The sequence below is a fragment of the Zootoca vivipara genome, chromosome 15 (assembly GCF_965207765.1).
Source record: "Zootoca vivipara chromosome 15, rZooViv2.hap1.1, whole genome shotgun sequence".
Lineage (NCBI taxonomy): Eukaryota > Metazoa > Chordata > Lepidosauria > Squamata > Lacertidae > Zootoca > Zootoca vivipara.
The window spans coordinates 5,041,260-5,264,892 of record NC_142598.1 but is presented as its reverse complement, the minus strand read 5'-3'; the positions used below and the strand labels follow the sequence as shown (position 1 = coordinate 5,264,892).

Sequence of the window (223,633 nt, the reverse complement as noted above, 5' to 3'; positions counted from 1 at the left end):
TATTTGCAAAAGAAGTACGGTGGTGTGGTTCAGATGGGCCAGAGAATTTTGCTATGTCGGAAAATTTTCATCTTTACACCACGGAGGGCTGGGTCATTCATCCTTCTGTTACTCAGCCCCTGAGGCCAACACCATGAAAATGAAGGAGTTTAATGCTCCATGGAAGCCACGTGTTTTTATTCTGGCTTTCTAATTCCAGGTAGCAGGTTATCATTACCAAACTGTAAGGAGTGCACTCTGTACATGCTCATAAGAACATGGTTTAATTGGGTAGTGCAGCTAGCACTGAACATTGACCACACTCCAGTGCAGTGTTTCTCAACCGGGGGCCATATGGCCCCCTGAGGCCTCCAGGATATTTCAAGGGGGCCACAGGTGCAATTATATGATCATAAAAAATTATAAATAAAATATGTTCTATTTGCAAACAAAATAGCTACCTTTCTACCTGTAGGACAGGCGGGGGCCACATGAAGAAAACAAGGCTGGAAGGGGGCCATGGTCAGAAAAAGGTTGAGAAACACTGCTCTAGGGTCCCCAAATGACTGCACACAGAGTAGCAGTGGCATCAGCACCTGGGCTGGTTGCCACAGCATCTTAAAAAACAACAACTTAGGAGCTAGCTGGCTGACCAAACATGTACATAGTTACAAATGCTCTATTTTTTAGTCTTATTTGTCATTTAAAATACTGCCTTTTCCACAACAAAATGGTGCTTATTCCTGACTAAATGTGCTTAGCATGAGGACAGTACAGTAGAAGCAAACTTTCATTTTGTTTGGGTAGTCTTGATGAGGCTATGATTTAACTGAGTTTTAAAATGAGAAACTGCACATGATCCATGTTTTCTCTGTGTGTATGTTTTAATTAGGGTTGGCAGCTTTGTTCTGGACTGAATTGGATGGGGGGCAGCAATACTTGGGGAAGGAAACATTAAAAGTTGTCCCCCTTGCTGCTTCCCTGATCAAAATCACCCCACTTCCCCAAGCTGCTATAAATTTTCCTTGGGTAAAAAGTCAGGCTAATTTCTGTTTCGGGGTGGCTGGGTGGGAATTCCAGCTGGGGGAAATGCTTAGATCCCTTCTATATACTCCCCAACACCCCTACCCCCAGCTACTTTAAGATTATAAAACAGCAACAATCAATATCAGTAGATTCAATCAACTGTAGTTTGGCCCTGACACTCAGTTCTGAAATAAATAACATCTGGCAGCCCTAACAACAGGCACTAGGCTCTTTAACAAATCCAGACATTCCCCAGATATGGAGAAGGCTGCATGTTTGCCCTGATGAAGGATCCCTGATTGCTTAAGCTACATGAAATAGCTGCAATTATTTTAATCAACTCTCAGTCCTAAAAGATTGCCTGCAGCACACACACACACCCTGCTCCTCTCTGAGCCAGGCCATGGCCTTGTCTCATACTCCCAAGCCTTGTCTCCTCCTCCTTCCTCCAGCTGCAGGGATAATATTAGTGCTGACCTTTCCGTCAAGGCCACATGGCTTCTTTTAGAAAGACTCCCCGGATTGTTTTGCCTCTGGCTGAGCAGCTGCTTTGAATGACACCCCAGCAGCACGAAACTTGACCCCGAGGGAAATCCTCCTTGCTGTAGTGACCCGGCAGATCCCCCAATGTCACGGCTCCTAGAAGATAAGGGAGACCGATCAGCAATGGAGGAAAAACATGTCAAAATCCCAGGTAGGGCATGTCCCAGTCGGCAGTCAGGATGACAGACACGAGTTCTAAGAAGACGTTGGGTGGGTGTCTAAGCAGTTCAAGAACAGCTAGGGTGTCCTTTAACTGTCCATTTAGGGGCTCAAGCATGACAAACCTGCAATGATCCTTTATTTCTAGTGTGGGAAGATGGGGAGTTCTTAACCCTGGTGGGAGTTGTCCAATGCTCTGGGAAACTGCTTGGTTCCCTTCCCTTTCTCTTCTGTCCTTGCCGTTAACCCCCATCAAAGCCCACAGTGTTTATCCTTGAGTTGTATAAGGTATATTGTATTTCCTGGCCTAGCACACATGCAAGCTACAGCAGGCTGAAGAGAGTTGTCTGCACATCTTGCTGAAATGCTTATCATGCAGAGAATTTGCTAAGCTGCGTTATGCAATGTGTAACCTATGTTGAAATGGGCATGCTCAAAATGATCATCCCTGTGTGGAACACAGGAGTCCAATAAACTGGATGCTGTGTTGTCAATGTATTTATTTGAATCCCCAAGGAGCTTGTGCTCACTCTGGTGAAAGTCTGCTTTCGCTTTGCCCATTTTTATTATTGCCATGTGGCCATCTAGTGGAACATATTCTGTGAGAATCTGCAGCTTGTTGTTATCAATTTAGGGTACACTATCCCCTGGGATATTATTCTTGCACAAGCCCTGATTGTATCCACACCATACAGTTAAAGAACTCTTACATTACTTTAACAGTCGTGGGGAATTCTGGGAACCGTAGTCAGTTGAATGTGCTGGGAATTGTATGGTGTCAATGTGACCATCTGTGGATTGCGGTCTCTGTTCCTGATGGGTCTCCTTTGTAACTTTTTGCCCACGTTCCTTCCTTCCCTGCCAAGGGTGGGATTAAGTAAGATTTAATTCAGGCATCCCCAACCTCCGGCCCTCCAGATATTTTGGCCTATAACTCCCATGATCCCTAGCTAACAGGACCAGTGGTCAGGGATGATGGGAATTGTAGTCCAAAACATCTGGAGGACCAAAGGTTGGGGATGCCTGCTCTAAACCATTGTTTCCCAAACTTGGGTCTCCAGTTGTTTTGGACTACAATTCCCATCATGCCTAGCTAGCAAGACCAGTGGTCGAGGATGATGGGAATTGTAGTCCAAAATCTGCCCTTTGGGAAACACTGATTTAATCTATGCATTTAAAACTTTAATAATTTCAGGTGGTGTTCTTAATGATGTCAGAAGCAAAGCAGCAACAAAACATACTAATGCATTATTTAAGGTTAAACATTGGACTGTTTTATTGGGGATTTTACCTTCTTTTTTGGAGGAGTGTTCATGTTTTGCAAAATGTCAGCTGTGTTAATTATTTATAAGATCCTGCACTCTGATCTCATATCAGCTCTTCTAGAAGTCGGCTTGTTTATCTCTCATTGTCCCTAGGAAATGTTAGCAAAACAATATACACTTGATGAAGCAAATTAGAGCAAAAAAGCAAACAATGGTAGATAAGGTTATTCTTTGTAGCCTGCATCCAGGTGCCCTGTATCCACCCGCTCTTGGAAATCTACAGCTGCACTTTTTTAAAAATAAAAAAACCTTTCCCATACATTATAGCTTTTATTTAGTTGATGCCCAGGTGCTTAGCAAATTTAGAACTCTCAACAGAATAGAGAAGGTCGGCTTCTCCCCCTCCTATGAGTTTATGGCTGCTTCTAGTTGCTTCTCAAGAGGCACCATTTGAAAACCACTTCTTATAATTCTCTACAACTGGTGTCCAAACTTTTTTCAAAGAGGGCCAGATTTGATGAACTGAAGGGCCGTGGGGGCCGACCAAAGGGCCAATCTTTTTTTAGGATTGAAGTTGTTGAGCTTTTATTAGGGTTTGAGTAGTTATTGAGCTTTTTTAAGGATTTAAGTTGTTGAGGGTTTTTTAGGATGTTTTCCCCACAAAATAAACTGTCAAAGGGGCTGGATTAAACCGACCGGCAGGCCGGATTAGGCCCCCAAAACTTTGGACATGCCTGCTCTACAACAACCTTTCTCAACCTTGGGTAGATGTTGTTGGACTTACCACTCCCATCATCCCTGACTGTTGCCCCTGCTGGCTTTGGATGATGGGAGCGGCCGCCGAGACCACATAACACCGGTCCTGAAAGACCTACATTGGCTCCCAGTACGTTTCCGAGCACAATTCAAAGTGTTGGTGTTGACCTTTAAAGCCCTAAACGGCCTCGGTCCAGTATACCTGAAGGAGCGTCTCCATCCCCATCGTTCTGCCCGGACACTGAGGTCCAGCGCCGAGGGCCTTCTGGCGGTTCCCTCGCTACGAGAAGCCAAGTTACAGGGAACCAGGCAGAGGGCCTTCTCGGTAGTGGCACCCACCCTGTGGAATGCCCTCCCACTAGAGGTCAAAGAGAACAACAATTACCAGACCTTTAGAAGGCATCTCAAGGCAGCCCTGTTTAGGGAAGCTTTTAATGTTTGATGTTTAATGTCTGATGGATCTCTGTATTGTAATATTTTGTTGGAAGCCGCCCAGAGTGGCTGGGGGAACCCGGCCAGATGGGCGGGGTATAAATAAATTATTATTATTATTATTATTATTATTATTATTTATTGTCCAACAACATCTGGGAATCCAAGGTTGAGAAAGGCTGCTCTACAGTGCCACCTACTGTAAGCCTCCAGCTCTAGTACATACCCCTGCCCTTCAATAAACCAGCAAGATGTCTGCATCTCACCAGGAATTGAAAACTTTCCACCTTGCCCCAGAATCTGGCACTTTGGCATGGGGGTCCATGGCATACACCTTCCTGGGTCGAGCATACAAGCTGACTCTGACGCTGGTTCCAGTACTGATTCAAGGTCATCCATTCTCCCCACCCTCACTGAACTTAAGCCCTGCATTTCTGTCTCAAAAAGCCAGGAAAACAAGTTAGTTGGTGCTGTCTTGGTGTTAGCATGGTCAGGTTTGTCCTTTAAGAGGAATTGGATGTGGTGGGGTCTATGGAAATCTGCATGCTTGTGATCGCATCAACAGGCAGCACAGAATTGAATCTACCGCTTGTGCATAAGCCTGAAGTTCTCTGCTTTGATTTACTTATTTATTTAGAAAAACAAGCCTGTAATCCAAGGTTTGTCAAACTTGGGTCTGCGGCTGTTGTTGGACTACAACTCCCATTGTCCCTGACCACTGGTCCTTCTAGCTAGGAATGATGGAAGTTGTAGTCCAACAACAGCTGGAGACCCAAGTTTGACAAACACTGCTGTAAGTCTGTACAGCTGTAAAGGAAAATAGGTTGGCAAATTTTACTAAAAACATAGAAAACTGATAAAGATTTCATTTACTGGACAGGGAGGCTGGGATTTAATGTAATGTAGTTACTGACCACTATTCATAGTCCTCTGTCTGTTGTTTCTTCGTGTTTCATAATTTGTCATTTAAACAGAATTTTAATTCAAAATCTACAAAAGAAAACTGTCACTAAATTATGCAAACTGGCACTTTTAAAAAGGTTATTCTATTTGTGGGAATTCTGGGAGGAATTCAAGGTAGTAGCGCTATGGGAATTGTTCCTTCAGCACAAGTATTTCAACTTGCCAGGCAGAACCAGCCCCATTCCCCCCCTCTTGGGCTGTTCTGGGGGTTCTCCCAGCCGCCACACAACCAATTTTGGGGACATAGGAAGAGAAGAGGGGGAAACCCTGTTATGTTAGCAGAAGTCCTTGCATAAGCTTCTTTTAGCAGGACGCCCTAGTTGCATAGTGCCCTGGATCCATCCCTAAGGGCAAAATTCCATAGCGGTATTAGCTAACCACTCTGTAAAACTGGGATATGGGGTCTCTGACCTTGGGAGGTGCCAGCTCTTACATAGCATCAGTTCAGAAGAACAGAATGGATCAGGAAGGCAGGGGAACGGCATTGGGGGTTTTTTTTGGGGGGGAGGAGAGCGGAGAGCTTCCATTTCTTGATGTTACCAGCTCCCTAGACTAGCAAATGTTAAGAACAGCAAGGAACTTTCTCCCTAATAGTAAAGTGATTTTGGGCCGACGTTATCTGCAATTTATCTCTAGTGTACACAGCGGTGGGAGTTCAATGGCCAAACTGTCCTACACTGAACCTATTTTGCTTGCATACACAAACACACACATGACAATCAGTAATCTGGAGCCTCCGGCAAGAGCAGACAGTCCAGTTTTGGAGAACAAGTAGGCGATCAGCAGGATGTCTGGAGCGTTTGGGGAACTCACTCAGACTCCCCTGCAGAAAGTATGGATTCCCCGCACCAGCAACCGCCTGCAGCAACGCAGGGGATGTGAGTTGGGATCTGTTCTGTTCCGATGTGGGTTCTTTCTCCCTGAAGAAGGCCAGGATCTATTTTATTCAGCACCAGGCCGGAGGAATTAGCTTGATTGAGGAACAGCCTTTTAACTTGAGGGAAATGTAGACAGGGCAATATTTGTATGTAACGAACGGGCTGACATCAGCCTAACTTCTGGTGAAGAAGAGACCCTGGCTGTGCACACAGCACACCTGACTTCCCTTAAAGAATCATGGGAACTGTAGTTTGTTATAGGTGCTGGGAATTGTAGCTCTGTGCGGGGTGAACTACAGTTCCCAAGATTCTTTGGAGGAAAGCCATGTGCTTTTAATGTATGGTGTGTGTATGCAGGCGCTGTCTCTGTCCCAATGTGCACCCCCCCCCAGTTCATCCAGGATCAATGGCAGGTGGGTAAAAGAACTGCCTAGGGCATAAGGCTTCCCTTGTGGTCTTGTTTTGCTCAAAGGCCTCTGGTGATTCTAGGAATGCTAGAATTCATGGACTATAACTAGTGTAGTAAAGGTAAAGGGACCCCTGACCATTAGGTCCAGTCGTGACTGACTCTGGGGTTGCGCGCTCATCTCGCATTATTGGCCGAGGGAGCCGGCGTATAGCTTCCAGGTCATGTGGCCAGCATGACAAAGCCGCTTCTGGCAAACCAGAGCAGCACATGGAAACGCTATTTACCTTCCCGCTGTAGCGCTTCCTAATTATCTACTTGCATTTTGACGTGCTTTCGAACTGCTAGGTTGGCAGGAGCTGGGACCAAGCAACGGGAGCTCACCCCGTCACAGGGATTCGAACCGCCGACCTTCTGATCAGCAAGCCCTAGGCTCAGTGGTTTAACCACAGCGCCACCTGGGTCCCTTTTTCTACTAGTGTAGAAAAAGATGCAAAAGTCTGAGGTAGGGTACTGAAGCTTCGGCAGATCCCGAGGTTTTGCGGACGCTCTCTGGCTTCAGAGTCTTCCTCTCCCCCCCCCCCCCGGCAACATGGCACATCAGTCCCTCTTTCTGCCTCTCTCTACAGCCTCCGTGCCACAGTTCACCAATTCACCAACCATGGTGATCATGGTGGGTTTGCCTGCTCGAGGAAAAACCTACATCTCCAAAAAACTCACCCGCTACCTCAACTGGATCGGGACCCCCACTAAAGGTAATGGTGGGAAAGGGGGTTTGTTCAGGGTGGGTGGAAGCTTAGATTGGAGGGGGAAGCCTCCTGAACACACTCCTGGGGCAGGGGGACTCCTTGAAGAGCCCCAGCCCATTCTAGTCTTCATCTCCCCAGTGTTCAACGTTGGGCAGTATCGCCGTGAAGCCGTCCAGACCTACAAGAATTACGAGTTTTTCAGACCCGACAATGAAGAGGCCATGCAGATCCGGAGGTGAGGAATTCTCCCATCTAATTTTTGACAGGGTGGAGAAGCTGAAGCAAGGCACTATACGATGGTGAAAGGCACATCGAGGGGCACAAGAGTAAAACTGGCATGCTCATAAAGGCAGAAGTACAGTGGTACCTCTACTTACGAATTTAATGCGTTCCGAACACACATTTGTAAGTCGAAAAAATTTGTAGGTTGAATCCCATAGGAATGCATTGGGAGAAAAAATTCGTAAGTCGAAGCAACGCTATCTAAAAATTCATAAGTAGAAAAAATCCTATCTAAACCGCATCCAAGATGGCGGACGGAGCTCCATTTGTAAGTAGAAAAATTCATACGGTAAGTAGAGTTATTCGTAAGTAGAGGTACCCCTGTAGTTTTAGTAGCGAAAGGTAGAGAATCTGTATACCGCCACCCAGATGTTGTCCAGCTGCATCTCCCATCACCCCCAGCCAAGATGGCCGGTGGTCACGAGTGAGGGGAATTATAGTCCAATGACCTCCGCAGGGCCACAGGCTTCCCACCCCTCAGAGTGCTGTATATAGCAGATCACCACAGCTCAGACTCCACAGGATCCCAGAACTTACATTTGCCTTTGAACCTGGCCAGCAAGGCTTCTCACTGCTGCCAAGTGATAAGCTAGAAGCATTTCAGTGTCAAACGCCAGCAGCGGACTTTGGTGCTGTTTTTTTATACCCTCACCCTGTCTGCCACATTCCTACATAATCCTTTCAAACAGTGTCTTTCAATGCCGGAGAGAAACATGCCCAACTTTTCCCCCTTTGCCCGAAGCTATGCTGCAGATGTGAGTAACAAGAAGCAACAATAGAAAGAGCCAAGATTAAAATGAAATTAAAAAATGCCACAAGGCTAGGTTGAAGATAAGACTCAGTGCCGAATCCCCAGGTGGAATGCACAACAGAAGCAAGGAGGAGGCAAGGACCATCTGAGCCAGTTCAGAGCACCCGCTGGAGGGCTGAGTACAGGACAGCCTTCCCATACCAGGGATCATCCAGCCATCTTTCACTACAACTCCCATCAGCCCCAAACGTGCATTAAATTGTATAAATGTAAATAATGGCAGAGAGCTAGTGGAATGGAATGGCTAAGTTGCAACTTCTTACAAAGTTTTCGCTTTCACTGTGAACATGCTAGGTCTAGGTCAGAGGTGGGGAGCGTGTGGCCCTCCTGGTGTTTGGACTCCAACTCCCATCATCTTCAGCCAGCATGGCCCATTTGTCAGGCATGATGGGTGTTGTAGTCCAGTTACATATTTTTTGGCAATTGTTTTTATTGATTTTCATATTATATATTTATACATTCTTACAATATTAGTAACCTAAAACTCTCAGGATTACCACTTCCCTCTACCCCTCTTCAGGTTTTCTTGTTTCCACACTATAATATTTACACATTGATTTATATCATCATACTGTTCATATCTATACATGATTCTTTCTATAATCTCATATAGAATGCTCCATCAATTATACGTTGTAAGGTTTATCTCAGACCTGCCAGTGTTCTTATATGTTAACAGTGTTTTTCTCAAGGTAAGTTATAAATTTCTTCCAGTCTTTTTGGAACGTCTGGTCATCCTGCTCACGAATTCGTCCCGTCAGCCTGGCTAATTCTGCGTACTCTACCATCTTTGTTTGCCATTCCTCGGTAGTCAGCATAGAATCATAGAGTTGGAAGAGACCACAAGGGCCATCCAGTCCAACCCCCTGCCAAGCAGGAAACACCATCAAAGCATTCTTGACATATGCCTGTCAAACCTCTGCTTAAAGACCTCCAAAGAAGGAGACTCCACCACACTCCTTGGTAGCAAATTCCACTGTCGAAGAGCTCTTACTGTCAGGAAGTTCTTCCTAATGTTTAGGTGGAATCTTGCAGCAGATCTTGATGTTTCCATCCTTGAGCTATCAAACCTCTGGCCGCTGTTGTCGCATACAGAAATAGTTTTTCATCTTCTTTTGGTATTTGTAGTCCAGTTAAATTTGTAGGACCATCGGTTCCCCAGCTCTGCACATCAGCAGGCCACCCTTTGTTCCCCATAATACGTACTGGCTCACCTTGCAATGGTGTCGTGAGGACTGTGGAGTGCTTTGAATGCTCTGAAGTGCCATATAAAAATGAAAGGTGGGTTACTTTTACACAAGTCTGGAGGTGAGTTTTCACTTCTCCTCATATTCGCCCACAGACAGTGTGCATTAGCAGCCCTTCGGGATGTCCAGACCTATCTGAGTGTGGAAGAGGGACAAGTTGCGGTAAGGAGGCAAAAGCCTAAATCACTCTTAAGAGTTCACCCCCTGTTCTTTAGATTGCACGCTTGTTCCACTGCCTTGCTTTTCCCTTGCCTAGGTTTTTGATGCCACCAACACCACACGGGAACGGCGAACCCTCATCCTGCAGTTTGCCAAGGAGAATGGCTACAAAGTAAGCAGTTAATAATAATAATAATAATAATAATAATAATAATAATAATAATAATATATTATTTATACCCCGCCCATCTGGCCGGGTTTCCCCAGCCACTCTGGGCGGCTTCCAACAGAAACATTAAAATACACTAATTTGTTAAACATTAAAAGCCTCCCTAAACAGGGCTGCCTTCAGATGTCAGTCAAGTGAGCAGCCCATAGGCAGAGGATTTAGTCAGAGTCCCCTGTGCCAAAAGATGTGGGTGAAGGGAACTCGGGTTCTAAATTCTGCATTTTGGAGTACTGTACAGTATTCGTTTAAGGTGGCGGTGGCGGCACTTTGGAACCAAAGCTGTCAAGTTTTCCCTTTTCTCGTGAGGAAGCCTATTCAGCATAAGGGAATTTCCCTTAAAAAAAGGAAGAACCTGACAGCTATGTTTGGAACTCCCTGCCTATTGATATCAGGCAGGCACCACTGTTCCATTTTAGACATCTGCTGAAAGCTTTTCTGTTTCAGCAGGCCTATCTGGATACATAATTTGGTTACATCTGTTCCTAAATTCATTTTGGATGTTTTATTGGGCTTTAATTGTTTTAGAGGTTTTTAAAGTTGTAGGAATGTTTTTTTAATTGTATTTTTTATCAGAATGAATTTATACAAAATTTATACAGAATGGATTATGAAAACTAAGGGTTTGCTTGATGGGCATACCTCTGCTCATTCACTGTTAGTGGATGACGGGGGTCTTTTTCAGAGAGCCCCAGATCTCCTGCCACATTTTACACACACACACACACACAAACACACACACACACACACACACACACACACACACACACACACACACCAGCAGCAGCAGCAGCAGCTTGGCAAATTAGAAAGTGTGGTTCTGGTGAGACCCTAGCCACTCACTTATTTTCCCAGACACCTATTCATATAAATTAGTACATGTAAATTTATGTTATGCCAGTAACATAACATAAGTACCCTTAAGTACCAAGCAATGCCCTTGGTTAGAGAGCAGTATGGGGAAAAGGAAGAGATAACAGGTATCCCCCATAAAAAAAAATATGATGCTATTTGCACAATGAAGAACATGTCGCTACAACCACAATGAGACATCTGCAAGCATAAAAGTCAAAACCTGAGATCCTTATAGATACAACTCTGCATCCAAAACCAACGTTTGTGTTGAAATCTCAGCATGTGTTAATGAAAATGGGAGACATGGTCTCCCCCCCCCCCCCAATAATTGAAATGAATACGATAGAGATGTTGTTTCCTGGGTATATTTGTACTTTCTTACTTTGCACTGTCATCTCTGGTCAAATAGACTTTGAAGACTTTTTAAAAGCACTACAAAAACCTGTAAAATTTGCTCACCAGTAGCAACTCTGCCACTTTGTACTCCTTCATATTCTCTGGGGAGGCGGGAAGCGGCCATCTTGCTCCAGCCACCAAAAGAAAACTATTCTGATGGCAGCTGCTTGCCTGCCACATACCTTCTCCTGTCATGACATATCCCTCTGTCACTACAGGTCTTCTTCATTGAATCTGTCTGCGATGACCCTGATATCATCCAGGAGAATATCAAGGTAAGACCTCTCTTCTCATTTGCACCAGATCAGTGGCAATGCTTAGAGAAGTGTTAATGTCCCAAGGGCATCTGTGTTCCAGTGCAAGCATGGGTTGCGGAATGGTGACCAGATAGGTTCACATTAAAATGTGAGCTGAAATGAATTTCTCTGGCACTGAAAATGGGGCTAAGTGCTTGTGAGCCCTGCCTTCAGTGAAGCACAGCATCCCAAGCCTAGCATCCTTTTTCAGCTATCCTACTGGCAAGAGAGGATCGACACCATCATTCATAATAATAATAATAATAATAATAAATAATAATAATAATAATTTATTATTTATACCCCGCCCATCTGGCTGGGTTTCCCCAGCCACTCTGGGCAGCTTCCAACAGAAAAATAAAACACAGTAATCTATTAAACATTAAAAGCCTCCCTGAACAGGGCTGCCTTCAGATGTCTTCTAAAAGTCTGGTAGTTGTTTTCCTCTTTGACATCTGTTGGGAGGGCGTTCCACAGGGCAGGCACCACCACCGAGAAGGCCCTCTGCCTAGTTCCCTGCAACTTGGCTTCTCGCAACGAGGGAACCGCCAGAAGGCCCTCGGTGCTGGACTTCAGTGTCCGGGCAGAATGATGGAGGTGGAGACGCTCCTTCAGGTATACTGGACCGAGGCCATTTAGGGCTTTAAAGGTCAGCACCAACACTTTGAATTGTGCTCGGAAACGTACTGGGAGCCAATGTAGATCTTTCAAGACCGGTGTTATGTGGTCTCGGCGGCTGCTCCCAGTCACCAGTCTAGCTGCCGCATTCTGGATTAGTTGTAGTTTCCGAGTCACCTTCAAAGGTAGCCCCACGTAGAGCGCATTGCAGTAGTCCAAGCGGGAGATAACTAGAGCATGCACCAATATGGATCCAGCCTGACACACTCTTCTTAAGCTTACACCAATATGGATCCAGCCTGACACTCACTCACTCACTCACTCACTCTCTCTCTCTCTCTCTCTCTCTGTGTGTGTGTCCTTCTCCACCCTTGTCTTGCCTTGCTGTTTTGCTTCCTCACATCACCCACAGCAAGTGAAGCTGACCAGCCCTGACTATAAGGACTGCAACCGAGATGAAGTGGTGGAGGATTTTCTCAAGCGGATCGAGTGCTACCAGAAAACCTACCAGCCACTCGATGACGACTTGGACAGGTGAGAAGGCAGTTCTGCCACTGCTTGCAAGGCCTGCCTTGCAAAGGGGTGGGAAGGCTGTGTGCATTCCATATACCAAACTTGCTGGGAGTCTGAATTTGCAGCAAAGAGGATTTCAACCGTCTATAAACAGCAGCAGCAGCAGCAAGCCACTCATAGGGGTGTACAAAAGGTTGAAAATAACTATGGGCCTTCCATTATAAGTAAAAACATAATACAAGAACTGCCTTGCTGGGTTCAGATGGACTTCTCCTGTTTTCCCACAGCATCTGGTTCTCAAGAAGTATACTGCTTGGCACATGGAGGCTCTACTAAGCTGCCATGATTATAGCCATTTATCAAACTATTTACTCTGTTTTAAAACATGTTTATACTACCTTTCCTCATACCAGATGCAGGGCAGCGTGCAGCCATCGCCCCGCTCTCTTACTGGTTCTTACTTAACCAAAATGGTCAAAGGCCTGGAAACGATGCTTTATGAGGAACGGCTTAGGGAGCTGGGTATGTTTAGCCTGGAGAAGAGAAGGTTAAGGGGTGATATGATAGCCATGTTCAAATATATCAAAGGATGACATATGGAGGAGGGAGAAAGATTGTTTTCTGCTGCTCCAGAGAAGCGGACACAGAGCAATGGATTCAAACTACAAGAAAGAAGATTCCACCTAAACATTAGGAAGAACTTCCTGACAGTGAGAGCTGTTCGGCAGTGGAATTTGCTACCAAGGAGTGTGGTGGAGTCTCCTTCTTTGGAGGTCTTTAAGCAGAGGCTTGACAGGCATATGTCAAGAATGCTTTTATGGTGTTTCCTGCTTGGCAGGGGGTTGGACTGGATGACCCTTGTGGTCTCTTCCAACTCTATGATTCTATGATTCTTGACTATCTCATACACCAAAGTTTAGTATTCTGCTCCCCAAGATTCCTCAGGGAATTCATAAACAGGGCATGGCATCAGTTGCCTTTTGCTGTTCTCAGCACTTTGTATTCACAGATCTGCTGCTGTACACAGAGTCAATCTTTGGCTATCATGGCTAATAGTCATTTGCGTTGTGTAAGCTACTCAGTATTATCCTGTCGTATAAAATTCCGTAAGTTTATTACGGAATGAATGAGCAGCATAGAATTCCCCAAGGAGCAGGCTCTCACATGGACTGCAAGGGCTTCTAATCTCACCCTCTCCCACTCAACATCCACAGGTCCCTGTCCTACATCAAAATCTTCAACGTTGGCAGTCGGTACCTGGTGAACCAGGTTCAGGACCATGTACAGAGCCGCACAGTCTATTACCTGATGAATATCCACGTGACGCCCCGCTCCATCTACCTCAGTCGGCATGGGGAGAGCGAGCTCAACCTGCGGGGCCGCATTGGGGGCGATTCTGGACTGTCTGAGCGCGGCACACAGGTACAGCAGAACCCTACCTGCCAATCAAAAGGCAAAACACAGGTTTTTCTTACTGTGAATTCCTGTGTTTAAAGAAGGACGGAAGCACCGTCACTGCTATTTTGGAACAACCTTCCCTGTTGATTTCTCCTTGTTGACGGGTCCATTTTCAGCTTCCCCCAAACTAAACTGGGAAAGCTAGTAGAATCGTATCTGGGTAAAGCAGTAAGAAATGGCATACGTCCCATTACTGGTGGCATTAGGGCCGCCATATGTCTGGATTTTCCCAGACATTACTGGGATTTCAAAGGCTGAATTGACGCCTGGGGGAATTTCTGAAAGGCAGCACTCCGTCCTGGATCTTAGGCGTCAATTGAAAAATCGTGGGTTTTTTGGCATTTTTGTAAAAAAAAAAAAAAGTTCAACAACTTTGGTGGTTACAGGTAGGTAGCCGTGTTGGTCTGAGTCGAAACAAAATAAAAAAATTCCTTCAGTAGCACCTTAAAGACCAACTAAATTTTTATTTTGGTATGAGCTTTCGTGTGCATGCACACTTCGTCAGATACACTGAAACAGAATCCACCAGACCCTTATGTATATTCAGAGGGTGAGGGTGATGGGAATAGGTGATGGGCTGATAGGAGTGGTAAACCTGTTGATGACTGTTAACGACTGTTAATGACTGCAATTGGTCTTGCGGGGGGGGGGGGAGGAAGGGCTGAGGTACTAAGGAAAGCTTGATCATGTATAATGAGATAAGAATCCTATGTCTTTGTTCATTCCAGGTGGCTCCATGGTTTTAAGCTTGCTAATGAGTTGCAAATCAGCAACTTCTCTTTCCAGTCTGTTTCTGAAATTTTTCTGTAATAAAACAGCTGCTAATTTCTATGATACTTTCTGTGCCCACTGAAGACCTTTTTTCCCCCAACAAGCCTTTTGAGTGAAGGATGATGACGGTGACAATCCCAGTCTTCATCTGTATTTGACTTGAAATTATTTTAAAGTATGCTTTTATTATTGATGTTTAGATCATTTTTTATGGGAAGTGATTCATAAGTGAAATAAGTAAAATGCTAACAATCAACGGGCTTCATGGAAAAGCACAGTTGCATTCAACAAAGCAAGGACTTTCACAGAACTTGTTCTCCCTCTCCCCCCACCGCCGACGTAAGATGCTCTGGAGAGCTGGCAGAAGCAGCAAAACAGATGGCGGGATGCACAGGGGGTGGAGATGGAGCGAAGGTTCTGTTGCGCAACCGAAAGTCCTTGCACAAACAGGACAACTTCATGGGATACAACCCCTCACATAAAGGCTATCATTTCCCAGACCTATTTGCACCCTAGGTTTGTTTGGTGTTTCCACAGTTACAGCTCCAACCAAGTTATTCCTGATGAGCAGTCTCCCGTTTATATTTTTAACATGGAAGTGTTTACATGACTGCTTTTAAAAAAACTTGTCCTTGAGCTCCAAGACGATGTTGTTCACGCTTGAGTGATAAATTTGCTGACACAATTGCCACCACTTTCCCCTCTCTGCATGGATTCCTCATTGCCATTATAGCGGAAAGAAGTGCATTTGCTCTTGCAGTGTCTGGCCCTCAACTTTGCGCAAATTCACTAACCCTAACCCTAAAAAGCTCTGAGAATCTCTTGCCTCACAGCAAACCTCTGTCCCTCAGCACTTCTCCCCATCTTCTGTCTTGTTCTGTCTCTCTGCCTGCCAGTATGCCTGTGCCTTGGCTGGCTTCATCCGCTCCCAGTGCATCCGTGACCTCAAGGTATGGACGAGCCACATGAAGCGCACCATCCAGACGGCAGAGGCACTGCATGTTCCCTACGAGCAGTGGAAAGCCCTGAATGAGATTGATGCGGTGAGAACCAACAGGAAATGAGCACAATCCCTTCTTCCCACAGTGGGGGAACTAGGAACTAGGGTCTCGCACTTCTCTGGTCCTAATCCACCAGCTCTGCCTACTACAGTGGTGCCTGGCTAGACGAATTTAATTCGTTCCACGGGTCTTTTCTTATAACGGAAAATTTGTCTAGCGAATCCCATAGGAATGCATTGCATTTTTTAATTTTTTTTATTGCCCATAGGAACGCATTAATTGAATTTCAATGCATTCCTATGGGAAACCGCGATTCGCTAGACGAATTTTTCGTAAAATGAATTCATCTAGCGAGGCAACCTCCGCTCGAAAAATCCTTTCGTTAAGTGGAAATTTCGTTAAGCAGGGCATTCGTTACACGAGGCACCACTGTACTAGGAGGCATGGCTTCCTGTTCCAAAATCCCTTTTTAGGCACACTCTCTCCCCAGAAAGCTAGGGAGTCTAGACATCCCAGCTCCTTCCTTCATCATATATGCTACTTCCTGTTTTATGCCAAGAATGTAGGCTGAATTCAGATATCCCAACTTCATTCCCGCCCCCAGGGTGTCTGTGAGGAGATGACCTACGAAGAAATCCAGGACCACTTCCCAGAAGAGTTTGCCCTACGAGACCAGGACAAATATCGGTACCGCTATCCTAAGGGAGAGGTAAGGAATGCCCAATGGGGCATCTGGGGGCTGAGCATGCTTAGCACATCACACACATGGGAACTGACCTGTGGAACCTCAGGCTTCCAATGGGAAGAGCTGGTTGGGAAGAGGAAGCATGCAGCAAACCAGGGAATGAAACTCCTCAAGGGAGGGAGGGCCTTAGGACCCAAAGCCAGGACTAAGGGCATCTCTGGGTAACCTAATACTTACATCCACTCAGTCTTACGAGGATCTGGTGCAGCGCTTGGAGCCTGTCATAATGGAGTTGGAGAGACAAGAGAACGTCCTGGTTATCTGCCATCAAGCGGTCATGCGATGCTTGCTTGCCTACTTCTTGGACAAGAGTGCAGGTACCAGAGTCCCGTTCTGCATTTGCAGGCTCCCCACCCCATATAATACCATGTGTATGACAGCAGTTTTGAGCCCAAGTCCCTACGGTCTCCTGCAGAGTGGGGCATTCTCCCATAAATAGCATTTCCTCCCCACTGCCAGAAAATTGTGGAACTTCTCTCTTGTAGTCTGATATTTGGAGTATTCACTAGTGAGGCTGACTGTTGTTTTCCTCTCCCCACCAATACACCACCCTCCACAGACTGAGTAAGGGGCTGGATCCTTGCTCAGAGCTCCTCTTTGTCTCATTTGCTGTTCTCTCTCCATCCAGAGGAGCTGCCTTACCTCAAGTGCCCGCTGCACACCGTTCTCAAGCTCACACCCGTGGCCTATGGTGAGTGTCTGAATCTAGGAGAACAACTCAATACTGTACCTCCTTCCTCAAGCAGGAGGCCTGCTGGTGGATTTCAGAAGTCCTGGTTATTTGCTTTAGAAAGAGCTGGGAGATACCTTACCCCCAAAACACATTTGGGGCTGGGGAACTTTTTTTGGCTCCATGGGCCAGATCCCTATTAGGATCTATGTTGCAACCAAATTCCACCCACCTGTCAAAATCCCTTGTGCTTTAAAAGCCTTCCTCCCTACCCACTTTAAAACATGCCATTCCAAAACTGCTGAGAATTTACTTACCCCCACTTCCAGTATGTTCCCTCTTTCACTGTGGCAGTGGGAGATTAAAAGCAAACATACTGGCTGTTTTCAAGTAATCAAATGCGTGCCTAATAAATCCAGATGCATATGAGCTCCTTTGCTGCTGCTTAAACTCATCCCTCCATGTGACAATAAAGCCAGTTAACCACAGACACAGACATTGCATTGCTTGACTTTGCATGTGAAATGAGAACTACAAGAACATAAGAAGAGGCTGCTGATCAGGCCAATGGCCTTACAAAGAAGCCAGAATTTGCAAGCCAACTTTAAACCATGAACGTTCTATTGCTCCCCTTCACTATTTGTCTATTGTTACTTTAATCTAAATCTTCAGGAAAGGCTTCTTAGTTTTGCAGGCCCTATTAAAAATAATGAAGTTGGTTTAAAAAAACAACAACACCCAGGTGACTCTCTCCCAGCTATACTCTCCTAGGGTAGCAGCCTAGGCCAGATAAAAGGAGAGGTTTTTTTTTAAAAAAAAACCTAGCAAAAGCTCTGCCAACAACTGCCATGGTGGGAGTCCAAGACTCTGCAGTGCTGTTTGCCAGCTCAGAATGTTCTTTGAGCTGCCAAGGGAAGCTTTTAGTGCTACCTAAGTCAGTCTCCCAGTTTCCAACTAGGACAATTAACTATTCCCTTCAGACGAGAAGTTTGCCCCAGCCCAACCTTTAACTGCAAAATTCACATGAACTGAAGAAAGGCACAGGTGGCCTGGTAAATGTTTGGTAAATCCATCAATGTTCAATAATCATAGGGTTGTTATTTGGGACAGGTTGTGAGGTGGAATCGATTTTCCTCAACATCGAGGCTGTGAATACACACCGGGAACGCCCACAGGTAAGCGGGAACCCTGCCATGGAGAGATATCCCCAACCGGGATCTAGTTGGAGCCTCTGGAAAGGGTCTGTTGAAAGACCTTAGCTGTGATTGGAAGAGTTCCACATAGCAGTGGCTTGCTATAAAGCTTGTCTCCAGGTGATGCTGTTGAGAACCGAGGGCTTTGCTCACTTAGTCCTGCCTGCTGAAATCACTCCAAAAGACCACCTTGTTCATACTCATATTTGTCCCTCTATAATATTTTCCTCTTATCTTCCCACCCCACTCCCAGCATCTTTCCTACAAAGCTAGCCAGGCCCCCTTGTACCGGCACCACCACAACGTGCCAATGGCCAGCCCTGAGCCAACCAAACAACCCTGCTGGAGTGATCTGGGCCGGCCCCCTCCCCCTTGCCTGTTTGGCCCTCAGGTAAAGACTCCCCTACCCTCAGGGGCGGAGGAAGGGGGGACGCTGGGAGCGGGATGCCCTGTGTGACACGCCCCCGGGGGGGGTGACAAAACGCTGAGCGGCACTCACCGCGGGGCCTGCAGCGCGCCCGAGCCATGCGTTTCTCCTGGGAGTGACGCGGTGGCTTGGGTGCCCGCAGGCTCCGCGCTGCCCCAAATGGTCTGCCCGCCTCCTCCCCCTCAGCTGTAGGGCAGCTGAGGAGGAGGAGACAGGCAGACTCCTCGGAGGCCCTGCAGGTGGCTGGTCCTGCCCCTGGGCGCAGAACACGCATGCCACCCCAGGCGCCTGATCGGCTTGCTCCACCGCTGCCTACCCTCATCTGACTCACTAACCTAATACTAACACACACACACACACCGACCTTAATTGGCTTCACTTGCTGTAAATCCAAGTCCTTTTGCTAACCTGGTTAATTAGTTCTAGTTACAGGCAGGTAGCCGTGTAGGTCTGCTGCAGTCGAAGCAAAAGAAAAAAATTCCTTCCAGTAGCACCTTAGAGACCAACTAAGTTTGTGATTGGTGTGAGCTTTCATGTGCATGCACACGTAATTAGGTGTGGGTAGTTTTCCAAGCCAATTCTTTCTCCTTCCTACTGGGACAGGGTTTGCCACATTTCAAAAAATTCCTGACGCCTGCAAAGTTTTAGGAAGACCCAAAAATTGTTGAGCTTTTTTGGGGAACCTCCCCCCCCCAAATAGTGATGTTAAATTTCTGGAGCTATTTTCGCTGCTTTTTCCATTGCATTGCCATACCATCTGGGTTTCCCCTGACATTATGCTGATTCTGCAAAATCCCCACCCCACCCCGTGACGCCCTATTTATACCCCAAAACCAGGACGTGTCAGGAATTTTCCCAATATATGGCAAGCCCATACTGGGAGACGGGAGCAGATTATTATGGCAATACCTTAAAGACAAGGCTGCATTGTGCTGGTCAATTCACATTACACAAGAAAATCGTATTTGCAAGGTGGGGCGGTGCAATGGTCTTGTCAAATATCATGCAATTGGTCCACATTAGAAGAAATGATAAAACAGAGGTGGCAGAACAGAGGAGTGCAGTGCAGACATTATAGCTCCAATTCTAATGGAGCCATTTCACCACAATAGTTTAATTGGGTGTGGATGTTCAGTTCCCTAACTTTGTTTCCTAATTTGAGGCACCGTTCAGTCACCTTGCACTTCTTTTCCTTTCTCTTTCTGCAGAATGTTGATGTAGCAAGAAATCCTGAGGAAGCACTAGGCACAGTGCCAGATCATTACTAACCATGCTGCTTATTAAGAGAATCCTACCTTCCATTCTGCTGGCACTCATCCAGGCAACACAGTACCACCCAGAGAAATAATGGTGGGTACAGGGGTTCTGGACCATTTTGCCTGCACACTGCCTTGAGTGAGTGGTCCTCTTGAATAGCAATTTGTGGTCTAGGATTGCCTGCCATAGGATGTGAGAGGCCCTGGCAGAAACTGTTCACCAAGAAAGAAAAAGGCTGTAAGCAAACACTGGGGTGGGTGGGGATGGGACAAAAATTGGCCTGGATTTTAAGCCCTGTTGTTTTCATTTCGAGACAGAGTTTAGCACGTGCTTACATTTTCAATAGGATATAAAAACATTTGCTCCGAATGAATGTGCCCTATATTTTTATTTTGTTTTAATGAATAAACACTCTTTACAATGTGTGTTATCCGTATTACAGAGGCAGTTAAATAAAGAAACATTCTATATCAGAGTATAACTTTTACCTCTGATCCATATTCTCCTGACCAATATAAAACCATACAATTTTTTTAAAAAAAAAAACCATCACAAAGATGTTGAACTTAACCATCAATCAGACATGTTCTTTATGGATAAATCTTATCCAACTGAAGAATTAAGTGACCCAAGTGTATTACGGAATCTTTCCTCCATCTGGAGGAAACCTAGCAAGCTGCACAGAGTGCTTTATATGGAGCCAAGCCCTATAAAATGAACCTCAAAGCACTTCTCCCAGCTGTAGTCATAGAAGGCTGCAGACCCACTTCCACTTGGGGGTTCCGATGACTCCCTGTAATCCAACAGCTATTTTCTTACTGCAGCATTGGCGTCTGCTTCAGCCTCCTTATACTGGCTTGTCCAGGATTTGGGGTCCCTGTTCTTTATCTGATTGGGGGAGGGAATCAGATGGACACAGTTAGGAAAAAAACAGAATTATTAATTTTTGTAAATAATTTTTCATTAATTTTCAATTACATGTATCCAATATAAGCCACATTCTAACAACAGAACAGAATAGAAAGCTATACAAGAAATCAGAATCTTTGCTGCCTGCTCAGATGCTGCCAACATAATTTAGGGGTGGGGAGAGAAAAGAGGAATTCTGTGCACAAGAACTAGAAATCAGACTGTGCCTCTTTAAAAAGCAGTATAGGATCTGTTAAACTGCACAACAGCTAACATTCCAATGTCATGTTTTGCAAGCAAGTTGCTTTCCCCTATGACTGCAGAGAAGAGCCTGAATACATTTGGAAGATGTCTAGGAAAAGCTCAGAAGTAAAGAGTACTGAGGAAAGCTAACAATAGCAAGTGCCCTGCAGTTAGTGTTTGCCCCTATACCCTCATAATCCACATATTCACAACCTTTACTTTTTCCCCCTTCTGCCCATTTCTCTGCTCCATAAATATTTAATTTTTAAAAAAATCAGAAAAGGATGGTCTATGATAAAACATGCAGGATGTACAAACAGGGGAACATTTCTTTCATCTATTCCAATCCCAGAGTCCAGGCGTTCTTAATGCTGGGTACAGTTTTACTGCAAGTACATATTTGGCTGAGATCTTTTTTGGTACAGCCACATGCACAAACTCTGCAGGCAAGAGAGTCTCTCGATGGAAAAATTTGACTGGCCATGCCTTATAGCAAGTGGCTAGTACCTTAGCAACAAACTGTAACACCTCCTCCTTGGTGGTTTCTTTAACAGCCCGTGGTCCCCATCTGAACTCAAACTCAGGTGGATCAGTGTGTGGGAGGCGAGTATATTCCAGGTACCTAGAAAGTGAGAATTGCATGATGATGATAATTATTATTTATTTCTACCCCTCCCATCTGGCTGGGTTTCCCCAGCCACTCTGGGCAACTTCCAACAAAATATTAGAATACAGTGGTCTATTCACTGCTACAATCCTTTGTAGGAAAAAGCCATCACCCCACATCACAGGAGAACAGAAGAAAAGATAAAAGCTAAAGTATCTGTACTCCAGCTGAGCATTGTCTGACGTCTCCCAGGGCATGTAAACTGAGCAGGACATTATAAACAGTCAAGCTACAATTTCTGCCATGAATGTGTTCTGTGCACACTAGAGATTTCAATCCCACACATTTGCGTACATGGAACAAATGCAATGAACCACTGTTACAACCCTGTGCAGATTCAAGGAATTTAGCTGTACATCGCTACTTCAGAGCACAGATTGTGTTTTATTTCTGCCTAGGGAAGGGAATTAGTGGAACTTCAGATACTTTTGGTTCCTGGAGGAGGATGAAGAGAAAGGACCCCTTAGTAACCTATACAGTATTCTAATCACAATTCCCTTCTCTAAAGGACATATCTGGTCTTGGTCTTGGTCTCCCACCCCATTTTAGCCACTAGAAACAATACATGAGTTCTGGATTCTAGTCTCCTAACACTCTTAAACCAGTACAACACATTTCTCTTCTCTACTAAAAATGTAGAAAGATTTGTAATTCCTGACTCACTTTTGCTTGACAAATTCCTCTGCCACGAGCTTCTTCACATCACCAAATGCCTTGTAGCTTCCCCTGGAACGGTTAAGAGTGGGATTTTGTCAGGGTACACAGTATCAGGAGCAAGGAGTTATTTGCTTTCCCAGTTCCCAAATGTAATTCCACCCACTGAAGGGGTTGGGTCTATGGTTCAGATGGCTACCCCTGGACAATCATACCCAGAGCTGTCAATTCGCAGCCTCTTCAGCAGCTCCCAAACAGCAGCTGGATGGAGAGAAAGCAAGAGATGAGAGTTTGCAACTGAGGCTACCAAGGAAGTCGGATGAACTGAGTGGAGTGCAACTCACATTCTTTAGCTACGTTGCCCTTCATGAAGATCAGGCCGAGAATGGCAAGGAGGAGCCCCATCTTGCAGATGATTTCATTGCTGCAAAAAAGAGAGATTCAGTCTCCCAACACTGGATTTGGTGTTCTAATTGAAGCATGGGTTATAAAGTAAGAAACAAACAATCTCAACCAAATGCTTTTAACTTTAAGTTTTGATGCCTTGGCTAAAATGCACGTTGCAAGGAAGAAATAGTGCTGGCCTCGGATCAAAGAATCACACACCAACACTTCCTTTTTGTGTGTTCATAACCACTTCCATATTGCCTTAGTCAAATGCAGTGCTTGTAAATAGTTCAGTTTAACAAAGATCAAAGAAGTTTTTTTAAAAAATCTCTGAATTATATCTAAAAGCATAGTACCTTAATTGCCAGGTGAAATGAATGTAAATTAAGTTCATTTTGGGGTAGAACGTCACACAATTTCTAGGTCATCTTCAAGTTGATCCTCCTACATGTGTTTCTTACTCTTTAAACTAGGGGGGACCTCTAAGCCTAATCAGTTGGGAAAAATAATCATTTCACATTCCACTCCCCCTGTGTGTGTGTGTGTGTTTTCAAGTTTTCTTAGTCTTAAGCATATTTTACACTTCAGCACAGCAGCCTGTAACATTCTGAATGCTGAAAAAAAACTGTTTGTAAAGGGGCTAACATTAACTGGAATTAGTTCCTTGTTGGGCATGGTGAACCTGAACTAGCTCTTTTTTAAAAAGACGAGGAAATTTAACATTCTAGGTCAGGGATCATATGGTTGTTGGTAGAGTTGGTCTTGTGCTTCCTTTCGGTAGAACCATAATGTCTCTCTGAATAGAAAAAGAACAGGATGATAGCACCAAGGCCAAAGCAGGGGAAAGAGAAAGAGAGGTTTTCATTTCACTTCCGTTTCAGCTGGGACTGCCAAAAGAGAACCAGAACACACTCTCTTCCCTCTTCTGCTTACTCTTCAAAGCTCTTCTGTTTCAGTGGTGGCAATTTATTGATCACGATGTATGTGTGATTTTTGGGGTCAATTTCCACCAACTCCATTCCAAATACCTGACAAAGCAGAAAAAGATAAATACATTCAGACCAGAGTCTAAAAGGCCAATTTTCTCTTCCACTATTACAATCCCATTTAAAGAAGATAGAAATCACAGCTAGATATTGAGAAACTAATCAGATCTATTCCTGGCATAAATTATATTGCTCAGAATTTGAATCACTGAGTAAGGGTATCTGACTTGCAGTATCCTTCATTGTGGGTCTGGATTTTCCACAATATACTAAAGGCCTAAGAGTAGATAAGCACATTCAAGCAATCTCTACAATTTATGCAAAAATTGCCATTTCTTCCCTCCCTATATTCATGTCAAGCCACAGCACGTCAGTCAAGCTGACCTCAAGGACAAAAAACTCTGCTATGCTCCTAGCTTTTTAATGGTCTACCAAACGATTTCAGCTTCAGAGCCACTGCTTTGGCCTCACTAGACACTGCAGGAACCTTCTCTGCAGTCCTGCTTTGAGAGGCTGGCCTTATGAGAATCCACAAATAAAGCAAAATGGATGGAGTCGCACACTTCTGCCCAAACCAATAATGGATTCCTCTCTCACCAGCTGAAGGATCCCATTGGCGCGTCTGAGGATCTCAGGAAAGACATCTTTATAGTCTTTGACAACATGTTTCAGAATATCTATAAAGGAGACAGATAGGTTTGTATTTAAATACTTTGTATTTAAAAAAACCCACAAACACACACACAGCAAAATTCCACTGAAGAAAATCTGCACTAAATATATATATATATATTTAGCAATTAGAAAGATATATATTTGATTGAAGCAAAGCTTTCAGAACTTGGAAATATGTGCACAATAACTCATAAGGGGTTGGAAACCAAGGAGACCTAGGCAGGACGTCTGGTAGTTCTAGAAGGGCAGAAGTGCAAATACAAATTTGCTTAATCTCACCCTGAAAACAGAATTTGGGTATCTCTGGCACGAAAGCAAATTGGTTCTGTTCTTACCTGCCCTTTTAATTGGGAGCTTCTTTTGGTCTTTGAACAGAAAAAACTGCACGAGCTCATTTGCCTGTAGGGAGAATACAACATAGGCAGTTGGTGGGTCTATGTCTATGCTGCAATGCTGAGGGCACAGAATTCAGTTACCTGAGAATTTCAGCCTTCACTTAATTTTTTTTTCTAGAATTATGACTGCAAATCTGTTTGAAAAGTGTGTGGACAATCTCAGAAGCCAGAACCGTGGCTGAATAAGATTTTGAGTGGTTGCCAGGGAGGGTTTCAGTGTCTTACATCTGCGACAGGAAACAAAACTAGGAAGAACATGCTTTACACAGAGGGTCCTTTACTTTGAGTTCCACTTGATTCTGTGGCCGTCGCTCCAAGTTACGCCGCACCGGGCTGGGTGTCTGCGTTTGACTCAGTGTGCCTTCTTCATCTGAACCCATGTGCTGTGCCTGCGTAAGGAAAGAGGATTCGTTTTCTTAAAAAGGCTTTGGGACCCAGCTGTGGGATTCAGACAGGCCGGCCATCTCTGGAGATATCAGCTCTGATCTCGTGATAGCCACATGTAGAGATAAACATGCTTGACATTCTCTGAGCAATTTCTTACCAAGGCTACAATCCTATGCACATTCATCTGACTGTAAGCCCCACTGAACTCAATGGAACGTACTTCTAAGTAAACATGCATTGGAGTGTACTATTAATTGGATTACATTTCTCTGCTCAAAAGCTACGACGTTTCATATAGCTTAACATGTAAGGTTTCAGTAAGTTCTGTAAAACGCAAGTGCAACATGCAAATGCCACCCATCATATCTGAATTGCATAAATGTACTGGAGCCCCAGCCGCTAGCTGAAAAGGATGCAGGGCAAAGTGCCACAGCGGTTTGTGCTTCCGTGCATGCACGAGTGGCAAACCCGGAAGTAACCCATTCTAGCACTTTGTGACCTTTTGATTGAATTTTTATGCAGATTGGTGTTTTTACAAGCTACTGTTTGGTCTGAGGGAGGAGGAGGGCTGCATCTAGTTTTGTTTGGCAGTACTGTATAAGCTATACCAGGCACGTCCAACAGGTATATTGTGATCTACCAGTAGATCACTGGATGTCTGTGGTAGATCACTGCTAGATCACTGGCACCCCTAAAAAAAGCTCACCCAAAATTTTCTTCCTCCCTAAAAAAAGCTGAACTATGACCTGCAGCCCTAAACAAAAATGGGCCTCCCTCCCTCCTAAAAGAAGCTCAACAAGTTTGACCTAAACCCCAAAAAACAGGGCTTCCCTTCCTTAAAAAAACTCAACAGCTTTGACCTGAACCCCCCAAAAGGGGGTGATCACTCCCAGTTTTTAACTCTGTGAGTACCGTAGATCAGTCTCTCTTGGGAGTTGGCCACCCCTGAGCTATACATTACAACATACAAATAAATCAAGAAGTCAGTCCATGTGCAGTACCTGAGAAGGGCCGGCTCCCTTGCTGCTACGTTTGTTGTGGGACATCTCTCCGACAAGAGCTTGTGGGAAACAGGAAGAGAAAGCTATGGCAGGTGTACAGTATTGTTGTCTCCTTTACCTTTGTCATGAACGAAGCCAGCACATGTCCCCTACCGACTCCAGTAGAAACTTGGGGTCCAGGGCTATATTTGCCAGTTCCCCACTTTAGAAACGGCCACTCCCCCAAAACACACACTGCCAACTCCCCACAGCAAATCAGGGCTCGTTGAGCCTTTAGAAATCATGCAACAGGCAGAAACTCAACAGGCTAGCCTTCTTAGGATAAGCGGCGACTACGACATTTCTGGAAATAACAAAAAAAAGCAACCCGCCTACTTCTGGAAAGCCTGCTGCACCCCATATCTAAGATTGCCAGCATCCGCCGCCGCCCCACCCGCAAAAGAGTCAGCAACCCAACAGGCAGCAATCCAACAGGTACAACCCACGCCGGAGTAGAAGACGGGCGTGGGGCGGAGCCGCACTTGCTGCGTTTTGGCCCAGGAACCCGACCCGGGTCCTCTCGCTGAGGAAACCCCTAACACCACCGGAGCACCAACCAGCCCGCAACTCACCGCCTCCGCAGCTCGCACACAACTGCGCTGCACGGCACGATGCCCTCCCTCTCGGCACTTCTGAGCATGCGCGCGCCGAGCCGCTTGCCGACCCCCTGGCTTCCCAGTGCGCAGGCGCCTCCGTCTACTCCCGAGTTCGGTCGGCTGTTGCTTAGCAACGCTTCCCTCCGTGGCCTTGGCCTCCTTGTCGTCGCTTCGTTCCCGCCATTTTCGCCTCAGTTTGTTTCTGAGGCAGGCGTCGGAGTGCTGGCTGGCAGGGAGGAAAAGAGTCACGAAGGCGACGTTGGGGGGCGGGAGGCCGGTTCAGTCGATAATGTATGCCATAATAATAAATTCGTTTGGTACTGCAAGACTCACTTGTATTTGCTTGCAAAAGAGGGAATGGGCCGCTTCTTTGCAACTGAAGAGATTGGGTGGCCCTCTGTCATGGATGCTTTAGCTGAGATTCCTGCATTGCAGGGGGTCAGACCCGATGACCCTCAGGGATGCCTTCCAACTCTACAATTTGCACGTTAGCAGCTTGATTCTGTGCTTGTATACTTGGGAGTAAATAAACTTGAGTTTTCTTCTGTAAGGAGGACTGTTGGTGCCATGCTTTGTGTACCACATACTGCTTCTCCCCCAGCCCAGCCCTCATTTACCGGTAACTCAAATGCAGCAAGTGCATATTTCTCCCAGCTGCAGCTTGGGTGGGCTGTTTGCATTAAACAGTCTCTTTTTCCACACCACTGATACCTGAACAAAATTGTCCCAGGAGCTTCATTTGAGTAAAAAGGCGGGGAAGCAGGGCGAGGGGGACAGTCGGGCTGCAATCACAATATAGCAAGGAACTGAATATTTCCCTTAATAAACTTCAGAATCTGCATTATCAGATAACCTGGCAGACAGGAAAAACAATAACATTCAAATTTCTGTTGTAGATCCATAGCTGTCAAGTTTTCCCTTTTCTCGCGAGGAAGCCTATTCAGCATAAGGGAATTTCCCTTTAAAAAAGGGGAGAACTTGACAGCTATGTATAGACTGCCTTTTCTGTGATGTAGGTATGATGTATCTGGGGAGTAGTCAGGATTGCAGGAGTAAAGACTCCTCAGTCTTGTCTGGATATGCTGTTATTTATATAATAAACCATTCTTTATCATCTACATTCCACTTTCCAGCAAACAAAGTGCTCTAAAATTCCAATCTCTTTAAAATGTCAGACTGAGAGATAATGCCTTCCCCCAGGATACCAAGCAAACCTTGAATCTGGAATTTCCCCTTTTATTGCCCACCTCCAAAATTAACACACTGCCTGTCCTTTAGACTGCACAGTGAGAAAGACAATGTTGCTCTTGTCTATTACCGGTATGAAAACACTTCTTTTCCCTAACCTTGTTGTTTTAGGGAGATCTGTCAATAGAGATCTCACAGAAATGAAACCTATTTCATGAACAGGAAAACAACCATGTTGAGCAAATAGATGTTTTGCAAGACAAAATATTGCCTATGACACCACTAAAGAGTAGCAAAGCAGCACTAGGTTAATCTGCTGTGAAACTTCACTCACATGCTTCCCTGCAGGGTCAAGGTCCTGATAAGACTAGCTCTGGTACTTTCTTGGAGATGCCTGCTATGGAACAGCACTGTTTGGCTACTTCATGTGATATCACTAAGCCTGCACCTCAAAGCAAGTTTTCAAAATCTCTCTCACCAACAAAGGAGCACAAGCGAATAACAGAACCAGCACATTCAATGCTGACACTGAACATACCAAGAAAAAAAGAAAGAAACATCGACACCCCATTCTCCCTAATGTCTCAGCAATCAAGATTAATGTGTAAAAACGATACATGGAAAAATCTGAGACATTGTACTACCTTTGTAAACCAATAAAATCCTTAAAAAAAAAATAGGGATGGGGACTTCCAGTTAATACAATGCTGTATTCTATGTGGAATCACCGTTTAACTCTGCTTTCAGGTAACACTAAATCAGTAACGCTAAATTCAGTAACACTAAATCACCCTAGTGAGGAAGCAACGGTTCTGAGAAACACAGGGAGAAAGAGACATGTTTCTTTTGACATCTGGTCCTGCCCTTAGTCACTAACGTTATGCTACACCAGCTCTGCAAAACATAGCATCTCTTCTGTGCTGTTCCTGTTCAGTAGTTAGCACCTCTAGGAACTGGGATGGGATAGAAATAGGCTGACCCCATGGAATCAAGCCAGAGTTCCCAGTGGGCACAGTGAAGGTTTATTCTCCTCCGTCCAAGCAGCAAACACCAACACTTTGCCAGCATATTCTAATTAAAAAAACAACCACTTGGACGTACCTTTCCAGTAGTTTGCCCACACTGTTGCTTTTGGAACTGCAAATCTTAAAGATTATTCTGTTGATTATGATGGCAATAATATATTTCCCTTTAGCCTTGCAAGATCAAAGAGATCTGTCAGTCTTTTTTCCAGGTCTATTTTTAGCGAGTTATTCCATGTCATAATTTCTTATGCAGGGCGGTTGGATAAAAGTTACCCACAGGGCATCTAGACCACCTCCTGCTTTTGGACAATCTCCGTTCATTTAAATTGAGCTTGTGCATGGAGTCCATTGTTTACAATATGACTTTGTTGAGTTGTCTGAAGAAGGAAGTGCAGCAGAAATATATTAGTACAGTCGTACCTCGGGTTACGAACACCTCGGTTTGCGAACAGTAGAACCTTTTTCATCCATTATGCTAAGTAAACTTTAGTATAGATAATTACCTGGGGACTTTTGATATGACAAAGGCACTTCTCATGTTGCTTGTGAACCTCTTAAATTGTTTGCAGCTTGGCCCGGGGTGGCCCAATAATTGCAATTCCTAAGCCGAAAAATGCAAATGGCACCCCATCTCACCAATTAAAATGATGAACAACCTACCAGGGATTTCTCTTGCGCAAGCCTTGTTGAAATTGAGGAATGGCTGTAGCTCAGTAGCAGAGCATCTGTTTTGCATGCAGAAGGTCCCAGATTCATTCCTGACATCTCCAAGCAGGGCTATCCGAAAGCCCAGAGAGCCTTTGCCAGTCAGTTTAGACAATTCTCAGCTGGAACCGCCAGTGCTCTGACTTGGTCTAAGGCAGCTTTCTATAGTTGTTCCTCTCAACAAGTGCTCTACTGTGTTCTTGTGCAGCTGCCATTCATTTCAATGGGCCTCAAAGTGGAAAGCACCCTAGCAAATTATTATCCATCATCAGATCTGCCTGTCTGCTACTCTAAAAAGTGTCCACGCAATCTATCTAAAGCAAGGATGGAGAAGATGCAGCTTTCCAGATGTTGTTGGACTCCTAACACAAATAATCTTGGACCCTTGTCTCTGCTGGCTAGGGCTGATGGGAACAGGAGTCCAACAATATTTGAAGGGCAACAATATTTGAAGGGCAGCAACATTTGAAATGCAAATGTTCTGCATTTAAAGCAACCAACACAACTTGCCTCATGTTCAGCTGGTCATGGAGCAAGATGGCTCCTTCCAAACTTAGCAATAGAGCAGCAGAGATCATGTCCTCCTTTGCAGAGACATTTAAATATCCAGAGTTCTGCAAGAACAGCCACATGCCGCGAAAGATATGCTGACTGCGTAGGTGGCTTTTAAAATGGATTAAGGCAGTGATGGGCAACCTTTCGAGCTTGGTGTGTCAAAATTCGCCAAAAAACCGAGCATAACTCGGGTGGTGTGTCACTTTGAGAAAAAAAACCATAATTTCACGATATTTATAGTTTAAATAACAAAAATGTATAATTGTAATATATAACTGTATTTAATAAACCAAAAACTAATTATTTAACCAAACCAAACCCCAAACCCCTTATTTATCACAAAGTGCCCAGAGTTGTTGAGCTGTTTGGGGGGAGCTGCTAACCAAAGTTTTGGAGGTTTTTTGGGGGGGTGCAAAAGTTGCTTTGCTTTTAGGGGGAGAGCACAGAAATTAATGACGAATAATACCTTCACTGGAACTAACACGCAGCACCGACATAGTCTGCCAAAGTGCCAAAAAACCCAGCACAGAACGCGTTAAAAAACCAACCTCTGGCTTCCAGCAACAGCGGAGACAAGCTGTAGCGGAGACAAGCTGTAGGAGGAACAGGAGAACAAATGGGGGGTGGGGACAACAACAACAGCGCGAATGGGCCAATGGGGTGCGTGCCAGCAGTGAGGGCTCTGCGTGTCACGTCTGACACATGTCTCATAGGTTCGCCATCACTGGATTAAGGAAGTAAATGTAATGGAAGCCATGGCTAGGAATGATAGTGTGGTACATCTTTGAATAAAAACAATAGGTGACAGCCATCTTCTGATCCAGCAAATGTGCATATCAGATAGACAGAGAGAGGTATTTGTGGGCAAATTATGTGAAATGTGCAAGAGCTAACAAAAGAAGGATGTTAGGACATGAGTATAAAATAGGAGTTACCTGTATGAAATCAAAAGTGCTCGTGAAGAACCAAGAGAAGTGGGAAGTCCTGGGTTTCCCTCTATTTTTCCCTGCCCTCATTCCATAATCTAACCACTACAGGTCGACATGCTTGTTTATCCCACACACTAGGCAGTAGAAATTTAGGCATTTTGAGTTTTGTTTTTTTAAAATATATATATATTTGTGCTTTTACAATAAATCAGTACATCCATTTCACAATATTCTTCATTATCCTTCTACATTGTTCAACTTCCCCGCACTTCCCTCCATGGGTTCCCTTTTACTCTTAGTTGTGCTACATATCCTTCCACACCTTCTAACTGATTTAGCTGCTCTTCATAACTCTGCTCCTCCTTGGAGATTTATATAACTCTTACAATTCTTTAAATTATTCTTCATAATTCCGAAGTTTTCTAACTCCTTTCTTATAGTGTATTCATCCTGGTTTCTTATCTCAGCTTTTCTTACTAAATCCTTTTTCTTTATCCTTTTTAAATATCTCATTCCTTTGATGGTACTGAAACCAGTCATTGATCCAATCTTGTATGTCTTCTCTCTTTTTTAGTATTGGTTGGCCTTCTTTGAATTCTATAATATCTTTATAAGTACCCTGATTTCCTGCCTCATAATAAATTTTTAGATCAAGAAGGCTGAATCCCCCCCTCTCTTGCATCTGTTAAATTTTTGAATTTAATATGTAATATGTAGCCTTTTCCCTTGCCATATGAATTTCAGCATACAGGATTAGGTTTTAATTTTTTAAAGCAAGCATAGTTGCTAATCACTGGTATTGTTTGAAAGAGGAACATCATTTTAGGTAGGACATTCATTTTGATTGTTGATTTTCTTCCCAACAATGATAGGTTCATAAGTTCATTATTCCCCATCTCTCCATATCTTTTTAAATTTCATTCCAGTTTTTGGTATGGTTATCATGAAAAATATTTAAGTTTGTAGTTGAAATCCATATTCCCAAGTATTTTACCTTCTTCACTATTTAAATCTCCGATATGGCTTCTATTGTTTCTTTGGTTTGGGGATCTAAATTTTTCATTAACATCTTCATTTTTCCTTTGTTGATATAGAAACCTGCTAAGCTTCCAAAATTTGTTATAGTTTCCAGGGCTTTGGGTACACTCTCCTAGTGGATTTTCTAAGGTTAGGACCACTTCAACAGCAAAAGCTCTTAGTTTATAATTCCATTGTCCTACTCAAATTCCTCAAATTTCTGTATTTTCATGTATATTTCTTGCCAGGACTTCCAACGCTAAGATAAATGGTAAAGGCGATAAGGGGCATTCTTGTATTTTGGGTTTTTTGCTTCATTGCAAGGAGGAAGGTTTGCTTCTTTCAAAAATCAGAGGATTAGATGAGGACCAAAAGGAACGGTGTAAATTCACTAAGATCCACGCATTGAGGAAATATTTCCCTTCCTTCCACACATCCAATGAACTGGGGAGTTTTCTGTTCCTCTGTTTAGGAAGCTTTGGCCTATTTTTGGTTTCTTCTCTGCCAAGGAACACTTTAGCAGGTACAAGTAGCAACACTAGTCACTTTGCAGTAACCTTCTTCTGTCCCCTTGGCGATCTGGACCCATCGTCTATTTACGCAGCATATTTGTGGTCTGTTTATTTTTTTTCCAGAGCCCTCATCAAGTGCTGAAAACAGGACACGGGCTCTTCAGAATATTTTGTTTTCATTTCATCTTATGGAGTAGCGAGTGAAACTGGCCACCCTCCAGTCTTGGATGCATGGACAATCAAGGCTTGTATCAGGATGAATGCTACATTTATAGGTCCTTTTTTAGGAAAAAAGAAAAAAGAAAAAAGAAACCTAAGTTTTAAAAGCACGAATGAAGGAGATGCCAAGGAGGCGTTCTCATCCACAAAGCCTTCCGCAAAGACGAGGCAGAACTTTCATGCCATTCACCAGCACCATGGAGCGGCTCCTGGGATATTCTTTCTGCCTCTTCCTGATCCTGTCACCTTTATGTAGCACAGGGCACCCTATTCAAATCCACATACCTTCTCACGAGGTAAGTCCTGCTGGGAGCAAGACAAATGTAAGGGTGAAATGATGCTTGGCTGTTTTTTGTTTTGTTTTATGGAAAGAGGACTACTGAGCGGTCAGGTCAGCTGGAGGCAGCAGTGCCAAATAGTTCAAGAGCAGTGGAAAGGTTGAATAGAAATATTCCCGAGTTCTTCTCCTGCCTTTGAAAAATCAATGGGTTTCCAAAGGTGGAGAAGGGAGGGGAGGAAACACTAGTGAAGTGTTCTCTTTTCGGATCACGTTGCCTAGGATTGTGCAATGCAGAATAGGCAAGTGGGTGTTGGAAGTAGTAGGTGAAGTAGGATGCTAACATTAGGGTTATGCAGAACTCCTTACTGGGCAGAATAAAGAGTCTCTCTCTCTCTACAGACAGACTGCAAAGCTGGGTAACAGCTTATTTCCAAGTGTATTTCTTCAGCGTGTATCTGAAGAAGTGTGCATGCACAGGAAAGCTCATACCAAAATAAAAAAACTTAGTTGGTCTCTAAGGTGCTGCTGGAAGGATTTTTAAAATTTTGTTTCGACCACGTCAGACCAACACGGCTACCTACCTGTAACTAGCTTATTTCCATTCTGCTAGATCAGGCACGTCCAACAGGTAGATCGTGATCTACCAGTAGATCACTGGACGTCTGTGGTAGATCACTGGTAGATCACTGGCTCCCCCCAAAGAAGCTCAACAACTTTGGTTCCCCTAAAAATGCTCAACGTTTTAGCCTTCACCCCCAAAAACAGGGCTTTCCTCCCACCTCAGAAAAGCTCAACAACTTGACCTGAACCCCTAAAAATGGGGCTTTCCTCCTCCCTAGAAAGCTTCACAACTTTGACCTGAACCCCCCAAAGGGGGTAGATCACTGCCAGTTTTTAACTCTGTGAGTAGATCGCAGTCTCTTCAGAGTTGGCCACCCCTGTGCTAGATGAAGAGTTCTGAATGACTCAAAATATTGCATACTCTTCTTCCAACAGAGTCTGGTATTCCCTCATCTATTTTGTGTTCCTTATCTAATGGGACCAAAAACAGTACCATCTTGACATCAAGCAGAAATACAGAGATGCCATGATTTTCCATCTCTTCCTCCCACCCAGGAATATTCGTTTTTAGTTAATTAGTAATTGAGGAGCTGCCCATTAACTCTGACCAGCTGTAGAAGGGGGGAGCTACGTGCTGTCTGAAGTATTTCTCATGCACCCTAGTACTGGACCTTGATTGTTGTAGCTGAGAGGAATCAGAGTCCCTATTTGGTACGTAATTCCAGGCAGTCACCATCAGTGCGATATCTTGGTCCAAATCCAGGCCATGGCAGCTGCGACTTATTTCCATCCAAACTTTGATAGACCAAAAGCCACAGCAGGTGCAATCCATGAATGGCAAGATTTGAGAACAAGCATTAAAAAGTGGTTAGTGTCCTAGAACATTTTTTACCACATGAAGCAGTGCTTGCAATGAAACAAATTAGGAAAAGTTGTCTCCTCTAATATCACATCTTCTGCTGTTTTTTACTTCTTAAGATCATGGTTAAATTAACTGGACCTCCAATGTTAATTTTAATGCTTCTCACTTCAGCTCTTTCTAACTACAGAGAAACTGTTTGAAAAAATAAAACATTACTAAATATATATATGTATTTCAGATCCATGTAGACTTGGCAGTGCTGCCCTAGAATGATGTGATTTACCCTATATCATAAAATCAAGGAAGATATGGGAAAGGTTTTGTGTTCTCATCAGAGCAGGAAACAATATTTCTGGCACAAGATTCTTGTGAAGATCTTGTCTGTGGCTGAATCTTTTAAAAAATCAGATGACAGGATGTCCACACAGATAACCAACCTATAAAGTTCCCATCAAAACAAACACATCAGGTCAATATAATTTATGATTAATGAATAAGTTTCAATTTATTTTATGATACCCCCCATGTTTTAAAAAAATAACTTGATTTGTATCTAATGAAAAATCAAAATGCTAAGGAGTTTCATCCCTGCCTGATGTCCTTCCTCCCGCTCTCATTATCCGGCAAGTCATGCGGGGTTGGGGCCTCAGCGGTGGCAGCCCCTCCTCCTCTTTGCCCATTCTCCAGCAGCTGTCACAAGCTGCCCAAGGAAGGCGGCCAGCAGCAGTGGCGACGGAGAGGCCATGGAGAGGTTGCCGCCGCCTGAGACAAGCGTCATCCTCCTCCCTGAGTTTGGCGGTGGCAGCACTGGCAGGGGGGAAAGGGACATTCCAGGATCAAATCAGAAGCCAGGATGGCTTTTGTAATTCCCGGACTGTCCCTGGAAAATCGAGATACTTGGAGGGTTTGCTAGTCATCCTGGATGGGGCTTATGGGAGTGGTAGTCACAACACATTGACTATCGATAATTTATTTTAAGCATTTGTGCCCCACTCTTCAGCTGAAAACATTCCCAGAACTACATACAGGTCAATAAAGAGAAAAGCAGTCCTTACAGGCTTACAATCTCAGCTACTCTCAGCAGCAGCTCTTCAAGGCCCATGGCTGAGCTTTTACCCAACTGTGCTACATGGTTGTCTTTTAAGTGGAGATGGTAAGCCAAACTTGAGCCCAGGAGAACCACAGGCACTGCCTCCAAGCTTTTGTTTCCTTGATATTTGGGGAGGTGGGCTGAGCAAGTGAGCTGGAGACATCGTGGATGCTAAAGTGGGGTGTGAGTCCCATTAGGAGTCACAATAATTTAAATCAGAACAAACTATTTACTTGTGGAAATGCATGATTTATTCTTGGAACCCAAGGCCTATGCGTGCTGAATCTCCACTCGGAATAAATGGCTATTTGTTTTAAGTAGGCACAGATCATAACACTTTTTTCCTGAGCTTGCAATCTTCAAAGGGGAAAGTAGTTGCATGTTTGGAAAGAAATGGCTGGCTGAGCAATGCAAAACAAAGTTGGTAGAACTGGAAAGGTCACCTGTGGTGGGGATGGCGTGACCTGAAAGGAAGCAGGCAGTTCAGTGGATTCCCTGAGGTAAAGCTTGCCTGACTTTCAGATGCTTAAGGAGTATAAATTTTATGGACTCTTTGAAGGCACCTGGCAATATGAATTAGGAATATACAGAAGACAGAATGAAGAAATATGAAGGAAATTGTCAATTAGCCAATGAGTCAAAACACACACAAACTGGTCATTTTGGCACACCCCTAGAACCTAAAGTTTTGTAGATTCCAATGAGAGGCCACGGGGCTCCAAGATTTGTGCAAAAGAGGGAATTTCAGCAGGCCTCCATTATTGACTGCTGAGAACTGGCTAGAACTGGTGTAAGCACAGTGCTTGCTGAAAACTGTACCTGATAAAAGAAGGGTAGATGACTCTCTTTCACTATAACATGGCGGAAATAAATGTCTGTGTCTCCACATCCCCAGCCACAGTCCAGTTGACTGAAATCAGACAAATTTTCATTGTAAACAGATTTTATAACCAAGGCTTTCAAAGGAAACTACATATTCCTGTAAAACAGACTGACTCTGTGGTTTGGCAGGTTGTAATCTGGAGGAAATGGTGTTACTTTTTGCTGTTGTTAATGAGGTCTGGTCTTTCTTGAAGACTGAAGCTCACAGTCTGGGAATTCTCCTAAGCACATATGAAATGTAAGAGTCCTGCCCTGAATTTGACCAAACTCTTATCTGTTGCTGTTTAGTCGTGTCCGACTCTTCGTGACCCCATGGACCAGAGCACGCCAGGCACTCCTGTCTTCCACTGCCTCCCGCAGTTTGGTCAAACTCATGTTTGTAGCTTTGAGAACACTGTCCAACCATCTCGTCCTCTGTCGTCCCCTTCTCCTAGTGCCCTCCATCTTTTCCAACATCAGGGTCTTTTCCAGGGAGTCTTCTCTTCTCATGAGGTGGCCAAGGTATTGGAGCCTCAGCTTCAGGATCTGTCCTTCCAGTGAGCACTTGTTTCCCACAGTGGCCAATCGGATGTCCATGCAACGTCCGCAAGCAGAAAGAAAGGCACACCCTGGATCCATAACTACCTGGATCCATAACTACGCTTGCAGCTCAAGCTCTTTCTTTATTTTATTTTTTTGATTAAAAATAAACTTTATTGAGATTCAAATTAAAATGAACACACACATAAACTCATACACACACTTGAAATAATAATGAAAACATACAAAATCATATAAAATAAGAGATCTGAAATTAACAATATTAACAGTAAAAAATATAAATTGAAAATTAAATTCATACATTCAACTTAAATCCAACTCAAATTGCAATACTCGTAACTCTAAAAGAATTACGAGTAAAAGCAAGGGGAAAAAAGAAAAAAGAAGAAAAGATGAAGAATAAAATACGAACAAAAATTATTCAGTCATTCAAACCCAAAATTATTATAGTCATAATATTCCAAGTACACTCCTCCTATAATCTCCTTTAATTATTTCCCTTTATCTCCTCCCCTCCTATTTGACTTCCACTCATCTCTCTCTCAGGTTCATCGGATACTATATTACGGTGCTGCTACCCCATATTTAAACTAATATATACCCTTAAATGTCCTATATGTAGAAATTCATCATCTATCGACTTTCTCAACTTAAAATAAATCTGAGCTATTCAATACGAGATGCAGCTCAAGTTCTTTCAACCACATTCATCCAGTGACAGCTAGTACATTCTCTTCCACATTTCCATTTAGTAATCATTCCAGTATTTGGAAGACACTTGAAACAGTTTTGCTTTGGGAAACTGTTTGGGGATAGCAACCCATGCAGTTGCTTGGAATTTAGTTTGATCCAGCACATTCACTTTTCCATTTGAAATAACAAACTCTTTTTGTTTTCTTCCACAGAGGTCTACACGCCAAGTGAAGACCCCCAAAACAGAGGTAGGTGATCATGTTGGATTACCAGTTTATTTATTATTGATCGACCATCCTTTTTTTTTTTACCACAGTCATGTCAGTGCAAGGTTTGTTATGCAAAGGTAGCAGAAAGAGGTGTTAGAATAGATTGTGTTGCTTTGTCTGCAGCTGGGGGCGCCATTTTGAAATTTTAAACAAACCCCAAATTTAAAACAAACAAACAAACAGTTACCTGCAACAGGAGGTAACAACTGGGATGGGGGAGATTCTGCCCCAGTTTATGCCTTGCTGCTGTGCAATGGTACCTGTTGTGACGTGGGGTTCGTGATTTCAGCTCTCTTGACATAATATGCTGGAGACAGTTCTCTAGTAACACTTCTTTATTAAAGCAAACAAGACTGAGCTCTGAGGAGAGGAAAGCTACAATTATAGGGACAGGGGACTACATTTTGGAGGGAACAATATCAGGCAATCACAGTGCTGCCTTTTGGAGGAAACCAATAAGACAGAGGATCCAAATACAGCAGCTTAAATGAATCAATAGTAGCTGTACCTTCTGGAACCAAAAGGCAGTTACGTACTTTACCCTAATGCAAATACAGACAATAGTGATACAGATATAAAATCCTTTGACTCAATACACAACAGTACCTACAGGATTTTTTTCCCAGGGTGGGAGGCAGGCAAAGTAAAGCACATGAAGTGGATAGGAGGGTAGTTTCTCATCAATACATAGAGAGAAGAAAAGCTCCTGTTCATTGCGCCTTGTATCTCAAGTTCTACAAATGTTAGAAATTTAAGGTGGTTTTCAACTAAGGGCTTGTCCACACTTCCTCTTGTCCTGGCGCTTTCCCCTGGGAAAACCCACTGCTTACTGCTGAATTGGAACAAATGTCAATTGTTTTTTTTCTGTGGATTGACATTAGTTCTGATTGAAACAATGGGTTTTCCAGGACAAATGAAAAAAGCATTATTTGGCTGACGAACTGCACCACAAAATTCTTTGCTTGCTTGCTTGCTTGCTTGTTTATTCAGTTTTCAGATCAAAGTTTTACAATCACATTTCCAATATACTGTACAACAAAAAGCAAGATTCCAAATAATCTCCCTTTGTGTGTCCTATTGTTAATCATTTCCTCCTGCATCTTTTATGACAATCCAAATCTTTTACATCTCCATTATGTCCAAAATTCACCATTGAACTACAAGTGTTATTCCAATCCTACTAACAGTTTTAACTGTTTACAATGGTTTTTAAGATAAATTATAAATTTCCCCCATTCCTTATTAAAATTTGGGTCTTCCTGATTTCTGATTCTCCGGTCACTTTTGCCAATTCGGCATAATCCATCAACTTAATCTGCCATTCTTCTCTGGTAGGGACTTTATCTTCTTTCCATCTCTGGGCCAATAACATCCGCGCAGCCGTAGCCGCATACATAAATAGTCTTTTCTGCTCCCTTGGGATTTCGGCATAGCACCTAGAGTGTTGGACTATGACCTGAGGGACCAGGGTTTGAATCCCCACTCAGCCATGAAGCTCACTGGGAGACCTTGAGCCAGTCACCATCTCGTTGCCTAACCTACCTCACAGGGTTGTTGTGGGGATGGAATGGGGAGGGGGAGAACCACATACATCACCTTGAGCTCCTTGGAAGAAAAGGTGCTATATAAATGTAACAATAAAATAAAATAAATAGAGGCTAGCATCTTGAGTAGGGACCCAGGTGGCGCTGTGGGTTAATCCACAGAGTCTAGGGCTTGCTGATCAGAAGGTCGGCGGTTCGAATCCCTGCAGCGGGGTGAGCTCCCGTTGCTCGGTCCCAGCTCCTGCCCACCTAGCAGTTCGAAAGCACATCAAAGTGCAAGTAGATAAATAGGTACCACTCCGGCGGGAAGGTAAGCGGCGTTTCCGTGCGCTGCTCTGGTTCGCCAGAAGCAGCTTTGTCATGCTGGCCACATGACCCAGAAGCTGTATGCAGACAAACGCTGGCTCCCTCGGCCTATAGAGCGAGATGAGCGCCGCAACCCCAGAGTCGGACACGACTGGACCTGATGTTCAGGGGCCCCTTTACCTTTACCTTTAGCATCTTGAGTGGTTGTAGACTGACTGATTGACAGGTGGAATCCAGCAAGGTTTCTTTTTAGGGAAAACAAACACATATCTGTATAGACCTCAAATGACCATGCATTAAAAAAATTAATTTACCATATATATTTGGGTCATGTAGAGTATGTATATCCATAGGATTGGATCCAATGAAGTTGTCTCTCTCCTTTCCCTGTGCACCTCCCCAAATCTGTTCTGGGGTTTCTCCTTCTGAGAAGATTGAGGGCCACTAGGGGGGCATACACACAGGGAGAGAGAGTGGATATCTCATTGCATAGGCAGAAGTCCTGGTTTTTTTTTAGTTTTTTTTTAATTTATTATTTATACCCCGCCCATCTGGCCGGGTTCCCCCAGCCACTCTGGGCGGCTTCCAACAAAACAGAAATTCTAAAATACAGAGATCCATCAAACATTAAAATACAGAAATCCATCAAACATTAAAAGCTTCCCTAAACAGGGCTGCCTTGAGATGCCTTCTAAAGGTCTGGTAATTGTTGTTCTCTTTGACCTCTAGTGGGAGGGCATTCCACAGGGTGGGTGCCACTACCGAGAAGGCCCTCTGCCTGGTTCCCTGTAACTTGGCTTCTCGTAGTGAGGGAACCGCCAGAAGGCCCTCGGAGCTGGACCTCAGTGTCCGGGCAGAACGATGGGGGTGGAGACGCTCCTTCAGGTATACCGGACCGAGGCCGTTTAGGGCTTTAAAGGTCAACACCAACACTTTGAATTGTGCTCGGAAACGTACTGGGAGCCAATGTAGGTCTTTCAGGACCGGTGTTATGTGGTCTCGGCGGCCGCTCCCAGTCACCAGTCTAGCTGCCGCATTCTGGATTAGTTGTAGTTTCCGGGTCACCTTCAAAGGTAGCCCCACGTAGAGCGCATTGCAGTAGTCCAAGCGAGAGATAACTAGAGCATGCACCACTCTGGAGAGACAGTCAGTGGGCAGGTAGGGACTCAGCCTGCGTACCAGATGGAGCTGATAAACAGCTGTCTTGGACACAGAGTTGACCTGTGCCTCCATGGACAGCTGTGAGTCTAAGATGACTCCCAGGCTGCGCACCTGGTCTTTCAGGGGCACAGTTACCCCATTCAGGACCAGGGAGTCCTCCACACCCGCCCGCCTCCTGTCCCCCACAAACAGTACTTCTGTCTTGTCAGGATTCAATCTCAATCTGTTAGCCGCCATCCATCCTCCAACCGCCTCCAAGCACTCACACAGGACCTTCACCGCCTTCACTGGTTCTGATTTAAAAGAGAGGTAGAGCTGGGTATCATCAGCATACTGATGGACACCCAGCCCAAACCCCCTGATGATCTCTCCCAGCGGCTGCATATAGATGTTAAAAAGCATGGGGGAGAGGACAGAACCCTGAGGCACCCCACAAGTGAGAGCCCAGGGGTCTGAACACTCATCCCCCACCACCACTTTCTGAACACGGCCCAGGAGGAAGGAGCGGAACCACTGCATGACAGTGCCCCCAGCTCCCAAACCCTCTAGACGATCCAGAAGGATGTTATGGTCGATGGTGTCAAAAGCCGCTGAGAGATCCAGCAGAACAAGGAAACAGCTCTTACCTTTGTCCCTAGCCCGCCGGAGATCATCGACCAGTGCGACCAAGGCAGTTTCAGTCCCATGGTGAGGCCTGAATCCTGACTGGAAGGGATCCAAATGGTCCGCTTCTTCCAGGCGTGCCTGAAGTTGTTCAGCAACCACTCGCTCAATCACCTTGCCCAAGAATGGAAGATTTGAGACTGGGCGATAGTTGGCCATATTGGCCGGATCTAAAGATGGTTTTTTAAGAAGCGGTTTAATAACCGCCTCTTTCAGCGGGTCTGGGAAGGCTCCTTCATGGAGAGAAGCATTTACCAACCCGCGAAGCCCATCGCCCAGCCCTTCCTGGCTAGCTTTTATAAGCCAGGATGGGCAAGGATCAAGGAGACAGGTGGTTGGTTTCACTCGTCGAAGCAGCCTGTCCACATCCTCGGAGGTAACAGATTGAAATTGATCCCACAAAACTTGACTAGACAGGACTCTAGCACTCCCCCGCCCCGGCCCTGCTCCCACGGTGGAGTCTACCTCTTCCCGAATCTGAGCGACTTTATCTGCAAAAAACTTTGCAAAATCATTGCAGGAGATCATGTGGCCCGTACTGGGCCCGGATGGAGCAGGTGGTTCCGCTAAATTGCGAACCACCTGGAAGAGTCTCCTGCTGCTGTTTTCTGCAGATGCGATGGAGACGGTGAAGAAGGTCCTCTTCGCTGTCGCCATTGCCACTTGGTAGGCTCGAAGTTGAGCTCTAGCCCGTGTCCGGTCTGATTCAAAATGAGTTTTCCGCCACCGGCGCTCTAGCCGTCTCAACGACTGTTTCATCGCCCTCAGCGCCGGGGAAAACCACGGGGCTGTCCGGGCTCCATGCAATCTGAGAGGGCGCTTCGGAGCCAGACAGTCAATAGCGCTGGTTAACTCCGCATTCCAGCGGGCCACCAGGGAATCAGCTGAAAGGCCATCGACATGGGATAAAACATCCCCTACCACTCTCTGGAAGCCAATTGGATCCATTAAGTAGCGGGGGCGGACCATCCGAATCGGTCCCACCTCCCTGCAGAGGGGAAGGGTTGCGGAGAAGTCCAGTTGCACCAGAAAGTGATCTGACCATGGCACTTCTTTTGTTTCGCTTTTACTTAATGTCAGATCACCAACATCCATAGAGGTGAACACCAAGTCCAAGGCATGTCCGCGGCTATGAGTTGGGCCAGACTTATTCAGGGACAGCCCCATGGTGGCCATGCTTTCCACGAAGTCCCGAGCGGCTCCTTGTAAGGTCGTGTCGGCATGGATGTTAAAATCCCCTAAGACAACCAAGCTAGGTGTCTCCAGGAGCACATCCGACACGACCTGAAGCAGCTCGGGCAGGGAATCCTTGGTGCAGCGGGGAGGTCGGTACACCAAAAGGAATCCTGTACTGCCCCTATTGCCCAACTTCCAGAACATGCACTCAGAAAACTCCGTCTTACCAATAGGACGCCTGGTGCAAACTAATGACTTCCTAAAAATCACTGCAACCCCCCCCTCCCCGCCCAGATGGCCTGGGTTGCTGTGCATAAGAGAAACCTGGTGGACAAGCAGCGCCAAGAACGGGCCCATCGGCTTCATCCAACCAGGTCTCTGTCACACATGCCAGGTCAAATCCTCCATCCACAATCAGGTCGTGAATGGCAGTGGTCTTATTCATCATCGACCTGGCATTGCACAGCAGCACCTTCAGGTCATGTGGGTATCCCTTGCTGATTCCAATATCCGTCCGGTCAGGACCAGACCCGGAGGCAGGGATAGTCCCCAGACAACGACTAAGTCTGCCTCCTCGGTAATGACATGGTCTGGTCTTAGCGTAACTCCTCCTCCTACCCGTGACCACTGAGATCGGTTGTCCCAGTGCATCACCCCCTGTGGAATCTGCCCCAGCCATTTTGCTTGCTGGGACCCCCTCCCGGGCAGCCCTGACCCCTCCCCTTAAAAACAAAATAAAACCTCTGTAAAAACAGCAAAGAACAGAACAAAAGAAAAACACAAAAAACACAATAAAACAATAAAACCAAAAACAATAAAAATTACAAATACACTAAAATTTAACAGATTCCCACACCCGACTAAAAATCCCTCCCTAAAACCTATGTAAATCAAAAAATACAGTAAAACAATACAAAGACAGAAAATTACAAACTAAAATTGACCCCTCCCCTTAAAATCAAATTTAAAACCAATACAGAAAACAAACTAATGCAATAAAACAATATAAACAAAGACGGATACAAGCCATAATTTTATCTGCGTAACTGAGTGTCTCTTGGGGATTGAAAATACGGTAGCTAAGAAAGGGGGAACACAACACAACCTGTTTTGTCTGGAGTCAAGTACTTACCACAGTGGCGTCCAAACTTTTTTCAAAGAGGGCCAGATTTGATGAAGTGAAGGGCCGTGAGGGCTGACCAAAGGGCCAGCCAAAGTTGTTGACCTTTTTTTAGGATTGAAGTTGTTGAGGTTTTTTAAGGACATGGGTAGGCAAACTAAGGCCCGGGGGCCGAATCCAGCCCAATCGCCTTCTAAATCCGGCCCACAGACAGTCCGGGAATCAGCATGTTTTTACATGAGTAGAATGTGTCCTTTTCTTTAAATTGCATCTCTGGGTTATTTATAGGAATTCTTTCATTATTATTTTTCAAACTATAGTCCGCCCCCCCCCACAAGGTATGAGGGACAGTGGACCAGCCCCCCTGCTGAAAAAGTTTGCTGGCCCCTGTTTTAGGATTTTACCCCAGGAAATAAACTGCCACAGGGGCAGAGTAAACCAACCGGTGGGCTGGATTAGACCCCCCCCCCCCCGAAACGGACTTTGGACATGCCTGACTTACCATTAAAACTTTAGAAGAAGGAATGGCTTATAATTAAGGGCTACCCGCAAATGCTGATTTTTTATGAACTTGATCAATCAGTAATCAAATGATAGATATTACTGTCTGCATGAATAAATCTTGTTTTATTCTGGCTTGAAAGGCTGTAGTCGGAGCTGTTTCCCACCTCTCCACCCACAATCCAGCTCTATTCTGTGCAGCTGGGGCCCCACACAAAGCAGGTGTGGCAAGAGGGTTTGGTCCTACTTGGAGGGTTTTCATGGTTATTTTCTTCAAGTCCACCTACCTCACAAATGATCCAGGTAACGCTTCTCAGAGGGCTCCTTATGGCTGATATTCATTCTGACTCTCCTTTTGGTTTTCTCTTTAGCTCATCATTTCCAGTTTCTTGGTGCGCTCAACCATAGTGTCTCGCTATGCCTCCACCCAGGTGTGGACTTTCATGACCAACCCACACGCAGAGGCAAAAGAAGCTTTCTTTGATCTGGACCTGCCCAGTTCGGCCTTCATCTCCAACTTTACCATGTGAGTCTGAGCTAGCGGAAGGCACCATGACAGAGCCATAATTTTATGGGACTGAAAGGAATGTAGCTCAGTGGTGGAGCACAAACTTTGCATGCAAAAGGTCCCAGGCTCAATCCCTAGTGTTTCCATTTGAAACAGGGTGCTCCAACTTTCCATACCAAGTGGGCCGCAGCAGCACTTTGACACAGAACCCATGCACACTGCCCAAAATTTGAAGCCCCCCTCCCAGCTCTCACGCTGCCTTCCTAAAGCCAGCTAAGCAAAGAGCTGGGCTTTGGGAAGGATGTGCAATGCTCTGGTAGGGTCCTAGAGCCCTTCCAACCTTCTTTCCAAAGCTGGACAAGCACTAACTAGGCTTTGGGAAGGAGGAATGAGGACTCTAGGACCTGTTAGAACCCTTACACCTCCTTCCCAAAGCCCAGCACCTTCTTACCCAGCTTTGGGAAGGTGGCACAAGGGCTGGGGTGTGTGTCAGATGTTGCTGAGGCCCTCCAGAAAGGGCAGAAAGGGCATGTGACCCTTGGGCCTAGGGTTGCCAGACTCAATACTGGACAGGACTTCTGTGCCTTTAATTGCCCTGCTCTCTTTTGAGTCTGGAAACCTTAAAGAGAAACCAGCAGACCCTTTGCTTGGAAATTAAACAAAGGGTCTGCTGGTTTCTCTTTAAGGTTTCCAGACTCAAAAGAGAGCAGGGCAATTAAAGGCACAGAAGTCCTGTCCTCTATTGAGTCTGGCAACCCTACTTGGGCCTCATGTTGGACTGCCCTTATTTAAATGGTCCAAGGAAAGGAGCTCTGCTCGAGACCTTAGAGGTCCACAGTCAATTCTTCTTCCTTGGCGATCACTCATAGCCAAGTAAAATTGTCTTCCATGAATATGGTCTTAACGATGTGTCCATAGGTGACTGTGGAGGCCAATTCTGGATCCGCACATCCTTCCACAGTGGGGACATAGGTTACCGGGTGGGAGTTGACCACGATGAGGATTTGCCAAACGTACCTTCCTCATAGCTCATTTTTCCCTTTCTTCCTGAATTTGTGCTTCTGTCCATGATGCCTTTGGTAGAGGCTATTCTCCAATCGGAGCCCTTGCAGGCCAGTGTTTCCCAATTGTTGGTGTTTATACTACTTTTTTTTTTTTTTAGGTTTGTCTTGAGAGCATCTTTAAACCTCTTTTGTTGTCACTGGCATTATACTTCAGTTGGGAATAGAGTAGTTGCTTTGGAAGACAATAATCAGACATCTGAACAACATGACCAGTCCAATATACAGTACTTGAATCCTACCCACAAAGTAGCGTAAAGCTGGAAGTACCTCTTCTTAGGCCTCCAGACCAGCTCAGCACACCCTGCAATGGAGAATTCCCTGCAGACATGTGCTGAGGGTGAGGCATAGAGTAATGTGTGAATAATAACAGGTAGAAAAAGAGTTGGATGAGGAAAGTAAACACGAAGAAGAGAAGGAGAAAGAAGATAAGGAGTTTAGAAGGCCCATTCAGTATAAGTGTAATGGAATGTGGTTGGAGGGGGCAGCCCTTGACCATCAGGTATGCCAATCAAATATTTTTTTTAAAAAAACACACACACTGTTCCTGTGTTTTTCACAGCTGTTTGATCTGCAGGAGTTAGGTGAAGTTGTTCACAGCATGGAGGTAATCATGATCACCTGTCTCATGTCTACAGAGCAAACAGCTGTTAAAGGCAGAGGAAGCCAAACCACAGAAATCTGACAGTGGTTGGTCTGAGAAAGAACAGAGCTGTTTGCAGAGCTGCAAGAAGTGAGGAAGCCTGCACTGTGCCCTGGGGAAAGCGGACAAGTGATGTTCCAGAACTCCCGAGCTAGATTTTTCTCTGCCCAGCTCCCCATCAGACACACACCAGCCCCTCCCACTTCCTCATGTAACCTCCTCAAGCCCCTCACAATGGAGCACAGAGAAGAAAGCTCCCTTGAATGGGCAGGAGCATCCTTGGGGATAAGGCTGAGGATTGTCCCAGCAGCCAAAGAAAACGTGGCGGCAGAGGAGACTGCTTGATTCTGGCGGTGCCTCCTCTTGGGCCCGCCTGCTTGCAGGCCCTGGAACACAGGCAAGGCTTGTTCAAGCTGCTGTGGGAAGTTTGTTTTCCTTCCCTGCCATGGCAAATGAGGTTGTCTTTTACCGTAATTGCAGAGGATGGGTTTGCTGGGTGGTGGGAGGCTGTTTCAAAGAGATGCCTCTTACCCTGAGCACAGGGGCAGGAGCAGCATGCCTATTCCTAAGCTCTTCACATAAACCTCTCTTTAGCTCTTGTAATAAGCAAAAATCTGCCCTTATGGGGTTCTCCATCGGTCGGAGAATATCCAGGTTTCCCCTGGATTGTCATTTGTCCAGGTTTTTCCTTGGAAAGGAGCAGGGCAGGGGGGAAATCAACTGTGCCTAGAAAGTGTGGGTCAGGTGGGAAACTGCTGGGATCCAGAAGTGACATGAGATCATGCTTAGCGTGGAGAAAGCGGAGAATAAAGTTTTTCTCCCTCTCTCAGGGACATCCAACAAAACAGAACGTTCTCACAAGAGGCAGCAATAGCCACCAACCTGGATGGCATTAAAAGAGGATTAGACAAATTCATGGAGGAAGGAAATATCCATAGCTACTAACCATGATGGCTGTGCTCGTATCTCCATGGCTGGAGACAGTAATGCTTCTGAATACCATTTGCTGGAAACCACAGGAGGGGAGAGGGCCTAGTGCTCACGTTCTGCTTGTGGGCTTCCTTCCCACCAGCATCTGTGAGAACAGGATGCTGGACTAGATGGCCTACTTCAGGAGGCTCGCCTTATGTTCTTGGGCTCCCATCAGCTCCACCCCGCAGGTACTACCGGTATGGTCAGCAATGGGAGTGGAAGTGCAACAGCACCTGCTGAGCCACAGGTCTCTCATCCCTGATGTGTGTACTCAGTGGAGTCTTCATATAAGCTTCCAGACGTTCAATTGGTGTGGGGGGGTGGGGAAAGGTAAGTTCACTACTGCCAACTCCATCCTAGTGTTTGAGGCTACATGGGATCATTCCATAGGAGCTCCTTTATCTCTGATTATTCCAAGGTGTAAAAATGTTGCCTTGGCACTCGTTCTTCCAATATACTGGGGTTTCTTTGCACAATTTCCTATTGAATAGAGCCAATCACAGACCTTTGAAGCTTGCTGTCAATCTCATCTCTCCCACACTCAACCAACTATATATTTCAGGGTTGATCTCTGGCATTGAAAACAGATGCCAGAGTTGTGCTCTGGTGAGTCCTGGCACAAATGAGCGCCTCTCTATCTCCCCAGCTCAGGAAGATTTTTTTGGGGAAACTAGAGCTACCATGCTCGGAAGCTAGCAGTATTATTTTCCACATCCTGTTTTGTAAAGAGCGTGAAGTGCAGAACAATTCTGACATCTGTTGTTCTCAGTCCCCTTTACCTGTTCACAGATCTATATTTAAAACAGCAAGTCACTTTTTATAGTTTCCTTTTGATCTCATCTGTACTCATGGTATTAGCAGAGTCTACAAGGAGTCATGGGTGACTTTTTTTCCCTGTCCATACCAGGACCATTAATGAGAAAATCTATGTGGCTGAGGTGAAGGAGAAGCACCAGGCAAAGAAGATGTATGATGAAGCCCGCAGGCAGGGAAAGACAGCAGCTCATGTTGGCACCAAGTAAGAGACCCTCCTGCCATGCAACCTTTGCCCTCCTCCAGAGATAGCTAGGGGCCTTTCATGTGCACACAGCTCAAATCTCACATGTGAGAAGTGTAACCTCCACGACTCTGCTCTGAAACAACAGAGACCAATTGGTGGAACCTGCAACAAAATGTTGCAGTGTGAAGCGCTTCCGGGTAGCCAAGCCCTCTTCTCAGATAGCCCAGACCATCCCCTGCTCACCACCAGCATTCCATTCCCACTGAGCATGCTCCATTCAGCTGTTTGGGGAGGTGCCACCCAAGTGCTTTCCCCCCTGAAGAATGAATGTTTGTCCTTTTGCAGACCTGTGGATTCTGCCATCCCCTCACAAGTCTGGATAAAGCTGTTCTGACTGCATAAGGACTGGAACTTGGGGTGGGGGAGATATTTGATTCTGTTTGCATTTAAAGGAGAACCTTCCTGATTCAAACTTTCCGAAGCAACGCCACAATTCAAAATCCACACTTCTCTGAGTTTTGCCTTGCAATTCTCCAAGCAAATAAAGCATACAGAAATGCATATAAAGTGTACCTAAAGTGGATAAAAATGAGTACCGTATATTCCAGCGTATAAGATGACTGGGCGTATAAGACGACCCTCAACTTTTCCAGTTAAAATATAGAGTTTGGGATATACTCGCCGTATAAGAAATACGACCCGGCGTATAAGACAACCCCCGGCTTTTGAGAAGATTTTCCTGGGTTAAAAAGTAGTCTTATATGCAGGAATATACAGTATATTAATGAAGCATCAGCAGGCTTGGGGAAACCTCAAGGTTTGCCAAAGTACCAAAAAAAAAACTCGTGTGGGGGGGGGGAGATCTTAAGGACCACAGAGCAGCCCAAGGAGGACAGAGCATGCTCAGTGTCCACAAAATGGTGGCTGACTTTTGGGGGAATGGGAATGGAAAACCTGGTGGAAGGGAGAATGGGACGGTCAAGGGAGAGGGCTGAGCCGGCCGGCTGGCTGGTCCAGGCTCAGAATCTGTTTGGAAGCATGCAAAGGAGAGAGGTAGTCAATGACACCCACCACTCAGCCCCCTTCAGGAAGATTTTTTGAAAGCATGCCCAATTGCAGCCTGCTCTGTGCTTGTGCGGAATTGTTCACGCAACCAGTTGAGATTGATAATGAGCGGGCTTGCCACAAGTGCAGGGCTCCTGCCGAGTGGGTTCTCAAAGAGCAAACATCATATCCGATAACCTGCTATTGAGTGACATTTCCCAGGGACCGAGAAACGGAAAAATTCAGGGTGTCGGCCAGCGTGGAGGCAGGGGGCAAGGTGACCTTTGAGCTGACTTACGAAGAGCTGCTGCAGCGCCATTTGGGCAAGTACCAGCATGCCATCAGCATCCGGCCCCATCAGGTGGTAAGGAACCTCAGCGTGGAGGTGAACATCTCCGAGCGCACCGGCATCAGCTACGTCCATGTGCTGCCACTCCGCACGAGCCGACTGCTGACCAACACCCTTCAAGGTATGGAGTTCTCCTCCGGCTGCATGGTCAGGGGGGCTGCCAGATAAGCGTCACTTTTGGTCTTTTTTGTAAAAAGAAAAGGATAATACATTTATCCAGTGTGCTTAATTATTATCTCTTGCTTTGATGATCAGCCGGCTGTCCAGGTTTAAGCAGGTTCCAGAGCACTGCGGTACACTCTTGTGTTGTGACGCCACCTGCTTTCGCCACAGTTGTAACATAGGAGGAGGTGAATTGCAGATTTGGGTGTGTTGGTTGTGTAGCTTTTGCTCCCAAAATCTTAGGCTTTCAGCAAAGGCAGATAGATACACCTGGGAACTGCTGCTCAGTTTTCATGAAAAACAGGACCTGTAGATTCCAAGTCTTGGGGATGATTCGCACACGCATGTGCAACACTTCCGCTTCTCCCACCTCTTTCCCCTGGGAAAACTTGCTCTTTACTGCTGAACCAGAGCAAACATCAACTGGATTTTCTGCTGATTGATGTTTGCTCTGATACTGCGGTAAAGAGTGGGTTTTCCCGAGGAAAGTGGTCGGGCAAACAGAAAACCACTCAGACCCATGCCCAGAAAGCACAGGGCAAGCGGAAAACCTCTCGGACCCTTGCTTTCTAGGCTTGGGACAAGCGGAAGTGTGGAAGAGCCCTGAGCCCAGTTAAAAGGATCTGGAAGTTCTGTCCGTAGTGCTAGGTCTATAAAGGCTGATCCACACACTTGAGTTCATTCCGTGCTGTTGCTCTCATGCATGGGTGAGCCAGCTGCCCTCAACCTCGTCCACACCACAGATGCATTTGCCATTTCCTTTCAGGTGATGCTGATGTGCCACCATCTACTCGGGTGGAGAAAGGAACACACTGTGCTTGGATTGTTTTCACCCCAACCCCGCAAGAGCAGGCGGAGTTCTCCAGCTCAGGAATCATGGGTGATTTTGTGGTTCAGTATGACGTGACCATGCCGGATGTTGCAGGAGACGTGCAGGTTAGGGAAAGGACTACCCAACCAGAACTGAGACTAGATGGAACATTTGGGGCTTCAGGACTGCCTTAGAAAGGGTAACACAGACTGTGATACAGAGGGATCCAGGCAGGGACCAATGCGAGCATGAGAATGGCTTTGTTGGATCAAATTGAATGGCTGCTTAGTCCAGCTGTGTTGCGAAACTTGTCAGTCAGATGCCTCTAGAACAGGCATCCCCAAACTTCGGCCCTCCAGATGTTTTGGACTACAATTCTCATCTTCCCCGACCACTGGTCCTGTTAGCTAGGGATCATGGGAGTTGTAGGCCAAAACATCTGGAGGGCTGCAGTTTGGGGATGCCTGCTCTAGAAGGTCACAAGCAGGCAGGACTGTGAGTACTTGGTTCAAAATAAGTCCTGCTTCTATAAAAGCAGGACCATGCAATCTGGATAACTTATGCAAATGAATGTCTCTATAAAGTACTTTCCATTTACAGTATTCTCCGTGTTTCAGTTTCTGCATGCGGCACAGTTACACCGGGCAATCTTATTTAGCCCTGGTAATTCTTCTGATAATTCTGTAAGGCCCATACAAATCTTCCTGTTACGCATGAGAGATAAAAACTTGCTTGAAAGAAAGGAAGGACGGTGAGATTATTAGGAAGCCAAATTCTGCACCCAATACCACATCTTTCACATTTTTTCTGCAGTTGTGCTTGTAGGAGAGGAAGATAATTACCATCCCCAGCTACCTTTCCTTAGAAGCTGCTAATGCAACAGCAGGGATAGTCTGTTGTCTTCCCACTATTGTTGGACTCTAACTACCATCAGTCCCAGCCAGCATGCACAATGGCCAGGGATGGTGGGATTTTAAACCCAGCAACCTCTGGAGATCCACAGGAGATCCTCTGGAGATCCACAGGTTTGTTGTTGGCATCCATCTGTCTCAAGAGACAACGGAGCCAGTGTGGTGTAGTGGTTAAGAGCGGTAGACTCGTAATCTGGGGAACTGGGTTCGCGTCTCCGCTCCTCCACATGCAGCTGCTGGTTGACCTTGGACTAGTCACACTTCTCTGAAGTCTCTCAGCCCCACTCACCTCACAGAGTGTTTGTTGTGGGGGAGGAAGGGAAAGGAGAAAGTTAGCCGCTTTGAGACTCCTTAGGGTAGTGATAAAGCGGGATATCAAATCCAAACTCTTCTTCTTTTTCTTCTGGGGGTGAAGTCAAACCACTGGAGAATCACAGTGCCTGCTGTGGCTGCAGAGACCAGTAACTCTTAACTGCTTCCCCGTGTTGGTTTTGCTGCATTAGCAGCACCAAAGGGACTTCTCTGGGGCACAAGCGTAGGTAGTGTGTGTGGAGGTCCTGGGCTGCCCAGATGACAAGACCCCCTGCCAGCCTCACTGATGTGGTCCAAAGGAAAGCAGAGCAATACATTTGGCACGAGCTTGGCTGTAGGAGTTGCCGGAAGGAGGCATACAAGGCGCCATCCAATGGTCTTAGGGAATGCACTCTGCATTTGTGTAGGGTGGGGTGGGATTAAATCAGGCTTCCTCAACCTCGGCCCTCCAGATGTTTTTGGCCTACAACTCCCATGATCCCTAGCTAGCAGACCCAGTGGTAAGGGATGATGGGAATTGTAGTCTCAAAACTTCTGGAGGGCTGAGGTTGAGAAAGCCTGGACTAAATGATAGTGTGCACCCTTTCCAGAGTGACCGTTCTCTCTCTCCCTCTCTCTCCCTCTCTCCCTCCCTCTCTCTCCCTCTCTCTCAGATCTACAATGGCTACTTTGTCCACTTCTTTGCCCCGAGGGGCTTGCCCCCTGTACAGAAGGACGTGGTGTTTGTTATCGATGTCAGTGGCTCCATGTATGGCACCAAGATGAAACAGGTGAAGTTGCAAGCGGGAAGGGCCGCTTTCCCCCAAATTGGTGTCTTTGTGTTGGCACACGTGCAGGGCCGCCCAAAGCATATCTGGCGCCATGGTGCAAAGCTCCCTCTGGTGCCCCCCCCCCGTTTCCCTGTCAGCAGGGCTGGAGGAGGCGGGCCGCGGCTGGAGGGCGGCTCCTCCGGCAGGGAAGAGGCGGAGGCTGGACGTGGCACCTCCCGGCTCAGCTGGCTGCTTCGTGCCATGGTGGCCACGGCAGACAGAGGCTCCGGGCGCGGCGCTGCTTCGGTGCAGCATGGCGGAGGTGGGAGAGGCCTCCGCCTCTTCCGCCTCTTCCCTGGCACCCTCCAGAACTTGGCGCCCTGGCGCCCCGCACCACTAGCCTCTATGGGTAAGATGCCGCTACACATTTGCTATAGTCCAGGAGGAACCGGTGGGAAACATGGGTTGTTATTTCCCAAGATGCACATCTCCTAAGTCCAATTTCCTGGTGCTTATATGCTAGAATTGGGCTCAGTGCCATGCAAGGGTAGAATGTCAGTGTGAATAGGCTGTGTGAAGACAAACAGAAGTGAACATATTATTACTATTATTGCTACATTTTTATCCCACCCTTCCTCAAGGTGGCATACATGCATAGCTGCCAAGTACCCCGTTTTGCCCAGGAAACCCCCGTATTTTCTTACCGTTTCCCGCTGGTCTCCCAAATGGATTTATCTCCCGTAAATCCCCCGGAAAGCAGCTCCTGCCGGCGGCCATGTTTCTGGTGCCGCTCTGCCCAATTCTGAAATGGCTGCGGCGCCAGAAGTTGCTTCTACGCATGTTGAGCTGAGCTGATTTAATATTTTCCAACAACAGATGTTGAGCTCAAAGTGACTCACAATAATCACAACAATAGCATTAAAAACAACAAACAAGGCTATCACAATAATTTCAAACGCAATAGCTGATGAAGCAAACGACAAATTCATCAAAACCATTAGTACAATTCAATAATGTCAGAGCATTACCAGGTTTTTATGCTGTGTGCAAAGGAAGAAGCTCCTCCCAATTTTCAGCAAATCTCTCTCTTCCCATTTGGTCTGCTGCACCACAGCCTGCCCCATTCAGCAATGTAAACCTCAAGAGAAGCTTTTGTGGGGAAGAGGGGGAGAGAAAAGTCACTTTTCACCCTTTCTGTGACTGTTTTAAAATGTTTTTAGATGTTCTTAATTTTTTAAAATAAATAAATTAAAATTTAATTGTACAGTGGAACCTCGGTTTATGAACACCTCGGTTTACGAATTTTCAGTTTACGAACGCCGCGGACCCATCTGGAACGGATTAATTCACTTTCCATTACTTTCAATGGGAAAGTTCGCTTCAGTTTATGAACAGACTTCCGGAACCAATTACACCCATGCTTTGGGTTAAGTACGCTTCAGGTTGAGTACTCCGCGGACCCGTCTGGAACGGATTAATCCACTTTCCATTACTTTCAATGGGAAAGTTCGCTTCAGTTTATGAACAGACTTCTGGAACCAATTGTGTTCATAAACCGAGGTACCACTGTATTTGTTGCTTGCCACCCTGGGCTCCTTTTGGGAGGAAGGGTGAGGTAAAATGTTAATAAAGAAGTAAGTAAGTAAATTATGTGTGGCAGTCATTGCCTGCTTTGACTCATTAAGCATAGCTACTATAATACTAAAATTATTCTGAACTTGGAACTCTTTGCATATGGCACCTTCTTGGGGACAATATGCAAGGAGGCGAGTGCTGTGCACTTCACAAGCCATTAACGCTGAACTGCAGATAAGTTGCATGGACCTGTGTCTGGAAAGGTTCAAACAGCAGCCCCTTGCAGCTTGGGAAACATGGATCAGCATTTACTTAAGCAGATGTTTTATGTAGGGAAGTTTTGTTCCGCAGACCAAAAAGGCCATGCATGTCATCCTGAGCGACCTCCACCAAGATGACTACTTCAACATTGTGACTTTCTCAGACACTGTGAATGTGTGGATGCCCAGCCATTCCATCCAAGCTACTCCTCAGAATATCCGGAAGGCCAAGGACTATGTCAGCAAGATGGAAGCGGATGGATGTGAGTTCTGGGCTGGCCAGGATAATTGCTTGCTGGGGGGTGGGGGTTGCTGGTGTGCTGGTCCTGGAGTCAACCACACAAACAGCCATTTGGGGTATTGGGAAGAATGCTCCATATTCATCCCTGCCAAGTTGCTGTCAGAGAAATAAGGGACTGGACTGGAAATAGCAGACAGGAAGTAGCACTGCCGCCATTTTGGAACTGGGTGACTTTTGATGCTGCTTTGCCCAGTTCCAAAATGGCCGCCGTGCCAGAAGTCGCACTGCAGCCATTTTGGAACTGGGCAGAGCAGCATCAAAAGTAGCTTCTGAGCATGCTCCGCCCAGTTCCAAAATGGCCGCTGCGCCAGAATAAACCGGAGGGAAACAAAAAAAATCTGTTTTTTCAGCTAGGAACAGCTGGAAAAATGGGGATTTCCCGGGGGAAACGGGAGACTTGGCAGCTATGCATATTTGCTCTCTTGAGCTCTGCCCTCCCCATTCTTACACACAGTTAGCCGAAACTGTGGTAGATCAAAGCTGCCCAACACTCGCTTTCTAGAACCCAAATTCTCCCCTTTGGGTGTGACACAGGAGACCCGATTCATAGCCCTCTCTGGGTCTACCCCTTCCTTTAGACACCACTGTTCTTCCTAGAAAACCTAGGAGTCCTGTCTTCTGATTTCCCCGGGCCTTCTGCTCCCTAGGGACTGATATCAACGCAGCTCTGCTTGCTGCCGCCTCCGTCTTCAACCGGAGCTCTCCAGCGGCGGGGAAAGTTGTGAAGGAACAGAGAATCCCCCTGATCATCTTCCTGACAGATGGCGAGCCCACCTCAGGCGTGACGGCTGGCAGCCGCATTCTCTCCAACGCTCAGCAGGCTCTGAAAGGCACCACCTCGCTTTTCGGCCTGGCTTTCGGTGACGATGCGGACTACGGGCTGCTGAGGCGCCTGTCGCTAGAGAACCGCGGCGTCGCTCGGCGCATCTACGAGGAAGCCGATGCCACTTTGCAGCTGAAGGGTTTCTACGACGAGATCGCCAGCCCTTTGCTGTATGATGTGGAGCTGGCCTACCTGGACGGGATGGCACAAGACCTCACCCAGAACCTGTTCCCCAACTATTTCCTGGGCTCCGAGCTGGTTGTGGCTGGGCGGGTGAAGCCAGGGGCATCAGAGCTGCGGGTACGCACCACGGGGCATGGCCAGGAGGGCCCGCTGAGCCAGGAAAACGACATCTCTGCCAACACCACTGAAGCTGCTCCCTTTGGCTGCTTTGGGGATGCCAACAAGATCAGTCGCTTTGTGCAGAGGCTTTGGGCCTACTTCACCATTCAGGACCTGCTGCAGGCCCGGTTCCGAGCCAATGACACAGCCGCCCGCCGCCTGCTGACTGAAAAGGCCACCAACCTGTCACTCAAGTACAACTTTGTCACCCCCGTCACCTCCCTGATTGTGGTGCGGCCAGATGAGGACAGAGAGAAGGGCCGGCCACCCAAAGCTACTACCAGCCCTCCTGGGGTGACCGGAGCGCTCAAGGCCACCCCCACAACTTTGGGGGTTTCTGCTTCATCGGGGCTATCTAAAGTGGCGAAAGCCACACCTACCCTTGGAGCAACCAGCGTCCCCATGGTTGCAAAATCCCCAAAGGCCACAGCAAGGCCAGGATCTGCTCCCACTCCCCTGGTCCCAGTGGCAGCAGCTAGAGTTACTAAAGCAGCCAGAGTCACGTCCCCACCATTTGCTGCCATTACTGCTGTCACTCCCACCACTGCCTTCATTTCCCCAGTGCCTCCTGCTCCCGGTTACACCAAAACTGCCAAAGCTGCCACACCAGTTCCAGGAGTGACTGCCATGTCTCTGACTCCTGCTGTCATCCGTGGGTCTGCTAAACCACCCAGAGCCACAGCCTCCCCAAGGGGAACCAAGCCGCCCATCAAACCCTCAAAGCCCAGCTCCACCAGAGCTGGGAGGCTTAAGGTCACGCTTCAGCCACACTCTGTTTTGGAGACTAGAGGAACAGCTGTTTCCAAGGTCCTGGTAGGGACCGCCAGCACAGGGCACGGCAGGCCTCCCACGACAGTGCACCCGCCTGGCAGTGCCAAGGTCCTAGGGGGTCACTCCAGTTCCTGGGAGCAGCAGGAGACGACACCAAACCCTGTCAACGAGCACCACATGCCTACCAGCTGGCAGGCAAGTACTGCCAAGGTGGAGTCAGGGAACGTTCCCTGGAGTAAGACAACAACTCCCAAAGGTGGGGCAGCCACAGAGATGCACACTGACAAGCCCCCATGGAATAGTACCATCCCTTGGGCTACAGCTACATCCTTAGTGACTCTGGGAGCAGAGTTGGAGAGTAAAAGCAGGATTCCTGGTAGCACCACCCCTGCGCCAGACATCAGCCTCCTCCTGCTGCCTGGGGAGTCCGAGCTACGCTCAGCCACCGACCAGGACACAGAATATGTGGAGTCATTGAACCCGCCGGCTGTGTATAGTTTCGTGACACCCCGGGGACATGCAGGTAGGTGCAAGGAAATGTTTCAGCCTTCCTCTGACATCTGCAACCTCTTCTACACCTGGCCAACACTTGCCTCACTTCCAGGATCCTTAATCCAATTGTCACGCTACTGGTCTGCCAAGCACTGGGTGGGCTACGGGTCTTGCTTGAGAAGGAACTTGGCTTGGTTCAACACTCATAGGTCTTTAACAACTCTTTGGCTCTACCAGCATTTGGTGCTACCATCCCAAGAACCAACGGTGTGGTCTCTTTCTTCCCTGCTCTGTCTCTCCCACCTTAACCTGTGCTCTAACTTTACCATCTTTCTCCTCATTTAGGACCCATTGCTTCCTCTTCCCCTTTCCTTCCTTCTAGCCTGTGCATCTTGCACTGCTAACTCTTCCCAGCAGTCTGGCTTTCTCCCAGGTCATCTCCTGCTGCTGCTCTACATTATTCGGGATGTTGGTGGACTCTTAACTCCCATCAAGCCCAAGTCAACATGCTCAATGGCTGGGAATGATGGAAGTGGAAGTCCAGCAATGTCTAGAGGGAGTCATGTTTGTTGCCCGTGCTCTATGCCATCTTCTTCCCATTCTGCTCCCAAATTGTTCAGGCTCTCAACTTTTGTCTGTCTTCTCCTCAGGAACTCTGGATTATGAAGACTATTCAGGTAATTCTGCCATCATAGTCACTCACTCTGAACTTTGGTGGGCTGGTAAGGTCATCCTATTTCCTATTTTAAAAGGTTTCCTCAGATTTCAGTCCTCCTGCCTCTCTGATGGTTAAGAGATGTTTTTCAGCTGGGAATCAGGACTGACTTGAACACAGGGCCTTGCCTGTATAATAGGTTGCCGATTCTTTCTTTTTTTATTTTTACAGAAATCCCACATGGATATTAATATGCAGCAGCCTCCCCCCAACCTGGTGCCCTACAATTGTTTAGGACTGCAACTCTCTTTGCACCTACCCAGCATGGCCAGAGGTCAGGGATGAAGGGAGCTGCAATTCAAAACATCTGAAGGGCATCAGGTAAAGGAAAGCTTGCATATGGAAAAGTGGCACTCGGCCTCAGAATGTACATGATAACAGTACTTTCCAGAACCTCAGGCTTGGCATACAATTTGTGATTACTAGAAAAGCCTGAAATGGGGACATTTTAAAGCCTCTCCATAGAAATGGGAGGCAAGAAGTACAAACACACACACACACACACACACACACACACACACACACACACACACCTTGCTCATACCACTTTCAGGCTAACCAGAAAGCTGAAATTTAATATACATAAAGCCCCCAAGCCATACCTACTACCCAAAGCCTGAAAATGGGCCACTTCTTTGTATCCAGCACTCAAAACACAGCACAATAATTTTCTGTCTTGGGTTCTACAGGAACAGATAGCTCTATTAGCAATGACCAGCAATTCCAGCACCAAGCAAGCCAAGCTCAATATCTTACAGAAGTGTATGTGTAAATCCTGTTCAGGCATGGATTTGTGGGGAGGGGCCAGAAATCATTGCTCTTTGCCTACAGAATGCAAGCGCCATTTACTAGCATTTGTATAAAACTTGAAAGCTGCTCAAGATAAATTCAAACTGATATGGGACCCAGGTGGCGCTGTGGTTAAACCACTGAGCCTAGGGCTTGCTGATCAGAAGGTCGGTGGTTCGAATCCCTGTGACGGGGTGAGCTCCCATTGCTCGGTCCCAGCTCCTGCCAACCTAGCAGTTCAAAAGCACGTCAAAATGCAAGTAGATAAATAGGAACCGCTACAGCGGGAAGGTAAACGGCGTTTCCATGTGCTGCTCTGGTTTGCCAGAAGCGGCTTTGTCATGCTGGCCACATGACCTGGAAGCTATATGCCAGCTCCCTCGGCCAATAATGCGAGATGAGCGCGCAACCCCAGAGTCGGTCACGACTGGACCTAATGGTCAGGGGTCCCTTTACCTTACCTTTATGTATTTGGGAAGTTGTTGTGGCCTTCCAAGCAGGCCCATTGTAGTTGCCTGCTTCTGGCTGCAAAGCAACAGTACAAGCACCACCGACGTTTCAGTGACTCTCTTGGGTTCTGCAGGAACAGATAACTCTATTAGCAACGACAACTGAAGGGATTCAGAGAAAAGCTGGGCTGGGCTCAGCCGCTTGGGAAAGGGGGTGGAGGGCAGTGGTACCAGGGGAGGATTGCTTCCAAGGGTGTCCATTGCCCGACTCCTCTGAAAATAGACTTTCCTTTGCAGACTTCTTAGAAGAACCGGATGGTGATTCAGGTACATCCCTGCAGGATGGGTGCATAAGGGCAGCAGGGCTGATAACTGGTGGGTCCAGCGAGGTCTTATGTCGGACAGAAACGGAATCCGAAAAGCCACTCAAGTCTGGGTTTGCCCATGGCCTGTATCTGCCTTTGTTTTGTCTTGGCTCAACCACCACCTGCCAATATTTCATTCTGAATCCACCCTTCCTCACCTGCCATGTTTTGCCCTCTTTTGCCCTGCCTTGGCCCAAGGTGGTGGTGGTGGGGAGGTGAGCATTTTCAAAATAAACATCTTGATCCCGACTGGCCGATCCTTTTCAACGTCTGCACTGCAGCAGCCTATATATGGGCCAAGACAGCTGATCCAAAGTCCTTTGGGTTAGTTGCTAGGCAAAGAGGCAGAGCCTACCTTGGCCCCCAAATTAGATGTGTGATGATACTTGCTGCCCAGATATGTTGAGAGCGATGCTTAATGACCGGTAGATCTAAAGCTGCTCCTTCCATCTCTCCTTCCAGGCTCCTTCGTAGGTTCATCTGACCCTGGCTTCTTCACTTTTTCCTCCTGGGGTAAGGCCATCTTATTCCCAGCCATGCAGATTCCCATGCCTCCCTCCTTTTTAAATTTAGTATCTTACATCCTTGTCTGTTTTTCCTTGCAGTGGATGGAGACCCTCACTTTGTAGTAAGGTTGCCACATTCACTGGGGAACCTGTGCTTTACTCTGGATGGATGCTCAGGTGATGTCCTGCGCTTGGTGAGCGACCCTGCAACAGGTAAGGGCTGCAGTGCCTTCTGATCAACATGGGTTGGGCTTGTTCTGAACTAACCCAGAGGGTTCCAAGAACAAAATTATTGTTTTCAATAATTTTGACATTTCAAGCCAGGTACATGTGCCTGCAAGGGATGCGGGTGGCGCTGTGGTCTAAACCACAGAGCCTAGGGCTTGCCAATTGGAAGGTCGGCAGTTCAAATCCCCGCGACGGGGTGAGCTCCCATTGTTCGGTCCCAGCTGCTGTCCACCTAGCAGTTTAAAAACACGTCAAGTGCAAGTAGATAAATAGGTACCGCTCCGGCGGGAAGGTAAACGGCATTTCTGTGCGCTGCTCTGGTTTCGCCAGAAACTGCTTAGTCATGCTGGCCACATGACCAGGAAGCTGTCTGCGGACAAACGCCAGCTCCTTTGGCCTATAGAGCGAGATGAGCGCGCAACCAGAGTCGCCCGTGACTGGACCTAACAGTCAGGGGTACCTTTCCCTTTACCTTTTAACATGTGCCTGCAAGCATATGCAGTGTGTCTACCCACCCTTCTCCATCCAACCTGCACATCTTTTAAAGAATCCGACAGTGCCTCTGAGGATGTGCAGATAATTTGTCAAGAGAATCAACTTCTGTTAAAAATGGATCTAGGACTCAGTGCCTTTGTACACTACAAAGTGCTTTTCATCTCTGCTGGGAAGCAAGTACAAACAAAAAATGGCAGAGCGCGCACACACAAAATCTACATATTATAAAAAGGGAAATTAATTTAGATACACAATCTACCACTCTATTTTGTACTCTCAAATTCTAGCAACTGGGCAGGAAGAGAGAATTTTAGCTAGTTGACAAATCCTGAGAGTAAGGAGATATGTTCCTGTTTAGATGCATTGAAAGCAGTTATACCAACAGGTATGGCTTACCCCAAAGAATTCTGGGAACTGTAGCTGTTAACAGTGCTGAGACCTTTCACACTTAAAGTTCCCAGCCTCCTTAGCAAGCTACAGTTCCTATGATTTTTTGGGGGGGCAGTAGGACTGTTAAGAGCATTATAAGAGTGTTTTCGGTGTGGTATGGCCGTTTTGGTTTAGTGGGCTGGTTTAGACTTGCAGGCATGGGAACCCTGTGGCCCTTCAGTTGTTGGACTCCAACTCCTACTGGCACCAGCCAGTCTCACCAGTAGCCAGGAATGATGGGACTTGTACTGGAGGCCCACAGCTTCCCCACCTCTGGGGAACACCCGGGTTCTGTGCCTTCTCCCTCTAGGTGGGAAGTGGGGAAACGGAAAGACTGTTCTTTCATTACAGAGTGCTGCCTTCCTTTGCTCCCCAGGGTTGTCTGTCAACGGGCACTTAATGGGGGCCCCTTTCAGGCCAGGTCACGAGGAGCGTCCCCGCACCTACTTTGATGCCATAACCATGGTAGTGGAACACCCTCGAGTTGGCTATGTGGTCAACGTAACACGGAAGGGCATCACGCTCCACGGTGAAGGTGAGCTGGTGTTGCCCTTTGCCCAGCGGGCTGTAATCCACAAGCCCCAGCTGGCAATTTCTGTGTGGCCTGAAGCCAACGTCACCGTATGGATTGGTCACGAAGTGCAGTTCCTGGTTCTCCTGCATCGCTACAGTCACCCCATGGCTCTGCAGCGGGATCATCTCGGCTTCTATGTGGTGAACAGCAAGGGGCTGTCCGCTTCAGCAGGTGGCTTGCTAGGTGAGCAACTCCTCTTACAAATACAGCTTCTAGGCTGCTAACTAACACCATCCCTCTTGCACAAGCAGTTTCATGCAGGTTGCATCTGTGGCAGAAACCAGAGAGTGCTAGGGTCCCATTGCCCTAGTCCAGACTGCAATGCAATTATTTAGGAGTGCCCTGCCTATTTGTAAAAACAGTTGAGTGGAATAGGCACTTTTCATAGAGAAAAACAGCAGGGGAGGGACTAAATGCCCCCTTCCTCTGTGCTATGGTCCTACTCTGGGCCTCTCCCATACACATCCTGCCAAAGTTGCTGCAAGTTATAAAAAACAGAAGGAAGATCTCAATCATAGCGTTCAAAGATGCTTTTACAGTCACATATAACTTGATCCTGATGAACTAGAATGCAAGCTCTTTAAATATAGCACTGTACCTTTTTGCAATTTTCACTTCAATATACCCAAAGCAAACTCTCTAACCTTGCTGGGAATTTTATCCATCTTTTGAAATCTCCTCTCCCTCCTTTCCAAGATGATCCCCCGGGGATCACAGTAGCACCTGATGGGGAACCTGGTGCCCTCCAGCTGTTGCTGGATCCTGGATTCCAGCTTCCCTGACCATTGGTCATACCGGCTGAGGCTGATAGGAGCTGGAGTCTTGAGGGCACCAGGCTCCCCCACCCCAAATGTTTTGCCCACTCCACCTTCACTTAGACCAGCAGCCCCTGTCACTTCAGCGTCTATCCTGCAGAAAACCCGATTTTTTAGGACAGAAGGTATTCCTAAGCAGCAAGTAAAGCTGCAGATTTGTGGGGAACTTTCGTCCCTCCAGCTGTTGCTGAACTACATCTCCCATCATGGCCGGCCATACTTGCTGGGGCTGCTGGGAGGTATAGTTCAGCGACAGGAGCTGGAGGGCCAAAGGTTCCCCACACCTGTTGTAGAGAAAGAGACATGAGCATGGTAAGACTTGTTCGACTGGATGCTTCATCAGTCTGATTCCCCATCTGCCTTTTCCTGACCACGCACATCATGTTTTGCCAATTTCCTCTTCCACAGGCCAGTTTCAGAGGGACACCATCAGGCTCTCCCCAGCCCCCACCGAAGGGGAGCGAGCGGCATGGATGTGGAGGGGCTCTAACAAAGCCCTAGTCACCGAGGTCACCAAAATACTGAAGGATTCATCCTGGAGGGCACATGAGGCACCATGCTGGCTGCTGAAACGCAAGGATGTGGAGGGGCTGCTGGGGGCTCCCTACAGCTCCTACGTAACCTCCGACCTGCTGGAATTGTGAGCCAACCATCTTTCACTCAACTGGGGTAGCAAGCGACAAGTCTAGGACTTTCCCAATTCCCAACCTCCTGCCCCCCCCCATCCTTACGTGACAGGGATGGTGTGGAAAAGGAGGGAGAGCCTGTTGTCTCCCTTCCATGACCTTTGCAGTAGATTCTGGGGGATGGAGGCAGGATAATTTTAAAAAAATGTCTTGCACAGTGCAGACATGTTTAAATTTATGCCCTCATTACACTGTTTTATTAACTTCATATAGAAAAGGACAGTGGATTTATCACAAAGGTCTCCTCGTGTGTGTGCAGGGAATCCTGAATGGGTAACTCATTCCACAGGAAAGGCTGTGTAAATTTTCAACATCATCATCCTTGATGCTGGGAGGATATTCACTTTTTCTCTCCCCTTCCCCCACAAACTTTCCAACAGATATTTGGCCCTCCAAAACCCCAAACTGTTAAAAAACAGCAACACAGTCGATTCAGCAGCAGACTGAAGCCTGCCTTACTTGGCCTATGAAGCACAAGGGCTTCCTGTCCTTTTTGCAATAGTTGCCTATTCCAGCAAATGCACTGCATCTTTTCAACACTAGCACACTATTGGAATAGATCTGCAGGAGAGCCACTTACCAGTGGTGGGTTCAGAAACCTTGATGCCCATTGGTGCAAAGTGGAGACAAACCAGCTAGCAGATATGCAGAATTCTGCTGTGTGCTTAATGTGGTTATTTAAAAGTCCTGCAAAGAACCATCCCTTTTCTTTGGACCATTTTGGCCAGAGGTGTGGCACCATTAAGTCTTGAGAACTGATCTGTGAAAAGGAGAGTTCAGTTCCAGGATGAAGACGAGGAGTCAACTCTGAGAACAACCCATGCAAGATGCAAACCTATCTTCTAACCAACAGCAATCCATTCAGAGCCACAGAACAGCAGAGGAGAGCTGATGGAGAATGGGTATCAGGTTGTTCAATAGTTAACAGGAAAAGGGGTGCTGCTGACTGTTTTAAGGTGGCCCTTCTCACCCCTGTACCTTGGAAGCAACAAGTCAGGGAGCCCACTAGGCTGTGCCAATTTATTCTGCATTTTAATCCCTTAAATGACATGTCAATCCCTCCACTAACTATGATGAGCCCCACTTCTGTACCAACTTTCCCTTTGCACTAAAGGCCCAAACCTGAAGCAAACAAGGCAGCAGTGGGGCCAGTAGGGCAGCAGAACCAAGAAAATGGATGTGAGGGATTTAAATTGCATCAGCCTGGTCTCTGCACAGGAATGGCTAGAAGTCCTCTTCCATTCTCGCCCCCATAAAATTTCCGATTAGACCCCAACAATGTGATAGCACAGACAACAGCAAAGAGGCAACCCCCGCCCCCCTCTAATCACTCTAGGAGCCCAATGTCTCCCCGTGATGCTGTTACATTACATACATTCATTTTTATTTGTTGGCTTTATGTTCAGAAAGGCTGCCCCTGAATATTGCAGCCAAGAGCCTCTTTCCCAGAAGTCTGAGACCAGCTCTGGCAAGACAACATTCTCTTTTCACGTGTTAAATTGTATTTTACAATTCATACAATAAAACGTAAATGACTGTTGAGGAATAGCTGAATGGTACCCAGAGTCTGGACCACTGCTTGGCATGAAGTAAGACTGCACCTGCAGCAAGCCACTTGCAAAGGTCTATGTTACTCACTGCGTAACCCTCAAAAATACATCAAATGCAAAAGGATCAGCCTACTGCTTCTATGCAAAAGGGACAAGAGGCAAACCTGTATTGTGTGCATCTGACACAGATAATGTTATTCACCACCTGCCCTGTTATAATCTACTTAAGCAGAAAAAAGATTTTAGCTGCTGCTTTCATGAATTTCAAATATGGCTGAACTGAATATATGGCTGGTTTTATTTCAGTTGAAGTTAGTGATATTGGTGGGACAGAAAACACATCGATTGTGAGGGAATTCAGCTGCTAAAAATACTGTTTAATGGGATGGTTTTGCATGCTTCTACTTCCTTCCTGAATCAGTTATAAGGGTGAGCCCATCACATACTGAACAGGACAGCATCACTAGACTAGGCCTGATGTCATAATGTCACCGGCCACAATCTGATTGGGCTGCAACTCGGGGCACTTGAAAAATGTCTTTCTTCTTCTTCCAAGATGTGTAAAAAAAAGAACTGCCGAAAAGGGAGATATTTTGAAGACACTGTTGAAAATGTTCACAAAAGAAATGGGGAGCAATTTCACATTAGCCGCAATATTGAAACCACCCAGCTGAAAATAATGTGCACAGATGCCCTTCAAAACTGGCATGCCACCTATGCTTTGGAAGTGGCATCTCAACCTGAGTACTTTGTGAGATGCTGCCCTAAGTTTATACTAAAAGCCCAACTTCTTCAGAACAAAGACTTTGTTGGAGAGAGGGGATCTCCCAGCAACCCACATGGAAGGCTTTCGTTCCTGGGGGGAAAAATATCAGAAAAATGTGCCCCATATACGAGCCATGCTAAACCATCAAAGGTTTTATTCTAACCTTGAATATATATATAAAAAAGTTTCAGCTTCATTAATTTTTTTTTAAACACACATTTCTAGAGAGATGCCTAAAAAATAGAATTCAAACATTTACACAAAGCCTGCTGGAGTCTGGCATAAAAATATGGTACACAGCCATATAAACTGAGCCGTGCAGCTGGGTACAAATGTCTTTTTAAAGTCCTTTCTTAGGGGGCATGGTGCCCTCCCTGCCGCTGTAGGGGTCGAAAGTGGGGGGGAGTGGAAGGGAGACTGCTTCATGTGAAGAATGTAAAAACAGACCCAGAAAAGTGGGGTGTGGAAGGGGAAATTAACAATAGAAGAGATTTGCAGTAGGAAGAACTGGGAAGCCTTACTGGAGACCCTCATGTCATAAAAGAAAACCTAGCAGATCTATTACAGGGGAGATACTCTGAGCCCCCCACCACCAGAGGAACCCCATGGTTAGCAGCCCCATTGGATGTAGCTGGTGCTGGCCTGTATCACTTCTGACAAGTGGGGGGAGGGTTTGTGTGCTAGATTAAAAACAAAACAACAACAGTAAAACAACAGAACCCTTCACATAGATAACCGGGCAAGTCAGGGGAAGACACTAGCTTAGCCTTCCCCCAAAATGCTAATCTTGAATGTGCAGGGAGCTTATGATCTGGAAGGACATGAAAAGCAACAACACCTGACCCCCACTCACACAATGAAGGTGACTTTACCAATGGCATGTTTTGTGTGCATAAGCCATGATGGCGACTCTCTCACTGCAGCTGGCTGGGTTTTTAAAAAACCAATTCTATCCAGCCTGCCCTCTCCTGAAACCCAAGTTCTTGAGAAGCAGCGCAGGGAAAAAATACCTTTGCATTTCCCCAGGGAGCTGTCCCTGTCCTGCTTTCTTGGGAGTTTGCCAAGCTGGCAGGTGATGCTCTGGAGCACACAAGGTCTGTCTGAAAGGGGGTCAGATTTGGAGGGATCCTTCTAGAAGACTGAGAAAGGAGAAGGGCTATCTGCTTTAAGTGAGGGCAATAAGCAGTTGCTTCCCTCTTTTTTTGTAGTGGGGGGGGGAAGGAAGACTGTTAAAAAAAAGAAAATTAAAAGCACTCCTTGGTGTGCCAGGATCTGTGTACGGCAAAAAAAAAGCAAAAGGTAGCTGGGTAGAAATGGCCTAACCAATATCCTTGTGTGCGATATGGCAGTGGGAGGGGGAGAACTCTACAGAGGTATAAGCCCCAAAATAGACAGAAAAAGAAAAGGAAGTGCAGCAGCGGGTCGAGGTAGGGATGGAGAGTCAGTGGGCGTGATGAAGCCCCTCTGCGCCTCTGGCGTTGTCTTTCCTCTTCAGGGGAAGGAAGCATGGTTCAGCTCAACATCAGAACGGCTGCCAATCTAGCCCAATGCTTCCAGTGGCAGGAGGAGCTCAGTCTTGGCCCTGATCCACATGAGGGAGAGGTCGCACGGGGGGCTCTTCCACACCCCATTGTCCCGGCAGCTCTCCCGAGAACACAAAGGCAGTGTCTCTGTGCCTCACTCGTCCGCTGGTGCCCAAGGGGCGTGAGGTCTGGGAGCCAGTGCGAGGATGCCACTCAGAGCAGCAGCTTGCCATTTCGGTGAATCTTCAGGATGCGTCCCAGCCGCTGCTTGGCTGTCGCTAAGCCCTTCTTGGGGCGTTTCCCTGAGGGGGGGGGGGAAATGGTTGAGTCAGGGATGAGGACAGCCAGAGGTCCACTTATGCAAACAAAGATACACAACTTCTGCCTACTTGAAGTCCCAGGGTGGCACGGCTCAAGAACCAGCCCAAGACATCTTGATGCCGGAGAAGGAAAAATCTTTCCCGCTTGCTCATCGACACAGAATGAAATCCAGTGGGATGGTGTTCAGGCAAGGACTGCTCTGGACTAAATGATTCTCAGAGCAAAGCCTGGATTCCTAGAACACCCCCGGACCCTCCTCTAATCTGTGTCAACAGCACCAGCCTCCCAAAGTCCACACACTCCAGCTTACCTTGCGCTGCCTGAGGACCTGTGGAGCCAGCCGAGGGGCGCCGCTGGGACAAGAAGACGCCAGGTGCCATGGGTGTGGAGCTACGGTTCACCTGGGCCATGCCAAAGACATTGGGCCGGGCGGTGTACTCATGGTCCACCAGGCTGCCAGCAAACTGCTCCTGCTTGGGTTCTGGGGTGGGAGGAGTGGGTGCCAGAGCCGCCGCTCCAGGATCCGGATCCTGCTGTGGCAGAGGCAGGTCTGGTTCCACTTCGGCTTCCAATGGTTCTTGTTCTGGTTCTTGTTCTGGTTCCGGCTCCAGCTCCAGCTCCGGCTCCGGGCTGGGTGGCTTGGGAGAGGGCAGCTTCTTTTTTACGAGTTTCCGTCGCTGCGACTTCTGGTGTTCCTTCAGGCAGACAGAGAGAAACCAATGAAGGAATTCCTTATTTAGAGCTCTAGTTGTGATCATGGCCAGCCTTTTGCAGGGCGCAGGAGGTGCCACCGGATGATGCCATCCTGATGTTGCTGGACTACAATGCCCATCATCCCTGACCACTGGCTAAGCTGGCTGGGGCTGATGGGACATATGTTGGCTTCTCCCTGGGATGGGAGCTCCAGGGCAGAGAATTCATAGCCCATTCCTGCTTTGGGGCACTAAAGTTATCTGTTAGTAGTGACTGGGGATAATTCCAGAAATGGATTATTTTAAAGGGTTACACAAAAGTTATTTGTTTGGCCACAAACCCCACGAAGAATACTGATATCTCTGTGAAATCTAATCCAAACACGAAGTACTCGAATAGGTGTAGCTCATGCAGATTTATCAGTCGCAACGTTGCTTTAAGAACCACTGACAAAAAGGCATTAATGAATAAGTTAGCACACTGATCCCCTAACGATAAAGGTCAGGCCCTACCCTGCCTGGAACATCCTGAGGCCTCGGAATCAGTGAAGCAAAAGCCTCTCCGATGTCTTCAAAGACACCCCAGCATCTCTGTCCCTTCTTCCCACCTCCAAAGCAAGTCCTGCCACTTACCTGCTGAGCCAGTTTAGCTGCCGCAGCCGCCAAGCCTGTCTCGACAGATGCCACTCTGGTCCCCTCACGCACGGGACGGTCTTGCTTGGGCAGTGTTGGGGTGACTCGGGCTGCAAGGAGGAAAAGAAATATTTGTGCTCCTGATGGTATTCTGGACCTTGGGCTTAAAGGAAGAACAACACCCTCATCCTGTGCCAACTAAGAGAGATTTCAAAGGAGGAAAGAAAATTGCCCTCCCTACTCCAAGTGGGAGCATGGAGAGGGACCCACAGGAATGGAAAATGCTACACAGACACAAACAGCGATCAGCACAACTTGCGGTGCTGCTCCACAAGCAAGAACACCCCCTAGGCCTTCTAGGAGATGCTTTCAATCCGGGAGGAGCCGCACCCAGGAACGGCAGGTACATGCGCAAAGGAAAGAGAAGGAAACAGCACACACGGTGAATGGAGGGTGCCCTTCACGCAGGATGCATTTCAGAGCCATGAAGCACAGCCCTCTCAAAACTGCTTAACAGGCTGTTTCTTTTAAAAAACCAAAACCTTTCTTTATGAAAGAAAAAGAAGAAGAAGAGTTTGGATTTGATATCCCGCTTTATCACTACCCAAAGGAGTCTCAAAGCGGCTAACATTCTCCTTTCCCTTCCTCCCCCACAGCAAACACTCTGTGAGGTGAGTGAGGCTGAGAGACTTCAGAGAAGTGTGACTAGCCTAAGGTCACCCAGTAGTTGCATGTGGAGGAGCGGAGACGCAAACCAGTTCCCCAGATTACAAGTCTACCGCTCTTAACCACTACACCACAAAGCCCTTCTTCCCTTCCATACAGCAAAGGTGTTTTGTTTTTTTTGCCTTCACCAGAAAAGTCTCCCCAAACCAAATTGCTTCAGGTAAGTTAAGCAAGCCTGAGAGGCCAGTCTCTTTTGCACTCCATGATGCTGCAGAATTGCAGAACAGGCTGCATTACTCAGCGCAGATTTTTGTTGAAGTGCAGAGAACACAAAATATAGACCTCGAGGGTTCCCATCCTTTGCACAAAGGGAAGCTGGATTCTGCAACCTGCAAAGCATACATAGCAAGCAAACGGCACACCTGCAACAAACCTGCACAATTTATTGGGCTAGTGATGTTCACGGGGAAGGTCATGGGCCCAATGTGGGAGACAGAAGGCCCGTCCCCAAATGCTAAAAACTGATTCATCAACTGCTCTCATCTCCACGGGCATTTCAGCCACCCACTTTCAAATATATCTCTGGATCCACAAAGGTTAGAAGCTTGTTTAGCAACAACATTATGAAGCAAATAAACTAAGGAGATTGAATTTGGTGCTCTTTCTGCCTCTGTGTAGCATCACATTAATGCACCAGGTCCCAGTTACAGAAAATGGGTTGTTACCCTTGGGGCTCCAAGGCGCATCGTCTGTGCATTTCTTCTTCTTTGGTAGAGACTTCAAGGCTGGGTCATCTTCATCCGATTCCAAGGAAGGGTAAACTACGGAAAGAGGGAATCAGGCAGGACCGAGTTCTATACAGGCACTTCAGTTACAAAAAACTGGTAAGCAGCGTTTAGTCCACATTTTCACAATCAGACGAAACAACATTCAAAAAACAAAATGCTGTAATTGCTGAGTGGCATTAAACTGAGATTGCTACCACCTAAATCTTCTACAGGAGTTGTCTGAAATTCACAAAAACAGAGACCAGGAAGGCCCCCTCCAATCCAGCTCTCCAGCAGCACAAGGGTGGGGAAGAGCCAAACCAGAGAAAGGTGTCGCAGTGGGGAATTTCAGGTGACTCGCTGCTGCTAGGCCAGTCTACTCTGGCTCTCTCTCACTCTCTCTGCCCCCTGCCCCATAGAGAGGAGGGGCACAGGGCACGCAGCCACAGAGCTCGGGCAGCTCAACCCAGCCCCATGTCAGCTGTCAGCCTTGGGGTAGTGATGGCACAAACAGGGAGCCGGCAGCAGGCAGTGTTATCGCCCTTTGGCCCCTGCTCTGGGGGCAAGTGCTGCTTACCCAGACAAAGGCCAAATTACAGTGAACGGACCACCTGGGAACCTTTTGCACCTTTTGGAGACCAAGTGCAATATAAGGCTCCTTTAGAGTATAAGGATCCAGCCTGAGTATGGGTCTACAGATTTGCTGCTTCCTTCAAAGCAGGGCTGGTGAAACCCGGCGGCCCTCCAGATGTGGCTGGACTCCAACTCCCATCAGCCCCAGACAAGAGGGCCAGTGGGCAGGGTGATGGGAGCGGTAGTCCTGCAATCCCTGGAGGGACCCAGCCTTTTCTGGAAGGGCTTCTTCTTCCAAGAGGGGCCTCATTCTCTCTCCCCCCCTTTCCCTGCCGCTCTCCCCCTGCCCTGTTACTGCAGAGCAAAGCCCCTCTTCTCCCTTCCTGGCGGCAGAGACAGGCCATCCTTACTGTACTCGGCATCCTTGAAGCAGGCGCCCAGGCTCTCTTGCTCATCCATGCTGGCCTCTTCCTCGCTATCGGTGCTGTGATGGGCCGGGCGCTTGATGGGCCTCTTTCCTGAGCGCTGAGTGCCGGAGGCTCCCGCAGAGCCACGTTCGTGCCCAGCTGTCAACCAGGCTTGCAAGCTGGAGGCCCCTGGTGAGGACGAGGAGGACTGGAGGTTGGCCATGCACAGCATGCCCTGGATGGCTTCCTGAGTGCTGGGGGAGGCAGGGGCATCACTGCCGGGGTGGGATGGGAGGACACAAAAGAGGCACACAGCATCAGCAACAACCCACATCGTACTGCCGACCGAGCCCCCAATTTGGCAGCAAAGCTGAGCACCCAAGCATAATCAATGGTTTAGTTAGACAAAATAATTAAAGGTACATCCCAAGAAAAGCTGTAGAAATCCAGCAAACGGGCATCATTTCTCTTATTTTGAGAAATGTATTGGCCAAATTTATTCTGGGTTTTTCTAGCTTTGGGGAGGACGAACAGCTATGAACTTCTGCAGGGCCCCTGGACTGCTGGAAATCATATTCAGCTCCCCCCACCCCCGACTTGTGAGATGGCAGGAAGGAGGCATCACTCACACTCCCTCAAGCACCCCTTTGCCTCCATGAAGGGATAGGACTGAAACTTCATTTTTTTAAAAAAAGAAAACCGTATTGAATTATTTTAAATATGATTTAACTTTATTTTAAATTGCACATTTTTTTCAATCATGGCAGCACCTACACTTTGGAACTCCCTGCCTCTTGACACCAGGCAGGTGCCTTGTTTGTATCCTTTTCAGCACCTGCTAAAGCATTTCTATTCACATGTGTAAGTCTTGACATGTTTTAAGCTCTTTTACGGTTAATCTTATTTATTTCTGAATGCTCTTAATGGTTTTAAACTGGTTTTTTATGGATAATTTTAATATTTCTTCTAAATTACTTACGAGGTTTGACTATACTCAAGGGGTCTAAGCATTTTGTTAAATGAATAAATAAAATGTTGGCGTTTGCTGCCCTGAGCTCCATTGGAACAAGAGACGGGATACAAATGTATTAAATGAATGAAATTAAATAAAATAAAAAGTGGAAATTTTCTTCTGGACCATTGACCAATGCTACACTCTGAGCTTCTTTGGATCCGCAGAATACATACACAGTGGGAGGGAGGGCCATCATAGATGAAAGGGGACCCCAGCGCTAGAGGTGTCTGTTTGCATTTCTTAGTACAGAAAGTATTGATCTGATAGAGATCTTTCCTATTCTAATTAATTCAAGAGGGTTCTGGAAGCTTTTCTGTGTGAAAGAAACAAGCAGAAGGTTCACGATGTTTGGGTTATTCCTTCAGAGAAGCTGAGTGCAGCTAGCTCAAACTAGTTCTGTTATCTCTTTCTGTCAAGGTCATGCTGACTATAATAGTAAGGCCAGAAGGAGTTTGGCTCTCTCTTTCTGTCTCTTTCCCTTTCTGGTCTGGTGTTTTGTACATAGTATGCTTAGTGTTAAGGTTTAGCCTTATTATAAGTTATTGTAAGTTTAAGTTAAGTTCTGCTGCAACTGGATTCCTTATGAAAAGTGCCAACCTTGAATGTATTGGATATGGGGCGATGATGCTCATTTGCCTTCAGTAGCAGTAAAGCTCTGCTGGATGAAATACAATTGCCTCTGGTCTATTTTTCTGGGAATTCTGCAACGTGTTTAAGTTTTTACTCTGCTAACTATACGTTGGAGTTCTGCTCTGGATCAACACTGAGTAGAAATCCATGGCAAGAGAAAGTGGGACAAGGACATAAAAGAGGCTGCTGGATCCAGGCCAAGGAGCTATCTAGTCTGGGATCCTGTTCCCACAGTGGCCAACTAGATGCCTGTGGGAAACCAGTGAGCAGAACATGAGCATAAGAGAACCCTCCCCCGGCCCCCTGTGGTTTCCAGCAACTGGTATTCAGAAGCATTGCTGAAGAGATAAGAGCACAGTCATTCTGGCTAGTAGCCATCGATGGCCCTCTCCTCCTCCTCCTCCTTCTCTTCCATGAATTTGTTTAATCCTCTTTTAAAGCCATCCAAATTGGTGGCCACGACTGCCTCCTGGGGGAGCGAGTTCCAGAGTTTGACCTTGTGCTGCATGAAGAAGTCTGTTCTATGCTCTCCAGTAGAGGGAGAGCATGGCGATACTGGCATTGTGATCAGACACAGGGAAACCAAGATTCCACCTAAACATTAGGAAGAAATTCCTGACAGTAAGAGCTGTTTGGCAGTGGAATTTGCTACCAAGGAGTGTGGTGGAGTCTCCTTCTTTGGAGGTCTTTAAGCAGAGGCTTGACAGCCATATGTCAAGAATGCTTTGATGGTGTTTCCTGCTTGGCAGGGGGTTGGACTGGATGGCCCTTATGGTCTCTTCCAACTCTACGATTCTATGATTCTATACTGAGCAGGGAGTACCTAGGTGTGAAATTGATGGGTGGGCAGGTTACCTCTCCTATACTCCTGGCTCCGCACATGGCAGTTGCAACATGAAACTGGAGGTTTTAGAGTGGTGCCACTCTAGTTTTTCCTCCCCTGCCTCTTCCTCTCCTTGGTGACTGACTTCCTGCCTCCCACATTCTAGAGCAGGTCTTGCTCAGCCTGGCACACCCTCCAGGTACTTCCAACTAAAACTCCCATCAGCCTTTGCCAGCACAGCCATTTTGGGAAAGTGGAGGGGACAGGACACCCCGTGTACACAAGACAACACCTCAGTTTTGAAGAGGGTAAACTGTGGAGAAGAAATGCACTCTCAAATGTGGGGCTCCTTTTTCAGCCCATGGGTGACAGCTCCTTCTAGGCAACCAGCCAGGATCCTTGTGCCAGTATGTGGACCGTATGGCTGGGGAGGGGTGTGTGGCCAGGCAGAGAGCGGCCTGGAGGCTCCCCACCTAAAAGGAAGGGAGAAAGCACCTCTCTCTTTTGTTCTTATAAGAAGAGAGCCCTCTCGAGCACCATTTGTTGCAGAGAAGGGAAGAGAGGGCCCTGAGACGTTCCAAGGGCAGGTCTGTCCAGAGGCCCCTAGAGCAGCAGCAGTACCTGAGGTTCCGCCAGCGGCTGCTTCTCACCTGAGCTCGTCATAGTCTGCACCGCCCACCTGCCGGCTGGCCTTGAGCAGGTCCAGGATCCCGGCGGCGCTGCTGCTGCCCTCCAGCTGGTCATCGCCAGAGGCGTCCTCCTCTTCTGTGGTGTAGTCCTCCTGAGAATGGAACAAATTTCAGAGCCTTGCTTGGCAATTCACCTATTAAGTTTATATCCTGCTTCTCTGTGCACTGTGTCCAATGGAAGGCCACAGCAGCAAAGAAAGAGCCCTCTTTCCCACCCTCCTTAATAGGAACCTGACCCCAAGACCCATGGAAACAGGGAGGAGCAGCCAGGCTGCAAGAGTGGAGGAAATATTCACAGTAACTGGTCTGCATTACACAAAACCTAGTAAAGGGAGCAGTGGCTTGTTCCCCCGGAGGTTGAAGCCCAGTGTTGAGGGGCAGAGAAGGAGCCTCAGGAGAACTCATGGTTCTTCTGCTGCTCGTCGCTATTGGAGGAGGGAAATGATTCAGAAAGACTGAATGCCTGTCCCAGAGCATCAGTCGTCAGAAAAGGGAAGTAGCCATGTTTCAGACTAAGCGTCTCTCTCCACTTAGGAGGTACAAAAAGAAAGGTTATTTTTTATATATATAAAAACAACACTTTGCACACTTCCCCACTGATCTAGTCATTCTTTTTTACTTTAGGCAGCTTGGAACAATAATAAAGGCACATTTCAAAAAACAATAAAAGCACATTTTTTAATGTTTGATGTCTTCCTGTGTTTTAATTTGTTGTAAGCTGCCCAGAGTGGCTAAGCTAACCCACTCAGATGGATGGTATAAACAAACAAACAAACAATAAATAGTAGTAGTAGTAGTAGTAGTTGTTGTTGTTATAAAATGAAAACAAGATCAAATTTTTGAATCTTGCTGTGGCCTGCCCCGTTGAACTTCAAAAATACCCCTGAAATGGCAATCCTGATCTGAACTGCTAATGATTAAGTGGCATAAGAATGCCTTAAAATAAATAAACAAACTTACTGCTTACTTCCCTGAAGCAGCCATGGGGAGGCCACGACCCTCCAGATGTCAGACTCAAATTTCCAGGGAGATCGTAACCTAAATGAAGCCTCGTTTCTGCTATCAAGCTCCTGGCAGCGCAACATTCCTGAAGTCCCGAGCCTGACTTACCTCAATGTCGAACTCTACTTCCCCTGGCTCTCGCACTTTGTTTGGGTCGGAGCAGGGCTTGGCTCGTGGCAACTTCCGGGGAAATTCTTGAAGCAAAAGACAGCAAATGTTAAATTAACTGTTGGACACAAAGGGGTAGGGATTGGGGGCTGTGACAGAAGCATACCAGCCTCCCCAAGGAAAGGGGCTACTATTGGAGAGCCCCACCAGATTATTACAATGCAACACCTGTGATCTGGGAGGGGGCAAGGACCAAGCATGTACAGGATCGGGCTGCCGCCAGTTTTGTCATTTAGCCAGGCAGAGACTTTGGAAATGCCATGATATTGCTGCTACTTATGCCTGAAGCAGCAGTTGGGAGGGAAGGTGGGTGAGGTGCAGCCCCTTTGGAAGAGGAGTATGACAAAGAGGAGGGCAGAGCTTGTTCAACAAACCACGGAAGGTGAGTGACAGGAAAAGTTCCTTGAAAGCAGGAAGCGGAGAAGGCAAACTCTATAGAGTTGTGCACATATACTGCAATTCCACAGAAGCACAAAAAGAATCAAGAATGTGAAATGCTCCCAATTCTTTAAATTTCAATGTTAATTTTGTTCCTTAAAAGCAAGCTCCTAGACCTTATACTCATGCCTGCCAATAAATGCTTGTAACTGTGCACAAAAGTGCCTGTTAAATCTCAGAAGTTATCCCTGTATGCTTTTTGATGGACCTCTTGTCTTCCCTCCTCCTGCAATGCTCACCTGTGCTGCCGCTTTGCTAAGCTGATCATTGTTGCTTTTGCAGATTTTTAATTTTAACTCCAATAAAATTAAACGTGCATTTTCCCAACCCAATAGAGACGTGAGAGGCAGAGAGGCAGAAGCAAGGGGGGGGGGGAAATGCCACATACTGGCCAGCCTCTTGTGCAGCCCCAGGCTCCTCCTCTCCCTGCGCGGTGTCTCGTCAATCTGCAGGTCCTCCTCAGAGTCCATATCGGGGGCTTCAGCATCAGATGGGCTGTGGGGAACTTGTGCTAGCGCTCCTTTATGGCTCCGGCTGCGTTCAGAGGCCTTGATTTTCCTGCTAGGAGAAAACATTACAATTGGTCAGGCACATGCCTCTCATGGCCCTGATCCAACAGCTGCTGTACACAGCTCGGTACTGTTTTGGGTGCCCCATACCATTTTCTCTGTACATCACGAAAATCTGCCTTCCCAGTTAATAGTTGGCTCGGCCCTAATGGAGGAGCCATGTAGGAGGGGAAAGAACACTGGGTTGTATCCAATGTTAGTTGTGTCCATCATTATCAATGGTCTACCCTGAGTCAAATTTAGTTGGATACAACCCTATTCTTATTTCCCACCCCAGTGGCACCCCTCCTTGGGGGATGGAAAATGCTGATTTGGGAAAGAATCACATCGTGCCTGCCACTAAAAGCTGGAAGACCTAAGTTCAAATTCCCACAGAGCCATTGAGCTCTCTGGGCAACCGTGAGCCACTCACAGCCTCCACCTCACAGGGTAAAAATGGTGAAGGAGAAAAAGAAGGTCCACTACTCTGGGCAACTTGGAGGAAATAATTGTCTCTGCCCACTGGCTCACTTCCATGTTAGCCAAGGCGAAGGTAAAGATAGCTTTTACTCTCTCTCCTACAGTGGGAACAGCAACTAAAGCAAGGATGGCTAAATTGTGGCCCTCAAGATGTTGCTGGCCTCCATCTCCCAACAGCGTCAGCCAGAACAGCAGCAACGGGGATTGTGGAATCTGCAGTTCCACAACTTAGGGAGACCACCAGGTTCAACCCCCCCCCCTAATTCTAAAAGCTCGGGCAGAGCTGCTTCCTTGCAGTGTTTCCATCTCCTCATACCCTGTGTCTTGGCAGCGGGGGTTTGAGGTGTATTAAGTGGGAAAGTCCCACAGCTGCTGCCATAACTCCTTTTGATCCCTTTGCTTGTGCCTCAGCCTGGGAAGCAGTGGGTGTAGGCACCGTTCTTGAGATCCAGGGCTACGGGGGTGTGTGGATTTGGCCCCCTCAAGCTTCTAGTTGACTATCTCTGAGGAAACCCCTAGGCAGCGGGTGAAGGTGGCAGGCCAGTATTGCTGGAACACCACCAGCTCAGCTCTCCATTCTGCCTCGCTTTCCCATGCAGGCCAGCCCCTCTTGCACATCATAACGCAGGCACAGAAGAGCGAACCTGGTGCCCCGGCCGTTGGCGACCATCATGGGCAGCTCCTCCTCCGTCAGGTCGGGTTCCCCATCTGTGTCTTCCAGGCTGGAACTTGGCAGATCAAACTGGAAAGGAAAAGGTGGGTGGGCTACAGGAGGCCAGAAGGGGGTGACGCTAAACTCTAAATCAGAAAGCGAGTTCAAAGCTTCAGGAGACAGGTACCCCAAGTTTTTCTCCCCCTTTGCCCCAAGCCATCTGGACTCAAAACTCGCCTTCTGGAGAATCCCACTGTGGAGCCCCCTCAGAGTACGCACCAAAGTTTCCACAATGGCGGCTCACCTCCTCCTGGCCAGGACTCTCCGCTTTCAGGGCCTGCTGCTTGTATTTGTCCAGTAGCTCCTGCTCCAAGGCTTTGACAGAGGCAACGTACTTCCGGCTGGCCTTCTGGCTCAGTTCCTTGGGGCTCTGGTCTCCCCTTTTGGCGGCTGCACCAGGCTGGGTACCCCTCTGCAATCCAAACGGGCTCCCTGTCTTCCCAATGTTCTGCTGGAATATATCCTGGAAGAGCGTGAGCATCAGAACCCAAAGGAGACATCGCTCCCCCCCAGCCCTTAACGTAGACCTAATGCTATGCAATGCTGCTGGGCTGGGCCCTGCCTTCTGCTGCGCTTCACAAACCAAGAGGGAGGCATTTGCCAGCAGAGGCTCCAGCTCCTCCCTGCACCCCTCAGATGTTCCATACAAGGCTGCACTACACCAACTAAACAAGTCAGTCGGAAAAAACCTGTCTGGTATCCCCCCAGGACAGAAAGACCAAGCCTGCAAGTCCTCTGTGCATGTGTTTGGGCTGCCAGAATAGATGCTTTTCTCTACGGTGTGGTATAAACAGCCAGGCTACAGTCTCTGCCATGGCTGCTCTGAGCACACCGCGAACATGATCCAGCAAGCTGTGGAATTACTGCCCAAAGAGCCAACGGGATGAGCCCCTGTTCCCTCACATGGGTGAAGTGAAAGTTGAACTGGGTCCTTTCTGAGCTCTCGCTCTTGGCCACTAAGCTACACTCAGTCACATGCCCCAGACGCAGTGTGTGGGGTCTGCTTGCAAGGGAACACTCCGGCCTCTAAGGGGTATATCAACTCATGAGCAGAGATGCCAACCTATTGATTCAAAAGGCTAACTGGAACTAGCAGATCTGCTTGTAATAGGCACACTTGCAACCGCCCAGGGCTTCTGTTTCAAGCAGCGCAGCATGGAAGCACAATGACCTGCGAGCACACCTCCTATTTGGAAGGAACAACGGCTTATAAGCACCAAAGCTGCAGGGAATGAGATGCAACAGTCATCCAGACATTCATCACAAGGAATACTGCAGGGGACTTAGTTCGTCTTTAACAAGGCACCAACAAGCCCCAAAGTGCAGCCCTAGTCAATGAACCTACTAGGTGCTGGCTCTAAGCTATACTGAGCTGTTTATACTATACCCTGAAGGCAGCTGTAATAAGCTGTGGCAATAAAATGTGGCATGCCCTCATCTACTGGTCTGCCCAAATAATGTAAGAATAGCCTGCTGGATCAGGCCAAGAACCCATCTAGTCCAGCATCCTGTTCTCCCAGGAAACCAGCAAGCAGAACCTGAGCACAAGAGCCCTCTCTCCTCCCGTGATTTCCAGCCCCTGGCCTTTGGAAGCACGGCTGCCTCCAGCTGCGCAGGTAGAGCACAGCCATCCTGCCTCTTAGCCAGATAGCCCTGCATGAATTTGTCTAATTATCATTTAAAGCCATCCAAGTTGTTGGCCGTCCCTTTCCTATAGCAACTGCATCAGAGACGAAAAGGGCACTCTAGGCTGGGCAGAAATGGTGCTACTCTCAATGCTGCTCCCCATCTCGGAATACAGGCCCCTCGCTGCCTCCTTCTCATACTCACTTCCACGAGCCTGATCTCCTTGGCCAGGTCTTTGATGAGCTGTGCTGGGCGCACCGTGCCAGGGATTTCTTCCTCGTGCTCTGCCAGGGCCTGAGGAGGAGGAGATCAGGTTGCTGCAAGCTCTTGCCCTCTGTGCCAAAGGGAAGGGCCACAGACAAAGGGGTGTGGCTGGCCGCAGGCCCCTCCCCAGAAGGAGTGGGACTTCAGCTCCCAGCAGCCCCAACCAGCATGGCCCAGGGGTCAGGGATGAAGGGAGTTGGGAGTCCAACAACATCTGGAATGCCACAGGATCCCACCCGTAACTTTCCTCCCCCTTCAAATGCTTGGTATTTGGGCCTAGAGCTCGCAGAGGTGGTCAACCCGTGCCCAAGCTGCACCGCTTTAGACTGCAAGCGGAGGCTCAGGACTGAATGCTTCTCCATAAAAAATAAAAATGGTGTCCACAGAAAGGAAATGTGCCGGGGAGAAAGTTTATAGACTCGCTTTCTCCCTGATGTGCAGGCTGGTGAAGTCTATGAGGTGTTTTTGTCTAGTGGGTAGGCAAGCTTTGCTCTGAGTCGATCAGAACCCTGGGCAGCAACCCCACACAAAGAGCTGTAGCTCATGGAAGGCCCTTCTTGCAACCCTTTACCTCCTTCTTAGTCCAGGAGCGGAAGGCTGTGTTCAGGGCTTTGGCCCCATGAACCAAATAAGCAGCCGGGTGTCTGCGGTTCTCTCGAAGGCCTGTTGGGAGACAGAGCGCATTAGCAGCAGAAGCTCTCATGCCCAGCAGCTTTGTGGGGTACGGTGGGAGCACTGCATGGAGGGGCACCAGGGAGGGGAGGACTCAATACTCACCTCGGAAGATATCCAGGAGGTGTTTACCAACGTACCAGCAGATGGTTTCAAAGTTGGGAAACTTGAAGAGGTCAGCTGTGCTGAGACGCTTTTCAATCTCATAGGCTCTGGGCAGGAGGAAAGAAAAGACCAGTGAGGTCCAAGAAGGGTTATGTATGCTCTAGGCCAGGGGTCAGCAACCTTTTTCATCTGTGGGCCAGTCCACCATACCTCAGACCATGTGGTGGGCCAGGCTATATTATTTTGGGGGGAAAGAACGAATTCCTATGCCCCACAAATAACCCAGAGATGCATTTTAAATAAAAGCACACATTCTACTCATGTAAAAACACCAGGCAGGCCCCACAAATAACCCAGAGATGCATTTTAAATAAAAGCACACATTTTACTCATGTAAAAACACGCTGATTCCCAGACTGTCCATGGGCCGGATTGAGAAGGCGATTGGGCCACATCTGGCCCACGGGCCTTAGGTTGCCTACCCCTGCTCTAGGCTTTAAAACCATGGAATTCTGTGCCAGAGGAACTTAAATTTAGCGATCAAAAAACACCCCAAAACGAATTCTGTAAATTAAATCCATTTGCACGATTTCAAATCCTTTGTTCTGCTCTGCTGCCAACTGCGTGAAGGCGCAAGGAGTTTTGAAGGCCACTCAAGACCCAGCTCTGCAACCTTTAGAAGCCTCCCTCAGCAATTCTGCCGGCATTATCAGTGTAACCGTAAGGACTAGAAACTGGCACTTTTAAAAACTGAAATTCACCCAGTATCCCATTCTGCAGTCTCACAGAAATCATGGCATGCACACAGCTCTGGATCCAGCCGACACTGAGCAGTGGGGACAGAGCCCCATGCTGAGCAGCACGTTCTGTTCTGTGATGTATGTTTCTCTCCTGGCTCTGGTTCCATTTAGGAACATAAAGGAAGCTTTAACACCAAGTTAGAGCATTGGTCTATCTGTACAGACTGGCAGAGATTCTCCAGGGTTTCAGATCAGAGTCATTCCCACCCTTATGTGGAGACTGGATCAGGGACCTTCTGCATGCCAAAGAGTGTGCTCCACCGGTGATCGAGTCTCCTCCCCGCCACTTCCCAAGATGCCTCGCTGCAGACCAGCAAAGCACTCCCAGCCAAACTCACTTGAGCTGCATCTCAATGTTGAGACTATGTAGGAAGTTTCCCCCAAAGGCCAGGCAGTCAACGGGGGTCAACACGGCATGGATCCAACCTGAAAGTGGAAGGAGGAAGCAATCACATGGACTAAGGACTGGGCCTACTAGAAGGACTCATGGCTTATGAGAGGAAAGGGAAAGGGTGTCCCCAGCCGCTAGATGCAGCTGGATTTCACATTTTGAGCTGCAGCTGACGCTGTGGCAATGCAAGTCACTCACAATGGAAGGAGAGGTGTCCCTGAATGGGAGAAAAACAAAGGCCCCAGGAGTAGCCATGGACAAGGAAGTGGCAGACAGGACCGACTTAATACCTGTGGGTATGAAGAGTGTCTGGCCCTGACGGACGGGGCAGCGATAACATCGGTCCACCTGGTCCCCAAAAAACAACTCGTTCTGATTGGAAGAGCTGCTCCAGGCTTCAAAGAGGGTCAAGTTGGCAGCAGTGGGACGCACCAGATAGAATATCTTTTCTCCCTGCGAGGAACAGATAGTAGTGAAAAGGAGCTGATATGCCACTTCTAATGTTTAGGGGGGAAAGGGCTGACAAACAGGGCAAAAGCAGATGCCATGAAGTGCAGAGAGGGCTGGGGTAACAGAAGGAAGCATCCTGTTGCACAAGGGGGCATTTAATGTGGAGCATCAAGTCTGCAGAGTACAGCTCCTTGGCTCAACCTCAAGGCAGGCTGATTTGGAGTGTCACAGAATTACACAGAGGACAATCGCAATGCTTGTTGTGTTTTTCCTCTGTGCATGTATGGAACTGTGACACACCCACCCACCCAGCCAGGAATACTTTCCTGCCATTCAAATAATGTTTATTGGCCTGTAGATGTCAAAAAACCCTCCAATTTCTGACATCCTTTAAAGCACCTGAAATTTAGCTATTCCATTCTCAATCCTCTTTCTTTTCTGAACTCAACATACAGTACTCTGTTTCTTCAGCCTCCGTCTATGGGGGCTTCAACCACCTAACAAGAGGTGGTTCTTGTCAGAAAATAAAATGATGAAGAGTACCAGCTCCAGAAACGGAGCAGCAGCAGTCCAACAGCCAGCAGCTTCTGGAGTAAGGATGGAACAGGAGATGTGAAGATCAAACTAGAAGCTAGAAATAGCTCCCTGCTGCTCAGTTTTGCTGGGCCTGGCAGAAGCCTCTTGGTGCCCTTCAGCAGCTTCCAAAGAAGTCCATATTGCTAAGCAAACTGCTTAGCTTCATTCCTCATAGAACAGAAAGCATAAACACAAGGACAGCAGACTCATCTGACTGTATACCAGTTGCCACGTCAGACTCCAGGCCTGGTGTTCCTGGCAATTTTTTTATGCTCCTACTCAGCCAAATGGCTCTTGAACCCTTCAACCCAATATGCCACCTTAGCATGTGTAAGATGGATTTCTTTCAAAAATAAAATATTTGGGGAGAGGGTGGGAAACAGACAATGAAACATTCAACCATCACCCGGAATCTGAAGTGGAAGTACACCCAGGAGGGCTGCTGGTTCTGTGGCTCAGCTCTAAGATCAAGCTCCCTTCCTGCCCACCCCAATGCCTTCATATTCTTACCCGCAGCACATGGTACCAGACAGAGGTGCCACCAAAGTCAATGTGGAAGTCCGTGTAGCTGTCTCGCACGCCCATCAGGCAGTACTTCTGCACGTTGGGACGCTCAAACACCGACTCGCCTGGCCACAGGTTCTCTACCCAGGACAATTTGCGCACAATCTTTGGAGTCTCCACCAAATTAGAGAGCCTGCAAAATTGCGAGGGAAGAATAAATTGACTCGTCCATCTTCCAGAGATTTCTCCTGACAAGATTTTAGGTAGTAATCCAGTAGAGAGATGAGTGGATTTAGATCAGGAACACTGCATTTCAAATCCTTACTCATTTGAGGAGTCACTTGGGCAAGTAACTCGCTTTCTCTCCCTTATTTCTCCATCTGCAACATGGGTACCACATAGAATGGGTAAAATCTAAATACTGTAATAATAATTTATTATTTATTATTTATACCCTGCCCATCTGGCTGAGCCTCCCCAGCCACTCTGGGCGGCTCCCAATTCAGTATTAAAAACAATACAGCATTAAATATTAAAAACTTCCCTAAACAGGGCTGCCTTCAGATGTCTTTCAAAAATAGGATAGCTGCTTATTTCCTTGACATCTGATGAGAGGGCATTCCACAGGGCAGGCGTCACTACCGAAAAGGCCCTCTGTCTGGTTCCCAATAATCATAATAATAGATAAAGGGGACCCCTGACCATTAGGTCCAGTCGTGACTGACTCTGGGGTTGCAGCGCTCATCTCGCGTTATTGGCCGAGGGAGCCAGCGTACAGCTTCCAGGTCATGTGGCCAGCATGACAAAGCCGCTTCTGGCGAACCAGAGCAGCACACGGAAATGCCATTTACCTTCCAGCTGTAGTGGTACCCATTTATCTACTTGCACTTTGATGTGCTTTCTAACTGCTAGGTGGGTAGGAGCTGGGACCGAGCAACAGGAGCCTACCCCGTCGCAGGGATTCGAACTGCCGACCTTCTGATCAGCAAGCCCTAGGCTCTGTGGTTTAACCCACAGCACCACCTGCGTCCCTTAATATTAATAATAGTTACATTTAATATTTATATAGGGCTTTTGGAGTGTTCGAATTACCATACACTGTTTCAATACATCACTGTAAAATTTTTATAAGGCAGGTCAGTATAACTATCATCCCCAGGTGGTGTGGAAGAGGGATTCGGGCTGAGAAAAGAGTGTCTCACCTCAGCCCATTTAGTGGGTTCATGATCAAGGGCCAAACTTGGGGAAGAATATACTAGACCCCCACCCCTCACCTTAAATAAATAAAGGTGGGAAAGGAACCTGGGAACTGCAACTGTGAGTGGAAAAGCAGCAGGTGCTAAACCCTTTCCCCTTTGTAAACTCAAAATTGCACAGACTCCACCTGCTTTTCCATCTGCAAACAAAAAGAAATGTGGACCCTGCATGATATGATATGAGAGCAGCTCTTGGGAAGGGCAATATTGAGTGTGGAAACAATGGGAGGGGAAAGGGTTAAGCAGTCATTCCCTTGTTCCTCCACACAGCCTCCCATAACTAGTTTTCAACAACATATATATATATATATAGCAAGGAAACAGTTCATGCATCCCACACAATGCTATGTTCAACCCTGAAACAAGATTTTGAATCAGGGCCTTATTCATTCATGGCTGCTACACAATTTAAAATGCCTTCCTTCTCTTTTTGTCCCTCCAGCTCAAGGATGACTGCAGCCCTATCGCTGTTGTTTGAGTTCAGCTCCCATCAACCTGTCAGCTTGGCCAATGGTCAAGCCGATGAGAGTTGTAGCAAAACATCAATTCGAGGCCACAGGTTCCCTACACCTGATCTTTGCACTCCAACTAATGTGTATCATGAGCTTTCAGAAGAAATGCCCATATTCTTTTTCATATTCACAACCGCTTCCAATGACCTGCTAAAAGCCCAACAGGTACACAAGTAATGTATCTATCGGGGTGGGAGTGGGGGTGGGGGACACACACCCATTTGTGAGAAAGGGAAGAACCAGAAGAGACAGACTTCTGTTGCACCCCCACAACAGCAAAGACAGTTAGCAAGGAGAGGGATACTACTGCTTAGTAGGGAGGGAGATACTACAGCTTCATGGCAAAAGTGGGGATTCTCCAGCTCCAGGGTTTCTCTCTGCTGCGTAGGGCGAATACTGGGGGAAATGAAGGACACGCAGCTGCTTTCATATTCCCCTTATCCTTGCCTGGTCTCAGAGAATTCGAGGCTGATGACGTTCAGTACTTTCTCCCGGCGACTGCTGGAGTAATATCTGACAAAGTCACCCAAGCACATCTTGAGGTCGGCCTGGCGAGTCACGTCAATCACATCAATCTCCTTGTCAGCTCCTGTTGGAAAAAAGAACAGATATGCCGGGCCGCTCAGATGACGGGACAAGTTTCCGAGAGGGCTGCAGTCACAGGAGATGGCAGCGCAGTCCCTTGCAAGCTTCACGGTTAGGTGGAATCTCTTTGCAGGGCATCCCCACCAACGTGGCGCAATGAACTGTCAGAAGTTCAGCACTGCCAACATCTCCCTCTAGAGGCTCCTTTCCTCCAGCACCTTGGCCAGCAACTGCAATCAAAGGGCCAGAAACCCAGTGCTCTCCATTACCTGCTGCTTCCACACACACATATCTTTTGCCTTTGCGGCGGCAGTTGTGGAGCAGGAGGACAAGTAAATGAGCATAGCCACGTATCCTGTAAGAGGCTGGGAAACCAATAAAGGCTCTAGGGGGATAACCAACCCATGTGGCTAAAGATAAGACATTTTTCTCCCTATTTGTTCTCATCAATCACAACCATGGAAGAAAGGACGAATGAGATTAATCCCACAGACAAGTTCTCTCTCCATGCAACCATGCACAAAATGCAATTGCAAGTAACCACACTGCCTCGGCGATGAAAGGACAACATTACACCAAGCTGTGTGACTTGCTAGCTCCCTTTCCCGACCGCAGTGAATGAAGCACCCAACACAGAGGTCTCCTTTGGCCACTCTGCCGGCAACGCTCCCCTGCTACTCACCCACATAATGCTCCACATCCCGCACGGTGAAGGAAGGTGGAGGAAGGGTCATGCCCAGCCCATCCTTCTTCAGGACAAGGATGGGGACGCTGAAGCTGTTCTCCTCCAGAAACTCCACAGTCAGCTGGGTCCCGCTTGGCTTTAGGATAACGTCATCCGCACTGGGGAAGCAGGGGGGGGGGGTCAGGCCAAGAACAACAAGCCAATCCCAAGTTTCTACCTCTTAGGTGCATCTGTCACAGAACACGGAAAGTCCACCACACAGACTCAGCCAATTGCCCCATCCTTCTATGTTATATGACTTGGTTTGCTATTTGTTGTGGCGAGAGGAGGCTCCCTCCCCCTGCAGCTGCAGCCTAGAAGACTCTCTTTGGAGACGCTCTGTGCGGCAGGGGGGTGGGGCAAGACCAAGGGTGTGAGCAGCTGCAGGGATATTCCCCAAAGAATCAGAAGTCAGAAGACAATAAATAGCAGACCAGTTCATAAAACAAAGAAACAGCCTGCTATCAAGACTGCATCAGACCATTAACAAGCTGCTCGCTGGACCTGCCGTGCCACAACTTTCTAAAATAATAGTTCAACAGACTACTGGACTTTAACCCATTGGAATGCATCTCTGCTTCATGATTAATGGATCCAAAATACCATCAGAAAAAAGAACCCCAATCTTGAGGCAGCAGATTATTCATACATTATTCTTCCATCTCATTTTTACTAAATCACCTTGGGGGGAAATCATCTCAAGGCTCAACTGCCCATTGAGTCAGAAATCAGGATCACATGGAATGGTTGAAAAGCATCAAGCACAATATATTTGACTGTAGAGTAGGTGGTGGAGAAAATATTCCAGGCAGAACTCAAGAGACACAGAGGCTCACCAAGTTCAGCCGATCTATGGAGTGGCTCTGTAGTCCTGCACGTGAACAGCATGAGGGGGACAACTGACCACTTGCTGTATTTTAAGTCCACTACAACCATCAAGCCTCTTTAGCAGCTGAGTCACTAAGAGGACTCCGAACCTGGTCACCTTTACTCAGGATAACATAGGTGCTGACTTGCCCTTTAACCACAGTTACAGTGGAAAGGAGAACATTTGCTCTAAGCAGGGGCAGATCCCATGGTGATGAGATCCTCCTTTTAACTGTGGCTAAAGGAGTCCTGATGTTAAAAGAGCCCCGATGTTACAGCTGTGCCATTCATTCCATCCTGCACAAAGTTGCTGGGAAACAAAGCCCCAGACAGAGAGCTTCTGCCCGTGCAGGCAAGTTTGGAATAAAAAGGGCTTGTCCACAGTGCATTCTTGGCCTTCTGGAACAAAAGCTTCCCTCTACCTGAACACCAGCTACCCTGTAACATGGATTTTGGAGAGTCTTCCTTCTTTCCTCTTGGGTGACCTAAAAATCACCAAGCGTGTGCCTACCTAGGGAACGTCCTGCTGCGAAGTTCCTTGATGAACAGACTGCTTCCAGTCTTCACCGCCTTGCCAACCTCTTTGACCGCACAGGAGTCGGGCTGTTTTTGGGTCCCCCGGCGTCGTTTCACTGTCAGGGGGAGGGGAAAGCAAGATAGTAAAGGGGGGGGGAGAAAAAGACATAAGCAGAGGAAGGTGATAAAGGTATTGAAGAAGCTAAGAGAATACTGCTGATAAGGTTACAAACAAACAACACACACACACACACACACACACACACACACACACACCTGTAGTCAAGGGCCTACACATGAGAAGGTCTGTGCTAAACAAAGAAGGACCATAGTAGAGTGTTAGAAAGTATATCAGGTTTGGCACACACCAGCCTGCCGTAACTTGCAGCTAAAGGCGTCCTCCTGAGACCCTAAATCAGGGATACCCAAACTAAGGCCCGGGGGCCGGATGTGGCCCAATCGCCTTCTAAATCCGGCCTGCGGACGGTCCGGGAATCAGCATGAGTAGAATGTGTTCTTTTATTTAAAATGCATCTCTGGGTTATTTGTGGGGCCTGCCTGGTGTTTTTACAAGAGTAGAATGTGTCCTTTTGTTTAAAATGCATCTCTGGGTTATTTGTGGGGCACAGGAATTCATTCATATTTTTTTTCAAAAGATAGTCCGGCTCCCCACAAGGTCTGAGGGACAGTGGACCGGCCCCCTGCTGAAAAAGTTAGCTAAACCCTGCCCTAAATTGTGGGTCAGCTATTGGGTTAGACCAGGGACAGTCCATTTTCAACACTGTATCTTTCTTTAATAGTTGCATACATGAGAGGTATCTCATGTATCTCATGGTATCTGAAGAAGTGTGCATGCACACGAAAGCTCATACCAAAATAAAAACTTAGTTGGTCTTTAAGGTGCTACTGAAGGAATTTTTTTATTATACATGAGAGAACTTGCAAAACATAAGTTTCTAAAAACTGCACTGCTGCTGGAACTCCCTTATCCCCACCATGATTAAACATGGAGATATGCCAACATCAGCAGGGCTGCATATACACCACAATGTTCTAAAGCACAGGAGAAGCACTGAATGAGATATTGGACAAAATTCAGTTTCCTACAACTCTCAGCCTTCATTCAAAAACAAACAAAAAAACCCACCCAAATTTCCAGTCCTGGTGGTTGCAAAAGATCGGCTTGAAAGTGTGTGGGCAGAAGCCAGAAGAGTAGGTGAATAAACTTTCCAGAGGATTGGACTGAGGTCCTTACCCCTCTTCTAAACTAGCAAATGCATTAGTTAAAAAACTAAACTCTGTAAAATAATGGAAGAATGCAAAGAGTTTATGCAAATCTGCATAAACTGGAATGATGTAAAACAGTCAAAATGCAAACAGACTGTGCCAATTGAGATGAACAATACACATCTGCATAGGTTGTAAGGATTGCAGAACTGGCTTGGCTTGGTACAGAATTTTTATGTACTCAGTTCTGAAAAATTAAGTCCTGACTATTAGTCAAAAAGCACTGGGTTAAATACTGGATAACCGAAAACAGCAAAGCTGCAAGGGAGGCAGGAAATCTGGAACAGGAGTCCCTGAGGCACTATGCAAAGCCACAAAAGCTTTCCCCGATCTGTTCTTGCACCCTTTAGCAGACACATTGTGTTTTTATATTACAGAATTTCTTTCTCGAACCACAAGGACTAGCACTTTTTAAAAAAGAGAACCTCTCATTCATAGGGATTTGATCAATACACCAGATTTTGTGATTTGTGATGAGACAGCATCCATGCAGGAATTAGTATACAATTATATCCTATTAAGTCTTCATCCCACTGAAAAATCACAGCAGGACCATAACTTACTGACAGATGGTCCATGAAGAAGTTGGCAGTTAGGGCAGTGATACAAGTCAATGTCGGCTGCTGCATCTTCTTCTACTCCAACACAGCTTGAAGAGAGAAAGTCAGTCACATACTTCTCCAAAAGACACGACAACAACCACTAAAACAGGTATGGAAAGACTGTGGCCTCCAGCTGTCATTAGACTACAACTCCCATCATTCCTGACCATTGGCCATACTGGCTGAGGCTGATGGAGCTGGAGCCCAACCACAATTGGAAGGTCACAGGTTCTCCACTTGCTCTAAAAAAGCAATATCCCCTAAGTCTACAACCACCCAGCCCTAGATGAGCACCCTGTCCAAGCCCAGAGACCGCTTCTTCTAACTCTGAAACACAGGAACTGTACCCTAAGTCAGAGTGCCTAGTTTGTATATACAATGTCTTCAGTTCAAGGGCATGCAAGAGGAATGGGACAGTCATCTGCCAGAAACCTCAAAGATACGTAAGACACTTCACTCGGCTAGACAGGTCTTTTCCAGTTTAAGGCAACCCTTTCTATTCTAAACCAGCATGTCCTGTGGACCTGATGGAATTGCAGCCAAATGCTCCTTAAAAGATAAACACCTCACATTCCAACGTCCACACTCTTTGTTTAAGAAGTTGCACCTAGGGAAAAGCTCATTTTTTAATCAACTGCCTGTCAGTTCCATCCTAGACCTGGTAGCAAAGGCATCTTCACCTATTAATGTCCTACAAGGGAGTGAAAAATGGCTGCATGAGAAGTTCTGAATGCAGTTGCTACCAGTTGAAAAAAACCAATGCTTGCTAAATGAAGGAACAACCCGAAATGTAATCCAGACATGACTGTTGGTGATGGGTGTCTGACAGTTTGGCAAAAAACAGAGTACTCTACCATCAACTCCATGAGAAGAATTCCAGGAGCGACAGGAGGCAGGTGAAGACCACCTCAGGACATGCCCCAGATGGGCTCACAACCCATTGCCAGCCCTGGATGAACTACCAACAACCATCGTGTAGAAAAGACCCTAATGTGTTTTTGATATGTTACTATTTTTATTTTATTTTTAAAATATGTATACTTGAAGGCCACCTTAGTAGGATTTGTATCCTGAATGGTGGGATGTAAACAACTGCAATGAAAATAAAATAAAATAAATCTGGCACAATAGAAAGCAGTTCTATACTATCTTCCATGAAACATGACTGCACTACATGCAAGTGCAAAAAGAAGCTGTGTGGGGTTGAAACAGCACAATAGATACAGGATTACAGCTTCTTATATTTTTGCTGCATTTCTATAACTTCAGATCCTGCACTTCTATAACTTCAGATCCCTTAATAGCCAGTACGGTCTGATTTAAGCACATTGCTTACCTGTTTGGGGGAGTGGCAAACTTATTTTAACTGGCACTGTAAGGGCAGGGATGGGAGACAGGGAACTCCTATCATTCCTGGCCACCAGCCATACTTCCTGGGGCTAATGACACCTGAAGAGCTAGTTTCCCCATCCATGACTTAAGGCATGTGAACTGTTTGGCAGGTATAAACATGAAGTCCATTGGTCAATGCCTGTTTGTATGGATGAATGTGACGGTCCCCCAATCTATTTCTGGCAACTACCCAGAAGCTTCCATGCACAAAGACAGTGCAGCCCTAAACACCAGATGATGAGGGCAAGCAACAGAAGACCCATCATGCTTTACTTGTGTGCTTCAAGAGGTCTCAGACTGGCCACTTTTAGGAAACAAGCTTTAAATCTTGGCCTGATCCACCAAGGCGATTCTTAAGAGCAACTAGCCCTTTGAGAATTACTGGCATTCTACCCATACTCTTCATCAAGGCCCCCGATTAAAGGCAGCACCTCCAAGAGCAGACATATCCTGGATTTAAAGAAGCAAGGGCTTCAGAGCCGCTACCTCCAAATGTCAGTTCCCACCCAGTGCCGCCTTCTCACCTGCCGTGGAACCAGTCCTGGCAAACGTCACACTCGATCATGAAGCGGGTGACATCATAGGGCAGGCGGCAGAGACAATACACAGGGACAGAGGCCATGGTGGGACCAAGTTCAAGCAAAGGAAGACCCTCCAGGAACCGAACAACGTCAAAGCGTCCGCTATGGCAAGTTGAAGGACGCGGTCATGCTGAGGTGTGCAGGAGAGCCAGTCTTTCTTCAGCTGAGTGGGGGCTAAATTATTTCATCCCAGCCAGGCAGCCCAACTCCCCAAGCACCAACTTCCCTGCAAAATGTGCTTGTTGGATCCTTGGGATGCCCGTGGTGTCTTCTTCCTCCCCCAAAACAGCAGGGCTTGCCTGCAGGCAGTCTCTTGAACCCCAAAGTTTCAACCTGAAGTTTCATGGGCTGCTTCTGATCATCCGAAGCCCTCCAAGGCAGTCTCCCCAAGTTTGCCCCCACTCTAGGAAGGGAAACCCCCCTCGCCTTCCTGGCCTAAACTTCCCAGGTTCCTTTTTTGTTTCTTTTTTTGGGGGGGTATCACCCTTGCATCTGCTGCAGCCCCAAACTTGCCCGCTTCCTCAGTTTCTCCCCAAAGGAGATTCCCAGCTGACAAAGCCGCTGAGGGACATCGCGCTCTCCTGGGCGACCTTCGGGTCTCGCTCCTCTCGCGCCTCTCTCCGTCGGGCTCCCAAATACTCCCCACTTCCCAGCCAGGCTCCCCTTGACTCCCGGGAGGATACTGGTCCGGGGGGGGGCTTCCCTCGTCGCGGCCAGAGACGCCCTCGCCTCGCCCCAGGCCCGCAGCGGAGGCGAAGCACTGCGGACTCGCACGACTCGTCCCGGGCTTCTTTCTCCCTTCCGGGCAGGAGCGCCTAACTCCACGGCGGTGATCGAGGCCTTCTCGCGCCAAAGCGGCTGCGCTGCTTCTCGGCGACTCTAGAGGCCTCGGCGAGGCCCGGAATCCTGCTCTTGCTCCGGCTCCTCAATAAAGTTTATTCAAAACCACGGTGGGGGTGGGGGTGGGGGGTGAGACTCGAGGAGGCGCCGGCGGCCATCTTAGGAGAGGCGTAGGACGGGAAGCTTGGGAAGCCATCTTGAGAAGGGACGGAAGAGATGCCTGCGTCGTAGAGCTACGAAGGATTGGAGCTGCGCCTCTGCAGTTCCACATCTGAAAGGCGGGATAGACGCCATTCCCGTTCCTCGCGAGAGGAGCAAAGGCGACGGGAAGAGCAAAGCACCGCAAATCCTTGTTCGGCTCTTTAGCGCGGGCGCGTCGGGGCACTTCGGAACTCCCTGCCTCTTGAGATCCAGCGGGCGGTTTGGCTCTACTCTTCTCAGCGCCCGCTAAACAGCTCATTGCTTAAGCAAGCCTACCCAGCTGCTTAGGAAGTCGAGGCAATGCGAATCTGTTTCAGTATTTTTTTTAACTTTCGTACTTGCGTGTTGCTTGCCGAGTTTCGTTGCGGGAGTTGTTGATGTGGGTTTTGTTGCCTCTTTCTTTCAGATCATGTGATTTGTGTGGAAATTATTCAGTTCGTTGGTGGATTTTTTAAAAGGCTTTTATTTACTGTACTGTATACGACTACTTTTCCTATGTTGTAGTTACGTTTCATGTTTTAGCTGCCTTGAGCGCGGTTTGAACTGTGGAAAGGCAAAACGCAATTAATATGTATATGTGTTTTAAAGTAGGGTGGTGATTTTTTTTCGTTTTTATTGATGTATCTTTTTGTAAACTGCTTTGAGGGTTTTTTGCTTTTAACAATGAAGCAGTGTGTAAATCTTATAAATGATACATAAACGGGACTCTAGTGTAACTGCCGTTTGGTTGTGAAGAGAGAACTTGTGTTATCTGCAAATGTTAAGCTGCTATATCCCACCTTTCCTCCAAGGAGCTACATGGTTCCCCTCTCCCCTCGATTTTACCGTTCTATCTTTACCGCTTTGATGTTTCTTACAATCAGACAGTGTGCAAACATGAATGAATGAATGTCCACCAGGGACTCGTTGTGTTGCCAGGTGTTCTGTGAGCGAGTCCGGGGAAGAGTGCAGTGAGATGTGGCGGCTTATGCCTAGACAAAACAGTGGGTCTCCCTAGACTAGTGGTGGCCAAACTCGGCCCTCCATATGTTTTGGGACTACAATTCCCATCATCCCTGACCATTAGTTCTGTTAGCTAGGGATGATGGGAGTTGTAGTCCTAAAACATCTGGAGGGCCGAGTTTAGGCACCACTGCCCTAGACCTTTTGATGGACTACATCCCCACCATGTCTGGTCATTGGCCACCCCAGGAATGATGGGAGTTGTCAAGAGGGCCATGAGGGTCCCCTACCTGCTGCTATAGAATACCGTTTGCCTTGAATGTTGGAGTTTGAATGAAGATGGGGACATGGATAGGCCTGTTGGAGGCCTGTTGCAATATTGTAATATAGTCCACTGCAGGCCCAGCCCAAGACATTTTGGCACTTGAGGTGAACCACAAAATGGCATCCCACCGCCAGGAAATAAGGGACGAGTGAAGATTTTGTGGCTGATCCAGCCTCCAAGGAGAGTGGGCAATGTGTTCCTTGGAGGTCAGATCTGCTGCCCCGTGGATGCTGCCGCTAACTTTGGACACGTTTACATACACTATACATCATGGGTAGGCAAACTAAGGCCCGGGGGCCGGATCCGGCCCAATTGCCTTCTAAAACTGGGCCCACAGACGGTCCGGGAATTAGTGTGTTTTTAAATGAGTAGAATGTGTCCTTTTATTTAAAATGCATCTCTGGGTTATTTGTGGGGCATAGGAATTCGTCCTCCCCCCCTTCAAAATATAGTCCAGCCCCCCCCACAAGGTCTGAGGGATAGTGGGGCCCCTGCTGGAAAAGCTTGCTGACCCCTGCTATACGGTACATGTTTTAAAAGATCTGCAGTTCTGCACCACACACTTTCCTCTTCACTCAAGTAACCTGAAGTTATTTGTTCAATGGGTCTACTCCAAGTATGAATTAGATGGGCGTCGCTCCAAATGAGTGGCTGCAGGGACCATAGCTGCCAAGTTCTCCTTTTTTTTAAATGGGAAATTCCCTTATGCTGAATAGGCTTCCTCGCGAGAAAAGGGAAAACTTGGAAGCTATGGCAGGGACACCATGAAGAAACACCTGAAGTTCTGATGAGGCTGAATTATTCACTTCTGCAGCAGACACATAGCACTAAAAGTGACACGGCACCTTTCTTTCAGACCTTGTACCTTTACAAAGCTTAAAAACACAGGAGTACAAACACACCATTTATTTATTTTTTACTAAAAGAATAGAATTTATTAAGCACTGTAAGTCTCTCTCCATCATCAACAGATGAACAACGCGCCAGGATTCCACCAGCAAAAACATTCCCAAAAGACACCCAAGCTTTCTGATTGCAAACCTACTGCGAGTTTCCCCTGATTTAGAGCAACCTGTCCGAACTTACACTGATTAAAAAACCCAACAACCTATGGAGCTTGGTGTGGGGTGCAAGGATTGGGGAGATGGGGATTTGTTTATCAAGGTCGGGGTAGTAAAGATAACATTTATCCATCCACTAAGAACAGGTGTTAATATAGCATAAAAAGAAAATCCATTTAAAAAAAGAGAGAAGGGAATAATGAATTTATCCCACATAAATAAAGCATGAACTTGCAATTGACAGGGGAACACTAACAAGAAAAAAAAATCAGATTTACTCTGTTCATCAAAAATTGGTTTGTATGCTTTTTTTTCCCTTTAAAGCTAAAATCTCAGGCTAAACATTTTAAAAGGTGGTCACGGGGAGATATATATGGTAAAAATGCAACTTCCAAGGTTATTCAAAGAGGGTGTGTGAGGGGAAAGATTGGCTTAAAGTAACAACTGAGATTGAAGTTTTTACTTTTAAAATCTTACTAGGCATTTAGTTACTATCAACAAAGCATCTACCAAAATACAAGAGCAATGGTTATAAGTCAGAAAAAGTGTACATCCCGTCTGCGAGGGTAATATTATAGACAGATAAAGTGTACGTGGGAAGGGGGGTTGGTCTTTCAAAACTTGAGTCAGAAAAGAATTCTAATCTTAAAAAAAAACTAGAAAATGAGCAACGCTATCTGACTTTATGCAATGAGCGGTAAATAGCAATTAAAGACTGAAAGATCTCTAAACAGGTGTGTGTTAAGATTTCTTTTAAACAATAATTAATGGACTTACAAAAGAGATTGGTGTGGGGGTAATTGGAAGGATTAAAATTAAAAATAGAAGAACATGCATATTTAGCAAAATACATGTCAGGTAAGTTAGCTACTATAATGATTGAACTTCGGTAGTAAAATTATGCTAACAAGATTTTTTAAAAATTGTAGTTAGCTTATGATTCATCTTGCAGCTTGATCCTAATAACATTTACTTGGAAAGAAACACCATTATTTCAGTGGGCTTACACCCAAGTAAGTATACTGAGGATTTGCAGCCTAGGTTACAGTTGCGTGATAGGGGGAAATGTTGGTTCTTTGTGCCAACTGGCCACTGAGTGGCTCTGTGCCTTCCTCACAGGCTCTAGCGTACACACATTTAATCTGTGGACAGGGATACCCCTATTCCCCTCCACAAGAATTCAAGTCCCTGTCATAATGTTTGTCTGTGACTTCCCCCCAGGGACCTAAGGGCTCGCTTGTTTGTTTGTGTATGAATCCAAGGAAAGGTGGAATTCTAAACGACATCAGAAAAAGTTTAAAAGCTGCCCCTGAAAAGGCTTCAAAGTCTTTTCAAGTATTGTAAGTATATTTGGACAAAAAACCTCTTAACTGGTTGGCTAAGTTGACTAGTAGCCATCCTTGGGAATGGCTAGCCAGAGTCATATCCCGCATTACTTAGGATGGGATGAAATATTTGTAAGAGAAATGCAGGAAGTATGGGTCAGTAGGCTGGCTTTAAAAGGTCCACCCTCCACCCCCCACAAAACAATGAAGGCAGCATGCTAAAATCCATGCCTTTGATTGTATGGTTTAGATCCTTATGAAGACTTCAAGAAACATGCTTAGAGAATCTTGAATTGGAGCCTAGTACAGGAAGTTAAAAGTATTAGATTTGTTCCCACTTCAACTCATATTAAAAAGGAACCTTTCTTTATCTTAGAGGCAGTGCTATTTTTCTAGAAAAAGAGGTGCCGGAACTCACCATGAACTCCTCCCTTGTTCTCTTATAAATGGCAATGGTGCCCACCTAAGAGGGGCTGGAACTGAATTCTGGTGAGTTCTGGCTGAAAAAAAGCCCTGCTAAGAGGAAGAAAATTTGGACACAGGAACATATTTTGCCTTCCTTATGAGCATTTAAGGTCCACTGCACAGGGCAGGGGAAAGTCATATTACTTCAGTTAATTCTCAGCATCAAAGTTAGTAACATGGCAATTATTTCTAATAAACACGATCCCTACAGCTGTTGTTAATGGACCTTACTCCATTGGGGATCAATGGCTCTGAATGTGGGATGCAGATCCCGTGACTTCAAAGGAACTCTGCCAAGATTGTACCACCCAAGGATCCAGCCCTGGAGAGAGTCCAAGTGTTACACAGGCCAAATGAAAAGCAAGAACACTGCATTTGAGAGCTCTGCTCTCAAAGAATGAACCATGCAACTCAACATAATCTTTGGGTCCAACTGATGCCACAATTACCTCAGGCTCACCCTCACAAGGGAAACCTGATGCTTGTTCATGATTAGGACATTCATTTCACAAAGTTACAATCCATTCAAGCTCTACATTTTTGCGTCTTTGTCATACAATAGCTCCCACAGGCAGCACTGCAAGATGCTTGAAAAGTCCTTAATTTTACAGACAGCCTGCAATGCTAAGGTGACTAATTTCTGGAAACGTGGAGAAAAGAGGTCTCATTACAGATGCCTGAGGAATTTTATTTCTGTGAATTCTGATGCAAAGTGACCCGATCCAGACCCATTATGAATTAGAATTTAATTATCCTTAGATTTTGCATTTATCTGAATTAATGAGACACAGGCATTGTCTCAAAAAAATACCAAAATGCCTAGTTAAAATGTTTATAATAATATAATAATAATAATTTATTATTTGTACCCTGCCCATCCGGCTGGGTTTCCCCAGCCACTCTGGGCGGCTTCCAACAAAGATTAAAATACATTAAAATGTCGCACATTAAAAACTTCCCTAAGCAGGGCTGCCTTTAAAAATGTACCATATTTTTCCGTGTATAAGACTAGGTTTCCCCCCCTAAAAATAATGCCCAAAATTTGGGGACGTCTTATACATGAATCTTTCCCCATTATACAATAGATCTTTCCCATTTTCTTAAATCAGAGTCCCCCCAAAATAGGGGCGTCTTATACATGGGGGCGTATTATGGACGGAAAAATACGGTATATACAGAGTTAAAATATGTTTTTAGATACAATTTTCCATATGGATTCAAAACAAATCCAGAGTAATGCAGAAACTGAATGGAATGGATTTATGAATGAAGACACATGAAACAGACTGATCCATCCATCGCAAGGCCACGTGCTAACCTCCCCTTTTGTGCGTCTTAGGATCATGAGAAGTGTATTCAGAGTTATATCTACATTCAAGGACTGTAGCTTTCTGGTCTCACAAAAGGATCTGAATTTTGAAATCTGCACTTAAATTTTTTTGAAGTTTGCAAATCAGGGCTTCATTATTATTATTTTTAAATAATCAAACTTTCTGTTATAAAAAATAGCTATGGGGCCATCTACTGTAGTTATGGCTAGGCGCATTTGCAGAGACTGCTGGTTCCTGGCTCTATAGGCAAAAGCACCTCCAATATTAGCTTCAGATTCAAAAGCTGCAAGAAATGGGGAATCAGCACAGTTTTGCCGCAAGGTTAAATATACATAAAGCTGCTTTAAGAGTTTGAAAGAGCCCTCATTCAATAGTCAAGTATTATTTTCTCAAAGGACTTTGGCTCATCTCATTCCAACCAAAGCAGAGCCGCCCTTGCCCAACAGTCATATCCAAACTACACTTCTGATCTATGAGTACTATCAACACCAAGGAACGAAGGCTTCTCCACTTTTCCCAGAAGCAAGACTAACTTCTACAGGACTGCAAGTTTTAGAATCTTCCAGCTCAACCACAGCAGACTTATCTCAGTGCTCCCCTAGATCATTTGCACTTAGGGGTGGTGATGCCTGAATTCTTGTATCACACAAATTGCAGTCTCCAGTCTGTATATGACCAGCTCCAATTCCACATGCTGGAGCCAAACCAGTCTGGTAAGGCTTGGGGAAAAAAAGGTATTTGCTCAGCTGCAGTACATTCTGAATGATGGGGAACCGGACCTCTGAGGGCAAGAACATAGGTCAGGTTAGCTTGGCTCTTGCATCATAGCATGATGTCCATCACATGAGAGATGCTCTTTTACATTCAGTAACACTAGTGGGAATGGTAGCATTATCCAACTGCAATTAAACTAAAGTCCATAGATATGCATGAAGGGTGTTTCGTCATTCGGATTTATTATGCAAGAGAAACAAACCTAGGAATTTTCATCTACCTCTTTGGCTTTCATGCAACACTAGGCTTAAAATTAAATTCCTCAAGATTAATTATCCCCTTCCCATCATTCTCTTAAGAGATATTTTAAAGATGCATGTTGCCTGCTACCTTTTTAGCAGATAAAATCTAAAATCTTCAGATACTGAATTCTTCTACCTGTATAAATTATGCAAGTAACACACATTTTCAGTCTTATTTTGCATAATTTATTCATTTTTAAACAAGGTTTTGCCAAATTTAGCCTGGTTCTAATGGGGGAGAAGCCCTACTCTGAAAGTGAAAAACTTATCCAGCCACTCCTGCAACTTCACTGAGATTCTACCCACACACTTCCGAGGTTTATTTTAATATCCATAAAAATTAGAAAGTTTTGTTTTTAAAGACTGGGCTGCTCAAGATGCTGAATTTTGTACCCAGTATCACATTCTGTACTCCCACAGAATCACAGAATATATAAATGTTTGGAATAAGGGCTTCCCAAAACTCTCCTGTTTTTGGCTCCATTTGCACCATACGTTTATAAAGCACGGCTTCCCTCAAATTACCCCGGGAACAGTAGTTTGTTAGGGTGCCGAGGGCTGTTAGGAGACCTCAATTCACCTCACAGCTACAATTCCCAGCGTTTCCTGGCAAGAGGGGTTGTTACACCACCCTGCTTAAAGTGGTATGGTACTGTTTCAGATGTGCTGTACGGATGGGACCGCAATGGAAGAGGACTAATTTGCACCCAGTAGTCAGTAATGCCAACAGTCTGCACAGACAGACAGACAGACAGACAGACAAGTCAAATCAATCCCACCACCTAATCAATAGCTTGCCTGGTGGCACTGTTAAAAGGTTTAAAAAGGGGGCAGCAATCTGATCCAGTTTCAATTTCTCATGCACTGGAAATGTGGTGTATAAGGAAATGCATCACAGAAACCTGTGATGCAGATCCAGCTGCTCCCCTGGGCTACATGATATCATAGCAATATAGCTGCATGCTCAGAGGCCTGTGTGACTGCAGGCATGGCTCAAGCAGGCAGGCGTCTTTCTAGCTCTGGGGCAAGACCTCAGAACTGGCAATGGTTAAGTTGCTTGGAAATGTGTGCCATTGGTCAGGAGAGGAAGTCTTCCTTCCCAGCAAATACTGTCAAAGCTAAAAGCAACTGAAACACCCCCAAGAGAAAGAGAGTGTTAAATCCCTCCTCTCAAAGTCACCATTTAAAGTTGCAATCCCACTCCTCAAACTTCATATGACAACTGCATGCCCAACTGAAGAGGTTGAACAGTGTCTCATTTGTGACAGGAAGTATTATTGCGTAAGGAAGATTTACACTTACTCTTCACACCTGGGAGTAAAGTGTTTTTTCTGTTATCATAAAGCCAAACCCAGATCAGAGGGCATTCAGCGACAGGGCACAATTAAAACTTAAAACACTTCCTTGTTCTCCACCAGTTTCCCAAGACTGTTGGTTTAATCCACTTGAGGCTAAAGCTAGGGCCTTTTCTGAAAACCCTAATTCTAAAACCCTCAATACACAATTTTAAGTTCTGTCTTACTTTACAGTCATAGCATACCAATGAGAATAGGACTGAAGACGATTCAAAAAGAAATACAGCCCTGCCTACAACTGCAATGTTTCAAAATCTACACTGGGCTCTTTCTATTGCTTAATTAGAACATTTAATGCTTAATTAGGAAGCTTTAATGGTGAGGTTCATAGTTCAGACGATGCCTTTTTGCTTCCTATATACTGTAATCCCAGATCGTACACCCTTTCTAGTAAAATCATTTCTAGGAGCTGGGAAAGATCTTTCTTGAAAATTATTACTGGTAGCTGAAAATACTGTTCTTAGTGTGAGTTGGTTCATCCTGTTACCACTTTACAGAAAAAAGGGGGATTTAACACTCCAATTTGATATGCAAATATATAAACAAAAGAATGTATGTATGGGAGAATCAGGTTCTGGAAGCCTGCAATGCTGAGGTTAAACAATGCACTTACTATAGTACCGTTTATACCTACTGCATTTCTGAATTTCAAGAGTCTATCAAGATTCCAGTAGCTACAAGCCAAATTCTGCAAGGGACTTGAATGAGCAATGGATAAATTTCAATTAAATAAATATATGTAACAGATTGAGACCTATTTGGAGATCTGTAGGATAAGGATTTCTGACTCACATGTGTTTAGCAACAGCAAAACAAGTCTGTCTAACTGCTGAAATGAAGGATGTCAGATTACCAAGAGTGAATAGCTCCATTCACTTCCTGTACTCTAAATCAAGTCTGGGATATATAATTCTGAAAAGCATGTATTTTGCACCAGGGTCCTAGATCTTGATTCAACAACAAAAAACCCAAGTAGATTCCACAGTCTTGAAGTTTGATGACTCCCAACTGAAAGACTGCAAAAGGGACTGCGAAAAGGCTTAGAACTACATAGCAAGAAAAGGAGGAAGGAAGAAAAGGCAGAATGTCAACTGTGCTGAAAAACCTCTCCTGCACCCTTCCCATCCCACAACCCCTTCCAAATAAATGTCTGATGGACAAACAACAGGAAACAGACATTCCCATTATGCCCTTCTGTGAACATCTTAAGGACATCTAGCTAGTTGCCACTGGCTCTTCCATTCTCAGAAATCTTTGGTGCGTTGCACCTCCATCACAAAGGCTTCACAAAGGCTAGAAACCTGTTTTAGAAAGCTGAGCTTTACTGGAATCCTCACAAGACCCCAACAATTAAGGCTCAGACAGAGCAATTTGACACCTGTCTATTCAGAAGCAAGTCCCACTGAATTCAATGAAATGTACTCCGGCGGAGGCGGTACAGGGTTACAGGCTTAAAGCCCCAATGAAAAGGGAATTGGACAAAAGCATGGGCCATAAAGCTATCAATGGCTACTAGTCATGATCACTAGGTTGCCTCCAATAGTATCAGAGGCAGAATGAAGAGACGACCACGATTGGAGGGGGTCTTGGTGATTTATGTATACAGTATTGCAAAGCCCCCTAAAATGTGCTTCTGCTTGGATACTTTGTAGCGTTATTACCTATAAATGTGGCAAAACGTTTTTCTTTCTGGATTCCTTCCCACCCTGCTATTCAGAACAGAACTGCAAAAGAAAATGTTCCCATTTTCAATACTTATGAACAAACAGGAATTTCTAATACTTGGGGAGTTTGGTTTTCAGCTGCTTTGAACAACAATAATTTTACAAGATAGGAAAGGTTCCCCACTGGGGTGCAGGGTAGGTGGGTGAGAATCAAGCTGCCTTTAAGAGCTTGCGATCCAAATTACCTTCCTGCACTTTAAGTCAGTGCCCCCTCCAACCTTTGGAAACCCTTCCTTGCTTCCTAAAATCTTGCCTGGTTCCCCAGCTATACAGGCCATCCTCTTGCCCAACTGCTCTAGATGTCAACCTAAAAAGAGCATTGCCCTCTCCCAACTGTTGGCTACAGAGTTCTCACTAGAGCCTCTGATACAGAGAGGAGGTGACTTTTTCTAGCAGCTGTAGGTCACACCCCACCCTAGAGGTCCAGCACTTGCAAGCACCTGAAGGAATCTTTCAGCCCCTTGGAAGATCCCAACACACAGTATGAACACCACGCTGTAGGCCTTAGGCACATTTTAACTGCCCTTTTATGTTCAGAAAGAGATTCCCGAGTGGGTGACAGGGCAGATTCCCCTCCCACCTTTTCCCAAAGACTCCTGTTGTTGCTTCCAAGCAACTGAAATTCAAACGTATTCCATCCCTGAACATTTAGGCTGCATCCAGCTATCAAGGTTAGTAGACATTTACAAAACTGACATCCCATACTCCTTGGGAGGAAGGGCAGGTTGCAAACTTAATAAATAACTAATAAATAAACTTCTGCCCATGGATTTGTCGAAAGCCCTTGTCAAAAGGATCTACAGCAGCGACCATCACCATACCTTGTGGCAGTTAATTTCATATGCTCATTATGCATCGTTAGGAAGTATTTTCTTTTGCCTTTACTGATCATGGTCAAGGAGGCAGAAATAGCCATCAAGACATTTTTTCTGGCCAACTGTTTTTCATCTGTTCCTCTTATGGTAGAAACTCAGGTGGGGGATTCAGCCTACTGGAGGATTGATTGATTGATTGATTGATAGCAGAAGGCAGAAATGAAAATCAACAATCTAGTAATTGAGGCACATGCCATGGATGATGTCAGAAATCAGACTGCATGGATGTATGCAGCTGGAAAATTGGTTAGAGTTCTCTTTTCAACAGAACTATAATCCTGCTCACCCAAACTCCCACCTCAGTTATACGATTCTTCACTTTAAAACCACCCATTTTATCCATTCTATATAAGCAAAACTGTGTGTACTCTGCACTAAAAACAACAACCAGACAGTTTCAGTACAGTCTCTCTTGTGCCATATATGTATGTGTGAGAACTGGATTATTTTTGCAGTTACATTGGTACCTCGGGTTATGAACTTGATTCGTTCCGGAGGTCCGTTCTTAACCCAAAACTGTTCTTAACCTGAGGCGTGCTTTTGCTAATGGGGCCTCCCGCTGCCATTCTCATCCTGGGCCAAAGTTCTCAACCCGAGGTACTACTTCTGGGCTAGCAGAGTTTGTAACCCAAAGTGTTTGTAACCCGAAAGGTTTGTAACCCAAGGTATCACTGTATTCAGCTTCCCAAGAGAACTGTAAGATGGCATTGGACATGGATGGGATGAAGGGGGCAGAAAGGAATGGTGTGAGACGGGGGGATGGGGGGGGAGATACCAGCAACAAGAGAAGCAGTGGCGGTTGTGCAAGGCCCTAAAACCTCCCCAGCCATCTCACAAACACACTGAAAACCCTGACTAGCTCTTCTAAGAAACCCTTTGAAAACATTCCCCTATTAAATATCAGTGGGTTTTTTTGTTTTGTTTTTAAAAATATAGTTGTTGCTTTGAAACCAAAAGCTGTGATTTGAGAACGCCAAACCCTGCACTGATTTCCAGATTGTTTGCTGAAACTGCAGGGTGCACACAACTCAGCCTATAGAACGGTAAATCGCTTGAACCGCTTTATGTTCTCCTGGGCTACCCTTCCCTCTCTGCCCCACAAGGCTCTGGGTCGGTTTGATACTTTTGACTTCCAGCCTCCCCACCACCCTCCCCATGGCAACGGGGTGACAATCCACCCTTAGCCCCAAACCCCTTTACAGCCCCAGCCCTATTTGTTTGCTCACAGTCCTGGAATTGTAACAGTAAGTGCTCGTCCGCTTGAAGGATAAGAAGTTTTCTGTCTGATATCAGGAGGCCTGGTTCATCCGCCCCAGCAGCCCTGTTAGCAGCGCCAACTGCTGGCCACTGGAGACACAGGTCCTTTAATTCACAAAGAACGCATAGCACATTTCAGAACGCAAGTTGTCTCCCAGGAACGTTTTCACCCTTTCCGGGCTTGCCACGTTCATATTTATATATAGCTCTATGCACGTTATATATAAATATAATCTCTCTCTCTCTTTCTCTCTTATATATAATAAAAAGCACAAGCTGACCGCTATACACACTTGGGAGTATAAGGTGCAGTAGCTGTGCTGCTCTGTCTCTCTCTCTTTTAAAAATCATTGTCTTTTCCTACACCCCCCCCCCAAAAAAACACCTTCGCTCCATGCTGTTTGCCACCACCACCACCCCTCCAAGCAACACTGCTGTTTGGCCTGCTGGTGGGGGAGCTGGCAAGAAATTAACAAGGCAGGCAGGAAAAATCTGCCCCATTTTAAAATAAAACCTTGCCAGCTTTTTCTCCTTTAAAAAATATCCCATTCCCCAAATCCAGAATTACCATAAATCTTGCACCCTAAAAACAACCCCCCCTATAAAATTAAAAAAAAATCAAAACAAATTCAAATAATTTTTTTAAAAGGAAAAAAAATGCCGCCCTTTTGGATCCGATTGGCACGATGGCGAATTCAAGGGGCAGAGAGCAAAAAGCGCTGGTGTGGTCATCGAAGGTGGGAGAAGAGCCCCAAGCCACCCCATGTCACTCCACCACCCTCCAGGGCTGCATCTGCTACTCACAGGGAAGAAGAAGCACCCATGACACAAACCCTCCAAATGCGAGTTGTCAAGAAAGCTCTGCTCCTGGACCTCCCCACCACTTAACCATTCTCACCAGCTCAAATGTTTCCATTCTGGGGATTTGCAGAAGTGTTGTATCTTCCCCCCGCCCCACTAGTTGGTAACACCATGACACTTCTCTTCACCGCCCCACTGCCAACCAATCGGACCCACAGCGGCGTCCATTCACTCCTCTTTCTGCAGAGCTGGGAAGGAAAGCTTGTTCTCCGGGCACCGTTCAGGATCCCCACTCAGCGTCCCGAAGAACGGGCTGTTGTTATTGCATGAGTCAGCGTCTCTGGCTAAGGCACAAGGTGATGTGGCTGAGGGGCAGGCTCCAACCCCTGGGTCCTCGCCCACCGTGGGGGTGGTACCCCCATTCCCATTCACCTGGGACTGAGGATGGCTGCTGCTGCTGCTGTTGTTGGTGCCACCATTGTTGTTATTGTTGAACTCTGGTGTCTTGGCAGTTCCTTCCGTAGAGCCCTGGCAAGTACAAGAGGAGGCCTTTAGCGGGGGTTGGAGTTGGAAAAGCTAAATAGAACACCCAGGTCCTGGGATATTGACTAGAGCCAGGCATCCCCAAACTGCGGCCCTCCAGATGTTTTGGCCTACAACTCCCTGACCCCTAGCTAACAGGACCAGTGGTTGGGGAAGATGGGAAGTGTAGTCCAAAACATCTGGAGGGCCGAAGTTTGGGGATGCCTGGACTAGAGAGATCCAACCTAAAGATGCAGGCACTTCTGAGATGGGGACAGAAGGCTGCTTCTATCAAAATCCTTTGCCTTGCATGCAGCATGAAACAGAGAGTCCATACTGATGTCCAAACCAGTCCACGAGGTGAACACTTTTAACTTCAGAACCACTCATTCACTTGCATCACACTGCCAAATCATGGGGAGGTTTTATCCATCCCAAAAGATGCAAGATAATGAAATCTAATAACAGGTGCCAAATAAAACAAAGCAAAAGTGGAATGGAATACTTTGAACTAAACATGGGGGGGGGGGAGGAATCCATACCAGAATCAAAGATAATAAATTAATGTTACACACACATACCCCAAAAAAAGGTGCAAGTCCAAGGAGAGAAACTCATACCCAGGTAGCTCTTTTCCACCTAGGAACCATTCAATAGACAGGTGAATTGCAACCTGCTATTCTTTACACTGAAAGGCTTCTTTTGCTGGTGATGGGTTAAAACATCACCCTCATTTTATGGACGGAAAACTCAGCCACCCCTAAAAGGAAAAGGAGCTGAAAATAAGCGGGCCAAAGAAAGGATTCTTGGTTCTCCCAAGGTGGGGATAGACCTCCAAGTGCCCTATTTTGCAGCATCCATTTTTATTTCTTCCAAAGTGTGCCTCATAGTGGCTGACATGACGAGTACCCAGAGTGCGGGCCATTGCAGCAAGTGGTATCCTTTGGCAACAAGTCGGCAGATACTTTTAGAAGAGCAGGGAAAGGAGGATACACCAGTGACAAAAAAAAAAGGGTTTGGACACTGTACAGGGAACAACAGGAGAGGCAGGGACACATACTTGCTTGCTCACTTTCTTGTTTCCTTTGGGGATTTTTCCAGAATTATCGCGACCACGGCTGCAACAGCAAAGAAAGGTGCAACACCTCAATTTTACGAATGGAAATGAGTCATTTTATAATGTTCCCCACCCAAAGTAATAAGTCATTAAATTGGTTAGCTTAGTATCCTGAATCTCAAATTGGTTATATATCCTTTTATTGCAAAAGGTATCTGTTAAAATCTAATGGATGAATCAATTAATTTGTTAAAAAGGCAGTTTCATTCACCTTTAATCTTGAATTGATTTTAAGGTGACTTAAGATCTTTCAAGGGACACGGGTGGCGCTGTGGGTTAAACCACGGAGCCTAGGGCTTGCTGATCAGAAGGTCAGCGGTTCGAATCCCCGCGACGGGGTGAGCTCCTGTTGCTCGGTCCCAGCTCCTGCCCACCTAGCAGTTCAAAAGCACTTCAAAGTGCGGGAAGGTAAACAGCGTTTCCGTGTGCTGCTCTGGTTCGCCAGAAGCAGCTTTGTCATGCTGGCCACATGACCTGGAAGCTATACGCAGGCTCCCTCGTCCAATAATGCGAGATGAGCATCGCAACCCCAGAGTCGGTCACAACTGGACCTAATGGTCAGGGGTCCCTTTACCTAAGATCTTTCAACTTGCTCTGGATTCTCCCCACTCAATCCCAATTTACTGGTCTTCTCATTCTTTTCCAAAACTGTTGAGACTTGTCTTCCCTTTCCACAGAAAGGGTGCAGAATCCAGGGGCCAGGCTCCCCACTCCTCACTCGGAACCCCAAATCTCAAAAAGCTGCAGGGGACAAAGGGAAACAACACCCTTTCCTGACAACCAAGGCTATACGAAGCCAAGGCGACTTGTCTAGTGGCACCTACCCTTTTCCTGGGCCTCCAACGGATACCACTTGCATGCCGAAGGAACCCTGCCCACGAGATGGCTTGCTTCCAGCCCACTGGCCCACCACCATGCCAGCAATCTCCAATTTGCCTCCTTGTGGCGGGATAGGGTGAAGACCTAGAAAAAGGGAAGAATCAGTAAGCAACAAAGCAGAGCAGGCTGGTTTTCACCCTATTTGAACACCTGCACCCACAGCTGAGGGTCTCAAAGTCAAAGCATGAGTTGGAAAGAAATGGCCCTACCGCAAACGCAACAGAGATCACTGCACAGATGGAGGGCAGGTGAGGAAGCAAAACTGTTTCTGGGGCTGTGCTACTTTAGACTGCGGGTGGGGAACAGCTTGGTTTAGCATCTCCCCTAAAAAGAAAATAAACCCACCCCTACCCCGAACATTAAAAAGTGGGAGTGGGGTAACCTGCAGGAGGAAGTTTGTGCAAATTCGATCAAGAGCTTCCTGCCAGGGCAAATAGGATTATGATGTAACTCCCAGTGGCTGGCTCACTATTTGCTAGGAGAAGCAGGATATATATCATATGAAGCAAACACGTAACAGAGGCAACTGGAAGCACAGCAACTTACCTGTGAAGCCTCTGGTCCTCCCAGGGGCTGAAGGCTGAACAGAACCAATGGCGCGAGGGTAGAGAGGCATAGGGTAAAAGGATGGGGCCATGGAAGATACAAAGGGTGGAGGTGGGAGCAGGGGAGGCGGAGCCTGGCGGTTGAAATTGATGCCTTCCAGGATGCTCTGCCTCATCTTCTCTACCTTGGACACCTGTTCATTCTGTGAATCAAGGAGGAGTAGGGAGTAAGGGAGACAAAAAAATAACTGAACCAGACTTTGATGGTATTATGCCGTAGAAGTGCCAGGCAATTCCCACTGCCGTATCCCTCCAGTAAAACAATATCAAGGTCACAGAGTGTAACTAGGGTGGGCCAGTTAGGGCACTTTGCCCTGGGTATGATCTGGGAAGAAGGGTGCCAAGGGCACATATCATGTGCTGCACTGACAATTATTTGAACAGACGATGGAGAATGTGATCCCATCAAAGTTAAGCACTTTGACTCCCCCACTGTAATCGGTAGGATGTAAAAATGCCTAACAAGATTGAGAGCCGTGTGCTGAATTCTATTCAGTATGAAGTAATTAAGCATGTTCTCCAGATAATAGATTGAAGCTAGATACCAGTTTGCTCAGAGGCTTGGTCATGGCAGCAGGCCAGGCAGAGTGGCAGTTTCTCATTAGCTTTGTGCCTGCAGCTTAACAATACACAAAAAAAGCACATTCACATGTTGAATACTGCTGGTGGGTGGGTGCTGCAGTGGGGGAGAGAGTAACTAAAGGCATTAGACAGCAGCAGCCAGAGAACGTTTGACAACACTCTTAGTTTCACCTACAACTAGGAAGTGAGCATGTGTAGAATGCACAGGAACAACTAGATGTGGCACCGAATCAAGGACTAAGCAGCAACTCAGAAAGTCAGCAGCAGGATCAACTGCTCAGCAGCCACTTTCTTCTAGGAATGCTAACCCTTACCTGTCCATCACACAGGTCTATCAGGGGTGTCTTTTCCCACGTGGCTTTGATTAGCTTGCTCTGGAAAAGCTTCCCGTCAAAGTAGATCCATGGGCAGCAATGTTCCCAAGGGACGGGCTGCCCGCATGCATCATTGGCGAAGAGGGCTGTGTCCACTCCGCTCATAAATAGAGCAGCCAGCTGAACTCCTCGGGGATCCAGCTTCTCAATCTGCAATGGAAACAACATACTGTACCTTTAGCCATCAAAGGAATTCATTTAAGTAACAGTCCCCCACTTTGTCACGGAGACCTCAGTTACTGAGTGAGTTACCCACGAGCCTGTATTTGTAATGCAAGAGAGAGCAACAATGCGGCTTAGCAGAGGAAAATGATGATGTTGGTGATGACGATGACGACAAGTATCAGATGTAAGCCTGAGACACAGCACAGGGCTTTCATTTCTGACCTCCAAAGTCAACCAAGCCAGACCTACTTGTATGAACATCACAGGGTTAAAAAGAGGAGAGCAGATCCGTCAAAAGTGTCTTTTGAGGTCCCTGCTCTCAATAACCCTGGAGAGGTTAATCTACTACATAAAGGGCCAGAAGCAGGAACTGGGTGCAAACACCCCAAACCAAAATTTGTTAGGGCTCAGGCCTGTTCCACCAAATCTTCCCATCTTCCCAGACCTCTCTCTGCCAGATGTTCTCTGTGCACCAAACTTTTAGTGGCTCTACACCGGGCAATGCGTTCTGGAGTCGCGGCTCATGTGGGTATCATACTCCCACCCTCTCTTCTCTTAGCCACGTTTATCACTTTTCTACCTATCCCTTGCTGGACCATGCCCCATTTTTAAAGGAACAAAAATAATAGATGCAAATACCTCCAGGTGTGTATGGCGTGTCCTTCCTTCCCAGGGAATACCTGCAACCTGTACCCTCCCTCCATATTTAATATATTAAGAAGCAGGGCTCTCTTCCAGAGGTCATGGTTTCTGGCTCTCAAGCAGACCTGAACCCCAGCACCTCTTTCTTTAACAAAAGGAGTGCTGGCTCTACTGCTTCAGGCAACTTTTATTTCTCCAAAGATTTTTATTAAAGTTTTCATGATACAATAAAATAGTATCTAAGACAAATAGAATCAAAAAGACAAGAAATAGAGGAGAGAGGGAAGAACAAGAAAAGAAAGAAAGAAAGAAAGAAAGAAGAACAGATAGGAAACATTAACACCAATAATAGTAATAATAAAAAACACCAAATTATATGTATATAGCCCTCTCTCATAAACTTCATAAAGACTGCAAAGATCAAATCCAAGCTCAATCTTACCTTCAGTTCTTGAAGCTGATCTGGCTCATATAGCTGAGCAGACACAGCCTGGGCCAGGAAGGCGTCCAACTCATGCCTATGCAGAATCCGACCCCCAGGCCACTGTATCATGTATCTTAAAAGAAAAAGAAAAATATAACAGAATTTATAAATCAAAAGAGTTACTCCACCACATACTGGGGAGGAAAGGAAACCCAAGGGACACTTCCCGGCTTCTTTTTCTATTTACCTTTAATGCAGGAGGAGGTTACAAGCGTTTTAACAGGAACTCAACATTAATAGCTAGCTAGATAGGTATCTACACCTTGTATTTTCTTGGAAACTCAAAATGGGCAAATAGAATGTACTTTCAGTTACTAGGGTAAGTTTTGAGCCTCAAGTCAGGAGACGATATAACTGGCACTCCACCCTCCCGTACACAGAGCCACAATTCTTCCAAATCCAGCTGTGCCTTTCCACCCATCCTGTCTCAGGAGCCCTCTCTCCTGAGCATTCCCGCCCATCATGCCCAGACCTGCCCCACTCACCGTAGCACACAGCACATAAGCAGCAGGTGTGTGGGGACATTGGCGGGATTGAGCATGCCGGGGGTGTCTGATTTCATACAGGCCAAGAAGGCTCTCATGCGTCGGTTCTTGTCCTCCACTGCTTTGCCCAGCCACAGCTTCTTGAGGTTGGGACATGTCCACTCTCGAAAAGCAAGGGCTGATACCAATTCTGGAGTCTGTGGGGATTTCCCCTTGTACGCCGACCATTCCTTGACGATAACAGGAGGAGCTATGGAGGAAAGAACAGGGCCCACCTGACTGCGAGGATAAAACACCTGAACACTGTGGCTTTCAGGGCCACCTGAACAGGGCCCACCTGACTGCGAGGATAAAACACTGAACCAGGATGCTGCCTATCAATGACGACTGAACCTACTCAGCAGGTATGTACTCCAAGTCAAGGCCAACCTGTACCGCAGTTCAACACAATGGGCAATTAAAAAAAAGGCCCTTGCTGCCAATGAATTCTCCATATTCCAAAAAGTGCCCAGGATACCTCTGGGAGGCCCACCTTCCACTTATATGAACATAACACTGGAACAGTAAAGCAACCACAGGTTGAAGAAGGGATCACCTACTTTTCACAGGAATACGCTTGCGCACAGCCAGCCGTTCCATCCGCCTCTGGGTCTCAGCCACACTGAAGAGGACACCATAGACATGCTGCCGTGCAGCCCGGAAAAGGACAGCTGCTGGCGGCAGCTCAGTGTTGCACTCGTCTTCAATGCACACTGGGATCTTGATTTCACCCTGGAATGGAGTGTTGGAAACTGAGGGCCCAGGACTGCTGGCTCTCAGCCCCTGTGCTGCCCTCCAAGGCACCCCACAGAGAGCCAGTTAAAATAACTCAAAAGATCCACTGCCCACCCCCCACCTCACCTTCGTTAGGACATGGTAGATGAATGGGTACATAAGCCCCCGCCGGTGCCGGTGCTCAGCCACCCGAAGCACCTCGGGGGCAACAGCGGGCAGGGGCGGGGTGGTGATGTCCATGTGGTTGCGAGTGGCCATGGAGAGCAGCGAAGGAATGTGAGCCTCAGGGCCGCTCAGGCTCCTCTCCGAGTTGCCAGTGCCCCCAGGCGGCTGCCCCCAGCCCTGATTCATCCTCTTCTCAGCCCCAGGATCCTCCCAGCCAGACTTGTGAGGTCCGGATTCAGAGACGTGGCTGCAGCAGTGAGAGGAAAGGGATAAGCTAGCAGTCCAACACCCCATGGCAAGCAGCAAAGCCTGGACTTGCCCCTTCTATCCAGAACTGAGGAATCCTCCTGGCTCCACCATCCCTGCTCAATGCTACGCACTTTCCCAGACACATGAACAGCAGTCATGGGCCCCTCAAACCCACCTTCCTCCCTAACATCCACAGTCTGTCCTGCAGATCTCAGAATGCCGCTAGGTCCCCACTCACTTGGAGGTGGTTCCGTTGTGCTCTTCTCCATCAGAGGAGGAGGAGGGCGAAGACCCAGGCCCAGACGATGGGGAGGGTTTGGAACTCAGGTGGTGGTTGGGGAACTTGGCGTGGCAGTTGTCATATGAACCAGGCCAGTTGTTGAAGTGTCCACCCTTCAGAGCAGGGTCCTCATGGAAAGGGGCTGCATCCACCAGGCCATGCGGAGAGAAGAGAAAACTGGAGCCAGGGCCGGGAAGGAAAGACGAAGAGGTGGCAACACCGCCATGAGTGGAAGGTGGGTGGTACTGCATCTTTGGCCCCATCTGAGGTGCAAACTGGAGATGGAAGCAAAGGGGGAAAAGGGGTTGACAGATTGTAATTGGGGCTACCTGAGCAAACCTGGAGAAGGGCCACAGCTTAGCAGCAGAGAACACGCTTTGCAGGCAGGTCTCTGATCCCCAGCAGTAAAAATGGGCTTAAAGAACAAGTGATGCAGTAAAAATGGGCTTAAAGAACAAGTGATGAGAGAGACCTTTGCATGAAACCCTGGACAGCGACTGGCAGTTAGAAATAGATGGAGCCGTAGCCTGATTCAGTATAAGGCATTTTTATGTGTTTCTGCATGGGAGGAGGGGTTCAAAGCACTGAAATTTCTCCCTTCGGAGATACGGTCCAATTCTCTTTCTGCGATCATGTACTGTCTAAATCTTTAGCTCAAGCAACTATAAGTTAGAAACATGAGTTTTATTTTTTTTAAAGGCTGAGATGCTTATGATGATAACATGCGTCAGATGCCACATTCCATATGGTATCACAAACCCATGGAATGTGCACAGCCCTGGCTTGGCAGAAGATGCAACACAACAGATTGTAAAGGGGGCAGTGGTAACAAGAGGGGATCATTCTCATGGTACAGTTTTATAGCTCTCCTTGAAACGGGATCAAATGCTCGCAAGAGCACCTGCATATGAATGATCTGCAGGTGCAGACCTACCCTTTGCAAACACAGAATTTGGCCTTGGTCAGCAGATTTATACTGTATGAAGAATGAGACAGACTGCAGTAGAATTCCAGACTGTACTACTTCAGTTTGAGTGCATGAGGGAGAGAGTGTCATGTTTTTGAATGCTGTAAACTAGAGGAATAAGAGCCTCTTCTTTATGTGCTAGTCAGTTATATGTATGTGGCTTTTTGCATAAGAGAGCATTTTAAAAAATGACACATGAATACCCCTTGCTGCCTGAAGTAGCATAATCCAGAATTCTACTAACGTACCTCACCCTCTGCTGAAATACAAATAAGCTTGTTGTAGGCTGGGCTTGCAACAGGCAACAGTCTCCACTCAGTCACCCAAGGAGCAGTAAGGAGGCACAGCCACTGACCTGTCTATCCTGAACACAGTAATGGCCAAAATTATCAAGAAAAGCTGAACATCTGCCTAAAGCAAGTCTGGAGACTTACCACAGCTTTCCCAGAAGGGAGCGGTACCATTGGATTGCGGTTCATAGGTGCTGCCCCTCCAAAGTGGTTGGGCCCAAAAGCTGGAACTGAAACACAGAATTGTCACCTTGTTAAATACAGGAATCTCCATTTTCCCAGCACACCCTTGCCAGGACCATTAAAAAGACCGAGTGAGGATACCTGCCAATGTACAAGTTGGTTAAACTAGGATGTGGTTGATGAACATTTCAAAAAGCAGGTGTGAGCAGGGAGAGCCATATTTTTGTGTTATGAAGCAAAGTCATTTATGTCTTTCCCAAGCTGGTGACTCTGACTTTGTACCTTTGGCCAACTTTGTGGTACTCTGCCATGCTGAAACCCCTGCACATGGCAGCATGGTTTGGGGAAGTGGTTCTCAAAAGATCTGTGTAAATCTCCTGAGAAGAGGGTGGTGTTCAATACAGAATGAGGACACATACTTCGGTCCAGAAATCCTGGAGGAATTTTGTTTGAAAAGTCACCCCAGACCCAAAAAAGAAAGGAGGCGGTGCTGATTGATATACCAGTTCTCCTGTCCAGCAAAAGGTACGGTAAATAATACGCTGCAGTTCACTGGCTAACCATTGTTCAATTTTCAACAGATTCCATTCTTCCTCTCATTATTGAGATTCTTGCAAAAGATGCTGGACTAGAGGAATTTAAAGTCCATCAAGGCACCTATATCCTTAAATAAGAATGCATACTCAGAGGCACTTAACCCAGATTAGCTATGCCTTGTTAAGAGATCCTGAGAATGCACTCTTGTTATGTAACTTTAACACACAACTGTGGACAATGAGGAATGGCTGTTAATAGTAGTTTTGTATGAGGGCAGAATGTGTGAATGGCTCAATGAGATTACCAGCACCTGGCCTGGAAAGGTGCTCCAGTGCCTTTAGCAGACCGTGATACAGAGAAGTTCCAAAAGGTGGAGTTTCTGGCTCCCTGTAATACATGGCCACTGGAAAAGCCACTCCAAACTTCTTCCAGCCACGTGGCTAATGAAAGGCACCCAAGCCCTCTTTGGGCCAGGAGGTGGCAACTCTAGAGAAAAGTGCAGACTTGATCTCTCCCAGCAGAGGGCGCCATAGGGTATAAGGCAGGGCCTCACCTTCTTGGACAGCGGGAGAAAACACGGCTGAGAGAGAGGTGAGGTTGACCAGCGCCGCCTGGATACTCACGAACATACGGGGACTGGCCCACTGGGGTAGGCGGTGCCTTCGTGGCCACGGAATAGTATTCTACAGCCTTCTTGAAACGCTCAATTTTATCTTCGGTCCTGGACTGGGGAGGAACCAGAGGAAAAGCAAGTGACAGGGGCGGGGACAGGAGTGCAGCCAACTGCAAGTCGCAATGGCATTTGGTGTGAAAATCCTACCGCCAGCTCAAGCCGACCAGCACAGAGGGCTATATAATGTTATGCGATCTGCTATTGTTATGGGGTTGGAGGCACAGACCACTATGAACCAACCAGCTGCTGTGGACTGCAGAAGTGCTGAAATGGGAACCCAGGATCTAACCCTCATTTTAGCAGTCCCCATAAATAAGCCTCTTTTCCTTCTGCGAATCCCTTTATCCCAAACCTCTCCACTGTCTGCAACTTTCACAGCAGCCGCGAGGATAGGTGGAAATTTAGCCCTGTACCACAGGCTCTGTCTCACCTGGGAGTGCTTGAAGACATCTCTCCCTATCACATCCAAGTTGGAGGGATTTTTGATGGAGCTGACATACTCGGACACAGCCTTGATGACTACATCACAGGGTGGCAGGACCAGCTGATGGGCACGCACCTAGAACCAGCACACAAAGCACTTAAAATTCCTGGCAAGGGCAAACAGCAGCAAGGCAACACCTCAGTGCTCCACAGACCTGGTAAGCAACAAGTTCTACCAGAGGGCTATTTTGAGGAGGAAAGGTGACGGTCCCCACACCCACTGAGTGGATGAACAGGAAGCCCTACTGCCGCAGACACCTGCTCTTTCTACAAGTCTCTTTCTTCTCTGGACTTGCAAGGGGGTGCCGTAGGAGATACATGGCTTGTACCTTTCAGGAACCAAATTTGGCCCTGGTGTCTCCCAGTTGCTGATCCCTAGTGCAGAAGCATGGTGCTCCAAGATCCTGAATTGGCTCCACCCTATTATGCAGCTCTTGCTAGTGACAGCTCACCTGGTTCAAGTGCCTTATCCTAAAGCAGGATCCTCTGCGCATCTGACTTTGATGCCAGAGTTTAAGGGCAAATTCACATAACAATCATGTTTGTTGGGGGATACAACATATTGTTTGGCATTTGCTATAGTAAAGAAATATGAAGGAAGATTGCTGGAATCTCTAAACATGAAGGGATATGAAGTGAGCATACACCAGGAAAGCAGCAAATCGGCCATGGCTCCCTGCCATACACCCACTGCATGTCTGAAGTCATATTATCTCCTCTTCATACGTTTTTGTGTTTGTCAAGTTACTTGGGAGGTACTCATTTTCTCAAACCATCAGGCGAGACCCTTCTCTGGGTGCGCTCCCATCACCTTAAGGGGCATGGCTTTCTCAGGAATGGTACCCTCCTTATCCCCCTTCACTTCCCAAGACTTTTCTGTTTCGCTAGTCCTCTGGGCAAGCATCACTAATGTACTTTGTTTTATCCTGGCTGTTGTAGCAATTTAAAATGTTCTAATTCCATTATAAGTTTTGCGTGGCATTATTATAACTATTTCCTAAGCCCCCTTAAGAACCCTTGTGGGGCTAGAAGACATACCTTTTTACACACAAAAAGATACTTCCAACACAAATCAAACACTGGCATACCCCTGGCAAATACGACTGCCTAGGGCATAAAGCATGTACTGATCTTTAACAGCCAGCAAGGAGCATGACATTGGCAGAGAAAAAGGAGAGTAACCCATGCCAGAGGTTTATCATGATTTTCCTCTTCTTGCTGTGTCCATAAAAATTCCTCCAGCTATATGAAGCTGTGGCAGTAGTTTAAAAACAACAAACAAAACCAAAACCAAAAAAATGATGCTGAAAAAATGCAACCCGATCCTTCAAGGGTCATGCTGTGTCTCTTTTTTTTCCTAGACCTAGCCTAACCCCATTATATCTCTATACAGAAGTTGCTGAACTACAAATTCCATCATGTCTGACCACTGGCCATGCTGGGGCTGATGGGAGTTGGAGTCCAACATCTGGAGAACTACCAGCCCCCACATGCTCCACTCCTCTTCCAGAGCTAGGGACAGAAATCTTAGTTTTTATTAGCCTTGGTCCAAACTGCACTTCTCCCACTTGTCTGAACGACAAATGTCGTACTGAGTTCAAGCAGAGCTATCTTCAGCAGCACCACTCTAAACATCAGAGCCACCCTTTCCCAGAAATGGTTTCGAAAGCACCACCTCTCCCGCCGCTCCTCAGAAACAACCATGTCTCCCAAGAGTTGCGGACAAAAGATTTTGGAGTGCTAGTTCCCATCCACCTCTCAGTCTTTTTTCCTTAAGACACCACTGCACCAGTTCATCCCCCGAAGGGCAATCCCTTTGCAGCCCTTTCAGTCCAGGGTTTCCTGCCTTGCTGCCCTCGAGACAGGAAATGGGGGTGCTGGCACTACCTTGAGTGAAGCTAGTGGGTGGTCGGGTCCAAGAAGGCTCCAATGGAAGGCAGCCAAATCTTCATCTGGAAGGATGTGGTTCCCTGGGAGCAAAAAGGGGATAATAACTGAACAACTGCCAACAAACAAGAGGATTCAAACCCTCTTCCCCCCCCCCCAATCCATTTCTCTGCCTTTCCAATAGGTAAAGCACAGGTATGCAGAAACAGGTCTCACTGGATTGAACCTGCTAGAGTTAAGGTTGAAGCACATTAAGTACAGCATGCTGCTAAAGACTCTCCTGCACACAACACACACATATCTACATTCTAGTACTGTATAGAAGTTATATACTTTTGCATGGAGGTGGCGCTATGGTTAAACCACTGAGCCTAGGGCTTGCTGATCAGAAGGTCGGCGGTTCGAATCCCTGTGACGGGGTGAGCTCCCGTTGCTTGGTCCCAGCTCCTGCCAACCTAGCAGTTCGAAAGCACATCAAAATGCAAGTAGATAAATAGGAACCGCTACAGCGGGAAGGTAAACGGCGTTTCCATGTGCTGCTCTGGTTTGCCAGAAGCGGCTTTGTCATGCCTGCCACATGACCTGGAAGCTATACGCCGGCTCCCTCGGCCAATAATGCGAGATGAGCGCGCAACCCCAGAGTCGGTCACGACTGGACCTAATGGTCAGGGGTCCCTTTACCTTTTATATAATTTGCACATGTTCCTCCAGCTGAAACAAAGTACAAACTGAATCCAAGCCCAACAAAGATGGCGAAAGTCCATAAGGAAAGTGTGCCTGGAGTTATCAATACCTCATTCTGAGAGGAGCAACTTGAATTCTCTGTCCACATTCAATTTCTCTCTGTGGAAGCTTCTTGTGCCAGCAATGACCCAGAAACTGCAAGCACATTTGGCTCCAATCCACGTTCTAGACTTCTGCCAGTATAGTGTTCAGCTGGAGTCATAGCTATTGTTCTTATGGCCTTGACCATAGGTATGGTGGACCACTTACAGAACCACTTTCCAGATGCTCCCACAGCCTCACTCAAAGCCTTTTCCCTGAGGAAAATATTAAGCACTCATGCCCTGAACAGAATTTAAGTTCTCTCTCATCTTCACTGGACATTCCTCTTCTTTCTCATATTGAAAAGACACACATTGGTGAGGGGCTGTAGCTGCCATCCCAGTTAAAAATACCTTATCCTGGAGAGCTCCTGCCAGTCAGAGCAGACAATACTAGGCGGGATGGTCTAACTCTGCACGGATCCAATATAGCAGAAGGCGGCTTCATATGTTCAGACAACCTTCTGGTTTCTTTCTAGTTCCTGCCAATACTAGTGCAGTGTAGTGATTTAGCGTGTTGCACTAGGACCCCACTCAGCCATGAATGGTGACCTTGGGCCAATCAGTCTCTTAGCCTAACCTACCTCACAGGGTTGTGGTGAAGATAATTAAGGGTGGCGGTGAAGAACCATGTGTCCCACCTTGAGCTCCTTGGAGGAAAGGTGAGATATAAATGTAATAATTAGATAAATAAATACACAGCAGCCCTTCGCCAATATCTGGACACATCCTAACCCTCTTTTTCTTTCCCCCCAGATCAGATACTCCCAACTTGAGTAGCACCAAACATTGAAGTTGGGGGGAAGTTGGGAGTTTGAAAATGATTTTAGCACCTGTGATTTGACAGCCCTTCCTGGGTGTCTCTTAAGCCCAAGAGATACCAGACATTCCATCTGTAAAATTAAGCTGGATCTTGGCTTTGCCCAGAGACACCCTGGGAATGCTATAGTTAGGCAGAGAAAAGGTTGTGTGTGAAACATTTAACTAACACAATTTTTGAGAACTTGTACCCCTCATTTTAGTGGGACGCGGGTGGCGCTGTGGGTTAAACCACAGAGCCTAGGGCTTGCCAATCAGAAGGTCGGCGGTTTGAATTCCCGCGACGGGATGAGCTCCCCTTGCTCGGTCCCTGCTCCTGCCAACCTAGCAGTTCGAAGGCACGCTACAGTGGGAAGGTAAACGCCATTTCTGTGTGCTGCTCTGGTTCGCCAGAAGCGACTTTGTCATGCTGGTCACATGACCTGGAAGCTGTACGTCGGCTTCCTCGGCCAATAACGCGAGATCAGCGCCGCAACCTCATAGTCAGTCACGACTGGACCTAATGGTCAGGGGTCCCTTTACCCCTCATTTTAAAGTCAAGACACTGAAATATATGTTGCTGAACTGTGCCACTGCCTACTCCTGCTGATTTTATGTTTCACTCTTTTTACAGCCTTCACAACAACTGTGGGAGGTGAGTTAGGCCAAGGGAGAGCATCTTGCTCATGGCTGCCTAGTGAGCTTTTTGCCCAAGCAGGGAATTGGACCTAAGCCTCTGAAACCTTCACTCACTTCACCACTCAGCCAATCCAGTTTCAACATACCTAGCAAGGCAGCAAAGATGGGAAAGCTGCTTAGCTTGAGGCCCAGCTGCTTGGCCACTTCTTGCATCAGGAACTGGTTGGTGGTGAGGTTCTTGCCATTCCAGCTCAGTTTGAGGGCATGGGAGCTATAATAGGAGGGTATGTTGCAGAGGGCATACTCAGAGTCATGGGCAATGAGCCCATGGAAACCATTCTCCCGGAAGAAGGATACCACTTCCTGATGGTGATCCTCCAGGCTCTGGAACACCTGCAGAAAAGAAGGGACACGGCTGAGTAAAAAGGCACACTGCAGCAAAGCTCTTTCGTGCTTTCTGTTAAGCCCACCCAGTACAGAATTCACTTCAGGGCAATTCCTTCACAGACTCCATCTGCTTATATACGCAGGAAAGCGGCTCACTTCCCTTTGGAAGCTGAAAGGTATGGCATGTGAATATCAAAAATGTCATCAGAACAATGTCTGGACATCATGTGTTTCAGTTTCATGCTGTTCGGCAAACTCTGGTTAAAGTTAACCATGGTCTGTGATAAATTCAGGGCAAATATAACACTAAAGAGGAAGGAGAATTAGAAGGGGGAAGGGAGTGGGAAGGAGGAGGGCCCTATCTCTTAACCATAATTAGGAGGTTGTAAAATATTACATGTACACTAGATTTAGGTGTTGACAATTTTCAAGAGAGACCCCACACTACAGGTTTTATCTCATATCAAGTGGGTCAACAGCCTTCCTGCCTTCCTTCCTTGTTTCTCAAGAAAAAGACATATAAATTACACCAGAGATTACTGCTATGCTGCTTGCATGTGCCATCTGGCATCCATGAATTTCTGAGTTTTTCTATTCCCTTCCCCCTTTGGTCATGAGGTGGTGAAGATGGTTACCTGTTTCTCACTTGAAAAGTACATAGGGCTGAAGGGGGAAGCTGGAAGAGTGATTTTCTTTGTCACTTCCCTTTTCAGCTCTATGTGCTTCTCAGGACTCACAGTCCCAGACCTGACTTTTACCTAGACCCCTTGGGAAAGAGAAGTGTGTGCACTTCTATCGTTCAGTCCTGGTGGTATGAGGGTGGAGAAGAGAAGTTATCAGAAAGCATGACACCCACAGCACTCACTCCAATTGTGCCCAGAGGCCCAAAATGGTTGGCACCCGTAACCTATACAGTTAATGGTTTACTGTGATTCCCTACATATTTCTCAAGAGGGGAAAGAGGCTGGAAAGCTATTTTAGTGTGAGAAAGAAACCAAGCAAAACCAACTGGAAGCAAAACAGAAACTCTTAAAAACCAAAGGTGATTAATGGCAAAGCAGCAAGAACATGGCTGTTTATAATCTTTCAAATCAGGATTTTAAAAAACAATATAAAGGCAGATCCTGTTTCTTTGACAACCCTATTATCCAACTACTGAACATTTAAGGGATTGGGTCCTGTCACTGTAATCTTAAGGCTTTATTCCTCTGCCCCAACCCAAAAATAAATAAATTATTTGACATTTAATGGGAAGCAAGACATTACTCTTGCTATAAATGGCGGCCACTAGCATTTCCTTGGTGATCGTTAGTCCTTTAGCTGAAATCTTTAGCCCTTTCAGAACAACATTTTGCAAACCCCTGAGGCTTAAAGATCCTGTAACCAAAAAACATGAAAAGGGCCTCCTGAAGATGATGCAGAAGTATTTGCTAAGGAGGGTTAATGGATAAAATGATGGAATTCATTCCTACAAAACACAGTGATGGTTCACTAGCTCAATTAGCTTGTATAAACTATTTTTTGTCAAATTCATTGAGAATATGACCATCCATACTCACATCCATGATGGAGAAATACCTTTGATATTCAGAGGCATAAAACCTACTGAATACCAGGAGCAAGCCATCACCTGTGTGCTCCCAAAGGCTAGGCTGATAGCTAGACTACATAGACATCAGGCTGATTCAGCAAAGCTGGCTGCCTTCTCCCACCTGCAATTTTGGAAATTTAACTTCATTGGATCAGAAACCAGGGTGGATTTGATTTAAATCAAACTGATTTAAATCATGATTTAAATCACGATTTAAATCACTAGTCAGTAAGGCTTGATTTAAATCATAGTCGATTTAAATCACATGAAAAACTTAAATACTGTCCACTCCAAACAATCAGAAAAATATTGTTTCTATTCTATTCACTGAACTTCTTGAAACTGAGCACTGAAGGGGTTGTTTCTGTATTCATAGGTTTGTAGAACAATAGGATTAAGGTCTTTTTCTCAACTCTGTTCATGTTATAACATTTTTGCTGTGAAGAAGAGGCATATGATCTCTGTTGAGTCAAATTCAGTTTTGAGAACTGCAAAAGTAAACCAAGCATCTGTGATAATATCTTGTAGGCAGAGAATCTGCCCAATAATCTTACAAAAACCTCTGGAAGAGCATGACATTGTGAATGGATTAATGGCATTTATTTACCCCCAAAAATAAACATATACAACCTTATTCTACATAATTAAAAAACTAATCTTTATTTCATGGTGGAATAACCTTTGGATGGTAATATATTTTCCTCAAAAAGCATTTTATTTTTTTAAAAAATCCGATTTAAATCAAAAAAATCGATTTAAATCAAAAAAATCCGATTTAAATCAAAAAAATCCGATTTTTTTGATTTTTTTAAAAAAATCATTGATTTTTATCCACCCTGTCAGAAACCCAAGTGTGCCTCTGTTTCTCCTGCTATCTCTCAAACATCTGTCAATTTTTATTTTTATTTTTGTCCTTTCCTGTTTCCTGCATAGAATGATTCCACATGCACCCACCCAGTAAATACAGAATGCTGGTATTGCTGCCGATTGTTTTGCTTCATCCAAGAGCTTAAATCATTCTCTATCCTTCCTTTCTTATAGGTTCAGTGCCCTAAGAAACATTAGGAGCCATAGCAATCATCAGAAAAATAGCAAGACAAGTACCAAAATACTGATATGCATTTATCTGTATGTTACCAACATCTAGCATCATCACAATCTGTCCCCACACAGGCCAACAATAAGGCACAATAATTTCAAGACAGTGTTAGAACTTCACCAGGCGCCAGGTGTGTTTTGCGACTGGAGCAAGTCCAATTGTGACCACATGGAGATCTCTGGGTGCCAGGTTGGCGACTCACATCTCCATCTGGCTGCCCCTCCAACTTTCTTAAGCAGGTAAGCAGAAGAGCTTATTTATTGCATTTGTACCCCACCTTTTTCTCCAGGGAGTCCATGGTTCACCCCCCCCTCCTAAGTTAATTCCTACAATGACCCTATGAGGTAGGTTGAGAGGCTGTGACTGGTCCATGGTCTCCCAGTGAGCTTCAAGACTGAGTGGGGATTTGAACCCTGATCTCCTAGGTCCTGGTCTGATACTCAACCACTACACCACCCTGGCTTCCTAGAGTATTCCTGCTATGGGGCAGCTATATAAATTAGAAAGGTAAATAAATATGGGGAAAATCAAATGTCCCTTAGAGAAGGATCTGAAATACCGTGTTTCTCATATTTTAAGGCATACCTACAAAATAAGCCATGGCAGGGTTTCCAAGGGTTGGTGAAATATAAGGCATATCCCGAGAATAAGCCGTACCGGGTTGTGGTGGGAGGAAAAGGAAGATGCTGCTGCCACGAAGAGGAGCCACGAAGCCTCCAACACGAGGCAGCCGCTTCTCCGGGCTGCCTCAGACGGACGCCCCGCCACCTTCCCCCGCCACCGCGTCTTGCCGCGAAAAGCCGGCACTGAACGCAACTTCGGAGGTCTCCGAAGTTGCGTTCAGTGCCGGGGGAGGCAGGCAAGACGCGGCGGCGGGGGAAGATCTTCCCCCGCCAACGCTTGTCGCTGGCATGGGGCTTGGCAGCGGTGGGGGAAAGGCGCAGGATCGTTCCTTCGCCTTTCCCCCACCCCGCCCGACAGAGCCGGATCCGACAAAGCTTCTTGCTGTACCATACGTAATAAAAATAAGACATCAAAATAAGCCATGCTGTGTTTTTTTGAGGAAAAATAAATATAAGACGGTGTCTTATAATATGAGAAACACGGGTATTTTCCTTGAAGCTTGAATTTGTTTTATTCTGGATTCTTTTATTTGTTGTTTTAATGCGTTGTAAACGGCTTTGATATTTTTTATTTAAAATATAGAACAGTATAGAAATGAAGCAAATAATAACAACAAATTTCATTTTTAAAAAGATGCATAGACATTGTGTTGTGGCAACCATAACCCAGGTTTAAGGCACCATTTGGTGATTAGCTGATATACCTGAGTTTCTAACACCGTTTCAGGACCACCCATCCACACTTCGAAAAGACTGCACTCCTAAGGTAACACACTCACATGGTAGGTCACCGAAAGCCAAATTACATTCCAAAAATGAACAACAAGACAATTTGAAAAGTTATTTCTCATTACTAAAATCTTAGTTTAAGAGATTAAAGCCACAATCATGATAGACAGCACACAACATGGCCTCTGCTCCAGTACACAGTCCCCTAGTTTTTTCTTTTAAGGAAGGGGGGGGGGGAGAAAAGCAAGTTCCTAGATCTCTCCCTCCCTCTCTCTCTTTTTTACAGGAAGAGAACCTTAAAAACATGAAGGGCTATATATGCTAAATGCCTACAAGTGACATGGTATCTCAGTATAGAATCCAGCAGAAAGTTGCAGTACTTCACTGTGTATGAATCCCCATCTTTCCACATGTCTCTCTTGCTTTATATCCACACACTTACTGCTTCCAACCATTTTAAGAGCCTCACTCCCTGCTCTCCCATGACACACAGTATTGAAAACAAAATGGTTTCGTGCAATAGAGCAAAATTTAGACACACAGGCTGCATATCATAATGGACTTGAAGCACTGATTCTGAACTAAAAATGAACAGGGAGAATGGAATGGAATGCTCGGCAGCAAACTATTAAGAACTTTTGCTCTGATTTGAGGCGTCAGTTCCCTTCAATCCATCCAGCCCACAATATACAGAAATACAGAAATACACAGCATCCAAAGAGCTACTTCTATACTAGCCCAGGCTTGGGCATACCCAGTGTGTTTCCATTCCTCTTTTCTCTGCCCCCCCCCCAACCCTGACACAATGGAATAGCCGACCAACCTGGATTATTATAATCTGCTTTTGAAATCTCCCTCGGTTTTCAAAACTGCTCTGTGGTATGGGAACTAACATTTTGATAAGTCCAAGTTCAAAGCTTCTTTGGATGTATGGGACTTAATGTGGAATTGTTTGGATCCTGCCCACTGCAGATAACTGTACAACACCAAAACCTAGTGGGGTTCAACTGTTTCCCACCCCTAAGATTTAAAGTATGTTTTATGTCTCACTGATTTCAAATGGAGTGATTTAAGGGCAGATTCAACCCTCTCTCTGAAATCAACAGGGCTTTATTAAAAGTGTGTGCCCAATATTGTAAAACTGCTTTTCCAAATGCACTCAAAGTGGTGCTGAGAACACACTTTTTTTATTAAAAAAGGGGTTTATCATTTATTAAATGAGGCTGTATTTAAAGCTCATCTGTTTCAGGTCAGCTGTTTCCAAAGCTTATTCAACTTCAGCTGATCTCCAAGCCTTTGCTTGCCAATTTACCTTTGGCCTCAGGAGGTTACATGCAGCTATTTGAGGGAATTTAGCTGAAATCCAGTATTCTCCATCTGCAGCTAGACACGTTGCTCCAAGCACGCCATAAGAACAGTCTTGTTGGATCATACCAAAGGCCCATCTAGTCTGCATCCTATTTTCACACTGGCCAAGGAGTTGCTTGTGCTTCTTGTAAGTGTCTTTAATGTGTGTCTTTAAAAAGGTCAACCCATCAGGTTCTACACAGGAGATGGGCAGCTTATTCAACACTGAACGCTGTGACCAATTTCATATCTCACACATGAATGACAGAAATTGCACTGCATTTTTAAATGATCCTAAAAGATAACCAAGCTCCAGTTCACCATGGGCATACTGCAGATATTCTGCAGTACTAGATTTCCCAAATGGCTATCCTCAAATGTGAAAAACTTGCTGATCAACACTTGGAAAACCCTGGTAACAGGGACCTAGAAATCACAAGGATTGGATATACAACTTTGGGCTTGCCTTTAGTTGCTTTACACACAGCTTTGAAAGGTGTGTATGAGAGAGAAGAGAGACAGACAGACAGAGGGAGGGAGGGACTAACTAATGCAGGCTTCCTCAAACTCCGCCCTCCAGATGTTTTTGGCCTACAACTCCCACGGTCCCTAGCTAGCAGGACCAGTGGTCAGGGATGATGGGAATTGTAGTCTCAAAATATCTGGAGGGCCGAGTTTGAGGAAGTCTGAACTAATGTGTCTTTTACATTCTTAAATCGCTTTGCAAACATTAGCTCAGTAATCATGACACCAACCCTGTAAGGTTTATTGTCAGCATATAGGAGGGATCATATGAGAGGCTGAGAGAACAGTGGCTTGCCTGAGACCACATAGCAAGTTCGTGGCTGAAGTGAGATTTGAACGTGGAACTTCCTGGCCTCATGCTAACACCACTATGTGATACCAGCTGACATGGGACTAGCTCACACACCCACTTTTCCCACTGCTGATGCTGCTACTGCTACTTAATTCTATTCCCACTGCTCACAAACATCTGCCTACAGAGAGCTTTTTGATTGTCATTTCAACCAACCCCCTAACCTTGTAAGGATAATGTCAAATGCTGTGCAACATCCAGGACTCCAGGGCAACATAGAGACTTCTCTTGGTCAAGTTCAGATTTGAATTCCAGTTGCCAACCAAAGACTACATGAAGCACTGCATCAAATCATGCTGTAAGGGGATTCACCAATTCTTGTTCTTCCTGAGTGTGTCTGTATTACCTACAATTGGGGGGGGGGGAGCGACGGGACTACCCTATATTGCCTTACATTACTTCATCTAATGTACTTCTGCCATTTGCCCACTGCTAATTATGGGGAGCAAACAATCACCCTTCACAGGGTAAAATGATTCAAATATATTTTGATATGGATTAGCAGTATAATGCTTTAGACTAGAGCACTTCTCTGTGAGCATGAGGGTGTGGGTTCTAATCCTGTTGAATGTCATTTTCTTGTATAAAGCTTCTTGTAGTACGCACCTTGCTCTTATACCAGAAGCCTACAGAAGCAACTGCACATCCAACTGCACATCCAACTGTGCCCTAGATACTAACTTTAGGTGTTGGTCCAGTCTACATTTTTCTAGCAAATTTTAGTTTTCCTAGCAAAAATAAACAGTATAGAGTTTATACAGCCACAGAAAACTCAACCCATAAGGGACACTTTGCTAATTTCAATCCTACAATTGTCCAGGCTTGGCTTAAATAGGTGGCGCAAACACTCTTGCTATTATTTCTTATTGCACAGATGGTCACATAGAAGATCTGCCCAGAATTAGTCATGTTATTCTTTCAGCCGAACACAAATCTAATGCCAAAAACCTTGGCTTCAAAAATATTAATGAATCAATTAAAGAGAGATTACAAAATTTTAAGTACTTAAAAATAGAATAAAGAAGGAGAAGGGGCAGAATGTAGCAGGCTTGAAAAATGGATGGCTAGCATGAAAAGACACAGTACAAATTTGGTTAAAAAGCTGTCAGTCACTTGTGGTATGGAAGAATTGCAGCCTGTGGTAACTTTGTAAAAACTGTGCCTGTGGTAAGGAAGAATTTCTTCCAGATGACCAAGCAGTGGAGGTTTTATAACTAGGTAGAAAACTGACTATTCAGGCTGCCAATACGTCATAAATCGGGGTGAGGAAAACTGTGGCTCTCCAGATGTTGCTGGCTGGTGCTAATGGGAAATGAAAGCCATTGATATCTAGAAGGCTACATGTTCTCCACCCCTGCCCAGTGAAAACAGATGCACTTGGATGGACAACATAGCACACGTTTTTCAGTTAGAAACTTCTGCATAATTTATTTTTATATTTTGCAAGGCCAGGCTATAAGTCAAGAAGGATGCTCCACTGATTGATGTTTGGCTCTCAGGTGAACTACAACTCACATATTGACTTTGCCAGGAACACAATAGTCTCTAGGCTTTAGAATTTAAAATGTGTAGGGCAAAATAAAAGGTTAAGAGATATCAGTGGCAGACAAGGTGAGAGCGACACCTTTGCAAAATTCGTAGGCAGAGGGCCTTAATTGTAAGGGAAAGTGCCAGAAAGTGCAACAGGTGCTGAGTGACAAGGAATTCTGAAATAGAAAGAAATTTGGAAAACCATGATGGGAAACAGATAAATGAAATATAACAAAAATGCCCACTAAAATGGTAGTCGGGAAACAATGAGCGTGAAGAAGTGCAAGAACCAACAGAGATGGTCAACGTTTCCAAAGCAGAACTCTACAAAATGCAATGGGATGCGTTTGGGATGGTCGTGTGGGCCTTACCTTGACCCGGAATCGAATCATGGCCAAACGGACGCAGTGCCCCAAGCAGGCCGGGGGAAGGAACCAGGCCCGGGGTGGCGGGGTACCCTTGTTGCCCACATGCCCAGCAATGAGCTGGGCTGTCTGTCTCTCCGCCTGCGCCTTCCTGCCCCACTCAGGCAGCCTCTCCTTCCCGAGCCCTCCGTTGAAGATGACAGCCAGCTCTAGCCCGCCTTGGTAGAGGCAGGCCTGCGAAAGGGCAGCCAGGTAGCCCACCATAGCATTCCACTGGCCCCCACACACCCAGTCCGTCTGGTAGCCGCCGTAGAGACGCTGCAAGGCCGAATCTGCATCCACCAGGAGCCGAGCTGGGCACGGGCCGGCTCCTGGGCCGGGCAAGCCGGGCGAGGGCTGCGGGTGACCGTAGGGGCCAGCACCGACCACAGCTCCCAGGCCTGGCGCGGCCCCGGCGGGGTGCGGGTAGCCGGCAGGGGGGTGGAAGGCGGCGCAGTAGGCAGGGCCCCCGCCTCCACGGCCCCCGACGGCCCGCGCCAGCTTCAACAGGTCCACGGGCACCACAGCCCCCGGGCAGCGCTTTTCCACGAACTCTTGGAAGCCTTGCACCCCCATGGCCGCGCGCAGCGGAGGGGTGCAGGCCCCACTTCCGCGACGGGGCGGGCACCCCCGGAACCAGGACCTGGCACAGTCAGAGCTGCTCCAGCTCCTGGCGCTTCGCTCCTCACAGCGCCCGGTTCGTGGGAATGGACGCAGCCGCCATGTTGTAGCTTTCTTCTCCTTCTCCTCCTCCTCCTCCGCTCCTCCTCCTTCCCCCACAGCAAAAAACGGAGCCCGTCGGGAAGTGTAGTCCCGTTTCTGCTCGGTCTCTTATTAAGTCAGAAGAACCATGCAAGGCGGCACCGACTACAACTCCCGGCACGGCGGGAAAGGCGCCATCTTGTTATGATTTCTTCGCGCTTTCCAAGGGCCACATAGCTTCATGGGACTTGTAGTCTCAGGGAAAGCTGTTCTCTGGGCCGCCAAAAGCTGGAGTCGACCGACTTGAGACTACAAGTCCCGGTGGTCTGAGGGGTCCGCCATGTTTTTGTACGGACTTATCTCCCCCTTGTGAGTTTGCGCGGCCTCAAGGGAGGGGCGGAAGTCGGAGGCTCATTGCGAGTATAGACTTGCAAAGCGCCACAACCCCCAGCCAGTCCCGCGCGTCCTCATTTAAAGGCCTCCGCACGTTTTTGTTTCGCCGCTTGGTTTCACCGGCTCATGGGCAGTGCAGTTCCCCCACCTCGAAGAAAACAACATCGCTTCAGGGTTGGGCTCCACTAACGGGAGAAAGGCCACCCGGAAGGGGAGCGGGTGCCTGGTTGACCTTCGTTCGGCGCCATATTGTCACGTTTTATGTCCCGCTTGGCATGCTGGGAGACGTAGTCTGCGCGGCCGCGCGCTCCGGATCGCCCTGTCGAGGAGGAGGAGGGCGCTACCCAGCATCCTGTTCGCGCTTTGCATGGCCTCAGAGGAGCCGAGGCCGCCTCCGGGAGTCGCGCCGTGTTTGCTGGGAAGGACGTCGCCGACAGAATCAGGCGGGACTGGTTGCCAGGCAGACTGGCCCCGCCACGAGGGAAGGCGAGGTAACTGCATCGGGCAGCAGGATCCAGACGGGCAGCAGATCCCCGTGCAGCTCTTTCTTCCCCCGCTTGCTCCCGAAGCAGATCTTCACTCCGCTTCTTCCCCGGGAGGGAGGGTTGGGGCTTGTCCTGCCGCCAGGTAAACGAGAAGAGCCGCTTTCGCAGGATTCGCACAGGGCCCGAGACCCCAGCCCACGTATGACAGATGCACACGGAGCCCGGCGGGTGGGTCAGTGCGGAGGCAGCGTTGCGCAGTGGTTAGAGCGTCCTGACTAGGACCTGGGAGAGACTACGGTTCAGATCTCCCGCTCGGCCACGAAGCTCACTGGATTTGGGGGCGGGGAGCAGCTGCTGCCTCTCAGCCTAGCCTACTTAACAGGATAGTTGTGGGGTAGTAGCTGAGGATGGGGGAAAGCAGCATCCCTGGAAGAAAAAGTGGGGTCTAAATGCTACAAATGAAGAAACACGCACACCGGAAGAAAGCGCGGTAGATGAGCCAAATTTCTGAAAATGAGGGAATTAAAGGCCTAGAAAAGACCACTGCAATGTTGTCGGTGGTAACAAGACCATTGGGCCACAAGCCTCCCGTGAAAAGGAATAACTTCTCCCAGGGCAAACCATGCACTCCTACCTACCTGCCCAAGCACAGCCGGCACACATCTGCCAGGGAAGGCTGCATATTTCCCTGTGACATTTCGCCAGGTGGGGCTGCATGCTCAGCAGTGACAGAGCATCTTATGAAGGTTGCCAGACTTTGGCCCTCTTTTGGGGGGGGGGCAGCCCTCTAAGCAAGTTCGGAGCATTGTTTCCAGCCTGGAAACAGCCTGTTTTTAAACTGTTCTTAAAGGTAAAATACCCATGGCCATGTGTACGGTATTTTCTTCTTCTAATGCGAGGGTGGATTTAGGGGAGTTTCTCCTCTGTCTAGATACCGGTACCTCTTTTACCAACGTGCATTTATAGGGTGGGAGGGAACAATAAAAAGAACCACAGCCTCGATTGCACGGTGATCTCGTTCCGCAGTCCTCCACTGCTGGCAATTGGTAGGGGTGAAATTGCAACCATCCTCAGCAAAACGCTGCTAGCTTACAGCCAAGCCCTGCAGTGCCGTGGAGCTGTGCCTGAGGCAGCCATGCTAACCTACCTTCCCTGAGAAGCAAAGCAGCTGTGTCTGATAATAAACACAAAGAAATCCACACTCCCAGAGTGGATAATATTAGGACCAACCAACATTTCTTCAAAATAGCAGTCTAGCTGTGGGGTTTTCCATTACTCTTCATCCTTCTGGATATTAAATGTGTGAGGGTGTAATAGGAAAAAGCTTGCTTGAAATTGAAATCGCAATGTGTGCAATTTTACTCTTAGCATGGAAGATAGCAGGCTTAACTGGATGAGGCCCTAACACAGGCATCCCCAAACTTGCACTCCAGATGTTTTGGACTACAATTCCCATCTTCCCCGACCACTGGTCCTGTTAGCTAGGGATCATGGGAGTTGTAGGCCAAAACATCTGGAGGGCTGCAGTTTGGGGATGCCTGCTCTAACAGGTATTACACAGGTTTTAACTTGCACCCAGGTTCACCAAGTGGCTAATCCCCATAATGCAGGGATTGCCAATGTGCCATGGTACCCTCCATGTGTCTCCCTAGTGCCCACAAAGTCTCTTAATCCCATGCCCCCTGCTGCCCTCTTGAGTTGAAAGGAAGGTTTTTCTTCCTTGAGAGCTGAAGAAGTTAGAAGAATGACACTATTTTTCAACTCTGCTTTTCAAGGCTCAAATTTTGAGCTGGTCTGTGACCATAAATAAAATTGAATTGAAGGCTCAAATTCTACTGCATCAAAATTTTATCAAGACCCCTTGGGAAAGCGAGTGCATGTGTGTGCGTTCTTTTCAGTGTATGTGTGGTAATATTTGTGGGGCCGGGGGGGGGCAGTTGATGTCCATGACGCTCTACTCAAAAATCGGAATGTGCCCCACAGACCTAAAAGGGTTGGCTACCCTGTTCTAATGCTTTGCTTAATTTCCAATCTGATAAACAGTGCTGAAGAACTCAAAAACTTGTTTACTACTTTCCTAGTAAAGGTATTGCATAACCATGGATTTTAGAATACTTTTTACCCCACATGGCTGTTAAGAGGATAGATGGGGTTGGGGGACAGGATTTACACTGCCTTGTATGAAGGCCAAGATAAAATTATAGATAGTATTACATAGATACACATGCCACAACAAAGTAATAATTTGAATAATAGAATATTAGGGAGGGGGTTCTCTTGTGACTGATCAGGCCTGGATATAATCCATAACTTACCTTTATTAATTGAAAAATAAAGAATGAATCAGTTTTTAAAACAAAAACTAAAAGCACTTTTATCTACACTAGGTAAGAAGGTGCAAACTATTACAGCAGAAATTAAATAGATTGTTTTGAGGTAAGGGAATGCAACCACCCTGAATCTTGGTGTTTTCTTTTTCTACCTCTGGAATCTCTCTAGACTGCTGGTGTTTTAAATTTATATACTCATTTAACAGATTTTTCTACCATCCTAACAAAAAGTTTTCAGAGCACTCTTCAAAGTTACAAAGGAAGAGTGCATATTCAAGACATACTTCCTATCCCAAACTTCTATAGCTTTCACTCCTGAGGATAGATAGCCCCCTAGCCAATGTATCCAAAATGCAACGTATCAATGAATTAGTAGATGAATAAGTATTGCTAAGAAAGAAGCCACAATGCCCTAATATTTACACTGTATTTTCCAGCAATACTATTTATTTCCTATGGTTTTCCCTCACCCCTCTTTAGCAGAGATCACAGTAACATCCAGACTATATGTAATTGGTTTTTTTTTCAACACAGCCTTTATTTTCCTTTATAACAGTTTAAAAAAATATTTGTTAATGGTTGTGTACAAATGAAGTCAACTCACAGCTTGCAAAAATAATTAAAAAACACATGGAAACAACTGCTGATAAAAGACATTCGTTTTCTACCATAAAGTTCTGGGCTATGATTTTTCAAAAACTGGATGGGATGCCTCATCCCTGTTAACAATGAACCGGTCACCTGCATCCTCTATGCAGCCATAAAAATCTCAGCCTTAATGTAAAAAAGTAAAGAAAGGGTATTTAAAAAAATAAGTCCTAAGATGCTACATTAAAGTATAATTCACATACATAAAAAATATTTCTGAAATTCAGAAATTGTTAGCAAGTATGGAAATCTAAGGAGACATTTATTCACAGCATATACCTGAATTTATCATGCTGTTTTAGTAGGCCTGCATGCTCCTCAACAATCTCTAGCAAAAAAACAAACAAAAAACAGAATGAAAGACCTTTTTTAAATAGAATATAGTAGTTTTAACTGAGAGGTCTTTTGTTTGCTTGTTTGAAGCTGCATTAGGAACCTCAAAGACAATTGCACTTCCAAAATGGCTGCCAAAAATGTATGATTAGGAGTTCTCTAAGGCATAAATGAACCAAAACAACACCCTTCTAGGATGCTTTGAAAATACAAAAACAGAAGTTTGTTCCTAGTCTTGCAAATTAAATCTATGGCCCTTGAAGGGAGAATTAAAGCCTTACTCTTTTGCATTTTCGTCCAACAATTTATGTATATTTGTGCTTGCCTCTATCTGTGGTACAACTAGGATATATTTTACCACAGATTCCAATAAAAATGTTTTCCTTGCTACTTGACAGGACAGGGAAACCTCTTTTCCCCTCCTCTGCAGTCACCATCTTCTTCCTTCTGTCAGATGGAAGTGAGAAAAAAGAGCTTTGTATATAACAAGTGCCCTACAAGGGGTCGGTTGAAGCATAACAGGCCACATTGTGCTCCACAGGACTTTCTGCACTTTCTGCACCATCACTAAGGGCTACTTCATGCATAATATTTTTTCCTACATACAGGTAATCTCACTGTAGGAAAAGCATTGTCCATCATCATATGTGAATTATATGGCAAGTATACAGGTTCTTACAGGCACTGGCTTCCGAAGTCATGCTTTCTACTGACTTGCAGCAAAGCAGATGCCCATGGCCACATTCCACATTTTTCTACATGGAGATTATCTCTACATAAGAAATTCATCCTGTGAAGGAAGCATTTTATGCGGGAGGATACAAGTAAGGCCTCCATTTAGCAGACAGTTTATAAATTCATGCTTGGCCTTTTAAAGATTTTTTTTTATTGGAAACCAACTCCTTCCCCACCCCAAAAGAACAAAATAAATGGTGATTTAAAAGGGGGGATTTGTTCTTACATACTATATGCAATAATCATTGCTGGTTTAAGCTGGATCAGTTCCATTAGCTTCAATGAGAGCTGCAAGGTGGAAAGTAGAAAATGCTTAATGCCTTAAGAGCATTTTATTCTCAGGGCTCTAGGGGGAGCTGGGGCAGAATAGCATCCCATCAGTTGTACCAGGCCCTTGTGAACAACTGTTCACATGCAAGGAGTAGAATTTGGTTTGGTGAACCAATTTTATTGTACTACACTGCTCACAGTTATAGCTTCTTATAGAATAAAATGTGAATAAATTATAGGTGTGGGGTGGAATATAGACACCATACATATTTACTAAGAAGAATAGTTTTTAAAGACAACCAGGGGGCAGGGGATGACCCAAGTCTGTATAGTGACTCCTTACAGAATCAGTTTTGCTGTTCCACCATCTAATTGCTGTATAAGTATAAAAAGTACACAATCCTCCGCCCCCCCCCCGGCAAAAAAAAACCCACGACAACATTCCAGGAGAGATGCTAAACTGGACTTCAGTTGATTAACTGAAGCAACTTTGAAATCATACAATTCACCTTTAAAGAGGTACAGCCTACAAAAATGACAGCACTTACAATAACTGTTGCTGGGTTTCAGAATTAAAAATAACCAGGAATGTATCATTTTATTGCCTAAATGCAACAGAAGGCCCCTGCCTTCCAAAGGTACCCTGCACACCTTGTTCAGAGCCTATGCCAATGTAAGACTCCCAACACTTGAAACTTGGTTAAGGCATCAAGCTGTGGGATGAGACCATGTGTTGCCTCCACATCGGTCTTAATCACAGTTAAAGATAACAGGTTGCATCCCACAGAGTCACTCAGCTGATGTTTAGGCTTTCTGTCAGTGCAATAGGGAGGCAATCAGTTTTCTGTGATTCTCCCTGCAGCCCCCCAACTCCCATCCTAACTCTGCTCCAGAGGATTGGGAGGCCAGAGCAGATTTTTTTGGGGGGGGGGCAGCAGAGGGATGAGGCAGTAGCTGGAAATTGCTTCCCTCCCACTGGAAGTCTCACCATCAACTGAACAAAAACTCTGGATCCAACCCAATGTCGGTACAAAGCTTAGCTGTGACTAATACAAAGGGGTTTGCTTTTAACCAGAAATTTGGCTCTAGCTGGGAAACAGCAAACCCTTGTTTTAACATTAACCACTGTTGAGATTGGGGCCAACGCAAACTATAACTGTGAGTCAGGCCAGCAGAAGGAGAGGGTGGGAGGAATTTGCACCCCAAAAAGTACAGACTGAAGATGGGAGTGCAATTGCACATTCTGCTGTGGATCCCTTGACCATGGTTAAGAGATCGGGAGCATTATGTTGGCACCGCCCTCAGTAGTTTAATTGTCAGCAATAATTCAATGCATATACAAAGGAAGAATTCCTTCCTAAACAAAGCTAGCTTTTGCACTAATTTTTTCCCATTGTCAAATGGAAGACTAATGAGGCAGTGGGTTACACACTTTGCTAAGCTGCCACAACCAGTTGCAACATACAGTAGACAATGCATGGACTTGTTCTCCTTCATTCACATGTCACTATAAGTTTAACTCAATGTGATGAATAAATCTCTAAAGTCTTCCTTGTGAAAGTTAAATATCCTCCTTAAAACAGTAAACAGCTTGAGTGGCTAGTGCCAAAATACAAGCAGGGAAATGGGATTGGGTGTGTGTGTGTGTGTGAAGAGCCATGTGTGTAAAAACACCATCTCAAATTTAAAATAGACAAGAAATATACAGGAATGGTAGTTTAGTTCACAGCACTAACAAATGAGGTAGATAAGAAAATGAAACTTTAAATGTAACATGGAAAAGCAACTCAGCTGGAATACAACTGAAAAATCCACCCAGATATTAAAATGATACATTCCATTAATATCATACAAGCTTAGTCCCAAAGCATCACAGCAGAAAAAGTGCCTTTTAAAACCCAAAACCAAATTCACAGTTTGATCCTTGTCAGGATTCAGGTTGGAAAGAACAGCAAAATGTAAGCAGGAAGGAGAGGGGGAGGAACTGGATAGTAAATGTTTCGCATTCAATGTAGAGATTCAAAACCCAACATATAAAACATACTGTGAGGGACGAGGCCCTCTGACACATACCAAATACTTTTCCTGTTTTGGCAAATGTACACTTCAGTGCCTCTCTCCATTTTCTAGACTGTGGCTCACTCAGGTCTCCATGTTTGTCTTTATTTCCTCCGAAGTTTGAAGGTGATGTGAGAAGAAGCATCACTGACCACTGTGCACCGATTCGCCACCCCCTCTACTGTCACCGATGGTCAAACAGGCTTTGGTTATGTGTCAAAATCCCACAAACACATGTTTAACTAAAGAATTGTGGGGCAGGGGGGAAAAATCATGCACAATAAGGGCAACAATGGCTCCACCACACCCTGGTATGGACTTATCCTCTGATTTCTGGCCACACATATGGCAGGAAACCAGATGTTACAAAGTACACATGGCAGCTGCTGAAAACAGTAGCCCCACATACTCTACAAGAAGAATATGTGAGCACAATAATGTCACATCACATGTTCCTTTGCCAGAGGTTATAGGGAAGAGGAGGAGAGGGGTGGCAATTCTTTGGGGCAGCAACCACTCGCCCTATGTAATCCTTCATTCCACCCTAGCTTTTAACGCCACAGACAGTAGTGCAAGCGCTGGCCAACATAGGTTACTTCATGACCACCATTTTCATTCCATTATCAGAAGTGAGACAGACGAACAAACCATGTCAGCATTTGCAAAAGGGAGCCCCCTATTGTCAAATGTAAAGCAATGGCTCTGGGAACTCCGAGCAGCATGGAATGGTCAGATGGCTCAATGCACAAGACACAACGTGAGATTTACAACAATAAGCAGGAAACCTTGATTGGACCAATGGAACCCTGATACATGAATACCAGTGTTCAAGGACACATGCTTGCCATTTGCACTGTGCACATCTGCCACAAAAAACACTGGTGTACCACTAGTGTACCCAAGGCACACTCAATTGCTGGGGGGAATAAGGCCCTCTACCATTTCCTAGCAGATTTGTGTTTTCAAGGCTTTCAAGTTGGCTAAGTTGGCAACAGTTTTCAAATACAGCACACAATTCCATGCTTTCCTACAAGTTATCCTAACTAGAAAACATGTATTTTTAGTCAATGTGTCCATTTTAACAGAGATAGCAGGGGAACATTTTAAAAAAACCAAATAAACAGGATTGTGTTTCTATTTTCCAAAAAAGAAAGAAAAAATACATAACACTGTTTTCGCAGTTCTTCAAACTGAACCCACCCAAAGTATATATAATTCAGCTGCTGCAGATCGTAATGAGAGATGCAGCAATGCACTGTTTAAACATCATCAAACTTCAAAAGGCTAGAACTACTTTTTTTGACTTTCCAGTAAAAATCTGAAAAGATACTAAAGATTATCTATCACAAGGCACTGCAAATCTTTGCAGGCAGAACAAGGAGGCTGCATAATGCATGGGAAACAAGATCTTTTGTTCATGGTGTGGATAGCCACAAAACTTCAAGGATAGCCACAAAACTTCCAGAGGCTCCCAAATTCACTTGAGCTCCAAGTGTCCCTTTGAGAGGCTGAGTTCAAACAAGCAGCTTGTCTCTGCAGCTACTCCAAAAAAGGGGGGATTACAGGTAGGCCCAAACCAAAGTACTCTGATTTATTTAATCCCATCATTTTAAACAGGATTTATCTAGTTGAAGTCCAAATAACTTTACTGTAGAGAGATACAGCCTCCCTCTTCTTCATTCTCTAAATATTCATCAGCAAAGCAAGCCAGCTCCCCTGTTCAACAACATTGCAAATCTCTTACAGCACTCCAAAGACAAACATTTAACTTTGTTAATTCAAAGTGAACCAGAGCTTTGAAATACCAGTTCCCTGACAATCAGTCCAGATATGTCAAAGGAGAAAACAGGTCAAGGTGTGCATCAGGAATATATTTCAAAGATTCTGGGGTCCAAAGGAACAACTGCTACACGAAATATTACCTTGAAAAAAGTTTAAGACTGTAAGTCTTATAGTCTTAAGACTCAGTAAATTAAGACCTCCATAGTCTATGGCCCAGTTCGCATGTAACATTAAATAATAGTTTAAAATAAACTATGGTTTAAAGCACAGGACTATATCATGCAGGGGAGGAAACAAGCCAGAGTCTGGCTTGTGATGTGTGAATTTGGTTTGTGGTTTGTTTCCTCCAGACAAATCACGTGGTAAGCCAAGAATAAACCTTGGCTTCTATTCTCTGGGCTGAAAAGTCAGGAATGGGGGAAGAGCAAGGTACTCATGTAGGCTAAACCATAGTTTAAACTATAGTGCAATGTTGTGTTGCCCTTGGCCTAGTCTCCTGCAGAGATGAACTTGCAAGCATGGTCCTTATAGAGCAGCTGAAATATAGTTTATAAAATAGGGGGGGGGGGTTATGTGAGGTACAAGACTCCAGCAGGAAATGGCCTTTCATGCATGTAACCTATTCAGCATAGTTTTAGATCTCTGTGCCTGTTCAAAAATAGCGATTTTTCTCTTTAAATCAGAAAACCAGAAAGCCTGGCACTACTTTCTTGCCATCAAACATGCATGTACAACCTACTCAACTTTCAAAAGTTCTCTGTAAAGATGGGACTTCTTAATCTTGGCAGTAGGTGATCAAAGCACAGTAGCCACTTAGGTATTTTATGCTGCAAGAGACAACACTAATCAAAAGTGGGAGCACCTGTCCATTCAAACCCACTGTAAGGCAATCAACTCAATGCAAAACTCTGTGCACGTGACCCTGTTCCAAGCAAAACTTTCAGTCCTCAAAACTGTGAAGTATGGATCACAAAAGGGGCAAAGGGGTGAGACAGGAGATGTTTTTAAATACCCGTTGGTTATTTCCCACTCTGTTCCCACCCTTTCTGCAGCTTCCTCTCCTCCACAACAAATCAACTGCAAAAGAAATTTTTAAAAAGCTACATACACCAAACTCAAGTACTAAGTTTAGGCCAACAGCCCCAAAGCATCCACTGAATGCCGTGTGCGTATGAGGATTGAGCTGCCATTATATATAAACAGCTGTACTAAATTGCTCAGGAACAACTACAAGCCGTTCAGTAACAGGTAATAGTTGGCTTTTGTGACTCTTCCTTCAATGGTCCTCCAACTGTAAAAGGCCTGTCACCTGGGGTAGGAGAGGGGAGAATTTAAGACAGGATTCAGTGACAGCAAATCTTTCTACAAATAAAATCCGTCGTCTCCCCCCCCCCCCCCGGTCAATGAAAGCGGCCAATGAAACCAGACAGAAATGTAAAATTAAAAGAGGATCCAAAGTGTAACTTTCCCTGCTGCTTCCACTCCGTCAGTAAATTAACTCAAATGCCAGTACGTGAACAATTTAAAAAGGGTTGCTATCAGCCTCAAAAACTCAAGGGACCTGGGGCCAGAATGACAGGGAAGGGTCATTAATAAGCAGCACATGGGCATGCTGTCCATCTCAGGAACAATGAGATGCACAGGCCAAAGCTCTCTCAAGTATGATATAAAAAAAAATCCCCCCAAAGAATATTATATCAAGTATTCAAATAAGAGAATGCAAAGGCAATCTCCCACCACATTGCTGCTCTGGGGAATTCACCCCAAAATCCAGGCCGCAGAATGCAAGGCAGAGGAATGGAATCATGAGTTATAGGCACAGTCCCCATATCTATCATCCTTTTAGCCGTCCGCCTTCATTTGGGACTTGGGGGGATGGGAGCTGGGTTTTGCACAGGTGATGCTGGAAAGGCTGGCATGCTTATCCCTGGCTGAAATGGTCCCACAGGTTGGGCAGGGACAACAACAGACTGCTGGGCTGTCCCTGAAATGCCCACCCATTGCACTGGGTAAGTTGCCCCTGTCATGGTGTTGTACTGGCATACGTGGGGTACTCCATATGGCGATAGTGTGCCAGAAAAGGGGGACAGGGGAAGTCCTTGGGGCAAAGCAGCTGGTACGGTCCCTCGTATCTGGGAAAGCGAGGAAATCCATGTGGACGTGTAGCCCATTGTAGATGTTGTCGTCTTTAAAAACAAAAGAAACAAGAAATTATTATTATTATTAAAATTTGTATACTGCCCTATACCTGCAGGTCTCAGGGCAGTTACAACAAAAAATCACAATATAAAAACACAAAATACATAATAGCAACAAAAACGACCCAATAACAACCCCACCCCACCCCCACCTTTTTAAAAGGGCATTGGATGTCAATCAACCAAAGGCCTGGTTAAAAAGGAAAGTTTTTGCCTGGTGCCTAAAGGTGTATAATGAAGGTGCCAGCCAAACCTCTGTGGAGAAAGCATTCCTCAAATGGGGAGCCACTGCAAAAAAGGCCCGTTCTCATGTTGCCACCCTGACCTCCTATGGAGGAGGCACATGATGAAAGGCTTCAGAAGATGATGTCAGGGTCTTGGTAGGTTCATATGGAAAGAGGCACTACTTGAGGTACTACTTAACATGAGAGCGAGTCACTGCTTCAGTGGCTTCTGTACATTTTGCTGTATCTTCCTAACAAAGGAGCACAGAAGAGGATTGAAATGTAGGAAGTGAAACAACTGAACCCTGCTAGTGGCTAAGAAGTCAAATGAGACCCAGGTTCAAATCCTCAAACAGTCATAAAGTTAACTGAGTGGCACTGGGTCAATCGTCACATCTCAGCTGAACTTATTACACAGTGTTGTTCTGAGGATAAAATGAGGAGAGCAGCCTGAACTCTGCCGAGCTCCTTAAAGGATAGGCAGCAGCCAAATATAATAAATAAATCCTCATGATCACCATGAAAACTAAAAGCCTGGATTTTTCCAGTCTAGCTGAACTGGAGATGGCTCTCAAGATGATAACATTTCCAACTGTTGCAGAGACTCTTAAGAGGTGGGTAGACACACTTAAGCACAAATTCTGGCATGTGGGAGGCAGCAAGGGTGTTCCTTTCAGATCTTTATCTCTTTTCCAGGCCTTATAACATTTTCTAGGGAGAAGCTACTCTTTTTAGACACCTGCTCCCAGTTCTGCATCCTAGAACGGATGTGGTGCCTGTGTCCCCATTCCTCCATCCGTCCATCCTTCTGCTGCTTCCCAGGTCCATTAATGCAACGCGGGGGAGGGGGGCAGCTTCTACAACTCTTTGGTTTAGATCCACTCCGCTAGTCCTGAGTGAAGTCTTGGAGATTAAACCTAAGAGCAACCCTCTCCCCTCCCCTCCCTGAAGAGGTGATAATCCTGAGTTCACATGGACTCTAGCTATTACACATAGTGTTATAGCTAGAGAAAAACAGGTGCCTCCCCATAATGCCTGGGTTGTGAAAATGATTAAGTGGGGGTGGGGAGCAGGGTCACCCCCCAGCAGGCCAACAGCTAAGGTATCTTAGCTTGCACAAGTTCACACCTTTTATATGAAATCCCACCCCACCCCTCACCTCATATACTTTGCTCCAGCTGTCGGAGTCCAGCCGATGCTTGTTCTGTTTGATCTGGTTGAGACTTGGCTTGATAAGGGAGTTCCCCACCTTTTCTTTTGTCCAGTCGTCCACCAGTTTGTGCAAGTCATCTGTGAACATCCCTTTCTTACTGGGCGTAGTCTGCTGACAAGAAGCAGTGCTGCTGACGATGCAAAGCTGGTCTAAGGAAGTGGGAAATATTTTAAAGCACATTACAGAAACCTGAAACAATCCATAAAAAATGGGATGTGCCGTTTGGGTCTCTTCCCACAGGGGAGGGCAGCAGAGTAGATTGCGTGGCTGGTGGCTGGGGTGGGTACATGTGCCCCGGAGTGGAGTGCGTGTGGGGTGTGTGTGAACAGAGCCCTCACCCAGCCCACACCACCAATGCCGCTGGAGTGACCTCCCCCTGCCACCAAGCGGGGCCACGCTGCGCCCCTGCCACCTGCAGCCCTTGGCGGGCGCAGCACGCATATACCCTAAGGGCACACTCACACTGCCTTCCATCTCTGCGCCACTTAGCGATGCTGCAGGACTGTGTGAGGAGGATGCAACAGGCATGCACCCCGAACAGGGAAGGGCACACGTCTGTTGCGTCTTCCTCCCACAGTCCTGCGGTACCGCAAAGCGGCGCTGGGCTGGCAGGACGGTGAGGAGCAAAATGCCCGCCCCAATGTGCCCGAGGTCACTGCCCCTCTGCCCTACCCACGCGATGCCACTGGGTGGTGGGAAGAGCGATCATGAGAGGCAGGACCATGGTGTTGAACTTCAAAAAGTACTTATTTCCATAGCAAAGAAAATCTGATTTGCACTCTTGAGTAAGCCTTGCCACTTCAACAGATTTGCATATATAAGCTTATTTTATTTTATCTCCAAATGTAGGTTGCTGTTTAATTTAGATTTGCTTTTAAATCAATGACAGGAGGAGCAGGGGAGGGAAAAACGAGGGGATTTGGGTTAGGTGGCCTGGCCATAAAGTTTAGAGCAGGAAATGGTAGCTGGTTGTGAAAGAGGGAGCTAGGTAGGTCAGTCCTACCCAATGGTGGGAAGGTTTGCCCACAGGCTCCAGTTTCAGGGCTTCTGAATACATTAAACCTTTAAAGCACACACCCCCCTCAAATAATTCTGACACTGTAGTTTACCCCTCACAGTTACAATTGACAGCAATCATTAACAAGCTATAGTGCTCAGAATATTTTGAGAATAAAAATGTGTTTTAAAGGTTTAGCCTGTGTTACTGCCTTCTTATTTCCCAGATTCTCAGCTTCACCATTTACACAGCATCAACACTGCATTGTTTGACAGGATGAGCAGAAACAAGTGAAGTGGAAAGAGGTGCATCCCCCAAACACTCGAAGATTGGAAGCCACAGAGGCTTGCGATCTTCAGCAATGCCTCTGCAACATGTACTGAAGTAGGTATCCCCTTTTCAAACTCTAGATGTTTACGGCAAACACTGGTGTACCAAAAGCACTGTATAAAATATGAAACCTCTCAGTCATGACAGCTATAAACTTGTTTTTAGACTCTCTCTCTCTCTCTCTCTCTCTCTCTCTCTCTCTCACACACACACACACACACACACTGAACACAATGCTAGCTATCAGATTCTGTGTTTGCATGGTGAAGTTGCAGAGATGTGAAAATTATTAGCCTGCAAAATATACATCTGCAACCCACAGACCTACAATGGAATGGTGGTGTTATCTAGCAACAGAAAGATATTAAATATAAAGCATTGGCATTTCGGAAGAGAAGAATGAAATGTGCAAATACCTTGGCTAGTCTCTGCTTGTGAGCAGCTCTGGTGCAGCAAATGGGCCTGAATGCTCAACTGATAGTCTATCACAGAGGCAGCAGTGGTAGCACAACAGCATTCTATAAGGCGAAGGAAAGTTGGGGGGGGCACATGATTAGAGGTAACAAAACTATGGTGTGGGAATGGAGAAGATGACAAATGAATGGATTTGTATCCAAGGGTAATATTTACAAAGTTGTCTCAGGGATTTGGGCACCCAACTAGTGACTATTGTCAAGAGATTTTTGGAAAGTTCAGCTCACCAGGGCAAAACATACAAAGGAAAGTGGCAATGGGGAAGCTCTCTAGAACAGGCACCCCCAAACTTCGGCCCTCCAGATGTTTTGGACTACATTTCCCATCTTCCCCGACCACTGGTCCTGTTAGCTAGGGATCATGGGAGTTGTAGGCCAAAACATCTGGAGGGGCGCAGTTTGGAGATGCCTGCTCTAGACTTTTGCTGCATCACGTGTAATGAGCCAACAAGGAAATAATATAGAATTCCCATGGCAAAGAATTCAAAGTGGAAAGGAAAATGTATTTTGTGAACCGGATTCTTTCATGCATTTGTGAACTTCAGACTTTTCTTCTACATTAAGGAGCCCTTCAGCTTTGACAATTCCCTACACCGGCACCCATATTCTGAACCAATCCCCATTCCCATCTCTTACCGGGAGCAACAATGCCATTGTCAAGATGCGACAGAGACTGTGGCCTGCTACGCAGCTTGCTTTTGAAAGACTTGGGCCGGCGTGGAGACGACAGTTGCAGGGAGATGTCAGAGGATTCTGACCTGCTATCTTTGATGGAGCGGAGGCGTTCATACAACTCCTGCAGCTCCCTGTTCTGTTGAGCCTGAAGGTTCACTACCTCCTGAATGTGTCTACACAGAAGAGGAAGAGAACAAAGCTTTAGGACAAAGCCAAGCCCTGGCTTACTCTATACCCCCCTCAGCAGCCACTAAACACAGGCAAAGGGTGATGGACCAGCTGTGAGACTTTCAGCCCAGGGAACAGGCAGAGACTTTGATTGTGCCAAGGGCATTTCCATGACTTTGCCACATTGTTCACAATTAAATGTTCAAGTGCAGGTGGCGTTGCCATGGCTGCTGGGGGTGGAGCTGCTGCGCCACCCTTCTCTTTTCAGAGTCATGTGTCCCCCACCCGCCTTCTGTGATGGGCAAGGGTTGGATATGGCAAATGTAGTGGCAGCCTCTCTGTCTCCCTAGAGTACTAGAGAATAAGGTTGCTCTGCCCTACTTCTACTTAATATATCACACATCTATAGTAAGGACTGCAGTGTTTAATAGATTCACCTAGACTGATGTATTAATTAACTTTTGTGCTTGATTAAAAAGCTGCCCTTTGTTAACCAGGCAAAATATTTTGTAAGGTAATTATTTGTAAGGTAAGTACTTACAACTCTGTGGCTGGAAGTTCCTTCTTAGAAGAGGCATTGCTCCTTCTCTCACCCAGAAGGGAAGGCCACTTCTAAGATTAAGACTACTATGATGCAAGTATACATAATCTAAAAAAAGAAGAAATAACGATCCCCCCTTTCGGAATTAGTTTCCTTTATATGAAAATTTAAGTAGATTTAGTTACATTGATTGGCTGTATGACAGATCACTTGAGAATTCCTTCATCAAATGGCCATCCAATCTGGCTTGCTAAATAGCGGCAGAATCATCTGGAAGTAGCAGACCAGACTTACCAAAGCTTTCTGATATTATCTAACCTCAAAATCAAAAAATGAATGTAATGGAGCACAAAGAAAGCCTTTCTCTGCTCCACCCTTTCCACATTTTGGCCCCTCGTTATAATGAGAACCTTGATGAATATGTTACAAGGCCCCATTTTAGTGCCCTTACTTCTCCCGCAAACGCTGCAGCTCCACCTTCAGGTCCTCATCTTCAATCTCAGACTCATCATCGCTGCTCATTGGGGAAGAGGCGGAGTAAAAGAGTGAACTGCGCCTCTTGATGTGGGTGCCATCCCTCTCCTCTTGCGACTGCTGGCTTTGCTCCCAGCCCTCCAGGCTACCACCCATGGGGGCAGAAAGCTCACTGTCAGAGCTAGGCTGCTTCTGCACAAAACTGCCTTTGGCCCATGGCTCTGAGAAGGACTGCATCCTGCTAGCGATAGCAGAGTTCTCCTCCAGGTCCCGCTGCTCAGGGGTGGTAGGAGATGCTTCTGTTTCACCCATGGCACCAGCCAACATAGCAATTTCTCCTTTTCTGGGAGCCTCTTCTTCTGGACCACGTTCTGAGGAAGGAGGCATCTCACAGGGTTCACTTTCTGAACCACCTGAAGCCTGTGGCACTGTGATGACCTGAAGCACACACAGAGAAAGAGAGAGGCAGAGGTGGTTACCTCTCTGGTAGGCCAAGTATGATACCTGTTGCAAGCCACATGTATTGCAAGAACACGGGTCAAGGCTCAGGGGAAGCTGAGTGTAGCAGACACACTTACTGGTAGCACAGAGTCACAATAGGCAAGTCAGGGGTTTTTCAGGACCCTGGACAGAGCACCACAGATGGTGCTGGCTCATGTGCTCGCATTTACACACAAGGAGAACTGTTGCCTCAGCAGAGTGCAGAGGCTGGCTGATCTGGTATTGTTCACACTCCCTCTGAGGAACAGCCAGTGTTCTCAAAAGGCCACTGCCCAATTCAACAGCCTTTGCCTCTTATGTTGTGCAACGGTGAGGACTGTACTGGGTGTGTGTCATCTACTAGCATTTGTTTCTTGCCACTAGGTGGCTCCAGTTTGGATACCTTCCATTCCCTGAAGTTTTATACCTCCAAGAGTACCGTGTTTCCCCCTTTTTAATACGTAGTCAGAAAGTAAGCCATAGCAGGCTTTTAAAGCATTTGTTCAATATTAAACACCCCCTGAAAATAAGCCATACCTCCACGCAGCAGCGCCGCTCGCCTTGAGGCAGCGGGACCCAGCAGCAGCGCTGTCCTTGTCCTCCCGCTGCTGTTGCTGTTGCTGCTGGGCCAGGCGGAGGCGAGGCCGCTGCTCGCCCCTGGGGGCTGCATGGCCCAAGGCTGAGCGGCGGCGGGAGGCCCGCGGGCGCTTCTGCACGACTGGAGTGACGGGCGGCGGCGGGAGCGCTGCTGGCCCCTTCCGCGCCGCCGGAGCATCGTGGGCTGCATGGCCCAAGGCAGAGCGGTGTTGTGAGACCGGGGCAACAGGCGGCGGCGGGAGCGCTGCTGGCCCCTTCCGCGCCGCCGGAGCGTCGTGAGCTGCATGGCCCAAGGCAGAGCGGTGTTGCACCACCGGGGCAACAGGCGGCGGCGGGAGCGCTGCTGGCCCCTTCCGCGCCGCCGGAGCACCCGGCGAGGAGGCCTGCCTCCCAAGCGCCCGGAACCGGCGGCTGCAGAGCGGAGCGCTCTGCCGCGCCGAGCGCTCGGAGCGCCCAGCAGCGCCTTGCAGAGCGCCGAACGCTCAGAGCGCCGCAGCAGCCTGGCCTCTTCCTGCCTGCCACCCCACCGCCCGGAACCGGCAAGGAGGAGGAGAAAGGGGCGCCTGGGAAGGAGTCGGGAGGGCCCTTGCTGCATGAGCCATGGGCACCCGGCTCCTTCCAAGCACAGTGAACGCCGCGCCTCGCTTTGAGCAAGAGGCATGAAAGGGACGCGGCGACGAGGGTGATGGCTGCGCGGGCGGCGGCTGTGTCACGTCTCCCGGCGGCCGTGGGGGCTCTCGGTGCTGCCTTGCCCGGGCCCCGCATTCCCCAGAGGCCGGCCTCATGCGGTGGGTGGAAGGCGCGCGGGTGGCCTGTCTAAGGCCAGGCGGGATCCCTCAGCCCTCCTCATCCTCATGTGTTTATTTCATGAAACACGCCCCCCCCCCAAAATAAAGCAGCAGGAACCTCAGGGCGGTTGGCGGGGGATGGGTGGGAGAAAGATTTTAAAAACCACAAGAAAGGCATCACCGGGCGGAGCGCCGAGCCAGCGGCCTGGCCTCTTCCTGGCCATGCCGAGGAGGCCTGCCGCCCCACTGCCCGGAACCATAGGTACCATAAAAACATAATAAAAATAAGACATCCCCTGAAAATAAGACACCATGTGGTTTTTTGAGGGAAAAAAGTTATAAGACGGTGTCTTAAAAAGGGGGAAACACGGTATGAGTTGAGTCACAATATGAAGCTGTGACAAAGATTTGTTTCATAAATTCAAACTATAGATAAACTTGGCAAAAGCTGGAATTGTGGTTTTCACGATAAATGGAATAGTGGACTGAACATGCATTATATAACTCGTAATTGACGCATCATATCCAATTATCCAAGCCCTTTACTGCTTTAATGCAATGAACAAGCCACAGCCAGAATGCAAATCTCCAACAAAGCTGTAGCTCAAACTTCAGATTATATCAAATGCTTTATCTAGTTAAAATAAGATGGCTCAAACCTACACCCGCTGCAGAAAAAGTAAATAAAAATCCAAATATGGGGGAATGCCAACAAAACCTGGTCCAGGAGGTATGCCTAATAGTCAACATATCAAAAGAGTTGGTGGGACAATGGTAAAATTTGCCTTTGTTTTGCCTCCGTCACTGTCGTATCACACACCTCCCCCCCCCCAGAAGGTTGTCCAGATGGGAATGTTGACGTCAGCCTGAAGAAGGTCCCCCACCCTTGAGCTCTTTTGAGCAAAGCAAGAAAGGAACGAAAACAAACCGCGGAAGTAAGGCAATCATTGCCTGCATATTTGGATTTACATGATTTTATGGATTATATATACCTGAAATCGGCCTCGCTGGAATGATCCAGCCACAGATTGACCAGGTGCTTTATTCTGCACTGTTGCATGCTCAGAGAGAGAAATCCAATCAGGAGCAACATCGCCTGTCATCTCCTCTGTTATGTAATTTATTTTATTTTTGTTGAAAACGAACACAAAGAAAAAACACAGTTAGGCAAAGCTGGGACTCTGATAATACTAGAAAGCAACATTGCATTGTAAAAAGAATGATTCTATTATACATGTAGGCTTTTTATTTTTTTGTATCTAAAGACCTACACTTCTATGTGGAATGAAAAAACTGGTTAATCAAACTGGAAAACAAAGTGGTGGTGAGTGAAATGTTACACAAATGAGTAAAGTAGCAAAAATGTATAAATGGAAGAGGGCAGGAAATGCTAAAAAAAAGTGGGGAGAGAGGAAAATAAAAAAACCATACTTAAATAAATCAAAACAGATGTTACCTAGTCTAGATCCCTGACTGTAAGCACACTACCTTGCCGGACTTTTGATTTCTTGAAAAAGCTGGTCTGCCGTAGCCTGTATGCCCAGCTTTTTAATTTGCGAGTCCAGGATTTCTTGCTAATAGGGTTTTTGAGACTAGGGCAAGTAAAGCTTAGGCCAAAATATCCACCTCCTGCATGCAGGTGCACAGCTCCACCACTTGATGCTGAAGCAGGACAGGCCACAGGGGTCTCAGGAAATGAAGCCTCCGGGGACATCTCCTGAACAAAAGAAGTGGGTGGGGAAGGGGAAGAAGAAGGTGGTGTCTGAATAATGGCAAGGGGCGAGTCTTGCACTATACACGTTGAACCTTAAATATTTTAGAGCAGGGGTAGCCAACATATTGTTGGACTACCAACGCCCATCATCCGGACCACTGGCCATCCTGGCTGGGGTTGGTGGGAGTCCAACAACATCTGCAGGGCTCCTGGTTGGCTATCTCTGTTTTAGAGATTGCTTTCTTGCTGAGGGTTGCACATTCAAATCTCCAAGCTCAATTAAGTGCCTATTTTTAAAAAAAGATCAATTTGTCAGGTTAAAATAGCCAATGACAGGTTAGGAGATATATGTAACTGCTCAACAATTTTACAATGCCTTTCTCCAAATAGGACATTTCCAATTCTTAGCCCAAGTAGGGCCTAGTAAAGTTCAGTTCTGTATTAATACAGGCAAACTGTTGCTGTAAAGATATCATCTAACTCCCACCCTGTGCATCTCCCAGCACTGGTAACTCCCAGAAATTAATCAAGCACTCTAGTCTAATAAAACCGTGAACCAGGACAAAATGTTGGGATAATCTGCCTGAAAAGGAAACTTACCTCTCACTTGCCAGCACCCATTAAGTTAGCAAATGGGTTTTACAGCCATGTAGCATATGGATTTCTTGTTGCAGGAAAAAGAGATTTCAACCCCAGCCAATCTCCCTGTCAATACTCACATGCATACAGAGATCACTAGGAGCAGAGGTGATAGCACTGGGCTCCCTCCTCAGCACTGGCAAACTGTCTGGATGATCTGCAGATGGGATCAGCATAGCCTGGGGGTCTGAAAGCTTGGTGGGGCTTTGCTGGGTCTCTTGGGGGGAGTTAGTGTCTGGTGCATCAAGAACTGGGCCAGGAAGAGTTTCTTCAGCAGACGAGGAGAATGGAGACTCCACTGCACTTTGTGTGTCTTTCTGGCTATCAGGTGAAGTGCCCGACAAGCTGTGTTCCTGATACAGAAGCGTCCGCAGCTTCTCATCCAGAGTTTTGATGTTGTTGTCGACAAAATCCATCTTAGGGGGGCCCTCACTGTCTGACTCCAGAGTGGATGTGAAGGGGGTGCCTTCTTGTCCAGGGGTCTGAGCCAAAGCACTGGCCTGTTCTGTGCTCGTCGTGTTATCTGCTTCCTCAGCGGCTGGGATGTGGCAGGTGGTTGGTCTGGGCAGAAAGGCCTCAGTGGGCATACTTTGCTCCACAATGCCAGATGTTGGGTGGGGTGTATATGAAGATAAGTGAGTTTCGTCAGCCTGGGTCTCTGCCTCTAAAGACTCTGGCCAAGCAGAAGAATCGGAAGCAGTAACATCGTAATTGTCACCAGCAGTGGCAGACAGCAGCTTATCCATGCTGCCTTCCACTTGGTGAGGAATTGCTGACTGCTCAGTTTCCGATGTTTGGGGTTCAGATACCATACTGTCACTTAGCTCATTTGAGCTGGAAGAGGGGATCGTTCTGTGCTGGCTGCTGAGATTTTCCACAGCCTGTGGACAATCCTGGGGGTGATCTTCTTTGGTACTCTCCTCTATATGGTCTGAAAACACAAAGAGACAAAACTGTTGACAAATAACACCTTAGGGAAAGCTATGTTGCAGTATGGCCCTTTAGAACAGGCTTCCTCAACCTTAGCCCTCCAGATGTTTTTGGCCTACAACGCTCCTGATCCCTAGCTAGCAGGACCAGTGGTCAGGGATGATAGGAATGTAGTCTCAAAAACATCTGGAGGGCCGAGGGTGAGGAAGCCTGCTTTAGAAGGACAAAACCTGTGTTAACTGCGGAGAGTGCCCCTTTTAAAACTTGCAATTCAAGATGGGATAGTTCTCAAAATTATGACTTTAAAAACCAGGGTTGCTAGCTTTAGAGCAGGGGTGGGTAACTTAGGCCAGGGGCCAAATTTGGCCCTCCTATTCAGCCCATGGGGCTCTCCACAGGTCACACCCCTTTCCACCACTTCTTGCGTGCTTTTGCTTGGCTGCATTATGTCCTTGTAATTGTGATAATGCCTATTGCTTGCCTGGAAGAAGAGAGGTGTATACACATGTGTGCAGAAACCTATGCTTTTTGCCTGGCTGGAATGCAGCCTACTGTAAGAATCACATCTGTTGCTCTGCCCACTTTTGCCTCTCACTTCCTTGCCTCCTCTCTTTGCCCACACCCACCATATGGCACCGGGAAGGTTGCTCACAAGGAAATGCCTTGAGCTGAAAAGTTTCCCACCTCTGCTTCAGAAACAGCTCAGAAAAACAAGCCCAACATATCTGCATCAGAACAAGCTTTTAGACTGTTATAAAATAAATTCACATAATATTTTTTATAAAGGAGTGTAATGTATATGATTATATAGATAAAACAAGCTCCAGGAGATGTTTCTGTCCTATGAGGGCCTTTCACTATTGTAATTCTGTATTCATTTTGAATACTCCTATGCCACGTTTTACGAAAGCCTCATAATACACTTTTCATAAATATAGAAACTCAGTAAAGTTGTGAAAACAGCAGGAAAAAAGTGAGTACAAGATAAAATTACCAATCAAGACAAAACAAAAACATTGGGGCAACTAAAACCCTCAGTCAATTAAAAAAGTCTTCACCTGGCACAATAAGACTGTAATTTTTAATAATAAAAAAGACAACTGCATCATCAGCCATAACCACAATAACTGTGAGCACACTTCATTCCACACATTATTTCTTATCTCTGTTAAAACCTGATCTGATCCATGCACTGCTTTCCCTCATGAAGCATGCATGGGTCTTTCATTAATGATTTTAAAGGAACTTTAAAGGTGTTTTTTATTTCAATCTATATCATTTTATTTTAGTGATATTTTACTGCTATTTTTTTAGAAGTGTAATGTACATTTTAAATTATTCCTTTATGTTTTATACAACTGTCTTTGCATACTGCTTTGTGGGGGAACTTGCCCTGAAAAACAGATTTTTTAAAAAGAAAATAAATAAACCTGATTTCTGGTTAGAAAAGTATAGTGCTTTTTCAGTGCTTACTGTGAAGGTTCCTTCTTGTTTGGGGTAAACAAGGCGTCCTTCTATGAGACAGGAAGGCAGGGAGCACGTGACTAACTTTGTTGCTGCATTGGATGCTGATTATTATTATTATTATTATTATTATTATTATTATTATTATTACCCCACCTTTCCCCTGATGGGACTCAAGGTGACTTACATATAAAAATGAGACTCGCTAAAAACATAGAAAAAAAACTATCATTAAAAAACAAACATCGTAAGAAATAAAATTATATTCATATATAATCCATTGAAATGATGCTTGCTCCAGTTGCATCCCATGGCCAAGCTTGAGAAAGAGTCAAAGAAGGAAAAGGCAAAACACAGGAAGAGAGAAGTCCCTCCCAGTAAGAGATGACTCAGCACTGATTGGAGGTATCTGCAGACAAGACAAATGGTTTAGCTCACTGGTCAACAGGAGCTCCATGTTCCTTTCTCAACCTGAAGAGGCATCCAACAGGAATGGGATATGCCTAAGCTACTCTGAGGGACGCAGGTGGCGCTGTGGTCTAAACCACTGAGCCTCTCAGGCTTGCCGATCAGAAGATCGGCGGTTCAAATCCCCGTGACGGGGTGAGCTCCCGTTGCTCAGTCTCTGCTCCTGCCAACCTAGCAGTTCAAAAGCACATCAAAGTGCAAGTAGATAAATAGGTACCGCTCCGGCGGGAAGGTAAACGGCGTTTCCGTGCGCTGCTCTGGTTTTGGTGTTCTGTTGCGCCAGAAGCAGCTTAGTAATGCTGGCCACATGACCCGGAAAAACTGTCTGAGGACAAACGGCGGCTCCCTCGGCCTGTAAAGCGAGATGAGCGCCGCAACCCCAGAGTCGTCTGTGACTGGACTTAACTGTCAGGGGTCCTTTACCTTTACCTTTTTAAGCTACTCTGATTCTAGGGTGGGAACTTAAGATAAACCAGTGGGAGTAACGATGATGAATATGCTGGAACATGCTGTCAAATGTCATCTCTATGGAGGCAAAGGGAAAGGGAGGAGGAGGCGCCCACATGGCCACTTACATGTCATCAGCAGCTGAAGGGGAAAGCACAGCTGCTGATGTTGCTGGTGCTGCACTTGTGGAGTGTGTGCCATGACATTTTTGTGATGTAGGGAGGTGCTGAGCCAGACAGGTCAAGACCATGGAGGCTTTAGGCCATCTCGCTAATATAGTGGAGGAAGTCTTTTCCCCCTAGGGACCTGGGGGTTAAAGAATATAAATGGGGAGTCTGTTTGATGGAAGGCTTGAGTGCATCTGGGACAAGCCTTTAGAATCCTGTGACGGGATAGGGGGGGCTGGAGCAAAAGAAGAGCAATATCAGTTGTTCTGTTCGGTGGAAAGCGGAGTTCGTTTTTGGAAAGAAGGCTGGATCTGTGCACAGATTTACTCTACCCTCGTGAAAAGGTCACACAGATGTGCCAGGGCTCCCGGCTCTGAAACCTCATGGACTAAGATTATGGCCACTAGGAAGGATACACTTTGGGATAACAATGATAAAAATGTGGGCATCTGGAGGACTGCCTTTCAACTCAAGGAAGAAAACTTGTGTGCTCTTGTGGACATGAAGAAACATGCCTCTGAGAAATCAGTGCTTGTGTGGATGTTTGCCAGAGTTCTGAAGTTCTTCCTAGAGAGGCTGGATGACAAGGGTGAGATCTGTCATTGCTGGGAGGAAGATGAGCCTTTCCACTGTGTCCCTAAGCAGTGAAGTCTTCTGGATGGGTCAGATGGCTTTTGGGGAGCTTAACTATGGAGCTGTAGTTCTGTAAAGGCTAGAGTAACTAGGAAGTGTAGATGAGCCACGTCTTGGGGTAAAGAGTTAAGAAAAGGCTATCTTTTCCGGACATACCCAGAATACTGTGGGTGAAAGCAGTGTCTGGGCAGAAATTGGCAAGATGTCCCGGAAAATCTGGACATATGGCAAGCCATGTCGGCAGTGCTGCTTTTGCCAATTTTCATAAATAATTGTTCAAAATAGCTCAAAAATGGCAATTATTTTTGCTGTTTTGCAAGAAAAGCTCAACAACTCTGACCCCCTGCAAAGAAGCGCAACAACTTTTTGTCTGGATGTTCACTTTTTGAAATATGGCAATCCTAGGCTATACAGTGAGGGGGGGGGAAGTATTTGATCCCCTGCTAAATTTGCCTTTTTGCCCTCTGACAAAGAAATGACCAGTCCATAATTTTAATGGTAGGTTTATTGTAGCTGTGAGAGACAGAATAACAACAGGTAAAACCCCAGAAACCCAGAAGACAAAAGTCAGAGATTGATGTGCATTATAATGAGTGAAATAAGTATTTGATCCCTTTGTAAAAGATGACTTAGTACTTGGTGCCAAAACCCTTGTTGGCAATTACAGAGGTCAGACGTTCCTTGTAGGTGGCCACCAGGTTTGCACATATCTCAGGAGATATTTCGTCCCACTCCTCTTTGCGGATCCTCTCCAGGTCAATAAGATTTTGAGGCTGATGTGTAGCTACTCAAACCTTCAGCTCCCTACACAGATTTTTTTATGGGATTAAGGTCTGGAGACTGGCTAGGCCACTCCAGGACCTTAATGTGCTTCTTCTTGAGCCACTCCTTTGTTGCCTTGGCCATGTGTTTTAAATCATTGTCATCCTCAACCCATTTTAAATGCCCTGGCTGAGGGAAGGAGGTGCTCGTCCAAGATTTGACGATACATGGCCCCATCCATCGTCCCTTCGATGCGGTGAAGGTGTCCTGTCCCCTTAGCAGAAAAACACCCCCAAAGCATAATATGTCACCCTCAATGTTTGATGGTGGGGATGGTGTTCTTGGGGTCATAGTCAGCATTCCTCCTCCTCCAAACACAGCGAGTTGAGTTGATGCCAAAGAGCTCAATTTTGGTCTCATTGGACCACAACACTTTCACCCAGTTCTCCTCTGGGTCATCAGATGTGCATTGGCAAACAGCAGACGGGCCTGTACATGTGATGTCTTGAGCTTGCGGGCTCTGCAAGATCTCAGTCCTTCACGGCATATTGTGTTACCAACTGTTTTCATGGTGCCTATGGTCCCATCTGCCCTGAGATCATTGACAAGTTCCCCCCATGTAGTTCTGGGCTGCTTCATCACCGTTCTCATGATCATTGCAACTCCATGAGATGAGATCTTGCATGGAGCCCCAGACCGAGGGAGGTTGACAGTTATTTTGTGTTTCTTCCATTTGCGAATTATTGCACGAACTGTTGTCACCTTCTCACCAGGCTGCTTGGCAATAGTCTTGTAGCCCAGTCCTGCCTTGTGTAGGTATACAATCTTGTCTCTGACATCCTTGGACAGCTCTTTGGTCTTGGTCATGGTGGCTACTTTGGAATCTGCTGGATTGATTGCTTCTGTCGACAGGAGTCTTTTGTACAGGTACTGTAACGAGCTGGGATTACAGGTAAGACCTCTCCCTTACAGCAGATGTTTCTAATCTCAGTTCATAACATACAGTGAAGATACCAGGTAGCCTCACATCGGGCTGGCTGATAGGGGATCAAATACTTATTTCACTCACTATAATGCACATCCATCTCTGACTTTTGTCTTCTGGGTTTCTGGGGGTTTTCCTGTTGTTATTCAGTATCTCACAGCTACAATAACCTTTCCATTAAAATTATGGACTGGTCATTTCTTCGTCAGAGGGCAAATAGGCAAATTTAGCAGGGGATCAAATAATTTTCCCACCTCACTGTATATGTAAGCCCTGAAGCAGGAGGTGTGCTACTACTGATATGATGGGATCTGCGAACACCGAGAGCTGAAGCCAGTGCAAAGAGCATGGCTACATAATGGTTGTAACCTTGTTTGTGGACAAACCAGAGGAAATGCCTATATGAGGAAGGGAGATGCAACAAGGAAAGGGAGGTATGCCTTCAGCAGGTTGATTGAAACAAGATAATCTCCTCTATGGTTGGATTCCTTGACAGTGCTGAGAGATTCCATCCTGAACTTGCAATACATGAGAGGCCTGGGTTTTTTAAGTCCAATATGGATCTTCGGCCCCCTCTTTTGGGGGACAACAATGAGTTCTGAAAAATCCACCAGCATGTCAATGCATTTGTACCTAGCTTTACCTACTCTTCTCTCCCTGTGTGTACCCTGAGCTCTTCCCAAATCAGCTCCAGGGGATTGAAAGAAACCCCATAACAGATTTAGGAGGTCCAGGGCATACATGGAGAGCAATGGGAGAAGTTCCATTGTGAAGTCAAAAGTCCTTGCACTGACAGAAGTTGAGAACCTAGTTATTTGTAGCCAAGGCCTTCTAACCACCAGAACAGTTGTCTGTTGCTTTTTGTAGCTGGTGCCAGGGCTGTCTGACGGAGGAATTTTGAGGTCTAGTGGAGAAATGAGAACTAGACTACACTAGCTTAGGAATTCTATACAACCTTGGTCAAAGGAGGTCCTATTAGGCTGAAAGAGTAAGGTTGCTTCCTTTTTGTATGTGTGCCAAGGGTCTCTTTTTTATCTTTTTTTCTCTACAAGGAGCACTTTGAGCAGCTCTTCACTAAATAGACAAGTCCCTCTGAAGTGGGCTACTCACTGATTTGACCGGAAGTTCACATTCCAGTGGCAGAGCCACAGGGACCTTCTAGCTACTGTGAATGCTACAATGATCCTTGAAGAAGGCTGAACAACACCTAGGCTGACATTGGAGTGAATGTTGATGCCGTGGTAAGTCTGACCAATACCCTCTGGGTATTGTTGTCCCAATCCTTATTTTGCAGTATATCCTCCAGCCAAAGAACCATAGCTATAGCAGCATTTAAAGAGGTAAAGACAGCAGCCAGGACAGGACTTTAAATAAAAATGTGGTCTGCCTTCTTTTCACTGGTTTCTCGGGAAAATGTGTCATTGTGCCTAGGGAGGATTGAGTCCAATAAAAGGGCTTCCACTGCAGTAACCACAACTGGGACTTTTAACTGTTCCAATGCCTGAGGGGAAACAGTATACAATCCTCTGAGCTAGTCTGGTGGCTTTTTGTTTGGTTGGCTTGGTGTTCTGAAGTGGGCTAGCCCATCTCAACTATTTTTTTTTTTATTTTTTTTAAACAAAGCGGATGGAAGGGTATTTCTTTGGAGGCTGATCTGGTCTCCAAGGAGACAAATGCTGCCTGGGATGTCGGCTGAGATGGCTCAGGAGGTGAGAGTTGCAAATCTACAGGTGATTTAGCTCTTGCTAATAAAGGTCTCAGTGGGAGGCTCCATAGTAGCTGCAGTTGGCTTCTTTTTAATTTTTGCTTCCTTAACTAGCCTAATATGTTGCATTTTTCCCTTTCTTGTTGGCTTTCTGCCTGCCTGAAGGCGCCATAAAAGAGGAAGGGAAAGTCAAGAAAAATAGACTGATTTTTTAAAAATTCTGTTTTAAGAAAGAGGAAGTAGGTAGCACAGGAACATCTTTCTGGGAGGAGCACAAAGTGTAAAGGTATGGAGTTCAGATTATGAGAAGGGAACAACAAAGCAATGCTCTATGCTGGGTGAAGGCAGGGAATCAACTGGGGAGAATTCAGAGGAGGGCAACCAAAATGGTCAAAGGCCTGGAAATGATGCCTTATGAGGAATGGCTTAGGGAGCTGGGTATGTTTAGCCTGGAGAAGAGAAGGTTAAGGGGTGATAAGATAGCCATGTTCAAAGATATAAAAGGATGTCATATAGAGGAGGGAGAAAGGTTGTTTTCTGCTGCTCCAGAGAAGCAGACACGGAGCAATGGATTCAAACTACAAGAAAGAAGATTCCACCTAAACATTAGGAAGAACTTCCTGACAGTAAGAGCTGTTCGACAGTGGAATTTGCTGCCAAGGAGTGTGGTGGAGTCTCCTTCTTTGGAGGTCTTTAAGCAGAGGCTTGACAGCCATCTGTCAGGAATGTTTTGATGGTGTTTCCTGCTTGGCAGGGGGTTGGACTGGATGGCCCTTGTGGTCTCTTCCAACTCTCTGATTCTATGATTCAGGAGTTTTGTAAGGAAGTTTGTCATATGTTACACATAAGAACACCCCTATTGAATCAGGACCAAAGGCATGCTGTTCCAGCATCTTGTTCTCACAGGAGCTAATCAGATGCTGATGGGACAGAACAATAAGCAACTGGTATTATTGGTCCCTTCCAACTCTGCCATTTTATGAGTCTATTATTCTATGACCATGCTTTCTGTACTAGACAGGAGTCGCTATGCCAAGGGATAGAGAATGGCTTCTTGCCTTCATGGGAAAAATGTTGAAGGGGGGGAGGGTTCTTCCTGACAAAGTGATTTCTGATCTTCAGCAGCATTAAAGCATTAAAAACTGTACAGATGCTACACTTTACCACAAACAAGTCAAAATCGAGTCAAGCTTTCTACTGCATCACATGTTCACCTGTTATCTGACACCCCGGGGCAGCTGTAGTTGACTGTAGAAGAGTGCAAGGTGTCTGGGTTTCTCTGTTCCTTATTGTTTGATTGATGCAAAATCTCCAGCGGCCAACAGGGGATGACTGAGGAGCGGATTCACCTGTGAGGGAAAAAAGAAGTACAGGGGATGATCATTCCTCTACCATCTTTCATGTGCCTAACAAGAAACAAAATCAAGATGTGCTTAAACAGTACTATGAGAACATCACTGCTGCTGTGAGCAGAAGCATTAGGAACAGCAAGGCCTAGCAGTCAGGATTCTGGAATTGGCCTTAAGGCACCAAGGCTGCAACTCTAATAGACTTAAGGAGTACCATAACAAACTCAATTGATCAGAGTGGGATTGTTGCCATGGGCCCAAGTGATCTGACTTTCTCCAGTTTCCTTGGATCAGTGTACTTGCATAGAAAAAAATGAATGCTGCCGGTGAAGCCATCCTTCCTTGGCTTTGCCTGAGTTCTGCTGCTTTCCCCTTTGATTTATAGGGACTATCAGAGCTTTCCAAACTTTTCATGTTGGTGACACATTTTTTTGACATGCACAATTTCGCAACGCAGTAGTTCAGTTTTACTAGCAAACCAGAAGCTAAACTAACCCCTTTCCAGCCCTGGGAGGAGTGTGGGGAGCATTTGTGTGACACACCTACACACCGCAGCCGACACACTAACATGTCATGACACACAGTTTGGAAAGCTCTGCTTTAGAGTTTGCATTGTGCCATGCATGTACCTCCTTTCCCATCCCTGTCTTCACTAAAGCCAGTGTGGTGGTTAGAATGTCAGACAAGGGCCTGGGAGACCAGGTCTCAAATCCCCATATGGCCATGAAGATCACTGGGTGACCTTGGGCCAGTCACTGCCTCTCAGCCTAACCTACCTCACAGGGTTGTTGTGGGGATTAAATGAGGAGGAGGAGAACCATCTATACCACTTTGAGCTCCTTGGAGAAAAAAGTGGGATATAAATGCAATAAATAAATAAGTCAGGATCAGGCATGTGTTGGTGCACTGGTTGCAGGTTTTGCCATGTCACATTGCTCAGACGACAACAGGAATATTCTGTTACACTACTATTTCTCACAAACAGTACCACCAAATTACCAGAAACTAGCCCATGACTCTAGGCTGCAAGTTAAGAAGCTCAAATCATTTAACAAGGACATATGATTCAAAAATTATCCATAAAATAATAGGGTCATTATCCAGTTTCAGTAGATTTACTTTTAATCCAGCATTTCCTTCTGGCTCAAGAAGAGAGGACTCTCTAAGTTGGACCTGGATGGCATTGTACACCTCATTTTTATCATAGTGCTTACTCCGCTTATACCATACTGTATTAAGAACACTTGTTGGTATGAGACAAAAACCTGTAACACTCTGCCATTGGGAACAGTATCTACATTTATCGCTTGAACACCGTTTGCTGCCTTGAACACCATTTGGTGGGATACAAATTTAACAAACAAGTAACTGTAATATGTACCTCTTATTAGTAGTCCGAATAAACATTTATCAATGTGTTCAGCACAATAGCTTCAGGCTTTAAACATGCTTGATTTAAATATATATATATACACATATCTTTGAACAGCTGATCCCTGTGCTATAACACAGTCTGCTTTTGAAAGGTTCTCCTCAGTTTCAGAATTGCTCTGACATGCAGTAAGGAAGATTTTCTCTTTCAGAAACACACCCAAAGTTCCCCTTAATTGCATGGAACTATGGTTTGTTGGATCCTGGCCAAAGTGTTCCAGTCCTCCAGGGACAAAAAAATATAAATGCACTGGAGCAGGAAGAAATGGCAAATCAAGAGCAGACAGATGCTCAACTTGTGGGTAACAAACAAACATACCACTGGCATTGTTCTGTTGATACAAAGGTCATACCAGAATCAGAGAAAAAGAGATCATTCAGTGTTAATGGAACAAAGAGTAGCCAAGTAAAATGTTGGACTCTTCTGATCCGCTTGAAAAGTAGTCCATCTTGGTAAGTAACTGCCTTCATATCACGTAAAGAAACACAGTTGACAGTGTGCATTCCTATTTCACTTTCCACTAAGAAAAATCCCATACACAAGAGAGAGCATCTTTCCCTCTTTCAACCATTGCTTCTGTATTTCTTAAATGGAAACTCAGCCATTTAAATCTGCACGCCACATTTCACAACTGATGACACCACACGTGATATTTGCTACATAAACATAGGAGTATTTTTGTAGTCAACCTCAAGAAGTAAATTTTGAACTGGCTAGATTTTCAGTCACTTCAAACCACATCACAAACTGTAAGTTAGGGGTAGACAGCATGATGCCCTCTAGTTATTATCCTACTCCAGTCCCATCAGCCCCAGCAACTTGGCCATGTAGTCCAACGACATCTGGAGGGCACCTAATTGGCTATCCTTCTAGAAGTATGGAAGCTGGCTTGTAACTTGACCTGCTTTAGGATAATGTAAAGAATCACTACCAACCACAATGAAGGAATTTGGATTCTAGTTTCCTAAAGGTAAAATCCAGACCTTTTTCTTTGCTCAGCTACATCAAACCACCCCCAGAATTGATACCAATTTGGCTATACTCATTAAGAACTTGTTTATTTATTTATTTTAAATGTATATACTGTTTAATTGATAGAAGCCTTCTAAATGTCTTATTTTAGCCTTGAATAATGCCACTCAAAATCTTTAGAATCTTCCCATACAGTTATCAGGACCATTGCAGAGAATCAATGTGCCAAGATGACTCCACCTAAGACGTGAACTTCCATAAGAAAATTTGAGAGACAAAAGTCAGCCTAACTGACAAGGAACAATCTGCTTTAGTTCCTGTCAAAATATCCACTATTTTAATCACTTTCACCTTTAAGGAGGGTGGTTTTGTTTTGTTTTTTGTTTGACCTTCAATGTTAAATGTTTTAAAATAGTTACTTACTGCCAGTTTGAGTAGATGCTGGGTTTATCTGAACTTGTTCAGAAGATCCTGTCTGAATTAAAAATGAATAGATAAATATAAAAAGGGAATTTCCCAATACAAGCACACACTTTCCCAGAAAAGTGGTATCACTAAACAAACATAACTTACTTGGGTAAGATCAGAAGGTGTAGACTCTGTGCCAGTAGTTCGCTCTTCAACCGGAAGACTGCGGATGATGTCCTGGGCCTGGCAAACAATAGCCTTCAGTTCATCAACAAATTTCTCTTTCTCATTTTCCAACACAAAGTCATCTTCAACCTAACAGGGAAGGAAAAAACAGGTTTCTAGTGTTTAGGGCTAAAACACCATTTTGAATCTTATTAATGCAAGGAACAACAGATGGGCCTGCAGGAGTCTGCAGCAAACCTGAAATCATAACTTAGGTTAGTTCGAATGGTTTAAGGATTTTTAAAACGCATGTCTTGAAGTCCTTACATGTGACGTTTCCAAAGGCGACAGTGCCTGGGAGGGTGAGTTTAGTCAGACCTCCATGCCCAGTTTTCACTGATTCCTCTAGCAGCCCCATTTTTAGGATCTTTCCCCAAAGCCTCTCAAAGTTAGTTCTCAAAATAATCTGTGCAAGTCAAGGGCATGTCAAGTGGAAGACTAAGGTTAGACCTCAGGGGTTTCCATATCTTGAGAAATGCTATGAATAAGACACATTGTCTTGAGCAACCCAAACATTTGAACAAGAAATCTCTAGTGGAAAGCAGGCTCTATGAAACTTGCCATGTAGTCAGCAATGTCTTCCGGAGCATCTCCATCAACATCAAATTTAAATGTGACCATCTTGTTGTTATGAGTCTCGAGTTGGCACTCCACAGTGTTGTCCCCCGATGTTGACACCTGATTGAAAGGGGGGGAATTGTGTAATTAGATAGAGTCAGAACCTGCCTCTTCTTCTCCAATTCTTAGCAAAGACCACCTCTACCTGACTGGTGTGACACCAATCCTGTAAAATGACAGCACTTGTCCAAAGGCTGAAGCAGCAAAGCACCAATAACTAAAAAGGTTTAACACTACCTATTATCTTTGTTGTTTTAAATAGATTTTTGTTTTAAATAGATAATTATGTACACATTATATGTCCTATAGTATGATAATGAATATAGATAGGATTCATTTCTGTAGAATTTGGCATCTGTTGAAAATGCCAGCACTTGATGGTCTTTGGGATTTAGTGACCTCAGTTTCAAATATTCCATCAAAAGACTTTATAAGCATTTGCTGGAGGCTTGAAAATATACTTCTTCCCCCAAAGACTATATTCAAATTTTCCCCTCCAGTTATGACTGATTCCAAATACTTGCCTTCAATAACATTTGGAATGGATTCTAGATCCTGTTCACACATTACGTTGTTTTAAAAGCAATTGACCTGAACCCATTCCTTTCTGATCTCGTGAAGCAGCAAGAATAAACTTAAGCTAAAAAGATACTGTACACAAAAAACTGTGAAGTCATCTGCTACCGGTATCTCTGACACTAGACACACAAACCAGAATATAAACATTAATTGTGTACAACATTGGATAAATCAATTTTTTTTATCAGTCCATTTTGCAAGTCTCAAAATTCATCCCACAATTTACCATCCACAAAAACTGATTCTAGGCACATCTGACATTATCAAAGTCATAAAGGTGCTCTTCTGCTCAAAGATGGTGTTAAAATAACAATTTGCTATTCTGTTTCCCCATATTGAGGTGCCCCCTGAAATATCATCTGTGAATATAAGAATTGACTGAGCCAAAGGGCTTCTTCATAACATATATTAACCAGATAAACAAATGATTATCTGGAGTCCAAGGGCAGGATTCAACTAAGTCATTGCATGTGCAGAACAATGTCCGTACAATGGAACTTTCCACCCTCTCCTACCCCTGTGCACCCTCCTGCACCATTTAAATCTGCTCTGGAGGGTTGGGGGAAAACTCAGAAAAGGTTTAGGGGTCATGCAGGGCAAGGAGAGGGTGGAAAAGTCTCATTGCATTAGTGGATCTCATTCTCTGGACACATACTCCAACTGAATTCCACACATAGTTGCAGAATTTATAGTCATTAAAGCATTGCTTGCAAATGGGAATTTGTACAACGGTGGTAGCAGAGCTCAGATAAACAACCTCAAAAATATTTTCCAGGCAGATATTATTCCATTGAATTCTATTCTGGAGCTATACATGGTTTAGCCTAGATTTTTAAAACATGCACACCTGCAGCACAGTGAGCTGAAATTTGGTTCCCTTCTCTGTTCGGGCACAGGAAGCTCTCCGTTGCTTGCTTTTGTCTTGTTTGCCATTTCCACTTGGAAGGTCACATCCATTGGTACCTTCCTTCTGAATGGCTACATCAGGAATTGGCCTTAAAAGATAGGAAAAGAGGTTAGCACTCTTAGAAGGAGCACACTGAGACCTTGCTCTCTGTAACTTCTGAACATTAATTTAAGTAAATTTTTGTTTTCCTTTTATCAACTAGCCCAAATGAGGGCTTGCATTACCTCACAGCCACAAACCTATTCAATATTTGAATAGGGAAATAGATCAAAGTAGGGCTGGCGACAAACACTACTTTTTAAGTGAGTTGAAGGTGGTTAGGTACCATAGGCAGACAATGCTGTCTATGGTATATATGCATTTATTTTGTCACACTACCATTGATGGTTAAACACATAAATTCACATGGGTGAAATTCACATAGGTTCCTTGGACAAACCACATTTCTCCCAGTCTCATCTACACACAGAGAGACAGACACACTGCATCTGTAATGGGGAGAATATTAGCTTAGCTTACAGGGCTGTTGATGGTTCCCCTATTGTATACATTACCCTATCCGTGAGATAGCGGGATTTCCCTGGCTTCTTTCTAGGCCAACAATGCCTACCCTTCCATCAGCTGTCCTCTAGGCAATGATCAGGTGAGAAAGACCCAGATTACTGCACTTAAGGTTACTGCAACAAAATGGATGTAGGGAAGCCATGGAGAACTTGCTCCCACACAACTTTGTAGGTGTGTACGAAGTGTCTTCTAAAGTACTGCTGACACTCAGGAAAAGTACTTCACAAACATTTTCTTACTATTCTTCTCTTTACTTTGTCTTAGTGGTGCTTGGAGTAGCATGCAGAGCAATCTAATGGATGGCACCTTTGCCTCAGATGCCAGTCCTAGAGGATGCAATCAATAGGCAGCTGCTGGGCATTTCCACTTCTGTTGCTGGTTTAGTGCATGTGGTCAACAGGATTCAGTCACGGCCTGGCTATCAACTGCCGAACACATGCCACAGATATCCTAGCAACCCCAGTAACAGTTTCCCACATACTACAAACTGTAAAAACAGCCAGCTAAAGCAGGGGCATGGCTGTATGAGAGCACAGAAAATTCAGTAAACAGATGTACAGAAGGAGGGGGGTTATGGGGAGACTAGGACTAGTCCTTGCCTTAAGGTAATAAGGCACAGGGCTGGACCCTGCATCAAGGGGGTGGCAACATAACCGGGGAGGAAGGAGAGATTGATGTAGCAAAATCTTTTCAACTGGTGACCTTAGTCTGTGAGGTGGGGCTAGGGAAGGTGCCATTTAGCCCACATCTCATTTAGTAAAAGGTTTGGCGCTGGCATTGAGGACTAGCAATTGCTGGGAATCCCAAACCTAATGTCTTCCAGTGAAATCCATAACTTAACTTTCTAGCACACTACTGCTTAGATCAGAATATTCTAATAGTTATCCTAAGTATTTACTTCCCTAAATTTAACTGAAGTTCTTAGCAGGTAGAGAATGATGAGAGTTCCTATCTTTGTGTACATATGCTTCAATAATGTTTCTCCCTACCACAACTCTGCCAGCATTCTTCTGGTTGAAGTGAACTCCCCCCTTCCCACCCCTCTGCAAGCCTTGAGCTTGTCTTCTCTGTATAGAAAATGGAGATGTCCACTAGTTTTGATCTCCATGCACTTAGCATTCCTGCCTTTCACCAGGCCAAGGAATTAACCTTGGAGCAGACTCACCCTTGAACAAAATCCTGCTTTTGAACTGATGGCTGTTGTTCTGGTACCAAGACGGAAGCCTAGAAATAGGGAGGGAGAAAATTAATTATGTTGGTTCTGCATTTGCCATCCTCACCTGGATGCAGCGATACTAAGCAAATTAAGTAATTACACAAAATGCAAACAATTTGTGTGTTTGAAATGGAACACAGTCATACTTTTCCAGACTGACATCCTCAGGACCTGGATCTGCTTTTTTCTTCTTCTACTACTTCTTCTTCTTAGTAGCATTCAGCACCAGTTCTAAAGATAACCTCGAATAATATCTAGCTCTCGAGATTCTATTCCAAGCTTTGCATTTGCTTTGAAATTATTTCCCATCCATGGTTAGGAAAATATTTACAGTCTCAGAAATGTATGCTTGCTATTTGCAATCCCAGGAGAAAAAGTGAAAATAAAAGTCATAAAAGTGGAAAGCTGAGGCAAGTTACTCTAAAGTTAAAGACAGTCTCTAAAGATCATTAGAATGACCACCTCTTGCATGCAAAGCGGAAAGGATAAAACACTCTAAGGAAGTTGAACCTAGTTTATCCACAACATTTTTCCTTTTTATTGAATAGACACAGCATTGTGCTGGATCACTAGATTACAGTCTATAATCCAATACGTAGTTTGAAGGTGTCACAAATAGCTACAAATAACACTGGTGGCATGATTAGATATGCAGGAGAATGGAGAAACCTTTATCCACAGACACAACTGCAACAAGGAAAGTGCTGAGAACACAAAATAGGCAACAGGGGATGCTCACAGATAGTTTCTCCTCTGAAATGAGAAATCAGATTGTCTAGAACTGAAACTGTATGCTAACCCTAAGGACAAGAGCTATCTTGTCAAGATAGGCAAGATGAGCAAGAAGAGGTTTCAGGAGACGATGAAGCTAACTAAGGAACAAGGGGCTCAGGTAGCCAAAAGAACAGGGAAGAGTTTGCAATGAACAGAGATAAAAGGTGCTTCCAGGTATGGATGATTTAGCAATCCCTCATCATTTTGGTTCTGCTTTCAGCTGAAAGTTGAAGAGCAACTCAACCTCCACACTTCTTGAAGGCAGACCCTAACACTTTGTTCTGCAGCCAGGTTCTGAGTCCCTCTTAACCCAACTCCAGTTACTGAGAGGGGGGGGCATAGCTGCCAAGTTATCCCTTTTTAAAAGGGATTTTCCCTTATGCTGAATAGGCTTCCTCGTGAGAAAAGGGAAAACTTGGCAGCTATTGGGGGGGGGGTCACTGGGACCAGCGGGGAGGGAAGACTACCTCCTCCTTCACGGAACTCATGTCCCCCCATTGCTGCAATGTAAGAAGGAGTGGGAGAAAAAGTGCAACACTTTTTGGAAAGAGAAAGGTCAAACTGATAAAACTAATACTTAGAGAGGAGAAACAAACCAGAGAGAGAAAAAGTAGGGACAGCAATCTAGAAAAAGGGTGGAACAATCTATACAGGTCACTATAGGCCAGAATAACAGCACAGTAGCCCACCAATGCCCAGGGAATGTATGCAGCTACGAAAAGAGTTGAGAAAAAGTTGCATTTTCTAAGCTCATAAAAAAGGAAGTGGAACAGGGAAAAGGTGAGAGGAAGATGCCATCTTGCATGAGTAAGGGAGCAGTACATGTCAAGTGTGGAAGCAGTCACAGAAACCTAAAAGAACAGCAGGTGGTAGAAGCAGAGGAAAAGAGACAGGGATAAGGAGAAAGTGACCAACAAAAGGAGAAGACCATTGAAACAAGGCAGTCAAAGCTGTGTTAAAGGGGTGGAGAAGAATGCTGGGTGAACACTGCTGGTTGAAAGACAGTGTGGCTGGACAAAGCAGGGCCAGCTAAGAGGAAGCAGAAAGAAAATAATAGAATTGGGACCACAAGGGTCATCTAGTCCAACCCCCTGCAATGCAGGAATCTTTTGCCAAATGTGGGGCACAACCCCAAGATTAAGAGTCTCATGCTCTGCCGACTGAGCTACAAGGCAACCATCAGGTTGGCAGAGGTGTGACTATAGTCAAAGAAAGGAGGGACTAGGGTTGCCCTCTTTTTTCCTGACAGGGCTACTGGATTAGAACAATGGTTCCATTGTTTAAATCCAGTCTTGCATGTAGCACTCACGGAAGGCTATGCCTGCCAGTTGATCTAAAACCTTTGTCAAAAATACCACTTGTGAAGCAGATTAGAAGCAAATCTGATTTGCAAGAAATTAAACACAAAACATGATACACTTTTGGTTAACTCTGCACCCTCTAGAAATAACAAGAGTTTCTGGTTGAGTCTTGTTTGCGCTGAAGAAAATGTCACCACCATCCCATGCTAAACAAACCCAAGCTATGGGGACTGTGTAGGGGAGAGAAAGCTTTTTCTGCTGGAGAGCTGCATTTCCTCCTGGGCTGCCTTCCAGGGCCTGTGTGCCAGAAGCGGGGTGGGCAAAAGCGGGCCGAGCAACAGATGCAACTCTTGCCTTGGTACACAGGAGGCTACACTCTGGGAATCAACCCACACCTCTCCACTCTTCATTCAGGAAGCAAGGGGCACATCTGTCAGGGCTGGAGCCAGGCGTAGGGCAGCAACAAAACAATAAATCAATGGAGGCTTTTATTCAAGGAAACAAACCACAAGTCCAGCCTGTTGGTCTCGGCAACTCTTTCAAGGTCTTGCCCCGATGAAGCAGTTGCAAGGACTGAAGATTCCTGCCTTCCCAGTGCCCACTGGGACCCCTTCTCTCCAGGGTCTTTCCCACTCAGTCTCAGGGGGCGTCTGCGCACAACCCGGCTCTGCCCTGCCCTCTTGATTTCTCTGCGTGTTCTAGGAGACCAGCGGGGAGGTCGCACTGGGAGGGGGAGACTCTCGACTTCTTCCACAGCCAGCCCCTCTGCCTTCTGGCCCATTCCTCCCCAGCCTGTTTCTGTCTCTACCTCTGGACTGCTCTCTGCCACAGTCTCTCCCTTCTCACTGTCACCTCTTCTGTCACCTGTCACCTCTTCTGCTTCACCCTCTTCTCTCTCTGACCAGCCACCACCAAGCCCCTGGTTCTGAGCCCTCTTCCCTTTGTGTGTGTGTGGGGGGGGGGTCCTCAGCTGGTGCCTCCCACCATTCCTCTGCATCCAGCCAATCCATGATCGTATCACAGCTCAAAGGCACTTTCCAGCCCACCAAACACACTCAAGCAGGCCAGGCCAGTGTGGAGGGGCATGGCCTGGGGAGAGCCCTGACAGCCAGATACAGAAGCATGGAACATCTCATCCAGTTTGGCCCTAAAGTATGCAATCACCATTAAAAAGAAATACTTAGCCATTTTGTTGTGACTCTCTTTTCGTTTGAAGGTGGGGGGGGGGTGGAATCCTAGGAAACAAGATTTTTTTAAAAAAAAACCAAATGATATACCTGTGAAATGTCTTGTCCTTGAATGTGTTCTTGGTGTGGCTGTGTCCCTGCGCTAAGGGATGCTTGCTGGTTCAGGGCTGCTGCTGCTCCTCCAGAACTCTTTGAAGGGACCTGCTTCTGGACCACAGGCTCTGCAGGCAACACGGACCCCTGGCACATTGGCAGTTGCTGCTGCTGCTGCTGCTGCTGCTGCTGCTGCTGCTGCACATATGCTGACTGTACTGAGGAAGCTGTAAATGGTTGGTTATTGCCAACTGGCTGAAATGCTGGAGGTTGCTGGAGGAGGCTAGGACCATGCAGGTGCCCGGGCAGTTCTGGTGGTTGTTGCCTTGCATAAGCTGGCTCTGACTGTTCTGGCATGGAAGACACAGTCTGTGGTGCGTTTGGGGCAGACTGTGGGACTGTGGCGTTGAGGGGCTGAGGAACAGCATGCTGGTTGAACTCTTGAAAGGACGCCTGTGGCTGCATTTGCGGGATAAAAGATGGCTGAGATGGGACAAAAGGGGCCTGCGATCCTGGCTGTTGGCCTTCTGCAAACTGTGGAGGCTGCAGCTGCTGGTGCCCTATGCCGGAATCCTGCTGGATCAGATATGTTGATGGCTCAGGCTGGAGCTGCTCAGAGGGATAGGCATGGGCCTCCACTGGTTGCCCTAGGCAAACTTGCTGCTCCATGCAGCCAGTGCCACTATCCTGCAGCGTATATAACGATTTCTCAGGAGAGCGCATGGCAAAACTCCGTTGATCTGCGACCTGTACTGCTAAGTGAGCCTGCTGGATCTCTGGAGGTGGAACTAGATATGGCGCTGGTTGGGTTACAAAAGCTGCCTGTCCTTGGTAAAAAGACTGCATTGGATATGTTGGTTGGTCCAAGGGCTGTCCTGGATACACTCCAGGGACTGCATAGACCAGTTGCTCTGTGCACGGAGGCTGATCGGAGCCTTGCATTGTGTAAGCGACATGCATCTGACATGCTGCTTGCTCTGGCGCCTGGAGCTGGTTGGTGGGCTGCACTTGAGGTGTCAGCTGCTCTGAAGCTGGGAGCTGGTTGGGGGGCTGCGTATGATATATTAGCTGTTCTGGGGCTTGCAGGTGGTACTGGATGGGATAAGCCACCTGCTCTGGAGTTGAACCCGAGAGCTCAGCCTGCTGCGGCTTTTCTACAACTTGTTGAGCAACAGCTGCCAACTGCTCTGAAGAGCTGCCCTGGAAAAGAAACTGCTCTTGTTTCTGCTGCTGTAGAGGCAGGTGGTATAACATCTGTTGCCTTACACAAGGATGTTGATCTGTGGATTGGTGCATCTGAATAGTTTGCTGCTCTTGCTGCACCAGGGAAGGCTGTGCTGAAGCATCGAGGGGCAGCGTGGGATACTGTGGGCACTGTGGAAGTGCAATCGGCTGTGGCACGGCAGAGACCTGATGTACTGGCACAACCTGCTGGGACTGCTGAATGGAACCAACCTGCTGGGGAATTTGTGGAGATTGCTGAATGGAGCCCACTTGTGGGGGAATATGCTGAGACTGCTGTATTGCTGCTGCCTGCTGAAGCTGTTGAATAGAGGCCGCTTGCTGGGGCTGCTGCATGGATGGAACTTGCTGCTGCTGCATGGGTGCCATCTGCTGGGGAACTTGCTGGGGCTGTTGCATAGCCACCAACTGCTGAGGAACATGCTGGGGCTGCTGCATGGTCATCGCCTGCTGAGGAACATGCTGGGGAACTTGCTGGGGCTGCTGCATGGGTGCCACTTGCTGGGCAATTTGCTGGGGCTGCTGCATGGGTGCCACCTGCTGAGGAACTTGCTGCATTGTCACCTGCTGGGGAACTTGCTGGGGCTGCTGCATGGATACCACCTGCTGGGGAACCTGCTGCATTGTCACCTGCTGGGGAACTTGCTGGGGCTGCTGCATGGGTGCCACTTGCTGGGGCTGCTGCATGGGTGCCACTTGCTGGGCAATTTGCTGGGGCTGCTGCATGGGTGCCACCTGCTGGGGAACTTGCTGCATTGTCACCTGCTGGGGAACTTGCTGAGGCTGCTGCATGGATGCCACCTGCTGGGGAACTTGCTGGGGCTGCTGCATGGGTGCCACCTGCTGGGGAACTTGCTGGGGCTGCTGCATGGGTGCCATCTGCTGGGGAACTTGCTGGGACTGCTGCATGGATGCCACTTGCTGGGCAATTTGCTGGGGCTGCTGCATCATTGCCACCTGCTGGGGAACTTGCTGCATTGTCACCTGCTGGGGAACTTGCTGAGGCTGCTGCATGGATGCCACCTGCTGGGGAACTTGCTGGGGCTGCTGCATGGGTGCCACCTGCTGGGGAACTTGCTGGGACTGCTGCATGGGTGCCACCTGCTGGGGAACTTGCTGGGACTGCTGCATGGATGCCACCTGCTGGGGAACTTGCTGCATTGACACCATGTGTTGAGGAGCCTGCTGTGTAGATGCCACCTGCTGGGGAACTTGCTGGGGCATCTGTTGAACTGACACCACCTGCTGGGGCTGCTGTGCAGCTGATACCTGCTGGGGAACTTGCTGGGGTTGTTGAATGGATGTAACTCCCTGTGGAACTGATGGCAGAGCTGAAGGGTTAGGAAGAGCCTGTGCTAAACTTGGCATATTGTTGACAAACTGAACTGAAGGCTGCCCCTGTAGCACAGGTGAATGACCAGCAGGCACAAAGCTGGCAGAAGCATGCTCCAGTTCCATTGATCCTGCAGCAGCTGAAGCCTGACTACTGATTCTAGCAGCAGAGGTCAACGGTATGTTAGCTGGCAGGTGTTGGTTCACCATCTGTGGAGCAGGGATAGTCTGAGGGGAAGTGGCTGTCGAGATCTGCTGAGGGACTCCCATGATGGATCCATCCAATGTCTGCCCTTCTGCACTGTGGGATATCTGTGCATCTGGAGCCTGGTGAGAAGAAGATATTTTTAAAAGTGGTTAAACTGATTGTCCTTTCTCCAAATCTTACTATACGGAACTTCACCATCACCACCAACAGAAGAATCACTCTGAGAAGACTATAACAAAAAGAACTTGTAGAAAGAACATCAACATTCAGGGGATTTTGTATAAGTTAATAAACAGCCGCTTGTAAAATTCCATCACCTTGGCAACACACATTCAGTGCTCCAAAATAACCACCTTATCTATAAGCTACATGAAGGGTAGAAAAGAACCACTAGCACTTCTATGCAATTTCAAAAGTGTTTCAGTAGCTGGACAACCAGTATTTAACTTAGCTATGTTCCAACTAGAATGAAGGAGTGGGATGATGGATTGAATTCTTATGTTTAGGGTGCCTGAAGAAGAACTATTTTTCATGAAGGTTGGTCCATTCTATGAATACATTCTACAGGGAACCGATTGTCACTGCTTCATTCTACAAGCCTTTCCTAGTGTGCATTCAGTTCTGCTTAAAACAGAGCTCAGAATTGTATCATTCAAGCTTCAGCCTCCACTGCATCATATAAAAACTCCTACAACTGTCACAGGATCAGATATTCAGAGCAAAGCACGCCTGCTTAGGCAGCTGCCATAAGAAAAGAGGGGCTAGCATCAATTCCAGACACACACACTCAAAAATTACAAAGTGGTTTTTCCCACAAGATGGTAGAGTACTGTAAATGGTATACAGTACAGTAATTTATTTACAAAAGCTACCATTTTGGAGTTAATTGTAACTAATGTATCCATTTTGGAGTTAATTGTAACTAATGTATTCTTGTTGCTTGAATGTGGAGTTCTTCTGTCCTCTCCCAAAGCAGTGCTTTTGTAGATAAAGTATAGCACCTTGTGAGGTCCACCATGACCAAACCACCACAGCCCCACCTATCAAGCTAATTCCTCAGCCTTGTGCAAGAGCCTTTCTGCACAATTAATTTTTATGCAACGTGCATTTCTCCACTTGCTGCACACAACTTGTTGCAGAGATATCAGTTTCTGAGCGTTTGGAGCTAAGCAGAGGCGTCCTTCCCATAGGGTCAAGCGGCTCGTCACACCAGGGCACCGGCCTCTCAGGGGCGCCCCAGCATTGGCGGGGCGCAACGAGCCACTAAGCCCTATGGCTCCGCCGCCACCTCCTCCTATCCCTCGGCTGTGGCGGTACTGGGGCAAGGCGGGCGTCTCTTTTCGGCTCCGTGTACAAACGCGCAGGCTGACCCTGATTGGCTGAAGAAAGGCAACAACGCCGGGACGCAGGCTCGGGGGTCACCAGAGTTGCCACCGCGGCTTCTCCTGCTCCTCCTCGCCTCCCTCTTGGCGGCATCTGTGCCGTGTGCCTCTCTTGAGCGACTCGCTGGCCAGCCCAGCTCCTCATGGCCGCTGGGCAGCAGCGAGGGTGTTGGCAACAGGCTGTAGTCAGGCAGCCCCGACAGTGCCCTCCGCCCCAGGCTAAATTTTGGGAAGGCGAGGGGACGCTGGAGGGACCTTTGCACCACGGTGCTGGATGTGCTTAAGATGGCCCTGGAGCTAAGCTATCATTACCTACAAATGTATGAAAGCAATGGGTAGAGATAGGGTTGAGCACTGTCTTTCTTCTACCGATTTTCTCTCCTAAAGCAGTTAGTTCGGGGTACCATTGCACACATTAGCATGTAATGCATACTTTGAGATAGAACAGCAATACTCTGTACATGAAAATGTTTGCACCACCACCGCAGCTCCTGATGCTGACAGAACAGGGCCACAACTCAGGGGCAGAGCATCTCCTTTGCATGCAGAAGAAGGTCCTGACTTCAATCTCTGTCATCTCCAGGTAGAGCTAGGAGAGACACCCGCCTGAAACTCTGGAGAGCCACCGTATACACTACTGAGCTGGAGGGACCAATGATCTGACTCTGCATAAGGCAGCTTCCTATGTTCCAGTTATATTCTTTGTTATTGTGACCACTGAATGGGGTATCGGTGCCGGAGTGCCATGGCACCTACTAGGTGTCATTTTGTGATGCACTTAAGACCAACCCCCCTTTTAAAATGCAAGCAGGTGAAACATTAGAACAGTGTCTCCTCTTCCACTGCACAGTGTTCATAAGACAGGACAGTTTATAAACAGAAGCAGCGGGGTGCGGGTGGGGGTGTTTAACCTTTCCCTCACCAAGCACTTTTCTTCTGCCAGTTTTTCAGGCCACATTTATTTCAGAAAAATGTCTGTGAAATCCCCTTGGGGGGGAAGCAGATTGAAGTAAAAGTTTCAGAAGAAAAGTGACAGATACTCTTTCTCCCCTGTCATTCATTCATTGCAAATTGCCCCCTCTTGAGAATCCTTTGCAGTGAAGAAATGACCACCAGGCTTATGTTACACATGGACATGTTGCAATGTGCAGTTTAATTTCAACTGTGAAGCAAGCTCCATCACCCATTCAACATTTGCTGTCAATTGGGGGATGTTCCCCCCACCACAACCTGGAGGCTGCACACGTGCCCCATGCAACTTCTCCATAGTGGCACACATCATCCGGACAGACTTCTTATTCAACAACAAGAACGTCTGCTACGTTATCTCCCACTTTACAAGACTGCCTGCTCTCGTCATTGCAAAGTCCCTTGTAGGTGTATGGCTCAGTGTCCAAGATGCCCTTGTGAGATGCTCTTTTAATGACGGTTTGAAAAGACCATCAGATCAGTCAGACTATCCCTGGAAGCCCTTACCAGCCTCGGTGTGAACTGCTGAAGTGCAACAGGAGACGCCTGGGCTTGAGGAACCACAGGGGGGGCCAAGCTGTGGGTGGGTAGGGTTGAAGGCTGACACTGGATTAGTGGTAAAGCGCTGGGGTGGGCCACATTTGCTGGCTGTTGTTGCACCTAACAAAAAGATAATTAAATGGACCGTTCATAGAAAAACTAATCGATTGCCTGTGCTTCAGCTCTCCTGGTCTCAGCTGCCCTGCCTGCATTCTCCAGCAACATATTCTCCTAGGGAAATGATACATCATCCTGAGACATGTTACCCACAGCAAAGATTGTGAACCTATAGCATCGGTGAGCCACACAAAACATTGTTGTAACATTACTTACTGCAGAATCCAACAGCTTAACAGAATGTATGGAAGGGCCCCTATGCATCTCTTACACCTTTCACCACCATTCTTAGGAAAACATTCCTCCTGCAAGGCATCCCTTGGGATCCCTTCCAACTCTACAATTCTATGATTCTACGAAAAGGCAAACTCAATGGATGATAAAGGGTGCCTCTGGATACACATGGTGGAACAAGTTCAGGACTCCTCCCATTCTAGGCTATCTTAATTCTACTACATGCATAGACTAGAGAAACCTAGGACCTTTAAACAATTGACATCTATATATTTTTTAAAAAGACACAGAGCAGAAAAGGAAGGTAGAATGGTGAGAAATCACAATTTTGTTTAATGCTCCTCTATCTGAGAAATCCAAACATGTAAATTTTATTTATATCCTTTTAACTTGTATCCTACCATTAAGCTCAGGAAGTTTTATAATTGTCAAAGAATTCTGCATAGCTCTCAATTCTGTGTATCCTGAATCAACAGAGGCCGACTGAATAAAAGATACTGCCTTAGCTATCTTATTTTATTCCTTCTCTAAGACTAGCACAGTCACGACAACATTTCTGGAAACTCGATACAAGTAGTTCTCTTACCATATTTAAGAAAATGATAGGTCACTTACCCCTGCCATCGACTGGTAATGTCCCACCAGCTGCTGGGAAGCGTAGATGTGTCCTTGAACACTGTTTTCAGCTTGTGAGAGATTGGGGGCCTGCTGGGGGCCCATAATCTGTTCCGAGGAGAAAGCCAGGCTATGTTGGCTGGAGGCATCCGAAAGTATAACTGAACCAGCTCCTCTCTCAGATAAACTGTCAGCTGCGTCAGTATAAGAGGAGGGAAAATACAAAAGATAAGCTGTTTCAGAAGAATCCATAATAATTCCCATCTTTCTCCCTATAACTGCCCCATGCAGACAAACCACTTGGGACTTAATGAACTAGTGCAATGAAGCTTCCCCACTCTTCTCCTCCCTCCATACACCACCTCCCAAAATTGGGAACACTGCATGGGGGTAGGAGAGGAGACATCTTTCTGTCTGGTAAGATGAAAAGCTTGTGCTGATGGAACAACTGCTATAGCACTTCATTGGGCATAACAGGAGCTGTCTAGAAATGGCTCATCTACAAGGATCAAATATTTACTTGAGAAAATAATACAAGAAAATGCAAGCCTGCATTCTAGTTGAGGGCAAGGAAGGGTGGTCCAATCTTTTTTTTAAAAAAATCAACCCTATGCTTTTAGCTGGCATCAGTAAGTTTTCTATATGGAACACAGGAAGCTGCTTTAAATCAGGCAGGAACATTGGTCCACCTCATTCAGTTTGGTCTATGTTGTCTATACTTGCTGGCAGAAACTTTCCAGAGATTCAGACAAGAATGAGAATTCAGGTCTATGTGGAGATGTCATGGCTTGAACCTGGTACATTATGCATACAAACCAGGTACTCTGCCATTGAACAGTATGCTTCAGGTACATATGCCCCAAACCTCTTTGGAATATTCTCTCCTGCTTCTACTAGGAGCCAGTCTGGAGCAGTGGATAGAGTGCTGAGCTTAAACTAGGGTTCACAGACCTACAAAGCCCATGAGGTTCAGTGCTTTAGCCTCCCATACCCTAACCTACATCACAAGATGGTTGTGAAAACAAAGGAGGATAAAGCTACTTATTATCAGAACATAATCCTATGCAGGCATAAACATGACAAACTTGCATTCCATGTAAATTCTGAAATCCGGGTCTTTTGATCAGGCAACAAAGGCTTTTTCATTGAATTCTTCTCAGCTCTGCCAATGACACCAACCCATAACCATGCCTTGTTTTGGGAACTATATGCTCTTTGGCAAGGACTAACTCCTGACCTTTAAGCCAGCATCCTTATCAGAAATATTCAACACTTATGGAGCTGTTTGTGAAGGAACCAAGCAATAATATCACATCTTTATGCCAAACAAATGGTGATGAGGAAACAGAACACCAAATAAGGTCTGATTTGTAATGGAACATTATTCTGGGTTGGGAATAATCAAATGTCTTATTGTACAGTAACTGGAATTGTACTTAGTTTTGACCCTCTTGTTTTAATGTTATGTTTTAATTGTAGTAACCTGCCTGAGACCTTAAGGTAAAGGGTGGGTAAGCAGCAGCAGCAGCAGTAGCAGTAGCAACAACAACAACAACAACAACAACAACATTTGAAAAAATATTTTTTTAAAACCCTGCTGGATCAGGCCAAAGGCTCATCTTGTCCAGCATCCTTTTCTAACAGTGGTCAACCAGATGCCTATGGGAAGCCTGCAAGCAGGATCTGAGTTCAATAGAACTCTCCTCAGTTAGGATACCCAGCAAATGGTATTCATATCTACACTTTTTTAATCAGTTGCTTCACTTGTGGCTCTGCCTGGACAACGGTGCCATGGAGGTACGATCAACCTGCTGCTCTAATTTCACAGTGTGGCATGTCTATCAACTGAATGGGGAGCAACATCATGGGTAGCTGCTGACCTCAGATGTTCTTTTATTGGGCAATGTGGCTGCAAGGAGGTGGCTCTATATTGTGTGAAGAGTTGCAGCATAGAAGAGGAGGAAAAGGCTCAAAACAGCCACACAACTTGGCTACCCCCAAGCTGACTTTCTCCTCTGAGGGGAAAAAATGGTGCAAGGCTTTGTATCAGTAAAGGAGAAAGAAGCTGGGCTGAACAGCAATTTTGAGTAGGCAAATGGTTATGAGCGAAAGTGTTGGCAATTGGAAAACTTCCGCCAGGTCATCATGACTGTGCTGGCTGAGGCTGATTGGAGATACAGCCCAAAACATCTAATGGTAGTTCTAGTCCAAAACATCTGGAGGGCATCAGATTGGTAAAGACCGATGTACATTATATTAGCCAACAATTCAAACAGTGGGCAACTGCCACATATACTGTTTACATGCTAATTGACCTCCAATAAAGCAGAAAAGTGCCAGGAGTTCAATAAATGCCTTGTGGCGATGCACCTGGATGAACAAAATGATGCTCTGATTCACTCGTTATAACCTTAGTTCAGGATAGCATTTGGGAGTACAGGCTGCCTTTCGCTGCTCATTACCAGCAATGGAGGAGCTGTGCTGCATTTGTTGAAGGATTTGCTGTCGGACATGTTGGTCCACCTCTGTTTCCTCGCACTCCGTCCTGCTCTGTTGGGAAGGAGTGGTGAATGATGAGCCCTGCGGCTGGAGTAATGGTAGCCCACTTGGCAGCTTGCTTTGAGAGTCTCTTCTCTCCTCCAGGTAGCCCACCTGCCTCCGCTCCCTTGTCTTCTTGATTAGGGAGACACGATCCCGGATGGACTTAGCCACAGCTTTAGAGTCACTTTCGTGGAAGAATCCTGACTTCACCTGGACATCAAAAAAGAACAGTTCTGTTATCACTCTGCTCCTCTGAACTGGTATCCATCGGAGTTTAGCAATGCTTTTCTGTAATTTAACATTAACTCAGGGTTCCATTGCAACAGAATTTGCATTGACCACATACCAGATCAATCTTGGACCTATTGTATGGAGTGCCAAACAATACAGCAAGCAAGATACAGACCCACAAATTCAAGTGCTGCTACACTTTGGCTATGGGTTAAGGTCAAGTACATTGGCTGGATCAATACTAATTAGTACTTATGTGACCGTCTTCAAAATTAATATACTGTGATGAAAATCCACCTTTCAAAACTCTCTTTCCCCTTTTAGATACTGATTTGATCATACAATAGTTATTTTTAAATAGTCATTTATATAATTCAGGGGTGAAAAACCTTTTAAGCTTAAGGGCTACATTCCCTTCTGAGTGACCTGTCAGTGATGGGTAGAGACGGAAGCAAAAGTGGACAGAGCAACAGATCTGTCTCTTACCTTTGGATAGTACACTATATTCTAGGCATGCAAAAGCCACACCTCGCCAGAAAACAAGAGACATCATTGCAGCTCAAGGACACATTCCAACCAAGCAAGAACACTCAAGTAAGGTTCAAGACCATGCCAGTGAGGGGCACGGCCTAGGGGAATCTCAAGGGATGGAGAGAGAGGCCTAGTGGGCCACATTTGGCTCAGGGGCCGGATATTCCCCACCTCTGATATTTATCTTACTTGATTAGAACACATTAATTACCACAAGATAAATATAACCACAATACTGTCCATCCTACTCCAGAAAAGCAATTATTATGAAAACAGTCATGTAACAAGTGCTAAATCCTTGAATCCATGACAGACTTCTACTGATGGGACGTACAGTTATATTTTCAAGTAGCGATCCAGTTTAAAAGACAAGGAATTCAAGCACAGATGTTGCATTAAAATGGAACAGTCAAAGGGGAGGTTCTTAGCTGCCAACTGTTAGCAAAGTCACTATCCAAACCTAGCTGAAAAATAAAGGGAAAATAGACCAAAACAACAGCTTTAGAGCACAACATCATGGAGCCATTCATAAGACACAGAATGAAGCATCCTGAAACAACAATTTAGGAGCGTTCATAGCTGGCTAGTGGGTGATGCTGAAGCAGGAGTCACTTGTGCACATATACATATGAGCAGATGCACTGCTATGACTCCTTGCAGTATCATTAGCCATCAGCTGTTACTTGTCAGGTTGCTGTGAAGCCAAATGTTTTGTGAAAACAAAACCAAGGCAACAGTGAGGCAGAATGAAGAATCTGCAGTCTAAACAGATAACTTGGGCAAAGGAGAAGAAATGAAACAAAGCCGTAAGAGGAAAGGGGGAAGAGACTTGTTTACAGTAATGCAAAAACTTCATCAGGTCTTGGCTGGCTTACCATTCACATACTGTAAGTGAGTATAAAACCCCAGCTTCAGAAATCATGCTAGGGAAAATGCTCTCCCATTGGCAAGAAGCTTACCAGTCCTTAGGTGACCTCATGCCTTGTACGTAAAATGCACTACCGGTACTACCTGCCCAAATGTCTCCCTGCACACAGAAAACTAAGACAAACTAGACTGGCAGCTCTGAGAAGGGTGGAGTGCACTATTGAGCTACAAGTTAAGTGGGAGTTCTGTGACCAGAACCCCACTTTCCCCCACAGACTCCCCCCCCCCACAGACTGTTTCTTGAAAAGCAGCTGGGTAAATGGGTGGAGAGTGAGTTTTGGATCAAGGCCATGGAATGGAGATGGGTTGTATATCCCTTTGCTCCTGCACGGTTTCTTTTTAAGAAATGGTGGGGAGTTCCAGGCACAGAACTCCCACTTTACTTGTAGTTTGGCTCCATGGAGAAAGTTCTAGCCTAGCCTAGTTCTCAGGGAGACATTCCTATATATTTGCTTCTGTGTCATCCTCTTTAGGATTGGGTTGCAAAAGTATTTCTCCTTGTAAACCAAATCTTTGAACCGTGTACAACAAAGAAGTCAAGATTTACCCCCACGGAAGACATTTGGTCCTATGCTGCCCATGGCAATAGTCTTGTTTTATGGTTTTAACCTTCTTATAAATTGCCCAGAGAGCATCAGTTACTGGGCAACATAAAAGCGTAGCAAAGAAATAAAGAATAAAAACACTCTAGAGAAAGTGGAAAGTGTAAAAAGTGGGAATAAAAAAAAAGGTGCAGTAAACCCCATGTTTGAAATGAAGCAAATAATGCTGCCACCTCGGAAAGAAAAAAGGGAAGGGAAGCAATGGTAATACATACCATTTCACAAGCCACCTCCTCTGGGACATCTGTTTCCAGGTTGAAACTGAACTCAAGGGCTTCATTATCTTTGTGCTTGCCTTTCAGCTTCTTGGGATCCTCTACCCAAAGTCTCAAAGCCAGGGAGGAATTCAGTCCGTCATCATCCTCTGCCAGCTCCACTCTAAGTCCAGTGTCCTCAGCAAAAAAGGCATGATTCAAAAGGTCTTTGATGGATAGCCTGGCAACAAAAAAATGGGGAATCACAAAGTGTTTTGTGATACCCACACCAGTGGTATAACTGACAACTGGTGGGGTGCTTTTATCCCGTATTAAAGTTCCCTGGAGGACTTCTGTGATAGGCATTACATTTATTTATCCAATAAATTTATAACTCACCTATTCAGCACAATAAAAAATTCCTTCAGTAGCACCTTAAAGACCAACTAAGTTTTTATTTTGGTATGAGCTTTCGTGTGCATGCACACTTCTTCAGGTCTTTAATTGGTCTTTAAGGTGCTACTGAAGGAATTTTTTTATTTTACTTTGACCCAGACCAACACGGCTACCTACCTGTAACCAGATCTATTCAGCACACACACACAAAAACCAAAAACCAAAATTTAAAAACAACAACAATTGGGCAACTAGCATTTATGACACATCAATAAAATAGTAAACAAAAAGTTTTTAAGATCCCATTAAAGACAGATACAGGCTTCTTTGGAACAGAATTGCATCAACATCTAGCTATATGCACCATGTGGGCACTGTTTTACAGTTTAAGCACTTAGCAGTATTTCAGGGGAAATCAAGCAGAGCAGACACCTTAATTTCCCAATACCATGGGGGGGGGAGAAAGAGAAACAGTAAAAGCTTCCCAGTTTTCTTTCACTTCAAAAAGGAGTTATGCAGGTGCTTAAAAGCGCTATGCAAAGCTGGAATGCTTTGCTTAATCAGGTCTTTTGTAGCCTGTACCAACAACTTCCTAGTTAAACTCACAATGACCACCCCTTAAATTTAGGGTGCACAACTTGGAGTGAGAAAGAGCACAATAAAATGGACCTGCTCACCTTTCTGATTTGTTTTGTCGAATGCAGCCTTCAATGATCTCTTTCACTTCTGGATCAATAACCTTGTTAAAACTGGCAGGTTTAATGCCCTAGGAGAGAAGTGATGCATAGAAGTGATGTTAATAACTAATACCCAGCAGGAGTTATCTCCGTTGCTGCTACACAGAATTATGGAAAATCCCCAACTGCTCTTCCAAGCAGCCTAAGTTTGTAGATCTTAACCATATAAACCCTTATCCTGAAGACAGTCACTTGGAAACAAGTCACAGTGAATACCACCCACCTGACCTGCAAACTGCAGCCATTATTCCTTTTCTTAAACAAAATCAAGGCTTTATGTAATATGCATTGTGAAAGGGGTCAAAAATCATTCTAATTCATTTCATTTGACTAATCTCTTCTTTTACCCTTATCTGGCCATTAACAGCCAGAAATAAGAACTTAACTATGCATGAAACTTAACCTAATAAACAATAAGCTACACCCCAATGTTGCTTTCTTTGTAGACACAGAACACACAAGTGTCCCACAAAATGTTTTTGTCACAAAGCTGAGAATCTTAGTCTTCTATACCTCTAAAGTGTCTTTCCAGAATGTATCCTCAACTCCTGGATATTATAATGTAGTGTATAATCAAGGAAACTATGATTTCCATGTTCATCCATGTTCATCATGGATAAACATAAATATCATCCAAACTATCTGAGTACTCTGGCTAGTATGCTAAAATAATATTGTACTCTGAATGTACATATAGAAAAACTACATTAGGCAGTACCCAGAAGCGGCTCCCCTACCATGAGACAAAGTGAAGCAGCTGCTTCAAATGCTGTGTTTCTGGATGCCTACAGGCAACAGAGTGGGAAATGAGAGCTCAGGCCCACACGGCACAATTCGCCAGGAAGAGCAGAGCACTGAAGAAATAAAACAGCTGTGCAAAAGCATAGTAGCTCCTGTTCATGTCAATACAGTTTACACAGGACAACTTCTTAATAAATTGTGTCCATGTTAATTAGTAGAAAGAGAGTGCCATTTGGCTATTCCTTCTGTCCCACCATTGTGTTTTGACCTAGTCCTGGCCAAACTTTATTGCCAAGTGCAATAAAGTAATAAACTGCAACTAATCTGCGCTCTCTCTCTCTCTCTCTCTCTCTCTCTCACTCACACACACACACACACACACACACACAATGCCCCAACCTTCAATGTGACCAGTTCATTACAGCTACAGAACAAGCCACACACAGTAGCCAGAGAATAAATGTATGGGAGTTATTTTTGATGTCTGAATGAACACATTTGAGTTGCCAGTCTGACTATGAAGCTGGGAGGAAAAGATTATGCAGGGATTGACACTCATTCAGCTCAATATTGTTAACCGCCCTGTGATCCTCAGGTGAAGGTTGGTATAGAAATTAAATAAATAGATATATAGATAAGGTTGGTTAAGGAACCATCCATTCAATTTTTGGCCTAAAATAAGCAATTTTACCCTTGCATATTGTGCCATCTGAACACCAAACAGTAGTTAAACTTCTTCTGAGATGACACACCTAAAACTATCAGTCACTCTAGAAAGAACTCAGCAATGTCTAGGTAAGTCCCCCGCTAAGTTTAGCAGCTGCTTTGCAGGGTGACAGGACTAGCATTAGGTCTGAATAATTGGCTTAGTTGCCTTAAGCTCCCAATACACAAGTTTACCCTAACAAAGAAGTTACATTTACACCTACACTGGTGACTTTTCGGTAGATTTGAGCTGCATTTTGGCATTCAGAATATGGGTATTCAGAGGTTGCCATCTCCAGCATACACATTCCAAAAGCATAGACATCAACAGACTCATCATAATGTTCTTCATACATCTCAGGAGCCATAAATTCAGGAGTTCCTGGAGAAAAAGTAAAAAGAAGCCAAAGTTTTTCCACATTTTGGGCTGCTGCAGTCCATCAACAAGCACTTTGCAAGTGCTGCTGCTTTCCACGCAGTAGCAGCCTATATACTGTTATAGATTTGGTGGGGGGGACCCCCCCCCCAACCTTAGAAATTAATAAATGGTAGGATTTTGATTAACGGGGATATGTATGAAAGTACAAACTGCAGAACTGTGCCAGACAAGGAATCCCTGGGCTGGCTTATGCAAACCAGCCTGGCAAGCCTGGCAAAGAGCAAATCTGTTAGCATGGCAAAATGGGTTTGTGGGCTATCTGAGAGGGGTCTGTTGGCCTGGGGAGATAGATGTTGCCACAGTGATGGGGTATGTGTTTGAAGTGACAGGAAAGGGGATTCTTTAGCAAGGTGTTCCGGGAAGAAGGAGGAAGAAAGATGGGGATCCATCTTGAGCAGGCTGGCTGAAGGCTGGCTGGGAGAGATGCCATAGATTCCATGGCTGCACTGCTGTGGGGGACAAGCCCCTCCTGAAATGACCATGGTGTAAGTCCTGGACTCCCTCCATGTAGACTGAAGCTGTAAATAGGTGGATATGTTTTAAAGCTACGACAGTCTCCGCCATGTCTCAATTCTCCAAAAGAACACATACCCTAAGTGAGTGCCGGGAACCCTATGGACTCTTGCTACTGCTCAGCAGAGAGAGGGAGAGGCACCCGACTTTTGTAACAATACAAAATAGTGAACGTAATCTATGAATGTGGATCCTTATATAGCCAAACTGCTGCATTTCACACAAAAAAGGGAGATATTAGCTATGGGGAAACTGCAAGTTTGGAAAACAATAAAAAAAACCTAATAACAAAAATATATGAGGAGGTAAAATTAATTCAGTAACAACCAAGTATACTGTACTCAGTTGACATAGAACGCTAACTGACCATTAGGAGGAGGGACCAAAAAATTGCAGGAGAAACATGGAATAGAACATCCTGAAAGACAAAATGACTGCCTAGAAAAATTTTCTGCAGATCCCACCTGTCCACCCTAATTCTGCATATTCTGACTACCTGAAAAACCCCAAGAAGAAGAAAATAAAAAGAAACAACCATACTTCTATTCTATCAGAACCTCTAGCATCTGAATTAGGCATTTGACGAGCAAGTATCAGAAACCGGACCCTTTCAGTCATGGCATCCTTACTTTGGAATGCCCAACATAGCAAGGCTCAGATGGCTCCATCTGCGGTGAAGGATCAAAGCTCAATGGTAGAATGCAGAAGGCCCTAGGTTCAATCCCTAATATCTCCAGGAATGAATGGGAAATATTTCTTTCTGAAATGCAGGAAAGTGCCTGCTAGTCAGTGTAGACAACACTGAGCAAGATGGAACAATGGTCTGACTCAGTATAAGGCAGTTTCCTATGTTCCTTCCTATGTTTTACAGTACTGACCTTTAAGGGCTCCGTTATTAATGTGCTTAATTATTATCAAATTATCTTATTATTGGTTTGGATTTATGTTTCACATGTATTTAAATTTTTATTAGCTGCCTTTGATTTGTGTGAACAAGCCAAGGGGCTTCAACCTAGCAAATGGCCCATGAATGAATTCATGCAGATGAGTAACCATAATATGCAGCTCATGTACAATATTAGGGTCCACCCTTCAATCTCTAGATTTCAGTTATGAGGCAGCAGAATTTGGGTACTGAATTTAGGACCTAAAAACATAAAAACATTACACTGGAGTGTGTTAGAAATGTTTTTCATTCATGGTCAAAATTTTCCAGTGGATAAGAAACATTACACTGGAACCACTCAAGAGGCAGACTTTAGGAAGCCTGATCTTGAATTCTTTATGCACTATAGCAGTAGCACTGCTTGGATACAATTGCAGATTCCAGTCTCTACTGAGGACAAAGAGAGAGACACCAAAAGACCACAAGTGGCTCTCCAGTGGAGTACACAAACACACTATATTCACCAATGACACTCTTAGCAAACGATGTGCGCATTAAGGTGGCCAGTCCCAGGTCGCCAATCTTCACTGAACCAGTGGGCCCCGTGATGAAGATGTTGTCACATTTCAAATCACGGTGGATGATAGGAGGGGTCCTTGTGTGCAGAAAATGCAGCCCTTTCAAGATCTGACGGCACCAGCTCCTTAACACCTTTGGCTTCATGACTTTGAAACGCTTTAAGTACCTATGAGAGAGAACACAACACTGCAGCTGTTAACCACACCATCAAGTTAATCCACTTGCATCAAGTTTCCGTGGCGTTTTGCGGAATTTTACACTGACACTTCAGTGATTCTGAATAATATTCCAATAATATTAATACCGGTAAGTTTTTGTGATGTTTGGGTTCTGCAAGATATCACAACATGAACAGGGGTTCCATAAATGAAAAATAATCACTGGGTTAGAATACCAAAAGATAAAGAGGGAGTCAGCATACTACAAGGAAATCTGTCTCAACTGTTTATAACAATAACATCTAATGTGCTATATGTGGGCCTTAGAATAATAGAATTTTAGAGTTGGAAGGGACTCCAAGGGTCATATAATGTAATGCAGGAATTCCCTGTAATGCAGGAATCCTGCCAACAGCTGCCTCTGAATGGGCATGAACCACCAACAACCAGACACTGACCTATGGAACCACTGTCTTGTGGAAATCTCAAGGGATCCATAATTTGACTGTCCAATTATTAATTTGGACATGCAGATGATCTTGTATTAATACAGTGCTTAAAAGCAGAAATCTGCGCTTACAAGCAAAAACTGGAGTTTTTGGAGGAATATCTGCTCTCTTACATATAAATCCACCTCTGCATTATCATCATCTGCAGGCTCTGCTTCCAGGGACCCAACATAAGTTTGAAACTTCACACAGGTAATCTCACGAGTTCTCTCTTGGGTGGGGGTGGGGGAATCTTATAAATTCAAGTAGTAGCATCAATGTAAAAATGAAGTTATTTGACATTTTAAATTTATCTTAACAGCCTTAATTTTTGCTGATCAGTTTTCTACACCTGGGGGCGGGAAAGCAGTGGTAGAAATTAGAGAAAGACTAGACCAAAATCACAGAATAGGCTTCCGTCTCTCAGTCATACATTCCATCTTTCTTGTTACACTGTGTAGTCCATAATATTCTTTTACACAGAATTTCTACATAGTCAGCAATGCTTTCTCAGCCCCAGTACACAAATCCCAGCACATTTTCTTTCTCTCCTGATTATAACCAACTCACATAGCATATATGATCTGCCAGCTTGAAATCAGTAATCCCTAAAAATCAGTTAACTGCAGCAATTTTGCAATTTAGTTGATCTTCGCTGCTGCCATGTAACGGGGCAGAATGAGGAGACATCTGTGTAGGAAGGAGACTGTATTCACGTGTGTGAAGTCAAGAGACTTCTCAGTACACTCTCCTATTTCTACCCCCATCCCACACCAAAGAAAACTTAACCATCAATGCTAACTACAATGGTTATAATTTCTATAGAACTTTAAAAGGCTTATTTGTATTCAGTTTTTGTTTCCTTTATTCCACCCATCATATAAGGGTTTACCCAAGGCCAACCAATGAGTCTTGTAGCTTTACAGGACTGTGAATCTAATTGCCTCACATTCAGATTCAACACTGTTTAGTGCACTGTACTGACATGAAGCAGATTTCAACCATACAGATTAATCACCAAACCACCATGCCACAGGTGGGTAGCAAGATATTTACATACAGTATATCCCATATATGCCACAATACAGCTCTGGTGCCAAGTGGCTGAACTTGATGTGGCTGGCCTACAATACAACCACATAATGGGGAGTGGGTGAAAACAGTCCTAGCAGGTGTGAATGTACATTTTTTTTAAAAAACTATATCAAATTTGTGAAAGAAAAAACATACGTCTTCAGTGTTCCAGATGTCATCAGCTCAGTTACCAATACAATGCACTTCTTTCCTTTAACAGTTGATTCCCAGGAATCATAAAATCGGACAATGTTAGGATGTTGCAATCCCTTGAGCATCTCAGCTTCTTCTTTAAACCTCTGCTGTTCAGCTTTGGTCAGCTTCCTGTCCTAAAATGAAGAAAAGATGAACAAAGAATCACTACATTATGTTGTGTGAGCATTATCATGCATCTAATTAAACTTATGCCATAACAAATTTGTTAGTATATCGGGTTCCATAAGACTCTTTCTTGGTTCTGGTGTAGCTGTTATTCCTGGTCTAGGTTGGTCAAGTATGGGTCACAATGCTGTTTTAAACACACAGTGGGAGAGAAACCAAACACGAGTGATAAAAGCAATGGGCGGTATCCAACAAAGCAGTTCAATTAACAGAAGGTCTTCCCTTTGTGAAACAGAAGGGAATCTCCTCCCCTCCCCTCTCCCCCTACACACACACACCTATGCCCTCCCCTTCCTCTGTTCTGGATGGTGTGAGGAATCTAGAACAGGTTTAGGAAGTGCATGGGAAGAGGAGAGGAAGGGGGAACTTAAAATGCACCACTAGAAGTCCTACAGTATTTCGTTGGATGCTGCCCAATGAATTGATATAGCCATAGTCGGCAAAAAGAATGAAAAGTGCTGCTTCTAGAAATTTGTTTTATGGGGAGCAGTAAAGTAAGAAAAACATTAAAGAAAGTTTTCCCAGGTGCCTTTGGTTTTTACACACTTGCAGATTATATATACTAAGCAGGACCTGAATGGCTCCCTGATATACAAAAAAAACCTGAAGGCAAAGTTTGGAGGGTGGCAACAAGAGAATGGGCCTTTTCTGTGGTGGCTCCAATTGTGGAATGCTCTCCCCAGAAAGGTTCCCCTGGTGCCATCATTATATGTCTTTAAACACCAGGCAAAAGCATTCCTCTTTACCCAGCATAGCTGCCAAGTTATCCCTTTTTTTTAAGGGAAATTTCATTATGCTGAATAGGCATCCTCACGAGAAAAGGGAAAACTTGGCAGCTATGTTACCCAGGCCTATGACTATTAAATGATCTATGGCCTGTAAATGTGTAGGGAAGAGGACTGTTATTATTATGATTGTTTTACAATTAGGCTGTCTGTATGCTTTTTACTATAATTTTATTATGTTTTTATCATTGATGTTTTGTAGTGCATTTCTGGTGTTCTGCACCATCCTGGGATCTTTTGATAAAGGGAGGTATATAAATTATTATTATTATTATTATTATTATTATTATTATTATTACTTTGAAAATAAAAACCACTCACATTTGCCTTAACTTGGTCACCAGTGTTAAGAACACCAATCTGGGCATGTAACCAGAGCACATGTAAGCCTGTTTCATTGTATGTCCTTGGACATACAACCTATATACTTAACCCTTTATTTTTCTTGGCTCATAATATCAATCCAGGAAGAGATTGGACCAACACTTCCTTGAAAGAAGGCCTGCTCCAGCCACCCTAAATGAAGAAGTTTTGCACCTCATCCTGAAAATTTCCCTTCTAGATCTAGTTGCAAATATTCCCTTCCTAGCCCAAGTGCTTGAGTAGTACTGTATATTCCTGCGTATAAGACTACTTTTTAACCCTGGGAAATCATCTCAAATGTCGGGGGTCGTCTTATACGACCGGTCGTATTTCTTATACGGCGAGTATATCCCAAACTCTATAGTTTAACTGGAAAAGTTGGGGGTCGTCTTATACACCCAGTTGTCTTATACGCAGGAATATACGGTAGGTTGCTGTGCAATCAGTTTCCTGGATGAGACTATCTAGGTCTATTTCAGTCCTGCTTTGTTCTAACACAGAGGTTGCCGGTCATTTTGGTGGATGAACTATGGAGGGAGAGGGGCAGGGAGGTGTGACTTTATAGACTCTCCTATACCTCTCATCAGCTTTTAGCACCATTTACGGTACCACGGTATAATTCTAGATGGGCTATCAGCATTGCAAACTAGGGGCACTGCATTGGTTTCATTGGTACTTTGACAGCTGATTGCAGAAGGTGGTACAGGTAATTTGCAACTTATGGGCATTTAACTTGTGTGCATTCAGATTTATGCACTTGGTAAATTTAAAAAATAAGATGGGGACAAGTGTCCAGAGAAAAAAGACTTTGGCAAGCCCACTCACTATTGAACCCAGTATGTTTAGACCACGTGCAATTTTGGCTTTATGTGCTATCCCTGGAGCATAACCCCCACATAAACTGAGTTGCTTGTACTTTGGAATCACTGCTTGGCTCCATGGCATCTGTACTATGGGTTCCCACAGCATTCTATTTTGTCCCCCAAGCTTTTTAACAAATGAGTTCATATGGGGTTTTGTTTCGATGACATCCATATGCTGACAACATCCAGTTTTCTCTTTATATCAGATTCAGGTGTGGCAGGGGAAGTGCTCAACCAATGTCTAGATTTGGTAATATATTTGATGAGGACCAATAAAATGAAGTCAATTCAGACAAGGTGGAGATGCTGTTGGTTGGTAGGTAGTATTTTGTATAGGATAGGCCTGGTCATACTGTAGACAGGGTTGTAATCCCTGAGTGATCAGGTATGAGCTTGAGGGCGATCACTGATCCTCTAGTGTCATTAAAAGATCCTAACCACAGTGATCCATGCTCCGGTAATCTTCAACACAGATTAATGTCATGCATTGCGTGAGGAGTTGCTTTTGAAGACCAAAAGCTGTAGTTCAAAATATAGTTGTTACGATGCTAACTGGTATCTGAGATCACATCTCACTATTTGGTCCTAATCTTTTCCCAAGTACAATGTACCAGTATATTACTGGTGCAAATCTTCAAAGCCCTATACAGTTTGGTTTGGGAATAGGGTACATAAAGGATTGCCCGACTCTATATCAACTTTTCTGAACATTAAGTTCTTCTTGTTTCAGCATCTGAAACAAGGTAGATGGTGAAGCAAGACAGGGTAGGAACATGAGAGAGGACACTTTCAGTGGTGGCACCCTGGTTGCAGTATGCTTTTCTCTGGAAAGTGTACCTGGCACCTACTTTATTTTGCTACCAGGTGAAGTCCTTTTTATTTTTAACACTTGAAATGTTTACTTTTAAAATAGATATACTTTTAATGTAGTAATTTTTATTAATTGTATCAGGAGGAACACTTTTTTTTCAAAAGCAGGGCATACAACAGAGTGCATGTGTCCTCATGTACTGCCCAGTGCCTGCCATTCCACGAAACAACCTTTTGCCAGAGAGAGAGAAAATTCAAGGGCAAGGGCAAGAAGGACCCAGTGGGATAGGTGCAGAGGGGACAGCATAGTAATAATAATAATAATAATTTATTTATACCCCGCTCATCTGGCTGGGTTTCCCCAGCCACTCTGGGCGGCTTCCAACCAAATATTAAAAACAGTACAACAGTACAGTATGGTAGAAAATACTACAACAGCATGAAAGGAAAGTCAGAGAGGTCAGATGCATATCAGCAAAGCTTTATGACAAGTTGTAGAAATATTGCCAAACTAGTGGATTTTAGCCCGTTTAAAAACGGGCGCTAGAGGAAGCGGCCTGCCGGGACTGGCTTGGCGGTGGCGGGTCTTCCCGCCACCACCAAGCCAGTTCGCAGCGGGGGCTTTTCGCCGTTTGCCTTCCCCTGGGGGAGGCAAACGGCGAAAAACCTCGCCGCGCCGCAATTAGGCTCCGGGACTGGCTTGGCGGTGGCGGGTCTTCCCGCCACCGCCAAGCCAGTCCGCAGCGGGGTCTTTTCGCCGTTTGCCTTCCCCTGGGGGAGGCAAACGGCGAAAAACCTCGCCGCGCCGCAATTAGGCTCCGGGACTGGCTTGGCGGTGGCGGGTCTTCCCGCCACCGCCAAGCCAGTCCGCAGTGGGGGTTTTTTGCCGTTTGCCTTCCCCTGGGGGAGGCAAACGGCGAAAAACCCCGCCGCGCCGCAAATCGGCTCCGGGACTGGCTTGGCGGTGGCGGGTCTTCCCGCCACCGCCAAGCCAGTCCGCAGCGGGGGCTTTTCGCCGTTTGCCTTCCCCCGAGGGGGAGGCAAACGGCGAAAAACCCCGCCGCGCCGCAATTCGGCTCCGGGACTGGCTTGGCGGCGGCGGGAAAAAGGGGAGGAATTCCTCCCCTTCTTCCCGCCGCTGCCAAGCCAAAGCGGGCCTCCCTCCGCGCCCGCTGCCGCTTCGGCTTCCTCGGGTTCCCCGAGGAAGCGCCGTCCCATGCCGGAGGTGTGCGGCAAGGCTGCGGGGGGGGAGCGCTTCTCTCCCCCGCCGCCTCACCGCGCACCTCCAGCATGAGACTGGGCTTCGGAGCGGCGGTTGGCGGAGCGGCAGTTGGCTGTTCCCTGTGTCCCGAGAGCACGGGTCCAATCCCTGTGTCCCTGGTTGTCCCTCCGTCCAATCCCTGTGTCTCTGGGGGACATGCGCAGTACCCCAGGGACACACGGGACATCTAGACGCAGGGACAACATGGACATTATTATATAGGATGCAGCAAGGCAACTAATCCCTCAAGGAGATCTATTCAGAAGACAACCCTCTGGACGAACCATTAAATCCCCATATAAATAGGCCCTTTCCGATTTTCCCAGCTCCTTATCAGCCAAAAGTTGTTGGTCAGAAGAAGGAAGCCCCCTCAAGACATGAGAGTAAGGTTGTGCATAGATTATCTATTACTCTGGCTCCTGTGTGTTCCTACTGCTCGAACTCAAGTGCCCACCCAGTTAATGACTCATGTTCATGTTGCAATGGGTCATTCATGCTCAATATTTTCTAAAAACTTTTAAGGATTGTGGTATTTAATGTGCTCAAAGCTATGTATACAGTCTATTAGGATGCTGTTTTTGAACACACACACACCTCCCATTTAAACACTTAAAGCTTGATCTATTCCTCTCTGTATCTCAGTCATGGTATCTACATTGTATTTTGTATGCTGCCTTGAGCAATTCTAATTGGAGGGACAGTTGATAGATCCTCTAAATCTATAACAGGAAACTCTTTTCAGTCTAAGGGCCACAGTCCCTCCTGAGCAACCTTCCAGGTACTGCATGCCAGATGGTGGATGAGGATCCAAAACAAAAAAGTGGCACAATGAATGCAATTGTTACCTTTGTTTAGTAGACCACATTCCAGCCATGCAAAATGTATGGTTTCTACACATATCTCCCCATCCTGCATCCAGGCAAGCAAGAGGCATTATCACAGTTATTATTATTATTTATTAAATATGTATACCACCCTTCATCTGAAGATCTTAGGGCAGTTCACAGCAGAAAAATACAAAATGAGAATACAAAATACATAATAAAACAAAAACAAGCCAATAGCCCTCTCCCACAAACACATTTTTTAAAAGATAGAATGTTAATCAGCCCAACGCCTGGCTGAAGAGAAATTTTTCACCTGGCTCTAAAGATATGTAATGAATACACCAGGCAAGCCTTCCTGAGGAGAGCATTCCCCAGTACCACCAGCACTTTCTAACAGAGACCGGCTGTTCCATAGGCACACAAGGAAAACGAAAACTACTGAAAGAAAAAGGCAGCAAACACTCATTAGAATCCATGCAAAATATGTCAAGATTGACAAGCCAGAGGTCTGCCAAAAGAAAAGCACTGTACCTCAACAAGGAAGTAGAAAGCCATAAGAGATGGGGCACTTGAAATTCCCTGGGAAGGTGGTTCCATAACCTATGCACAGTGTCCAAAGACAACACTCTGCTAGCTATACGTCAATTACTGGCAGGAGGTAGAGGAAAGCCTCTCCGACAGAACCCTTTAGATATCCTATAGATGCAGCTAAGATGGTAGAAGAGGTCAGAGTAGGAAGGCACTCAATCCGTCTCAACTCATCCTTTGAAGCACTATCCAAGTGTAGAACCCTTACAGGGGAATGAATGAGGATATGAGTCCTGGAACTAGAATGCTCTAGTGCACGGGTGTCAAACACAAGGTCCGGGGGCCTAATCCGGCCCGCCAGACCTCGTCATGTGGCCCGCGTAGCTGCCGCCGACAATAGCCGCTGACAGTAGTTCTGGAGCCTGCGATTGGCCAAGGGTCAAAACCGGGGGCGGGGCTGCAGGCGGAGGCCGGGGCGCTGGAGCCGCGCTGACGGCCTTGGCCAGGGAATTTCAATTTCGAATGAGGCTGAGGGAGGCGGTGGCACAGCGGCCAGACGGGGAAGTGAGATGCAGGAGGAGGAGGAGGAAGCCCGCCGAGGAGGTAGGAAAGCCCTACAGGCGCCGCCGGCAAAGTTGGTGCCAGGACGGAGCAGCGCTGGATTTTTTTTTGGCGGGCTTTGCTGTTGTCTCTGAGAGCGAGTGAGGCGGCACTGGGGAGCCGCTGCCCGCCGCTTCCCTTCCTCTCCTCGGCTGCATCCGGGAGGTGGGCGGGCGAGCGAGCGGGCGGGCGAAAGGGACGCGGAGTGAGCCTGAGGGGGAAGTAGGCGAAGCGCAACAGCCGCTCTCTTGATGGAGCCGGGTTTCTCTTCCCTCTTCCCCCGTTTTCTCCTCATGGAGACTCGGGAGGGTGCCTGGCTTTTGCTCTGCCCCCCACCCCCGAGCCGCCCTTTGGCTTCTCAGTTCCGGCGGAGCTGCTCCCTGGGGGGCGGCCGGGAGGGAGGCGATGGCGACGGCATGGGTTCCTGCTCTTCCCACTCTGCCGCCGCCTCCTCTCAGCCCCTCGTGATGTAGGGCTCCAGATGGAGTCGCTTCGCGGTTTGAGTAGGTGGGAGGGGAATTTTTTTGGGGGGGGAGGTTTTCAAGCCTCCTCGGCCTGCAGTCCCGGTAGGGAGAGGCGGCGGCGAAGACGACAACAGCGCAGGTGGGGGGAAGAGCAGCTCTGAGGCGAAGATGCACGTCCGCTGGGGCTGCCGCCACCTTCCTCCTCGGGAAATCTGCTGCCCTCCCTCAGCGCGAGGGGATGGGACTCTGGCGCTGAGGAGGGAGGATGCAAAAGCAAAGCAGGGAGTTGGCGCTGCACCGCATGTTCCTGCCCCTCTCCAAAGCATGGGGTGGGTTGCAGCGTGTGGCATCCTGCCTAGCGGGGTTTGGGTGTGCGCAGGGCGGCAGAGGGAAGCCCTCTTTCCATCTGCAGGTTTTTAATCCCAGCAGTGGCTTTCTCCTTCCTGCCGAAGGTTTAGTTGAGCCCCCACCCCCCCGGAAGCCATCGGTCCCCACCTTTTGTTCAAATTTCCCTCGTTTACATCCCCTCCCACACACGCGCCACGACGCAGGAATGTGATCTGCGTGGGGGCGGGAATGAGCTTACATTATTACAAAAAACAGTAATAATTGAATGCAGTGACAATAATTTATGATAATAAAGAGTGGACACATAGTCCTACAGACACAACCGGCCCTTTGAGGGTGACCAAACTGCTGATGCGGCCCCCGATGAATTTGAGTTTGATACCCCTGCTCTAGTGGTTTTGTGGGTAGAATGCGGGACTAGGACCTAGGAGATCAGGGTTCAAATCCTCACTTACTGTGCAATTCACTGGGTGACCTTGGGCCAGTCAATGTCTCTCAGCCTAATCACAGGGTTTTGATGTAAAGACAAAATGGAGAGGGGGAGAGTCACATATGCCACCTTAAATTCCTTGGAGGAAAGGTGGGATATAAATGTAACAATAAGAAGAAGTGTGAGACCACAAAGAATGAAGTCAATTATTTCAAGTTGCAGTACCGGTAGTTGCAAGGACTACTAATAATTTTGCATCTTAACAGGAGTAGTGGATGCAGTGGCTTCGCAACGGGGGGCAGGGGTGGTGACAAGGCAGTGCCCCGCTGCAGCGGCGCGAGCAGCCATCGTGCCACCGCAGCTGTGTGTGGAAGATCCTCCGTTTGCGGCTGCAGCTGCAAGCAGAGGATCCCGGCACCGGCAGCAAACTGCTATGTACAGCGCATGTGCGGCGTCACATGCATACACTGGACATAGCGACGCCGCACATGCGCTATGCATAGTGGTTTGCCGCTGGTGCCACTCCAGAGGATCCCGGCACCGTCCATACGGTGCTGGAGTGGTGAAACCACTACGTACAGCGCATGTGTGGCATCACTACGTACGGCGCATACATTGTACGTAGCGACGCCGCACATGCGCGCTACATAGCGACACCTCGCCCCAGGTGCCACTATGCCTTTGTTTGCCCGTGAGTGGATGTTAAACATCTTCAATAACAGCATGAAATAAGATATGTGATTTAACAAACAAGTGATGCCACTCAGCTGGAAGTCAAAATAAATGATTTTAATACTTGCTGAGTTCAGAACACTTTATATCAGTACCAGGCTTCTGATGATCTCTAACCTCTTTCAAGGACAAATGCAGCAAACTCAGCTCAACAGAACGAAACACTAACTCAACAGAGGATTCTGTGTTTAAGAGGAGGGTAAAAGTGTAAGATGTGCCTTGGGCTAGGTTTCAACCTACTTATGCCTTTATGGTCTATTGTAAGTATTGAATCAAAATAAAACAGTTATGAATGCTGACCTAAGTTATACATAGGCAAATTATTTCCTTTTTCCTGCTACCAAAACTTTCAACTTGCTTAAACCCAAAGCAAACATTCAGGCAAAGAGGACAGGTGTGTACAACACACACAAACACATACACACTTTTAAGAGAACTCTCTTTTTACAAATAAAATACCACAAAATGCATTAGTCCTACTCAACATGACGGCAAATGAGTGATTGTAAGTTAACAATCCCCTTTAATTCCTTTGGCTGATGCTCAGTTAGCATAAATTTGGCAGCACATACATGCAGCAAAGCCAGGAAACACAATGAGAAAGGGAAGGAGCAATAATGAAAGGGACAGATGCCAAGAGGATGCAGTCTTCCTTCCATCCTCCACAGCCCAAGGAGAAGTGGGCATTGCTGGCCTCTTCACATCTGATGGGGCTCTAAACAGCCACTTCGCTCAACAGAATTCTACAGGAAAGACAAATCAACGACCTCTGAACAACTCAATTGTTTTATGTGCCTATGTTCCAAGTGATCAACAAGCGACAATTTGCAAAATTAATGATGATGGGTGATTTTGCAAAGCTGCAAACATTTTATTGTTTGCTTCAGGCTGGCTGAAATGCAACTGATTATAGAGTAATTGTTTTTGACGTTATTGACTTAATGCAACCAATTAAGTCATGCAACAAGCAGTAAGTGCTGCTTGACAGTGGAACGGACTCTCTCAGAAAGTGGTGGACTCTCCTTCCTTGTACGTTTTTAGCAGAGGTTGGCTGGCCATCTGTCAGGGATGCTTTGGTTGAGATTCCTGCATTCTTTGCGGGGGTTGGACTGGATGACCTTCAGCATCCTTCCTACAATTCTATAAAGAAATACAGTGGTACCTCGGGTTACGAACTTAATTCGTTCCGGAGGTCCGTTCTTAACCCAAAACCATTCTTAACCTGAACCGTGCTTTCGCTAATGGGGCCTCCCGCTGCCACCGAGCCGCCAGTGCGCGATTTCCATTCTCATCCTGGAGCAAAGTTCTCAACCCGAGGTACTACTTCTGGGTTAGCAGAGTTAGTAACCCAAAGTGTTTGTAACCCGAAGCGTTTGTAACCTGAGGTACCACTGTACTGTTGCCACAGAAACTTGAACTCATTATATATGTGGTGCACCCAAAAATTATTTCCCACACTCACTCACACACACACACATTTAGCTTGGGGAGGAGAAAAAATATATTTGTACTTGCCATTTATTTTCCATTGACAATAATGAGTTTTGAATAGCATTCAAGAATTGGACACCATCCTTTTCCCATTGGTTCACACAAACTGGCATCATAGACCCCACCTAGAACTGCACTCCAAATTCACGCTAGGTTAATTTACAACAAGCAAGCTTTGTTTCAAATGGAACCTTTTGTTAATTGGTCAATTGCTGACTGTCAACAATTCAGTTCCTGGTTAAACAGTTAGCTGATTATCCAGAATAACCACTAAGTCATAAGTCAAAAATTAGGATGCAAAAGACAAGTGCCATTTTTGGCTATGCGATCAGCAGAACCATCAAGGGAGTGCAATGTAGTGCTAAGTGAAAGTCCCTTAGCCTGTTACACTAGCAGAATGGTTCTATTTTATAGTGAGCCTATGTTTATGTTCTTCTGTACGAGTCCCTTGGAGACCTGCTAGATGACAAGCGACTAAGAAGTCAAATAAATTAAATAAATAAATGGGAAGGTACAGGAAGCCAGCATGGTTCTTGTGAATGGTTGCAACAGATGGCTTTAGCACAAATACTTCCTGTTGCACCAACTTCTGCTAGTGTAATAGTTGTGATGGATTTCATTTTGCCAAACCATTATTCTCACCCGTGGTCAGAGAATGTTAAATCTGGGCTATCATTTGCAAGACTCAGGAAAAATTCATGAGAACAGCCTGCTGGATCAGGCCAATGGAACATCTGTGTAGTCCAGGATTCTGTTTTCAGTGACCGACTAGATGCCAAAGGAAAGCCTGTAAGAAAGACCTGGGCACGATAGCACTCCCCAGTTGTGATTCCCAGCAACCGGCCTTCAGGGGCATACTGCCTCCAACTGAGGAGGTAGAACATAGCTAGTAGCATTCCACTGAGCACTAATAAGACCTCACATGCAGTGCTATGATCAGTTCTGGACATTTCTGTTCCAAGAAACATTAAGCTGGAAATAATTTTGAAAACAGTGGGTTTAGGATAGAAAGCACACAGCATGAAGAAAGTTTGAAACAGCTAATTATATATAGCCTCAAGAAAAGGAGTTTTACAAATGTACGGTATCTCAAAAAATGAAAAACAGGGAATTGTTCATCCTGCCTAGAAGACAGGACAAGAAATAACCTACTGTAAAGTAGAATAAAGTCACATATTAGAATCAGCTTGCCAATTTGAAGAGCAGTTATCCTATGGCATGAGGTACAGAAAGAAGATATGTTGTCTCCTACCTTAACCCAGGTGGCGCTGTGGTTAAACCACTGAGCCTAGGGCTTGCTGATCAGAAGGTCGGCGGTTCGAATCCCTGTGACGGGGTGAGCTCCCGTTGCTTGGTCCCTGCTCCTGCCAACCTAGCAGTTCGAAAGCACGTCAAAATGCAAGTAGATAAATAGGAACCGCTACAGCGGGAAGGTAAACGGCGTTTCCATGTGCTGTTCTGGTTTCCCAGAAGCGGCTTTGTCATGCTGGCCACATGACCTGGAAGCTATACGCCGGCTCCCTCGGCCAATAATGCGAGATGAGCGCGCAACCCCAGAGTCGGTCACGACTGGACCTAATGGTCAGGGGTCCCTTTACCTTTTTACCTTAGAAATTAAGGCAGGCACCAGCTGGGGATGTTTTATGCTTAAGATGGTTGGACTTACTATAATGTCCTCAGTTATAGAAAGGAGTGTATACTGTATGTTAGTGGGTGTCATGCAACAAAGTGCCTTGCTGAGACTATTCACTATAAGCTAAATATCCCCACTAATGCACTCCAAGCAAGCAGTTAAGCAGGTTTATCCCTCCATAAACATAAAAATGGTTAATTGGCCCACCAAAATCAAGCCATTAGGAAAACAGGCACTGGAACAGGAAACTTTTCTGCTTCACTGAACTATATAATATGCTAATTTCTTTCCATCCCTAACAACATCATAGATTTTAAAGCCTTTGTTTGTTTTGTTGTTCTTTTTTAAAAGGTGACAAGTTACAATTACAATGGCAAATTATCTGTTTGTACAATTTAGAGACAATTTTATGCAAAATCTATTAAATTATGTAATGGTCTTATGCTTCCCTTTCTTAACTTATGCAATTGTCATTTTTTACGGTTGGTTTTAATCCCAAAGTCTCTTCTGACGTTTAGCTGTCCAGGGTCATCTTTTATTTTCCATGACTAAATAAAAGAAACATATGCTTACTTAACAAAAGCAGTCTCTTGTTCACTTATATAAGCCCACTAAGCTACAACACCTTCAGAACATGGAACAGTGTTTGCATTTAAACAGCATGTGCAATAATTAACACGATGGTTCTAACCATTAGAAACTAAAAACAATCATATACACTTTCGGCACTCACTAACCCCAGTATGCAGAGCAATCAAAGCTTCAAAAGAGTTTTACAGAATTTTTTCTTCCAATTTTTGCAGATACCGGTACAGTAGTTGAAACTAAGGGCTGCAAATGGTTAAATAATGCCACCCATGCTAATATAGATTTCTGCAGAAAGTGGGAAGACAGTCCAGATCTTTCTATTTCTTTCATACATCATCTTCTCTTAGAAGATGGTCACAAGAAATAGCACAGAAACTACAACATAGCCAGTCAGTTTGGGCTTATGTCATCAAGCCTAGTCTTTCTACTGCAAAGCTGTGCAATCCAAGCTAAGAACAGAAAACCCCTGGGTGGATTTGCACATGTAACCATATAGCACCATAAATCCTGGCTGTATTGTCTGACCGGTCAACAGACTACCTTCCCATAAATCACTCCATGTCTGCCGGCAATTACAATCCATACAGATATTAAAATACATTGCTCTCCTCTTGATAACTACGGTACCATTACTGCTTTAACCAGCTTATCTGAGAACTAGATCAGACCTCTGTTACCAAACTTTCTTTCCCTTCCACATTAAGTGTCTGATGGTTTGTAAGACATCCCAATGTCAGTCACTCTTTGCAGCTGCAAAGGCAAAACTTTTCCAACAGCTTTGGAACAAAGACAAAGAGTCATTGTTTACTTAAGTGCTGATCACCTGCCTATGAAGCCAATTTCCATGACTAGTTCAGTTTTTCTATGTTTCCTTTTTGTTGATTACCTTTTAAAATGACTGATGTTCCAACATAATCTCTTACCTTTTAATAAGCCAAAATAAACACTAGTCTAAATGGCACTCAGATGATCTGATAGCTGCTTAATATTGGAAGGCAGAAGGTCAAACATTCTGCCTGGCTTAAACATATAAGTAATGGAAGGGGGGCATATAAGCAACTGATGAAAAGCAGAAGATACTTATGATTGTAAAGTCTTACATTCATCTTCATTTTCTAAAATTAAAGGTTTGCTTTCCATATTCCATGTGGTCAAATATCTCTTTAAATGTAGTAAAATAATACATTTATGGCCTTGTTGGTATTGCTACCAACTAAATGATCTACCCTTACTGAATCCATGTTTTGAGACCATATACTTTTTGAATCAATTTCTTATACAAGCAACTCTCAACTTACACGGGGGTTATGCTCCGGGGATATCGCCTAAAGCCAAAATTGTGTATAGTCAAAACATGTTGGGTTCCAATTGGATTCAGTGGTGGATGGGACTGCTAAAGTCTCTTTCCACCTCTTTTTGATATTTTTGTCAAGTGTGTAAAGCTGAACGTGCACAAGTTAAGTGTGCATAAATTGCAAGTAACCTGCACATGAAAAATAGAAAAGAGAACACTTTTAATTCATCTGAACCAACTTCCTGTTGATAAAGAGCTCTGAGTAACTGGAAGGGATGCATGCGTCTTCAACAACAGAAGAGAATCTAATTAAAAGAATCATTTTACCTGTTTTGTATTTCTCATTTTACAGTACCAGAACAGTGAAGTGCTTCAGGAAACTAATGTTTTCACGTAAAACCATATCACATCTATTTCAACGAGTCTTCATTCAGGGATAAAAATTACCAGACACAGGAACCAATACTGGATACTTCTGTTTAGCAAGACCAAAAACAGTTAAATCTGCCATTATGCAGAAGGCAGAGGTTTGTTTAAAAATAAAAATAAAGCGAAAGCAAAGGATTCCATGCTAAATAGATTGCAAAAAAACAATGTGAGCATAGTGCAAACTTGCACTAGAATTACACATTTAGCTGTTAGTGCTGCTGGTACCATAACTAAAGCTTTCAGAGGGAAGAGCAATCTTCATGCTGTTCCTACATGACTTTTTTTTCTTATTTAATTTCCAACCAACAGGGAGGTAATTTCATTTTGAAAAGAGACACACATGCTGGAAAGAAGCACTAAGAAGTTGTTCCAATGGACTGGAACTCAGTTCTAATACTTATGGCAGTCATTCAGAAAGGGAAACAATCAGGTCAAGGAGAGGACTTGTTCTTAATTGCACAAAGACAGACACAAACACCATACATTTCTGCAAAAAAAAAAGTTGCTAAATATTTAAAAGAACTATTTACTATAAAAATATGTAGCATTTTGCCTCACAGCAAGAATCTTCATAATTGGTATGACAAATCACTACTGCTGCAATCCTACACAAACTTAGGTTGCTTAACTCACTTTTGCTTCAAAGCAGTTAAGTAGCTAAAATGTGTTCTACTGGTACCAACTGATCTTCAACAACTTGATGAGAGTCTTTGTCAAAAGTTTTCTGAATGTCCAGGAGTACAATCTAATGTCTTAATAGCTTAGGAAGATAAAGTATCATCAAATCATGGATAGTAAAAGCACTTCTCACTTTGTGGGGGGGGGGGACAGAATATAAAACCTTAATAAATTTAGGAGCATTTGGATTAAGAATACAGCTGAATCATGACTGCTACCTGAAAATACTGTTGTACGACTGGGGATTTGGACAAGAAATGGTTAATGTGGCTGGAAGTACTGTTGGAGACTGCCTTAATGAACATAGACTCATAGACTTGTAGAGTTGGAAGGGGTCCCAAGGGCCATCTAGTCCAACCCCCTGCAATGCAGGAAACTCAGCTAAAGCATCATGACAGATGGCCATCCAGCCTCTGCGTAGAAACCTCCAAGGAAGGAGAGTCCACACCCTCCTGAGGGAGTCTGTTGCACCATCAAACAGCTCTTACTGTCAGAAAGTTCTTCCTGATGTTTAGTCAGAATCTCCTTTATCGTAACTTGAATCCATTGGTTCGGGTCCAACCCTCCAGAGCAGGAGAAAACAAGCTTCCTCCATCCTCCATTCACAAGTGTCCACATCCCTCACATATAATGCTCCTCCTCCTCCCTGTTTGAGCTATTCCTTTTAAGCAGGTTGTACCCCTCAATTTCTACATTCCAGTCATGAGCCTCATCCCACCAAGTTTCAGTAATGTCTATTAGGTTATATCTGACATCCTCTATTAAGAGCTCGTTTTCCTCTTGCTTATTTCCCATACTCTGTGCATTCGTGTAGAGACAACTTCAACCCCGAGCCATTCCTCATCACACTGCTGCCTCTGTCCCCCTCCATAGGGAATCACCTGCCGCCACCACACATCTCTTCCTTTTCTGGGGAGCAGCAGGAATTCTGTACACTGTACCTTTCACTGCCACCTCAGTGTCTTCTGAGATCTACAACCACTGTTCTTGCTCATCTGGCCAAGAATCAGTGTCCGGGGTGAGGGCATGAAATTGATTTTGTAGTTCTGGAGATACAGTATGGCTCCTGACAGTCAATTTAAATAAGGCATGATTGATCACTACCAGGGGTTGAATTCAACAAATTTTCACTCAGAGTAGACCCACCATGGTTAACTTTGGTCCATTTATTTTTTTGTACCTACTTCATATAAAGGTTACAGCCCCAAGTTTCCCTCCCACAAAAGAGGCACCATTGGCATATCAGCTTAAATTGGGAAAACTCTGCCACCTGACAATCCAGAATCAAAGCCAGGTCCAGGAGCATTCCCAGGCTGTGGACCTGATTTTTCATGGTGCGTCTAATGCCATCCCAAACAAGCTGCATCACTATCCCAGGATTACTAGTCCTATCAACCAAAAACACATTTATCTTGTCTGGATTAAATCTCACTTAGTCAACTACCATCCAAAGTGGATTAAATCCCAATTTGTTAGCTGATGTTTGATCCTACACACCAGTTGAAGACTCTCTCCTTGATAGAAAAGGACATTTAGCTTACTGGTGACTCCACACCCCCAACTCTCCAGACAATCCCTTCTAGTTACCGGTATGTAGATGCTAAACAGCAAGATGGAAATCTGTGGAATGCCATAAACCAAGCTGCCTTGAGGGTCTTGTTGAAAGGTGTGTGTATGTGTGTTTATTTTTTTATTTATAAATACATATATAAATAAACCAGTAGAGGTTAGTGCTCACTGAGACTGATAGGGCAGAAGGTAGGGAGGTAGACATTACATGGAGCCACCACAGATAAGTCCCATTCATGCACCACCACCCTCTGAACTTTTTCAGGTCGACATACGGTAATTAATCAGGAAGTAATGAATTAAGTGGACTGTGTGAAGCAAGGATGGATGGAACACGCAATTCATTCTCCCTCCCGCCCTCCCATGTGCTATGGTCCCAGGTCCTGATCACGTTGCTACAGTGATAGCTTGGGGGGGGGGGGGTTGAGCCGAAACTCAACAGCTCTCAGGTAGGTTCCATTGCCATTGTAAGAGAACAAGGGAGGCATTCATGGTGAGTTCCAGCACCTCTTTTTCTAGAAAAATAGCACTAGTGATGGCTATTTCATGCAATCACAAGTAATGTATTTAGATTTAGAATCAAGCAGGGCTGCCTTTATAAAGGGTCACTACTAGAAAGCATAGAAGCATAGCATGGGAGTGGGGAGCCTATTATTATTTATTAAATTTGTATGTCGCAAAATACATAATAAAAATAACAAAAACAAACCAATAATCCCTCCTCCCACAACACAATTAAAAGCGCATTGGATATCAATCAGCCAAAGGTCTGGTTGAAGAAGAACATTTTCACCTGGCACTTAAAGGTGTATAATGGCTTAAAAAGTAAGCCAATCATTGAAAGGCAGGTATGAAATGTTATAAATGAATAAATTCATGAGAACAAACATCTTTAAAGCAAATTGGCATTTGACGATTTATTATGTTTTGTATATTCTGCTGCATGCCGCCCAAATGGGTGAGGTATATATAAAATTATAATAATAATAATAATTGAAGGCACCGGCTGAACCTTCCTGGGGAGAGCACTCCACAAATGGGGAGCCACTGCAGAAAAGGCCCATTCTCATGTTACCACCCTCCAGACCTCTCCTGGAGAAGACACACTAAGAAGGGCCTCAGAGTATGATCTCAGGGTCCAAGTAAGTTAAATGATCTTCCAGATATTGTTGAACTCCCAACTCCCATCCAGTTCCTATCAGCCTCAACAAACTCACTCAGCGTTCAGGAAGTTATTTCCACTCAATCACAGTTGTCTCTAAGACTAAGTGACTGTGGTTGTGTGCATCTTTGAAACATGAAAAATAACAGTTGCTATGGTGACCTGTCCTTGGGATCACAAAGGACAGGAAGAGTTAAAAAAAACTTCTTTTAATATATCCTGCTTATTGAGTAACTTCCTCCACAGAGCAGCTTATTATCTCCAATAAAAACCAACTCCACCTGTTAATAAAATATAAAAATACAATGCAGCTAAAAAAAAGTGATGGGGAAAATGCATTGAAAAGTGTGGGACAGCAATTGTTTGATGCAATGTCATATAACCCAGGCATCCCCAAACTTCGGCCCTCCAGATGTTTTGGACTACAATTTCCATCTTCCCCGACCACTGGTCATGTTAGCTAAGGATCATGGGAGTTGTAGGCCAAAACATCTGGAGGGCCGCAGTTTGGGGATGCCTGATATAACCTCTAGGCAAATCAATCATTCAAAATGAATGCTCAATAAACAGCCCATCTCATTTAATCTCCCCCCTCTAAATGTGCAAACAAATCAGGACAAATGCTCAATAAACAGGCTATCTGGAAGCGATCTAGGTCTGACATTCATGTAAGGTAAAGGTAAAGGGAAGCCCGACCATTAGGTCCAGTTGCGAACGACTCTGGGGTTGTGGCGCTCATCTCGCTTTACTGGCTAAGGGAGTCGGCGTACAGCTTCCGGGTTATGTGGTCAGCATGACTAAGCCGCTTCTGGCGAACCAGAGCAGTGCACGGAAACACCATTTACCTTCCCACCAGAGCGGTACCTATTTATCTACTTGCACTTTGAAGTGCTTTCGAACTGCTAAGTTGGCAGGAGCAGGGACCGAGCAACGGGAGCTCACTCCGTCGCGGGGATTCGAACCGCTGACCTTCTGATCGGCAAGCCCTAGGCTCTGGGGTTTAGACCACAGCGCCACCCGTGTCCCTGACATTCATGTATAATACACCTTTTAATCTTGTCAGTGCTGGGATGTATATTTGACTTAATTACTTTCTTACCTGCAATGCACACAAGAAAGGAGGAATTAGTATGGAAAGTTTCTGGGGCAAACTTTGAGGTGGATTTAAAATAGATTCTGACAGTAAAGTGGGCAATGAGTTATTACGGCTGATAAAGTTAAAGCAACCCCAGCAAATGCTGAGCAGATGCAGTCTAGCATTAATCATCTCTAAGCCCTAAAATGAGCAAAAGTACCAAAAGATTTGACTAGAGGTTATGCAGCACTTCTCATACTGCACTTTTCAAGAAGCCTTAAATCTTCTTGCAAATATGCCATCCACCTTTTATTGATGGGGTACAGAAAAAGGATACATTTCAGTCAAACAGTAAAGTAATAGCAAGTCCAAGAATAAAACCCAGGTCTCCTGACAATGTTCTATCCTCAAACAATTTGGGCAGGGATAGCAAAAGCATTCTTTACAGAGAGGTGGCCAGCTGCTACCACAACAAGAGTTCAGAGTTAAAATGCCTTCATCTATATTTTTAAGAAAAGAGCCTATATAGATTTTGCAGACCAACAATACTCACAACCAAGATCTGGGGTCAAACACATTCCTTAAGCTTGAGGACCAGAAATTACTTTCATTCAGTAATTAATGAGTTAAAAATATAGCTAGTAACATTTCTCATAAACACAATAAGTTTAATTCTGCTGCTTCCAATAGGGCTTACTTTGAAATAAATATATTTAAAAGTAGGTCTAAGTAACAAACATACCAACTGAAATTGTTACATATTTTATTTATTGTTTTGATATTGTATCCAAACAGCCCTGCTAAATTACTCTTTTAATGTGTTCAGGATAATGCTGGAGGAAAGAATATAGATTGTGGTGTTGGATCAATGAGTGTTGTAACTGATAAGGCTACAAGTATGGCACAGCATAAGCTTTGCTTTAAACTCAGCCAGCACTGCAGAGGAGCTGTTTAGATGCATGGCATGGAAAATTCTGATGAGCGTAGGCTAAACTAGCTGTGGAGGAGATTAAACCAATTATTAGGCATTCAGTAGTTATTCCACCACCCACTGATGGGTATATGGGGATGGGTGAGGGAACAACCACACACTGTTTTTTGAATCATAGTTACTCAAATCAATTTTCCATTACAAAGAAAATTCAAGCAATGACCTGGCTTGCTTTAAAATGGTACTTTCCCTCTGAATGGTCTTTCTAATGCATTCACCTGCTATTCACATAACATGATTAGTCCTCTATAACAGTCTATATCTGTTCCAAAGCAGGACAACTATGGGGGGGGGCAATAGAATCACAGAGTTGTAAAGTTGGAAGGGACCCAACCCCACATCCAATTTATTATTACAAAATAAGTAAATAAACTACCTTTGACAACAGAGATGCCAAACATTGTAAGAGTCCTGCTGGATCAGGCTGAGGGCCCACCTAGTCAAGCAGCCTGTTTCCCAGAGTGGCCAAGTATCTGCTTCCAAGAAATTTGCTAGCGGGCAACAGCTCTCCCATTTCCTTTCAGCAACAGGTTTTTGAACCTGGAAGTTCCTTAAGCTATAATGGCTAATAGCCCCCGATAGGCCCATTCACCAGTCTAATCCCCTTTTAATACCCTCACCCCAAAGTCTATTTGTGTCTGTTTGCATCCACCTCCAGAATGCTTTGCTAGCATAAGTGAGTAGCGTGGCAAGATGTAAGAATAGAATTTCTGCATCTTTCATTGTTTTGAGTTTTTGTCATCTCTGCACCTTCCAAAATGCCACCTTTTACACACAACTATTAAATTTACAGACTGCCCCCCCCCAATCAAGTGAATAAATAAAAATACTTTAGCAAATGTAGAAATAATCAGGATATTTGAAATTGAAATTCTCGCTGAGGTCATTTGTATGTTGTGGTGCTTTCTAGCGACACAACTGGCAATCCAACTGAGTGATAGGCGTGGCTTCTGCCAACTGACCAATCACATCACAGGTAGTTTGGTTCTGAAAGCTTCTCATGACTTCCAGCATTTTCTCCTGAAAGCAAGCACCTGCAGGGCCTGTAAATAAATCCTGGCTATGCCCATGGTTACAGGAACCTTTCCCATTTTAAAAAACTGGTCACCCTGTGGCAGGAATATTGCCTGAAACTTGGCAAAGAGCACTATAAATGAACTGCACACAAAAGGTTTCACCTGCATTTGGAAAAAAGACAGCATCTTGTGACACTCACAGCAGCCATAACACCACGGCCCACTTGCAGCTCTATCCTGTTGGCAAGCATAGCAACCAAGGGGCAAAAGTGGTGGTGCTTAACAGACCTGGAAGGAAGCAAAGACTTAATAATGAATGTGGACGCTAAATTAGAGGAAGCCAACCATTAATAGTGTCTGCTTAGGAAACCACTCAGAAACCTTATGTAAACCATATATTTATAAGCAATTATTTCCAGTGCTTACTTATAAATAAATATTGATTAGTCAGTTGGTTTGTGAACTGGTGAAAAAAGAAATTCCTATTTGGGATACTCTCAATATTATACATTAAAAAGTCAATATGAAATAATACCAACTCAGGTGATATCCTATCATATGCAAGGAATGTAGCCAAGGGGTGTTGAAATTCAGTGCTTTAAAAAAATGTACCGAAGCCATAACAAAACCCAGTTCTGTTGACAATTTGCATGAATTTACTTAACATGTGAACTTTATTTGGTGCAGTTTATTTATTTAGGAGGGGGTAAGCACTGCATGATTGAATGTTTTCCCAGTTTGTGACATGAACTGAGTAAAAGGTGTCAAAACTGTTAATACTTCAGAAGTGGCAATGAAGTGCAGGAGACAGAAGTAGTGGAAAGTGGCCCAACAATTGCAGATTATCTCTGACTTCTAAGAATTTAGCAGAATTACCGGTAGCAATATATTTTTATACATAACAATGAAGACTAGTAACTTGTTCTAGGTTTCTCAAGATTCCATACAAGTTGCTAGTTCCTGAATTAGAAGCCTCTGCAGTATGACCACTCTAGTCATGTAGGTTTCTGGATATCCCAAAATGTACCTCTCAAAAGCTGGACAAAGTTAGCCTTTCTGAACACCAGACAGACACATGAATGACTGATGGAACTCATCTACACTAACCTGCAATTCACACCAAGCGACTTCTACCCAGGTTTCTGTGTCCAGGCCCTTGAACACTGTTTTGAAGGCCCCTCTCCCCAGCTCAATGTCAAATTTCAGAAACCTTCCTCCAGGCGATGTAGCCACAGCCTTCATCTCGGCCTCCTCTTCTATTTCTTTCTTGGTTCTTTCCTTTGAAGCTTCCAAATTCACCTTTGAGCCATGCTCACATCTGGCCTCCTGGCCTGCCACCAGACTGCTGGAAGAAAGATGAGCCACCCTCTGGTCACCCATCACAAACTGCTCCTGTTCATCCTTTGGAGTGGGTTCCAAGGTCTTTTCATCCTCCATTATCTCCACACTCTTTCGGAAAAACCTTTTCCTCTCTGTAGTTGCCCCAGAGGCAGGTGTGTTGACATCCTCTTTGGTCCTGGTCTCCATGGTCAAAGGGGCAACAGCAGAGGAGTCCCTACCTTCCAAAGAGACTCCATCAGGTTTCTCTGATTCCTCTGTGCTGGCTGATTCACCAGAGTCCGTAGCCATGACACAGCCGAGCCTTGGCACTTGGATATGTTAAGTGTTTCCCTTCCTCTTCACTTCAGGCACATCATGAGTAACAGCAATGTTACCAGGACTTATTTCCTCTCAGATTATCATAAGATTCCCATGGCAACCTGTAACAAGAAGGAGGGGAGGGAAAACAGGATCATTTTAGAAAGTGAAATACAAAGCAGCCAGCCACCAAAAATGCAGCTTTCACTTAATTAATCTGGTCTCCCTTAATCTCAACAACGCAAACCTGTTTGCTTTTCTTTCCTTTTTGCTAAAACTTTATTATTGCTTTAAACTCAATGAGAGTTACATGCAATATAGATCAAATCATACAGTAAAGGCTTCAATATATTCTGTTACATCAAGTATACTGTATACAAAAGCACTGACTGTTTGACATACAAAAAGAACTTGCTGACCTAGGTATCTCTCCTCCCTTCCTACTCAACTATTGTAAATTAGTTCACCCAATTGCCAAAGCTGAACTAATGCGAACATTCTCAAATACACCTTTCCTGTTGGTCATCTCTCATTTTATTATTTGTATTACAAAGTACTGCATTCACCTAAGAAAATATCAAAATTCCAATTCTTGTTGGATGCTTAGAAAGGCCAGTGAATATTGTAGCCTCACACAGAGGACTATATAAAAAACATTTCTTAAACCTACCTCCATGCAAAAAACTTTCAAACAGAAAGAAATTAGGAAGTATGTACATATATAGGAATTATATTGCTTCCACTAGGTCATACAATAGCAAGGGAGCAAGGAACAGAACCCCCAGTCTGTTGATCAAAAATCCTAATACTGTACTGTCATTTATCTGAGGCAGTGTATGTATCTAAATTGACATACAGTATGCTGCCTTAGAACAGAAACCAGCTAACAGCTTTTCTTAGACACCACTCCCCTTATGTCCTGCCCTTACCACAATTGCTCCTTATAAATTAACTGAAAGAAGTACTTCTATTCTCATGTTATGAATGTGCATTGTGGGTGCTTAATAATTAAGTCCGGATAAACTGGTATTTCCTGCTAGCATGTTGTATTATGAAGGTAGCACTGCCGGCCACAGTGCTTGGGATTTTGAATGCGGTTTTGAGGCTTTTTCTAACAGCTTTCAAATGTAAAAAAGAAAAAAATCAATTGTTCAATGGAAATGCATTTAATTAGCTAGCATACAACAACAGCAAAGCTTCAAGCAAATGGATGAGTTAATGGACTCCCTTTAAAACCCTCTAGATACTTGCAGTCATATGCCAAGTTTGTTTACAAATATGTACTGTACTGGAATTAAGGCACATCTACTTGGCTTCCCTGCGGAAGCCAAGATCCTTCACCTTACTTTGTAACCAACTAATCAAAGGCTTTTAAATATATAATTTGTTTCTGAAATAATTTGGTCCAACCCATGTTGTTTTATCAAAGTGTAATCTTGGTGCTGGAGGAGACTCTTGAGAGTCCCATGGACTGCAAGAAGATGAAACCTATCCATTCTGAAGGAAATCAGCCCTGAGTGCTCACTGGAAGGACAGATCGTGAAGCTGAGGCTCCAATACTTTGGCCACCTCATGAGAAGAGAAGACTCCCTGGAAAAGACCTGTCCCTGATGTTGGGAAAGATGGAGGGCACAAGGAGAAGGGGACGACAGAGGACGAGATGGCTGGACAGTGTTCTCGAAGCTACGAATATGAGTTTGACCAAACTGCGGGAGGCAGTGGAAGACAGGAGTGCCTGGCGTGCTATGGTCCATGGGGTCACGAAGAGTCGGACACGACTAAACAACAACAACAATCTTGGGGAAGTAGGGAAGACTTAAGGTATTCATTTGAAAAAAGAGCAAACTGAAACCTTGAGGTTCATTCATCAGCAAGTAGAATGTACCTGACGGAAGGCTCCTATGAAGCTATTACCAGTATCACAGCATGTCCATGGGAAACTATTTTGTAGTTCTGAGCATCTTTTAAAGAATAAAAGTATCTAGTCCCTGCTAGATAAATATTCCATTGAAAAAGCATATTTTGAATGTAAGCTTTTAATATGGGAAGAAATATAACACAAGAAGAAGAAAAAAAGAGAATAAATACAGAATTTGAACTATCTCACAAGGCAACTGTGGGTTAAAGCATTCTTTTCCTCCAACAATCTCAATTCATTTTTGAACAACATTTCATAATTACAGACAAAAATTACAAATTACAAATATTTCTATTCCATTGAAGTATATTTCAAAGACTCAGAAATGAAAAGCAACCTTCCTTTTTAGTAATCTCATAACTAGTCCTGGAGGGCACCAGGCTGGGGAAGTCTGGTTTATCCCAAGCAGGAAATATAGGGACAGTAGAATCATCAAATGACAAGTCATTAAAAGGAGCCAGTGGTGTACTGATTAACAGTGGTGGACTAGGACTGCGGGACCAGGGTTCAAATTACCACTCAATCAGAAAGTTTACTGGGGTTTGTCACCATCTCTTTTATCCTCTCTGTGAGGATAAAATGGGGAGGGAACTATGTGTGCCTCTTTGAGCTCCTCTGAGAATGAGATATAAATGTAATAAATAAATAAATGTGCTGAAGATGGATAAGAAAATTGTACTGGAGTCTAAATAAATTCTGTCTTTACTGAAGAAACTTTTGGAGAGCTAGCTGTACCTGAACAACTGTGTTGGCGGATTGCATCGGAATAACTATGTCAAATATTTTTAGATGTGGTTTTAGTACTGATTGTCACATTCAAAACTGGCAACTTATTGAAGCTGGATGGCATTCACCCAGAGTTGAAAGGAACTCAAGTATGAAATTGTTGATCTTTTACAAAAAGTATGTGACTTATCACTAAGTTATATATTTGAACTGGAAGGTAGTCAAAGCAATACCAGTTTTTTTAAAGGTAGACACAGGATATTACAGACTTGTCAGTCTACTTCTGTCTTAGATGGCTGATAAACAGCATTATTAAAGACAGTGTTATTAAGCTATAGCAGAACATACAATACAAAAAGAAATGTTTGTAAAAAGAAGTATTTGCTTCACCAAATATTGAGAAGTCTTTCAGCTTGTTGCTAAACTATAATCAAGCCATTATTAAATTAGATTTTCAAAAATCATCTGACAAACCCCACATATATTAAGTAACAGAAACATTGCCACCCAATCCCAATCCCACCCCCACCCACCCTCCCACCTCGTAGCCACCTCCTTCCCCCTCTTTCTTCCCAGTGTCTCAACAAATGAAACTGATTTGCAAAAATGATACATGTAAAAAATATGAGAGAGAGACACTGCACATCTCTCTGTAAATCAAGGAATCTTTAATAAAAATACTTCCCAAAAAAATCATCTGACAAAATATCTCAAAATAACTAGGATGTGTGGCAACTTTTGCCAGCAAGTCCACCACACCGTGTTATGGCTAGGAAATGATTACTAATATTCAGCCCAACACAGCGGATACATTATATCAAAGAAGCCAGTGAAATTCTATCAATATCTCATTTATGTAGCTCTGCTCTCTTTATGCAATCAAAAGGCTGAAAGAAATTCTAAATTCAAATATGCTATGAAAATTAATCACAACAACCTGCCAAATCTGTAACAATAAATGTTATTAATAGCTACCCCAGCACCACCAAAAAGACAAGATGGGGCAAAATGTGAATGAATTCACAGGTGCAACTTTGCTGCCAAGGTCATTAGCAAAAATGGTACTAAGTGTATATGCTAACAGGTGCAGACATATGACATATGATCAACAGTTCACCCTTGAGGCCAAAAGCCAGCTGAGCCACAGTGACATTCCCATGGTGACTCTTAACTGCAGAGAAGCCCCAGCTTGTATACACAAATGCTAGTTTTAAAAAGGTTCATTGTTTTTGTTCTTTTTTTAAAGCAACTACTTCATTTGCTCACAATGTCATTTTAGAAAACACGAGACTACGTGGCAGGGAAATGCTGGGAGCAATTTAATGTTTTTACTTATTCGAGGTTCAATTTTGTTTTACTTTTTAGTCATCCCAACCCTGGAGACTGTGGTTGGGTTACAATGCAGTGAGCCCACAAATTAGCCAGACTAAAACTAGTAGAAGAGATTTAAAAATTCTGAGAGAAAGCCCTGGCTATCTGTCTTGTCTTAAAGTAATAAAATGCAATTTAACAACTATAACTTGGGAGGAAAATACTTAAAACAAAATTGAAGAAAGTATCTAGGCTTGAATACAGTGGAGAATGGCCAAGGTTATAATTGGCCAGAACTGAAAGCAAGTCAGCAGTAGACAGGATTGCCAAAAAAACCAATGCATCTACTATGCCATTTTGGGTTCATCTCCTTTAACAGAATGCTATATTTAAGCCACAGGAAGCAGCAATACTGACCTTGCTTAGCACTGATTAGGTCTCAGCTAATAATAATAATAGTAATTTTATTATTTGTATGTCACCCATCTGACTGGGTTGCCCCAGCCACTCTAGGCGGCTCCCAACAGAGTATTAAAAACATGATAAAACATGAAATATTAAAAACTTCCCTAAACAGGGATAAAATAATGCTATCTAGTATTGGTCACAATATTTTATAAAATATGCCAGGGATGTCCAACCAGTAGATTGCAATCTACCGGTAGATCCCCGGCTGATCCTGGTAGCTCGCGGGATCCTTATCGTGTACAAAAAGTTACAGGGGGAAAGCTAAAAACTGTGCAATCCTCCCCCTCCCCCCCAAAAAACTCAACAACTTTGGGCACTACCCTCCTTAAAAAAGCTCAACAATTCTGGGCAATCCACTCACCCCACACACGCTCCTCCTCCCTCCAATGACAATGGGTAAATCACTGCCAGTTTTTTTTATACTGGGAGTAGATCACAGTCTCTTGGGAGTTGGACATGCCTGAAATATGCCAATAAACATATATGTTAAATATGGTTGCCACTGAGAAGAGGGAGTAGCAGGCTTGAGTTGCAGTAGGCTGAAGGTGGATATCAAAAAACTCTTCCATACTATAAAAATAGTTGGGCACTAGAATGAGTAGTCCAGAGAAGTTATGCAATCATCTTCCTTAACCTTAAAAAAATGGCAGAACAATGGAAACCTATTGCAGAGACTTCAACTGGGTGATCCTCAAGGTCCCATTCAACTCTATACAGAAAAACAATAATACAGTAATGCTGCTTCCACCTATGACTATCTAATCTATCATATCTCTTCTGGCACTGAATGCTTCTGGATTAACTTCTGACTCACATTAAAGAAACCTGGGCAGGGTAACAAATGGCCAGTCAGCAGATTCCCCTTCCCTGATCCATGATTCTTCAAAACCTTAGCCATCTAATAGAACAGTTATTAGATTAATCATATCTGTAATCTGAATAATGCACATAAATATTTTGGAACAGTCTCTCTAGCTATCATGGGTATAAAACTTTGCAGCATGAAGGAAGGGTTACAATAAAGAGATCTGAGAGTCCTCTATGGGAAAGGCTTTTTGCTGAACAGTCCAGAAAATTTTCTTTTGAGGAAGTTTGATGGGTGGGCTTGGCCATACAATTATAATACAAATGATCAACACATTCAGTGTCAGAAACAAATCTCTAACAACCACAGTAACTGAAATTGCCTTAGTGTCAAAATGATTTCTGTTGACCCCATCATTATTTTTCTGAAGTGGTCCTTAGTATGACATTGGTTCCTACTTGTAAATCTCCGATGAGGAAACAACAGTCATAGTTGATGCTGGACTTTGTTTCAAGACAACATTCATAGATGGAAGAGGTTACAGTTTTACCGACAGAGAAAAATACAGATTCTGGTTAACAAATCAGCACATCTATAAAGTTAAAAAGAGCCGGCTCACAAGTTTTGGCTACCTTCCACAATCCGACAAGCTATGAACATAGATGTAGAGTAGCTGTTAGGCAGAAATTAGATGTAGGATTGGTTTTTGCCTAAGTCAAAAAGTGATTGAAGCTTAAGCCACTTTAAATAAACTGTCCAGCATGAATGAAAGCAGCAGCAGCAGCATAGGAACTAAGGGTTTTAGATGTAAGCCAGGAGCTCACCTTAGCCATGAACTCACTGGATGGCTGCTGAGAAGACACTCTCAACTTCAGTCCCTCATCTTTATTAGAATTACTTTGATAATATATAGAAAGAAGGCTCAACACTAAGAAAGCACTATCTAAATGACTATTAATATTTTATGGGAAGAAGAAGAAGAATATGAAACCACAGTGTATTTTGTTCGTTAAAAACCCAATTATCATCATCATCATCATTAACGTTTCTAAAAACAAAGGGTGAAATCAAACGTTGCCATTTTGCTTACAAAATGGCTTTTGACCGACCTGAGGTGTCTACTAATATTAGGCAAGGAGAGGTGACTTTTGACAATTTGCCCTTCCCACCATGCCTGTTGAAAATCTATTCCAAACTGTTGGGTGACCCTCCAGAATAGTGTGGAAGGTGGTGCAGGAGGCTGCAAGGGGATCAAAAGCTCAAAAGTTGTTCCGCTTGAACTGGATTTCACCCAAATGATTTTCTCCAGTACGCTTTCTTCACAATATGCAAAAGCTACTCTTCCCAGGTTTTCATTCTTAAAGACTATATTGAAAACCCTGGACAAGGCATGGGCAGAGCCAGAAGTGTTACAAATGCAGCATCTGCCAGAATATCAACTCCTGAACATAACATACGCTTCAGAAATGTCAAGGAAATGTCTCAACCTCACCTATGCTGGAAAAAAATTATTTAACATTTAAAATGTCTGCTACTCTTAGAATATGGAACAGCTGTGACTTTGTAGCTGATCATTTGACAAAGTGCCATGTACTCAAGCTATATTCAGGACTGGGAAAAGTTCACCTGCAAATTAGGAAAAAGCTGTTTGAGACATTTAGGAGAGTTTAAACAGACCCAGGTGGTGCTGTGGTTAAACCACTGAGCCTAGGGCTTGCTGATCAGAAGGTCGGCGGTTCGAATCCCTGTGATGGGGTGAGCTCCCGTTGCTTGGTCCCAGCTCCTGCCAACCTAGCAGTTCGAAAGCACATCAAAATGCAAGTAGATAAATAGGAACCGCTACAGCGGGAAGGTAAACGGCGTTTCCATGTGCTGCTCTGGTTTGCCAGAAGCGGCTTTGTCATGCTGGCCACATGACCTGGAAGCTATACGCCGGCTCCCTCAGCCAATAATGCGAGATGAGCGCGCAACCCCAGAGTCGGTCACGACTGGACCTAATGGTCAGGGGTCCCCTTTACCTTTACCCTTTTAAACAGATAATACTGTATTCATTATGATCAGTAAACAAGCATTGAAACTATGCTAAATCTACATATTCTAGCCAGTAGAAAAGAAACATAAGACAAACCAGGAACCCTGACTTAAAAGCAATGCTTTCTCTATCTGTACTATCAGAAGTGTGATTTGGTCCTCCATATTTGATCACAATGTTCACAGAACTCAGAATTTCTACCTATACTTCCAATGCTCCAATTCAGTCCTTGACAGTCTCTTTTACTCAATGTTCCTCTACACTTTAAGCAAATTTAAAAATGCTAGCATCACCTACTACAGCTCAGAAGGCAAGTATATCTAAAAGGAAGAATCCATATCATGTTAGATGTTGAGAAGTGACTGTAGGAAGCAAAAAGGCAATAATCTAAAACTAAAACAATAATCCCAAAGCAATCTCCTGCCCAACACTCAAGGAGAAGTCAAGAACTAACCATGCCTATAGAGAGAAGGAAGGAATGCCCACCTGTTATTTTGAGAGAGGTACAAAGTCTAGTGTTAGGGTTTACTACTAGGTCCAAGAAACAGAAAAGTTCTCTTAAATTTTACACAAAATCCAAGCTCGAGTCTAGACTAATAGGGCTGATAAAGGGAGCTCTGGTCCACCTGTTCTAACTGCCTCAGGTTTCAATAGGAGTCATTTGCTGCCACTTTTTAAATGTCACCCACAAACAAATTAAAAAGATGGATAAGATACTAAATTAGGTAAAACTGTTGTTTACCAAATAATACAACCTTGTAAAGAAGTCCACAAAATCTATAAGAATGCAAAAAACAAAACAAAAACAGAAATGTATACTAACCTACTTGGGGCTAGCTGAGGAGGGATGATGAGTTTGATCCCTTCTGCAGTCTGTTGTGTTTCTATGCTGGCTGCAGAAAAGGGACAAAGCACTCCATCTCACTCACCTACATGGAATTCCTTGTTGCCCATGGCTACCAGGCTAGTGGTGAAATGCATAGTCTCTGATGCTGAAACTATTCAGTAAGGGACCCAACCTCTTTTAAGAAGTCTTAGTCTTTGGCCAAAAGCAGTGTTTGGGTTCAGCTACAAATCAAAACTGTCTGCTATGCTCCCGAAAGATACGCACACAAATAATAGCTGGCTAATATATCTTTTTAGAACTGTTGGAACTCTCCATGACTTTTATTTAAAATGTACATTTCAACAGTAACTTAAAATAATCTGAATTGCTTCTACTTTCAGGTTCTGTTCTAAGTAGCCTTGTGTTTTTTTATCATAATTGCAGACACTAGTAATAAACTCATGGACAGGAGACAGAGGGCCCCTTCTGATGCCTGGTATGAATAAATCACAGCATTCTGCAACAGCAACACCCTCCCAAAGAAACCCAGCACCCAACCAGAACGTCAGACACCAACAGCCACGATGAAGCACTGTATTTCTCCCATTATTTTTGAATTCTGCTATGTATAAAAATTTTCTTTTCTTTTATTTCCCATTCTGAGGGACACCACCACCACCACCACCCTATTGCCAGATATCCTTCCATACTGCCAAAGCAACAAGAGCTTAATGGAATCTTGATCTATGCATTGCACCTTTCTAGTAGCCAAAATTCCAAGTCACAGGGGACTTTATTTCCACTTTCATGACCCAGATACTAAAATCTGCTGCTCAGCTCCCAAGTTCTTAACCAGGAACCTAGATAGCTGCAGGATATATTTAAATGCCTTTTTTACAGTCTCAAACCATGAGCAAAATTTCATAATACAACTAGGGAAGCTGGGTTTGTCTGATACTTTTTAATGCACAACAAAAGTATGCAGAAAGCACTCACCAACCTATTTGTCCCTACTATTACATGACTTTCATTTCAAATGCAGCCTAAAGGCAGCTGGATATTAAAGTATCGAAAAATAACATGATAAAAGGTACAAAACAAACACACAGCGGCAATGGTTCTAAAGAACAAGTAATAAAAATCCATCTAAGGAAAGCAAAGGAACTATGTATTTAATTTGGGTGTTCAGACAAGGAGAGATGCCCCAGATGGAAGTGCTGATCATACCCCCCACCCATCTCAATTAAAATATTTCACCAACAAAGCTAAATTACTCAAACAGCATAAACCTATGCATGTTTACTCAAAAGAAAGTCCCACGATGTCCCGTGGAGGATATTCCCCCAGGAAGTATGTTTAGTATTGTATCCAGAGTTATTTTAAAACAAACACAATCTACATATACACTCTCCCCTCTATGAGGAAAAAACCCACTGATGAATCCAGTCTGCAAAATTCCTAGGGGTGGAGGAACTACACAGCCACACACAAAAGGTCTTTAAAAAAAAATCCCGCAGAATGAGGTTGATACCACAACACAGAAGGGTACATGCAAACAAACAATAATAGAAACCACATACAAAAGGGAAAATAGAGGGTTTTTTTAGGCATGTGGTTAATAGGACATTGTGGAACAATGAGAGTAAATGCCACAAATAATTTAAGAGGCTTTCTTCTCCTCCCCTATCTAGTCCATTGGAATTCTATACACATGTACTCTGCCTCTTTCCTCCACATGCTAAATAAAATATCAGTATAAAATTCCAGCTCTATCGTTCCTCCCTGCCTCATCATTTTTGAGCACATGACTCACCCAACAAAGAAATTCCATCCATCGTGACCCCCCACACACCTGTCTTTTGAACACCAAACACCACTCACAGATTAAATCACCCCCAGCCTGGGGGGGGAACCTAATTGATACCTCAAGGCTCATATATTTTCTAGGAACTAAGTCGTGTTGATTTCAAATAAATTAATTTCTAAGTATTGGTACTTTAGATAATAACATAAATCCCCGGCCGGATCCATTTTCTACTCCAACCACCAATACTCCAACAGTGCTCAGCACGCCGATTCATCCAGACATACTGTAGTCACATGCACAAAAGCCGCCCAGACCCCCTCCTCCTCTTTTTGCGATCTCTCTTCTTACTACCCACCCATCCTTTAGGGAACAAAAACCATCCCTAGACCACCCCCTTCTTACCCAAGTGTATAAGGTTTGGGCTAGTGCCCGCGGGGAGGCATCTCTCCATCTCTGTGGACTCCTCTCAAACAAACCCCATGGAAGCAGCAAAAAGGTGGTGGGGGATGCTTACTGCATCAAGGGGGAGAAAGACCCCCACCTCCTTACAAGGAATAACTTCCGGGTAATGGTGAACCTCGTCTGATAAAGCAGGTGAAGAGCAATCCTCTCCCTTCTACCTTCTGTCTGGGCTGTACTATTCGGAGGAAACCCCTCCATATATACACAGAGAACGGGAGGAGGAGGAGGAGATGGAAGCAGAGGCAGCCCTCGTACAGCTTGACATGCCGACAAAGTCTCAATGAAGCAAACTACATGGGGTAAACCATCTGCCCTATAAAAGAGAGGGGGAGAAAGACACACAGAGAGGGATGGTGTATAAAGGCAGAACACCCGGATGTCAAACGAATATGCTCTTTCCCATCTTCAGCAGTGGAGATTTCCACTCTCTGTGAGAGCATAAGTAGGCAGAAATAAGACATGGTGATAGTATTAGCTCACTTCTGCAGACACATGTCATTTAATTTAGTCGGTTTAAAGATGTACTAGCATGACTATGCCAAGCTCAGCAAAACGTGCGTGTGCGCGCACACACACACAGCCTCATGTTCTCAGCATCTCTTGTACAGGAACAGAACAGCAACCACAAATTTACAAATGCAACCATAACATACATAGCAACCACAAATTTGCACATTTTAATCAGAAGTAAATCACATTTGATGCTCAATTTCCCAAAACACACACACTACCAAAATCACAGTACAATGTGAAAATAAAAACATGAAAATTACACCAATTTCCATAACCATTATCTTTCTAACATGTACTTCATTGAAAATACTCCCTCATCTTCCAACATCAAAAACAAAATTGAAAAGCTCACACATACTTCCACATTTATTCTAGAGCTTCAATCAATTTTAAAACTTTTGATTCATTAAAATGGCATACTGATTAATCAGGATTTTAAATTGTTTTAAATACAAGTAATTATAAAAACAAACACCAGTTATAAAAACAAACATGGCAAACACCATTTTAAAAGAGGTGGTGCCTGCTGCAGTACATGTGTGTATCATCAGAACACAAAGTACAGTAGTAATAGTCAATTACATTTTACTCAGAGTAGACCTATTGAAATTAATGGACAGGTCTTAATCATGTCCATTCATTTCAGCGGTTCTATTCTAAGTAAAATTTAGTTGAATACCACTAAGTTCTGATGTAGCAGAATGGATTGCACCACTTCAGACTGGAGGTTGGGCAACAAAGTTTTGAATGTTCCACAGTTAAAAGCTAAAGCAGCAGTCAAAAATGTCCTGGTAGTCCCTTTCTTCTCAACATGCTGGTGTTCTTCCTGCAGGGAGCACTTATACATGCAGGAGCATAAAAAATGGCAACCCCACCTGCAGTCTGAAGTGATAAAATACAGTTTCTAGCACCCCTTTCTGTTCCATGAGTAAAGCAAGCCTAAGGAGAAATCTGTGCCCCACTTTCCAAAATCCACTGTAACACTCAAGGGCTCACCAGCAGAAAAAAAATCAATGGGAAAGGGGTCTCTCAAATAGAGGAACATTTAAAACCACCGAACTAAAGGAACAGCAGGGATACTAGAGCCTAATCACCAAAAGCTGGCTTTCATGGTTTTTGAATAGACCCACTCCATTTCAACTATTCTGATGAGACAATTGCTTTTGGCTCTTACTGAAATACATTCACAAAAAGAACACCCTTAGTACCACCTGCTTCAATAAAAAAAAACAGGGCTTCTAAACCTTGTAAAAAGAAGTATTCCAAACAGTGCACTTCCTCCCATCACAGTATAGTAGGAAAACCTGCATAAATTCCCTTTTCTGTTAGGAACATAAGACGCCTAAGAGACCATTGGAGTCTCTCTCACCCCTATCTGGAGATGCCAGGGATTGAACCTGAAACCTTCTGTATGCAAAGCAGATGTTCTACCACTGACCTAGAGAAGGCACACGACTACCATCCTATAAAAGAATTATAACTATTGCCAGTTGATCCAAACATATCCTTATCAGTCTTCAGAGACTGGTCGATGTACAACCCTTGGTGTGCTGGAAGATATATCCCATAAATCTTGTGGTCAGCATTGCTGTGTAAGAAAACCATTTGTGGAGGGCCATAGCTCAGTGGTGGAGCATCCACTTTGTATGCAGTGGTTCAATCCCTTGGTTCAATCCCTATCATCTCCAGAGATAAACACACACACAATCTCAGTCCCACAAAGAATATGCCTCTGATTACAGGGGCCATTTTTATAGCACTGCTTTGTTTGACCATCCACTCAAAAATGTGTTGTTGTCTTTAATTGAAAGCCCATAAGAAACACGAGGCCAACATCCCCAAAACTACCTGCTTTTCTGCAAGCAGAAAGTCTGCTGGAAAACCTTCGACAGAGATATAAACTGTATCCGGGAGCAGCAACTAGCACACTGCAGATGACCAATAAAAAAGTAGTTGGGAACCTTATGTCCTCAAAATATGAACTAGTAGGGAATGCATTCCTGTGATGTGTTACTGCCAGGATGAAGGAATGGCATGCTTTAGTTATTCTCAGAATTCAAAAGAGTGGACCTTTCAGTTCCCGGCCGGAAACCAATGTCCCCACTGTGGAAGGATGTGTGGATCCAGAACTGGCCTCCACAATCACTTATGGACTCATTTTAAAAACCGTGTTTATGGAAGACAACCTTACTTGGCTACGAGTGATCGCCAAAGAAGAAGAAGATTATTATCACATCTTCATTCTTATCCAATTTCTGCTTCATTCAGATTAGCTCCCATAGCCAAATAAGCATACTGCCTCCGGAATTAAGGACATGTGTTTGGAGTGGAGTGAGGGAAATCTACAGCGGAAAGAGACAACCGAGGATCAGAGGCAAAACCAAAAACGTTGCAGGGCTCAGAAACTCCAGCTTGATCGATGCACACAAACATATCACCATCCCGTTTGAGACCTAGCCTGGGCTACGGTGGTTACAGTGCCAAGGAAGGCGATGCCCGTCAAGACACCGCTTTAAATCCCTTCTCAGCCACGAAGCTCACTGGGCGGCCTCAGGCCAGTCCCCCTCTCTCAGCCTGTCCTACCTCACATGGTTATTGTGATGAGGAAAGCGGCTGGGGGCACGAACGGAGGCTGCCTTGAGCCCCTTGCAAGAAAGCAGGGCACATATGTGAGCTTTCGAAAAGATGATTCGCAGGACTTTTGCACTGAGGAGCGGGACCGCCTCGGGAGTCGGGACCACGCCGCTTCCCAAGACCTTCTCCGACGGAACCTCCATTTTAGTTCACTGACCTTTCTTCTTTGGGGGCGAGTAAAGCGCCCCCCTCACACTTGGGCAACTACTTCTCCACAGCCACTGAAACTACCCCCAGAAAAGACCCAGCTGCTGAAACCTCGGTTTCCTCACCATCGCCCGCTAAGATGAGGCGAGGCGGGGAAGGAGGGAGGAGAGGCAGCGAGCGCCAGGAGAGGGGGGGGGATAATCCCCATTGACTTGACTGCATCTGCCAGCAGCAGCTCCCCCCCCCCAACAAGCCCTGGCATCGGACTATTTGCGCGCGGGGTTTCTTGGGAATTGTAGTACAAAGCGGCCTTTCCTTGTAGGAAGAAAGCGGGCGGGCGGGGAATGTGGCGGGAGAGTAGCGGCGGGTGAGATTCCACGTCGGCCATTTTGCTTTGCCTTCCGTAATGGGAAGGGATGGGGGTCGTTGCGTTGCCG

The 223,633-nt window shown here is 45.4% G+C and overlaps 6 protein-coding genes, 2 long non-coding RNA genes and 1 other non-coding gene across 27 annotated transcripts; 4 read left to right on the top strand and 5 right to left on the bottom strand.

The window, feature by feature from the left end:
• The first annotated feature begins 1,496 nt into the window (after positions 1 to 1,496).
• Positions 1,497 to 20,506, top strand: PFKFB1 (6-phosphofructo-2-kinase/fructose-2,6-biphosphatase 1). Of its 7 annotated transcripts, none has more exons than XM_060269236.2 (15): positions 1,503 to 1,699; positions 7,037 to 7,162; positions 7,295 to 7,391; positions 9,592 to 9,658; positions 9,753 to 9,827; positions 11,351 to 11,407; positions 12,459 to 12,580; positions 13,774 to 13,981; positions 15,685 to 15,831; positions 16,394 to 16,498; positions 16,722 to 16,851; positions 17,163 to 17,225; positions 18,315 to 18,379; positions 18,651 to 18,788; positions 20,033 to 20,506. In XM_060269236.2, the coding sequence occupies exons 1-15, from the start codon at positions 1,633 to 1,635 to the stop codon at positions 20,090 to 20,092; spliced, it is 1,527 nt and encodes a 508-aa protein (XP_060125219.1). In that variant the 5' UTR covers positions 1,503 to 1,632; the 3' UTR covers positions 20,093 to 20,506. The 7 variants fall into 7 exon arrangements, with proteins under 7 accessions (XP_060125221.1, XP_088514726.1, XP_060125219.1 ...); XM_088658598.1 differs by lacking the exon at positions 1,503 to 1,699 and adding an exon at positions 1,713 to 1,758; XM_060269235.2 differs by lacking the exon at positions 1,503 to 1,699 and adding an exon at positions 5,231 to 6,001.
• On the bottom strand, positions 20,451 to 27,055 carry LOC118097637 (non-structural maintenance of chromosomes element 3 homolog). 3 transcript variants are annotated; one of them, XM_088658601.1, is made up of 11 exons: positions 26,867 to 27,055; positions 26,386 to 26,444; positions 25,279 to 25,386; positions 24,938 to 25,001; positions 24,525 to 24,604; positions 23,875 to 23,969; positions 22,899 to 22,978; positions 22,770 to 22,815; positions 22,564 to 22,626; positions 21,741 to 21,855; positions 20,451 to 20,969 (listed from the first exon to the last, which is right to left on the bottom strand). In XM_088658601.1, exons 2-11 carry the CDS (start codon positions 26,428 to 26,430, stop codon positions 20,889 to 20,891), a joined length of 777 nt encoding a protein of 258 aa, XP_088514727.1. In that variant the 5' UTR covers positions 26,431 to 26,444; positions 26,867 to 27,055; the 3' UTR covers positions 20,451 to 20,888. The 3 variants fall into 3 exon arrangements, with proteins under 3 accessions (XP_088514727.1, XP_088514728.1, XP_034996608.2); XM_088658602.1 differs by having other exon boundaries at positions 26,907 to 27,055; XM_035140717.3 differs by having other exon boundaries at positions 26,997 to 27,055.
• Positions 27,056 to 33,268: 6,213 nt separating this feature from the next.
• Positions 33,269 to 66,365, top strand: ITIH6 (inter-alpha-trypsin inhibitor heavy chain family member 6). Its single transcript, XM_088658637.1, has 15 exons — positions 33,269 to 33,466; positions 38,291 to 38,326; positions 45,190 to 45,344; positions 48,910 to 49,020; positions 50,269 to 50,516; positions 51,324 to 51,493; positions 53,245 to 53,361; positions 55,267 to 55,438; positions 56,124 to 57,935; positions 58,555 to 58,581; positions 60,155 to 60,184; positions 60,685 to 60,735; positions 60,828 to 60,941; positions 62,257 to 62,637; positions 63,678 to 66,365. The coding sequence occupies exons 1-15, from the start codon at positions 33,284 to 33,286 to the stop codon at positions 63,911 to 63,913; spliced, it is 3,843 nt and encodes a 1,280-aa protein (XP_088514763.1). The 5' UTR covers positions 33,269 to 33,283; the 3' UTR covers positions 63,914 to 66,365.
• A 31-nt stretch (positions 66,366 to 66,396) lies between these two features.
• Positions 66,397 to 95,131, bottom strand: PHF8 (PHD finger protein 8). 2 transcript variants are annotated; one of them, XM_035097488.3, is made up of 21 exons: positions 92,012 to 95,131; positions 90,057 to 90,142; positions 88,202 to 88,322; positions 86,782 to 86,942; positions 85,962 to 86,103; positions 83,753 to 83,939; positions 82,507 to 82,669; positions 82,164 to 82,251; positions 81,026 to 81,132; positions 80,820 to 80,911; positions 80,189 to 80,278; positions 78,603 to 78,821; positions 78,291 to 78,388; positions 77,007 to 77,179; positions 76,121 to 76,206; positions 74,972 to 75,102; positions 71,857 to 72,128; positions 70,832 to 70,927; positions 69,441 to 69,550; positions 68,426 to 68,810; positions 66,397 to 68,096 (listed from the first exon to the last, which is right to left on the bottom strand). In XM_035097488.3, the coding sequence occupies exons 1-21, from the start codon at positions 92,107 to 92,109 to the stop codon at positions 68,008 to 68,010; spliced, it is 2,994 nt and encodes a 997-aa protein (XP_034953379.3). In that variant the 5' UTR covers positions 92,110 to 95,131; the 3' UTR covers positions 66,397 to 68,007. The 2 variants fall into 2 exon arrangements, with proteins under 2 accessions (XP_034953379.3, XP_034953380.3); XM_035097489.3 differs by having other exon boundaries at positions 77,007 to 77,176.
• On the bottom strand, positions 79,100 to 79,193 carry LOC118075511 (small nucleolar RNA SNORA11). The gene has a single exon (XR_004691389.2). It is a non-coding gene; the product is annotated as a small nucleolar RNA SNORA11 (small nucleolar RNA).
• A 136-nt stretch (positions 95,132 to 95,267) lies between the features above and the next one.
• On the bottom strand, positions 95,268 to 129,897 carry FAM120C (family with sequence similarity 120 member C). The gene is made up of 16 exons (XM_035097491.3): positions 128,745 to 129,897; positions 120,337 to 120,583; positions 117,930 to 118,012; positions 115,990 to 116,118; positions 115,510 to 115,612; positions 114,311 to 114,396; positions 112,868 to 113,184; positions 112,342 to 112,627; positions 112,041 to 112,212; positions 111,442 to 111,691; positions 110,915 to 111,029; positions 109,606 to 109,815; positions 108,651 to 108,852; positions 108,050 to 108,188; positions 107,169 to 107,226; positions 95,268 to 106,114 (listed from the first exon to the last, which is right to left on the bottom strand). The coding sequence occupies exons 1-16, from the start codon at positions 129,351 to 129,353 to the stop codon at positions 105,815 to 105,817; spliced, it is 3,306 nt and encodes a 1,101-aa protein (XP_034953382.1). The 5' UTR covers positions 129,354 to 129,897; the 3' UTR covers positions 95,268 to 105,814.
• A 204-nt stretch (positions 129,898 to 130,101) lies between these two features.
• Positions 130,102 to 145,294, top strand: LOC148683347 (uncharacterized). Its single transcript, XR_015947267.1, has 3 exons — positions 130,102 to 130,363; positions 143,372 to 143,529; positions 144,513 to 145,294. It is a non-coding gene; the product is annotated as an uncharacterized LOC148683347 (long non-coding RNA).
• WNK3 (WNK lysine deficient protein kinase 3) lies at positions 133,201 to 223,433 on the bottom strand. 10 transcript variants are annotated; one of them, XM_088658634.1, is made up of 27 exons: positions 219,843 to 220,191; positions 209,017 to 209,669; positions 187,748 to 187,920; positions 185,817 to 186,037; positions 183,679 to 183,836; positions 181,949 to 182,037; positions 180,897 to 181,116; positions 178,312 to 178,600; positions 175,850 to 176,043; positions 174,851 to 175,003; positions 171,593 to 172,111; positions 171,476 to 171,514; positions 169,208 to 171,436; positions 165,805 to 165,863; positions 164,016 to 164,163; positions 162,533 to 162,649; positions 161,912 to 162,061; positions 161,762 to 161,813; positions 158,800 to 158,934; positions 150,105 to 150,955; positions 149,298 to 149,388; positions 148,664 to 148,779; positions 145,784 to 146,244; positions 144,585 to 144,796; positions 143,892 to 143,993; positions 142,095 to 142,297; positions 133,201 to 140,699 (listed from the first exon to the last, which is right to left on the bottom strand). In XM_088658634.1, exons 2-27 carry the CDS (start codon positions 209,536 to 209,538, stop codon positions 140,370 to 140,372), a joined length of 7,833 nt encoding a protein of 2,610 aa, XP_088514760.1. In that variant the 5' UTR covers positions 209,539 to 209,669; positions 219,843 to 220,191; the 3' UTR covers positions 133,201 to 140,369. The 10 variants fall into 10 exon arrangements, with proteins under 10 accessions (XP_088514760.1, XP_088514758.1, XP_088514759.1 ...); XM_088658632.1 differs by having other exon boundaries at positions 171,476 to 172,111; XM_088658633.1 differs by having other exon boundaries at positions 169,208 to 171,514.
• On the top strand, positions 171,121 to 172,303 carry LOC148683346 (uncharacterized). The gene is made up of 2 exons (XR_015947268.1): positions 171,121 to 171,180; positions 171,646 to 172,303. It is a non-coding gene; the product is annotated as an uncharacterized LOC148683346 (long non-coding RNA).
• Positions 223,434 to 223,633: the final 200 nt, after the last annotated feature.

Bases quoted from the DNA above. Each gene is read 5' to 3' on its own strand.
- PFKFB1 (XM_060269235.2), top strand. From the start codon at position 5,911: ATGTCTGGAGCGTTTGGGGAACTCACTCAGACTCCCCTGCAGAAAGTA. The intron at 7,392-9,591 runs GTGAGGAATTCT...ATTCGCCCACAG, and splicing joins GAGGCCATGCAGATCCGGAG to ACAGTGTGCATTAGCAGCCC. The intron at 11,408-12,458 runs GTAAGACCTCTC...CATCACCCACAG, and splicing joins TCATCCAGGAGAATATCAAG to CAAGTGAAGCTGACCAGCCC.
- LOC118097637 (XM_088658601.1), bottom strand. From the start codon at position 26,430: ATGTCCCACAACAAACGTAGCAGCAAGGGAGCCGGCCCTTCTCAG. The intron at 24,605-24,937 runs GTAAGAACAGAA...TCTCCTTTATAG, and splicing joins GCTCCCAATTAAAAGGGCAG to ATATTCTGAAACATGTTGTC. The intron at 23,970-24,524 runs GTGAGAGAGGAA...CTGCTTTGTCAG, and splicing joins CCAATGGGATCCTTCAGCTG to GTATTTGGAATGGAGTTGGT.
- ITIH6 (XM_088658637.1), top strand. From the start codon at position 33,284: ATGAAGGAGATGCCAAGGAGGCGTTCTCATCCACAAAGCCTTCCGCAA. The intron at 33,467-38,290 runs GTAAGTCCTGCT...TTTCTTCCACAG, and splicing joins TCCACATACCTTCTCACGAG to AGGTCTACACGCCAAGTGAA. The intron at 53,362-55,266 runs GTGAAGTTGCAA...TTTGTTCCGCAG, and splicing joins ATGGCACCAAGATGAAACAG to ACCAAAAAGGCCATGCATGT.
- PHF8 (XM_035097488.3), bottom strand. From the start codon at position 92,109: ATGGCCTCTGTCCCTGTGTATTGTCTCTGCCGCCTGCCCTATGATGTC. The intron at 86,943-88,201 runs GTAGGCACACGC...CTGCTTCCCCAG, and splicing joins CGCAGCAGGACGTTCCCTAG to TGCGGATGACGTTATCCTAA. The intron at 82,252-82,506 runs GTATTAAGTCGG...TTCCACTTTCAG, and splicing joins GACACTCTTCATACCCACAG to GTTGGATCCATGCCGTGTTG.
- FAM120C (XM_035097491.3), bottom strand. From the start codon at position 129,353: ATGGGGGTGCAAGGCTTCCAAGAGTTCGTGGAAAAGCGCTGCCCGGGG. The intron at 114,397-115,509 runs GTGAGTATCCAG...TCTGTGTTTCAG, and splicing joins GGGCCAGTCCCCGTATGTTC to TTCCAGCTTTTGGGCCCAAC. The intron at 107,227-108,049 runs GTAGGTGCCACT...TTGCTGTTGCAG, and splicing joins GTTGGAGGCCCAGGAAAAGG to CCGTGGTCGCGATAATTCTG.
- WNK3 (XM_088658630.1), bottom strand. From the start codon at position 209,538: ATGGCTACGGACTCTGGTGAATCAGCCAGCACAGAGGAATCAGAGAAA. The intron at 178,601-180,896 runs GTATGTATTACC...TTTGATGTCCAG, and splicing joins AGGAGGTGGCTTGTGAAATG to GTGAAGTCAGGATTCTTCCA. The intron at 162,650-164,015 runs GTGTGCATGTTT...CCTTTCAATCAG, and splicing joins TTCAGCTCACTGTGCTGCAG to GTGTCAACATCGGGGGACAA.